The sequence below is a fragment of the Ambystoma mexicanum genome, chromosome 5q (assembly GCF_040938575.1).
Source record: "Ambystoma mexicanum isolate Mex_15411 chromosome 5q, UKY_AmexF1_1, whole genome shotgun sequence".
NCBI classification, from domain to species: Eukaryota; Metazoa; Chordata; class Amphibia; order Caudata; family Ambystomatidae; genus Ambystoma; species Ambystoma mexicanum.
In genome coordinates, this window is record NC_090933.1 from 100,139,871 (window position 1) to 100,428,228 (window position 288,358).

The 288,358-nt window shown below is 43.5% G+C and overlaps 1 protein-coding gene across 4 annotated transcripts; it reads left to right on the forward strand.

Moving 5' to 3' along the window:
- The first annotated feature begins 6,522 nt into the window (after nucleotides 1-6,522).
- Nucleotides 6,523-232,190, forward strand: NR4A3 (nuclear receptor subfamily 4 group A member 3). Of its 4 annotated transcripts, none has more exons than XM_069620600.1 (8): nucleotides 6,525-6,877; nucleotides 12,310-12,459; nucleotides 23,246-24,084; nucleotides 27,736-27,865; nucleotides 78,223-78,395; nucleotides 102,063-102,262; nucleotides 168,057-168,235; nucleotides 229,139-232,190. In XM_069620600.1, the coding sequence occupies exons 3-8, from the start codon at nucleotides 23,248-23,250 to the stop codon at nucleotides 229,399-229,401; spliced, it is 1,782 nt and encodes a 593-aa protein (XP_069476701.1). In that variant the 5' UTR covers nucleotides 6,525-6,877; nucleotides 12,310-12,459; nucleotides 23,246-23,247; the 3' UTR covers nucleotides 229,402-232,190. The 4 variants fall into 4 exon arrangements, with proteins under 4 accessions (XP_069476704.1, XP_069476703.1, XP_069476701.1 ...); XM_069620601.1 differs by having other exon boundaries at nucleotides 12,313-12,459; XM_069620602.1 differs by lacking the exon at nucleotides 12,310-12,459 and having other exon boundaries at nucleotides 6,524-6,877.
- The last annotated feature ends 56,168 nt before the right edge of the window (nucleotides 232,191-288,358 follow it).

Genomic DNA, 288,358 nt, shown 5'->3' on the forward strand with positions numbered 1-288,358 from the left:
ATGACTCCCCAACCAACACATTGTCACAACATACATTCATGTAGCAAATGTCCACCCAAGTGCCACCCTACGCTGCCCGCCCCATAGTGCAACTCCACACCCATCCATTGTCCCCACTTCCCAGTACAGGCCCCCTGGCATGTCATTCACAGAAGCACACATGCATGCACCCAAAGACACGCACAACATGGCCACACAGCAGTGACACCTGACTGAGGCAATGACAACTGACACATGCACCAAACAAATGAAAGCAGACAACACAAATATATGACTGCATGGAAATGTATTCAAATAAATGAAATAAACCAAAGCAAAAGCAAACATGACAATGAAAAATAAATGAATGTCAATTGAAATGAAATGCAAAATCCAAAGGAACATGAAATCCAAAAAAATGCAAATCCTAAAACTAGTCCATGTCCAAAGTCAAATAATACACATCCAAATGGTAAACAAAAAAAAACTATTCCTCCATGGGTAAAAATAATAAATACCAAAATCCACAACACTCCAACTATGTACAAGGAAAGTTTGAAGGATTCATGATCCTAAAACAAAACGAAACTTAAAAAAAAAACTATAAAAATACAACTATATACAAAAAGTGGAGCAATGTCCATGGACTCCAAAGAAAAAAGAAAAAGAAAGGAAACCTAACCCTAAAGAACTATTTACAATGGCAGCAGGCTAGTCCTACGGCTCATCGTTCTTACCAAATGTTTTTGCCAGGGCATCATCGAACTCCGACTTAATGGCCTGGAGGCGGGACTGTGCTCTATCCTCGAGGGCTCACAGGGATGCCGCCATGTTCTCCACCAACTCCCTGCTAGCCTCCTCAAGGAACTCCGTCCGCCTCTCTGCCTGCTGCATGGAGTTCTCCGCCCTGACCATGGTGAGCCATGCCCTCTCTGCCCACCGCCGCTCTGCATCTATCTGCCGGCCCATCCCCTGCCACACGGAAGACACACTTTGTCCAGGGTCCTCCTGCCCATTGGACGATGCCTGCCCCCGTGATGTACTTGGCCCGAGTCCTGACACCTCCTACGTCGAGCCTGCTGCTGCCTTCTATCCATCTGCCTGAGCCACCGCGACTGCCTCTGGGAAGATGGCAACCCCAGGGCCGTCGTGCACGTGCCCTGCTCGAAGGTGCCTGTACAACCTCCATTGCCAGGGGTCCTGTTGCTGGGGTGACCACCTCTGCTGTACCTCCGACTCTCGACTGTGGCAGGGATGGGATCTCCACACATAGGGGGTGAAGAGGAGGAGGGGGTCGCAGGAGCGCCCATCACATGTTGGAAACCCGCGACAATGAGCCGTCCTAGCCAGTTCAGGATGGCACACACCTGTTCGTGATGACGTGCGTGGTCCTGCCAGGAAGCATGCACATCATCACGAATGACGCGTGTGCGTATCACGATACCGACTAGGAAGGACTGAACCATGTCACGGATTGCCGTGTCCTCAGGTAGAGGAATGTCAGTTGACGTGGACCGTCCCCCTAACTACAGACAGGCCTGGTCCGAGGCATCCGTGCCGGTGCACAGTGATGCAGTCTCAGTATCAGGGACAAGATTAGGCACAGGCCCGGCAGCTGCAGCCGTGGCACCAGTCCCCTCGCTCCCGGAAGATGAAAAATGGTGGGAGGATGACTGGGCCATGCGTCTCCGCCTGGTGGAGGCATCCCTGCCGCTTGGCTCCACAGCACCTTCTCCGGCCTCTTCCTCAATCGCCGCTGTAGATAGGGAGAGATTGAACATAAGCATCTGGGCACCGAACAATAGTCTGCTGGACACAAAGCAATTGCACATGAGTGGCACTGTCAAACATCACTACCATCATCACCCTCCACAACACCCGGGTCAGTGCAAGAAACACACATCCACAAACAAGCATGGCGCATGCAACAAACATTTGCATCCATGTCCAAGGCACTGTGTGAAAATCAGAGGGGGGCTGGACCTTACATGCATCATGGGGCATGCACATCAGATGCACACACACCACCGGACATTCATGCATCTGCCCATGTCGACATCCTGTCACAGAGCACACATTGGCAACTGTGCTGCATCAGTCATTCAGGCATCGAGATGGCCTTGTGTCATGCATCCATGGCGTTTCCCAGTCACACACCTGCCACTCGCACACACGCACATGTACACTGTGTACGTCCATGAAGGAGAAATAAGCATCCATGTCTCACACCCCAGACATAGGCCAGTACAGACACAGGCATGCAAAAATGTGTGCATCGTCAGATGCTGGTGCACATCATGCAGTCCAACACAGACACCATTGATGTGGATCACACTTGACTGGACTCGCATGCAGCACCATCATGTCCCTGCACACAGACATCCATACATGGGGCATGCCAGACATACGGCCGAGGTGCACCCTCCTGCCACACCTCGACATGCACTACGCTGGACATGAACACATGGACACTTACCACTCGACACCAGACAGGTCTGCAACTCGAGGACCTGTAGGTGAAGCACTGGGCGTGTGCACTTCAGGACCCGCATCTGTATGTTGGTCAACTGATCCCGGCACCCCACTTCTCCACCACCCTCAACGAGGTGCTGGGCCTTGCTGTGGGTCCTGGAGCTGAAGTCCTCCCTGCGCTTCTGGACGCATTGGTAGTCGCATGATGCCACCCCCTCCGGGTTGATGACATCCACACTGTCCGACCGGATCCTCCTCTGTCCTTCCTTGCCGAGGCGCTATGTCGAGAAGAGGGCATAATAATGCCCCAGGACCTGCTCCACCAGGATGCCAACGTCATTTTCAGTGAAGCTAACAGCCCTCTGCTTCTCTGCCGGGGGGTTGACACTGGCCCAGATGGTGTTGAGTCGGAATTGGCGGATGTGAGTCTTCTGGGTCAGCAGAGGTGGTCTCAGGAACAGGTTCCCTGGCAATGATTTCTGTGCAGGCACCAAATAGCAGGGCAAGTCGGGAGCGTGGTGTTCCATGTGTTATCGCGTGGCCAGCTTGATGCAGAGTGACCCCGCACATGCAAAAACAGCATGTTAGCGTGGAAATCGAGGAAATGGCCATAAGTGGCGCACATGGGCGTTGCCTTCCATACGGGTTAAAGGTCTGCGTAGGACGCCATTTTGCTGTATGTGCTTTTTGTGGAGAGCGAGCGTGTGATACTTCTTCTTTAGGTGAAAAATGTAGCCACAAGCTGAGTACGGGCTGCCTCGCCACGTACCCTTTCCCCTCCCATGCGCATCGAGCATGCATGTGGTTGGGGATGTGGGGGCACCACCATGTCCACCGGTACGCCCCGCTATGTTGCAACATTTTGCAGGACACATGCTGCCACAATGATCCTGCACACTAGTGGGGGTGCATATAGTAGCTGTCCACCAGAGCGGTCAAGAGAGCGGAAAGGTGACTTCAGCACTCCGAATGTGCTCTCCACTATGGCCCTGGTTGCAATATGGGCTGCTTTGTGTCTTACCTGGGGTGGTGTGGTGGGGTTCCGTATTGGTGTCATCATGTAGGTGCTCAGAGGGTAGGCACTGTCCCCTGGGGTGGTGATAATGGTTGTGATTAGTTGGGTTTGTCTATTTGTCTGTGTGTGACATGCCTGCATGTGCACAGGCAGTTGTAATCACCAATGAGCCATGTCTCGCCATGCCTCCCAGCTTCCAGGACCCTGTTTAGGGGTGACATTCTGTATATGAAACTATCATGGGTGGACCCTGGATAGTTTGCGTAGACAGAGGTGATGATTCCCTTGGCATCGCATATCACCTGCAAGTTGATGGAATGTCAGTGCTTGCGGTTGCGATAGATGTGCTCAGTGGCCCTAGGTGGACGTAGAGCCACATGGGTGCAATCAATGGCACCAAGCACTTTGGGGAAGTGTGCCACCTCGTAAAAGTCCAGGAACATGGCCTGCCTTTCTGCTGGTGTTCTGGGCATGTATATGTGCCTGTGGACTGAGGGGTGTGCAGTCATGATTTCCAACACCTGGTGTAGGCAGCGTGACTGCGTGGGCTGTGAGACGCCCCCAACTATGGCAGTTGTCCGCTGAAATGACCCAGTGGGCAAAAATGCAGTACATTGAGCTACTTTGCCAAGGGGCTCAATGCTTGGGAGCTCAGGGTGGGTGATGTGAGGTCATCCTCCCACTCAGTGACCAGAGCTAGGATGATATGGGGTGGAAACATATACCTTCCATAGACCTGGTCATCAGGCATCCCAAAAAGGCTGTTGCTGGGTAAAATAATGCAGGGCCTGGCTATTCTCCGCCTCCTGCGGTGCCCCACGACTACTGCTGCGAGGAATGGTGCATTCATCGTAGCTGTATGAGCTTGTTTGTTGTTTGCGCGCACTTATATGCTGAGCGGGGGCTTTATGCCAGTTTTCGCCTGGCGTACGTGATTCCGGCTTGGCGCGTCTTTTGGCGCGTGCTGGTTTGCCCTGTTCGATTCCATGAATACGTGTGGATAGCGCGCATGTGGGCGTTGCTCAGATTTCGCAGTGGTACTTCCCCCGTAACGCCCACATTTTCGCATTTTGTTCCCCATTCTGCGTGTTCCACCCGCTTTTTAGGTGTGTGTGCTGGGCTGTGTGCGCCTTCACTGGCCGTCTCGCGCACAGCCTTCGGGATGTCGCAATGACGTGTGAGACATGTGCAGATTCGGCGCAGGTCCCTGGTAAGCCACGCGCAGTGCCTTCCATGAATCCGGAAATGGGCGCTTGCGTGGGTTTCACAAGCGTGGGCTGCGATTTTCATGCTTGCGCCCCTGTTTTTGGCGCACATTAATTCCATGAATTACCCTCTCAATTGGTATGGGTCTACAGGTAGTGATCATTTCCTCTTCTGGTGTGGTGGCCGGAGTTTCTTTGAATAGTTAAGACCTACAGTTGGTGTGCATTACTGATTGTGCTATAATGTATGCTGCCCGGGTATGTTCACGCTACAAGGTGTATGTGCTGGTTGGTTCTTGGACCGCACACGTTTTCCAGTTCTGTGTGGGCGTTGGGGTGTGATCTCATTTTATGTTTTGCTGGTGGCTATATTTGGGCTGTCTCAGTGGTTTGTGTGTGGGGGAGGTGTAATATGTTAAATGTGTCTATGCAGAGGGAGAGATGTGGTAATGTGCTTGCCCGGATAAGGGTATCAGGTAATAAAACCGCAGCAAAAATGTCGCCGGTAAAAAAAATCACTGTGGTTGACCCGGTAAAGGTGTACCCCATTATACCATTTAAGGGGAGCAGGGATTGCGGGGGTGCCCCCTCATCCTTTACATGATTGTGGCGGCAAAATCACAGCATTTTTGACGCGATATTTTGTATACACGCCCATTTTTGCTGCGATTTTAAGATATGGAACCCCGGATAAGGGAGTCGTGAATGGAATGTTAATGTGTAATGTTGGCTGGAGCTTGAGTGAGTTTTCTGAGTGTCAGTTGGAAGGGAGCTGGCTTTGTGTGTGAATGGGATAGTGGTTGCGTGAACTACATCTGAACATACAAGTGTAGTGGGGAACTGGGAATGAATACACCTGTTTAACTTACCTTGGAATCCAACGTGGAACTTATTCATACGTACCAGGTTACTTCACTATACTCATCATTTCTTGAGTTTTCCGCAGTAACCCAACCAACAATCCCCTCTTTCAGATCCAACAAAGTGCCATAATCGCAGGCAATTGGCAGTGGGGCATTGTATAAAAACTAGTAGTATAACATCACCAACCACATGAGAGCAGGGAATGCAGGCTATTGCTGGTGTGGTTCGCCTGCACTCGCCAGCTCCTCATTGGATAGGGTGGGAAAACAGGGTGCCAAGGGTTTTACAATGGTACTCAAAGTATCCACCACAGCTGGAGTTCTTCGTTGGCCCTACTGTGGACCTTACATTTTAGGCTGTCCACAAATATCAGCAACCGGTGTGCAATCGATTACCAATATCACTTATCATCCTGTTATTACTACCTCTAAAATTAAGTAGAGCCGATACTTTAGTTACAACCGCAAATGTTCTATTTTCAATCATATTTTTTTCAAAATCCCCTGTATTTTTTAATTCCAAAATGCTGTATGTGGCTCTCTGGTGTATGAATGAGTACCCGCTATCACAAAGCTACCAGATTCCCTAAAAGATCAATAGTACGTGTATGTATTGAAGGGCATTAAACATTCTTCTACCTTTCAAAAGTGTTCGCTTGGTGTCTGCGAACACCAGACATACTTATAAAAGATTGCCAAGAGGCTTATAAAAGATTTGCCAAGGGGCTGCCTTAATTAAACAACTATTACTGTGTTCCATGCTCTGGTTGGTATCCTACTGATTAGGCTTTGGGCATGGTTTTATCATCAATGTGTGAAGATTGAGTGCATGCTCAGTGCAGAAGCAGCAGAGTCAGCCGGGAGGGCTCACAGACAACGCTGTGTATTACACAAAGGAAAAAGGAAAAAGACAGACACCCACACAGAGCCACTGGAGGGCGGGGCGCGCGCGGTGACGTCAGCCCAGCGTGGCTGTCACTATTGACGTCCCGCATTCCAGCCAGTCTATGCAGGGCTGCCAGGGCTCATCGTGCATAAATGACGTCCAGGGGGAAAGGGAGCCGGAGAGCGCTCAAGCCGGCGGTAGAGCCGGGCACCCCTGAGAACAGACTCTTCTGCCGGGCAGTGCCGCTCGCACACCACCGCTGGCGCCCTGCACGACCAGCCGCCACGCGCCGCCAGCCTTCAGGACCCCCGGACTCGCGCGCTCTGCTCCCGGTGCCCACGCTGCCGCAGGTGCCCACGGAGCCCATCTCCGGCTGCATCCGGACACCTGAGTGCCAGGCACCTGGAGGGAGGCGACCTCACAACCCATGTAAAGACGGAAGGCTCACAGCAACCAAGTAAGTGTTCAAGGAGTCGGCACGTGCTGGGCTGGCAGAGCAGGGGAGTGGAGGGGGTGCCCAGAGGCTACGGATCCCTGGCAAACTTTCCCTCCCTTGTGCTTATACTGCACTGTAGAATGATGGGTGGATGGTGGCGCCTGTGGCAGCCGGGTCTCAGCACCCGGCGCAGGCAAGTGGCGCTTGTGCCGGTTGTCATGGCAACGGCCGTGCAGTGGGCGCGCGGCTCCCGGGGAGGTGCTTTCTCTGCCTGTGTGCGGGCAGGGCGACTGAGGGGGCGGGGCGAGGGGATATGCGAGGACAACCTCCCCCGCCCCCCAGTGTACACTGGACTCCGGACACAAGGAGCCACCTGTTATTGTTGTGGCCCTTCTAGGTGGAACTGTGGGGGCGCACGAGCCACGACTATCCTGGTAGATACCAGGGAGGGGGGCCTAGGGTTGGTGATGATTACACGTCTGCCACTCTACTTATTAAGGGGTAGTATACAGATGCCCCAGGTGTGAATTGTTCACCTTTTTCGTGAAACATTTGATATTTTCATCCCGTGTAAAGTCAGTTTTGGTCTATTGTGGTTATCCCATGCTTAGCTGCTTCTTGTGAGAAAGTCCTTATGCTAGGAAGTGGCAATAACCCCCATCTCCCCCACCCCCACCGGCTAGTGCCTTGTGTGACCCCATCGCACCGCCCTCCATCCCAAGGTGACTCTTAGACGCGGGCCGACTGCAAGGAGCTGCGGGCGATGGCTACGGAGTAAACAGAAGCACGTGCACTGGCGGCGCAGGCTCACTCAGTTCCGAATATATTTAAAGGTCAGGCACTGGTGCCGGGAGCTGCAGAACCCCACACAGTTTGGGATCCTTCGCTCATCACGATCTGTGACAGGCGGTCCCCGTAGGCCGGGGAACGTGTTTCGCATTATTTACGATTCATCGTTACCAGCCAGGTCGAGTTTGGCCCCACTGTTGCACTTCAAGCTACATCAGGACAGCACTTTGCCTTTACGTGTGTGCACCCCAACACGCTCTTGGTGCCCAACCGTCTAACGAAAGGAGTCTCCACACATCTCAATGCAAGTAGAGTACTTAGTAAGGCCTCAGATTACTGCCCACCAAGCAGTTCGCTAATAGTTGGCACCTCCATTGGGCGTTGCTAAATGGAAATTTCAAAACAATGTCCGACGTCAAATGAAGCGATTTGATAACATTTAAGTGTACACGGCGAAAATAATGGTGTCTTGAGGGTTTACTTTATCTAGAACATAAAGCAACTCGCTGACTTCTGAAGTATCCCGTGTCCACAGGGGCTACCTGTTCCACGCCCCTGGGAAACCCTCTCCATCTTTGCTACTTAGCCTCCTTTGTGTCTTGCATCTTGGACGTTGAATAATGTGCTGGCCACATTTGATGTCGAGGTTGGACGCCTGTGGTCCAAAATGAAGCTAGGCCTGGTTGCCATGGCTCCCCCACCCCCTCCCTCGCTCACTTTCACTTTTGGAAAGTGTTCAAGTGAAAGGTGAGAACTATCTTCGCCGCGCGGTAGGGACACTTGTCTGGGTCCTCCCTTTATGTGGAAGCCACCAGTAAACTCCAAGCAAGCACGCTGAGGTCGCGTCTTGGAATTTTGTTGATTTTCGCCCTGGGACACAATTGCCAGGGGGGGGGATATTCACGTCAGCCGCCGGGCTGCATAGTTGGACCTAGGCGACAAGCACAGCGCTAAGAAACGCGCCCAAGTACACGGGATTGCCATGTTGTATTTCACAGAGACATCGCATTCTTCCAGCTTTATTTGTATCTAGATGCAAAAAAGTTCAGCGGCCGAAGAAAGGCGCGCTGACAGGGGCAGTTAGCGCCGCCTAATTTACAGCCCTCGGCGGCCCTGCCTCTGTTTGTCGAGCCCCGGGGCTGGCAGGGCTTATTGCAGTCCGGGGAGGAGGTACGGGGCCGAGGCGGTAATAAGGCGCATTTCTAACGGCACGCTGGCTGTTCCTTAGGTAACCGAGGGCTTCGCGGGGAAGGGGAGCCAGGGGGACGGCGGGCATTGGCATTCCTGTGAGCGGGGAGCGCGAGGAGCGGCGGCCGCTGAGGTAAACCTTCCAGCCAGCGCGCACCGCGGAAAAATAATGGCGGGAGGAGAACAACGCGCAAAGGGGCATGACGTTAAACTCCGAGGAATTACAGGGAGGTGTGTGACGACACGTGGGGAGAGAGGTCGGCTGAGGACCCGTGCACGCAGATTGTATTATCAACATGAACACCAAGGATACAAATTAAAAAAAAAAAAGTGGGGCGTGCACATGAATACAAGACACCAGCATATTAGCCCAGTAAAATGCTAGGTTATATGTGTCATTGTTGATTCTGACGTATTTTATTGGACATACTTATATAGCCCAGAGGAAGGTTACATTTCGGCGCTTCTGGCTGCTCCCTCATATACGCCCCATTGCGTGTATTCTGCGGCAGGGCTGAACGGACACACATTTTTTATTTAAGCTCCACCTTAGTATTTAAAACCTATGTTTTTTACACCAGTCAGTCAAAAGTCAGCAATATAGGTGGGGTGGGGGGGTGCGTTTATCAAAATAATCGAGGCCGTTGGGGCCTATGCGTGTCCGAAGTTAATAAGCGCACAGAAGAGTGATTGCTCCTTGATAGGCGCTTCTTGTCTCCCATGTTAAAGTGCTGTTGCAATTTTGTGGTATTGAATACGTGACGCCATCTTCATATGGTCAAGGTCCCTGTGCAGACCATCTAGCCGTAGGTCTCATTTCAGGTTTGTATCCTGTTATATTAATTTGAATTGTGCAGGTCGTTGTGAAGGTTTGTGTCTAATGCTGAAATAGCACACCAATGTCACATGTAATCTAAATCTACGATAAACTGCCCTCAAGAAAGAAGTTTTTACAAACTCACAAATCTTCACGCAGGCTGTAGGCTGTAGACTTGATTTGACCTCGTCAGTGGAGTAACTTTGCTGAAAATGTTTGGGGGGGACACGACATCTGAAAAAAAGGTGCCCCAGCCAAATGAATGGGGACAGAATGGTGTGCCATGAAAGTTGGGGGGGGGGGGCAAACACCCCTGTCTCCCCCTACAATTACGCCCATGGACCTTGTGGTATCTTTGCTCTTCTAAACATTAGCTGTAAAGGCTGGCCATTTTTTAAAGCTTGGCATTCGGAAAGATAATTAATCAGATGATTTGTGCCGTCCACGTGACATAGTTTCATTTGTCAACTGACGTGACAGTTCAATAGAATCCCTCACGCGAATTTGTATTTAAAAGTACATTTCTGGTTGCATTTCATTTATACTCTGGGTCGTGCAAGTGATCCTGTTGAACACTACAAGACCCATGTTTGCTCTACGTATATACCGAGCAGTGTTAATCCCCTACTCGTTCTTCTGCAGTTAAGTGTGCTACCACCCACTTGCCCAACAGCGATGTCATGCTGATCTGAAATTATTTTCACAAAATCAAATTTAATTTATTTGCCCCAGCAATTTTCAGCGAGCAAAAACCCATCATCCCTCCCTTTCACGTTATTATTAAATTAAGAAAAGTGCAGTTTCCCCATGCAATAGCATGTTTTATACGTATGTAATGATAGCTAATACGTGTTTTCCAGTTGCTTACCTTTACCCAGTGAGGCAATCGACCCCTGGAAGAAAGCTTGGCATAGCTAATCCCCTGGATACCCATACAGTACCCCAAGAAGCGTGCATTATGTTACTAGTTCCGAATGCACGTTTACTTTACCATTACGCATGACGTGGGACTGGCCTCTTAAGGAAGAGGTGCCATCAGGCGGGTGCTTTGAAAGGTAGAACTTAGACCACTGCTGTTTCTGGAATCCAATCTACTTAAGTGTAGGTAACCCACCGCCCCGCCTAATGTTCCCGGAAAATGCATTCCATAGACTTGCTGGGGAGAAAACCCCGAGCCAGAGTTTGTTTGAAACACGGGCACCCCGAGTGAGGGTGGGTAGATAATGATATGACAGTGCACCATGGATGCCCATTGGCCAAATGATGACTCATTGTCATCAGGGCGCGTGTGACAGAACGGTATCTTCCAGTGACAGTATGCATAAAATGTGCAAACAAAGTGGTGAATTGGGATTGCTAGAGGCCTCCCACCACATCTTCTGATTGACAGGTATGCTTGTGCTTGGGTGCCAACACATGGGTTTTAACGCAGAAGGCAGAGGAAGCTCTTGTGAAGTGTCTTAACAGACATGTGGGGGTGTTACATGTGGGGGTGTTGTAAAGTATTGGCGAGAAGCTCTTGCATTCATATGGAATAATTGCTCTGTGCAACTTGCATGTTAGGGATTTGCTGCGTCATGTGTAGATCTGTTCTCAGTGAAAATAAAGTTTATCACAGAGAGATTTATAGGGGTAGATTTATTTTGTTTATGCTTAAGTGTATGACTTTGAATGCAAAAGTTATGGTTTGCTAGGTTAGGTAGTACTTATAAATAGTGCAGCATGCTCCGTTTTCACAGCTTGTTAGCACTGTAGATGGTTAATTAATCTGCGACACCTTCTTTGCTGTCCCGCTCGAGGCCCTCATGGATGGCGGGGTTGTTCGCCTGCCACGTGTTGCGGAAAGGTTGCTCACCATAATTTACTCTATCACAACTTCATACTCTTGCAATTTAATGTGTAACATGTTATTCCCAACAAATAATTCATACGCAAATTAAATATTTTGGAGGGATATTTAAGGGAGGTTTAAAATTGGCTAGAACGAGAGGGGTTCAACAGTTGTTAAAACAGGAGGTCTTTCTTCCCTTTAATCAAAGTAGTGCCTCATTGTAGCTACAGACATAAAGTATATCTGAATTTTCTGATTATATGATACTTTGAATAGTTCAATTATATTTATCATTTTTGATGATGGTTTCTCAGTGCAGTAGTATTTTTTTTCCTGCCCCGGACATGACCAGGAGTTTGACGGCCTCTCTTTTCATCATCTTGTGTTTTTAGCTCTTCCTGTTTTGATCTTTGATGTGATAGGGGAAATTATGGTGATCAACCTTTCTGCAACACGGGTCTGATTTACAAAAGCGTTTTACGATGGCAAAATCCCATTGAAAAACGCGTTGTCAATCAGGTCCATTAACTTCCATGCAATATTTCCGGCTGGTGCTTGCTGAAAGCATGCACGAATAAATACACATTTCTCCTGACAAATATACTTCCTCTAGAACGGTACCTTGCAAAGAAAGGAAACACAGGTGCCTGCTCTAAAGACTGACAGAGGTTTTGCCTCTTAAAAAACAATCATGTAGGAAAAGCATATCTTTCACTCGCCTGTACATTTAGCCATTTAGCACCCCCCAAAGTATTCCGATTTTGTTTTGGTCTCCAGCGTCGTGTGGTTCTGTTGACAAATCCGAGTTTCTTGTTTGTGCTTGCCCAGCAGATCGGAGCCCGGAAGAGCGCCCGCTCTCTCATCCCTCCTCTACTTCGCCCTCTGAAACACGTGAGACGGCCAGGCCTCCTCGGCTGCCCACAGCACCAGCTAGCCAGCCACCTGACACCACGATTCAGCAAGCAAGATCCCCTTCAGGTAACCCAGGCAGCCAAATGGCCGCCATTTCTGATTGTCGACGTTCTAGTCCCTCCTTGTGTGCCCCCAGCTTCCGTGAAATGAACTCAAACCAGAGCACCCTTTCCAGGCTGAACGTTTGCACCTAAAGCCCTTGTTAGCTGTCGATAGTGTGCATTTCCTTGTCTTCCCAAACTCTTCCCACATGATCTTTACCCCGCCTGCCTGTTTGCCCAGTAGTTATAAGGTCCCTGCACACGTTGCCTTACTTACAGTGGATCCATGTTTAAGACTTACGTTTCCAGGATTACTGATGATTGCAGTGGACATCACAGGCAGTTGAAATAATGTTGAGTAGACCAAACCGACACGTAAACAAAAAACGTTTTTTAAGAGAATCTTGTGAAGCGTTGCCACACTTAAAGAACCACTACCAAAGAACACAGGCAAACATAGCCTTAGTGTTAAACACACACATTGCAGCGTTAATTTAACACATCTTATATACAAAAACAGTGGTTGGTAGTAAATTGCTATCCATGCCATCCACCTGACTTGTACACCATCTCCCCGATAAAGCTTGAAAAAGCCAGATGAAAGACTGAAATTAATGGTTTCTCTCTGAAAGGCAAATTTGGTGGTATATTGAGAGTGGATGTTGACAGGCTGATTCTAGGTCAGTGGTGTGTCGACAGAAGAATGTCCGTCTTGAATGGCAATCTGTGAATTTACAAGGCATACCAGCAGCAGAGCTCTGAGAACGAGACAAATCACCCTGAGAACCTTGATAATGTAGAGACCTTTGAATACTGAAGGACATGTGACTCTAAGCCAGGGGAAGGTTTTAAAGTAGTCTGATGTAATTCTGACATCACACGCCTACTACACTGACTGATCTATTCATGTCACTTAATTTGAAATGAATGTTGCCCAGGCAGATCACAAATAGCATTTTATTTAATCGAATGATTTGCAAATATTAATGCATCATTTGGGAAAAGTGAGGCAATAATTGTTAGTGTGAGCTAAAATCTACCTGTAGGTACTCTGAGCTCCAACAGGGAGTGACGAGACTTTGGACGATCACAGTGACATACCATATTTCACCATCATTAGAACGGCAGAGTATACAGCATTTTGATAGGCCTAATCCTGCCCAGACCCAACAGATACAAATTATTCTATCACTAACTATATTTCAGAGAGTTAGTGATATCCATTGTGAAGTGATGTTAATCACATGTGAGTAGAAAAGAGGGCCAATGATTGATCTTTTCACACATCGATGGTTCCTACATACCATGGGTTGTCTGCCACAGTCCCATCCATTGTACAGTTTTTGTCATCGAATTGGGTCACACAATAAACACCTGGAAATAGATAGTCTTGGTCTCTTCTCCTCAGCCTGGGGAACAAGTTTTGTTTCACCGGCATACCACACAATTTGACTTCACCAGTGATATGAATGAGTTTCAACATCAAAAGCAGACTAGCATCCTGGACTGGGGATCGCCACATGGCCATGTCAAAGCTGCCGATGTGATGGGTCATTAGCAAAGAGCTATCTGAACTCACCCATGGGTAAGTATGTTGCCAGCTAAGTGTTGGGTTTCATAGGTGTGACCCATCGTGTGCTAAACAAGATGGGTGTTAGGGCCTACTGAAACGAACGCTTCTAAGATGTCTCGGAAGAGAAAAGCACCCCACCTCGCCCAGATCCGGAATGAAGAGTTGTTTATTTTGTACAGAGAAGGAGAAAGTCTTATGACTCTGAGGGCAATGCAACTTATGCTATGAATGGCTATGCATACTGTAGTTAAAATTCCTAAAGTGAGCAGCCTCCAGTTAGTCCAGCAGGGATATGTGATATTTTGTGGAATGCCTCCTTTGCAGAGGCACAATGCATTTGTAATCCACCAGGTTAGCTCCTTTATCCGTTTTATTAAGTGTTCCATAAACTTTATGTCATTTTTAGCATTTGTCTATTTTATATGATGCCAATACTGTTAGTTTTCATGTTTAACCACGCTCAGTGCCGTCTTCCATACACATCTGCTCAGAAGTAACCTTTCTATTCCTCTGGGTGTATGGAAAGAAAGAACACATGCAGGTTCTGAGGCCCATGTCCATGCATTTTGAAGAGTAGGCCGGGTATATTAGAATGTGAAGTCAACTTTTCACTGATCTTCCAACTTGTTAAGTCTTTGCATAACTGTGCTAGAAGATGCCGCCTAAAAGGTCTTCCCTTTGCTTCTGCATCAATGTCTCTGGGCCTGATTCACACTGTGTTTCAATGGGATTGCACAATTAAAAAACGCTGCTGTGAATGAGTGCCTCTAATGGACCTTTTTATGAACATCAGGAGGATTTTACAGCAATACAGACCTGTGCCTCCCTGACCGCAAGGCCATGCTGGCATATGCCCTAGAAATACACACTGGCCTCTTGGGTCTAAGCCTGAGCCAGTATTGGACGTTTAAATGGCAAACTCAGTGTGGAGACTATGCCACAATTTCTCCTGAACTATTATGAGACAACAATCCAGCCCATTCATTATTTGGGTTCATGCCGAGTTTGGAGCACACAATCTGTAAAATCAGCAGCTTTGCCAGGGGAATCCCTTTACCTTGGATGTAAATTCCGAATGACGATATCCCACCCGCATGAATCGCCATGGACAAGGATCATAAGGCTTTTTAAGATTAGTGTCAAGCAAAGCTTTCTACCACAGCAACGGGGCAGCCAGTCTCTTGAATTGTGATGCCTCAGGGGAGAAAGCATGACTCGATTCCCCTTTGCGGGTGTGAAAAAACAGAGTTTATTTTCTAGAATATTTCCCTTTCTTGCTGAATGGGAACTAGCTAGATTTCCTGTTCCTCTCGCCAGGTTTGAAGACTTGTCGTGTGTTCAAACTTGTGGAAGAAAACACATGGGAAGAGGGCAACAAAAAGAAAATATGAATTTTCAATCTATAGATTTATCTTCCATGGACAGATATGTGGATTCTAATGGGATACTGCGTTCTGGTGGCATTTCTTGTGAATGGGGGGTGGGAGGGTTTGCCATTTAAGCCTAAATACTGAGGTAACCCCGGCCTTAGTGAGTGGCCCCACCTCCCTGTGACAGACCCCGGAAACCCACCGAGAGTCGAAATGAAGGCAATGCTAAACACCAGTCATGTGTGGGGCAGGTCTGGGGCTTAAAGGCAGGGGGCGCACACAGCTGCTTACCAAGTATAGGGGACATAGAACGGCCCTGTCACGTGAAACACGAGGGAGCACAGCTGTGCTGTGAGGGATGCCCTCCAACAGGGAGAAGGGGAGACTAGGCGAAGGTCACCTCAGAGATGGGAATAGGCAATGAATAAAGCCTCATGGGGGAGGGAAAGATGATCCACCAGGGGGCCTCGTGCAAGATGACACTGATGAGCAGCTCTGGCAGAGGGGAATCCATCCCACCACGTGACAATGAGAAAGAAGCAGACTAAAATACAACCAAGCAGATTGCAAACCCACTAGTCCACTGAAACAGAACATTTTCTACCGAAGGAAAGAACCAACAAAATTACCAATAAATGCGTCTGATTTTTGCCTTATGCAACTAAATGGATCCTACCAGTTGGCTGATGGTCAATAAGAAAAAAAGAGGAAAGGAGGCTGGCTGGTCATGGACTCTGGGCCACACGTTTTTTTAGTGTGTATTTGTGTGTATATTAATTATATTAAACATGATTAGAATTACAAATTAGGTATGGGCAATTATTTTCGTCTTGGATCATTTCCTCATGACTATTGTAATTTCCTATTGACATGCTGCCAATTTTACCTCTGTTGGTGCAATTTTCTCCACTCACTGCACCATTTTTGCGTGGATCATTCAGGTGTAAGCTAGTTCAGCAGATGAGTGTGAAAATGAATTTAAAAAGTTTTTACAATTTAGAATTGTGTTAGTTCACCAACATTTGCATTGCAGTCTCCCCCAGTCCCTAAGAACACCACCTATGCAGATGTGAATAATACAACAATTACAACTTTTTCCAGAGGCATAGGTCACACGTCTGAATGACATATTTGTGAACGGCCTCCTTGCACATTTTTAAATAGTCTGTTTGCATCGCTACCAACCATTATGTCATAAAAACTATGCAGTTGTGCCACTTTAATCTTCAAGTTTTATTTCAGGATCATAGACCAAAAGAGGTTGACTTAGAAGGGCATGTTTGGTGCTCATTATGCTACAACGGCCCATCCGCCAAGGCATATCCAAAACTAAGAACTTTATAAAAGGTGTAGGCTGGTAACCAAAGAAAGGATAGAATATGCCAGTAATTGAATCCGATCTATGTCTAAAAACTGCTAGCATAAGACCGACTTTGCGGAAGACAGCTGTGAAGGCTTATACCGCCCTTTCCCTCCCCCCCATTCATTATGGGTGAATACCCCTTCAGAACCCTGCTCCTGCTGCACTGCACCACCGTCAATCTGCCCCTGTCCCCACCACTTCCCTGTTCCGGCACCAAACTTGTTAGTTTTTGGCCTCCATTGCACTTCCCTGACACAACAACATGCTGTGCGTCGCGCTCCATGACAGTTTTTTGTACATCAGGGTTTTAGGGTCCCGGTCTAGAGACTTGGATCTATTGAATCATGCGGCTTCGAACTTGGTTTACATTTGTTGTTTTTCTTTTTTGAAGAATGTCAATGATTTTTTTTACGACACCTTAATATAATTAAATCTCAATATGTGTTCATGCAAATGCAGACATCCTTAGCCCTGCAAGTATGAAAACATCTTTCAGAACTCACGCCTGTAGTAGGAATGCGATTTAACATACATGTCAAGATGAGCTTTGGGTTCCTATCTGATGTCGTACCCCAAATGATTAGCTTTAGTACTTCCTGTGGTGATAATATCCATTCTAGGATTTTTGTATAGAGTTGCAGTGTCGCAGAAGAGGAGCTCCAGGTTGGTGTAATTATTTCAGCCTGTTGGCTTTTAGCTAAGTCTTCCCACTGTGGGAGCAAATAGGAATGGTGGTTGATCTTGATGGTGACATGTAACTATTAAATATCATTTGACAGGGATCGAAATTAAGATTTGATAAGCAGGATCTAAAAGCACCTCCTGGGTATCAATCATTAAGCAGTGACCACTGTGGAACACAGAGCTGTATAGAGTGTTCCAGATATCGTACTTCCACATAAGATACACACATTTCATTTTCTCCATTACTTATGACTCTTGTTTTTTGCATGTCATACAGATGTATCTCAATGTTTATTTGTAGATTGTTCTAAATTCACATAATTAAATTCACTTAGTTGTGTTTGTTTGGCATTGGGTGGCCCGAGGAGCCAAAAGTAGCTCCTGATAGCTGTTGTTGTCAAGCTAATCATGCCCTTCTAATCCACAAGCAGGAGCTAAATAGCGCCCAGCTCCCCTCAATTTCGAACCCTGTTTGCATAATAGTGAAGCTAAAGGCTCCCTTATCTTAAAATTAGCCAGAAAGTCTTGATAAGGGGGGACGGGAGGGAGCGTATGTGCGAAACATGTTTTACCCACACCCAATTTTAATTGGTGTAAAGTGTGAAGGAAATTGACAAGTGGGATTGATTGATAATGAGTACATTAATATCCTCACCAATAAAATGTATTTATGCAGACACAATTCCAAAAAACAATAAGGTGTGTTATTCTCCATTTTTGAAGAAAGCGAACATTGAAAAGGGACCGACCGAGCCATACAATAAATAAATAAAGTAATTCCATGTTTAGCATACCTTTCTGTTCAGACAATTACAAGACACCTTGCAATTCACTTGTACCAAGTGTAATTGAAACTTGGCTATTACCTCTAATTCGGTGAATATAACTTAAAACACTGGCCCTCATTACGACCCTGGCGGAGATCCATGGTGCAATTTGCACCATGGACCATGGCGCTGAGCTGCCAACTCCGCCATGGGGGTTGGCGGACTTACCGCCCCATTCCGACCTTGGCGGGGCGGTAAGTCCCCAATCCCCATTTACCCTTCCCCATTCCCATTTTTGCCCCATAGGGTATAATGGGAGTGGGGAAGGCGTTAATTACGCCACCGTAAATTACGGTGGCGTAATTAACAACAAGTCCCGTAGCGCCATGGATTTTTCCGCCTGCAAAAAGCAGGCGTAAAAATCACCATGGCGCTACGGGAACTCGTAATCTGGCGGAAAGGTACGCCATGCATTACGCTGGCGTAAACCCCTTTCCGCCAGGGTCGTAATGAGGGCCACAGTCTGCCTTTTGCTTTTTCTCTTGCTCCCTTTTAGAATCATTATAGTAAGCTAAAATGAACTACAATATCCATGGCTGCTGACTTTCCTAACACATTTAGGAGATTTGAAAAACGTTGTCATTATGGTCAGTGCTTCCACACCACAGCTTGGAAAAAATTAATAATTATATAATATATATATATATATATATGTACATATATATATGTACATATATATATATACACACACATTTATATGTATGTTTTATATAGATCACCACAGTATAACACTATAATTACGGTGTGTACCTAGTTCCATAGAAAACCCCAACAAATTGAATTGCTAGTAACTTTTTACTTACGAGATGGATTTGGCGGATATTTTGCAAACTAAAAGTTTGTCCGGGCCCCCCAGACTGGACATATTGGGAAAGGTTTGCTTTTTATTAAGAAAGCATTAAAGCACCGGTTTGGCCTACTTCCATTCATTTTGCCATATAGAAAAAGTCAAAATTTCTGTGCAGCACAGGGCAAAAACCGCTGGACGGAATTGGCCCAAATAACAAACAACGAGGGTATGAAGCGTTGACTTGATTCCCTGGGAGGGGTCTGGGGTTATTCCGTCAGTAGTTTTAAAATTATTTGACGGTGAAAGGGGTGCCCCCTTCTCCCAAATTATATCTATATTTCCCATGGTGCTTTGCAGCAGACAAGCATTTCAGAAATTAAAAGCCTCTATTTGTTTTGCTCGATGCAAGCTTTTATTGAGGACATTTCGGGTGAAAATAAAAACGGAAAGTGCAAAAAGAAAGCTATTTGAAGGAGGAACAAAGTTGTAATCGGTGGGGATAGGGAAAGAAGACATCATGTGAAGTTGGAGAGTTGGGGGTGGTCTGAAGAGCCAGCCACAGTTTGGGAATTTTCACATTATTGGGGGAATCTCGCGAGATTAAAGGAATACGTGCTCAGAAACAAAAATCTATCACATGAAGCAAAGAGAGAACGGGTGTAATGAGGGGGGGCGGAGGTGGCCAAGGAAGTAAAAATCAACTGAGAAAAGAAAGGAGGTGCATGGGGAGCACCATGAGGACTTTATCATTTTCGAGTGATTATTGCTGTAATAATTTACACGAAAATACTGCAGTAATTTTCGGGGGGGATTATCGGGGAGTGGAAACTGAGGAAAACAATAGATGAGGGTGGGAGCATCTGTTGTGATCACATCTACTAGTCAGGGGAAATGGGTTTTTGTAGTGGGCCACATGGTGCAACATGTGCAGCAAAGGCCACTGGCCATGGCCGAAGACCGTGACTAGTGGGCTTCAAAGAAACCTAGTGTTATAAAATACACAGTGGGCATGGCCAAAGGCTGTGCTCACTGGCCCGGGCGCTATTGGTGGAACATGCACAGTGGCCACGACTGAAGGCCATGGCTAGTTGCCGTTGAATAAACTATGGTATAACAAAACCCTTGAAATTCACTGAAAGAACTTTAGTTAAGGGACAGATAAGGTGATCATATTTAACACAACAAAACCCTTGAAATTCCACCCTGTTGCAGAGCCCATGAGCACATACATAACAGTTAGGATTCACAATGATATATAAAATTAGGGGCTGGCAAGATGGGTTAGTGGGTTGAGCGCTCACTGCTGCGATCTCTGCGCGATCTGCAGGTCGCAGGTTTGAATCCTGGCACGGCAAACGTAGCCTTTCATCCTTCCGAGGTCGATAAATGAGTATCAACTCTGCTTGGGTGATGTATGTATATGTGTTCTATGTAAAATGCTTGGGCATATGCGCTATATGATTAACACATCATCACTGCTCATGACGTCACACATTTCTACACAGGTGAAATTACTCATGACCCCACACATACCTTTACCACTGGCATTCTAAAAGCTATCAATATTACCACTCTTATTGAAAACCAGGCAAAGGGATTTCACAACAACCATGCCACATGCACAATGCACGCCACCCACAGTAGCCTTAACTTTAATGCACCTTCAGCTGAAGTTCTAGCAATACATACATAAAGAAACATAATATATTCACTGTTTCCAGCAGTTGGATTTTCATAATTAGTAACTAGATGTCTCAGTGGAATAATACTAACCCTGCTATACAATGATACAGTACCACAGGCTGCAACTATAGGACCCCGTGTCAGGAGGCTTGCCCCTTACACAAGGGGTAACCTGCAAGAGGTTCCTGTGGAAAAAGGATAATGTGATATCAAGTGTATCGTTCCGCACACCCATGTGCAACACAGCCCATCATATGATTTACAAGACCCATCTGTGGTATAAAAGTGTGCCCTACAGCTACCTGTAATTTGAGGTCCTTTTCGAGTATGCAGAACATTACAATTGAATGCAGAAACTATGCCACGCTGTGCCAATTCACAAAGAATATTCACTGTACATAGTTGAAGTGTCTGTCATCTGTAATATCCTGAGCTGTGCATGGCGGGGCGGGTTATGTGGGCCTTGCTAACCATATCTGTCAAATTTCAGTGATTGATTTGTAGGTTATGTATTGTAATCATAGTGACTCTTCAACTAATGTTTTTTCAGTGTGGTATATTATAGGGTGGTGGTCGCTGTCCTATACTTAAGATAATATCTCTTTGCATTAATTTTTCCCAAAATTCTATTGCTAATAACTTTTCATTGGTTGGATGGATTTGGACGAAAGTTTGCACAAGAATTCCTGGTTTGGACCCCTTCAAACTGAACATTTTGGGGAAAACGTGTTAACATGTCAAAGCTATTAAAAATAAAACAACTGTTTTGGCCTACTCCCATTAGTCTACCCATTCACAAAAAGGTGCTTCCATTGAACATCTGTAGTGTGAAAACCACTGGATGGGTTTGCAGCAAAGAGGAAACAAGTTGAGCTCAATGTATGTTTGTACACCCGTCCAGTAGTTTAAAAAACAATTGAAGGAGAATTGAAGGTTCCTGGTTCCCAAAAAGTTTCTATAGCTCCCATGGTGCATTGGGGCAATCCGGCTTTTCAAAGCCCCATTGTTTTGCTCTATAAGAGCGATTACCCCAGGAGTCCCACAGGGAACCGACCACGTGTGTAGTTGGAGAGATGGGGGTTCAGTGGAAAGCTGTTCAGTGACAAAACATTTTCATGTTAGCAGCGAAATCCGGTAAGAAAAACAGCAGAAAAAAATGCGTTACACGAACCTGCGAGTGAAAGGAGAGAATAGGAGAGGCCAGGGAGGATTTACAGAGTGGGGCAGAGGGGGGACCTAGAAAGGAGGAGAGGTGCACATAGAGAGTGGCAGTGGGAATGGGAAAGCCAGTGCCTTACCACGGGAATGATTCCTGAACATATTTCTCTGGTTGATTCTTGTTGAGCCATCATTGGTGTCATCCAGAAATTGTGAATGAGTGGTTCAAAGAAAGTCACAGCACATCCTCTAGGGTCGATCAATGCGCCAAAGTAATGGCTTTTTGACACAATAAATGGGTGCAAAGTATCAGTGATGCAATGCCCGTTGGGCAGATCAGGCTTTAGTCCCCCCCCGCCCCCGAAATATTGAGCTATGCTGACTTGACTTGGTTGATCTACAGAGCCGAAGCTGGACAGAACAGGTCACAGACAATAAATGACACTGCACAATTAACACATTTCCGGCAATTAGTAATGTAAAACGTTTAATTAGCAACTGCATTCGTATGCATACATTTTTAGGCAATTGAAATCGTGATGGGGTGTTAGTACTTGCATGTCAGGGAAGTGACTGGAATGGTGGGGGGGGGCATGACACAGCTCATTCCCACATCAACCCTTAAGTGTGTGGTTTCAGACTTGAAGGAGAAATTAACTGCTTGTAACATTGAAGCTTCACCATAATAGCCTCATTAGAACGTGTAAAGAAGTTGGACGCCCACACACAAGTGGCTCCTCCCCAACAGTCTCTGAAGTTAGTGCCTTTCCCAACATTTGAAGGCTTAACCTTCCCTGCCACCCCACCCCCAAAATGTTATCCTAGGTGCACCCCTTCAAAGTATCAGAATGTGGCCAGTGACCGGCGGTTCTGTTGTATATTCTGCTTTCCCTCTGGTCCGTTTTCTGTTTTCTATGGAAATGCTTTGGGAAACTAGAAAGAAATAATTTAGATGATGCAGTGCCTTCAAATTCCCAGGGGCAGCGTTTCGCTCTGCATGTATAATGCTTCACTCAACCCCAAACATATATAAAAATAGAACATTATTATGATATCATTAAATTATTATATCACTGCATGATACACTCGTCCAGCCTCTAAGCACTGTAACAACTGGTGTAATTGCTAGCCCATTCTTAATGGTACTTGATTTATTGACCTTAGAAGGACAAAAGACTAAGAAGGCCGTGGCGTGGGATTCAAATTTGCGAAGTGCAGGCTGCCCTCATAAGCAACGCTTTACTCGTGTAGCTATCCACACATGCCTGAATAATTATTTTGCAGCTTAGACTTAAGCTTCTTACCTACACTGCAGAACTATACAAAATGAACACATTGTAAATGTTTCCTTTTCTATTTTCAGATATGCCCTGTGTGCAAGCAAAGTATAGCCCCACGCCACCTGGCTCCAGTTATGCATCCCAGACGTATGCTTATGGAACCGACTACAGCTCTGAGATCATGAACCCGGACTACACAAAACTAAGCATGGACCTAAGCAGCTCTGAGGTGACAGCAGCAGCGACTACATCACTGCCCAGTTTCAGTACATTTATGGAGGGCTACACTGGCAGTTATGACCTGAAACCTTCTTGCTTGTACCAAATGCAGTCAGCAAGTCACAGACCCTTAATCAAAATGGAAGATCCTTGCATACACAGTTATCACTCTTCCATCGCAGCCGAAACAGAAGATAATATGCCTGGCACATCAATGTATTTTAAACAGTCCCCACCCTCCACTCCAACAACGCCCGGATTTTCAACTCAAACGTCTATCTGGGATGAGCCTCGCTCTTTGCCCCAAACCCAGTCGTGCATGCCTCCAAGTCATTTAATTGAAGGCCCAATGAAAGGGGCGCCTCCACGATTTCCTTTATTCCACTTTAAGCACTCTCCACCACATACTCCAAGCTCTGGAGTTCACATGTGCTATGACCCTTCCCATACCATGGCAATTGGAGCTGAAAGATGTACTGGGCAGCCCATCATGGAGACACATCCTTTTCCATTGCAGTTGGCTAAAGGATCTGGTCTTGCCTTTTCTCCACTTGCTTCAAGCTTGTTGGGCGATAGCAGCCTTCCCTCTCCTCCTAGCAGGAGTTCCTCGTCTGGGGAGGGAACCTGTGCCGTGTGTGGAGACAACGCAGCTTGCCAGCACTATGGCGTCAGAACCTGCGAGGGCTGCAAAGGTTTCTTCAAGGTAAGAAGACGAGGTGCATGTGTTTATTTAAAGTGACCAGGCATTTGTTGTATAGTGCTATCCAGTTTCTTTTAATGCGGCTTGAATAATGATAACGTGATGAATCTATCTTGGAACTGATAAGGCCAATGAGCCTGAGTCTTAAAGATTGGGATTGGAGCAACTGAGGACATGCCTGTGAGCATTTCTGATTTGCTTCTGCTACCCGAGACCTGATTTAAAAATCCGAAAACCGGAGCAAATCCGTAGCTACCTGGAGCACTTCCGAGAAGCCCTTGTGAAAATCTTTCTGATTTGCATTTGCCCCAAAACCTCCCAAAGATGATCCTGACATCTGCGTGTTTGCTGCAGCTTAGGCTTTGTGAATTGGGTATAAGAGAGCAGGTGCTAATCTAAGATGCTGACAGTCATCTCCCGATTTGCTTGAGTGCAAATCTTTGTGAATCTGGTGCACTTGTCAGGTAATTTATATATAATGCATTACAAAGTGAGCGTTGAAAGTAAGGGACACTGCGCAAACCTAATAAAAGGTGAGCGATTTCATCCACTGTAGCTGCAAGAATCTGGTAATTGGAACACTCCACTCAAACTAAATTTAAACTAGTAAGCAAAATAGACCAGATATCTTTGGGCTGTGGATTAATTAAATAAAGAAAAAAGGACAAAGGTTGATCCTGTGTAAATCCAGTTTATAGGCAAACTCATAAAAAGTCTATAACAATGAACATTTATAAAAGACCTGATTGACAAATTATAATCTGTATTAGTTTTACAACCCAAGAAAGAAAACGAAATGACAGATCGCAAAATACAGCTATCCCAACACCTACATCAAAATAATAACTAAATCATAATATGCATTTGTCCCAAAAACACCTAAATCACCTTCACAAAATATATATATAATATACATATTTTATATTAATTATTTTAATATTATTTTGTGATGGTTTTTTCTTTAATTAATCCACAGCGCAAAGGTATCTGGTCTATTTCGCTTACTATATATAATACATGGCAGCCTACAATACCCGTTTAAAAGACTGCAAATAATGTTTTTATTACAGGCTAGTTGTGACATTACTACTGACATATAATAAGAACATGATATCACTGGCGATTTAGGTGGTACTTTAAAGACATACCTGGATAAGGAACTGTTTGTCATAGGATGTTTATTTTGGCACTGCTGGATTTTAACACAATGGCATGAGTTCATCTGCATGCTCTTACTTATGTTAACGCAAAAAACGTTATGCTATGTATGCTACTAAACTGCTTAAAGTATTGTCCTACAGCTCATTAGAAGCTGCATATTCATTTTTTATCCAAAAAGATTCTACATTTATTATAGCAACTGTAAGAGTTTTTACATTAGATTAAATAAGAAGCCAGTTATTAAAAGTAAAGGCACTTTGTGGCATGTATTTAATCAATAGGCCCCAAGCAGGGGGGGCATTACCTGCAGTGGTAATGTCCCCCCTACGAGGGGCCTATTGATACTAGTACCCCGGCCCATAAGACTGGGGTACAAAGAGCATTTTTTTTTCTGTTCCAAAATGCTCTGGCGTCTTGGGACTGAAAAAAATGTCAAAAAATGGTCCTGGGGAAGGTAAAACAGTGTGCGTTTTCCCTTCCATGGTGGCCATACAATATTAATGGAAAAAGGTAAACAAACGAAATGGCAGCCATGGAAAGGGAGAAGGGACTACAAGAAGTCCCTTCTCCGTTTCCATGGCGGGCATTAAAAAAATAGGGAAAATGTAAACAAAGAAAATGGCCGCCATGGAAAGGAAGAAGGGACTACATGACATGTAGTCCCTCCTTCCTTTCCATGACCATCAGTGTTATTTGGACAATAGTAAGAGGAGGCCAGAATAATTTGGCGACATCTCCAAAAAGTGGGGCACGTAAAAGGTTTTCCCTCTCTAAAGGTACACATGGCTTGCTCAAAACTGTTGGCTGAACACACAAGGCGGATACGGCCTTGTTTGAAGGTTTCATAACAACTGGTTGGCATTGTTAAAAATGAGTGTTCACGAAAACTGATAAAAATGTAAATCCTTTTCATTAACTTTTCTAAACAGCACACTCATTCGTGATAGCTTTGGCTCAAACCATCACATTGTGAAAGTAGCCTAATTATGTATGCAAACATTCAACGCATTGACCATTTTTACAAGACTCTGCCAACATGCCCTGTGAAAATATTCAATTTGCATGTATGTTGGAAACTAGTTGCCTATGGTAGATTTACTGGATAATAGGTGATGTTACAGTCTTAATTTATATACCTTTTATGATTGCATATCCTTGCTGTAGGCCAATGATGTCTTCTGAATGCATTTCTTTTCATAGTTTATGCACCTTTTTATAGATAAAGGCTTATGCACATTAATATATCTTTAAACGTGGTTAGTTTTGATTATGTTCATACTAAAGTGAAAACGTATGTCCAATTAACCTTATGGAGTAGATCAAAGAATACCTTGCAGATGTATTTTCTTACGTATTTCCATTCAGTCTTTGCCATATTGGCATGTCCTAGAAATCTTGTCCACAAGGATGCCTCCATGCAAAATAATAAATAAAAAATAAATAACATTGCGTTTAATGGAAATTCCAATTTACACTTCTAACAATCTAATTCTAAACCGAGGGTGTGAAGGTGCACCTGCCCACTTGAGCAATGGCCCCATTTTGCTTTAAAATGTCTCCCCCACCAACGGTCTTCTTAATCATTTCCACTGTACCCGTGTTTTATGTGTAAGCAGAAGCACAATAAGTGGTGTTCTACACAAAGTCAAACACAACTGTGCATGCGTTTCATTGCATTGGCGTAATGTCAGAGCTGGCACTTTACATGACTTCACTGCAGGCCGATTTTGATAAACGCCTTCCAAAATAGCTAGAAAATATCAGGTATAAGTCAGGATTTAAAATCTACAGCAAAGTTGTTCACAGTAACTAATTATCTCTAGCAATGTGAATGTCTTCCAAATGCTAGCATTGAAAGCAATGATGTATTTTGGCACGTGTGTGTACTGGTTAACACACACACACACACCTATATATCTTTGATTTTGACGTTAAATATTTAATGTGCTTCGAAAATAACCCTAGAAACATTTACCTGCTAAACCTACTTTACATACAAGCACATCATTGATTTATGGATGCAGTTAACCATTTCCAGTGTCATCTCTGTTACTTCTTTAATTTCTAATCCAGCCAGTTATTTTGACATACGACTAGCATTTCTAATAGGAGAATAAATACATCCCATATAATTTTGATTTCATTTTAATAAGGTCAGTAATAACCAGGGGAATGAAGCATGTAGAAAATTGTTCCCCACGGGATATTAAAAGAGGAGATAATGCAATCCCCAAAGGTATGACGTGATGACCTGGTAATTTCAGATATGATTTTATCATTCAAAGTTGGCTGTCTCTTGAGACTTGCTTCCGAAAGAAACAGCATGATTTTCGCTGTCAGCAGCGAACACTAATAAAATGATTTTTCCTGCAGGCTAGCATGTAAGGAAATTAATTTCATCAAATTATACAAATTGCACTGTCACTTTTCACATTGTAATTAAAATACTTGATGTCAGGTTCATTTGAATATTTTGTGTACATTTCTCTCCAGCGAACAGTACAAAAAAATGCAAGATATGTTTGTTTGGCAAGTAAAAACTGTCCAGTGGACAAGCGACGTCGGAACCGCTGCCAGTACTGTAGATTTCAGAAGTGTCTGAGTGTTGGCATGGTTAAAGAAGGTATTTGATTTATCCCCTCTTTACAGTAAGCATTTGTCATCAAGTTATGTAAGATTTTCTTTTAAAAGAACTGAATTTGTATTTTAATGCTTTTGGTGCCTGCTATTATCACAGATGTATTCGTTTTCACAGATTTTAAAAAACATATTTTCATGTTTCATATCAGTTGAAGATTTTAATTTATGCTGTAGGTTTGAGTCATAATGAAAAATTAATGGGTTGAATTACAAGCTCGCAACAAGCGTTTCTATTCATATAAGCAGTTTGGACCTACTTTTTTAGTCTTGATTTTTCCACTCTAATGGTTCTCTATTCTTGACTGTAAAAAGTAAAACCGCATGCTTCTAATGTGACAGATGTTCCATATTGTATAATAGGGAAAGCATTATCAGAACACACCTTTTTTTTAAAAAATATCATATTTTTGGTGAATTTGTGGAGCTTGTATCAAACCCCTTTAACATGAATTTACAATCAATAACTTTATCAAGGCATTACAAAACCAGCGATCTATGGCCTGTCGAAAACATGTGCTATGACCCTTTTACCTATCATACTTGTTTGTTGTCCTGCTACATGTTCTTGTTCCATTATAAATAATAAAATAAGTATCAACATTCTATAAAGAGTCAAGGCATTTTATAACTTGTTCATTGAACACTAGTAAGCACATACACACATCGGATACATTCTTCGTATTTATTATGAATGGGATATTGTGCCCCTTCTAAAAACTATACGGATATTGCAAGCCACAAAGGAAGGAGTTTAATGGCCATATAGAGCTGTAAGGCTGCAGGCAGAGAGTGCTTTATAAGGGCATGGAACTCTTATGTGACTAAAAATAGCCTTTTAATATATGATGTACTTGATCTCATAAAATGCTTATGTGTGTATTGGCTATGACAGCTCTCTGACAGGGGAGAGCAGAAGCTGCTGTCTTTTTTCGGCCAGCAACGTTTTAGGTACAGCAGTAAAGGCTTTTGTTCACGTGGTATTTAATGTTTCCAAAGCACATTGTACTGTGTTATTGCAGTAAATAACTGTCGCCACTGTTACACTATTTGATGGGGCAAAATCTGCGGCCTCAGACATATCAATGGGTGAGACTACCCTGCCAGGATCTGGAATTGCGACCCTTCACAATTACAGCTTCCTCTTTCAGCCACGATGACACTGAAGTTACGTCATGTTTTGGGGGATGAAAATAGGTCGAAATGCAACTCTCACAGCAGTCTAGGGAGAACTACCAGTTCTTCTGTCACTTTGATCAGCAGACACGATGCCTCGCACTGCTGTGTGGAGAGGGACAAAGTAACTTTTGTTACGGTGTCAGAGTCAGCAGAAGAGTGCCACTGTGCTGCGGCAACTGCACTTTGCTGCCTGCAGTGACCGTCATGTGCGGCATGTTGTGACACTTACAGGATAGGAATCATGCATCCCTTTTGTGTAGCAAAGCTTGCATGACGTCACGAATTGCCAGTAGTCCTTCATTACAGGTGAGTAGTTGCTACATGTTCAGAAGTCGCTTGTAATAAGGAAATGATGCCTAGGGGTTATTACATTATTATTAGCACACATCTAACAATATAATAAAAGGCCAGATGTAGGTTTGTCCCTGTATGTTTGGCCGATGCAGTAGCTTCGCCGGTTGTCACCGCTAGAGGGAGCTGTTGGCTTAGGATATATAGTGGCCCCACTGTGTCAATGAACACCCTTTACTTTGGCCTGTTTACACGGGCCTGGACACTAGTGTATTATATTTCTTCATAGTTGTAAAGTGCAGTATGTTCAGCTTGCTGTATTTCTCGTCACACGAGTGAAAGACATCATAGTTACAACTAATTGCTGAGTATAGAACCATGCCTTAAGAAGTGCAGCAAATCTATTGTTGGTCTGATATCGGCTGGTAAGGTATTGCAAACCTTTGCAGCTCAGTAGGAAACGTTATGCCGCTATGGGCCTGATTCATGGGACGTTTTCCTATGGGATTGGACCCTTATAAAATACTTCCATGAATCAGGCCCTAAATTGGGTCCAGGTAGCAATGCAGAGCCAGGCAGTTTTAAGTAGTGAGACTGAAGAGTCACTGAAAGATTCATATTTCTAAGCAAGAGAAACCTATGTCTTCTTTGTGAAGGACTTGTGGATCAGGCAGAGAGCTTTGGGCTGGATTATATTTTTCAACAGGGATTCAATAAATATATGCAAACACTTAATAATTCACTAGGAAATAAAGTTAAAGGAAATTAAAATGTTCTGCTATGTTAATATAAATTGGTTAATATTAATGATGAAACACCTAAACTCAAAGTGCACATGCCTACCATGCCCACTAAGCATGTGCCCACTAAGCATGAGCACAGGTACCGGACCTTACATGTAGTGTGTTTACTTGGCACGTGCCTATTGCCCAGCCACAATGAACATGCTGGCCATGGCTGAAGGGCACGGCCACATTGGGCACTGTGTCTGTGGCATGGGCTCTGTCTATTTCTCCACTGCCCGCAGCACCCATTGCTTACCAGTTGAAGACCATGGCGTGCTATTGATTGGCCATCAGTGTCCCGGCATACCAATGATTGGCACTTGAATTCATGTCCACATATCCCATGGGCATGGAATGTCAGCAAGTGTGAAGGGCAAAGCAAACTCACGCATGGCTCACTCGCATGGGTTCATGGACCAGGCCCGAGGTCAGTGAAACCTGCAGATAATTTTGCCATTGTGTATTATAACATTGCCATATGTCACTCCTCTGAGGCATGCCCTTGCCGAGTGTCAGGGCATGCCTTGCATTCCCTACAGGGCCAGCTGGCAAGGTCAAAGCTATTCCCGAGGCACAGTTACCCTACCTGAAGTGAATCCTGCAGGTAGGGCACTTGGCCTTCTGCTATGCCTCTGACACAGTGGCCCTAACTGCATTAACTGCTGGGTACTGTGCTTGGGGCATGGCCTGTGAAGTGTGATGCAAAAATGTTCATAGCTCCGTGCACTCGGGATGCAAACACTCCACTTGGATCAGGAACCCTGGCGGATCATTTTATGCATTCCATTTAAAATTGGCACATTATGCTACTCTATGACATGCCCTCGAGCTCCTCGTGCAGGGCATGGCAAATGGCATGCACAGACATAATGACGAATAGCATGTGGCCATGCATTTAGCACAGTGATCCTGCCCCCAGCGTAAGTTGCACATGACCATTGGGCACTGTACCTGGCTATGGCAAATGTTTTGAGAAGGTGCGTTGACCACGACCTACAGCCATGCTCACTGGAGACGGTGTAATTGCCTGCAACTTTACCCGATTGGCCCTGTGTCTAGTGCATGACATTTGGCTATGCCTTGAACATCATAGGGCACGCGCCTCTGCCAAGCGACCTTATGTGTACTGCACAGAGGCCAAGTCTTTTACTGTCACGGTTCTTGGCCATGGCCATTGGGCATTGTGCTTGCCGCTCAAGGAGCCCTGTGAGATTTCTGCAGCCGGCGGCATGAAGTAAATCTTTACCCATTGCAATTCTCTGACACACGCACGTGCTGGTCCATGAGATACTCAACATTTACCAAAAGAGAACGAAGATCATACATCTTCTTTAAATATGTACAGTACATGTATGCACTTTATTGCAACACTTTCATAATTAGCTGAAAAGTACTCGTTGTTTGTCACAATGATTGTCCCCCAGTGTTGAACAACATAGACTCATGTGTGAAAGTTATCTGAGGTTTTCTTGTTCCATATTAAAGATTTTCATTAAAAAAATGACGATCACAAAAACTTCTCAGTTTATCAAAAGTACACCCTGTAGGGTGGGCTATTTCGATGTATTTAAGGTAAACATCTGAACAGTTATCACTATAGCGTATTTGTTATTTATTGTAGCATATCCAGGTCCAGTGCCAACAACACATCCTAAGGATACATTTGCAGTGGTAATTCGGTAATCTTATAACCCTAGAGTAGTGGGGAAAACCAATATTTACCTGTAGGTGCTTCACAATGTTTCATATGATACACCCACAGTCAAAATCACAACCTTTGTACAATTGTCTCAGCAGCACACATAATGTGGAAAAAATAATTTGTATTTGTTTATTTATAACGTGCAGACCATCAGGCCCGGGGGCATCAGGGCGCAATTTGTACAGGGTTGCAAGAAAAGAACATACAGGGAGATACATTACAAAAAGTATAACAATACAGCATAATAAACAAACTTAATAATTACATATCTTACACATGGTACAGTGTCCCTAGGCTCTGCAGAGGAAGTATCCCTGAGGTAGTTGGGAAAGGTAGCAGAAACCTTATTCCCTTTAAAGCAACATTGTTTTAATTTATCCTAACGTATCCTCATTCTTGAAGCGCTTCTCATTTACTTCATCAAGTCATATGAAATATTTAACTTCTTTCTTTTAAGCATGTTATTCTCTATATATGAGGCCTTTTTCGTCTACTTATGTATCCAGCCTTCACATAGTTTTCGTGCAATGGGAAAATCCACAAGCAGCATTTCAGAATTGTTCAGTTCCATGAAGCAGAGAATGAATAGCGTGTTGTCCATGTTTCTTCGAGTTACAGAGCTAAGCTAGACAACAATAAATCCCAGAATGGTAAACTAAAAGAAGATATCATGATGCTATAGGTGGAAAAAATAATATCAATAAGTATGAGGAAATAATGTGCTTCAACTAAACACTAACATTAGACACATTTTGAAGCATTTTCAATGAAAATAAGGTGGTGGACCCCTCATTGCCCACCATAACAGCCCTGTTAGCTGCATAGCCTCTTTTTGGGTCTGGCTGCAGCGATAATAAGATGCTGCCAGAGAGAGCTAATGAGGATATACGGGTGGAGGGGATCTGCTTTTAGACAGCTGCTCGGTCTTCCTTAACCTGTGCATCCGTCTCATAACTCTGTTAGTGCAGCAGCCATTTTGTAATGGTCAGCAGAGGTGTTAAGCTGTTGAGGAATCTGGCGAATGTTGCTTTAAAGGGAATAAGGTTTGTTTTCATGTTGCATTGAAGACGTTTTAACCTTTGTGCTACTAGTGACACTGTCTATATTGAGAAGAGATGTGTTGAATGCCTTCAAGAGCTACTTTAATCTGCCCTTCACAATGCATTGATATTTTTCCATCTGTGTGCTGCATTTGTATGTGCTCTTATAGTTTAGTAAAGGGAGTAGGCTGCCACATCATGCATGGTCAAATACTAACACATTAGTTGCAAGGAGGCCATTCTAATGTTTGGGAGCACCATTTTGATCTATTCACCATGACATTGTGTAATACTGTTGACCCAATCATCGGAGCTTGGTGTACAGGAGTGCACACACACACACCCACACACACAGGTTTTAAACATTGGATGTACAAGATTGCAGCACGCTAGACTTTTAATTGGTGGCACTATGCAATCTGGTACTAACACATGACTACAACAGTCCATTACCACACATGGTTTATATTTGATGGTGTGCAGCCTGGTAGTGAAACAGTGACTGCAGCCATGCTACCCGTGTTTCACTTTTGTCCAGGGAAAGCATGAGGCTATTAATCCGTACTTATTTCTTTCTCTGCTTTTGCTGTGCAATGGATATATTCTCCACCTGAATGCTATGTTCATATTTATTCAACTTTTGTTTTGTAAAGGGAGCAGTTGAATGGTTAAACACTGACACATATGGCTGTGACTACATTGGAACTATATCCTCCCCTCACCCCAGGCTAGAACAGCTGACATAGTCAAAGAGGGAGACATGGTAGCAGCTAGGGCTACTGTGTACTTTTGGGTTAGAGTTGTAAATTGTCTTTAGTCTTCCCTGCCTAGTGCACTGATTTTGTTCCCCAACTTGCTGTGTGTGTATATAAATGTATTCTAAAAAAGGGCTGCTCCATGATGCTTGACTAAACACTGGCAAATATTTGTTGACTGGGCCATTTTAATCTTTTTACAATGGCATTGTGCAGCCATCTGGAGCCAGTGCATAATGGCAAGCTTTAATATGCATCATTGGTTTCAATACCGTACGTAGATAGTCAATAGGTGGCACTATGCATTTTGGCACCAACATAAAGTACAACATGTGGTGAACAGGTTGCGCTGTGCAGTTTTGCACAAATAATGCACATCTATCTCTGCTATGGATCTGTGTTTCTTTAAATATCACAGGATTTAGCATCAGCTGGGTTAGTCCACTATGCAGGCCTGTGATAGGCAGTGTTGTGCAGTTTGTCACCAACACTGGATCTATAGGAGTGCACTGCGACAAGCTGTTAATACGTAGCGCTATGGAGTCTGAAATAATATTGGGAGTGCAGTCAAGAGAAACCTGTGCCTTTGTCTTTTCTATTAGGTATGGTGAAAAAGTGGGTTGTGAATCTGTGCTTCGTTATTTTTGCTTTTGGGTTTTTGTACCAGCCTGGCTGCAGGATTTATTAATTGATACATTGTAAAATTCATGTCCCCTTCTTGGTGCCTTATAAGAGCAGATTTGGAAAGAATACACACTTGTGGTGTTACATGTGTTGTTGATGCACACAAAAAAGCGATGGTTACTCCACTCATTTATATCATAGAGCACAAAAGTCGACTCCTCAGCACTTGCATTTCTTTACACATTTGTCCAAGGAATTCTGGCAATGGTAACCACAAATCAGGAGCATAGGGGACACAACCATTCTTATAGGGAGACGTGAAAGTTAGTAATGGGCAGTTTAATTTGCAAACTCCAACAACCCCTTCTGTGTCTGTTTCATTGATAATTGAATATCCTTTGAATTTCAATGGCCACAGAGGGGCAATTTCAACTCTTGCAGTTTATCTGGGGGCTTGGGGCAGCGTTTCCCCTAAAAAAACACAGTGAACCTTTTTGTTTTACATCCTCTACTCATATATCCTCTAGTAAAACCCCAGCCCCAAATTCAGGACAGTGGATGTAGGAGCCCTTCCCCTCTCCTTGGTTTTTACTCCACTAACTCAGTATCATTTGAGAATGCCAGGAAGCAAATATATGACCCTAAATAGAAAGACTTGTTGTACAGATAACATTTATACTTTATTAGTACTCGGCAAGAGACAATCAGATTGTTAGATGCAATCTGATTGGCTCTCGCCCGGTCCATACCCCACACAGAATCCCTCGAATGTTCATCCCCGGCGAGGGGGTGTGGGAGCCCCTAAGCCAATGAGGAGGCTCGAAACAGGGCCATCCCCACTCCGAGCCTCCACACGGCTGGATGCTGCCATCCTCCCCCGCCAGGAATTCAGGTACGTTCCCCCCCTCCCCTGCAAACAATCCCCTTCCCACCCTCCCAACCCCACTTACCTTCTTATTTCTCCTTTTTCGGGAGCAAACGCGCTGGGAACACTTCAGTTCTCAGCGCTTCCGCTCCTGATGGCCGCCATGGAAAGGGAAAAAGGGAAAAAAAGGGAAAAGGGACTCTGTTTTCCCCTCCCCGGCGGCCATTTTCTTTGACTTTTTTTGTTGTTTTTTTCTTTTCCGAAACACTGCAGCATTTTGGAACAGAAACTATTAGTTTCCTATTGCTATTAGTACCCCGGTCTTGTGGGACGGGGTACTAATAGCAATAAGCCCCTCGCTGCGGCGACATTACCGATTCAGGTAATGTCCCGGGGCCTTCGTTAAGTTAACTATGGACTCCGGGGCATTACCTGACTCGGTAATGCCCCGTGGCTTGGTGCTTATTGCTTAAATATAGTCAAATTATCACCACCGAGGACCGTACTGGCTATTGTGTTCACAAACATCTTTTAGTTGAAGGAAGTCCTGAAAGTCACGTTTGGGCAGTAATGCTGTTCCGACTTTTATAATAAGTTTTGCCAATGCTTATTTCTCCTTACACCATGCCTTACTGTCGCACCCACAACTCTCCCAACTCCTTTCTTCCACTAAGTTAGTCACACCTTTCTTTTTTTAAATTGCATACAGAGCTCCTTGCCTTATAACGTACATGCTTTTTGGTCTGAAACCATAAGATAGGCAACTAATGTAAACACCACACACCATTAAAATTTGTTTAAATTATGCAGTTTTTTTGTAAACATTTTGGTAAAATAGCAATTATTGACCACTTAAAATGAACCATTTTAAGAATTGTACAAAGGGTTTTGTCACCGTCCCCGTTTCATCCTTACCTGTGATTCAAACTACACTAAGTGGCAATAAAAGCCCTACATAAAAAATTAAAACATTCTACTGTTCTTTTTTTTGTATAAAGATTTGTATATGAAAGTAAGACTTGATTAATTTTTGAATAGTCTTCATGTATGGCATTTTCAGGCCATATGCATACCCTTGGCGAGGGATAATTCACTCTTGGCGAGTAAGTCTGCATGTGTAGGAGTGACATTCATGGAAGGGGGGGGGGCAAGTGACTTTCATGTTTGGATAGTAGCTTCCTGTGCTATTAATATAAATGTTTCTTACTGTTTACTTAACCTGCATAGATTATTTTCTCCTTTATAGTAGTTTTGGTTAATATTGTCAGTATTTGTCATCATTTAGTCCCATTTTCCACATGGAGTTCGGAGGGGCTGATAACTACAGTTTTTCTTTACAGACTTAAGTATGACTTCTACCTCAAAAATCCACAATTCAATTAAGTAAGTAACATTAAATTCAGAAAGGGTGGCTCTCACACGTACCTTTCAAATGCGTATATATATGTACAAATGAAACACTCAGCAAGTGTAACCTAATATGAAAAAGTGGGATTTCCATCCCACAGAGGAGCAATTGGAGGGCAATGCGGACGTTGATGAAAATCCACCAAATTAAAACTTACTTCGGTATTCACAAAAATTTGCAATGTTTTTCTGAGCTTTAAAAATGAATTTAGACAGGTAGAAAAAATCCTTGGAGTTTAGTGGCAACGAGTCTTAGACTAGGAACCACCACTGCCACCGCCCAGGCCAGCCTGTAGGCAGGGGCACTGCACCTGAGAAATAAAATCATTGATAACAGGAGATAGGCTACACCCTCAGTTCTTAGATCACACACCAGAGTAATTCTTTTTACGGATCCCAACGGGGACCCCTTTTTATTTATTAAACACACTTATCCATTAAACCTTTTTGTTTCCGTTATTGTCCCTAGGATTCCCCTGGCGTGAGCACCAACTGACTGGGGACCTGCTAGGTCAGCTCACCTTGGAGGAGTCTCAGGACCCTTAGGGCGAGCAACAGACCCCATGCGTAAACTCAGGTGCGGCACTACCGCACCTTGCAACCCTTTAGAATTTCCAGGGTGGGCCCTGTTGGCTAGAGGCCCATCCCGATGTCACCGCTACGCCTCGCGTCATACTCTTAACATCTTCAGGGCCGACCCGTTAGCATGGGGCTTGTCCCTGTGCGGCCCGCGCCACCATCTTTGATTATGGCGGCGTTCCCGATGTTCTGGGGATGCCGCTGTGATCACTGTCACACCCGCGGCCATTTATGGCCAGGTGGTGTCCCTATGGCATCCACCTTGGTTCTTCGCCGTGCTCTGTGGCCTTCTTGAGCTTCGGGTCCATTTCCTCTGCAATGCGTCATGAGACGGGCCGCTGTATTCATCCAAGCTGCTCCGGTGGGTGGCCTGGGCTTTCCTTCACCCGGGCTGCTCAACAGTGTAGCCCAGGACCTTTTTCTCCTTCCTATTCACCCGGGTTGGCCTCGCCGGCCAACATGGGACTTTACCTTCATCGCTCCACCCGTTAGGGAGGTGTGGGCTTCTCCCTCTTAGCGTTTCAGTTGCCAGGCTGCATCTGGCATAAGCAGCCCGGGTGGACTTTTGTGAAGGGTCTCTACTAGCCATGAAGCGGGCCGTCAGGGGCACGACTGGACAGCCCAGTCTGGGCTGCCCCCCTCATGCTGCCTGGGCTGAGCTGTTCTTCTTCGACCCAGGTAGTACCTGGCAGGCTGCCTGGGTCCTGGATACTGTGGAACTCGTCTGGTCTGGCCCCTTGGTGGGCCGACAGCTACCACGGCCCGGTCAGCCGTGCTGTCCCTAGCATTAGCAGTTCTGCTCCCTGGCTTAGTCTTGGGGGTGGTGGGGGGGCTCCCAACACGCCGCCTGGTGCCTTTTTGTGGCATTTAGGCTCTGGGGGTCGTTTGAGGCAGCGAGCCCCCCACAGGTAAGTCTTTTTTTCCCCTCCGTTCTTTCTCTCTCCTCCAACTGTGTTTTGTTTTAAATCCTCTTTGGATTCTTTTCTCCCCTGCCCAGCCCATTCTTGGGCAAGGAAGTTCTGTCCAATTGTTCTTTTTTTTAAACTTTATTGAACATTCCATCTAGCCCCATGGTGGGCTGGGTGGTTTAATCCAGACACAAACATACGTAAATCAAACACACACTACACATTTATTTAAATACTTTATTTACCCTGGTGTCTGCATCTTTATTCCTAGGATTCCTTAGGGGTCAAACATGCAGACCCTAATAGCCAGGCCCAGTGGGGCCACAGGCTACACATAAAGCAGCACAAAAATGTGTTACAAGGTATAACATGACCTCTTTCCCACACTCTCACTCCAAGCACCCACAAACATCTCCCACTGTCATTGTCTCACAATGCAACTGTTAACCTTACCATTCTCTCTCCCTCCCCATGTCTTAACAGACACTCTTCATGCTGTGTGGAACACACACTGAAGAATGTCAAGAGGGTAGACAGACATGGGCTCCACTCACAAGTCCAAGCGAACCGATCAGGATTGCCAGAGTCAAAACCTCCCCAGAGAGATAGGGAACTGCTGAACATAAAAGTTAAATTGCACCTGTCATCCTTGCAAATATACTGGTTTGCAGGCCGAGATCAGTTCCAAACCTCACAACAAACAGTGCAAGAATTGTGCAAAGCTGGGAATCCCTGCCTGGCTAGCAAATTATAGCATATCTTTGATACTCACCATACAGTTGTTGTAGATCCAGAATCCTAGGACATTTGGTCTCTAAACTCTACCCCAGAGTCTTCAGCAGTGTTGAGAATGATCTCATATGCCACAAATTGGCACTGGCTGAAAAAGAAAGGTCTACATTCCCTGCAGCGTGGCTTGAGCATTCCCTAAACCAGACACACACAATGTGCATCCTTTCAAAGTGTGTGAGATATGACTCAAGGAACCATGGGAGACAGAGCAGGGCCAGCAGGGAGCTTTCCAGGTTTCAACAGCAAACAGCTGCACAGTGACTCTAAGTGCAGTCTGTAGTATGCAGGACCATAGGAAGGACAGCCAGGATGCAGGAACAAGGTAAGTACAAATGGAAATGTACTTTATTTGTTACAGGTCAAAGGTAGAAGTTAAACAGGAGTGTGGGCTTCAACATACTTCCATGTCCCAGCTCCCATCGTGAAGCCCTTTCCCAACCGCCAAACTCCGAACTCCCGGACCCCTCGCATTTCACATTACCTCACACATTCCAGGTGCAGCTCACAGCACAACCATCAGAGCATGCAGGATACCACACACCTTCCCCTCTTAAAAACCAAAGAACCACCTAACCAACAAAGCAAGCAATCACACCAAACAACCCCTCAGAACTAACACTTAACATACCAACGGAGCGCAACAGGGAGACTTGCATGCAAAATAAGACATGACTCCTCCGACCCTGGCCTGCCAAACCAGGGCCTCATGCCTGCCACACCCGAGCACTACCTGCCCACACAAGGGCAACACCCGCTAACATCAAGCAGAGTCCTAACCTACACTCACAACCATCATTAAGCCTACCCTCCTTCTGCCGGGGTCTGCCACACCCCAACAGCAGCACTGCTACTGCTGGGCACAACCTCGCTCAACAAACAGAGCAACCCACAATGCCCAACCGAAACCCTATCACACACCACCTACAAAAACACCACAAAGCCAACAACACTCACACCAGACCAACCTCAACCAGCACACCCACATCTCCGTAGGAAACACATACAAGCCAGAAAGAACAGAAAAGAAAATAACTGAACCAAGAACACACTCAACAAGACACAACTGCAAGAGAGCAGCACGTAAAGCGCACGATCACGGGAAAACCCATGTGAACGAGAAACACCTCCTGTCACCCGAACATAGGTTAGCTACTTCCATGTTCAGGGGATTCTCCAAAATGCAAGAAAACAATGTTTTTATAAGTAAACAACAACTCCTACTAACATACTCTGGTGCACCTGCTCCAGAACCTACCAACTGGTCTTTGGACCTATGACAACAACAACCCCTACTAACCTACTCTGGTGCACCTGCCCCAGAACCTACCAACGGGTCTCTGGGCCTACAACAACAACTCCTACTAACCAACTCTGGTGCACCTGCTCCAGAACCTACAAAGCTGGTCTCTGGAACCTACAAGAACTCCTACTAACAAACTCTGGTGCACCTGATCCAGAACCTACCAAGCTGGTATGTGGAACCTACAACAACCTGTACTAACCAACAATGATGCACCGCTCCCGAACCTGCCAAATGGTCTCTGGAACCTACAACAACAACTACACTACACCTACGCATAACTGGCGTGAGGACATCCCACCATGAATAACTACAAGACACCAACCACAACCAGAGTCGGAACATCCTCATATAACTACACAGCTCCTACAAACAACTGGTGTCACCACTATGTCTACTCTTATCTGGCATGACAACACCCTCCAAAAGCAACACAATGCGCCCAGATACTACTGGTGAACAACAATTTCCACCACTAACGGTGCCGCTGAACTGCAACGCTGTACCACTACATCTAAACTCTACCGGTGCACAACAATCTCCAATGTGCACCAACTCCCCAACAACACAACCCTGATCAGTGGTCTGCTAGGCCATTGGCTGAATGAACCTTACTCACAACAACAAAGCAACATACATACACCATAACACCAACAACCAACCCAAACTGCCACGCAACACACAACCAGCCCATGCAGCCAACTCCGATTGCAGAGAAAATGTAAAACACTCCAGAGGGTAGTGGTGATCAGGCACTACCCTCAGCACTGCATATCAAAACAAATATTTTCTAAAATATAACATGTAAACACATATTAACTTTCCTAAAAAGAGAAGAAAGTGGTGATGGCAAAAATACATGTTCATGGTGTAATAGAAATGCTCTACACCCATCCTCAACACCACCTCCCAATTGCATGAACTCTCCAAATGTTAATTACAAACACTGCATACACATAAGTGGTGTACCTAACCACACCTATCATATGAATGGTGTACATAACTACACCTACAACACATATCATGGTGTTCTAACTACACCTGCAACACATAAATGGTGCACTAACCACACCCCAACCGCCCAGCATCTGAACACCCCCACATTTGTTGAATCGTTATAAATGACATCCTAAATTTACCTTTGTAAAACACATCAAATACAACTGCACTTTTTGCACATTCCTACAATCTCACTACACTCAACACATCACCAAAAACATACCACACACTTATTGTAAAACTTAGTATCCTTAAATATTGCACATCACATAAATCATTGTACACCATGAACTAATGTTTCCAAGTCCTTCAAAAAGAACCACTTCATCAACATCACCATGAATTCGAACAACATTTCTTCATTATATGTCTTCACAACCCCTGATCTCCCCCAAACGGGTAACTCCCCTTCCTCAGCAATGTAAAGATGGATTAAAAAATGTACAATTCCGGCAAGAATCGTCACAGCGCTGCCGCAAGGAAGATAATATAGTCACATTGTCATTGTACCCTTCACGCTGGTAAAATAAAAAAATGAATATCTCTTTTTCTTCTTTTTTAAACACCATCGCTCCAATTAGAGTACCATGCGCTGGCACACCGTTGCTGCCTAAAATCCGTCCATTGCCTACAGGCTTAATTTTTGAACACCCTCATATGAACCACGACCAGCGCGAGAAAGATAACCTTTGGAACAGCTGATCCCTTCCGAGTGCATAATCACGCTGATGAACGTTCAGGGGCCCTTTCCTCTCCATGCTCCGACACTCGGAACACATTCTACAAATCGCCAGCTCCACCAGCAATCCAGTGACATCACCAGGTCTTCATGTGACTCTGAGCACGACAGAGCTCTTGCTCTGCAACCGCTCAAAAGGCCACTGCCCTGCTCACCATGCACCAAAGACCCCAAGCATCCTGGAAGCAGCTTCTTCCTGCCCCAGACACCACCAGGGAGGAAGGCCAGGACAGCTATACTCCACAGCCTTGGTCAAGCATTGCACGCTACGCTTCTGCTGCCTTAAGTCCCACCAACATGGCAGCACCTTCTTGTTGCCTCCTGCTGGACTTTGTTGCCGTCCTCCAGCAGCCTCTCACATCATCCTTCAACCTCCTCTTACGCCCCTCCACTGGTCTTCTGCATCTTCTCATTTCCTGTAGTGCCTCCTGGAGCAGGACATTTTCTGTCCTCTTACTGGTTCCACGCTGTCTCCAGGACACCTGACAGCAGCGCAAGAAGGACGCTGAGGACAATCGCATCCCGGATTACTTGGAGCAAGGAAATCACTTAACCACAAGGAGAAATAAATTGACAAGAACTACAGCAATAAGCAGATTGAAGGAACTATAAGACTCTGTAACACGTTGTTCAGGGTGCTCTCCTGAGGAACCATGGAGATGAATCCATGGAGAAACACGTGTTGAGAGGAAACTATGAGGATAAATAACCAATGAGACAAATAAATGAAAAAAGAAACTATGAGGACAAATAACCAATGAGACAAATAAATGAAAAAAGAAACTATGACCACAAATAACCAATGAGACAAATAAATGAAAAAAGAAACTATGAGGACAAATGACCAATGAGACAAATAAATGAAAAAAGAAACTATGAGGACAAATAACCAATGAGGCACATCAATGAAAATATAATTGAAGGGTGGTACTAGAATCAGAGAGGAAAACCAATCAATGAAAACACAATTGATGGGGGGTACCAGAACCTAAGGCATTGAGAAGAAATCAAACCAATTATAAGGATACAAAAACACATGAGACCATTCAATGAAGATAGAATTGATGGGTGGCACTAGAACCTAAGACATTGAGAGGAAACTAAACAAATTAGACTAATCAATGAAGATACAATTGATGAATTAAAAAGAAGGGCGAAAAAAAGCACTGTAAGAAGTTAATTACGGATGTATGGTACCCTGAGAGCAACTAATGAAGTATGGACTGCTAAGAGTAAATAATGAAACTAAATTTGATGTGTGGAACGTTTGTAATCCGTCAATAAAAGAACTTAAGCAATATAAATACATGTGAGTATGTATTCTATGAACCAGTATAGCTAGCACATTGCTTGAAAGGTTCAGATTGGAACTAAAAAGCACCTGACAGCAAGAACTGTTTCCTGGCAAACACCTCCATCACCAGGATGGACTTCCACCAGTGCTGTTCAGCATTTTATCCTGGGCTCCCTCTTCCAGCATCCGCGTTAGCAAAATGTATTATGCCGGACCAGAGGAAGGACAGCCGGGTCGCAGGGGCAGCTCACAGCACAACCATTAGAGCATGCGGGATACCACACAGTCTAAGGAGTAGGTATCAAAAGAAACACAGTGATTCTGGATGCAGTCAAAGAGCATCATCTCTATCTGGAGCAGAACAGCGGACATTAAACTGAAGCAAAATGAACCCTGATTTAGTCTAAGGAGCAAGTGGTAAAGGGACATAGGGTAAAATAGGGTGCAATTATGGATTAATATCCCAGCTGAGAGAAAACTACATACATAACCAGAACATAGGGGGTTTAGTTCCACTTGTTAATTGCGCTGCTAGATCCAAAATTAAAAAAAATCTACAAATGTATTAGAAAGTAAGAGTCCATGGATCAACTGGCGTGACACAGGTAAATGTCCAAAACATTTTGTATTCAATTTTTTCTATTAAAGGTTGCCAGAGTGATTTGCCGACACGTGTTTCGACCTTCAGCGGTCTTTCTCTAGGCAAAACTCAAATTGATATGTTCTTCTGGTGCTTAGTAATGAACTGCTGAGGTATAAGCAGTGATGCTGTAGAATCAAATTGGCCTGTTTGTCCTGTTGTGAGAGGGAATCCAACACAACAAACAGTAACTGATTTATTTGCCCTTATTCAAAATTGGCACTCACGTGGGTTACTTACTGACGATGAAAAACATTATCTATTTCGACCCTGTCCGGTCATTCCAACCATGTACTTCCTCCCGAAAATCCACTAAAAGTTTTCTGAACTGCCACAAGTGAGACCTATCATGAGTAGTCTAGAATGGGCCACGGAAGGCCTGTCACAATACATTGATACTGCTATCAAAGGGTATGGTTTAAAATGGTGTTAGTCACAACAGGACAAACAGGCCAATTTGATTCTACAGCATCACTCTCCTCACCTCACTTTTTGTGGTTGGATAAATATCCGGCCGATTATTCACATCCCTGAATGACATCCTAAGGATTTGTTTCTGCAATAGCCTGCTGCAGACACTCCCACAACATACACAAAAAAGGAATCTCTGCCTCGGGATGCGCACAGACCCAGCCACAACCAGTTTCAACATAACCCTCACCACGTTTGAAAGCACTGACTTGCAATTGAGACTGCTTTCTCCTACGGCTGCCAGCAGTAACAAGGCACGTGCAATGATGCCTTCCGATTTCAGCATAAACTGTGCCTCTAACTGTAATGTTGTAACAACTGCTGCTCTATTATGCCATGTCTGTAGCCCTCCACCCTGCCACATGGTTACCCCCACGCGTGGTACTCCTCCCTACCCCTTTCCAACTAGCAGCAAGTATATGTGGATCCCTAATCCCACTGTTACCACCGTCTCGGCATGGTCTCAGAATGAAGAGCCTCAGGTCGATCAGGCGTAAGCAGTATGACTGGAAAACCCTCCGAACTCCAGCCTGGGTTCTGCCTGAACACAGGCCTCCTCAACTTGAGGGAGCTCTTTCTTATGATACACCCCTCTGCTGGTAATAAGTAACAAGACAGAGGAGCAATTCACACCAAAGAGCGGGGAACACACGCACCGCTTGCACCCAGCTGTAAGGAAACAAGTACAAATTAGCACGGTAAGAAGATTGACTTAAACAAAACAAGAGTTCTAAGAGTGTAACTAGTGTACCTTAAAGTAGTGGAGTCGGAACCCAGAGCCCAAACCTAAGGAAAATAGAACAGACTATTACCTTTCAGTCCCTATCTATACCTTAGAAGCAATTAGAGTAAGGAGGAATGCAGCTCTACACAACAAGGTTTACCAGGGATTTGAATTCAGGTCACAAAGATGAAACAACAGCGTGGATAAAATAACAAACCGGTAGGTTAGTATGGATTTTCTAACACGGACGGCACGAGGGTCACGCTAGGTCCGAGTTGGTGCACTAAAAATAGGTAATCAGCAAAGCGTTCAGTAAGTGCACATTGAGGAATGAAAATGAAAGTTCTAGTTGTCCAAATGCCAGAGGGAAGTGATGAACAAATACATAGTGGTTAGGCTCTTGATGGAGGCTGAGTGAAGTACTGGTGTTTTCAGTAATAATTTTGGATAATATGCATGTATCCCCAGAGCAATTCAAGACCAATAGAATTACATGTTTGCCCAGACCTTACCGTAAAGTAGACTATTAACGTTGCACTGAATTAAATCAGTTTCAACCCCAAGAGACAGCGGCAACAGAAGGTTGGGATGCGTGGAGAAGGCTTGACTGAAGCAGATCGTAAAGGAAATCTGCATAGGTAGCAGGAAAGCAGTTGGGAAGTCTGTAAACAATCCAACGACAAAATCCGAGTTGGCAACAGGAAGACAATTGGGAAATCCACAAGCAGAACGTAGATGAGGTCCGGGTCGGCAACAAGAAATCAAGATTAAGCAAGGGAGTGAGGAGGACGTCCGTAGGGACAGAACTTCAGAATGGAATCACGAAAGGTCAGTAGCGCTACAACAAGAAGCGGCGTTGAGAACGTCCGCACCCGTTTTATGGTATGTGTTTGGGGCGGAGACTCCGCATTCGCATTGCAGAAGTAATCACATGACCCATCATGTGATGTGCCCCACGCATGCCATGCATATGGGGCGCGGAAACCAAACCCCATGGCAACTTCCATTTCCGCCAGGCTGGTGCAGTCAAATAATATTGCACTGTTTGGCGCGTCCCTTATGGCGCTGCAGCCGAGGTGTAACACCCACAAATGGAATAAGCCACCTTATCACCACACTTCTAAGTACACCCCACCCTCATGTTGATTTCAGCTACCCCTCAGACACATCGGACTGTATTTTTGCTGCCATTACGCCTGCAATTATTCCTCCGGCAATTACCACACCATCCAAGAAATGTATACCATGCACTCCGACTGTTAGTATTGTGACTTGTATTCCATCAGTTAAGAATGCTGCCTTTGTTGACCATGTTTGTACAGATACAATACACCCTCATGCCGCTGACAACTCACATGTCTGTATGCTCCCCACATCCCCGCTACAGGAAAAGGGTATCAGGCAATATTATTCCCACCAAGAATATTGCCATATATATGGTAGTCGGGAACAGCCATAGGTGATATTATTAGTGGGGGTAATTTATGGGGTAAATGGGAGCAGAGGTTGTGGGGGTGTCTGTCATGATACATGACTCCAGACGTCAGGATCAGACCAGCCTTCTCCAGTTGCAGGCTCCCATGGGGACCTTTAAGGCCCCAAAACGTTGTCTGAAGCCTTCCTGGAGTCAGTCCCTTGGCGGCAGGCTCATATTATTTCCCCATGTTTTGTTGTTTGTTTGAGCTCCAGGCAAGCAGGTAGGAATGAAAAAAGCTCAAGGCGAAAAACCCCAAGAATGGCCCTCCACCGTGCCCACGTCTTGGGCACAGCTTCTCTTTAGTTGGCAACAAGTGTTATCTGTTTGGTGGTCTAGCCAATGACAGTGAAGACCCAAAGAACAACAGTCCAAGGTAATATACCTTAATACAAGGGTAACCAGTGGTATCGGTCACTGGCTGAAGTTAATATAGTCTGGGAAGGGAATGATTCACTGTATATTGCTTGGGGGAGGGGGCAATTTAGGATGTGGAAATATGCCACTCTTCCACTATGAGCTGCCATGTTATATTGATTTTAAACTGCAAGAGCCAGTTCAATATTTGAACTTTTGCTGCCAGCTTCCTGTCCCTAAAGAGACGAGCGTGAGCACTTAATCGAGCATGGCTAGTCTCATAATCCAGTCAACTACTCTTTCTTCACGTACTACTGGCCTTCGTCTGATATTTCAAAGATCAAACTTTGTGCATATTTTCCCAATGCAACTCCTCTGAAGCGCCTGATGGTTCATTTACACCTTTTCGGCTGAACGTGTGCATTGGTGCTGGCTCTTTCAACTTTGATTAAATAACGGATTCAGTTTTATTCCTTTGCACTAGTCTGCTGATCAGAACCTCTCAATTGAATCTGCTCAAAAGGCATCTTTCATGTTATCACTTTTCATTAACACTGAAAATCCTCTCTGCGCCTTCTTCCAAAATGTAACTAGAAGGGAGCAACTGTTAAATCAGAATTTCATTTTTGGGTTCTCTTGTTTTTCTGGATCTTTGACTTGAGTTTGGCCAGAGGGGCTTCCATGGAAGTCCCCCTGGGAATAGCTTCTCTGTCAAAGCTGCCCAAATGTGGAATTCCTTCCCATCCACCTTAAGGACAGACCAAACTTACCCTCAATTTAGATTAAATATCAACTGGCTTAAAGAAAATGATATGTAGCTCTAGCATAACCTGCTAGTCGTTGTATTAGACCTCTGTAACCCATACTGGATCCTCATTTTATTTGTGTAACCATACTTGTAAGTTAACTGGTATCACACGTTGTACTGCTCTTGTAACTACGTAAATATGTGGATGGAATGGGTGAAATCGATGGATCAAATGAAAATGTGGTTGGAATGAAGGAAGTATGAGTCAGGAACGGGTGAAGTATGTGAGTGGAACGGACGATCCGGGTGTAACGGACAATCTGGGTGGAACGGACGAAATTGATGAACGGGTGAAATATTGTGGAAGGAAAGAGTGTAGTATGTAGATAGAAAGATGAAGCATATGGATGGAACGGGTGAAGTATGTGGATGGAGCGGTCAAGTATTTGGATGGAGCGGGTGAAGTATGTGGATGGAGTGGGTGAAGTATGTGGATGGAGCGGGGGGAGTGTGTGGATGGAGCGGGTGGAGTATGTGGATGGAGCAGGGGGAGTATGTGGATGGAGAGGGGGGAGTCTGTCGACGGAACGGGTGAAACATGTGGATGGAACAGTGAACGGATAGAGTACATGGAACTATTGGAATGGGCGCGATCTAAACCACCTAAAATAAACCACCATATCACACCCCACGCTTACTCTCTTTACACCACCACTCAAATAGAACAGAGCGATACTATGACACCATTCGGTATAACTGTTCTCATACCATCACTTGTCCCATACCGCCCATCACCCTACCTAAACACTGCTGGTTACACACCCTCCAGCCTAGGCGTCCTCCTCAGGCCTAACGCAGCCAGAATCGGTCTGGATAACAACCAGCCAGAACAAACACATACGCTTGATCGCTCAACCACCACACCTACCGCTATGAAGCAGCTATCACTTGATTGCCACACCAGCTGCACACACATACGGGGATCACACGCACCTTTTTGACTCTCTCTATTCTCTCTACTGACTTGAACTTCGGTTCCCGAGTGCGTTCAACCTACCAGCGCCTTGAGACTATACCAATGGTACATAAGGCGCTATATAAATGCAAAGTAACATAACATAACATAACATGTGAACAAGCATTAAGTGAACATGGTGGCACACATAGCCCAGTCTGGAGGAACTGAACCATACAGTCTAGCTTCCAGGTTGTGGCTGGGCTTGGGACTACTTTACCTTGGACTACTTGTTCAATGCTATATAAACCACACCCAAAGGACAGAACACGCTTTGCGTTATTCTGCACTCCTGCAGCGTAACGCTCACCGTGTCTGCTCAGCTCCAGTTACCCGGTCTTCAGCCACGCCTCAGGAACCACGGACCATCAGCACCTGTTGGGGAAAAGGAAAGGAAAGAGAGAACAAGCAGAAGAACAGTGGTTGTATCCTTACCTAAGATGCTGTCCATCCGAAAAGGCCTTCTCTTCTGCCGTTCTCGGGAACCACCGCATCTGCAGAAAGAAGAACAAGAAAGGAGAGCTAATACTCACCCGGATGCTAGTCTTTCAGCAATCCATCAAAGTGGTTTACGCGATCGCCGCTCCAAAGTCACACCGCACCTGCAGAATAGAAAAAGAAACATCAGGTTAGTCGTGCAAGAAAAAAGGAACCATTTCTAAATACATTTCGGCACCACGCTCTCGCGCTAACACTCACCTGCAGGAATATTGCACAGCGTCGTAGTGAGGAGTCTAATTCTTCATTTGGCACCTCCAAAACCGCACCTGCAAAGGAATAAGCACAATAGTGAAAACCTTGGCAACAAATAAACACTTGAGCAAAACTGATACCAAGAATCGATTGGTACAAAGACTTACCTACAGAGTCACAGCTGTTCAGGACTCCTCTACAGGCCGCAAGATCAGTGACACAACTAGATCCACAGAAAAGCCTATGAACATTAACACGCCCCTGCATTCAGATGCAAGACAGAGAGTCCACCATTAAAACACCTAAGGTGAGGCATAAGCACAGAAGGGAGCGTGATGAGGTTAAGGGAGGTGGGAGTCTTGCCTGTCCAACGCAGCAGGTTAAGATCTCCATTCAACATTCTAGGCAAATGCCCACTCGTGAAAGAAGTAGTGAGACAGAGAAAGACATGTGCAGACGTTCATCGCTCAGACCAGGTGAGCGTAACAGTGTCCCCCGCTCCATTAAAATAAATATGGGGGTTGTGGGGGTGTCCCCCGCAGGTTCCATGGGTTAATATCGCTGAAAAAAAACAGCACCATTCTTGTATGGCGATAATTTTGTGGCAATATTAACACATGGAACCAGGAAAAGGCTTTTATCGCCCTACACGGTAACAATCTCATGCCCCCTTCACAGAAAAAACAGCTACCCACCTTCACAAAATGCCAGCCTCCTACAGACGCACACCCACAATCCCATGCACCACTACCACAGACACTCTCCCTACCTGTCCATGCTCTGGACATAAACAATCTCATCACCTACCTTGACGCACTAGCCATATCTGCAACTTACCCTGCATTATTCCTAGTCATTCCCAGTGGCTACACCATCTTCCGGAATGATAAGCCTACCTCCAGAGGAGGCAGCGTCACCCTAATAGCTAGAGACTCCCTCCCTTTTAGACAGATCATCTCCACCATAGATGACAACATAGACCTACTACCATCCACCTCATCAACCGCCCTCCGGGCCCCTCACTAAACTTTGAGGAAAACCTCCTCCACATCCTGAGGATAACATTAAAACCTTCTCTAAAATGGTCCTATTATGAGACCTGAACTTGGGCATTCTTGACCCCAACGACCCTGAGGCCACCTCACTGGCCAATGCCCTTCAAAATCCCAGGCTTCAGCCAAGGTATCACCAACCTCAGCCACGCGAAGGGTCGCATATTAGACCGGATTACCGATCGCAACTGTGAGATCTCGACCAGCGCCAACACCCATCCCACAGTCTAAAACAGCTAAACCTGTGCCCATTCCTTTACCACTAGCAGTCACACACAATTCTCAGAAGCTCACAAAAGAAAACCTAATGCTGCTGCTGGACAACCCATGCTTCAAGCCCCCGTTCACCACCGACCCCAATTCATTAGTGGATTTATACACCTCAACCCTATCAAAAGCAGTGAACACCATTGCCTCCTTAGTTATAAAGCCAATGCAGTCAGACACTCCAGCTCATGGTTCACCCCCGACCTTCTAGAACTACGCAATAAGAAACGCAAGGCACAACTAGCCTGGCATAAGAATCCCTCTGACACCCTGAAATACGACTTCACAACAATCTCCAAGCTCTATAAATCTGCGATATTTGCTTCTAAATCCAACTCCTTCAATGCCAGAATCAGCCATGCCAAATCAGACCCTAGAGAGATCATTATAATCTTTAGGGAGTTGGAATCCCCAGCCTCACCCCTCTCTTTCTTCACCAAAGATGAAACCTGGTGCTCGAACATCCAAATGGCTAAATACCACAAGGACCCCAAAGCCCTAAGCACCAGCATCGCACGCACCCCTCCAACCCCCAGTCTTTCTTCAGAGACCTATCAGAAACAGTAGTCCTAAACTTAATTAAAAGTCTTAAAGCTCCTAAATGCAACAGAGACTACCGTCCAGCTTCCCTCATCAAAGACTGTGCAGAAATATTATCCCCATTCATCACAGACTTCTTAAATGCCTCCTTCGCCAAAAACAAAGTACCAACCAGCTTGAAAGATGCCTGGTTAATCCCTCTCCTAAGAAAACACTGTTAGGCCCTGCTATTCCCTCTAACTACAAATCAATCACAACCGTCCCCTTCCTATTAAAAATCTTGGATCGGGGAGCCTACCTGCAAGTTCAGCAGTTCCTTGAGGCAAACCAAATCCTTGGAATGCGGCAATCTGGCTTCCGCCCCTGGCACAGCACCAAATCAGCCCTGCTCAACCTAAAATGTCAGCTAGATGAGATCAGGGATGAGGGAAAGTCAACACTTCTCCTAGATCTATCTGTTGCATTTGACCTGGTCAACCACTAAATCTTTCTCACCACCTCTGCCAACTTCTCCCCATCGGCCACTGCCTCGATTGCATCCTTCCTAGAAGGAAGAGTCATGAGAGTATTCTCAGAGAATGCCAAATCCTCAACCACCCGCCAACCCATGTGGGGTACCAGAAGGGTCTTGTATTTCCTTGACTCTATACAACATCTTCTCAAGGTTCTGGACTCACTCAGCATAGCCTACAGTAACTATGCAGATGACACCCAAATCCTGATCCCACTAGCAGGTAATTCTGCAGATGACTCAAACACCCTCAGCGACATCTACTCAACAATACAGGCCTGGATGGCAGCTAACCACCTGTGCCTCAACAGCAAAAAAACTGAAATCTTGTCGGACCTCCTACAGACCTAAAACATCTAAACAATACACTGCCTTACAGATCGACAACTGCTCTATATCAGTCTAAGCTGCTCTAAAAACCCTTGGGGTATACCTTGACGCCTCACTCACCATGTCCCGACAAGTGAGTACCATTGCCTCTTCAGCAGCCTCTGCCACCAAGGTGCCACCAAGGTCCTAAATGCGGCCAGACCCTTCCTCTCTAAAAATAGTTGCCTAACTGTTGCCCGAGCAATCATTGGTTCAAGGATTGATTATTGCAATGTCCTATATGCAGGCACTTCTTCTGTTAGAATCCACAAACCCCATGCCATCCATAATAACACCCTCCGAGCAGTCCTCAACATCCCAAAAAGAGAACATATCTCCAAAGCAGAAGAGAAGGTTCCATGTGTTAATATCCCTGCAAAAATATTGCGATACAAAAATATCGTCATATTTTTGTGGCGATATTGAACCATGGACCCTACGGGGGACACCCCTGCAACACCAACATTATTTTTAAATGTGCGGGGGCCACCCCCGCAACCCCCAGTCCCACAAATTATTCCTCCCAAAAATATCGCCTATGGCGAGACAGACGACCATATGTACGGCAATATTTGTGGTCCGGATAATATGTAGGGATACCGAAGAGAAGCATATTGGCTACCCATCGTGGAATGCATCACATTCAAAACCTAGTCCATTGCCCATAAGTGCCTGTCCAACACAGCCTCATACCTCTCTCAAAGAGTTGCCAAAGCTGACTCTTCAAGACCCACTAGGACACCATACACTGACTGCCTAATCTTACCCAAAGTAAAAAGATCCAAAGCCAGCGGCTCAACTTTCCCCTACCTAGCAGCCAAACAATGGAACTCCCTCCCACCCTCGCTGAGCACAGAAAAATCATACTGGGTATTCCGTAAAGTGCTCAAAACACAGCTCTTCTCCAAATCTGTTACACCACCAGTGCCTGCTCTCTTTGACCCAATTGTACTTTTTTGCAAATTCCGATCTTGTTACCTTAAAGGATAGTTCCGGGACTTTTTTTTTATTGTCCCTACGGTTCGGCCATGTGTTTTTAAGCATAAATCGGTAGATCGTAGAAAACTTTCCTATGGACCTTACCCGACTTTTCGTCCATTAACGCACTCGAAATCAGCCGCCATTTTCTGATAATTCTATCATTTCCCCCCATCGACCTGGCTCACCTGCTTTTGCGGCACTAAATCAAATCCCCCGCCCCTGAAACAGACTTTATCAAAACATTCATATTCCCCGCCTCTATCCGTGACGTGACTGCTGCGTAGGCAAACGCGCCAAGGCGTCTTCTACGCGACTCCACACAGAACCCGGAAACCAACACAGATCAGCTCACAACACAGCGCGCCACAAATCGGAATATGAAACTGTACTTTTAAATCAAACCGCAAGATTGTAAATTTGGTAAAGTACATTTATTTGACATCAAATGTTTAGAGAATATTCAGCGATTTTCATTTGTATTTGCTCACGTTCCAAAAAGTTCGTTTTGAGGCACGCGATGTTCCTTTGCTGTACACAGGGTCTTAGATCATCTCACAATACAGCGCCACAATTCGGAATATGAAACTGTGGTTTAAAAGCAAACGGCAAGATTGTACATTTGGCAAAGTACATTTATTGGACATCAAATGTTTAGAGAATATTCAGCGATTTGCATTTTTCTTTGCTCTCGATCCAAAATAGTTCGTCTTGAGGCAAGCGATGTTCGTGTGCAGTACACAGGGTGTTGGTTTACGATAAAATAAGCTCTTCGGTCGCACTGATTATCGCATGGCTGTTCCAACAATGAGGCACTAGGCCACCACAACGGTCTGTATGTTGCATCTAGCCGTTAGTACCGCGTAAGGGCATACTTGTACTTGCCGATCGTCCCATAAAATGGTCAGGGTGGTAACGTTGTTCACGCGGAGAAGCAACTGGCGGTTGTAAAAGCCATCCGCCGGTGTCTGGTACTCGTGACACATACAATAATGAAGGATGTACCTGTTTTAAAAACATAAAAAATGAAATTAGTCTCACCATCAGATCTTTATTAAAATTATTCATTTTATATATTAGGTCGGGAAATTATTTCATAGCTACGACAGTGCAACTGGGTATTATACGTCAAGGGGGGGCTGTAGGATACTGAGACAGTCCCCCAGTGTAGGGGTTGACAGGGAGGCAGTGCAGGTGGAGAGTGGAAGGGCCCAGGACCGAGGTCGCAGACAGTGGACCAGTTGTAGCAGGGGAGAGGGAGAGAGAAAGCAGAAGCAAAGAGGAAGGTTTTGAGGTGCTTCCGTAAAAGGAGATGGTTCTCCTCAAGATAGTGCGCGGTACAAAACAATATGCCACATAGAACGAACAAGTACAACTTAACCCGTCTTTAAAGCTACTGTATAGTAATTAAATTGCGGTTTAAACTCATCTAAAGAGTTACTTACATTATATTTGCATTTTCCATTGTGTCTGTGCGTAGGGCAGCCCCGAAATACCACTCCTTCTATGCCGACGTTATTTCTTCTAATGAACGAACATTAAATGGCTTTCGTTTCTGAAATTATATTCATTATCGTTTCTTACGTTATTGCCCCACACCCCCAAAAAGAAGTCTTTCGGGATGGTCCCGGCCTGTCAAGGTCAAATAACAATAGAACCTTATACTGAGTCGTGGGCCATTCCGGCACCCGAGCAAAAAATCAAAGCAGCTGACCTTCACTTTGAACGAGCACACATTCCTAGTTAGCTACATTCAGTGTAAGGCCATCTCACAGGACTTGAAATTTACACTCCATCTTTGCATTTTGTCTGCGTGCATTTGCAGCCCCAGCGAACCATAAATACGGAGACATTCTATATTTTTTGAAAAATGATTTATATTACTGTTTGGTTTAATTTAATGCGCAAATGAACAAGGGTGGAGAGACACATTGCATGTACACTGAGCAATCACTTTTATTTACACAATACATAGCTACACATATTCAATGGGCCTGCGACATGAGGAGACTCGAGAGAACAGACAATCAAATTACAATCATTTAAACCGTGATGTGTATTTCTCAATGAGCTCTGCTTTAGGTGGACATGGAACAGAGGCAATGTTGGGTGGCAATGCAGTTGTCCCCTGCACAGGTTCGTCCACAACTCCATGTATGTGCCTATCTAGGACATCAACAATAAGTCTCTCAATAAACTCATATTGCATATCCTCAAACACTGGTTTGATCACCCATTGTTTACTTCTTTTAGTGAAGGCCTTATTGTAGCGAAGCGTCCCTAAAGTTCCGGTCGTCCTACTTTGTTGACGGCCAACATTATGGTTATGTGCCAAGACCGCTAGAAGAGTCCGATTTATCATGCCCTCCATGCCAAAATGCAATCGTTTTGGCCTGTACTTTAGGCACATATTGTGGAACACCTCCAAATCTCCTGTGTGGCAGAATTCCGTGAGTCCCCTCAAATCTCTTGTTATAGTTTTATCAAATACAATCTTTTCAATGGCTTTGTGAGTGGGTGATGAAGGAATCAACCACTTCTTCTTCCGTGCCTCCTCTGTGGACAAATGGCCATGTTCACAATTGTGGAAATGTTGGTTTGTGGTCCAGCGGTGAACGTTGCTACAGTGTAGCATTACTGACCGCCATTTTTCCAGTAGAATTTCCAACGACCCTCCACATGTTTTTGAGCTCCACCAAAGATGGTTGCTGATTGACTTGGACCACTGTGAAATACCTTGCATATCTTTTTTTTTACCTGCAGCCGACATTTTTTTATTGATTGTTTTTGCAAGATGCCAAACGTCAAATTGGTGATTTATATTTTTGTACTCTTCTCTCATTGTCTTGGCAATTGAAACGTGTCTGTCCGTGGCTATCAGGTCGATCACCATTCCCCGCGATTGTAGTTCTTGCAATGATGCTACAAAGCCAACTTTCTCCATGGCCACTGAGGATGTACTTTGTGACACCTGCACGACCACCGAACTCACAATTTTCTTACTTTCCATGTCCTGAAAGTGGTAGGTGCAGTACTTGGCTGAAAATCCTGGGCTGTCGCACTGTCCATCACCGGCTAGCCTGAACCGTTTGCCCGCGAATGTACTATCAATAGACATTTTTTCCATTCTCCAAGCTTCGCTAATGGCTGGAAATAGATAATCGGTTTGGTATTTGTAGAACTGAGTTTTCGCAATGAAATGGATTCCCACAAACTGAAAGAAAGACTCTAACTTTTTAAAACTTGAACCACTAAAAAGTGCAGCCGCTGCACAAAGTAGATTGCCTTCTGGTAGTTGCCCCAGCATGGATTGTGCAGACCATGAGAAAGGATGATATTTTGTACAGGTGGCATGTATTTTAAGGTTAGTGCCTCGAATTGCACGAGTCACATTAATCAATGGCTCCCCACATACTTCCCCACCAACCGAATGCCCACATTTCATCCTAATAATAATATCAATCAAACAACTATCGAATACAATGAATTTGGCCTCTTTCCTTATACTGTCACTCTGCATCCCAGCTGGTTCGGCCTGTAACGTTGAGGACATGTCACTCACATGAAAGGTAGAATCTCTGATATCGTCTGCCGCTATGTTCAGTGATATTGATGGTGTTTCATTGTCGTCCACTTCATTCTCTTCCATTGCAACCTCTGTTCCTTCTCCGGTGATGGGTGAATAAAACAATTTCTTCAACTTTCTCGCGGTCTTAGTTTTTGCGGGTGTGGATTCTGTGAATTGATCTCCGACTGCATCCGAACTACCAGGAGGACATTCACTATCAATGGCTGGTGGTGGTATAGCTCCGTTGTCAATCACTTCATATTCTTCCCATTGGCACGATGCATCTCCAGTCTCAAGTCCCTGCCAAAAGGTTTGACAAGCAACATCTCTCGTTCGCTTCACTGTCTGTGTAGATCTAGTTCGTACACCCACTCGCAAATAGAGGACAGATTGGAAAAGGGATGTTCAGTTTAAACACAACTTACAGTATTGAACTATTAACAGTGAAAAACAACATAATATAGTGACCAGGACACTAACCTTCTTTTGCTTTCTTTTCTTTGAAACTTTCTTGCCTCGAACTTCAACATCAGGACGCTGTTGCTCCGACTCGTGTGTGCATGTCTCCACTTCCTCTTGCGCTGCAACGACTATATTTTCATGATAAGCACATCCATCATGCACTGACGCTCCATCGACTCCCTGAAACATAGAGCTTTCATTAGTATGTATAATAATATTGAAAACACAAAATGTACTTGGGGACCAATACCCACGTACATCTCAATAGCAAAACACGAATGAACGCTTTGTGTAGAACATTCAAACGACAATTATTCACGCATTGTTGATCTAGTTAGATGGAACTGTCAAGATCCATACCTCGGGCTCCTCATAGACTTCCATTGATGATATTATTGAAGATGATGCTTCAGTAACTCCCTGAAACACAGTAATTGCATTAGTATGGTTTTCTATTTTGTTAAAAAGAACATAAACTTTGTGCAGGCGTCAACGGCTCATCTAAATAGACCTGCACAAATGATCAGTTGTCTAAAATAAATAATGGATATCTAAATATGATTCGATTTGCTCGATCGTTGGAAGTGTCACCACCCAGAGATCTGCATCAACTACTAGGGGTGATGTTCTTGTAGAAGAAGCTCCTTCATCTCCCTGAAACATAGTACTTGCGTTAATAAAGAAGGAAGTATAGCGGATGTAATCACGTCATATGATTTCGCTTGATCGAACTGTCAGTATCCATACCTCGAAATGCATAAGAACATCAAGGGACGATGTAACTGCGGTGCACACTTCTGCAAGCTGTTGCGCCGACCCGTAACTGCATGGTCCCCATTCTTCTTGGACTAATGCTCCATCGACTCCCTGAAACATAGGACTTTCATTAGTAATGAACACAATATTGAAAAAAGAAGACACATAGGAGGGCGACGACAGAAGGACATATCAATGGCTAAAAACGAAAGAAACATTGTGTGTAACAATCACGCTACAAGAATGCAAGATCTGATGATCTCCATCGATGGAACTGTCCGGAAACGTACCTCGAGCATCTGAGTGACATCAACGGTTGTCGTCAATACGTTGGACTCCTCAGCATCTCCCTGAAAGACAGTACTTGCATTATTTTGGATAACAATAATTATAACTGAAAACAAAGACTAGAGGACGAGTACAAGGGTGTACCATTAGGTAAAATAATTACACGATAAATTAAAACTATTGATTAACATGCCTAAAACAAGTCAGTGGCAGAATAGCCAAGTAAGATTACCCGATAGGCGCTTGAAGTGGCTGATGACTGCAATAACGACACGGATGGAGAATCTTCCGCCTTCATATTGAGTGGATACATAAATGGGGAAATTATTGTTAGCTAATGCTACACACTACCGCAAGGCCGAGAGATAAATACGTAAACTTGACTCACCAGTGGAGGGATGTGGACGAATAGAGTGGGAATAGCGGTTGAGAGCAATTTTCGCTTCGCTCGCGGTGTGTTCTTCTTTATTAGCAATGATGTGGAGTACATGTCTGAGCTAAAGTGCCTGCTGCAGATGCGGTATCGATCACCCCTCTTGTCCGCAAAGACTTCTAGGACTCTACTTTCAAGCTCAGACGGTGGATATCCGCAATATCGGACCCATTCTCTTATCTGATCTATTGTCTTAGGGAAAACATGCATTATAGTACCTTCAGATTTTTTATGGGTCTTCGAAGGGCAACCGCCAATGGAACAGGCAGGCATTGTGGAAAATTCTGAAAAGTAAAGATCAACAATTCTATATGAATACCAATGTGTTAAAAAATTAAATGACACATAAAGGGTTCAATGCAAGGTTCGTTTTGGTTCTTGGAACTATACACGTTATTCACATGCGGATAAGTATTTGAATAACTTTAAAAAAATAGAAAAATAATTTGACTAAACTCAGAACATGTGACTAGTTCCTTGCATGTACTGTCTTGAACGAAAAGAAATTGGACGCAAAATGATTATGGTACATGGCCTTACCTTGACGAACAAACAGTTAGATGCAGGGATCAGAGTAGTTTCTTGTCGTAGAACAGGGAGCAGTTCACAGGTTGCAAACTGACGAGTTTCCTCGAAGTGGTCACGGAAGTTCACAGAGACGAAGAGCAGATAACCAGCACCTTCACGGGTTGACTAGCAAAGCGCAAAGAAGTTCTCATTAGAAATATGAAGTGGGTTATAAAGAATTCGAAACAGGGGTGTGTTTGTGAATGAATGACGTGTATATGTCGTGGCATTATGCGGTTTGCAGGGGGCCGTCCAGCGTGAGGGGGGAGGCTTGGCAGGAGACACGGGGTCTGGAGGTAGACATGGGAACAACAACCCATGCTCTATAGACCACTTTGAAGTGTACATGGTCTTTGGCACCTCTTGGCCTTTATCGCTCCCTGACAGCTCCACTTGCCAGCGCAAGTACCCCGGTGCGAACTGCCTTTGATAGGGCGGGGGGGTGGATTGGGGCGGTGGTCGTGCAGACAAGACTCGTTTGCCGCAGGGCCTCACCAAGGAGAGGCCATCTAACTGCATGTAAGAGGCAGGCTGCAGGATCTAGTACATGGAAGGCAGGGGGGTGAGTTTATAAATACCTCACCCTCCCAGGAGAATATATGGGTGCAGTTCACCCTGGAGACCCTGGATGCCTAGGCAGTTAGTCAGCAGCAGGCTGGCCTGTGGTGGCAAGGCGGCACGGGCCAGAGGGGGTCATCTCTGTACCCGGTGCCCAAAAGGATGATTTATTATGATCAACCATATTGATTATTTACCTATAACCATGTTTTGTATCAATAAAATCCAACGGCCTTTTATTGCCAACGCTTGAACAAAGTGGTGTGGTAAGTATTTTTGGGGGAGGAGGCAAGGCCGGGAGGCTTGATGCCAACCCGCAAAATAACATATGTATGTCTGCTGCATATGGGTTCAACGGTTATGTGGATTGAAGGTGGGCGGCCAGCGTGAGGGAGGATGCTGGCCGGAGACATGTGGTGTGACAAGACAAGGCACAGGAAGACTATTCAATGGAGACACACTAGATTCATTTAAAAAATCAAAACAACCATTGTTAAAATATATGTTGGGTTTTATTTTAGATCTTAATTTCAATTGAACATAAATAATAAACATTACACATTGTAACGTTCCGGTTGCAGCACATCCAGGGAAAATCCGCGGTATTGTCCACTGTCGCTGGGGAAATGTTGTCTAATGGCAAGTACCGCACAGGCAGGTATTACTCTCCGAACGCGGTGTCCGAGCCTCCCGTGAAGCCACCAAGTGAAGCAACGATAGGCCACCAGCCTGTACCACCTGTGAAAATGAAAGATGCAAACTGTATTAAAATGACAAAACTTTCTTATCACTGTCGATTCAGGTAAAAAATGTCATTCTGCTTTGAAAAAAATTCTATCTAGAAAATGCACAATATGGAACCAATTTACATGCATTCGAATGATATGTAGATGTAATTTTATATGTGGGAGACGACCATGAAATAGTAGTGGCATCACTGACATCACAACCAGAGTATACTTACTCGTTACTCGGATTACGCGGACGAACAGTGCCGCGAAGATCGTGCATAAGCACCATCATCATCGTCAACACGGTCCGTGAGAGGCAGGCTTCCCTGAACTCTGGCAGCTCGGTGATGCATTGCGGACTTGGCTCGCCTTCCGAAATGTAGGCCAAGCACCCGGAATTTTCACTTCAGCAGCAGTCCTCCTCCTCAGTTGGCATTAGCTCGCACCGATTGCACGTGCACCAGGTGGAGACGCCGTCCATGCGACATGGTCCAGGCTCTTCATCCGTTGACTGGTCCTCCCAACTGCCGTCCGAATCCCCATCGTTTTCGCGTGCTTGCCTTTCCAGTAGTTCTTCCTCGGTGTACTCGGGCTCGTACATATACGGCATTATTGTAGCCATTGTGTGGTAAAGAAAGTAAAATAATTTACAGAGATGGTACAGGTGTTCACAAGGCCTAGAAGCGGCGAAGGTACCTGACCAGAGCACAGAAATGAGTCACAGAATACTCAAAGTAACACAGAGAGAGTAATGGAATCGAAAATCTGCTGCTGTGTGTTGTGAAACGGTGTGTTTATACTTATTGAGGAAAGAGGCGTCCTGCCATTTCCATGGCGACACTTCATTAGCTGAGGCGCAGCGATTGTTGACACGAAACGTGCTTTGGCATTGGGAAATGGGCGGTACGCGTCTGCTGATGTCAGGCTCAGGGGCGGGGGATTTGATTTAGTGCCGCAAAAGCAGGTGAGCCAGGTCGATGGGGGGAAATGATAGGATTATCAGAAAATGGCGGCTGATTTCGAGTGTGTTAATGGACGAAAAGTCGGGTAAGGTCCATAGGAAAGTTTTCTACGATCTACCGATTTATGCTTAAAAACACATGGCCGAACCGTAGGGACAATAAAAAAAAAGTCCCGGAACTATCCTTTAATGTATTGTATGACAAAGCCACTGTAACAACATGTACCCATAACAGCACCTCAATGCCTCCGGGCTGTAAGCGCACTCTAGAAATTAAATAAATAAATAGAACAACTTGTTCACAGAATTCAGGGATACAAAAATGGCCCGTAAGACATACAATTCTCTATTATCACTGTGATACATAAAAAGGGTTGAGATCATGAATCGTGCAGTAACTATTGACTAATCTCAATGCTGAATTATAATTATAGGGTTTTGATGAAGAGTTCTGCCTGCAATGAAGTTCTGTGTCTAAGAATAAAGTCAACCCAGTCTACTTTATCACTAATCATGAAAGTAGTTCATTGCATCAACATTAGGACTGGTGTTCCTTAGCACTGGATCATGACAGAACAGTGAACTTGGTGGGAAGAGACATTGGGCCTCGTTCTGACCCTGCTGGTCCGGAAACAAGGTGCCGGTAAGCTTACCAGCACTGTTGTTTTCGGACTGGCATATTACAGGTCTGCCTGCCCGAGCCGCCGTGCGCAGCAGGTCTGACCCTGCCAGGCACAGTGGCCACGGTAGGCAGACCCGTCACGGAAGCACCGGCACTGTTAACAACAGTGCCGGTGCTTCCGTGTCACCATTCCCATAGAGTCCCATGGCACTCTATGGGAACAACATTTTACTGGCGCCTGACTTTTCGGGCCGCCAGAGTTGTAATCTCCCAGTGGCACTGGGAAGTTAGGCGCCAGTAAATATTTACGGGTCCGGTGGTAATCCGCCGGTAGCACCGGCACAGTTACCGCCAGACCCGTAATGAGCCCCATTGTCTCTGCAGATGGATTGTGTAGTTGTCACATGTAAATCACTGTGCATTACGCAAGATATCAGGAGGCTATTGGCTGCCTCTCACCACAGGATGGGGTGCATAAGAGCGGCCTTCTTGGCTTTTTCTATAACCAAGTAGCCAAGTACCTTGCATTGTTATTATTATACGCAGCAGAGGATGATTAATCTGGCACATAGCAGCAACATCAAATGAAAACAACTTTACTTGTGCTGCCCAAGGTCCATCACCTTTTAACCATGCATCACCTCCAGAGTTAAACCTGCTTTATTAGCCCTGTGAAAGTCTAGGTTTTGAATTAAGGAACATATTTGACACTTAGACCCACTTGGATGAGATTGACTGGCAAAGCTTTAATAACCCGCCAACTTTCATAGCTGAAGATTGAAGCAGTTTGATAGCTGTCGAACCAGCAGCGGCAATGCCTGTCAATCTGTACCAGAAAAGCAGGAGCATGGCAGAACCGTCGACCCATGCTGTGCCATTATCCGGCGTCAACCAAGTCAGAGGATCTTCCTCTACTAACTTAATGAGTGAAGATCAAACTTGAAACTACTATCAAGAAATATTGTGGGCAGAAATGACCTACATAACTTGTTGGTTAGACATAAAATAATTCTGCTCCAAGAAACCTGGTCGCTTACTCCACCACCTCTCGATGGCCAGTGCACCTTGTATAAGTCAGCCTTGTTTTAGGGGTTTTGGGTCCTTGTGAAGATGGTATAAATGTGGAAGAAACTGCAGTGCCCTGCGATCATATAGAGGCTTTTAAATTGTGATGAAAGGGACATAGAGTTGAGATAGTCAACTTTTATGATTAAGTTAGGAAGAAAAACTCAAACAGATCAATTGAAGCATAGAGAACTGTTTTATTTCAACTATTATTGACCTCTGCGAATGGATCTCATTGTTCTGAATGTTTGTCTGTGGGAAGTGTGAAAAACCAAAGGGTGTCTCACCCGCTAGTCCTCGGGACTTGCCATCCAGGTGGCCAGAACACGGCCATTGCTTTTGGATCCAGTTCCTGGCGGTGGACGAGTGCGGGAGGATCACCTGGGTGATGGGTCTTCAGGAAGTGGGGGTGAGACTGCTGACAGTGAGACGTGATTTTCTCCCCTATTTTGTTTATCCAACCCACCCTTTATTTTAGAATGCTCTGAGGTCCCAACTCCCCCCCCTTTTTGCACAAACAATGGGCTGAGGAAGAGGGTGACTGAGACTAACAACATTAACTTTCACAAATCATACTGGCCATGTCCCGCTAATCGAGTCAGGCACTTAAGTCTAAGTGCTACACCTGATACCAATTGGCTCTCCTCACACGAATAAAAGGCAGAACCCAACAACATACTCAGAACAAGGCGAACACGAGAATAAGCAGGGCTTACGGGACAAACACAAAGTTATTGGAGAAGAGCGACAGACTAAGGGGGCGAGAGCAGCGGGTCGGAAAAGCCCAGAGTTCTTAGAGTTCTCTACTGGACGTCGTTGCCTCTGACAGGGCGCGAGAGACACGTGGAGAAGGCCAGATCCTGCAAGTGAATTGTGTTTTAAGGACGCCAGTGGTCCTCCCGGGTGAACGGCAGAGTTGGGGAGGCTAGGGCAACCCGGTGGTACTAACCTTGACTCGTGAATTGGAAATCGTAAAGAAAAGAAGAAACGCACACAGCTGGTGATTTGGTAAGCGACCTGAAAGTTTGAAATAGCAATATTTTATCACAAGTGAAGGCTGCACGCGTGTGACTGAGACACAAGGAAAGGCAGACCTAGAAAGGGGAAAGTCAAAGTTGAACTATACATTTTGAGTCGAAGTGGTTCTGCAGTGGTCTCCGACATCCGACGAGCCTTCGACATCCGAAAGTGGTCAGAGCCTGACAGGTGTGACCCAAATTAAAATAAGCTTGGGCAAGGGAGCCCCCCTGACAGAGGGGGACCTTCGTGAACTTTTTTGTTGAAACATTATTTTTGGAAGTCACGAAAAGAGACTTAAACGTGGAAGGCCAGATGGACTTCGATTCATGTTCCAGAACTGTATTTCTATTGGAAGCCGAGACAGAGTGTGCCTCTGCGAGGTCTAATGAGGTCTAATGTGGGGAGGAGAGCTGGTTCAACCACATTTAATTCATTTGAATTCTGATCTTTCCTTTTGCATACATTTCTTCTTTATTCACTTTTTTGTACAAGAGTTTGGGCAGGCATTAGATTTTGTTAGCATAGGCCATTTTGATTTGACAGAATCCACTAGGACTGCTCCCATCTTGGTTATAGGGCAGACTAGAATTGTCTCCTTGCCCAGCCATTTCAATAAAGGTTTTACAAATTGTACCCATTGGGCCTCATTTTGAGTATGCCGGTCTGGTAACAATGGTGCTGGTAAGCCGATGCATCCGTCCTCCCTATTCCCATTGAGTCCTATGGGACTCGAATGGGAATGGGGAGTAATTTCTCCCGGCTCCTGGCTATGGGGAATTACCGGGACAGCTTGGGCTGTAATGCCCCGGTAATTCCCCATTGCCAGGCGCTGGGGGAAAAAAGGACCCTGGCGGGAGCTGTGCCGTTTGTACCGGCATGGCTACCGCCAGGGTCGTAATGAGGCCCATTGTGTCAGTGTCATGCTTGTGATACCATGCTTTCCCCACAGAAGTGATTTTGATCTGAAATTGGGGCAAGGCTTGCCAGATGTCTATTAAATGAAAGAAATTAGGACTGTTGGGCCAGACTAGAAACTAATATGGTAGATAATTGTGACATATATTTATGGCAGAATGGGCATTGGGTGCCATTAATGGGCATACCCACTATGTATCGCCCTGGTAAATGCTCAATCACAGGTTATTGATTGTAAGTAATCTACGGTTAAAAATGTAACAGATTACTTACAATCAATAAACTGTGATTGGGGGAGTATTGATAATTTACAGTTGGTGAAACATGTTAAAAGTTACCATAATCTCTTAGTTCTCTGTATAAAAACTAATGGGTCTGATTGGGTCTCTTATAACATAGAACCAGGTCTCCCTGGAGTTGATAATATTAGCATTAATGGAAACATTATAAAGTGAGTTGCATATTACAAAATGGCAATGGGAATCTGTTGGTTTAAATGATGATACCGTAAATGAGGTTCCATAAGGCGTTTTCAACCCTAACCCCGAAGTGGCCAGTTAACTCCAATTTAAACCCTGAGCCCACAAGTAAAGTCTCTGTTTCACATTACTTGATAATCTTGGAAGCCAAACCTACTGTTTTCTGTCTACCCTCTAAAAGCTAGCACCTCAATATTCCCTCTTCACTCGTCCATTGGCTGCAGTGTATCTAAAATGCTAGAGACTTTCTGTTACTCAAACTCCAAAGATTTTACCCCAGTCTTGCCCTCCCTTCAATTGTTTCCTGCACAGTGTAGCATTACATTGAAAAATCTAAGAAAACCAACCTGTAAAGATTGGCTGTATGATATGGCTACTTTATCTGCTAAATGAAAAGTTTATCAAAATAAGGATAACATTGGAGATTATAATGATATATATATATATATATATATATATAGTGTGGGTGCAAGGAATTTTATGTTTGCTTTCATTGTTTCATGAGTGTTTTGTACATTATTTGGTTTTTCAGGGAAATGATTTACACCTTTTTTTTAATGTTGTGACATAACATTAAGGTGAACTCTATGCTAACAAGTTGAAGTTCTGTATGTTTGTTTAATTGAATAAAACATTTGAAGTAGAATTACCTTGAAAGTGTCTGAGGTGCAGAGTAGCAATATCAATGGGTGGCCAGGTAGCGGGTGCCATGGAGAGTGGGAGAAATTAGCAGCATCACCACAGAGGATAGCAAGTATGGCTATATCATAAGGAATTATGCAAATCTCAATAACAGTAATGACTTAAAGCGGTATGTTGATAGACCCCAAATGTTTAATGAGAAAGAAAGTCTAATTGAATAGGGGTTGGGTGTGCCAGATAGCAAGAGTGGTAGACTGCGAGAAGGGGGTGGAAAAGGTACCAAATGGGAGGTGAGGGTGGTAGATAAGGGTTGAGTGAGAGTTGCAGCATTTATCCCGTCCTGTGTAGTACCGGGGTGAGATGGGAGAAAGGAATATAGGATGAAGTAGAGGAATAAACAGAATGGAGTGAGCGGCGAGTTCCCATGAGAAGGTTGTGCAAATGGCAAAGAGAAGGAGAGTTAGTGAGAAAGTGCAGAGCAGAAACATGAGCCAGGGGAAACTGGAGTAATGGAGTGACAGCGGTTAGTGTCCAGTTACTAAAGATATCTTAGTGGCCAGAAAGTAGTAGCATGAGGCATTGTTGTCAGGGTGGTGTTCTACGGTAACTAAGTTAAACAGCATAACCAGGTAAACGGTGAGAGAGTCAGTAGTTAGGGCATTGGAGAGCTAGATGGAAAGACGTGAGTCGGAATTATGTAGAATGGTCTGTTGTTGGATATGATCAGGAGCGATAAGGGAGTGCAGTGATCGGGGATAGGGGGAAGCAGTTGGAATGCATCTGAGGGATGCCTTGTTAATGGACCAGATCAAGTAATGATAGTCCAAATAAGCAGCCTGTATCATTAGTCGATGGGAGCAGGGAACAGGCCAGAACAAGCAGACAAGAGCAGCAAACGGCACATCCGCAACACAATGTGCAAGTGCCAAGATGGTCGCCTGTGGTTGTATTGAATTTCTAAGTGCCCAAGCAGTTATGTTGGGTGTTCAGCAGTCAGCAGAAAAGGGGAGCCAATTACTTGACCCCGTAGGCACTGGCCTTGAGGCCCTGGTGGCTGCTGTTCCCAGTCTCATAATGATCAGATCTGGATGTAGCAAAAAGGGATACCTGAATAACTATGACAATATGTATATTACCCCTACATCCATCCCCTTTCCACCATATTGATGGATGCCTTGTCCTACCGGGACCGGACCAGAACATTTTTTGCACTGCAGTAAAATCTTTCCTTTTAAATTAATGCACGCTGGATTTGCTGGGTATACTTGCCGAGGCTGACTCCGCCCACATGCCTCACTCCCCAGTCCTATTTACCGCTCAGCGGGAATAGACGCCTTGCACCTGCTGCTACAAATATTCTTTTGGTCGCTACTTTCCATTATTTTTCTTTTTGCTGCATGTTAGCCTGCCTCACTGTCACACCCTGCATATGCTGGTTATAATTGGATTTTCGTTCCTGCGTCTATTGCGGCACAAAGTTCCCTTCTTCGGATGCCGATAGCATCTGCCTGCGGTTTTTGGGCCCTTCCCACCACTGGGACTCTTGTTTGGCCTGCACAGAACTCAGTTACAGGGAATTGCGACGCTGGCTGAGTCGTTGGCAAGCCGTCTTCAGTGACTCCCCTCCCTGCCAGATTAAGGACTTTGTCAGAGATGGAAGGGTCAGATCTTCGTGCCCCGCACAGGTACGTTCTATTCTTTTTCAAGCAGCCCACCCAGGCGATTCCTTCCCTGTGATCATTTTGTGTGGGAGGGACATGTCTGGTCCTGCTAAACATACTGGGGATGGCTCCAAAGCCGTAATGGCGGCTACCGACTTCCGGGTTGAGGGCTCTACGGAGCCTATTACCGACCAACCAGTCGAGGCCTCTTCAGGGCCTGTTGAAGCGGCTACCGACTTCTGGGTCCAGGGCTCCTCTGGGTCTGACACCAGGCAACCGCCTAAAGGGGCGGGAGTTACTGGTGGTATTTCCAACAAAGATACAGCAGTACCTCCCGGATGTTGGTCAGAGACTACACAAACTGCTGAGGGTAGTCATAGCCCTTTGCCGCGGGCACCAGGTTGCTGGACAGTAGCCCTTGTGTGCCTACCAAAGCTGTCCATGTGTACGGCCTTAAGATGGCAGAGAGCCACGATGACTCCTCAAATTCCAAAATGGCAGACCCCAAGAAGATGGCACCTTCTGGGCGGAAAAACCTGGGGCCAAGGACCACTATTTGTTGGCTCCTGGGCCACACCAGAAACAGAGCAAGATGACTGGCTAGTCCCTATTTCTTCATCCCTTGGTGAGCTGGCAGCCAGATCCACCTCAAATCTACAAGAATCTCCAATTGCCTTACCATCAACCGCCTCACATGAGGCATTCATACTGAGATAGGCATGGACTCCGTCGCAGTGGAGCACATCCTACCCATCCTTTGTCCTTGTAGGACTATCAGCCACCACAACTGTACTGGATCCCTGTAGTACTGGTCAATAGGATGCCTGCTCCCCCCACAATGACCTACACTTGGACACCTATGACCTTGTCTTCAGCGACTGCTGCGCAAGAGGACATTTTTATTTTGTATAGATTCCAGACTCTCATGAGATTAGGCACAATGGTAGAATATTTCAAGGAGTAGATACGTGAGCTGATGCCTCAGTCACTAGTGCCTCCCGCTCCTGCCCCACTGCCAGCACCACTCCTGCTGCTGCCGCCTCTTTCCCTTTTTGGCACACAGGCCCCAGCTCTGTCACATCTCAGCTCGATCTCACCGCCACAGCTGGCAGCCCCATATCCTGTACCGCCTCTGCCTGCAGTTCTGCCTCAACCTACTCCATCATTGAAAGCCCCAACCGCAGCCCCATCTTCAGAGAAGTCAAAAGAGGGGGCCTTTGCCCCTACAGACACAGTTCCTCAGGACACACAAAAAACAGGCACTGGTACCGATACAGAAGAGGAAGTCTCTCATTCTGTCAAGGCTTTCTACGAAAGGATGATATGTTGACCGAATTCCTGGGTGTGCTTCAGCCGGAAGAGCCCCATCCAAAGGCTGGTGTGCTGTCTGAGATATTAACCCTCCGCTCCTCGAACAGATCAGGGTTACCACTCCAGAAGTACCACTGAGGCATTGAAGCTATGGGAAAAGTCTCATTCCCGACAGCCGACAAACAAGGAGTTGGAGGCCAGGTACCGGCCCCTTCTGTCTGAAAAGCTGTTCCTATCCTCTCAACCACTGTCACACTCTTTTGTGGTGGTGTCAGTGGCGTTGTTCACTAAGACTTCTGACTCCGGTGCCGCAGAGTCATCCTCGGCCCTTCTGAGCAAGGAAGACAAACTTCTTGAGGTTTATAGGAAGGTCTACTCCACAAGTTCCTCTCTTGGAAGGGGCCCTGTAAGTTGCCCTCATTTCCACTGGGAGAGTGAGCGAGTAACAGGCATTCTCGGCTTCAGAACATTATACATTCTTTCGCAAAGGCAAGGTTGTGCTGCACACACACACACCCGGCCTTCCTACCCAAAGTGGTTTCCTCTTTCCATATTAATGAGGAGGAAGTCCTGGCAACGTTTCTTCCGCAACCGCAATCCTCGGCAAACTCTACCTATCACGCTTTAGATGTCCATAGGGCACTCAAGTTTTACCTTCACAGGACCAAACTGTTTTGAAAATCTGATGCTACCTTTGTCACCTATGGGGTACACAACCCAGGCAGTCAAGCATCGAAGGCCACTATCGCTTGATGGCTTGTATCTGCCATTAACTATTGTTATTCCTCTCAGAAGATGACTCTGCCTAAGGGCATGTATCTGCACAGTGAGGGCAAAGGCCACTGCGGTAGCTTTCTGAAGCCATGTCCCATGAGACGTCATCAGCAGGGCTCCCACATGGTTCACACTGTCAGCCATTTGCACGCACTATTGTCTGGATACCAGTTCCAGGTCTGATGACATATTTGATCAGACAGTCTTGGGAAATCTGTTTACTCCTAGTTACACAGCCTCAATCCATGCGTTTTCCATGCTACAAAATCTCCCAACAGGAGGAAAGGGGACGGGACATAGGTGTAAGAAACTATTACTCCCCTAGTGACTACTGTACTCCTAGACCACAGTCCTCTTTCCTCCATAAGACCCTTCCTTTATCCTCCCATCAAGTACGTTCAGTTAGGCATTGTAGCTGACAAGCGGAGAAAGGTCTGGTGTGTAAGGCATATGGGCCGAGTCAGCATGGGCAGTCACACCCAACACGCCCTGTGTGCATTAATTTAAAGGGAAATTATTTTATTGCAGCACAAAAAGGCTCCGGTCCCATCCCCGTGGGACGAGGTATCCCATTAGTATGGAGGAGAGGGCACTATGGACTAGGAGTATAGCAGTCACTATGGTGAGTAACTGTTTCTAACTACAAGGTTAGTATAGTAAGAGTACAGTTAGAAAGTTATGGAAACGGGCTACAGAGAGTTGCAGGCAAGTTACATAAGATCATTCTTAGTGGTGTATTAAACATTATCGTCTATCCTCATTATAATACTACTATAAAAATGAGATTGAAGCACCAGGGTGCTTTGACAGCTTCTACATGAACTTAGCTCTACATTTCTGACTTAGACCAAGCCTTTATTACAGCAGGCTATTTTCTTCCCAAAATATCATCTCTGTGTGTGCATTGGCTTGCATACAGCCTCCTTACCCCTCTCTGTCTTGAGCCGGACCTCCTCAAGTTTTGGAAATTCCTCAAGACCTTCCTCTTTTCTTCCTCTTTCTCCCTCCCTATCCCATGCTAAACTCTTTCTCCTCTCTCCTGCTTCCTTCCTCCTTCATCATACCCAACTGTGCTCAGTTTTGGGCACTGGTTGCCTGGTGCTCCTCCAGAGCATCACATGTCCCAGGCTCCCCCACCAGTCCTACACTTGCCTGCGGGCCTCTGCACTCTGCCTCACACTTCTGCACTCGGAATACGTTCCATGTTAGGGGCATCCTCTCTGCAGTTAACCCAGGCCCCTGATGGTCTGGGCGCACTTGTTCCCCCTCCCTCGCACATCCTGTCTGCACACTTGCACAACCTTCAATGCACTAGGGCAAGCAAGATCGTTTGTCCTGTCCTCCCTCTGGCCTTCCTCCCTAGCTTGGTTGCGCTTGAAACACTTGTGAATAGGTGCATTATTGATGATAACGTATCATAAATCAATTTGAATGTCGCCAGGCCTAATAGGATAGTTTATTGCCTGTATGTCCCCCTCCTTCTATCCACACTCCTTGTCATACACTTGTACTATCTGACAAGCTGTTAGGCCTAGCACAGCAGCTTATTGATTGTATGCTCTTTCCTCCTCCCCCTTCTCTCCTTCTGGCTTGTTTTGCACTTGTACTAGTAGAAATGCCTCAGGCCTAGTATGCTAGTTAATTTTGATTAGCTCATTCAGAAACATCAAGGTCTAAGAAAGATAACTGTAATCCTTTGTTCCCTGCCCGCTTGAAGCACTTTCAAGCACTTCACTTATGTATAAGCGCTTTACAAATAAACAATTACAATGGCATTCTTATGATAGATTACACCCCATTGGTCTCCAAAGAGGATTGGATTTGCTAAGAACGTATCTAAATAAGAATGAGCTTGAGCTAAACATTCACACAATAAATATCATTAATTTCTCTAGTAAGAAGAAGTGGCCCTTGCACGTTTGGCACTTTGAGGGGTTGAGAATTGATCAAGTTAAGCAGGTTACCTACTTAGAATTCCAAATCTATGATAAAAACAGTCATCTGTTATTATAAGCCTACTTAAGGATTAAGATGCTCCTTTTAGTTGCACAAATGGGGTATATCCGTCAAAGATACTGTTGCTTTTACTTTATTCCTTAAATAAAATTCTATAATGGTAAAGTGATTTCTAGTCAAACATATGGTTCAGTACTTTGACATTTGTCAGCTTGGACATTTTTGTCGAAATTTGAGGGTTTGCTGTGGAGGGCAGTTCTCCATTTACAAAACTGGGTACCTGTCTCAGTAATACGGTTTGAATTCGGCTTAAACTCCTTAAGATCTCAAATTCATTGGAACCTGTTTTCATTTATACTCCAAACGTTTGTCTCCTAAAACACACTTGTTGTCGATTAGCATTCTTGTTGGGAGTCTGGGCAATGCATGCGGCTGAATGCACTTACAGCCACTTGTAAAGCCTTACCAGCTGATTTAATTATCGATTCTATTGACTGTCCTAATTAGGTCAAATGAACATTGTGGGAATTTCACTGGATTAACACTGATGACGCTCTGGCCAGTTATAAGCTATCATATGGGAAGAGACAAATTGGGATTTTTATCTTGCTCAATTTCCCAAGTTTATACCTTAGAGAAACATTTCTAAGGTTACAAATGAATATCCAGCATTGTGGAGAAATAGTGAACATTGAAATTTGCAAACCGGGTCAGTCAGAATCTTGGAGACACTTACTAGGAAAATGTCCGGGTACTTTTCAAAATTGTCTGCTATTACTGAGTCCCTTTATCAATTCTGTGGACTCTTTAACATCAAACTGGTTTTGGCATAGAATGTCTTTAGGGAATCTTACTAAACTGACCCAGGCTGTCTCCAAACTAATCAAAATGATTTTAGATAACAATGTTTAATGTTGATTGAGGATATTGTCATTTCAACTTGTTTATCCGGTGTGACTTTGACAACTATTGATTCTTTTTAAACAATCAGTTGCTATGACTCTTATTTGTTGTTAGGTCTGACTTTAATTGTTTACTTGTGAAAGGTTTTATAAAACCAGAACACAAGTTAAAAAAAGATCATTCCTATATCTAGTTAGATTATTACACAGTTATGTTGATGTACGAATAACATTTTCTGTTTATATTATTTGGGTATGAATTCCTCATTATGAGTTTGGCGGTAGTTCAGTGATAATTCCGATGAACTACCGCCAAACTCATTTACCGCTACTGCCACTTGGTCCTGTGGACATACTGCAGGATTACAAGTGGCGGGATGGCTGTGTAAATCCCAATTTTTGGAGTCCGTAGTACTCCATGGGGATTTCAGCAGAATTACCTCAGGTGGTAGTTCTGCCATGGTAATTCCAATGAAAAGCAGCAATACGGTGGCAGATTCACCTCCAGCTTTGTTCTGGAGGTAAATTCTCCACCGCACTGCCAATCTCGTAGTTTGGCAGTGTGGGAATGCAGCAGTAACTGAATTACCGCCACATTCCCGCCAATGTTTACTGCAACAGCGACCTCATAATGATCCCCTTTTCTTTACCAGCATACAAAATTACCTTTTGAAGCAAAACGTGTATCATGTTCTTCTTTATTACGGAACAGCAAACAAAGAAAGTTATCAATTATCACATCTTACCATTCTGTCCACTCACTCTTATTACATCACCACATCCAAAACCTTTTTTTTGGACATACTGTGACACGATCAGAGACCTGACCACGTTAAGAGGGGATGGAGACCCTCTCAGCCTGGGATGGGAGACCTATCATGGGAATTTCCAGAGCCAGTCCTGCTCCATAAGCGGGATGTGGGAGTTGGGAGGGCTCTAGTCCCTTTCCCTTCTTTTTTTACCTGCATGTATGAAATGAATATCACTGTTGATCACCCCATACCTGCACTGCCCAATCATGGCCAGTTTCTTTCTGTTTGTTCCATAGGACTACCAATACTAGCAGCCCCAGTGGTGGAACAGCCAACAAACAACTTGATATAAAGAGGAACAGAGAAGAGAACGGGACACCGAGCACGGCATGCAGCAGCCTGAACAAACCAGGCTGCTACACAACCTGCACCAGCACAATTCCAGCGCTAGCCAATGCGTTTAGCACTCCCATGGTTTGCATGCTCAGAGATATTGCACTCACATGTGGGGGGCCAGCGGACGTTATCCACAATAAGTCGGCATCTCTAACCAGCCAGAAAACCCCCACGCGAACTGGACCATTGAACGCTGTAGGCCGCCATTGCCTCAGACAGATGGACCTGCGCGCGAGACAGGGATGGGGCTTACAACCCCTTTGCTATGTTTTCTTGCCTGTAACACCGCCCCAGGGAAAAGGTTAGTCAGCAATTGGCTCTGGGAACCAGCTATGGGAGAGTGCCAATGGAGGGGGAAGAGGGAGGATAAAAGGGGGGACAGGAAGCAGGAATATGTGGGTTATTCAGGCGAGATCAAGAGAGGAGAACAACGACAAAGAGACCAGGTAGAAGAAGAAGGGAGCAGAGGAGTGTGGAGGAGAATTGTTGAATAAGTGTCCAAGATGAGGAATTTGTTGGTGGGAGAAAGTGGTACTTGTGTTTGAGTGTGCGTGCAAGGTGAGTGAGTGAGATTAATAGAGAGAGTAGAGAGTGAATGAAAAGGTTACTGGGGAAGTGAGGGGAAGCTGACTGTGGGAGAAGGTGTGTGTGGAGTGAGAGTGGTAGTGGTTTAGAGAAGGGAGAATAATAGTTTGGAGAGCAGAGGAGAGTAATTGTAGTATGGCGAGGGGGGAGTAGTAGTAGTGTGAAGAGGAGGAATGTACTAATGGTGTTGAGAAGGGAGAGAGTAAGATCGGATGGTGGAGGTAGGTAGTGGAGAGAAAAACAGTGGCGGGATAGAAAATTAAGTGTGAGGGGGAGTGAAGAGAGACAGTGGGGTGGAGAAGTAGGAAGGAGAGTAGGAGGAGGAAAACGATAGGGATTCAGAGACGTAAGCAGAGGAACATCAGGGTGGAAACTTAGATAAGGGCACACCTATATTGGTCCCAAAGGGTGTTTAGATGGAGACAGCGTTTGCCCTTAGACCATCACCAACAGATAGACGTCTTCATAGATAGTAGGTGTTAACAATCTCTAGTGACAAGCCTGTTGTTTAGGGACACTTTGGCTAGAAAGGAAATGGCCTGCCCTAGATGTGAGAGAGAGAGAAGGAACGACTGCTCTTAGTGAGCCCCTTCACGATAAAAAAAACCTTAAAGTGTATTTGAGTGTTGGTGTGTTCTAAATGCCATCAGTGACAGTAATCACACCCAATATTTTCAGTCAATTAATGAAATGTTTATTTCGGATAGAAATATATCCATAAAACGACGATAAAAAAAAAAAGATCATAAAATACAATTGATCAGTTAATCAAAAATTACAATAAAAATCAGATTATTTTTTACTTGACGAGGAAAAGTGTTAAAAACATCTAAATGGTTCCTTCTAATTTGTTCCTTCTATACAATGCTTGTCTTAAGTAAGATAGTAAGCCATGCAATGCATGGGGACTCTGCCCATAAAAATAATAATAAGGCAGGACGACAATGTCTTAAACCGAGTTCATTGAGAATGGGTTACAGGAATCATGCACATATGTCTGCATAAGCCGGGCAAATAAGTGGAAAGTGTAGTAAATTCTCTTCTGTTACGAGGCATAGAGGGCATTACATTTCCAACGATTTACAGGTCCGAAATGCTATTACTGCTCTAAGTGATAAACAGTTGAATCAGGCTTTTGTTATGATGTTATGTTCAGAAAAGTTCTTAGCCCATAAAAGATAGTTTTGTATCAAACCACAGGAGATTATCACATGGTTCTGGTTAAATGACTTTGTTAGTTTACTTGATTATCGACTATCTCGAATGTAAGTCATTAGACGCCGACCTTTAGTTGGATTGCCACAGTGCAAATCAAAGTAACCAGTGCTGTAAAAGTGTACAGAGGATTTATTTTTTCCAGATACATTTAATATGTTGGAACCAAGGGACCAACATGTCTCCACTTTTAGCCAACAGTGCTTGCAAGATTATGTGAGTTAATTCAGCTTTGGGATTTCTCCATAAGCGGAGTCAGTGCAAAACCTCTGTAGAATAAGATTGTTTGTTATAAAATCTAAACCCAGTTCCAAATGGACATCATAATTTGAAGCCAACCGTGGCAGTCCAAGCACTTTAAGGAAAGTATTTTCTGCCACTTGGAGGTCTGACAAATTCGTAAAGCCCCACAATGAGGTGCCGTATTTAACGACAGTGGCTGCTTTACATTTGGAGACTTGAAGAATAAGATTCATCGGCTGTTTCTTTAACATTCTCCTAAATCTATCAACCCTACCTAGTGCTTGCTTAAAGTGATTAGTTTGTTTATAGTTGTGCCGCCGTGACTTTTGTCGAGAATTGGGTGCCTAAGTAATCATGTTCCTCAACTTGTGGAATTACTTTATTATTGCTGTGCACAGTTAGAAATTTTGAAGATCTGAGGTGAAGTTTACTGCTGATTTCATGCATTAACCTAAATCTCTGTCATTCATAACTTCGGTATGTGGCGTAATAAGACGCTGTAGTGCATTTGAAGTACGGGCGATAAGGAGCATATCATCGACATAGACCAATGGCAGGAGTTTTAAGGTTCTTAATTTGGGAATATCAGCACCCATCTGCATTAAGACTTTGACGCAAAACATGCATGTACAGTGAAAACAACAATGGGTCAATACACCGCCCTGACAGACACAAGAGTTAACCTCAAAATATTTTGAGCAATGACCAAGATTCCCACTTCTCACAAATGCCCTTGTGTATTGGGAAGATTAATCAGCAGGTCCAGTAGTATTTCCAGACATTAGTACCCGGCGCGCTCTGTACACCGGGAATACTACGTGTGGATTGGCTCTTTTCCGAGCCATACCACATGGTATTCCCGTGTACGTTAGTGCATCCCATGCGTGCCGGGTACTCAGTTCCCGTTGAGGGGCGTAGCAGCCCCTTAGCCAATGAGGATGCTCAAAACAGGGCAATCCCCGCTCCGAGCCTCCCCATGGTTGGAGGCTGCCTTCGTCCCCCGCTGGGGACTCGGGTAAATTGTTTTTTCCTCCACCCTCCTCCCCCGCCGCAAACTATCCCCTGCCCACCCTCCCAACCCCACTTACCTTCCTTTTTCTTCTTTTCTTGGGAGCGAATGTGCTGGGAACACTTCTGTTCCCAGCGTGTCCACTCCCGATGGCCACCATGGAAAGGGAAAACGGACTACGTTTTCCCTTTCCCAGTGGCCATTTGTTCCCCTTTTTTCCCCTTTTTCTTCTGTTTCGAAACACTGCCGCGTTTTGAAACAGAAAAAAATGCCATTAGTACCCCGGTTTAATGGGCCGGGGTACTAATGGCTATAAGACCCTCAGTGGTGGGCCAATACAGGCCATAGTTACAGGCTACGCTCGGGCCTGTAACTATGGCCCTGGGGGCATTAGGTGGGGCGGTATTGGCCCGCCGCCTCAGGTCTTATTGCCACAGTGTAATGACCAGAGCACAGCCCACATTTTTGCTCGGTGCACTTTATCAAAGGATGTGTTAAGTCCAATATTTTCACTTCACCTCCGATTAGGTACTTAAATTGGGTGTGTAACTGTGCAAATATATATATGTTTAATTCAACTGTATCATGTTACGGTTCTTTAAGGTTCATATTATTTTTTGCAAATGTTTTTCTAAAAGCAGTATATGGGGTAAGAAATCATTTTCCTGCTTTTCCTCAGAAAAATATTGGAAATGGTCCCACATTTGGCCACCTACTAAATGAGGCGGAAATAGAGGAGACATGTGGAAGATGGTTCCCTGCACTTTTCCAGCACATCTGCCTCATTCTACTGTCAGTTGTGCATACATTGGGGTCCTACACCACGCATTAAATTGTTGCATCATTCTTATCCAATTGCTGCTTGTTTTTCTTGCATCTAGAAAATGTAGCCACATTTGGAATCAGTAAAGCAATGAGCGACTCTATGTTTTTCATGGCCGCCATTGCTGTAGATCTCTTTTGTGCACATCAGGGCACTGTTGAGATCATGTCAGACTCACTGTGTGTGTGTGTGGTAAGAGGCACGCAAACCCAAATGGACCTTAGGTGCCTCTTTATCTTACTGCACAAATGCAGTAACTCCTTGATGCATCCCCACAATGGGGGATTGGGGGATTGGACTAGAATCAGTGGGAGAATTGCATGGAAATGTATTCCTCCCAGTGATTGATCTTTGCTCATCAGAATAAGCCCTATAGTATTCTACTTGATTTGAACTCTGCTTGGTTATACAAGAAATGTGCCCTACTCTGTCAATTAGACAAATGTTGAACATCTGATGAACATCATGCTTTCAGTCAACCTTTTTTCAGTTATCACATTTTATAACCATCTATGTTTATATTTTAATACTAAATCTTTTCTATTTCTCAGTTGTCCGTACAGATAGCCTGAAAGGTAGGAGAGGTCGCCTACCTTCGAAACCAAAGAGCCCTGTGCAACAGGAACCTTCACAATCCTCTCCATCCTCACCCCCAATCAGTATGATGAATTCACTGGTCCAAGCATTTACAGAAAATACACCGACAGATTTGGATTATTCCAGAGTAAGTGTGTATTTTTTTCAGCATTGTTCCATTGGGCAGTGCTCGATTGTTTTATACATGCTGTATGCTGCCTGGAATACTTAGTAATAATGTGTATTGTTAGTCTAAGAGTTGCATTCCATTCTATTTAGGAATCAAACCATTCAATATAAAGTGAAGGTAATTTTCCAAATGGTACACAGCACCATAGTGGTCTTGCATTTGTCAGTAAATCATCCAAAATTAGTCCTATGCTCTACTTTGGTCTATGGGTTCAATTTATCAGAGCAGCCCCTCAAGCCAGAATATCCATATCCACATCAATCAACATTGATAGTCTCTAACTGTAGCCTTAACCAAAATATAACCCATTCTAGAATGAAAAGTAAAGATGGCACTCACACACTGACTCATTTTCTGTTGTACTCTAAATATGTGTTTATGCCATTCGCCCCTTTTTAAAAAATCATACTCCTATATAGAATATTTCAACCTCTCTAGTTATCTATTTCATACTTTTAGTTTCAACTTCAGCCTTTGGTTCTTTCTCAGGACCATGATGTTAGATTTATTTGACTTCATTTCAAGGTGATAGGCATAGCTCAAATGCATGGCTCCAGGTGATTTCATCTGACTAAGGAATCACGAGCGCATCATCCACAAAAGAAACAGCTTTGTTTTCCTATTTTTAATAGATGCCACATCATATGTCACACTCTGCTACAGTTTTTCTAAAATACTGATGAATTGAAAATGAATATGAGGAACTCCCACCCAACCTTGCTTCACTCCTTTTGATACTGGGAAGGAAACCGTACACTGACTAGAGTAACCAAAGCTAACTCAGCTCTGGTCTACTGAGTAAAGTGTAGTAATGCTAACAAGCAAGCTACTTGGCAAACCAGTGTTCTACAGTGCCTGTCATAGCTTCCTTCAGTCAATGGCTGAATGTAGATCCATTCCATAAAAGCTTTGTGAACACACTACCCTTTAGTATCCCTACACAATGCAGGCTATAAATGTTATATCAGACACCCACCTGCCTTTAAACACACACAGCCCCCTTCCGCCTCTGAAATCCTAGTCTGCTTCATGCTATAACATTGTTATCCAACGCAACCTACCATAGATTATTTTCCCAAAAACCTTAGCTTGGGAATTCAAAAGTGTTATTGGTCTAAAACAACCTGAGCTTCATCTGGTCCCTGAAACAATCTCTCTCAGTTCACACAAAGGGGGAACGAGACATGTGGATGCAATGCTATTGAAGATTGCCCAAAGCGGTTACTAGATCATGAGTTCAGCTTTAGCCGATTCTGCCTGGGCATGATCCAGATATGTCACCGCCCCTTTTTTTCGATAGGTTCCTGCTTAAAATTCTTTCAAGGAATCAGTTCCATTGGTAAGGCTTTGGTTATTAACAAATTACTCTTAAAACTCTGGTAATTGCTCTGGGCAACCCCCCAGACCATCCTTCTACACATATCAGGCCATTGCAGAAATGGGAAAGACCATATGCAAATCAGACGTGGTTGCTCCCCCAAATGGCCAGTGCAGCCCAAACTACTAGGTCACATCCATTCTGCACAAGACCACAAGCAACTCCAGACATATTTAGGCCTTGTTCGGCATCATCAGTGAGGTGTAGCTTGGGTCTCTAGGTCCACCAGGCAAGGGACCCATATCTGGGCATACCCATCCCACTCAGAGTGACAAGCTAAAACAAAGAGGTGATGGCTGGAAGGTTTAGAATTCACCTGAAACCTCTTGCAATTGCTCTGGGCAACCCTACAGATGTCTTTCTTCACCTGTCAAGCCATTACAGAAAACGGTGTGTAAGGTTACCCAGAGCAGCGCCAGTGGTTTAGATTTATTCCAAAGCTTCCACTCATCACTTTTTTTAATTTTGTTTAGTCAAATAGATCCCTTGGTCCACAGTGGAGCTTAACATGCCCATTCCAATTTGTGTCATTAGTACCATTCTGTAGGGTTTGTGCTTCTGCTTTTTCTCTATCTACTGTCCTCCAGAAGGCCATCTGGTCGGTATTTAGGGTCGCGTCCTGGAGTGCTTCCCATTGTGCATGTTGGAACTTGGCCTTTTTAATATTTTGTGTTTCTTTATATTTTGCCCTTCACACCCTAAGACACTGCAATCACATTTAATAGCTACACAAACTTGCTTCTTGATCTGCCTGCATATATCACTGCCTCGCTCAGTTTATGTAAAGTGTGTGCTAGAACTCACTCTCCAATTATCTCATTTGGATGGGTCACTGGGGTTATTGGGGGCATTAAACAAGTGTATTAGGATTTACTCACATACTTGATATATTGCACAAATTATGGTTAATTTCCACTATTGCTCTGACCCTGATATGTTTGCTTGCCTCATGATGTTTCATCAGCATTTCTTAACCCCCTCCAGTCTTGCAATTCAATGTATTTGAGTATTAATAAAGAAGAAAATACAAAATGAATCAACCCTCTCTTCAAATGAGTTGGGGCTATATTTCTCAAAATAGGCGTACCACTCTGCTTCTCGTTTGCCTTTCTCACCCATTCTTGCTGTGCATACAGATAGGGTTGTTTCTAAGCTTAACCACCGTAAGCTTAGAATAACAAAGGTTTGAGGTGTCGACAAAATTGCAGGTGTTTTTTGCTATGTCTCAGACTAACTCGGGGGTCATTCCAGAACTTACTAGCAGTCCCCGACAAAGCCCGGCCTCAACCCTGCACAGACTAAACTTGGGAACCACAACCAAACAATCGTTGCTGGAGTAGAGAGCCCTGGCTGGAATATAGGGCAACATCTTCTCCAGATGAAGTTCCCCTCCTTGCTGATAGTAGGCCCGGTGAATCAAGCACAAGGATTTAGAGACTATCCTTTTTTTCCACTGGCAGCCAGTGAAGAGATCTCAAAACTGCTTGTGTGGGAGCCATAAGTAGTGGCAGTGGCCACCCGAGCCGCCAGATTCTGCAACAGCTGAAGTCGATGGATCAGACTTATGGGCTGGGCTAGATACAACGCATGGCACTAATCTAGGCGGCTGGTAACAAGAGAGGTAACTACTGCCGGATGAAGGTGAGCTGATAAAAAAGGCAAAACCCTGCGAAGCACCTTCCATAAGAAGTGACCTGTTTTGCAAACTGCGCTCACCTGAGGAGCCATTGAGAAAGAATATGAAAGATAAACCCCAAGATTTTTCACTAAAGTCATTGGAATGGGAAAATCAACCAGAGTAGCCAGCAAAAAAGAAGGAGACCAAGAACCTAGATCAGAAGAAACACCCACCACCAGGACCTCAGTCTTATCCCTGTTAAGTTTGAACCAGTTGTTGCTCATACAGCCCATCATGGCCCCCAGGCACTCACACAAACGGGATGACACTTCAGCCCGGTCAAAATCTAAATGGACCAGGATCTGTGTGTTGTCCGCATAAGAGTAGCACCTGAAGCTGTGAGAACGGATTAACCCAACCAGGGGCTGAACATAGATGTTAAATAACATCGGGGACAAGGCGGATCCCTGAGGGACACCACAAGATAGCATATAAGAGGGAGAAAGAAAAGGAGGCAAGGATAGTGATTGGCCCAGCCAGTCAAAAAGCAGGTGAACCAGGCCAGGACAGCACCCGAGAGGCCATCTGAGGCTAGGCGGGGCAGAAGAATGGAGTGGTCAACAGTGTCAAAAGCCAGTGACAGATCAAGCAATATCAGGGCCCCCACTCTCCTTTGTCAACTAGCCTGGCCAGATCATCAACAACAGATACCAAGACACTCTCGGTGCCCCTCCAAGGCCAAAAGCCAGACTGAAAGGGGTCAAGCTAAGAAGAGGTCTCCAGAAAAGAAGAAAGAAGTGGAGATACCAAATCCTCAACAAGTTTCATAAAGAAATGGAGCAAGGAAATAGGACAAAGGTTTGCCAGAACAAAAACATCCATGGACAGCATTTTTAAAAGAGGAACCACAATGACTGTTTGAGCTCTCCAGGGATATATCCTGATTGACAGGATAGGTTAACAACTTGCATATTCCAAGATATAATTTCCATCAGGATGTCCTTCAAGACACTAAGCAGAACAGGGTCAGAAGGAGCCACAGATTTTATCTCATGTATAGCCGTATATACGGCTTGTTGGAAAATAAAGTAAAGATTAACCAACTGGAAACAGCCTGCTGACCGAGATTGTCTGGGATCAGAGGGGTAGTGATCTGATTCAATTGGATATGATGATGTAAATCCTCAATCTTAGTATCAAAGACGTTAGCAAGGGCTGCTACCGGCATAAATCGCAGCGTGTATGAGAAGGATTTAACTACCGCAAATAACTCCTTAAAGCGGTTAAGAGCAGTTTCAAACTTTTGTGTGAAAAATGTCTGCTTGGCCAGCTGAATAGCTGTGTGATAACTCTTAGAAAGTAGGCCAAATGTCACCTTTTCATCAGAGCGGTAAGATGAACTCCACTTAGCGCTCAGCTTGTCTTAGCTCCAATCGGAACCCCCTATGTTCCTCAGAGAACCATGGCTGGGAGGGACGTTTGCGCACCTGAGTATTTTTGAGTGCTGCAAGCGGATTAGTAGCTACAAGAAGCTCCTGGGATAAGGTGGTCAAACCCATAGGTAAACCTGTGGTGCAACTGGCCTTAACCAATGTCACCATCTGTGCACACCCTGCCAGTTTCTCCTTAACACAGCTGCTTGAGATGGCATAACCACATGGGGTGCACCAGACACCAGGAAAGGAACTAAGTAATGGCAAGACCAAAGAACCTGCTAGGATCTGCAGAGAATATCAAGTCTAAAATGCCCCCTTGCTGATGGGTAGACTCTAGAACACACTGGGTAAAACCCAAGTCGAGAAGTGCTTCAAAAAAGTGATGTAACCTTGGAGCATGAGGGAGGTTATACCTAAAATGAATGTCAGCTAATAATATACGGTTACCATATTTAACCTGTAGAGAGGCTGCTAATTCCAAAAAAGCATGCAGAAATCTGGTATACGGTCCAGGGGCACAATAGAGTATTATGAAATGTATAGAATGTGAACCAGACTTCGCCAAGCCAACCAAAAAGGCCTCCATTGCCAAGCCATTGGCTAAAGAGATAATTGAAAAACAGAAACATGCTTTAAAGATAATGGAGCCCCTCCACCTGCTTGGATTGGAAGAAACTCTATCATGATGGAAAATTCTGTAATCCTCCGTAAGCATATCCGGAAACAAAGGAACCAATGTTTCACAGAGCTATGTTTCCGTGAGACACACTATGTCAGGCCTAACATTGCTCAGAAAATCGTATACGTGATCAGCAACCAGAGAGCGAGTGTTATAGAAATAGGTACTTAATACAGGACTGACACTCACAGCCAAAGTGTTATTTGCCAAGTCATGCATATTAAAATTAAATGGAAGTATTGTGTTTACCAGAGCCAGCGCCGGCAGTGCAGGACGTGAATATTGAAGTAAGGCAAATCCCCGCCCTCTGGGCAGTCCGTAGCCCGGACGGGCCCAGAGGGTCCTAACTTAGGCGCCACCTAGCCGTGACAGGCTCTCTCCCGCTGCGCATGATCGCTGCGCTGTCTGAATCCCGGTTTTCTAAATATGTACATACTAATACCATAGCCAATCTCCTTGTACTGCCAATAGGCAAATAAGAAGCACTGGCTCCCAGCATTGCGGGAAAAGTCAGAACACAAACAGAGGACTGATAGATTTGAGCGCAAGCCTCAGAGTCCTTGTGAGGGCAGGCACCCTCTGTTACTGGTGCCGGTATACAAGAAATTCATTAAGAATAACTGAATAAAATTAAAATAAAAATACTAAAAATTGTGTGCCTGCACAATATGTGGTGCCCAGTCACACGCCATGGCCTGGGACCAAGCCTGTGCCTGAAAGGAACAAATATTCAATGCAGAAAGGAAAAATACAAATAAAAAAGCATTGGGTTCTATCGCCTTATCGTGTGCATCCGCTGGAGGTCTGGAGAGTTGGAGCTTAAAAGCTCAGAGGCTACCAATTTCCTTGTATTCTTGAGATCATATACTTTGTTAGGTCTAAATAAATACTGTTATTAAAATCCAGCTTGGAAGGAACTAGGGATTTAATTACCATAACCTGGTGTGGAAATGCCAATTAGGGGAAAGGCTTTTTTATTTATTATTTAAAAAAAAAAATCTTTCTTCTGGGGGCCACCGAAACAGCGGTGCCCAACTACTGGGCCCAAGAAAACCCTGGGCAAACTGCAACGCAACTTCAGGAACTCATAGAGATCCCACAAAAATTCCCAAACTGGTACTACACTTGATCTTAACCAAAAGGCAGAGAAGTGATTATTTTCTTATTTTCTTAATCATAAAGTAGCAAGAAATGTTTACCGTCACCACTTCGGGCCATTATCCAAAGGTACTTAAACAGCACAATGGTGTCCAAGTGTTGAGTTTTTCATTTATTGCCAGAATTTCAGTTTTGTTATATTCATATTTTAGAAAATGTAAGTACATCCAGATATTGACAGCAAGGAAACCATCTCTAACATTGACAGACACAGTATCATCACCTTCTTTGAGGTCCACCAATATCTGTGTGTCATCAGCATAATCACAAAATGTTACACTAAATTGGTGTAAGACATCCATAGAGGGCAAAGTTACAGGTTAAGGAGGATAGGTGACAAAGCTGAAACCTGGGAGACACTACATTTTAAGGGATGATGTTGTGAAAAAAAGGACCTTGGTGTATTTGTTTAGTGCAATCCTCAAGAAAAGATTTAATCCAGTCCAGTACAGCACCATGAATTCCCAGACTGCGCAACCTAGTGAGTAGTATTTGATTGTCAACAGTGTCAAACTCTGTTGACATATCAAGTAATATACGTGTGCTTGTTTCCTTTTTATGTATTTTGCCTCATAAATAATGCAGGACTGAAATAGTGATGAGTTCAGTGCTGCGCAGGGTTCTAAAGCCTAACTGAGCACTATATAAGAGGTTTCAAGTTTCCACAAATAGTTTGGAGCTGGGCAACAACAGCCCTCTCCAATTGTTTAATCAGGAAAAGTAATTGGAAGATAGGGCAATAGACAAGTCCTTAGGGTCCAAGAAAGGCTTCTTTAAAAGGAGTTTAATGACTGAACATTTCTAAGCAATGGGGACAGTACAGTTGGATTGTGAAGCATTAAAAAGAGATAAGATCTTGTCAGAGAAGACTGGGATTACATTATAGGCAATTTTGGGTAGTAGTAAATCTGAAGGGGACCCAGAACCTTTAACAGATGTCTGTAAGTAGTTAATGTCTTGGCTGCCAAGCTCAATACGTGAATACAAGTTGCCATGGGATAAAGTGTTCCGTTGTCTAAATCCCGATTGTGCTTGTACCTCACTTAAATTAGTGTGGTTTAGCTCAGATCTGATATTCTCGGTCTTGCCTGTAAAATGGGAGGCCAATTGTTCAACCAGACTTTGAGATGGAGATGGTAGAAACAATAGGTTTGTTGCAAAGCACAGTTATGATCATTTCAACTTGTCTGGCTTTGAGTTGTAGGGGTAATCATTCTGCAGCATGGTTTGTTGGACATGTGTGTGCTGTTATATCTAGATGCAAAATATCAGCAAGTCCATCAGCATGTTTATTAGTGCATGACTTTGAGATGTCATTATAATTGTTTGAAATAAGATCTGAAAAAGTGATGGGGTTGTCGTCTGGAACCCACGTTTCTTGTCAGGAAAAGCACATCAAGATCGTATTCTACAATTAAATAATGTATTAAGAATCTGTTTTTAATCACTGACCTGGCATTTAATAATAGGCACTGAAGGTCTTTTAGAGTTTTCTTTTGTGGGCTACACAACAAGTCTAAAAACGATTGTTCATATGCGTTTATGATGGATTCATTTTTTGACAATGGGATAGAGTGGTATAAATCAAACGGTTTTGGCGGCAGATAATGTCTCTCAATAGAATATGTTAGGGTAAATTAGACAGAATTTCTGAGAGGTTATGTCGCATTGAGACTTACTAACAAAGGATTCTGAGTCCTTGCTGTCCTGGTGTGATCAGGCGCAGATGGGCTTGCTTAGGAGGTCGTGCCATTTGCCAATTAATATATGTTTTAAATAAAGAGCAAGAAAGAGAAATATCGTAAGTGCAGGCAGTAGGACAGAAAGTAGTGGGCCAACCAAGTTAAAAGTCTTGTTATCAGAGGGTGTATACTTAAAGTATCAAAGTGCAATGTGCCAAATCAAATAATACCCCGAGCAATAAAACATTACGTTTTTCCAGGGAGCTGGTGATGTGAACCCCCATGTATCGCATATTCGTATCTTCTATTTGGATTTCGTCTCGGGTGAGTAAGTCTCCTAATTCTGCTGGGCAACATTGAAGGGGCAAAGCTACTGACTTTTGCATATTTATTTTAAAGCCAAAGAAGGCACCAAAACTGGATGATTATTTATTCTATCTAGGGAACAAGGTGAGGGGTACACGAAATATAGGCCAATATGTCATCTGTAAAAAGGACTAACTTGTAGTCCCAACCATCGACCTGGAAATCCTTAATGTCAAGATCTTCCCTAAGGGTTACGGCTGGTGGCTGTATAACACGGTTGAATAGGAGACAAGACAGGGGACATCCCTGCCTGATAACCCTCCCAAGGAGAATTACTCCGAAGTTACTCCATTCACCACAAAGCATACTTTCAGATGCTTATACAGTGCTTCAACTCCCCTTAGCCATCTCTGGCCCAGTCCCATTCTCTCAAGAGTCAGGAATACAATTGCCAGTTGACCCTATCAAATGCTTTTTCGGTATCAATGGGGATACTTATCCTCATGCCCCATTGCTGCAGTCAAGTCCAGGGTTTTACGGATATTGTCTGCTCCTTGACTCTGTTCGCCTTAGCCCACCTAGTCAGAATAGATCAGTTTAGGTTGGTACACCAAAGTCTATCCACTAAGATGCTCCCAAATATGTATGTAACCTCTGTGTTTAATATAGCTATGGGCCTGTTGGGATCACATTCTTTTTTGGCCCTGCACTCTTTTGTAATAACCACAATCTTGCTTTCCCGAATGATTCTGGGGCTTCTTTTCCCTCTATTATATGATGGAATAGCCTGTGCACAAAGGGAATCAGGACCTCTGCAAACCTTTTATAAAATGCTGATGTGAATCCATCATGGTCTGATGCTGTTCCTGGCTTCATTTTAGGAATTGCCCTACAAATCCCCTCTTGAGAAATGTGACTCGTTAAAGTTTCTGCCTCACCAAGTGTCATTCTCGCTAAAGGAAGATTCTCAAGAAAAGCTGTAATTGCTTCACCTGTATCTTCCCCCTCTTCTTTGTACATGTATCTGTAAAAAAAACTATCTCAGGGCTATAAACTGACCATTTTCATTATTACATTTAGTGATGGATCTTTTTATAGTTTGAGCTCTTAGTCTGGATACTAATAATGTATTCACTTCGTCTCCTTTTTCATAATATTTTGATTTAATAAACCTCTGGTGATTGTATATTTTAGAGGATCACACACTCTTAAACTAGCATTTACTGAGACATGGATGGGTTGATGTTTGATGCTGGTAACCATTTTGACATTAGCAGTCAGCGGTGCCTCAAGTTCAGGGTCCATGTTCCTAGCAGCAAGTGCTTAACAGTGTATTATGCAGTGTCTCCACACTATATCTGAAGCAACTTCCAACACATTGGACCTCTTTCCAATTCTGGTAGTCTGGAAATAAGGATTCCAGTAGCAACGTACCGGCACCCTTTCCGGGCCAGCACACTACGATAATGCCTGGCGGGGCCGGTGCTCCTGGCAGGTCTGACCTGCCAGGAGCACCGGCCCCTGCAGGCATGGTTTTCACAGAAGCACCGGCACCATTAGCAACAGTGCCGGAGCTTCCGCGTGCCCATTCCCGTGGACTCCACGGGAATGGGGACTTAGAGTTTCTGCTGCTGACATCCCATGCCGTCAGGACTTGTACTGTCCCGGTGGCACCGGGATCTCACGCAGCAAAACAGTGTTATGAGGTCACGGAAACCCGCTGGTAGCACCGGCGGGTTACAGCCGACTTCGTAATGAGGCACTTCGGCTTTCCAGCAAGACTTATCTCCGCACATTGAAGGGTCACCATCTCTGCAAATCCCAACACAGCCTTGGGGGCAGGACGTCGAGCAGGGGGTTGCCTGCCCCCACAAATACATTTTTTCAAATTGGGGGCAGGGGCCTTGAGCAGGGTCTGCCTGCCCGCACAAATAATTTATTTTTAAATTGGGGGTAGGGTCCCTTGAGCACTGGACATGCCTGTGCAAATTCAATTACTTTTAGATTTTGGGCAGTGGCCATCACTGTGGGTTGCCTGCCTGCCCCCAAATGTACAGTGGAAGAGGAGGATCAAAAGGCCTGTGGCAGCATGACCCCTAACATCTGCACTCCTCCTATGCTCCCACCCACTCAACCAAGGGCAAGTGGGCAGAGATGGAAGGAGGCTCTGGTGTTAGGGGTCTGGAGCTGGGGCGAAATAGCCCCCTCTCTGAGATTGGGGGAAAAGGGAAGGGCCGGGTGAACAAGAAGTCTGTATCAGTCTGACCCCTAACATATGCACTCCCCCTCCAATCCCATTCAACCAAGGCCAAGTGGGTGGGAATTGAGGCAGAATGCAGGGGTTAGATGTCTGTTGTGGGCCCTCAATGCCCCTGATAGTGGGATGAGGTGGAGGGAGTGGAGAGAAGCTACATACTGGGCATTTAGGAGCAGCAGAAAATGGAAGAAATGCAGCCTGGAAAGTGTTTGTGGTTTTTCAATAGCTGTTTTTATTTCCTGTTCCAGGCACCCATTGACACTTTCTCCTTAGACCCAGCCCCCGTAGCATTGAGCAAGAGATGCAGGGGGCATGTTGGGTTGGGCTGCCTCGCGTACAGCAGTAGCTCAATCCTCTTTTCAAATTGTTTTCATTTAAACTTATTGAGACTGTTGATGCACGCACCTTTGGCCATGAAATCACCACCCTCAAGGTGGCGTGTCGCACAGTATAAATAAAGCTTTCCCATGGCAAGTGAGAATAATACATTCTTGCTTGTAGGAGTGTATTGCAGCAATTCAAGAACACAGGAATGCCACCTGCAATTTTAGGACCTCTGTGGCTGAACCCAGGAGTAACACTGAGGAGAGCTGAGCCTCCATTTCAGGAACAAGAACTAATCCCTAAGGAAAGGAGATATTTGAAAGCAGAACTCTAAACCCCTGTCCTGGGAGGGCCTGGAATTGCTTGGTGAACAGAGAAGTCTAGTCTTTTCTCCTCTCAACTGTTATGTTTATTCTTTCCCATCATGTTCACTGTACACCCAGAAAGACCGGCAACGCCATGCTGGTTTGTTACTACTTTCATCATCCCAGTGAACCATCATCCAACCTTTCCATTGAGTACAATAAAGTTGTGGAACTTGAATTTGATTCCTGAGTGTTTTGTTGATCCCACACCATCACAATGGATACTCTGTCTTACAGTGGATACTGCAAGTTGTAGTGGAAATGAAAGGAGCCCCTCCCTTTTTTGTTCTAAAATGACCCCATGGAAGAGAATGTGGTGCATTTTCAATTTTACAATTTTTTCACATTAATAATGAATATTAGTCCAGTGCTATCCTGTGAAGATAGATTTCCCTTGCTGGCTATCTACATCTACCTACCAAATGAGTATTCCATATGTGGCAGCCAACTGCATATGGGGAGTTTTGCATTGAAGCAAAGTACTTTTTAAAAAGGTTAAGTATCACAGGCAAGCACATATGATTTTAATTGTGTTATTTAAACAAAGTCACATGTTTTCATCATTTTAACTGTGTTATTTGATTAGATTATTTTTATTACATAATACGCAATTTTTTGTTGTGCTCAAGCAACATATATACAGTTAGAGATATTGAGAGGGGAGAACCCTGTGAACCAAAATAGCCTTTTTGCTACAATTTTTTTTAAAATGTATTTGTTTATTGCAATGCATACCACTAAAATATCGGATCAAATTCCACTAGTGGAAAGTGGAAGATACAGTACACAACGTCATATGAAATTGAAAGTAAAATAAAATATTGAAGAATACACTGCGAAAATAGAAAACCCTTACATTTATTGAAGTTAATTATGTTAAATTGGGTTTCACCGTGCACTATTACCATTAGGATTGTCTCCAGGGCGCTCACGTCGCTCTGTAAGAAAGTGGGTCAGGTCAGGTAGTTTAGTTGGGGAAGAGGGAGTAGGATAGAGGTTGTGCTTTTCTGTTGGTGCTTGTAGAACCAGGAGAAAAAGGCATCTGTGCGGGTCTGCTTTCTAGGTGTGTTCGGATTGTGTGCACTGGGGATTTTGTTCCCATAAGGGAAACGGCCAGTGGCTGGGATGTTTGTTTGCAGCAGTTTTATTGCTTGTTTGTTTGCCTGAGGTGAGACTGATCTGTTGGTTCGTGTGAGGTATTTGTGGGGTATGCTGGAGTTGAGCGAGGAGCGGGTAAAGATAGCGGTTGGTATGATGTGTTTATTTGTTAGGTCCCAGGCTTGTGCTGTTGTTGGATGGTCACGGGTTCCTAGTGAGAATACTGGGAGCTCCCGGTTTATGTTAAACACTGTGAGTTGAATAGCCAAGTTTTCACCCTTTTCTGAAGGTGTCGTGGTCTTTTGTCGTTCTTATTTCCTTAGGGATTGAGTTCCATAGATTTGCAATTAGACGCGAAAATGTGGTTCCTCTGAATTTCCTTTTCTTCGTACTGTTTCGTTTTGATCTGGAGGCCAGCGCTTGATCCTAGGTATCTTCCTAGTTCGTAGCGGGTGATCTGGATTGGAGGATTTGGCTCTTTGTCCTTGCAGTGATTTGTGGGCGATACAGAAGGTTTTGAATTTAATGCGTTTTGTCACTTGGAGCCAGTATAGGCTTCTCAGGGCTGGTGTGATGTGGTCCCTTTTGTTTAGTTCAAGAGAATCCTTGCTGCAGTGTTTTGTATGCCTTGGAGTTTTTTAGTGAGTCTTTCTGGCATCCCAAGCTAGAGGCTGTTCGCGTAGTTGATTCTTGATAGTACTCTTTTTTAAATGCCTGGTAGCATGGGTTGTTTGGGGATCCAGTGAGGTTGGTGTTGTTTATAAGTGTGGAGAAGGCTTCTTCATCTATGGGTTGAAATTGGTTGAGATTTATTATGGTCGCTGGAGCGGCAGTTGATGGTAGTTCGGTACTTGGGTTTGTTGCGTGGCGTGCTTTAATGGTCTGTTGAATTGTTTCTATTTTGTTCTAAGGTTGTTGGTGATGTTGTCACGTAGTGCTTGAGATGGTGTGATGCCTTTGTTGCAGGATGTAGGGTTTTTGACTTCTTTTATGATTTTGAAGACTTATTTTTGAGGGTTGGTTGCCGATAGGATTCTTGTGGCGTCGTATTTCTTTTTGCTTTAAGGACTGCTGATTTGTATATTATGAGTAGTCATTGGTATTTCATCTAATCCGACTGATTGTAATGGTTTCTCCATAGTTTCTACAGTCCACGGTTTGTTTTCTTGAGTTTCCTCAATTCTTCTGTGAATGGTTTTGATGGTGCTAGTTGGTCTAGGGCCTCAGTGATCCAGGTGACGAGTTTATTTGCAGCTGGGTCAGGCGTAATTCTGTTTAGTTTGGAGATTTTTTTTTTTTATTCCAACAGTTCTGTTATGGATTCCAGGTCAGGACTCCTCCAATGTCTTTTGTTGATAGTGTGCAGAATTGTTTTTTCCGGGCAGTATGTGGGTAGGAAGTTTGACAGTGAAAGGGATCAGGCAGTGATCACTCCATATTATTGGTACTGGTGGGACGGCGATGGTGAGTCTGTCTCTTGTGACGGATCTGTAGATGTCGTCCCTTCGCCCCTAGGGGGAGAACTTTCCCATGGTGCCAAGGTGGTGCGTCCACAGTACAATAGTCCCCCTGGGCGTGGTCCACCAGGAGAGGATCACATGGGAGAGGAAGCACCTTGTGGGATTAGGGACAACCAACCCCTGAGAACATGATATGCCTCTGCTTTGTGAGACCCTCCCTCTTTTCCCAAGCCAAACTCTCCTTCTTGCTTTACAACCAGTGTCAATATCTTTTATAGGGTCAACCAACCTAGTATGTACCAACCTGACTAGCAGCCCTGAAAAACAGATAGCTTGGCCCATTGGGAGAAGGGACGACATTCAGAGATTTGTCACACTCTGCAGAAGATAGCGTCTAAGGTGTGTCCAGTATTGTGGGCGGAATCCGTTCACTATTGCTTGCAGTGGAGTGAGTTTGTAATGGTTTTGCTTTCTCTTTCGAACCAGATGTTGAAATCTCCCAGGATGATTAGGTCATCATGGTAAGGGGGAAAGGTTGGCGATGGAGTCAGTGAGCTTCGTTGAAAAGTTTGGGTTGTAGTATGGCGGTCTGTAGATCAGAAGGAACAGTACGTTCGCTTGTTCGCTGAGCTTGATCTTGATGAGGATTGATTCACAGTCTTTTATGTCCATTGAGGGAAATGGTGTGGCGCCGATGTGCTCTTTGTGCACCATTGCAATTCTTCGTCCTCTTCGGTTTTCTCTGTTGGCCTGTATTAGTTTGAAATTATCTGGTATGGTTTTGTGTACAATTGTCTTATAGTTGTCTGCTAGCCATGTTTATGTGAAGAAGATTGCATCTGTGTCACTTAGGAGGTCATGAGTCTCAGTTTTCTGGTTTTCCATGGATCTTATGTTGAGTAGAATGCAGTGCAGTGTGTCTGTTTTTCCTTGTTGGTTTCTATCTGTCCCTTCCTGAGTTCCAGCCGCTGTGATGTTTCTTGGGGATCTCACTTGGGTGGGGTAGTTTGCTGAGATTGGGTTGGAGGACTCTGTCTCTTTGTTGAGTTTAATTAAGTTGATAGCAGGTTTTCTTGTTGGTTGGTTGTTTGTACGTGCAGGTTTTATTCCATCCTTTGGGGATGTTGGGTGTGTCGATGGTACTGGGCTCAAGTATGCCCCCGATTCTTATTGGGGTCTTACCAATGATGTTTTACGAGTGCTTTTTGTTGTTTTGGGGTGTTTGGTTAGGCGTCCTGTTGGGGTCCAGGTTTGTTTATGTTCCTGCTTGTGGGTATTTTGTCAGTTGTTTGTTTACCATTGAGTTGGAGTCATAGGTGGATTGGTAGCGCGAGGTGTATTCTTTGTTTTACTCTTTTCTTGGTCGATATCCTCAGTCTGTTTAGTGGTGTCCATGTGGGTTTTCTGGGTGTTGTGAATTCTGGCGGGAGGTTTCCGTTCCGTTGAGGTGGTTTTCCTTTCTGTTTCTGTTTTCCTTTCTGGTTTCTTTGTCTTTCTTGTACCGCTGCATTTTGGTGGTCTGTATTATTGATTTAGGGTTGGGTTAGTGCTGTATTCCGGGAGTGTGTGCCCTCCTCAATGTCCTTAATTACTTGGAGTAGGAGATGGGATCTTCTGCTTTGATGTTATGGCTGTTGGTGGAAGACTCTGTTTCGAGTTTGGGTTGAGCAATGTTCTGTTGTATTTCCAGGGGCGGATGCCCTCTTGGGTAGGTTGTTTCTTGAATTCCAATTAGATGGGTGTAGTTGATGCTTTCTCTGTTTCTCTCTGGATTGGTGTGGTCTGACTCACAATGGCTGTTGGCAGTAATCTCCTTTTCTAGTTTTGGGTTGAGCTATGTTCTGGTGAATTTCCAGGGGCCGGTGCCCTCTTGGGTAGCTTTTTTCTTGGTCTCCAGTTGGATCGGTGTGTTTGATGCTTTCCCGGTTTCCTTTTAAATCGTTGTGGGTTGACATTCTTTGGCTGTTGGTGATAGCCTCTGTTTCTGGTTGAGCTTTGCTCTGGCGTGTTTCCAGTGGCGGGTGCTTTCTTGGATTGGGTTTTTCATGGTTTCTAGTTAGATCAGTGTCTTTGATGCTTTTATGGTTGTCTCCCTTAGTGAACTCTTGTAGTTTTATAGTTGTATTGGGGTCTTCTGTGGCGAAGGCCTCCCTATAGTGGCCTGGGGAGTCTTGTGAATAATTCTTCCCTTGTGGGGTCCCGTGTGCCTGTCTCTCTTTATGGGGTCAGGCAGTTTATTAGTGGTGTACGGATCACAGAGGCGGTGGCCTTCCTGTGGTGCCAGGTTCTCGCTCGTTACCAGATGTTACTAGTCTTACATCCAAACTGGTCTGTGGGAGGAAATGCTGTGGGAGGAATTGCATTTGGTGGTCTGTATTATTGATTTAGGGTTGGGTTAGTGCTGTATTCCGGTTTGGTGTGGCCCACTCGTGCTACAGTCGGTGGTACCTTAGTCAGATTAAGGGTTGTTGTGGGCACATGGTGTACTGTGATTTAGTAGCAGGGTGGTTATGCTCTGGTTATTCACCCAGATTCAACAGTGGCTGTACTCTAAAAATTGACCTAGATACGACAGTGGTTGTATTGTAAATTCACCTGGACTCGACAGTGGCAATACTCTGGTACTTCTCCTAGATTCGGCAGTGGCTATATTGTAGATATGAGCCTAGTTTTGATAGTGGCTATTTTGTAATTCACATGAGTTCAACAGTGGGTATATTGTGAAAATTCACATGGGTTCAACAGTGGCTATAATCTAACAATTCACCTGGATTCAGCAGTGGCCTTATTCAAATAATTCACCCAGTTTGAATAGTCGCTATATGGTACAAATTCATCTAGTTCAACCGTGGCTGTATTGTGAGTCCTGTTGTGGCCTTTTTGTAGCTGCCAGTTTTGCGTTTCATAGACGTCTAGGCACAACGAGATGGCAATCTGCACACTGCAATAATTTTACAGCAGTGGAGGACACCCTGGTTAAATTGGGAGCACCAATCCCAGTTGCACGAGAGTGGTTATTCTCTAGTTATTCACCATACATCTCACTGTTCACTTAGATACAACTGCAGCTGTGTTCTAGTGTAATCTAGATTCAACAGTGGTGGCGACATCAGAATATTGAGTTCAGCATAGAGGCCGGCTATGGGGCGCAGCTAAGTTCAACACAATGGCAAATCAGAGAGCGCAGCAAGGTTCAACGCAATGACAAACTAAAGAACACAGTGGAATTCAACACAATGGAAAGCCAGAGAGCGCAGCAAGGTTCAACACAATGATAAACTAAAGAACATAGTGGAATTCAACACAATGGCAAACCAAAGAACACAGGGGAATTCGACACAATGGCAAACTAGAGAGCGCAGCAAGGCTCAACACAATAGCAAACTAAAGAACACAGTGGAATTCAACACAATAACAAACCAGCGAGCGCTGCAAGGTTCAACACAATGGAAAGCCAGAGAGCGCAGCAAGGTTCAACACAATGGTAAACTAAAGAACACAGTGGGATTCAACACAATGGCAAACTAAAGAACACAGTGGAATTCAATGCAATGGCAAGCTAGAGAGCGCAGCAAGGTTCAACAAAATGGCAAACTAAAGAACACAGTGGAATTCAACACAATGGCAAACTAAAAAACGCAGTGGAATTCAATGCAATGGTAAGCTAGAGAGCGCAGCAAGGTTCAACACAAAAGCAAACTAAAGAACACAGTGGAATTCAACACAATGTCAAACTAGAGAATGCAGCAAGGCTAAACACAATGGCAAGCTAGAGAGCCCAGCAAGGTTAAACACAGTAGCAAACTAAAGAACACAGTGGAGTACAACACAATGGCAAACTAGAGAGAGCAGCAAGGTTCAACACAATGGCAATCTAAAGAATCCTGTGGAATTCAACACAATGGCAAACATAGAGCGCAACATGTTTCAACACAATGGAAAGCCAGACAGCGCAGCAAGGATCAACACAATGGCAAAAAAAACCGGTGGGATTCAACATAATGGCAAACTAGAGAGTGCAGCAAGGATCAACACAATGGTAAACTAAATAACACAGTGGAATTCAACACAATGGCAAACTAAAGAACACAGTAGAATTCAACACAATGGGCCTCATTACAACTCAGGCGTTAAGGGTTAACGCCGTCGTTAACCCTTAACGCCTGATTCCAATTTTAACGGCTGCTTTTAGCAGCCGTTAAGATCCATGGCGCTAAACCGCCTTGGTGCTAATTACAGCACCGTAATTTACGGTGCCGTAATTAGCGCCTTCCCCACTCCCATTATGCCCTATGGGGCAAAAATGGGAATGGGGAACGGTAAATGGGAAATGGGGATTTACCGCCCCACTCACCTTGGAATGGGGCGGTAAATCCGCCATCCACCATGGTGTAAACGCAGTTTACACCATGGTGGCAAAGTTGGTGTACTTACCGCCTGGGTCATAATGACCCCAAATGGCAAACTAGAGAATGCAGCAAGGCTAAACACAATGGCAAGCTGGAGAGCCCAGCAAGGCTCAACACAGTAGCACACTAAAGAACACAGTGGAGTACAACACAATGGCAAACTAGAGAGCGCAGCAAGTTTCAACACAAAGGTAAACTAAAGAACACAGTGGAATTCAACACAATGCCAAAAAAGAGAGCGCAGCAAAGTTTAACACAATGGAAAGCTAAAGAGCACAGCAATGTTCAACACAATGGTAAACTAAAGAACACAGTGGAATTCAATACAATGGTAAACTAGAGAATGCAGTAAGGTTCAACACAACGGCAAACTAAAGAACACAGTGGAATTCAACACAACGGCAAACTAAAGAACACAGTGGAATTCAACACCATGGCAAAAAATAGAAAGCGCAGCAAGGTTTAACACAATGGCAAACTAAATAACATAGTGGAATTCAACACAATGGCAAACCTGAGTGCTGCAAGGTTCAATACAATGATAAACTAAAGAACACAGTGGAATTCAACACAATGGCAAACTAAAGAACACAGTAGAATTCAACACAGTGCAAGCTAAAGAACACAGTGGAATTCAACACAATTTCAAACTAGAGAGCGCAGCAGGTTCAGCACAGTGTTAAGAGCAGATGGTAGTAATTTTGGAGGGGCAGGGTTTTACCAGGGAAGAATGATGGCTGTGCTCCGCCCCCCCCCCTACCACTTCAACTGGTTGTAGCTGTCGGATGTCACATCATGTTCCAGTGCGAACAGGGCAAACGGGTTGGAAGCTGCCCTAGGGAGCTGCTCTTGGTCTTTTGCCCTTCACGGGCTGGCCGGCAAGGTTGCACTAGTGCTCTCGGCTAAGAGGGCTTTTTCCTTAAGGGAGTCAGCCAATCAAACGAAGTGTGGGCACAAGTAATCACTACAGAGGGAGGGGTCTAGGCAAGAGGAGGCATGGGAAGTGAGGGCAAGAGAAAGGCAAAAGAAATAGAAAATGCCACTCATTCTGCGGGGCCAAGCCAGTATGCAAGCATTTTAAGTATTAGCATTTTCAAAATTTCCGACTGTTTTAAATTATTTTAAGTGCTGTGTGTTTTTGTTCAGTCTGGCGTAGCAGCGGTCTCCCAAATGCATGCCATTATGCCCTTATCCAATCAGGAGGTGTAGGCTCAATCATGTTTTATTTGCATTCTGGGACTTTTAGTCCTATATTTATAATGGAAAAGGTGTAACTACAAGTCCCAGAATGTAAAAGAAAACGGGACTAGAGAAGCATATCCCAAATAGAATGGGGGAAGTTGGCACCTCATCCTCAATCCTGGAAAAACAGAAATCCTAGTCTGTGGGAAAACAGCGCTCCTTCCCCCACCTATTCCCTGGCCTCAAACCCTAGGTCGCCCCTCCCCCTGGCAGCCTCCACCTCAATGACAATCCTGGGATTCACAATGGAGACGGATTCATTACTCTCCCAACACATCAACTCCTGTTTCTTCCATCGATGCATCCTCAGGTGAATCTTCCCATACCTCACCTATCCTCATTGTTTCTCTGCCAGCATCTCCATCATCATCTCCTGCTTAGACTATGCAAACTGCCTTTACCTAGGTGCACCAGCATTTCAGCTAAGCAAACTGGAAAGAATCCAAAATGCTTTGCCCACCTACTCATTAGCCTCCTTCCCAGAGAATACATCAGCCCTACACTAAGAATCCTCCATTGGCTCCCTATTGGTCAACCACTACCTTTAAAGCCAGGTGCATCTCCCACTGTGCCATCCACAACACCTGCTCGGAATTCCTCCAAGACAAAGTCACACACTACCACCACTCAAGGACACTCAGATCTGGCACAGCATCTCTTCTATTTGACCCACATTACAACTCCACCAGACTGGGCAGATCCCCCGTCTCCGTCCAAGCGCTGATCATCTGGAACTCTCTGCCCCTGCACTTCTGCAACATTGACAATCACTTGGCATTCAGAAAGGCCCTCAAAACTTGGCTCTTCCCTTCCTCCTCTTGAAACCCTCTCACATTCTATATTGACGATACGCGCACAGTATGACTGGCCCAAACCCAACTACACACCTATCCACCAAAACCTCCACAAATGCTGAAGCGTTAGCAGCGGCATACCTGACAAATTTCTCTCTCCCCAAACCCCTTCATCCACAGGCAATCGTGCATAACCCCTCCAACACCCCCATCTCTCCGGACCACTCTCCCACTGCTCAGACTCTCAATCTAGGGACACCACAACTGGCAAGACCCCCCAATGGCGGAGAACCTACAAAAACGACATTGAAGATGAACTCCATCCAAGTTTATGGTATGCATACCTTGCACCACGTCTGTGGACACAGGCCGCAGGCACGGCCACCCATCCATGCACTCTAAAATGCAGCAATGGCTATGCTATTTCCGTTTAGCAGCTCGCATAGCCGTCCACATGGAACACCCTGACATACCTCAACACCTTTGCCTTTAGTTTACAGCGACAACCTATGACAAATTTCGGTCTAGCTGGGCACACATCGAATCTCTGATCACTAGCACTCTATCCTAAACCACCAACAGCACCCGTCCACGTGCCTGACCTCTGGGCTGTTTACTGGAGCCTAACCAGTCCACCTAGGTCATAACCTGGCAAAATGCACACATGCCTCTTTATATTAACTCTTAGAATCTCCCACACATGGACTACGGTAACTGAGGGCGTTCCAACTACAAAGCGCATTGAGGCCATACAAATGGGGAAAGGGTGCTATATAAATGACAAATACAATACAATACAATACCTTGTGTGTTTCTGTTTGAAGCTTTTGTACTGATTCCAAAAAGGTTGTTTTTTGTAAAGGCAGCTTTTGATCATCCTCACTTTGAATGATTTTAAAAGCCCTTGAGGCATGGCTCGACCTCAGAATAATAAGGCGCATTGGGGTAGCAAAAGATAACTTGTTTGAGTCGGTTTGCAACTGTAGTAGAACACCAATCAAACCCAATTTCTACTTAGGTTTAAGGTTGCTGGCAAATAAATTCAACTTGAACAAGAATTCCCTGTACTAGATTATACATTTTGCTTTGATTTTTGAAAGCATGGAAAGCCACAAGCTAAGGCTGCAAGAGTGTAGGAGGTGTGAATCTGAGAGAAGAGTGAGACCATATGGTAAAATAGGACTCTGGCTGCCTTAATGAGCCCGTCATAAAGATCTGTGTGTAATCTATACGACACAGGCTGGTTTCCCAAAAGGCTTTGCTTAGTGCCAGTGTTATTATTCACTCATGACCCATGAGGCAACATCGAAATCCCTCCAGAACTTTAGCCCATGTTTCATAGTTAATGTTACAGTTTAGATCTTGTGTTAAACAAATAGAAAACAAAGATCGTAGTTTTGGGTATACTTTGGATTCAAAAGAAGAAGTACATATTATAGGATGACTGCTCAATTTGTTACTTAATATGATTATTTGCAGGATTGATCAGTCTGAACCCGATGGACCCAATGGGGAATTATCAGTGCAATTACAATGCGCTAACACCGCTGGCGTTAATTGCACCAAAATTGGGAATTTGTTCTGCATTTTGTCTGTTTTTGAGGTCGGGGTAAACACGCCCGACTCGTGCTAGGGCCAGCCCTTAAATGTGGCAGTAATACTGTTACAGCTGCATTTAAGGGCTACCGTCAAACTTGTGATGAGGCCCATAAGATATGTCCAGCGCTTTTCCTCTATTCCCGGTCCACCCTAATGCATTCTGTTGAGCCTCTTCCCATGTATATGGATGCAGCCAAAACTCTTTGCTTTGCCAATGCCTGTTTTAGTTTATTCTTTGAGTTGTATGTTTTGGATGTTCTCCCATTTTATGCAGTTTACTTGTGGGAGGCACTAGGCACTTCTTTCTATAAGAGAAAGACCACTCAAGCAAAATCGGATGTAGTTGGAGACAAACATTTTCCTCTCCTACTCTGAAAGTATACACAAAGTGTGAAATGTCAACAGATTGTTATAATGTTTAGTTTAATTTCAAAATTATCAAAAATATAAAAAAATCCTGCATTTACTTCTAAAATGTTTCATTTCATCTACACACTTCAAAATAAATCATTAACGTTCTCTCTTGTTATAATGGCTTGCTGTTTATCAATGCACCTCGATGAAAGTTTATCAATTGCGTTCCATTTTGATACATAAATAGACATTCAATTTTGATGCATAAATAGACATAACACCTTCTGGACATTACATGACATTCATTAAGAATCCTTTGTCTTCATGTTTTGTCTTGCAATCATATCAATGTTTTTTGCCGGATATTTTCATATCCCTGCAATTTCTGTTGTGTGTTGACCCTCTGGTGCAGATTCTAAAACCCATTGGTATGGTTTCTTCAAATTTCATTGATACTGAAAATCTTCTCAATGTATGTTTATAATTTCAGTTTAGCATTTGTTTCCTTTAATGCAACATAGGATGTGAAAGAACAGTTGTAGCCTATGGGAAGAAACTGCTTTAATAATATGACTCTTGTTTAGAAAGCGATGACTGGGGCATTACTCATCCACACATTTAGAAGCTTGTAAAACAGTGGGTACTGCTTTGTGTATGTCTTTATCGTGACAAGCACCCTCAAATTTGATTGAGATATATATATATATATATATATATATATATATATATATATATATATATATATATATTCATTCCTAGGGTGGTAGTAGATGAAAACAGAATTCTGCCTTATGTGATTCTGCCTGTGGGGGGCGAGAGGGGCACTCACTCTCTCTTCTAATATGCACCTGGATTATCTGTGCAAATGTGATCCTAGTCAGACCCTCCCAATATTTTTGGACCACGAAGCTGTAAAAGCAGTTCATATCCGTGGTGGTGAGGTGTTTAAAAAAAAACACCTAGGGCCTCCATTAACCAGTTGCACTCCCCTATCTGTATCTGGGGAGTCAATTCCATGTAGCAGTAGGCAACGTTACAATATATGTCGTGCTTTGTTTCCGGTAATTCAGAATACCTGTATGAGGACTACTATTACTGTGCCTGATGTCCTGCTAATCTATAGTCGATGATCTTCAACAATGGCAACTAATGTTTTTACCATTTGTTAGATAAGTTAGATTAGTTAAGCTGAAATGTTCGGAAGACTACAGATCACACTGTGAATTGTAGTTTCTGCCTTTCATGCATCTAGAGGGAACTTTGTGCCATTCTGCATAGTCGCATAGCCCCTCAAACTCTCATTTTAAGCAGCATTTCTCCTAGATTCTACAAAATGTGCTTGTGTTTGTTTTTGTATTTATATAGCTATACTGACATTTGAATAAAACCATTTACAAACATTAGCTCTGAATTATATTAAAGGCTTTTGCAATGTATTGATATCATTCTTTGGCTTTTTTTTGTAGTTTGCTGATACAGGTGATGTTGCAGCTGGCACAGATTCAGAACATGTGCAGCAATTTTATAACCTTTTGACTGTCTCCATTGAGGTGTCCAGGAGCTGGGCTGAAAAAATCCCTTCCTTTGCAGACCTCCCAAAGGATGATCAGACATTATTAATAGAATCAACCTTTTTGGAGCTGTTTGTCTTACGACTTTCCATCAGGTAGGCACAGTCTCTTCAGACATGCATATGAACGTTTTCAGTAAAATACGTGTGGCGTTTAGTCTTACAGTTCAGATTATAACATACAAACTGCCCAATACTGATGGGCCTTGTCTGGTTTCGACCTTCCTGAACTACTGAATGCTCAACTGTAGGCTGTATTTTGAATGAACCTCATTGTGTTCACTAACACAAAGGTGGGTGGCTGCAACCCTTTCAGATTCAAATTCCATGGTATTGCAAGTAATCACATTAGTGGTACACTGTAAAATGCATGCATATACTTAAAATATGTACAGGATTAAACTGAAGTACAGTATATTGGCCACTGAGTAGATACTAGTAGCACAACATGCTTTTTGTGTTTGTGTTTTCACCAGTAATTGTTTCCAGCTCCTCCTCTTTGTTTCCCTCTACCTGTCTGGTGCCAGCGCCAAAATGCCCTTGGGCGTATGTTGCGCTTTATACATTCTCATAACATAATATAACAGTTAAGATTGTGGTGTTTAGAAAAACCTCTTTCAATGCTCTTATGTGGGGGGGGGTTAACCTTGTTACGTTTAATACAGTTATTTGCCTATCAATATGAGTAGATCTGAAATGGGCAGGGATAATTTGTATGCAATGGTGCACAATGTAAAACGTTTGGTCTTTGGAGATAGGAGATGTGATACTTGGTATCTGTGTACATGGTGCATTTCAAGAGCAATTGTAAATGTCATTTAATACAATAATTGGATTTGTCCATTAGCAAGGTGGAGACCTATTTAAACAAAGAACATTTTGCATTAAAATTGATACCCATCCATGGACAAACTATATTTAATCACCCCTTATAATTCCTGTGGGGTTTGTTATGCTGGAGCTCATAGTTTTAAGTTTTAATTTAGGCCCTAAGAAAACCTTTGTGATAAATCAGATTGCGAATACTGCTTGTGAGGTGTAAAATTGTGTGATTCCATCGAATTGTAATGAACTATTTTAAACTGTATTACTTATAGAGAAGAAACTATGGAATTTGCCATAACCCATATATTAATAGTGTTAAATGATGGCATCCCAGCCACCACCACTTCTTGATTGTCTACAAACTTTGTTGATGTTTTTGCCATCAACATATTTGGAGTGGAGTTAGAGACTTTCTGGTTTTTAAAACCTTCTAGAGCACCCATAGTTCAGTGGTTACAGTCTTGTCACTAGCAACGCATAAGTAAGCAGTGTTTGATCAAGTTGATGGAAAGAGATCTGTAGGAAATGAAGGTTTGGACAAATTAGAATATTAGATGGACAACAGTTAATAGTGCAGACCAATTACAGAATTTATTTTTGAACTGTTATCTGAATATGTATACTGCCACAGCTCAAAATAGCGTTACTGCCAGATGTACGTGTAGAAAATATAATAATAGTTTATAACATTCTGATACAAGAGATGGATATGTAACATTCTGTAGAAACCAGTCTCCTCTGTCACGGGAAAAACCTGTGGTGGTTCGATAAGGAGGACAAGAGAGAAGTGTACATTGCTGGCAATTGTGAAGAAGGCAACTCCATCATATATATTTCGTGAGCATGCAATGCAGGAATATTGATGTTTGATGGGTATCTTTGATGCATGTGATGTAAGGAAAGAATATAAAGGAATTTCAGAAAATTGGTGGAAATTAACCTATGCAAAGCCATTGAAAAATGGTAGTATTTAGTGCAGCTGCCAGAGCAAACCATTTTTCTCAATTAATATAATGTTACCTCAATATGATGTCACCAGTACTAGTCAAGAGTAGTCATGACACAGGAGGATCTGGGGATCTTCTATTTTTTACCACAGAGAGTGTGAAGTGCCATGAACAAAAGCTGTCGATTGCTCTTGGTCCAGAGAGGCCTCCTTTGGGCATGGCTAAACAGAACCCAGAGATAATCATCTTCTGTTCTCGCAACAGTTTTATATTTATTACCAGGAGCAGGCCACATTTGAGGCCTGTTTTATCCTGTGGGTTCTATGGGATTGCTGGTACTGCAGATTTGATTTCATTATTGGTTCCCATCCTTCATGGCAACCTGCAGTGCTCCAGATGTTTTGGGCTATACTCCCATGACCCCTCCCCATTTATTATTCTGGGCAGTAGAAAAATCAGTGAATGTCAGGTTGCGTTCCCACCATTGCTTGAACTTGTGCTCCTGCGGATCTCCAGGTACATTTTCCGTTTTTTGACTCTGCTCTTAAATTTTATGAAAATAAGGGCAAGTCATGAAACAGGAACACAACATATACTATAGGTTATATATGAGGAAAATGGAATTTGAGAAAATAATTTTCAACTTTGCAATTTGATTGTATATATATACTTTTGAATGAGTGAGATATGGATAGCTGGGCCCCCTTTTGGTCCGGTTTGTTTTTTTCTTTATCTGAATAGCCTTGCTCTCTTCCCAGTGAGCATGGAGTCTGTCATCTTTCAGACAAAAAGCTTTGCTCAGTGATAGTGTTATTATTCACCCATGAGGCAACATCGAATGCCCTCCAGAACTTTAGCCCATGTTTCATAGTTAATGTTGCAGTTTAGATCTTGTGTAAACAAATCAAAAACAAAAATCATAGTTTTGGGTGTACTTTGGATTCAAAAGAAGAAGTACATATTATAGGATGACTGCTCAATTGGTTACTTAATATGATTATTTGCAGGATTGATCCGTATGGAATGGCCATATTGAGAAGACTGACCACAGCTTTATCCTTGCACCTCTACAAAAGTGGGAGATTTCAACCATTGCCTGGAAGGATGTGCACTTAAGCCTAACAGAATAGACCCTTTTCAGCAGTAATAGTGCAACAGATGTTTGGGGTTTTGCATGGATGAAATGTAAGAAATGTAAGAAAATAATTTCGGTTATGGCAAAGTGAACTTCAAGTAACGCAGAAAAGTAGGACTGAGATGAGACATCCAAGGGATATATTTGAATTGAAGGCAACATAATTTTGGAAATAAGTACCCCATCTTAACTTTTGAGATCTTTAAAGAATAAAACCGATGGCCACTGGCCCAAAAGATTCACTGAATGCAGTTGGCGTGGTTCCTTGACTTTAGTAAAATCTATTAAACACAATTTTCAATATTTAGATATGGGAACATGGTAGAATAAGCCACTAAACGTAATGGAATGTGCCCCAAACTCACAAGTTTGTAGCCTACATTGAGCAGAAGAAAGCAAAGAGATCTATATTTTGCCAGGAATATGGCAGTGGTAGGAGTCTTACTTGGAATATGCTCAGTGGAGAGTTTTGAAGTATGCATTTGGATTATCATATAATTGGACATAAAGACAATTTTGATTAGGTCTCTAGGAATAAGACATAAAATAATTGATTATCCACCATCCGTGGTTCAATCTGGGCAATCTTTACTGGTTGATGACAATTGTCTGGGCTGATACCAAGCATTCACAGTCGGGAATCTTGGGTAAACATTCCAGTGAGCAAATGTTGGTGTATGTTCTACAGAAAAAAAAAAAAAACATTGAACATGTGTTCACTCTAAATGAGGCTTTAAACAATAATCATCTGGAGATTATTCTCTCCATTATTGTTCGATACTAGAATTACAAGTGTTGGGCAGGGCTTGAAATCTGGAGGGGGGATTTTAAGTCAGCCAACAAAATTTTTGCTATTTCCAGTTTCACTTTCTGAAATTGCAATAAGTTTGAAAGTATTTTTCAAATTATTGAAAAGGCTGAATTAAACAATCTGATAATAAAAATGGATACATTACAAATTATCCACGTGTGTAGCAAGTTAGACATTTTGACATATACTTTTCAAAATACTTTAAATACTTTACAGCTACATTATTGAAAAACAAAAGTAAGTATACACCACCTTTGTTAACTAAAAAGAAAATTCAAGTGAATTATGAAAGTTTAGAACTTTTAAACATTCCCTTATATATTCTCAGCTCATTTAAATACACTTTTAAGCTATCAAATTATATATACTTTTAAGAAAAAAAACTAACGCATAATTCATGAACAAGCTTTTCACAATTGAAGTGCTGTTCGTGTTTACATATTATAATGGAAACCTTCAAACTATTTAAAAAATTGCTATCTCAGTTGTTATTATTTTTCTAAGATAGGCTTAAATTTACTAGAATGTGCAAAACATGTATTATTATTACCTATCTCGTTTTTTTAAACATAATGAGCATTTGTTTGCAACTTAAGCTTGTACTTCATGTGAAATGGTCAGGGACGTGACCCTGTCAAGTGGGGATGGGGACCCTTCACAACCTGGGGCAGGAGTGCTGCTAGAATGCTTGCCAGACCCAGTCCTGCCCGACTCTCTGCCCTTTCTACATGTGTCTGGCTGAAATTGCAAAGTACCACTTTTGCTTGCCTCATACATGCAGAACAATATGCTGCCCAGTGTTTCACTCTTGTCCCGCAACAACGCTGAGACCAGGATTCCTTGTGGCAGAAACCTGATCAAACAGCTCACTAGACAAAGATCTGACGGGGAACAGAAACCAAGCCGAACATTGAGCAACACATACCGGCAAACTAGACACTCCATCAGTCATGAATATGAACTCTAAAATTGACTTTGTTTTAGCGGGTCAACATTGTAGAACACCAGCAGACCCATGGGTGAAAATAAGGTGGGGCTTAATGGCTGGTTTATGAATTCTTGTCTCTGTAACCCAGCCCCTGAGGGAGAGCAAGGCAGGGATTTTCCCTGGAAACCAGCTGAAGCGGAGGACCAATGGAATGGGAAGGGCGAGTATAGAAGAGGGCAGGAATGTCAAGGCCGTTTAGGTTGTTCAGGTCAGATCAAGGAAACACCGGGTGGACCTAGAGATCAAGCATAGGAAGGACAGTGCAGCAGAGCCTGATGGAGGATTACAGCAAACGTGCAAATTGAGGTATTGGTTGGTGAGAGAAAGTGCTATTTAGTTGTAAGAGTGTGTTGTGAGAGTAGAGGATGCATGTGAGAGTAAGTAAACCAGGTGAATGAAAGATTGAAAGAATGGTGACTGTGAGAGAAGAAGCGGTGGTGTGTAGTAAAGAGCGGGAGTACAGTGTAGTGAGAGTAGTGGGAAGAGAGAGTAGTGGGAGTGGAGGGTAGTGGGAGGGCAAAAGTAAGGAGCAGAGGAGAGAAGAATATTGGAAGCACAGAGTAGTAAGTGAGATGGAGAGAAAGAGGAGAGTGGGAGGAAAAGGAGAGGAGCAGGAGGAAGGGAACGGAAGGAAACAACATCAGGCGAGGAGTACAGGAGCAGGAGAGGTAAAGACTGAGTGAGACCTGGGTCACTGGAAGGCACTACTTTTTAAGAAATTTCTTCTTGTGGAACACCAGGTTAAGATTCACCTAGAAGATCCCAGAGGGAGTAGGTAAGAAAGAAAAGGATATTGCCTTTAGGCCCTCACCACTAGCCAGACACATCGTAGACAGTAGTGTTTACTGTCTAAGATCTGTCTAACCACCTAGGGATTTCGGACGTCTGGGCTGCGTTGAAGGGAGACCCGGGGAGGGAAGGATAGAGAATGGGACGGCCCGTAGTGGAACCCTACTAAAACCTTAAATTAAAACCCTTGAACCTTCTAGGAGGGTTGCCGTGTTCTTGAGGCCATCTGTGACATTCAGTATCATGTCATGTTCATATAATTGATGGTTAACTTTTTGTAAATAGTGTAAATATTCTATAAATGTTTTGGGGGAGTGCTGCGGGAGTGTTTCCCGTGTGGTTGGACCTGAGTAGCAGTCTGTTCTTGGTGCTAATTGTGGAGGTGGAGTCAGTCTATAAAACCTTGACTCTCTAGCAGAGCGCTGCAGAGTGCTGCAGGAGATTTTCCTGTTTTCCCCGGGCTCCTAGGTTCTACGAGTCTGAGATCGATTCATGCCCGGTTCTTTTTGGAGGAATTTTAATTTCTACTACAATGCTAGACTACAGCCTGTCCAACGAGAGTCCTGTCCAACGAAAAGAAAAGGTAACATTGAAGCGAACATTTTGTTTGAACTTCTTCTCTGCTTAATTTTTTAACGTTGACTCTCGCGGCTGTATTGACTGTGCTTCCCACTCCTTAGGGAATACCGGTATCAGCACCAGTCTTTCCCTCTTCTAATCTAAACATGACACACGATCCTGCGTTGTCCTCTTGTCTCCCCCAAACAAGACGCCAAGTGCAACACCAGAAAGATCGCTGGGTAGCGTCTGTTAACAAGCAGAAATCTTCAGTTACGGGTCCTCCATCAGGCTTTTGCAAAATTGGTCTGAAAGACACAGACAAATGGCAAAATGACTCGGAGGTGGGTATTGAATGTGGGGGTCTGTCAAAGTTTTGAAATGCAAGAAAATCACCCGAAAGTCTGCCATTGCCCCCCCCTGTGCCTAGAATCACAGCTCCTCACTCCATATACCCCCTGAAGATGTATTAATAATCTTGAATAACGATCTGGAAAGTGGAACTGAAAGCAGGTGGCTCGATTTAACAAATGCAAAAATACTAGAGGTATATTTATCTTTGTTAACTGAGAAGGAAGTATCAACCTCAGTGAACAGGGGGGTTGGCTTAACAGACACCAACGCGGTTAAAAACATCTACCCTCTTCTAGGGTGTTGAGAGAGGAGCCGAGTCTAATCTTAAATGAAACGGCGGTTGCAGAAGTATTTGATAACTCTCAGAACTTGGTCCAGCCATACCATAAATTCTTCTACAACCCACCCGAGTCTCTCTCACTCACCCCCAAGTGCTGATGACTTCAGCCACCTTACTGACTTCACTTGAAACAAAATTGTCGACTCAGAAACCTATAACCCAGGCGTCCCAACAGACAATTTTTACACAAATCATAAAAGGGGCGTCCTATCCTTTAGCAGCACGCTTGGTTAGGGACATTTCCTTCATTAAAGAGAAGCTTGGCCTAAAAACCAAATTCACGAAACTTGAAACTATGGCCAATCTTTTGGAGTCTAACGTGACACGACATAAAAAAGATTCTGGTTATGATAACAGACATCACACTAAGGCGCGAAGATTTAGTACAGATTAAAAGTGATTGAAGAACCCTCTAGTACGGTCTTTCGGTCAACACCATTACCATCATTGAGGCTGAAAGAATCAATCCTCAATCCTTCTAAGATTCATCTAAATCCATCTGTTACGTCTTCATCATCCCTTGATGATTCAATCATTTCACCGAAAACTAATTTGGGGCCAGCAAACGCTCTAAACTTTACTGCGTTTCAAACTCATTGTAATGTCATGACAGCATTAACCATTTCTCTGGTGCCATTTTGAAAATTGTATGAAACAATTAATGAAAACATTAAAGAACAAGCGACATTACTTGCCATGATTCACTCAAAAATGATATACGTAGAAACATTTATTACTATACTGCAAACTAGAGTGGATCATGAAGAGGCGATTTCCTCTCAGCTACAAAACAAGCTTCAGGAATCACTTGAATTGAAGCGCGCAGATACAAAAAGTATGTTAGGATAATTGTTGGAGATCCTAATGGAAATAAAGTAGACACGTCCAGAGTTTCACAAAATCGGGTCAACAACCTACTGTTTGTACATAAAAAATAAAAAATAGAACAAGTGAACCTATTACCCAGTCTCCGAAATCAACTCATTTTAGAGATAAAACTATTCAGCACCTTAGCAAGCTATCTGTTGAAAAAAGGCACCCTCTAAACGGAAAGGTACCAGATTCTGATGGAGTCCTCTGTAGTCTGTCGTCGAGTAAAACGGAAGTGGCAAAACTAGATGCAATTAATTTTTAATTTGAATGGATCCTCCCAATTTGCACGACGGCAGCTGGAATCCAAGAAAAACAATCTCATCAGAGAATTCTTATCCAATATTTCAAAAGCGAAAGCTCAATAAGAGCGCTAAAGTCGGACAGCAAATAAAGAAAACAAAAAATACTAAGCAAGTTAAAAGAGGTAAATCAAATGGTGCAAGAAAGTTCTTGCATAACTTATCAACCCCACCTTCATCTCCGAAATTAATGTTTACTAAAAAAAAAAGCAGGTCCTTAGCACTGCTCGGATTGCCTCAACAGCCGCAAAATGAAGACAGTGAGAAGGTTCCCAATATGTATAAAGCGGTTTAGAGTGAAGATCAAGATGAAGTTGACGTGCTGGACTTCAACCTACACGGTGGATGACGGACTGGACGAAATGAAGAGTTTGGAGTTCAAAGAACAAGGACTGAATTTGATCGGGACGGAGAGAGAACTGAACAAAACGGAAGATGTCTCTCCCAATGACAAACCTTTCCTCAGCTTGGCAGAAAATAAATGGTTATAGACTTGAAATTTAAGACGACGAATAGTAGTCAAAAGCTGAACCCATCCACTGATGAGCACATTGAAAGAGCTGTAATCCCAGTCATTGACACAAAAGACTCTTGGGATAACTTGATGTTTTTGAGATATGATAAAAAGGGTTCTGGCCCAACTTCTGACAAGATAGAGCTTGGGGCAATATCCTCCTCTTGGAGTGTTTACTATATACAGATGACGGTTTGGTCTTAAACCGGTATAATGATTTGAGACTACTACACCATATCCCCTTATTTTGATGCATTAATACAGAGGATATAAAGATTGTTGAATTTGTCAATGAGTCCCAATTAGACAAAGTGATTCTCCACCTAAATTCAAATTTGGTCAAAGCCTCCTTGCTGGAAGCTGTTCATTTGCTCCTCCTGCTGGATTTTGAACTAGGTGAATTCTTGATCAACACACGATCTAAAATACAAAAGTCATTTGAACCTAAAAAAATCAGTAAAAAAAATAAATTGCTGAATTTGAGAACTACTAGTTGTCTAAAGCTCGGGGAGTACCAAATTTGCAAACTATGGTTAGCGAGGAACATTCAAATATCTCCTGCCCTAATCCAAATCGTTCTTTAAAGATCACTTTCAGTTGTACAAATAGAACCGAACTAACAGTTAGAGAAGAGCCAAAAAACCCTAGTGAAACATCTCGAGCAGACCAGTGTCCTGGATGGCCGAGGCCCTCACATGATCTAATAAATAACAACAAGAAACACCTAAAGGCCGGGACTGGGTCATTGGCTAATGGAACATTTGCGGTTTTGTTAATTTGTTTAATGTCTGTGAACTTAATTTTGAAAATGTTGACGTATTATGTCTGCAGGAAACTTGGCTGTAATCTGAACCCATTCTTGACGGCTACAATTCATACCTCAATCCTGCTTACAAGGGCTCTAGGGGTAGACCCTCCTCGGGATTCCTTACACTTGTGAGAAATGGGTCAGGATTAGCTGTAGTGTCATATTGGAATTTGAACGCTCTTATCCAAGGCCTTCTAATAGAGATTGATTAGGAGGGGTTCTCAGAAACTAAAAATTGGGCTATTTCTTAACCTGTATTGGAATCCTGACACAGTGGCGTCTAATAACTTTCTGGATTCTGTGATGGCCATTGTTGATAAATATAGCAGTCAAGCAAACGCCCCCTTTATAGTTGTATGTGGAGACTTGAATATCCCCTGTATTGACAAAAAAGGTCACACCATCACGGGTTTCGATACGTCTGCCAAAAGGGGTCACGCAAGAGCAGCGTGTTGGTCTGACGCAATGCAGACGAGTGATTTGTATATGTTAAATGGGCAAAGCAAGGGTGATATTCTGTGTAAATTTACTTGGTCTAATGGTCCCCAATTGAGTCCTAGACAATGTTTTTGTCTCTGGAAACATGATCAATAATGTAAAATCTCTGGAGGTGAACAAAATGAAAAAGAGCGACCACTCCCTATTAAGAGTGGCCTGGAGTGCCAAAACAAAAGTAAGAACAAATCCATGGTCAGCAAATCTTGAAATTTCTGAAGGTAGAAACAGGTTGCGTATATAATCGTAAGATGTATCTAGTCTATTGGTTCAATACAACGAAAACTTGGAAAGACACCAACTTGGAGTGAATTACGTTCCACTATTACTTGATTTCATTGTGACTAATAAAAGGGGGCGAAACCGATCTTCACAGCCAAACATAGTTACGAAGAAGAGATCGCAACAGTAAAAAAACAGTTACGGGTAGACTTGCGTATAATTCGTCATACAATGTCTGAATTGAATGTAGAATTTTTAAGAAAGAGAAAACAAAAATATAAAAATTTGATAATTTCCCATAGCGCTCAATGCTACAGACCGATGCAGAATCGATGTTAAGTGTCATTGAGAAAAAAGTCTAGACAAGTTTGGCAGATGATCAACAATAATATTTCTCCTCAATCTGCGCTCTTGACGAGTGTGGTTACAGAGAAGAACTGGATTGAATTTTTCGGGAAAGTATTTGGTTCAGTGGGGAACTTGCCATTAAAGAAAGTCAAAAGGGCTTGGTCTATCCCACTGGAAAGCACTGACGTAAAAATATTAATTATAAAAGCAAATTCATCGAGAGCCCCTGGTCCTGATGGCCTAAAAAATAACATGATTAAAGAGGCCCCTGAAGTGTGGATCCCTTTTATTGCTAAACCTTTTAGTCAGGTGATGTGTTTGGGGGATGTCCCTGAGTCTTGGAGGTGAGCTATAATAGTTCCCATATTCAAGAAATGCAACAGGGCAGACCCTAACAACTATCGCCCTCTTGGATGTTTTGGGTAAGCTATTTGCACTGGTGATCCTGGGACACCTGCATATTTGGGTTAGTAGCATGGGTAGGCGGGACCCACATCAAATAGGTTTTGTAAAAGTGGTGGGAACTAACTTGAATCTGTTTCTCCTAAATCTTCTGAAAATGAAAGCAATGGAAAGTGGTTCAAAAATGCATTTGGCCTTTACCGACCTTATGAAAGTTTTCGACACTGTCGATAGAAAAACTCTATGGTCTAAGCTAAAGGCTTGGGAATGTCCGTCGGACTTATTGGCAATTAAGGCCCTTTATACATCTACGCCGATTCAGGTTATATTAAGCTCGCAGGGCCTACTGACCAAAGAGATTAGTACTTAGAGAGGGCTGAAACAGGGTTGCCCACTGGCTCCAATATTATTTAATCTGTTTCTACCTGATTTAAATTTGGAGCTAGCTCTAGCCGTCCCTCCTCAAATTAATGGTCAGGATTTGGCCTCATCCTTTGTGGATGATCTAGTCCTGATTGACCAGACCCCCACAGGCCTACAATGAAGGCTAACCACAAGAATATGTGGTCAGGATTTGGCCTGGATCCTTTATGCGGATGATCTTGTCCTGATTGACCAGACCCCCATCAGCCTACAATGAAGGCTAACCACAAGAATATGTGGTTAAAATTGGCCTAGAGGTCAACACTGATAAAAACAAACATCCTGATTTTACGTCCAGTGAGGGACAAGCAAAAACTTCCCTTCAGATGGTATCTGGGTCGAGATGAACTTGACTTACTTGGGTACATGTATACATTCTAGCATTAATGATAATCTTCGACAATTGGAATTAAGAACTGAAATAAAGTTTGTTGATACATAATAAATACGGAAAGTTTTCCGTCCTCCCTGTCTTGTCTTTCTACAAATCCAAAGTGATCCTTATCACTTACGGAGTGGAGGCCTTTTCATCTCTCCCACGAAAAATATTGGCTTCTCTCGAGGGTACATTTTGGAGGAGGGTACTGTGGTTGCTGAGGAGAGTCCCCACATCCGTCATTTGACATGAATTAGGTTTAATATCAATGTATGCACTAACTGTGTGGAAAGCTCTCCTTGTACCGAAAATGTAACATATTAGAGACTCCTCTTCCTTACCAGATACTGATCACTGATAACATCAAGGGAGGAGGAGTTTCAGAAATAGCAATGCTTTGCCATTCTAGAACATTTGTAAACCACACAGAGAATGCTAGATACAAATCCAGGGGCCGTTAAGAGGAAACTACGGCAACAGGACTGGATCCGGACATATTTAAGTAGAAATAAACATAAGTTACCTGCAAACTTAAGAAAAGAAGTTAGGGCGTATAGCACTCTTCCAAAGTGTTTAACTACATTTCCAAATCTCTTGTATCAGTATTATGAGATTTCACATTAATATATACCCTACAAAGCAAATTCTATCAGCTTAAAAACAAGAAATGGTGGATTTCGGATGTAGATTCTGTGCAGCTGAGGGAAAAGTGGAAACTCTTAAACACATTCTGTTATTTTGCACTTGTTTGACTTCGCTGAGATCTAGATATCTCAGTAACTTTATTGAAGAGAGGAAACGCAGAAGAATGGCGTTCTTCATTTTTATTGTGAGAGAACTTTTCAATCATTTTTGGGGTGATCAAATTTGTAAATGAAGTTTTTAAACAAAATAATGTGCACTGAATTTGCTATTGATATAATGGCGATAGGGGCTTTAAAACTTTTTTGATACTTACTGAAGATAGTTAGGATGTACTTGACACTGATGATGTTATCTTTTTTTCCTTGTTGATGATAAGGTTTGTAATACACCAGATGTCTTAATAATAAAATGAAACAAAAGAAATTCATATGACCATTTTTAAATGCATGGTTTCTATTTCAATTTGTGGAAGTTTAAAAAGTTAGAAAAACATTTTTAAAACATTGCAATTTGTCTTTTTCATAATTGTTATAATTTTAAAAGGTTTTCACTGACTTTCATGACAGCCTCATCACGAGTTGGGCTGTAGCCCTTAAATGCGGCGGTAACGGTATTACAGCCGCATTTAAGGGCTGGCCCTATCACGAGTTGGGCGCTAAATGGGCTGTTTTACCTCCAGCCTTTCTCTGGAAGTGAAAATCCGCTGTTTTCGTCTGTATTACCGCCAGCTGTATTAGCCCGCATAATTAGCGCTGAAAATACCCCATTGGATCCAATTGACCCAATCAGGAATGGGGATTTAGCGTTAAGGCCCAACTCGTGATCCGGTGGTAATACCACCGGACCGGTCGGTGTTAGGGCTATTACAGTCGACGGTATTACAACCGGGAATACAGCCGAACTTGTGATGAGGCCCGTCTCCCCTTTATTATTTTATTTCCAAAGAGTGCCTATTGCATACAATTAGCAAATGTGCCCTATTTCACACAACTAAAGTGTCTCACGAATCAGAAAAAATTATGTTAATCACTAAAATTATTTCATACAATTGGAAAGATTGCTTTAATTCAAATGTCTTCTATAATTTCAGCATTAGTTTACACTATTCTGTGCATGGAATTATACATTGATAATGTCTGTGTAAAGGTTCTATTCAAAGACGAACAAACAAAAATACGGTTATAATGAAGATTTCTTATAAAGTGTGTATTACAATAACACATTTATAGCAGTTGTATATTTCCTCCTTTACTATAAGATGGTATGAAAAGTCAAGATCATTCTGTAGTTGCAAGTATAGGGAAGCCGGTGAAGATGTTGTTTGCCATCTCCTCCTACTCAAATGGTGCATTTCCCTAGAGCATGTTTAATATAGTTGTTATTAAAATTTCAGCATTGCCCTTCATAGGAAGATACCCTTGCTTTTCAGAGTTGGATAAAGAGGATAAACTATTTAAACATTCATGCTGTCTAAAAATGCCTCTAGAAAAAAACCTATAAAATATTCAGGAGTATTTGCTTGTTTTAATTGTAGCAGGTGCAAATTGCAGCAACAGCCACCCACACATTTCACACACACACAAGCCAGACACACACACTGATTGATGAGGTATCCGATATGCCCCAGGAGCAATTTATTGAAACACGTTCCAATTTGCATACACAAAGAAACCTGATTTATAAGAAATAGTGCACCTTACCAGGCTCAAGTCCTTGGAAGTTCAAACTGCCATAGGAAAGCAAAAAGTGAAAAAAAATATTTTCATCATTTTTACCACTAAGTGGCATATTGTAGGCAAAGTGAATCAGAATATTTAAAAGGCTGCCCTTTTTTCCTGCCGATCTGCCCAGCTCTAAAATCTGATTGGTGCAATGTTGCATCAGGGGCAAATTACTACAGGATCACGTAGCTTGCTGTTCTTTTCTAACTTGGGATACTCCATTTGCTTTTGTGGGTGTGTCTCTCATTACAATTACACAACCAAGGACACTATGAAACACCCAGTTAGCATATGCTACTGGAGGTGTATACCCCCCTTGGCCATTAAGTACACTTATTTAATTGTGACTGGTCACAAATGACTTCTTTCGCTGTTTCGCGAATCAGTCGCAATTTTCGGCAACTGCAATTTGATATTTTTTTCCCTGCCACAAATGTCTTTTCGTGTGCCAACATGCTTCGTGAATTGGGCCCATTGTTGTGAAGATAACCAATGATTGTGCTCCATATAGACAGAGTCAAATATATGGATGCCACAAAATCCATTTGCACTTGATAAAAATTTCAGCTGCAACCACCCGCAAACTGTGTATGTATAGTGATTCTAAAAAATAAATCTGTGCAATGTGTAATTTGCTCCTCTCACACTAAAAGTGCAAATGTCCATGCACGAAGTCCCTAGATATTGACATGGGATTGAGGAAACTGAAAAACAAATATTTGTTACATTTTTACCTGACAACGCAGTCACACTTTGGGTGAAATTAACAATTTTCGTAGAAAAATGTTTCACAAAAGTAAAATGTGTGCTGCAGATGTTCCCATATCCCAGATCTGACTTGCATCAGGTTAGAAGAGGCACAATTGGCACATTTTGGATTTGTAGCCACAAAAACGTTTTGTGAATTGGCCTCATGATCTGTAATGCTACACTGTGGCGTTCTTTCAATGTACAGTGTTTGAAATATATCCTTCTGTTGTAGTGCTGGCCAAACATTGCAATTTATAAAGAATGGGAAATAAATCTAGTTAAGTAGCAGTCAGAACCTTTTGCTGCATGCACACTTAAAATTGGAAATACAGCAATGTTCTATTTTGTCATCAGATCAAAACAATGCTAGGACATCTGCATTGCGTTCGAAAGTTATGCAAATTATATCTGCATATAGAGAATAAAGCAAACTTTACATACAAAATGAATGAGTCAAAACGGTGGGCTTTATTTACTATGCCTTTTCGTAAATTTGGAGCGTGTGGCTCACACATATATAGATTATGCTGGAGCTGCAGGTTAAATTGATTCCTTTAGGTTGTGTTTGTCTAATTGTAGACCAACCCTTGCTTGTCTAATTTCTTCCTGTCCCCTCATGTGTGTGAATTATTTTAAAGCAGACGGTAAGAAGACCTGATTTAAAAGAAAAAGGACATCTATTAAATGCTATATTTTTATTTGCACTGAAGTCAAATCTATATAAACCGAATGAAGGAAATAGTCCATACATGGAATGACTTCCAGTGTAATTATCATACCCAATTACAAAAGGAAAATGACTGCCAAGGGAGGTAAATTGGCTTTACCCAATTTCCTGCAGAGTTATTAGCAATGTCTGGTTCAGAAGCATATGGTGTGGTCTCAACCCATTGCTTTTCTCTTACTGCCAGAATTTCTGTCCTTGCTGTGCTTCCACTTGAGGCTATTATTATTTTTAAGGACATTTTATGCTAAAGTTATTATTTTTGCTCTGTACATAATTGCATGCAAAGATTAAAAATCAGCCAAGAGAGTCATTCTGTGTCATGTTGATTTGACTAACTCAGTTGGTCCGAGGTGCTTGATGGAAAACAATTGTCACATGCTCAGCCCAGTAACATGTTGCTTGCTATGCTTTCCTGAATATCTACTATGATATCAGTTTAACAATAATGCTCTGTACTCTAAGATTCTAAGTTGTTGAAACACATTTTGCAACCAGCTATATATGTTGCAAATGTTTCGAAAATATGCCCTTTATTTATTGGGGTTTTGAATCGCACCACATTGTGAGCAGCCACTTCAGAGTGCCAGAGGAGCCGGGGTAGGACAAGAGGGAGACGGAACCGTTCTCAGCTATCCCAAAGGTTTGCTTCATGGACACAAGAGCATGTTTTAAACTAGACATTTCAATGGAAGACTTTTGTACAACCTTTGCTAAGTGCTCTAAAAGGTGAGGGGTTCCTTGTCCCAAGGCTACCATTCAGCTTCAGAAAACACTAGAGCAAAAGGGCCGGAAGACATCACATGCTTTTCAGCATAAACCTATAGCGCTGTCATATATTCTAAAGAATGCTAGCATTTTGAAGAACTGGAGTAACTGATGATTTCAGAAATTGTATATAAACTGAATTTCTAATATTGTACAATTTTCAGTTCTTAAAAAGGATGTGTTGGCCCTCATATAATATGAGTAGTTTGTACTGTATGTTTGAAAAAAATGCTTTTCGTGTTTTATTTGCAAACTAAATTTTGAAAGACATTGGGCCTCATTCCGAGTGGGGCGGTAAGGGATACCGGGCACCGGTAAGGAGACCGGTGCCGGTAATCCCTTACCACCCTACTACGAGTTCCCTTAGCGGGTCCCTCCTTTAACGCCTGGTCTGACCAGGCATTATGGATGGGACCCGTTAAGGGAATTCAGAGCCAATAACTGTACTGCAATTTGCAGTACCGTTATTAGCGCCTTCCCCATTGAGCCCTATGGGGGCTCAAGTGGGAATGGGAATTGCTTTTTCAATGGGGACTTACCGGTCCCGGAAAGGTCGGACTACACCGGTAAGTCCCCATTGAACGAGACCGGTGCCGGACACGTTATTGGTGGCAGTCATGACGCAAATAGCGCCATGTCTACCACCAATCTCGTAATGAGGCCCATTGTATGTGTACATCACTAAGCTTGGAAAATGATGAAGGCGTTGATGCTGTCAGGGTATTCTTCCTGGGGACCAGCAGGGCCGTCCGCGGACCTCCGGGGTTGGAGAGGCCCCAACTCCTCCCGCGTATGAGGCACACAAGAGCAAACAGTTACTGCTGTTTATTACACAAAACAAGCAGGGACGGGCTCACAGGTCATAGGCATCCGAGAGATGCCTCTTGGGCTCGCAGGCCCTTTTTCTAGCTGTATGACGCGGTTACGTACGTCACCTGGGAGAACCAGCCCCCAAACCTAACACCACCTTGGATTGGCTCTCCAATTGGTGGGGTTAGTATATGCACATATAGGAAAGGTAGTTAGTGGTTGAGAAAGGGTAAGGTGGTATGCTTGGGTCGTCCCTAATAATCGATACAAGTGAATTGTTACATGTGGACGATTAGTGATTGGCTAAGCTATAATGGCGTCAGTGGTGTGCCCCTCGTATTCTTATTGGTTCACTCGTGAGCCCCCAAGCCTGGGACCATCATTGTTCCCAGCTTGCGCTATACCTGGTGTTGGCAACAAAGTATGACTATTTGTCAGTGGCAGACAATGGACAGGTCTGACCATTAGCTGGTGTGCATGACTTTCCCATCGCTATTGGTGTCCGATTTATCACTTCATTGTTGCAGTCTGTGTCCCAGACGTGAGACCCCAGCACTTCTCTGGTCCCTGGAGCTTGGCATTGTATCAGGTGGGTCTGGTCACGTGTTGCGGGACCATGGCTGGAACAGAATTATGAGCATTTCTTTTGTATTTCGGCTCGCAGAGCGTTTAGCAGTAGCCGGTGTAACCTTGGCACGGGGAGCACGGCATGTAGATTGCAACATTGCAGCCTTGCCTGGGGCTCTTGTCGGGGCCTTGTTCTGCACGATCAGCATCTTGCAACTTTGTCTGAGCTGCTCCAGCCTGGACGCTCTGGTTTTGCAGCCTACCACGGCCTGGCTTATGGATGGCGGTACATCGTCCATAATATAGGGGTTGCGAGGGGTGAGGGAGATTCATATGCATTAGTCCATATGCAGGGCTTACGTCTTCAGGGTTTTAGTGGCGAGGAAGCATCTGCAAGCATGTACACAAGCTCTTCTGGCACCTTGCGTTTCTGCGGTTCTGTAGCTGGCCTATGTGAAAAATAGCAACGATGCGTGTGTGTGTGTGTGTGTGTGTGTGTGTGTGTAAGCGGTCCTCTACATCATAGCACTGAGTATGTTCTTTGTGTGTATTGGTGTGTGTATGACCAATGTGCTTAGTGGTACGTATGCTCTTGTCCGCTGGCTATGTCGTCACGGCATCTCTAACGATGGCAGTATTAGTGGTTGCTGTCTAATCGAGTTGGTTCATGCCGTCGATATCAGCCTCACCTGAGGCTCCGGCACGTGGTTTGATTGATGGTCAGCCTCCTTGGTTGTGTGGGGCGTAGCCACAGTGGATCTTGACGTCTGGGGTGGCTGTGAGTGGGTCGAATTCCTCTCGCAGTGGGTGCTTGGGTTGTGACGTCCTAGGCCATTGTCTGGATGAGAATCGGGGGAAGGGATCGTCCCATTTTCCCTCTTCAGTCTCCCCTCTGGTCGACCACAAAATTATCCACTCTCTTGTCTCCGCGTACTCGCCATACCTTTGTTATTCCGGCCAAGTGCCCTTACCGGTCCACATGATCTTCAAATTACCAATACATATAGACATATCCGCCACCGGGTTTGGAATAAACCCATTTCCGTACATAGCTTTTCGGGTTCCTTGGGTTCTCAACCTTTATTGATGGAGGATACAAGTCTGGTTCTACTATCTGCTGGCGCAGTCGTTCACATTCCTTAATAATGACGTCTGTGTGACTGTCATCTTCAGCTGGCATTAGGACGTGCATAGCAATCATTTCTTCAGCAGTACGTGTGGACTTTTCCTTCCATACTTTTATCCCCATCACAAAAGCCATTCCTAAAATGATGTATCCTGTCGTGACCTTAAGACCATCTGGGAGCCAAGATGGCATCCATGACCAGATGTAAGAGAACCAGCTGCCGCCTTTCTTCACTCCCTTTGCTTCTTCTTCCATCTTGCCGTGCATCTTGGCCAGTTGTGACACTGCCTCAGATAGCGTGCCATTGTCCTTGTCATTGGCAGGAATAAATGTGCAACACAAGCTTGCAATTTTTGCACAAACACCTCCTTCCATTGCTGTTAGGAGGTCAAGCACATATCTGTTATGTAGGGCCACCGTCCTTTTCGCTCTTAGCTCTTCCTTTATTGCGTTGAATCTGTTAACCGTTGAATTTATTGTCATCATTAGCTCCCACCTAGTGATCTGAAGCCACTTCGCATTTGCATATACCTGTACCCCTGGATGTATGATGGAGGAAAAGAACATAGCCACCCTGCTAAATAGTCTATGTGCTGGTGGGATGTCGCTTAGGGCAGTTTTCTGACTTTCCCCACAGGTAGTTCCCTGTCAGTGGTTCTCCTTGTCTTTTTACTCTTGATAGATGGGAAGTGTCGTTCAGTTTCTTTTCTCCTCCCATCTTTAGTGACCTATTCTTCCTTTTATTCCCTTCATCCATATTAGGGAAACTCTCCATGTTAACGTGTTTCTGTGGAACTACCAGTGATGGTACGTTGATGTGTACCATTGTGCGCACTCCATTCCACAACGGTGGCAGGCTGTTGTATGCCTTCGATCCACAGGCCCAATAGTGATCCATCAGAATTGCTGTTCCTGCACCCCCCTTGGGAATCTTCATGGTTCTCTTGCAACCTTCATTTACTCCGACGTCAACTTCTCCATCATGCTGGTAACACAGGGTGGGTGCAGTGAGTGGAAGTATTGTTATAGGTTCCTCCTCTTTATCTAACCATGTCACCAGTGCTGCAATCTTTGTTCATTCCTTGTAGCATTTGTTGTTTTCTACTTGCATCATCATTACCGGAGACTTTGCCAAAGGCAATATTTTGCTTCCCACAACTCCATCCACCCATCCGTCCTTATTGTATACCTTGCCATATATTAAAATCAGCTGCCTTTCCCAGCATCGTGGTTCTCCAGCAACTTCTTTTGCATACCACTCGCATGGTAGGTAATTCAGTGTAACTTCTTCCGTCTCTCCTTTGTTGGGTCCCACTGTTATGTAATTGACCTTTAGTCAGTTGCGACTTTTCGTCATACATTGGTAGTGTTTTAATGAAGTTATCTTCATAGGGGTACGTTGACCTTGATTTCCATCTTAGTGTTGCTCTTTTCCCTTGGAATCGCCCATGTGCTTGGGACAATGCTAGGTACAACAAGCATTCAGCAGTTGTTGCAGGTACTTCAGTTGCCACATACGTTCTTGAGGCGCTCATGGCGTATGGGATCAACGAGCACACATAGCAGTTTTCCTTAGCCGTATCCTTACCAATTTTGGACATGTGCTTGTATCACATGTTGTTAGAAACGTGAGCTGATTCTGTAAGATATGTGTACACCCCATGTACAACAATAGAAACACTACACTTATCTCTCATTATGTTTGGCCCCGTACTACTTGTACCACCTAACACCGTGCTCATTGCAGCCATGGTAGGGGAGGTGTTAGTAGAGGGAGATGCTGTCACGTAAAAAGCATAGTAGGCCTGCCAGACAGCGGCAGTAATCAGACCAGTGGTAAAGAATATACCTAACATTTTTATTACAATTGCTAATACCACTGGCATATCTCTCTTACCTTTGCTGCGGTCCTGCAGCTCCTTTACTTTAGATGATATAGGTGCCTACCTGAAAATCTATCAAAATATGCGTTATTTTGTTAGTATCTTTTAGTCAAGCCCTGCTTATCAAACAATCGTTCAATGCCCAGGCGAAAAGCTGCTCCCACGCTTTCCTTACCGTCCTATCTCTTAGGGCGGGTAGTGCCGTGTCGAGATGTGGAAATGATTGAGCTATTATCATAAGTAACGTTTTATAATATACGTGTATTCTTCTTCTTCTCAAGTATTTTGGCCTTTTTATAACGTATACAAACTGGTGTGATAGTGCTTCTGGGGTTTTATCGTCCGCGGGTAGCATTTACTCCTGGGCAGTGACGTATATTCCTTATCTTTCTTATATACACAGTAGCAATACGCAATACCTACATGTGCGAGACAAAAAGAGAAGAAAACATGCACGTGTTTACACAGTATTGTGTATTTTGCAAATTGTTTGACAATGTTCTTCATTAGTTGGTGGTGGTGGGAGTTAATTTTAGCTAGCTCATATGCTTTGTGTGGGATCTCACGATCATTGGGTGGGCTATGGGTGGTTGGTAGGTTATGTCCTTTGGGGTATCTAATGTCTGCACTTTTTTGTTGTTGTCAGTTTTCGTTGCTGAAGCGTTGGCCCCTTCGCTGAGGTGAGGGTGGGTCTGTGCTTTGTAGGGCTTGATGTCGTGGATGTGTGTACACACGTCCGTTCCCCTGAGTTTCACCGCCTAGGGGCTATTTTGTCCAAATACAGACCTGTAAATTGAGGATTGTTCCAACTTCTGCAAAAGTTTCGTAGGAGAACCTGGTCTCCTTCTTTCACTGTCCACTGTGCTGGTTGTTCTTGTTCCTCGTTGGTTGCTTCTCCTTGCTGATTGTTCTTCAACCCACCCTGTGTTCGTTCGATCTGTTGAGAGATAAAAGCGGCACTAGTAACCAAGGAAGAGACATACTCATGCATTGCTTCACCAAAAGTAGTACTTGTGGCATGGCAATCAGTTGTGGCCCTTGATGGTGGTGTGAGTGGGATGTGCATTTGACGCCCGGTCACCACCTCGTGGGGTGTGAGGTAGTGGTCCGACCCAGGCCTATTTCTCAACTCAAATAGGGCCAAAGGGAGGCAGTACAGCCAGCTTTTTTTTGTGGTTTGTTGGATCTTGCTATTTCTTCTTTTAGGAGGCCATTGAGGCGTTCGCAGATTCCGTTTGCTTGCGGGTGATATGCGTATGCAAACTTATGTTTAATTCCCAAAAGGGCGGTTATGTGCTGGAACAGTTCATTGGCAAAGTGTGGGCCATTGTCTGACCGTAATTCTTCACATACCCCCCACCTCGGGAAGACCTCCCTCACCAGTAATTTGGCTGCTCTGAACGCGTCTGCATGGGAGCAGGGACCAGCCTCGATCCACCTTGAAAATTGGCATACTACTACAATCATGTATCTGTAGCCTTGACATACATTGATCATGTCAACATAGTCAATGGGCCTCATTATGAGGTGTGCGGTAAGTAAATCCCTTACCGCCCTACTACGAGTTCCCTTTGCGGGTCCACCCTTAACGCCTGATTTTTCCAGGCGTTAAGGACGGGACCCGCAAATGGACTCTGGAGCTAATCTAATAACGGTACTGCAATTTGCGGTACCATTATTAGCGCCTTCCCCATTCCCATTGAGCCCTATGGGGGCTCACATGGGAATGGGGAAGGGCCCTGGTGAATGGGGAATTACCGGTCTCGCCAACCTTGGAATGGACCGGTAATTGCTCCATTCACCAGGGCGGAGTCAGTAGGGTTTTGGAGGAAGCCATGGAGCTATTAGCTCCATGGCTACCGCCAACCTCGTAATGAGGCCCAATGTGTAAGTGCAGGAAGGGTCCGTCTGGCCGGGGTATTGTACCTTTGATCACTTGCAGTGTGTGACTGGCCGTAAATTGCTGGCATGTGAGGCAGTTGCTAATGAAATTTGCAACATGTGAGTTTAGCTCGGGACAGAACCATGATTCTTTTATTCGTGCAGCAATTACTTCTTAACTGTATGTGTGGGACAGTGCAATTGGGTCATGGCTGTTTTCAATAGTGCCAGGGACATCATGACCTTTCCGGTATTATTCTGTCACCATAATGCATCTGTGGGGGACATGGTGCATCCTCTTTTAAGCCATAGTCCCTTTTCTGCCATTGGTGCTGCTGCCTGTAATTCCATGATCTGTGTCTCAGGGATGTGTGTGTACCCATCCTTCATCAGCATCTGTCTAACCCCCCCTTATCTTTTTGTTTTTCTGGGAGGGCCCATGTCTCACCAAAATACGCAGCATGTTTTGCATGTGCATCTGCTGTTTCGTTACCTCTTGATATTGGGTCATCCCCGTTAGTGTGGGCCTGACATTTTACCATTGCTACCTCTTCTGGGTAATTAATTACTTCAATTAGTTCAGCCAGTAGGAGAGCATGTTGTACCGGTGTACCGTCTGCTCTTCTGAATCCCCTTCTTTGCCATTTTATTAGTCCTGAGTGTGCTGTTGATGTAACATATGCACTGTCAGAATATATAGTTATTTTTTTTTTCATTGCTTTCTTCTAAGGCTAAGATGAGTGCTACTAGCTCCGCTGCTTGCGCTGAATAATGTTGTGGTAATTGTATACACTTCACTGGAACGTAGGACCAGTCTTCCCTCAAATGTACTACTGCTGCTCCTGTTCTTCTTATCCCATTGCTTTGGTCAATTGTTGACGACCCATCTATGTACATGATCTCTCCCCCCTCTAGGGCCTTTTCTTCCACCTTCCTGGTGCTTGAGTAAATTTCAATAGCCTGTGTGCAGTCATGTGCATACTCTCCATCTTCCACCACTTCTGCTATGAATCATGCTGGGTTAACATTACTGCAGCTCACTATTTTGAGCTCCAGTCTGGACAGTATTATCTCGTAACCTGTAGCTCTTTGTATGGTCAGTGTGGATTTTGGCTTATTTAGTATTGCAAAGATAGCGTGCTCCACGTACAGTGTTGTGGGGCATGCCATTGTTATTGAGGAGGATTTTTCTACCGCAATGCTGCTGCGGCTAGGCTCTGTTCGCACAGGATATGACCCATCATTACAGGATCTAAATGGCCACTGTAAAAGGCCACTGGCTTGAGTCCCATGCTTGTTTTTTGTGTCAGTACTGCTTTCATTACTCCATATCACAATGTGAAAATATGTAAAATTGTTCTTCATAGCTGGGGGTAGCTAGTACTGGTTCAGTTGAGATGGTGTGTTTTAACTCATTGAATGCCTCTGTCATTTCCCTTGTCCATCCCAACTTCTTTTCTCCCCTCTGTGCTTCTCTAAGAACTTCGAACAGTGGTCCTATGTATGAGCTGTAGTCAAAGACCCATGCCCTGCAGTAGTTGCAAAGTCCCAAAAACTGCTGCAATTCTCTTATTGTCTGCGGCTGTTGTGTGTTCATTATTGCTTGTGCTCTTTGTGGTGTAATGTTCCTTCCTTTCTGTGAAATAATCTGCCCAAAATAGAGCACCTGTTCTTGACAGTACTGTAGCTTCCCCTTGTCAAACTTGTATCCTTTCTCAGCCAGCACTGTGAGCATCTTTACAGAGTGAGCATCTTTACAGAGTGCCTTCTGCACTTCTCGGTGGTGCTGCAGATGATGATGTTATCTACATATTTTAGTACCGTGCTTTCCATTTCAATGTTCCCCAGGTCCATTTGTATTACTCTGTTAAAAATGGATAGTGACTCGCAGTATCCTTGTGGTAGTCTAGTGTGTTTCCACTTGTGTTGCGGTATGTGAAACTTGTTAAGTCTTGTGAATCAGGGTGTAGAGTTATTGAGAAGAAGGCATTCTTGAGGTCGATCACAGTGAAACGTGATGCCTCTGCTGGTATCCCTCACAGTATAGTAGCTGGGTTAGCTGCTATGGGGTATTCAGCCTCTACAATATGGTTGAGGGGCCTCAAATCTTGTATAAAATGCCATGACCCTCCTTTTGCCTTGCGCACTGGATACACTGCAGTGTTGCACAGTGATTCTGATGTTACCAATATCCCTCTATCCACTAGGGCAGTTATTGTTTCATAGATACCCTCATCAGCTTCTTTGGATAGTGGGTACTGTTTCACCCTGGGCAGTATTTCACCTTTCTTTAGCTTTATTTTTACTCCTCCAATGCTCTTTATGCAGCCTATGTCATATGGACTAGTGGTCCATAAAGAGGCGGGTGCTGCAGCTAAATCCTCCTCATAGAAGGGTACCTGGGTAGTGGTAGGTGCTTCTAGTGTCATTGCTATTTTTTGTGCTACCTTCTTGTATGTCACTCTTAGCCAAATGAAGACGTTTATTTGGAACACCAGTTCCTCATCTGACACCTGTGTTAGCCTGCATCCTTCTGCCAGTGCTATTACTGCTCTCCATGCTTTCCCCTCCCCATCCTGTGTGTGAACTGCAGTGTAGTCTGTGGTTGCCACAATGCTTTCTATGTCCACTGATATTATATCCCCTTCTCCTTCACTGGTCGGTGTATCTGGTCTGAACAGGTAAGCTGCTGGTATCCTCCACACCTTGCCCTCAATTCCTGGTAGCCATGCTAGTGCCATGTCCGTGCCATATTGGAAGAGGTCCCCATCCACTGGCTCTGCCCTCGCTACTGTTTTGCCACAGTAAGCCTGAAGTATGTGTCATGCTGTGAGCATGTTGATGCCTGGTGTGGAGCACACTATTCCCTTATTAGTAAAGAATATAGGGCCTCATTACAACTATTGCGGAATGCGTTTAACAGCGCCGGTAATGGTGCCGGTGCCGTTAAACGCATTCCACAATATTACGAGGTTCCCTCGCGAGATCCGCTCTGGTACCAGGGAGCTAACAATGGGCCGGTCGTAATCGGCCCGTTGTTAGCTCCCGCACCCGTTCCCATTGAGCCCTATGGGGGCTCAATGGAAATGGGGAAGGTCTGGGTCCGGGTTCCCTGAAGGAGGAATTACCGGGCCCTCCAAACTCGGAATGGCCTGGTAATTCCCCATTCAGGGAACCCGGGCATGGTTTTGGAGGCAGCCATGCACTTATTAGGGGCATGGCTGCCTCCAAAGTCATAATGAGGCCCATAGTCATGTTTAACCTGCTCATTATATCTCTCCCTAGTATGTTTACTGGCGACTGCTTTGAGTATCGCAGTGGTAGAGACATGTCGTGATCTCCAACAGATAAGGAGATGTCATCAGTGAAAGGAACCAGTCCTCGAGCCCCAGAGAATCCTTGAGTGTGCATAGCTTCACCTGACAAGTAGAACTTCTTCCCCTCTGTAATACAGGACCTAGTGGCCCCTGTGTCAACTAGGAAAGAAAATGTCTTGTCACCTATCGCCACCTTTATGCGTGGTTTCTCCGCAGGGTTAGGTGTTAGAGATAGGATGGGACACATCAAGGACGTCTGTGGGCTGTCCTATTGTGGATACAATGACTGTACGCTCCCTGTGTATGGGTTGTGACCCAATATTGTCACCCTTCCCAGTTGTGTCTGTTGTATTGGCGTGTCTGCGGGTAGTAATTTATTGTCTTGTATTTGTGTGAGCTGTTGTACTATCTGGGTGTGTTGTTGTGCTGTTGCTGCCTGTTGTTGTGGTTGCTGCTGTGGTTGCGTGTATGTTTGTAATGGTTGCTGAGGCGGTGGTGGTAGTGCTTGCTGTTGTATTAGTGTTTCTGTCCCCTGCTGCAGCTGTTGTTGTTGGTATAATTGTTGTCCCCCATTGTAAGCCTGTTGCCCTTGCTCTCCCCATCCTGCTTGTGTCAGTCTTGCTCTGCACATGTGTGACATGTGGCCTGTCATGCTGCATGTCCAGCACATTGGTGGTTCCCCTGCTTGCCATGGGTATCCCCCAGTGTTGTCTGAGTATCCCTGCTGCCCATATTGGTTCTGCCCCCGGAACCCTCTCCCTTGTAGTGGTGCTGCTGGCCCAAATCCCCTCCCTCTAGTTGTTTGTGTACCCGTTCCCCATTTGAGTGTAACCACCTCCCATTTGTGTTGTGTATTGTGCTGTGTATGGTGGGGGTGGTGGCATTTGCTGTGTCGTCATTTGTGCTTGCTGTAGTGATACTGTTTATTGTTGTGTAGTGTCTTGTGCCGGTGTTGCCGGGGTGGGGCCTGTGATCAGTGCACCTTCCATGGCATATTTGGACAGTTTCTTTTGAACTAGTTTCGCTTTCTCTGCCTTTCTGTCTTCCTCCTTCTGTTTCATATTTTCTTGCCATAGTCTACAATGATGCACTATTGTGAGCTGTATCTCAGGCCATGCCTTAGCTTCCATCCCTACTAATTTCTTTAATTGCCTCTGTACTGGCTCTGGAAGACCCTGAATTAATATATGGTAAAAACTTGCCAGTGTTTTGTCCCACGGTTCCCGCGTTTCCAGGCGCCACTTCTCCTGAATTTCCTGGATGTAATCAACAGGATCTTCATTCTCATTCATTTTGCGTGACGTTATTGCTCCTATGTCTGAAGTATCTGAGTATTGCACCCTCAGCACCTGCCACAATGTGTGTCTGCAGTTTGCAAATGGCGCCCCATCATGCGATGTGTCACTTATAGTTACTCCTGGGAATCCCTCCCTTTTCCAAATGTCATCTGCTGCGTCACCCAGTATTGAAATGAATAACCCCTTTACATCACCCACTGCTAATTTCTGCCCTGCAGTTTGTTTTTCCATTTCATATATCCATTTCCCGGCCCCTCCGCTCAACGATGGGAGTCTGCATTTGATGTTTTCCTTGTCTGCATGTTTCCATGGGACATATTGTGGCCTTGCTCCCCCTCTCTCTAGTAATGGCATTAGAGTGTACTCCTTTACTTCCCCTAGCGTACGTCTGTGTGGGGATGTGTGAGTGTATTTGCTGTCCTCTTCCTTGTCAGAAAGTTGGTCATTAAAATCAGTAATGTGTTGTGTTACTCTATCACCTCCTATGCCCTTGTTCCTTCTCTGCTGACCCCCTTGACCCTCCCTGTGTGTATTAGCTAGCTCTTCCATTCTGCGTCCTGGGAGGTCTCTGAGTCTGTTAAACTATGGTGTGTGTTGCACTGGCGGCGTCAGTGGCCGTGACGTTCTCCCTTTTAGTTGCCTTTCCTGTTCCTCCCCTGTGTTTTCTTCTTTCCACATCTCACATTCCCACGATGACCCACAGACTGTGCGTGTTATGTATAATTTGCATAACCCCTCCCCTCTTCATAACTTCGTCCTCCACACATCCCTCCTCTTCCTCACTGCAGAACCCATCTGAAAATGTCAATCCTGGGCCTATTTAATTTCCTCCTACTCTAACGGCCCCTAAGCCCTAACTCTATTTATTTATTTATTTAAATTTGTATAGCGCGCAAGCAGCCCAGGGGCATTGAGGCGCTGTTACTTGCATGAGCTTAGTTACAGGCATGGTATCAGTAAGAGGCATATTACAGATAGGAACAAGCAAGGTTATCATTACAGTTTATGCGGTTGGTCAATACAACTTAAGCAGTGGGTCCTATGGTTGGTATTATGCTGCTGCGAGGGACCTTATGAGAAGAGGGTGGTTTTCAGTGCTTTGCGGAAGGCTAGGAGGGAGGGCTCACTGCGGATGGTGGGAGGTAGGGCATTCCAGTGAGTGGGTGCGAGATAGGGGAAGCTGGATCCACCTGCTCTGGATCTTTTTACTAGTGGCACAGAGAGCATGTTGGTGTAGGGTGATCTTGTTGGTCTTGTAGAGGCGACGGAGTGGATTCTTTGTGAGAGGTAATCGGGGGCAGTGAGATGGATGCATTTGTGTGTCAGTGTGAGCGCTTTGAAAATTATTCTCTCCTTTATTGGGAGCCAGTGGGCTAGTTTTCTGGCTTCCGAGATGTGGTCCCTTTTGGCAATACCTTGGGCTGCTCGGAGAGCACTATTCTGGATGACTTGTAGCCTCTCCAAGTTTCTTTTTGAGGTTCCTAGGAAGAGTATGTTGCAGTAGTCTAGCCTGGAGCCGGTGATGGCTCTGGCTATGTTTGTGCAGTTCTCTTTGGAGAGGAAAGGCCTGACTGCGTTGATCAGTTTAGCATGATATGCGGCTGAGGAGGCAATGGCGTTGACTTGTCTGTCCATGGAGAGGTTAGAGTCTAGATAGACTCCAAGAGTATGTCTGTGTACTCACCTTTCGTCTCCTTTCCTCCCTCCTGCGGTGTTGTCACTACTTCCTTATTGCTATACGTGTATTTCTTGGCCCTGCATTCCTTGCGCACTTCTCCTTGCGCTGTATTCTTTTGCTTGCCCGCTTCACCACCTACTTCCGTTCGTACTTTGCAAAGCTCATTCATTATTGCATCACTTACCTGCTTTAGCATCTTCTCTTCTTTCTCCTTGTTGCCCCATATTCCACCCTCCTTTGCCAGTATACTTTCTATAAACTTCCCCTCTTAATATTTTCGTACGCTTTCTGATATAATCTTCTTCCTCTACAGCCCCATTTCTCTGTCATCTTCTTCTCGCTCCTCTTCTTTTTTCCTAACCTCCCGCTGTTCCATGCATGCCACCCTTTCTATACGGTCTTCTTCTCGTTTCCTCTGTTCTTCCACTTGCCCCTTTACCCCTTGCTTCCCTTCCTCCTCTCCCTCCTTTTCTGCTCTTCCCGCTCAAACTGTTCGATCAGTGCACGGAGTGTGCTCCGTGCTTCCCTCAATTCCACTAATCTTACCTCTAGCATCTCCTCTTCCTCCAGTGTCAGTCTCCCTTCCTCTTCTCTACTTACCTCTCACCTCTTCTATGTGTATTCTGCCTCTTCTTTACTTGCCTTCTTTACTGCTTCTTCCTCCTCCCCAGTTAATGTCCCTCAAAGCTTCAGAAGCACCTGTGCTGCTATCCATGCATCTGGTCCTATGCTTGCTAAATCTAGCTGCACCCTTTTTCCTCCTCCGGTGCTTACCTGCATTTGTTTCGTATCCGCTGCACTCCTCACACTCACCCCCTTCTGGTAACTGTCTGCTGGCGCGTAGGGTGGTGGGCTGTATGCAGGGTTGGAATATCTCTCGGCTGCTGTTAGTTGTGCTTGTGTTGCTTCCCTCAACGCTCTCAACGGATACAGCCCCTCTGTTTCTTGCTTTATTTATTTACTAGTGGGTGTCACTTCCTCACTTTCTTTCTTCACTTCTGCGACCACAAACAATCCTTCTGATTCTTCCTCACTCTCCTCAGCACTGGGTGTTTTCCCAGGCTGTCTGCACCCGCCCTCTCCACTCACCTTTTCCTCTTTCATTCCCTGCAGTGTGAACATCCCTGGTACCCCTGGTGCACACCCCTGGAACATTTTCCAGAGATCGAAAACTTCTAAGTGCCTCGCCAACTTCTTCCCCTTGTATGTGTTATGTAAATACGTTAGTAGTGAATGTTGGGTGGTCATGTCAAAACTGCTGTTGGGTGGCCATGGTATCCTTATTTTGTTATCTGACCCTTGTGTCCATTCAATGCTGTGCTTTACTATTTTATCTCTGTGCGGTGTTAGTGCTGCGCAGATATGTTGGAGTGGTGTTGTTAAAGTGCTGGCCCTATACCCTGCCCCATCCCATAATACGCAGTCATCTTTAAAACTTGACTTTCTCAGCACCACCATTACCTGGCCCTGTAAGATGGGGTCTTCTCTGCTGCAAAGAAAACAATTTTTATTACAATGCTTTTGTGTTGGGCGTCACCGCCCTTGTTATTCCTACAGCAGTGTTACCTTCTTTTATGCTTCTCCTTCCAGAGCTAGGGTCCTCTTCGACCCGTGGTGCACCAGCCCCCTGCGGCTGCGTGCCCCGCGCAGCATGCTTCTGAGCTGCCCCTCCTTTACTGTGCTGCCACTACTTGGCGCATCTGCAACGTACTTCTAGCTCCTCCTCTTTCTCCATTGTCCTCACTGTCTGCACAGTGTACGATCTGATCCCTCTCCCACCCCCGTAGTCGAGCGCATGCCAGCGTTCTCAGTGCGCAGCTGCCTCTCCCCTTCACCCCTGCCTTACCGCATATCCCTGATCACTCTTGAAGTAAGAAGACCACAGTATCCTATACAAGCCCTATGGGTGACGTCACCAACTACTACAAAGAATCTCTGGTACGTACAATTACAACAAAGGATAAATGCGCGCCATATTTTACAAACTTGTCCCCCGTTATCCCCACAGCTGTCTTCCCACCACACCTGGAGTGGAGTATCCGTCAATGTTTTCGTTATTATAATCGGACTGCGCACGTTGCGTCGTCTCACGTGTGATACGCCCCCTCTCTAGGGGAGCTTAACCAACCATTATCTTCTGCACTGAGAAACAATCTAGCTACCTCCTGCGGGAATACGTCATCTATTCACAGAGTTAAAACACTCGATCAATAGGAATCTCCATCTATTCATTGATCTACAACGCCAACTCATAGGAATGCCACACCCCCTTATACAGGTGTCCGCGATCTCGACCAATCAGCGCAATCTGCTAGTCACACGTGGGAGCTTGAAGCCCCACCCTGCCAACTCTGTAACACTAGAGGGGACGGCACTCGTGCCAGTCCCCATTACACCTTACACACCGATCGCCACTCGATGTACAAAATCTTTTCTTAACACCCTTTAAGAGCCACCCGCCACCCTTTTTACAGTTTCTCCGACCTCCCGCACAACATTGTATTGCTGGTTGTGTGTGTGCCATACTCACATCGAGTTCTCGGCTGCCGATGCTGCTCAAGCGCGAGCACCCCTCCCAATCAGCTCGCCGCCTCCCCTCGTCTGGACCACATCCGGACACTCGCCAACCGCGGGCGGGATACTTCTCAATTCGTCTCCTGACAGCCAATCTCCGGATTGCGCTGTCCAGTCGTCTCTCAGTTCCGCGATGGTCCTGTAGTCCTCCAAAGGTGGCAACGGCAGAGGGGGTCGCATTGCCGGGCCACCTTGACCGAAGCGGCCTCGCTGTGATCTCACTCAGTCTCAGCAGATCTCAGCAGTGCCTCCAACTTGTCAGGGTATTTTTCCCGGGGGCCGGCAGGGCCGTCCACGGACCTTTGGGGTTGGGGAGGCCCCAACTCCTCCCGCGTCCCAACAGAGTATGAGGCACACACAAGAGCAAAGAGTTACTGCTGTTTATTAAACGAAACAGGTAGGGACGGGCTCACAGGTCATAGGCATCCGAGAGACCACTCGATCTTGGTGGGATCGCAGGCCCTTTTTCTAGCTGTATGACGCTGTTACGTATGTCACCTGGGAGGACTAGCCCCCAAACCTAACACCACCTTGGATTGGCTCTCCGAATGGTGGGGTTAGTATAGGCACATATAGGAAAGGTAGTTAGTGGTTGAGAAAGGGTCAGGTGGTACGCTTGGGTTGTCCCTAATAATCGCTAAAAGTGAATTGTTACATGGGGACGATTAGTGATTGGCTAAGCTATAATGGCGTCAGTGGTGTGCGCCTCGTATTCTGATTGGTTCACTTATGAACCCCCAAGCCTGGGACCATCGTTGTTCTGGACTGCCCTTGTGGGTGGTATCAGACTGATATGCAAATGTATATGTCTCCTCTGTAAAAGGAACAGTGAGCTGGTTTTAGACCTTACTGAGTTTGATATACCCCATAGAACAAGCTGTTCCTCAGTAGAGGGGTAACCACACTTTTGTCAATCATTTACTGTGCATAGCCTGCATGATTATGTGTTCTGAAAGTGGCAAGCTGGCATATATTGGACACAGGCACCATGAACATGTGTTTTGTACTGGCAAGCTGGCATATATCCAGCACACGTGTGCATTTGCTCTTGCGGTAGCATCCTGGCATTTATTGAGCACAACCAGTATAATGTTTTCTTATAATGGCATACCAGCATATATTGGGTACCTCCTGACCCCAAACATCCACCGTTTGCAAAATCAAACCTTTCATCCCACCACAGAAGTTCCGAACCGTAGTGTAGGCCCTTGTGGTCTCACATATCGATGGGGGAAAGGCCCTCATGACAGGGCTCTTAGCACTCACTTGGCTTCCTAAAAGCGGCCCACCACACTGCAGCACATATTGTTATGGGTTTTGTGGAAATCTGACCAAATCTCCCCTGTGCTACGCAAACTACATTGGCTTCCTCTCCAGGCAAGGATACTGTTCAAGCCTGCATGTATCATATACAAAGCAGTCAGGAGTAGCACACCAGTGTACCTAGCAGCTAAGCTACACGTATCTGGTGGGACACGCTCCTTGCTCAGAAAACTGACCAACCGGCTTGAAGCACAACTAGTCTGCAGACAGTGGACTTGCAAACAATTCTCTTGTCACACTTTCACCCTCTGGTATTCGATCCCAGTATCGACTCAGAGTGCCCCCAATATTCTCCAATTTTGCAAATCTATCAATTCCAGTGGGTGCACAGAACGCAACTAAGTCCTGCTAAAATATGCCATCCCAAACGCTGGCTACCAAACCTTGTTCAGCGCTCCGCGGCTTTCGAGCTAGGTCTGCGCTTTAAACAATAAAATAACTACAGGTGGTATGAAATTGGTTTTTACAGTGGTATGCTGGCCTATAGACCCAAGCTAATCCTCACTGATGACGCCCAATGAGGCTGAAACATGTCTGGGGATGCTTCTGGTTTCGCGTCGAAAGGTTGTGACCAAGCAGTTTGCACTGGACTGCCCCTTTTGGGGTGGGACCAAACCTGATTTGGATATGGTCTTTCTCTTTAATATAGTTATAGTAATAGTTTTGCAGGCAAAGAACGATGGTCTGGAGCAATGCCAGAAGTTGCGATTAATGCTAAACCTTTGAGCCATCACCTCTTTTGTTTTGCTGGCCTATGTTAGGCACAACTGCATGAGCACAAACATGTTTTTGCAGGGGAAATACTGGCCTATATTGGGTGCAAAAGGGGAGGGGGTACCCTGCTCTCTTTACTTTTTTGTCAATATTAGAAGATAGTTCAATATAGTCATTACAAAAATGGGGGTGCTCACAACAAGATGATCCTACAGAGCCGAGGATCAAAATGAACAGACATTAAGGGTGGACAAACAGCTTGCATGGTCTGAACAATTGCTGCACACTGCCCAAACATATACCATTAAGGCAAGTAATTCCACAGTATTAGTTCACATTTTCATAGAATATAACAATTTAATTGGTAACTCAATTTTTTAACCAATTTATCACCTATCAGGTGTACACATCTTAAGTCTCAATCAGTAGGAATCTCTCCACTACTTTACAAACAGAAAAAACAGAGCGCAAAAATCATATCATTCAACAATTACCAGCAAGATCATTGATGCTGTCTGTCTGATGCGTTCAGGGTTATAAATCTCCTTTTCAGAGACTGCCATCTATATAAAAGAGATAAATACATTGGTCTCACTATATCTAATTTTCCAATACAGTGGAAATGTACAGTCGTGTCCGGATAGACAAACTCTAAGATAAATCCATGCAACCTCGGCTTAACGTTTCCGCCTCCCGATATCCCATTAATACTGGGATATTAAGAGCAGCGGAGGAACAGTAAGTTCCAATTCCTGTGGCGTCCAATTGTACTCCACGGGAATGGGAACAACACTGAAGCACGGTGACAGTGCTTCAGTGATTTTCTGCCATTAGGGGCCTGAACTACTGGCAGGTCTGGCCTGCCGGTAGTTCACAGCCTCTACCGGCAGACTTTGAGTGACCCAGTTAGGAAAAGGTGCCGGTAACCGTTGTTACCGGCAAACTTTTTTCGGACCAGGTCACTCATAATGAGGGCCCATATGGTGTGGTTCAGCACCATGGATTAAAACAATTTTAAGGAAATTCCAGAAAGCAAAGAATAAGTAAGAATTATGTTTTTCTGTGTCAAGCTAACAAATAAATGTATTACATTTCACCAAATGATGTAAATAAAACATCCCACCACCATCTTAACCCAGTGCTAAAATACAATGCACATATCAATAAGTGAACCAAGTCCCTCTCCCCCTTTCACAGTGTGCTGTGCCATACTGGCAAAAGGTACCTCTGATAAAGTAATCATAAATTCTTGAGCTCAAAAGGTTTTAAAGTCTAAATCAAGAAACAAAAAATGTTCTGTTACTCGCTTCCTCTTACATAACAACTTGTCATCAGTGGTAAAGCAGAAGACACTTTCCTAATAATCATTCGCCGACGTCTACCGACGTATGAATAACGTTTTAAACTGCTGTGAAATGCGGCTCTTAAATATGGATTCCAATGCCATGTGATCAAAACTATTATAAAGGTAGAAAAAATACTAGATTCCTACATACCTTTCGGCCATGTCAAATATGGTGTCCGATGTCACGTGATCAAAGGTAGAAAAAATGCTTAATATAGTAGTTTCCTACATAGTTTTTCTGCCATATCAACGTTTAAAAAAATGGAAATTAATAAGAGCCACACTAACCACCATCATTTCTACTCTAACATTTATTGAACAGTGTCTGCTGACTGTAGTCAAAATACAAACTACCACCCAACTCGGCTCTCAGTGGGTGGGAGCGAATATAGTTAAGGGCAAGACTACTATAACGATACAAGGAATCCTTCTAATGGTATTGTTTGGACCCGCCAAATATAAATTGTTATTACCATCCTCGAAATCACAAAAAATACTTGCATGTAATCCAGTAAATATAGAATATACCTGAGTGCACTCCAATTCACCATGAAGTACAAAGTGAAAAACTTTGTTTACCACATACCTTAGTTATTATGTCTGTATCTCCAATTCAGTGCATTGCAGAGTATTACTAACTTTCTCTTGCCAGCAACCAACAATGATATTGGGCACAGACAGCATGAAAATGTACTTTGCATACATTGCTGTGAACTGGCAGCATGTAAAACAGAGCATTGTCACCATTGGCTGATGGGTTCTTTTTGTACAACGCCAGCAGCATTTTTAAAATGTGTTTTCTAAAGCTCTTGCGTACTCTAGATATGGTGATCTGGAATCTATTGTAATTTTTCTTCTCCAGGATTACCAATCCGGGTTCTGTCCAAACACAGCATTGGAACAGCCACCATCCTGGTTGTCGACAATGCTCTTCAGATTCTCGACAAAGGGGATTGTGTTTCTGCTATTACTTCTGGTCCTCTTGGCTGCGTTCGACACAAGTCGACTATTTCACACTACTCACCCTAATTTACACACAGAATAGGCTTCTCAGGCACTGTCCCCCAGTCATTTTCTACTTCTATATAGATCCTCTTGGCTCAAACCTAGACCGCTTAAATTAGTGATACACCAGCATGCAGTTGTACTTAAAGGTCAAAAGCCCACAAGACATTGCTCACCTTCACTCATGCCTTGCAGCCATTCAAACATGAATGACAAGGCCTACAACCAAGACCAAATTCGTATTCCTGGGCCAGTTCTCCGAGCAGGAACTCACACAAAGTCCTGGAAGAAAGGCACTTGAATGGGTTCTACTCTCACCTCACCCACTCAGCAAAATCCGTAGGTTCCATTGTGAATAGCAATCTATCCTTCCAACAGCACATCACGAAATAAAGCCCAAACGACTTGGTACCTGACCTCTCTAGACTCCAAGAGCAAGCCCTTCCTGCCACCTCAGGAATTCGAATTGATGATGCAGGCCCACGTGACCACGCATATCAACAAGGGTTAATGCCCTTCTCTCAAGAGTTCCTGGAAGCTCACCTTCCATCCTCAAAGCGGCCCACCCGATCACTGCTTGCCTCATTACAGGCTCTAGGAAATTTGACTACCTCATCACACCTTGTGCTAGCTAATTACACTAGCTCCCCATCCTTCTTGGAGCTGTTTCAAGACCATGTGCCTTCCCTACAGGGCAACCACCACCAGTACACTGGCCTACCTGACGACCAAACTAAAACATTAGGTGGCACAAGATCATCTTGCAATAAGGCCATCACCAGACTAAAAAGTAGACTGGCTAGTAAGGAGAAAACCAGGTAGCAGTCTTTCTCATGCTACGCCCAGGGCTTCTAGAACTCCCTCCCAGTGGCAATCCAGACTGCTTGAACTCTTCAGTTTTGAGAAGAACTGAAGACTTGGCTCTTCCAACAACATCCTGGTGTAACCTAGGATCCAACTATCGTGTGCTCTCCACCGTCCATATATTGTACTGTTATAATTATTACTAATGTTTTCTTGATTACTTGTTAAATTCTCGCTACCAGTGTTTTACTCTGTGACGTGTACAGTGCTCCATTGTGCCTGAGCTAGATTTGTGCTATACAAATATATAATAATTATAATAATAATTATAATATGCGCTACATGAACTGCTATAGGATGGATTTGTCGTGTGTCTTGAAATGGAGCAAGCTATTGGGCCTCATTACAACTCCGGCAGTAGCCGTGCAGGTAAAAACAGCAGGCTGCCGCTGGAGTTGCGAATTATTCCGGCGCCTGGCTTCCCGGAATTACCAGGGTATTACGACCCCGGCATTCTGGGAAGTCAGGCGCTGGAAAACGGTATTCCCCATTCCCATGATAGCACCGGCAACATTCATAATGGTGCCGGTGCTACAGTCAAAGTCTGCGAGCGGGTGCCTTTCCGCCCGCCAGGACAGACCTGGCGGGCGGGAGGGCATCCGGGCCGCAAACTTGTACTCTGCCGGTCCGGTAACAACGGTGCCAGTAAGCCTACCAGCACTGTTGTTACGAGACCTGCAGGGTCGTAATGACCCACATTGTTTAACTCTGACCACTAGTTTGCTGTGATATGAAATCTAATGACAAAATTGGTGTGAAATATTAATTAATGCTGCAAAGTTTGGTGGCTTCCAAACTTTGCAGCATTAATTAATATTTCCTTACCCAGGAAAAGAGTACGCTTGGAGCAGTTAGCACCCGATTCCTTGTGGAGTTGAATTCGCACCTTTTCAGGCAATCTTTCTAGCGCCAAATTTACGTCCGCTGCAGCAATAAAGACTCCACATAAAGATGGCAAACATATTCAGCACCAGCTTGGAGTTTGCCTTGCAAGCCCTGAGTACACCGGCTCCATGTTCCGAGGGGCTGTATTTCACTGGCTGTAGATCATCAGCCCCCCTCCGTTGCTCGCTTAAGCACACTATAGCCATCCCTCTTCGCCTATTTACGTTACTTATCGCCGACACTGGTAAACTGAGCATGGTCAGCAGTTTGAGCAGCAGGTATCTAGTTGTTGGTTCCCTGTATTCCAGCCTGCACTGGCGTAGATTTTCACTGGTGGTTGGAACTCTCCTCCCCAACCCCCATTCTCCTTTGGCCTACCAGGGGACCTTGGAGAGGGTTCTGTCATTTTAGCTGCTGTGTAAGTGACCAAGTAGCTTCAACGTTCACTTAGAGATGGTGATTCACTCATATCGCATAACTGGGACCTCTACAGCCAATCGGAACAGCCTAATTTGTTGATATAAGGATTAGTGCAGTCTATATTTTTAGTGCAAACATTCTTTGGACAGGGCCATATTTATACAATGGTGAGTGTGCCTTTTAACATTGCTCTCTGGAGGGAGGCGTTTACTTCTTGCCTCATTTTGTCACTGGGAAGAGCTCTGAGACAAAAGTTACCACTTTGTCTTCTATTGCTGGAAAGGTACTTGACTAGTTTAGAAGGAGTTTCATTTCTATTCCAGTTTACAAATAAGAGCGTCAGCACTGATCCCCCACCAGACTGCAGAGCAAGCTTTGAGTCCCAAGCTCAGCTTGCATCGCATTTAGCTCAGTTATGGTAAGTAGAGACATTTGGGCACTAGGCTTTGAGTCGACCTTGTAAATTAGAATGCTTATGGCTTTTTCACACTGATTACAGTCTCCTTAGAACTTCTTTGACTTCAAGAACTATGATCAAGATAATTGGCTATTGGCATTTACATTAAGAAAACAGGGGTCTCAAAAATACAATTCAACCATTGTGCAATGACCAGACAATCAGATGTGCTTCAGAGTTTTCAATTTTATACAAATTTGTTGCTTCTCTGTTTACAGCTCAACAACTGAACCTTGACCTAATTGATCAATAATTAGAGGGTATTCATTTGACTGCTGTTTCCACTGATGAAAGCACTAGCCTGGAGGGCCCAATTACAGTAAAAGAGATTTCCTTGACAATTAAAACATTTACCTACATTGAAGGTTAACCGAATAGTCACACCTCAAATCTCCATCTTTTCAGACACTTTATCGTTTACACTAGCAGTGGAGCCCTTTGCGCAATCAATTAATCAGAATGCAGATATTCTGGGAGTCACAATAGAAAAACTATGTCACAAACAAGTACTATATGAATGTGACTTCTTCTTTATTATGCGTCATTTTACCTCAACCCTCCCACAGATAATTCATGATATTACACTCTGTACAAGATCTTCGGCTATGACCTGAATCCCTCAGAATCAAAACTGCTGAATATATATGAAACAATATCCTAAGTTCAGGCTCTACATTCTAGCTTTGATTTTCAATGGGAGAGATCTAAACTGACATTTGTAGGGATATTCCTGACAAAACCACACAGACATTTATACCTACATAATATTCCTGGGGTTTGCTACGCTGTTAAAAGATTTGGAATGATGGGGCAAGCTTAGAAATTCTTGGGTGGATAGAATTCATGCAGTTAGGATGAATGTTCTTCCTGAACAATCATATATATTCCAATCTTTTTCCATTTGTCTGCTGTAAAAGGATCCAAAAGTGCTAATAAAAAAATATTCAACAAGATACAATCCCTAGAGTATCTTTGAAGACCCTCATTCCTGGACTGAGAAAGTTACCCTCATTCCTGGACTGAGAAAGGTGGCTAACAACGTAGCTTGGTACATGCTAGCCGCTAACCATTAAACAACATGAACTCCTCAATCCACTTAAGGATTTTTTTGTTGGTATCATCTCACTCATGCATGTTTCCTGTGCGTATGTTACCATTTACTTGTCCTACCCAGCATTACTGGCTTATAGCTATCGCAAAACACTCAACTTCATCCTTCCCATCTCATCTAGCTTCGATATGAACAATAAATAATTTACAAGCACATCCAAGCTACTTCATTTACTTTGTATTTCAAAGAGGGTCTGCAAAGCCTTGTACAGCTTTATGATCCAGGCCAACCACTACGTTTTCAATTGTGCAAGCAATCCTTCAATACAAAGGAAACAGATAGATTTACATACATTGAGTGGCACTTCTCGATTACCCAGCCTTCAGTTACGGCTTCTGGTGCTACGGACACTTATCAATTTGTAGATTTATTTGTTGGGGGTCCGAAGAAAAATATCTCTTTACTATATAATACATTTGTTTTTAAGTCTGGCTCTTCTTCTCAACCTTCCAGCAAAATGGGTAGAATACATGGGGAGAAGCTCACTGAGCTAGCTGCACACAAATCATAGAGAATGTCTACAATGCACTCTCTTTTTATTGGTGTTGCTTGTTAGCTTATGGGACATACCTCTTGTTTGAGCTGTGCATGATCAGACCATTTTTCAATTTCCCACTATTTGACAGATATTAAGGGGTATGTTTTATTGAGACCCTCAGGTTCTTCTATTGAGAATTTGGGTGATGTTGCTTCAGATTGAAATCCCATATGCTCGTAGTATCAAGGATTACGATAGTACACCAGTGGAAGAGCCCTCACTCCCCGGACATCAAGGAATGTTGATACAGGTTCTGGAGTACAATGACCATGAACACAATTGCAACATCTCTTACTAACCAGATGCCAAAATAACTAAAAATCTGGTCTCCCCTTGTGACCTAAGTAGAATATAATGACTACCATTGATTAAATTATAAACCTAAAATCATGCAATAATTATGATTCCATTAAGGAACACACTGGACAGAACATCCAGGACAGAAACTTATATAAGTCGGGCTATTGTGATTCCAGTGTTGATTTATGACAATTAATTTGGCACTGTGACTTTTTTCTAATATTTTATCTGAAAATAATTCTGTGTCTTTGTTTTTTATGCAATGTTTACGTTTTATGTATATTGTACTGTGACATGTGCATTTGTTTTTTTATAATTCTGTTATGATATTGTTGATTTGAGTATATAATAATAAAATATGATATGTGATACTAATCCATGGTGGGTACACAACCTATTTTGATCCTAAGGTTGTGTGATCAAGGTATTTTCTGTCCCCAATGGTACATATGTGAGTATTGTTAGTGTGCATCTATCCTTCCTTTTTTGTGATTGAAATATATTACATCCCCTGTGTAAGTGTTAGTATAATTATTGGATGCCTCTTATCTGGTAGGCATGCCTTGAACCACCTCTAACTAGGTAAAATACAGATAATAACATAATACCAGCAGCGGATAGGCCCTCTGATTGGTTGGTACTCTTTTACCAACCCTGGACATTCGGTTCCTTAGCAGCACACAAGCAACAAAACCCATGTGCGAGGGAACAACGTAAAACAACTGCCTTTCTTAGCTAATTAGCCTACCATCTCTCATCAGTTAGGCCCTAAGCCAATGCTTCTTCTTTGTTGTTGACCCTGCTGACTTTTCTCTTCCTTTGAACTTCAAAGGGAGTGAAGGTACATTGCTATCTTTGTCTGGAGCTTTATGAATAGGGCTTGTTTTCCAGTCCTGAATCACGTGTGAGGAGACAATGATTTTGTCAATTTTGCCCTTCTATTTAATATTATTTGATTCAATTATATTGGGTGCTACTACTCCTCTGGAAACTTGGTTGCTCCAATCTGCATATGCTTTCTGCATCTTTAATTTTAACAATACTTAGCACCAAAATTGATCACTCCGTTCCTTAATCTAAGAGAAATATATCCTGCGTACATAGCTTATCCTCTTCAACTCCTTTTTAGCCATGCAGTTGCTCTTGCTGTGGCATCCTTGATTGTGACCCAAGCAAATATCCTTTGTTCTTGCACAAATTTGTATTCCAGTGCCTGTCAGCATTGCAGCCTTTGTTTTCCTTCTCAAGGCTTCTTTCTTACTATTATACAATGCCGACGTCCATTTTCTTAGCATGGCTGCTTTAAACGCATTCTATTTTCTACTTTAGCAAGCTTCTATGTGTCTCATCTACTGTGCGTTTCTGCATATATACATTAATTACATCTCTTGTCACTTATCTTCTTAGTGTATATGGTTTTTCTTCATATTTGCATATATATTTACTTTGTCACTTTAATCACATCTTCATTCTTTGGATGTCTATACATCAAGTTCAGTGCGTCCATGTATCTTCTCTATTTAGTGGTGCCACTTTACACCTGCCAGACTTCACTCATAGTTCTTCTATGTCCAGTGGTGTCTGCAGGCTCATGTCTACTGTATCAGTTCAAGGGTACATTCGATATGGTTGTCTGAGCGCATAATGTCTCATACCTTCAATGTGGTAATGGGATGATACCAGGCGTCAAGCATAGTGCTTTCTTGTTGTTCTTCCAGCATGACGGTGGTGAGGGTTTGTGCTCTATAAATGACGTGTACATCTGCCTCTCTACAGTATTCTCCATCATGTTAAAGAGGAAGCCTGTAGTGCAGTGTGGCATAGTAGTTCCCTCTAAGGCGATGTCCACCAGTTTTATTAGTATGATTTCAAAGGCTGCCAAGATGATCAGAAGGATGAATGTGCTTTGTGTGTATGTGTCTGCTGTATTTATGAGTTTCCCCTCATATGGATGTCAAAGTTCTGTATCCCTCATTGGTGTGAATCCATGCTCTGCTTCGTGCATGACATTGTTGACTTCCACATGGGCCTGGAGTTGTTGCAGATGAATGTTTTGAGGGTTTGTGCAGCAAAGTGTGTTGGTAGCTTGCAATGTTATCTAGGTTAGCTGTGGTTTTCTTAAGTAGTGCTTTGGCATATAATTTTGTAGGCTCATGGGGTGTACTTCTGTTGATGGGTGAAGAAGTGATTAGAAGACGGGGCAAGTCCAGGTTGTTGTTAAGATTTATTAGATGTTTGTGGGTCAAGAGTCTTTGGGTGAATCAACCAGGTTGCACTTGTTGACACTGCTGATGAATTCTAATATTGAGAATGTGCAGAAGATTCCCAAGGCCTGTATGTGAGTTTTACAGGGTGATGATTCTATTACTTGGTTTGGTGATGTTGCAGGGTCTTTTTTGTCAAGGTGGTCTTGGATCTGTAGAATTGTATGATTGAAACGTGCGGAAACTGAATCTCAGAGTTGTCACCATGAGGTCAGTGTGATGTTTCCGACTGACGCTATTAAATAATTAATTGAACATTTTCTTATGGGCATATTGTGAATGTTCTATATGGTGGGCATTATGGGATGTTTGTGCTTGTGGCGTTTCTGCCCTGTAAATACGAATTTGTTGTCAGTAGGCTATTTTTCTGTTTCAGGCTAATATTTGCTCTATGTGTGCTATACCCTCCTGTTCTCCTTCTTGGGGCAGTAAGGTAGGCAGCAAATCATTTACTTGCTTGCTTTCCCTGTGAATTAGTGAAGTGCTTCCTGCTTTCCCTGGGAATGCTGATTTAAGTTGTATTCATACTGATCAATTCTGGAGTAATATTTATGCTGGTGACAACCTGGTCTTGAATTTTACCATTTTTATATGTGGCAGGACGTTTTTTTCTTAAATGGAAATCAATATTTCATATGATTTCTAACCTGTGAAATATTTTAGTACACTGGAGGGCAATTCACTGCACATGTAATGATGATATACTGCCCATTTCCTCTATGTACCTTTTAAACTCTTTTAATCTTGATGTTTTCCTTTTGTTGTAATAATGCATGTTTTTGTAAATGTGTTAAAGTTTATTTTTAACCAATAAAACACTAATTAAAAAAAGAAGGGCCTTTTTTAGAGCCAGCACCCCAAGAGTTTCCGAGATCCATTCCTGGAGGCAGTGGAGTTGTTCCTCATATTTTTAAATGGTTGTCTGGTTTGGGCAATTACATTGTTGTGAGGAGCTTGTCTAGCTTGATGTCCTTTGATGATCTGATGGTGCTTAATTGAGCCCTGGTACTTTTGGATAGAGATGAAGGTGGGGGGAATATCAGAACAGAACATTACATTATCAAACATCTATTTACTAGACACTTTATACTCATTAGGAGTAATGTGACCACTGTACTATGCTAAATATTTGAATGCAGTTTGTCTAGAACAGTGTCTTCATATGTATTGCTTGCATAGTTGGTCAAATTAATTTAAAAGGCTGTGCATGCTATCACCAAGTACCAGTACAGAAAAAGCCCATTTGAAATCATGGTTGTAGTACCACACACTAATCAATTCACATGTGAAATTCTGGACTGACAACTGACAATATTTTAGAATACGATCAGGGAACTACAAGGCCAAGAATTACAAAGCCCAACTGCCACTTCCCCATCCCTGATTGGATCAGATTGAGTCAGGGAATAAATACGATCTGAAATAAGCAGCATTGCCATTGTAACAAGACTGAGTACACCAAGCCAGCTTATCATTTCCATTACCATACCTACCCTTCATGGAGACATTTTGCTGAGTCCATCATTAGAAGCTGAACAATAATCAGTGTTCCAAATAAGGTTCTGATGTGGGAATATTTTGCTCTGTATTTTTTAAAGTTGGGAGTGGAATTATTTATGGGGAAGTAAGTTTGATCCCCAATGGGTATTTTATAAGTGTACAAATGTATTTTTGTAATAAATATTTATTTGCGCCTTATGCTCATGCTTATTAAGATACATTTTGCCTCTTCAGATCAGGCAGTAATAATGTCAGCTTCCTCCTCTGGCACTACGTGTACAAATTGTCCAAACATATCCATGGAGCTGTGTGGATGAAAGCAGGAGGACATGTTCTTATGTGTCCTTGCCCTATTTTTCGGGAAGACTATTTTTACTCCCTATTGCTATTTTTAGGAGAATTTGCCTAATTTTACAGAGTGAAAGTGGCTGATACGCTTCTTATCTTTAGGGATGATGATAATAGTACAAACAAGCAACACTTGAAATACTGCCTCTTTTTACCATCTCCCGAGTTTATCTGCTGAGGCTCGTGAGGATTTTTCCTCATGTGTTTGTTATTGCAGTACACTTCTAAGGGTAAAGGTAAACATTATTTTACTCCTCTTCCCAGCAAGGTACAAAATGCATCTTGTAGGGTAGGTATGCCTTCCCTTTAAGGGAACCCTTTCAATGTAAGGGACACAGTTCTACAGGAAGACCCAGAATGGGCTACAAATGAGGCATCTAATAGGCCCACAATCTCACCCCTTTGCCTCATAATGCAAGGATTAGTCATCAGTCACCTTTCTGTGCATTAACCCTCATGGGACAACAGCCGTGAAAACCAATACTGTCCGATATTTATTTCCACCACCGAATCTAAGTATGGATATTAATGGCTTTAACATTCACAAAACATGATATGAAGATTTTCGGAACTACTCCATACAATATGTCTGAAAATGTGCATACTTGCTATGAGATAACCACGATAGAATGAGATAGCTCATAACTGTGCATAGACCCTCAGATGTCTGCATTCATCAATGTGGCATTACTAGCCGTGCTCTTTAACGTATTTTGTCAGTAACAGCCACCAGCCCGAGCAAAGTAGACCTGAAGGAATCCTTGGAACAAGAGAAAACAGTGTAATTTGGGCTTGTACCCGTGTCCAGCAATAAGAAGCTGGGGGAGTCCTGCACTAAGAGCGGTATGAATCACCAATAATAATAACAATGCTGAGTGTAATAACCAGAGATGCCTGCTCTGTAAGCCAAATAAGACAGTAAATAGATTGGGGAGCAGAAAAAAGCATTGCATAAAAGGACTTCAAATCCGAGAGAAAGAACTAGTTAACCAATTCTTCGCGGAGAGAGAGAGACAATCTTTCCGCAAGTTGGCCCAGTCAATACAGACTCTTCTTGGTCTAAAGTATAAGTCAAGTAATCCAACAGAGAGGTGGGTCCATTGACAGGAACCGAGATCAAAATAGCAAAATCACTCAAAGCAAGCTAACCAGATATCAGACTCCACGGGCAGGTTGAAAAACATGTCAGTATCAAAATTTTAATTTTTACATCCCAGAATCTTGCATAAACTACATAAACTATTCATCAAGTGTTCAGCACTTTTCCATAATTCTAAAAATATCACCCAATAGTGATTCCAAAAATACATTTGTTTATTTCATTTTGAAATCTGTTTTTCATTTTTCACAAACATGGTATTACAAAAACACAGTTAAACACAATAAAACTGTCTTCACAATGACTGATACAGTCATGCCACATTCATCTCAATTGTCTTCAAAATGATGGAAAAGGAATGATGTCAAATTCTGCAATTCCTTAATGTGTTAATTCATCGTCACCACCATTCAATGTATCGCTATTATTCATATAATTTCATTAACATACTTTTATAAGGACTTCTGTATGTTTTATTCTTCTAGCATATCATTTGGCAAGCTATAATTGGAACATCTAACATGCTTCAACTAATTTCTAAACACAGCTAGTCTCTGTAGAGTGACTTATTGCTTTTCACTCGCATACCATTGATAGATAACTATGTCATGTGAAAGTTCATTCTAAGAACAAATCAAAATGTAAGACAATTTTATGGGGGGCTCATTTAAAACTTGAAAAAATACATTTTAAACTCCATAAAGAGCTTTTGCCAAGCGTCAGATACACAGGGTACATTTAGTGTTACAATTCGGATATTTTATTCAAAGTTTCTCCATGCAGTAAATGTCCACAACTCATGGTAACATAAATTGGATTCTATTGGCTCTTGAGTAAGTTGGAATTATTATACAAATATTTAAGTTTGTAATTTCAATTTAATTTTATGCATGGCATACATTGCCTAGCTTGTTTTCAGTCCCATCCAAATAGAATTAAATTCAGTCTGTTAAAGACGCTAAAATGAAGGGAGATAGATTTCAGAGGCAGGCTTATCCATTTGAGTGCAATTGTATGCCTAAAAGGCGTGTTAGACCAAAGAAAATGTATATTTAATCAAATGTATTACTTTTTTAGAAAAATAGAACTAAAAAATGAAGAGGTTGAAAATGGGCCAAGGAGGACTGACATCCAGACTGTAGAACATCCTAAGAGCTGATAGTCAGAGGAGAATATTGCACTTTTCTTGCAAAAAAAACTATTTTTCAATGTGTACTCAAGGAACTTTATTTGACTTTAAAATCACTGGAGCACTTGCAGTGCCTCACCTCCTATGACAGTTAGGTCCCCTTCCATGCACAATATTGATAGATTAGCAGGACCTTTGCATAATGGGGAAGATGCTGGAAAATCTGGATCCTTGTGAACGGACTAGTCCACTGAGCTGGGGAAACAGCTGCCAAGCAGAAAGCTATGAGACAGCCGATCCCAGAGTTCCGTAGAGTTGGAGTACGGACTAAAATGTTTGTTTTCTTAACTGAAGGCCCTTTAGGGAGGTACTTTTAACATTGCTACTGAATTTTGATAGTCAAAGAGTTTCATATGAAAACTAGGGGTAGTGGACAGGTGAGGTGGAGGAGCTGTTGAGTGGGGAGCATAAGGGATTCAGCCCAAAAGACATACAAGACAAAGTTGCCTCTGTGTCATGCTCTGAAAGGGCTGATAGGGAGTTCTGTGAACATCAGGGCGGGTGTGAAATTTGTGAATGCATAATGTGAATGCCTACGAAAAGAATATAAGACAAAATAACATTAATTTTGATTCATAAGATAAGGGAAGGAGCAGGTTCGATGCAGAAGGGGAGACATGACTTGTCAACAATGTGCAATCTTGAAAACTAATTAGGTGAGGGAAAAAAGAGTTTCATTACTACGAAGTGGCTAACTTAAGATGAATGCTAATTCCCTTAGTCATCAGAATTCAAAAGGCATCAATAACGCCAGAAAGAGTAAAAGTTTAACAGCACTTCTTCATAAGGCAGAAAGTATACGTCATTTTGTTCCAGGAAAGACATTATGTGAATAAATGATGATATATTTTTCTAAACGTTTGGTTGGATAGATTTACCCACACATTCTAACACAAACTCAGCACATCAGTTTCTGTGTGTTAATGTCACCTATGTTTTACTCATTTGCACTTTACTCATGCCTTTTTGCCTGATGACTTTATATTTAATTGGGGGTGTTCCTCCCAAACCACTCCTCTAATCCATGCTTCCAACCCCTCACTTCCCCCACTCAGCACGGTAAACCCAAACACATTACATATATTTAAAACAAACAAAGAAAATGACATTGAAGAAAAATGCACACATAAAGTGCAACCAAGTAAAACAAAGGCGACAATAACACGAATTGAAGAGTGGCTATTGCCTAGCATAAGGGCTAAAGTGTTAAATTGATAAAAGCAACCCAAGACCTTGCCGGCATATGGTTTATTGCATTTAATTACAGATAAATACTGTGGACTTTGCTTAAGCTACTTTCAAGGGACCAATTGCCAGTTATCTGTTTATGTATGGCAACTGGCACTCAGTTTTGAATGTTTTCCACTGCCAAACAACATTATTTAGGTGCTTCGCAACTGCAACTTAGGTTGCAAGTCCACCTTCGCTTCCTGGCTGACACTCCTTGACTCTCCTATAGTCCCCCCTGAGCAATTTAGCCTGTGCAAGTGACTCTCAGTCCTGTTGCCTTTGGACACGTTGAATGCAATAATTCTTCACCCCTTTACCCCCTCTCTTGCTCACCTCCTGAGAGGTTTGCTTCTACCTAATACCCACGCTGTATAAAACACACATGATAAATAAATAAAATACAATTCATATGGCATCTAGAAATAAGAACATAAAAAAAGATCAAAATATATGTAGTGGTATGTCGCAGAGAAGAAAACCAGGAACCCAAGAATTCCTGGGCCAGCACTTCTGTGTAGAGAAAAGCAGAGCAAAAAGAGAGTATCTACATTCAGGATTACAAATTCAGTAGCTTTGCTAGTATAGACATCATTTTGGCATCCCCAGAATCACATTTTGGAAATGCAACCATTGATCCAATCATAGTTTAATAATTCCATGGTAAAATTTGTTTGAGTTGAAGGATGGGTATTCACAGGTAAACCTTGTAACTTGGATAACACTATCTTAAAAAGCTTTAAAAACACAGCAACAATTAAGTGATACTGCCCGAAACTGTGGTCCACATGGGGTCTTCTGATCCCTCAATCCCCGAAGATGGAGTGCTATGGGATCATACAATTTTGTAATTCCCACTAGCTCATAGTACCATTGTGACTAGGCGCTTGCAGCCGATCTGAAGTGACAGGGAAAAATAATAAAACAATATATTCAGAAATGGACACTAACTATTGGACTCTGAACAACCTGCATGCAACAATCTGTCATCTATTTTGAAGGTCTGCTGTTCATGCGGCTTAGGAGGGAGGTGTCCTTAGTGGAGAAAGGGAGGGTGGTGCAGGCACAGTGGAATATGCAGCAGAGATTCCAAGAAGTGAGCGGCAGGACATGCTAAGGGAATGCAGGGTTGGGGCTGCGGTGACAGGAGTAAACATGACTATGCTGATTGACCCACAGGAATTCCAAGATCTAGTGTGGGTGCAAATATTTTATAGGAATTTCTTTGATCAGAGTAATGATACAGCAAAGCCATGTGCCATCTGGGCACATTTTAAGGCACAGCTTATCTATTTGTAGCCTCAAACATAAGAGCCCAGAAAAAAAGCAAAATTAGGTGAGCACAATTATTTATATAAAACATGGCAGACAGTAATATGAAGATTTTATCTGAAGATCTCAATTCTGCTTTTGAGGACTGAAGCATTTAAAGCACAATTAAAGGAAATAAAAAGTCATAGGTAAAGACATATTCACCATGGGACATATCAGATTGTATGAAAAGAGAAATAAATCAGGTACGCTATTAGTCTTGCAATTAAAGGTGTACAGTAAGGCTAGTAAAATGAAGTTGATTTGACAGTTTGCATACAATTAAAACATGCAAAGAAAGCTAATGAAAGGGTGATAAATGTTTTAATATCCATGGAATTGAGGATTTCTTGCTTATTGTAGAACTTCCCTACCTGATAGAATTGGTCGAAGAACATTTTAGCATGATAATGTCAGTCAAGGAAGTACAAGATGTTGTCCGTACTGTACCAAACTATAAATCCCAGAGTGACAATAGTTTGGAGAATTAAGTGCGAAAGCATTGTTTGGACTCTGTCTTATGTGTGTAACCTTTAGAATTCCATCTTAAATTTAGAGTCTTTCTCATATTCCAAATGATATTTCAAAAGTCTATCAAGGATCCTAAACAATAATTCACACATGCATGTATCAGTGCTTAATTCAAACAATAATATTCTAATGAAAATCTTAGTCAAATGGCTAACTAGGTTTTATCCTTTATTGGTTAGGAACAAACAAGTGATTTTGTAACAAAGAAGAGACTGGGGGCTAATTCACATTGCATTGAAGAATTGATCAACCTGTCTGAAACTAATGAGTATTCCCAGGCAATAGCTTATGTGGATGCTGAAATTGGAATTTCTCTGGCAGGTTTTAGAGGTGGCTAAAATACCAGGCCAGCTCCCCAGGACACTACAGCGTGTGAATAGGGGTTCGAGGGATCTGACCCCCCATTAGCTAATTAATGGATCACTACCCAAATAGTGGAAATGGGATGTGGATCAGACAAGGGTGTCCTCTTTCACCCATTGTTTGTTCTTTATCTATAATAACTTGAAGATGTCATCCAGAGGGGGTGTTGGATTAGTAGGTACCAAAAATAGCTAGCCTTAGCAAAAACCAGATTGTATGTGTAGGATGTGGCTCTATTGCTACTATTAATTTAACTAACATTCTTATTATTAATGAGTGCTCAAAGGTCTGTACATGATATTAACATTACATGGTATTATATTATGGACTAGCGCTCTCCTCATCCTGAAAGTAAGACTGGTAACATTATCTATCAACTATTCCAGCGCTTCAGAATGCTATACTTATTCCCACAAGCTTGACACCTAGTATAGCTATATAAGCTGTTCACTCTGTGCCTACTGCCCTACAAGCATTTATCTTGCCTGTTGAACTTGCTGACATACTATCTATCCTGATGTTGGTAATGCCTTTACTATGCTAATATAATCACATACGCCACTTGACAAGCTGTAGCAACGTAGCAACCTGCTCCATGCACACCTCTGTACTAAGTCTGCACATCTATTACGAGCGTCCTGACTTTAATCAACTGAGCCGACTACATATTTGAGCCCTAGTCGCTACCTATTCACGGTTGCTTACCACCAAGTGATCGCACCATTGCAGCGCCTTATTTGCTTGCATTGCCTATGTCTGTTCTCATTGCCGCCCAGCCGATACCTTCCTATTGCATGACCACGGCACCGCTTTCATTTGCGCCTCTGTTCGCCTGTGCTTGCCTTGAAACTACTATGCTGTCAACCCCATGCTCGCTTTTGAAATGATTGAGCTCTTGCTCAGAACCGCAACTTGGACCCACTTGTTAGCTCCATGATATATGCTACTCTGCCTGCCTGATACGCTCATTGTGTATTCACAATTTTGCTGCGCCACACCTTGATCTATGCCTGCATATGTTGCACCGCATAAAACATGTCCACATGATCTAAGCTAATTCCAGGGTACCTGCCTTACTCTGCCTTGCCTTTCACCTTGACATTTACCTGATCTGCCAATACTTGCTGCCAACACTAGAATGTCTTCTCTGCCCGAATTGTTGCACCGTTACAATTAGATCACGCCTCTTGCATTCTGCATTGTTCCCTGCCTCACATGCTGATGTATATGCAAGCTTGGTATTTGCTTTGCCTGTGTACCCTGATCTGATGCACCCCCATTGCTTGACTCTGAATAAGTAGACTTAACCTGTCTTAAACTCATTAGCCTGCATTGCTCGTACAGAGCACGCACTGCCTAGCCAAATAGTGCCTGTAACGTTTACCTATAACTGTCTCACAGACTCAGCGGCCCTTCCTCTCTAATCTCGGTAACATGCTACCACGCTGGTCCTCCCTAAGGTCACTGCTCTCCTCATTACAAGTACTACTCTCAGTGTGGTCAATTACCAGGTCATCACACCTACCACCTCCCGATTTAGCTGCACCTAGCTCCTTGCACACCTCATCCATGGCCACCTCTCACAGATCTCCTGATACCTACCAAAGTACTGCACCTCAATACCACAACATCTACCTCAACGATCCGGCCCTATGGCTCGACCATTTCGCCAAAAAACCTTCACCTAACCAACCATGTCCTATCACTCTTAGAAACCTAAGATTAGGATCTAGACTTATGGGTAAGAAAGGACACCCCATTTACCTGAGCCCACACCTCAAAACTCAGACGCACAGCCCGCCTCCACAAACGGCCACCTCACCCACGCCCCATCACACTCAAACCATCACAGCTTCATCAAGCAACGTTGGTTTAAATAAAGCTGCCCTAATTAACGCAAGATCCCTAGCTGCGCACGCTCTGGACATTGCTGATCTTATCAAAACTCAGGAACTCGACTTCATCGCCATCACCGAGACCTGGCTGCATGCAGCTTCCGGACCGGCACTCTCATTGGCCATCCCCACTGATTACTCCATCATCAGATGTGATCGCACCTCGAGAGGTGGAGGAATTGCTTTCATCGCTAGAAACTCATTAGGACTTAGAACCATCCCAAGCACTAAGGTGGAAACTGCAGAGTTACTCTCTGTCAAGCTTGGACTCTCAGCTAACCAAACGGCTACCATCCACCTAATATGCAGACCCCCTGGTCCACCCACATCCTTTGTGGATGATATCTCTACCTTAGTACTCAACAAGGCTAAATCCAACTCCCAAACCATCATTCTTGGCGACCTCAATCTAGGACACCAAGACCCTAATGATCCTGCGGCCCTCGACCTAGCTAATACCTTAACAGATTTAGGTTTCACTCACCACATACAGGAACCCACCCACATTAAAGGGCGATCCCTTGACTGGCTTAGTGACACCAATTGCAATATTAGCGTAATCTCCAACGCCCCTTGCTTGTGGTCTGACCACCATGTCATCACTTTCAGCATTGAAGCAGCCCCACCACCCAGGCCTTTGGTCGCCCCAGCCACCCACACTAGAAATTAAAAGAACATTACGACAGAAAAAATACTCCCCTTTATCCTTCCCACACTAAATAACGCTCTTGACACTTGCTCAGACCCCACCAACCTAGCCGACATGTATAACCAGTCCCTGCTTGCAGCCATCAACTCTATCGCCCCGCTCAAACTGAGGAAACCCAGACAACGAGCACACCTTAACTCGTGGTTTACTCCCCAGCTTAGAGTGTTACGCAAAGAGAAACGCTCAGCAGAGTTCCGCTGGAGAAGTCACCACTCCGACGCCCACAAGGACAGTCTCCTGATAGCCACCCTTAACTATAAAGAAGCTGTACTCCAGGCAAAAAAAGATTCTTATAATAACCGCATTATGTCAGCCCAGTCCAATACTAAGGAACTCTTTAATATCCTTAAGGAACTCAAGACACCTGCAGCCCCCCCTGACTCTTGCTCCAAAGACAACACTTGGTGCACCAATATTCAGTCAGCACTCCTGGGTAAAATTGCTACCCTCCAATCTAAAATCAGGGACAAACAGAAATCCCTACAGCTTGACCAACCACCGACCACACCTACACTTAATACACATTTAACCTATCCACATAAACCTTTCTCCTTCTCCCCACTCACTACTCTCGAAGTAGAAAACATCATAAACAATTTAAAACCTTCCAATTGCCAAGGCGACCCCTGCCCAGCTCCTATTATCAAGGAAGCATCTCATGAGCTAGCCCCGTTCATTACAGCATTCATAAATGCTTCTTTCAAGACGGGTATTGTCCCCGACAACCTAAAGGATGCATGGATTATCCCACTCCTCAAAAAACCCTCCCTTGACCCTAATATCCCAACTAACTTCAGACCTATCACTACAGTCCCATTCCTGCTCAAGATCCTGGACCGCGCAGCCTACCTGCAGATTCAGGATTACCTCAAACTAAACAATCTCCTGGGCTTAAGTCAATTAGGGTTCCGCCCTAAACATGGCACGGAGTCAGCTCTGATCGACTTGAAAACTCAGATGGAGTCACTGAAGGACAATGGGAAGCTAGCTCTTCTCCTTCTCCTCAATCTCTCCGCGGCTTTTGATCTGGTCAACCACCAAATACTCTGCCAGCATCTCAAATCCGCAGCCCACTTCTCCGACTCTGCCAATGCCTGGATCCACTCATTCCTGAGCAATAGATCCATGAGGGTCTTCTCACCGCTGGCATCAGCGGATCCCTCCCCCATTCACTGTGGCGTTCCTCAAGGCTCGTGTGTTTCCCCTACGTTGTATAACGTATTCACCAAGCCCCTCTTCGATGTGCTTGACTATCTGGGTGTCTCCTACACTAACTACGCGGACGACACCCAGATACTCATCCCTATCACAGGAGACTACACAGCTGACACCAAAGCCCTTAACAATGTTTACTCAGTCATCCAGGCCTGGATGGCACAGCACGAACTTTGCCTTAACGATGATAAGACTGAGCTCTTACTTTTAGGATCAAATCATCGGCTCAACAAACTAGACCAAACCTACAAGTCCTTCATTATTGACGGCAATGACATTAAAGTCTCCAAAGATACTAAGATGCTAGGGGTCTATCTTGACTCCTCGCTTTCTCTGAACAGGCAAATAAATGCAGTTAGGTCAGCTTCGGCCTATACCTGCAAACTTATCACTGCCTGTAGACCCTTCCTAAACTCCACCAACTGTATCACACACGCCAGAACTCTTGTTATGGCCAAAATCGACTACTGTAGTGCTCTCTACCTAGGGACCAGTCAGTCTAACCTTAATAAATTGCAAACTGTACAAAAGAATGCCTTAAGGGCAGCCTTAAACATCCCGAGACGCTCTCCTATCTCCTCCGTCAGATTGGACTTACGCTGGCTCCCGGTAAAACAGAGAATTGCCCTGAAAACCCTAGCTTTGACTCACAAATGTCTGAACAACAACGCCCCACCTTACCTGTCCACTCGCTTCTCACGCCACACCTCCACTCGACCTACCAGAGCAGCCCAAACTCACAGCCTCATCGTGCCTAGATGGAAACTCCAAAAAGCTGGTGGGGTGAGCTTCCCCGTCCTGGCCTCCAAACTCTGGAACACCTTGCCCACACCTATCAGAATTTAACCATCATTCCACTCCTTCAAGAACAATGCTAAAACATGGCTGCTCTCCCAAGACTCATGAGACCTTGACACAGTCCAGACTCCATGTGGGGTACAGAACTGAATATACTTTTTCTCTCTGTTCTGTCCCTGTATTATACGCTGTTAATGGTACCCTTCGGTACATGTATATATGCTGTATATTTTTGTAACTCACTGTAACTACTGCTCTTTGTAACATGTTTAAGAGTATGCGCCCGGTTGCCCCTGGGCCTGGTTTTTTGCGCTTTATAAATAAAATAAAATCAAATCAAAATCAAATCAAAAATGGATTTCATATTGGTAAATACATCTGCAACATCCACATCCACATTGTCATGCCACAATCCCTTTAGTAAATGAAGTTCAGAATCAAGCGATCTTTGTCTGATATCATATTTAGTCAGCATGTTGAGGGATTGTATACCTTAAACTGTAACAGTATTTTTAAGAATCCCAAAACACATTCCTAAATATGTTATTGTTGTCCCCCAACAAGTGTTAGCCATTTAAAAGTGTTTGTGCTTTTCCAGTTTTTATTTAATTATCTTAAATTAATCATATTTAAATTTATATAGGGAGGGGTGGCAGGTTGGATAAGTCGAAAATTATGTAGAGCCATAGTAAATTGCAGGTCTTTGTCTGGTTTCAACCGGTACTATTGGAAAACCGCAGTTCAACATTTGGGACAATTAACCAATCCAGATTGGTCAGTCCCCCAATCTTAATGAATCTGAAAAGATTGGGGAACATGGAATGACAATTCAATTTTGGACATAAATGAGGTGTAATGAAAATAATTGGAGACATTTTTTGTTGCTAGAGGATTATTAAATTTTTTAATATTGACTGGTTGTATTATTATTATTGCATTATTGCATTCCTCAATACTGACACGCACACCAAAGCCTTTGTCCCATTTTCCAAAAGCTGTTAACATTTGATATGTTTGCACAGCATTTGCTGGTGCATATAACTTTGAAACTAGGTGCATTGAGAAATTATATATTCCAATATTGGCAAGGTAGATGTCCCTAATGAAAATACTGAGAGATAATCCCTGAGTTGTCGAAAGTAAAGAAACATTGTTAACTCCTTCACCTCCACCTTCATTCAGAGTTGGTTTAATGTTTTAAAACAACCTCCCACAAATGCATCCCCAAATCCACAGACACAGAATTTATCAAACTGAATCTGAAATTGTTTTTCAAACATGATCGGGTGACTTTGCACATTGAAAAGGGGAATATTCAGTGAATCTATATATTAAGTAGTGGTCAAGTAAACAATGGCACCACAATTGTGGGGATGGCAGTTAGGCCGCCTTTCCTGAGCAGTGGAGTGACTTGTCGAAGGATGGATTGAACTGTTCCTCCTTTAAGTAACTGATATATGAGATGAGCTAATGAGGAGTACATGATGGTGCGTGCATTGTGATGGGTTAGCTGTTAGTGGCTGTGGAACTCTCACATAGAAGTTGGATGATATCATTGGTGGAGGTTAAAGATATCTGTGGGAAGGAAAAAGAGGGCCCACTGAGATTTTGTTTTTGAGGGTGATTTTATTGTAAATTAATTGCTTGTCGTTTTGTTTTTTAAGTTCTGTGACCATGGAGGGGCTATCAGAGTGGTCAGACCAAGAAAGAGCAGTGCTGTACAGACCGCTGAAAAGAAAACATTTTGAAAAGTCTGGCTGGGGCATTGTCTTTGGGTATGGATGGACTCTACTACCATTTGGTGTAGTGCCAAAGATTTGACATCTTCGATACAAGCTTTGGGAGTGGGATCTAAAAAGAAGTTTGAGCTTACCAAGAAGTCGAGGGGTTGTTTGTTTTAATTGTCACTGTGGATATGGAATCAGTGAAGTGTAACAGACATTGGAGTGTGTTGTATGATGGCTCTGTTAATCTTGTTTTCACCAGAAATGCTGAGTTTTCAGCCCTTTCCCCAACACCATCCATTCTGTTTTTCACTCCTGTTTAGTGTTCGCCTCTGTTTATTTTGTGATGGTTTTAGAAAAGTGCAGAAGATGTAGTTGTACTGTAAAGTATTTCAGGGTTTATTCTGGAGACCAAGATCAAAGTATGTCTTTTCAGATTCAGCAGTTTGTTCATCGATAAAGAAATGTGACAATAGACATGCATTGAAAAGGACCAAAATGCTTTATTAAAATGAAGCGAATGTACTAAATGTAAGGAATCTGTAACTGTCGATTTTCCATTTCTCATCCGTGTAGTGCAGTGGTGGTGAGCTGGTAGGCAGTGGGTGGATGTCGACTGTCATTTAATAGGTTTTGTGGACACAGTTTTGATAGTGACTGTCATTAGGGCTGGTGTTCGGGCTATATTGACACCTATTTCTGAGGGAGGTCGTTGACAGTGAGGGATAGGCCTGTATGGATGTGGGCTGATAAAGGGTGTGGCATATGTTCTGATGTACATTATGGGGAGCAAATCCATATTATTTATTTTCAATTTGGCCTTGACTTGTCATTGAATTGTATCACAAATACTAATGCACACAGGATGAAAAGAGCTAACTTAAACTTTTACGATATTTGGTGTATGGAACATCAGACGTGATGTGAATTTCCCTACTTCTTGAATACCCACCAACATTATTCCCACTTAAATGTCTTTTTTACTCTCTTGACATTTACAACAATTCATCACCCCGTCAATCCACCCAATTCATATTTATGATCATGCAATTGTTGCCATGGAATTAGCAATAGATCAGGGACAAGACGACCCAGAGGATAGGCATTTTGATGTATTCCTCCACAAGAGATACTTTTAACAGAGCAAATCCTCTAGCAGGGAATTGTTAATATATTCATGTATTCATGGAGGCTTTGCCCGTAATTCCATGTTGTCGGGGACACTAAATGGTTTGATACAAGTGTAGTTCACCCGCCACATTCTCAAACAGAGTCTTAGAAATGGAGTGCAATTTAACAATTAAGAGAGTTTTAAAATCATTGCACGATCATCATATTGTTGCTGTAATTAAAAATAAGAATAATGCTTAAGAGTTAAGTACTCAGCATAGGTTTTTTATAAACCAAACAGGGAAAGAGAAAAGAAGATATTAAGAAGAAGTTGAAAAGGTTCACAGGCCAATAAACATGGATATAATCATGCCATGGTCAGGAGGATAGCGCAGGGGCAGCATCTTTGTTTTGGAAGCAAGGCAACACGGAGCAACACAGGTAAGAAATCCTGGTCCCCTGTTTAGAGACTGGTCTCAGGTGTTTAGTGTGTTATAAAGGATCAATGAATAATCAGCACCTACGAACAATGTGAGTTAGACAGAGCAAAGTAAGAGCTAACAACGTTGGACTTTGCCATACTATTAACACAAACAAAGCACATACTGGCTCTCTCATTTGATATTTACAGCAGTCATGTATTTTGGGAATTCGATAATAGGTTCTATAGTAGTCCTCGCATGTGCACAATTTGTCCTTACCTCTCTAAATGTACTTATATGCCGATCTAGATTAACAGAAGTAATGTGATTCTGTATTCATAAATGTATACGGTTGATACTTCAAACATATTTATTTTCATTATGTAGCATAAAACATAAATTAAAAACATACTGGTGTTTTATACACCCCTTAAAGTGATTGTGCATGAAGAACATTTGAGTAAAAACAACAATTTTATTAGCTTATGTACCTGGACATCCGATTTCAATTTAGGAACTGGTTTTGAATATGAAAATGTCACTGTTGAACTATTTGATTGTAGCTATATTTTTATCGTAATAAATATGTTATCAAAGCTTCTATATTGTAGCTATGCCCTAGCCCAACATGTTTTGTTCCATGGATCTGACTCTGATAGTATAGGAACTTCTTCTGGGGTCTTAACAGATCATTATCACAACAGATGCTGTAGGTGCCACCTCATTTCAGTGAATACATGGAAGAAAACACAAGTTCAGATGATAGCCTAAGCAAGGCATAACATCTTTCGTTTCTTAAATTGTCACACTAACTGTCTGGAGCAAAGATCTAGATTTGCAGATAAATTCACTAATTCTGAATCTATTGAAACTCAATGGACAAATTCATTCAGGCGGATGTGTGGTTAGTTCTTCGCCGGAGCCTCAACTGTAAAACAACTCTATGTTGTATAATACCTGTACTGCAAACAAATAAACAGCTTACATTTGTGCTGTTCATACCAAAATTACAAGCACTCTTCTTATTTTTCAACTATTTTAACATTTTTGTAGTGCCTACCACCATCTCTTTTCTTGATTCAAGATGTAGTGTAAAGATATTTTTACTCAAATCACCTCTATTATTCTCGATATCGTGTTGATACAAGCTGGCATGCAAATGGCAGCTTCATCTGCAAGATACCGTGAGTACTTACTTCGAGCAAGTAGTTATGGGACAGTTAGGAGAAGCCATCACGTTTCTCCAGCCCAATGTTAATAGTCAAAATATGTTAACTGGGCCACCCACAGTTGTTCAAACATTTGACCATTGGTGCCTACAACGACAATCTTTACAACATCAAATCAATAAGATTTTAGTTTCGAGCTCCAGCCCTTATCAAAATATGTGGTGGTTCCTCACCTTGTATATTGTGTCTTTCGTAAACCCGCTCGGTTGCCTTCAACTCTCTGCTTTACAATCACAGCAATTGGGAGCGTAAAAATAGAATGGTACCACCATCACGTAATGAACAGACATGTAGCATGCTTTGGGTTTACCACACAATCGACTTGAAGTTTATTTCTATATGGCAGCCATCTTGACCGGGTCTGCCATAACCATTACCATACACAGTCTAGTAAGCATCATGCCGTACATATGATTTAGACTATGCAAAGTGTTATAGAGGACATGGGTGCAGTTCAGTCATATAGTCTCATGTTGTCGACACACAGATCATCACATTCTGATATTTTGCAAATTCATCAATGTTTCAACGTGATTACATTACTGTTAATTCTTGGTACATATTTTCCTTTTAGACGGTTGTATAAATGTAGACTCTGTGCCACTCGACACACTGCTTCAAGCCTTTCTCATGACTTTTTGTTAGAAAGATCAGGCATTGTTCCTGCTCAAATAATCTCTATTAACACACACATGTAAAAACATCAGATGATTACACATAGGTACTGTAGAACTCCCCACAATTAACAGTGAGCAAATAGCATTCAAAATAATTCCAATCTCCTTGTTGAAACTTGGGGAGGCCATGAGACAACAACCTAATCACAAGGCTGCTTAAGAGGGCCACTTATGAAGGGGAATTTTATAAAACGTATATCAAAAAATTACTGTGTCTACTATCTTATTTAACACATAAAATAGTTTAAAAAACAGTAGATATCCAGACCTTATCATTTTCACTTGCCGATAGAGAGGGATACTTGACTCTTGGCAAGTAAGAAATTGTTTGTTGTCTTGATGTGGGGAACTGAGAGGTTGAGTAACCTTTTATGCCGGGCTAGTAGCTTGCAACTTGAAACATTTACCCTGGAGACAACTAGATTATGGAGGGAAGCCTATGTAGTTATTTTAGAGTATAAAATGTTGGCTATTTTGAAAGGGCTGGTCGGTTGGGCGATGCTTATCTTATTTGACTCGTATCCTAATATGTTAGCTTGGCAATAGATTCCATTTCTAGTTTTGTCCTCCTTCTGTCGCGTCTCAACATAGTTTGGTGGTTAAAAAGCCCGGAAAACCAGCTATGTAGTTATTTTAGCCAAAAAAATAGGATCCACTTCGATGCGAGTCATAGTGGTCAATATCTTTGAGTGTGGGCACAAAAGCCTTTGCTGAAATTCTTGCCAACAGGATTAAAACAGTGATACCAACTCTAGTATCTGAAGAACAGCATATGTTTGTAGCTGGTAATAATACTGCAGACCACACCAACTTAGCTTCAAGATTAATAAACTTAATAGAAGTTTTAAAACAGACTGTTGATGGTGATGTTGCTTGATGTAGAGAAGTCCTTTGATAGGATAAACTGATGTTTCTCAACAGCTGCTACAAACAAATCACATTTCACATCAAAATGTATTAATACAATCAAACGCCATGTGCATTGATGAGACAATACAAATAAGGGTTCTGTACCAGTAAAAATATTATTAAAAAAGGAAAGGGACAATTGTATCTTTTTAAAATCAATATAAACAATGACAACATTTTAATTTAAAATATCTCCACCTCTAGGATTTCATCCCGTATCATCACCCAAGTAAAGGGAATTAATCTAATGAAATACAGTAAGTGGAGACCTTCATGCAAAAATCTTATAATTCTGTTTCACAATATTATATGTATCTGATGCAAAGAGGCAATAATTATATGACAATAATATCTAATAAATGTGAAAAGGTGATAGTGTGAAAAAACAACCAGTGATCCAACATAAACCATCTTAACATTACGCACGTTTCTGACACCTGCCCACTTGAAATTATAATTTTGCATAGTTCTTGTGATTTCAAACAAATTAGAATGTATCAACTGGGACCGAGCCCAACCTTTCAGTGTGTGAGGTGCCAAACAACAGAAAATAATCCCTTATAACGTTTTGCTAAATGTCAGGTGATTCATACATATTGGGCTATTGAGAAATTCGTTTTTCTGTTTGTGGATTTGAATATTGGATGGTTCGTTCTTTCTAGAAATGACCTTCAATCTTAGCCACTATCGTCAGACCAATAGATGCCGGAATTACTCCAAAGATTTATCTCAAAGAATTTATGTACTTACATTAGGGTTCTTACACAATATATTGTGATGTATGGAGCAAATTATACACCTGTAATACTGTTTTTTTCTCTTTAATCACTAATGCATTATATGACAGGCTTTTATTAAATGTAATGCATCCTTTAAAATATGTTAAGTAAAGATATAGGGCTACAGAGATTATAATGTAATTGTGTACATTATATATTTTGATTTCTTTAATAGCTCGTTTGTATAATGATAAATGCAGCTTCAAACAAAATAAAGTGAGTTCCTCACATCCAGTAATCGAACAAGCTAATTGTTGGACCCCTCTAAACTGACTGTATTACAACATAGCTGTGAATGTGCAAAACTGGCATGGTTTTTAAATACAATATGTATAATTTCACCTGGGTCGTGTTTACAATTCATGTCATTGCTGGCATATCACCAACACCAATGGGGACTCATGAAAAGGAAGGCTGGTTCTTTGTTACTTTGCATCCCTGTGCACAGGATGCATTGAACTTCAGAGTTCAGGACAGGTGGTGGAGTAGTTGGCTGCACCTAGGCGTGCCTTTCCCTTGTTAATAGTGAGGGTTAGTGGCTGTCAAGAGACTGTGATACTGTGCTCGCTTCGGCCATGGTGGCATGTTTGGTGGGGTGCATTGTGGTTCTAGGATGAGAGGAGTCCAGCTTATTGTCATGCGTGTAGAGCAGGTTGTTGAGGTCCAAGCTTTCATGTGTGGAAGCTCTACTCAGAATATTGCTACCTCTGAAAGTACAACCTTTACTTGTAGCTGTCATACAACCACTACTATTACTACTGCTATTTCTAATAGTATACTACTACTGGCACTCCCATACCAATAATAACTCCGCTCGTTTGTCTACTATTACAACCACTACAGTAATTCATCAAGGTTTGACTGATGTAGTGGCATTTGAAGTACAGGTAGTTGTGGCCAAAGCAGGGATAAAATGAATGGCTGCATTTGTGGTACTAATATTATTAGTCAAGCATCTTGCATCTGCCCTGTCAAATGTGGAAATAACTGTTTAGGTGACTGTGACCCTCATTATAGGTTTGCCGGTATCCTGCCGGTAATACCGCCAGGTAGGCTAATCCCCATCCCATGGAGTCCATGAGAGATTGCTGGTGGTGGTAATACCAGCTGTTTGTTGCCAGTGGGCTGCTTGACTTACCTCCAGCTAATAGCTGGAGGTAAATCTGGCCACCCCACTGGCAAACTTGTAATTTGGTGGTGCGGGAAAAGTGGCGGTAACAAAATTACCACCACTTCTTTCCCACACCACCAAACCTGTAATGAGCTGCTGTCTCTCTTACTTATTCTTCTTCTCTCTCTCTCTCTCTCTCTTCCTTGAGTCTATCTTTTTGTTCGTGTCTATGCATGTGTGTGTTTGAGTCTATGAATATCCCTCTGCACCTTTCCTTTTTCTCTGTCTTCCTCTCGCTTTCTCCTCTCTCTGTATCCCTTAATGTATTTCTGTTTCTGTATCTCGTTGTTTGTCTTCATGTTTTTTTCTTTGTCTCTCTAAATTCCTCTGCTTAACACATTGTCTCTGGCTGTGTGTGTGCGTGTGTGTGTGTGTGATATGATATGATATGGCATTTGTAACGCGCCTATACACAAGTGTTTCAAGGCGCGACGAGGCAGGGAGGGGGGAACAGGGAAAGGACAGACAATGATCCTACTAGGCCAGGTGTCATTCAGACCGCGCAAGTGCAGGGGTAGGGGGAAGGGAAAAGTGCAGTACAAGGTAAGTAGAATAGAAATAAATAGATAAATAAATAAATAGGGCAAGGTAAGTGCAGACAAGTGCTGGGAAGGGGGGGCTGTAGGGATACAGAGACAGTCCCGCAGTGCAGGGGTTGCCAGGGAGGCAGTGCAAGTGGAGAGTGGCTGGGCCCAGGACCGAGGTCGGTGAGAGTGGCCAAGTTTCAGATTCAGTGCAGAATTTAGTGAAGAATTTAGCAGGGGAGAGGGAGAGAGAAAGCAGAAGCAAAGAGGAAGGTTTTGAGGTGCTTCCGGAACCGGAGATGGTTCTCCTCAAGTTTCAGGGAGGCAGGAAGGCTGTTCCAGAGGGAGGCTCCTGCCGCGGAGAGAGATCTAAACCCAAATCGTTGCTTCGAGAAGCGGCTGACCCTGAGGGAGTTGGAGACGGATGAGCGAAGGGCTCGGGAAGGAAGATATTTAGGAAGAGAGAGTTGCAGGTATTTAGGCCCCAGGCCCCAGAAGGCCTTGTGGACAATGCAGAGGGTTTTGAACTTAATCCTCGCAGCCACTGGGAGCCAGTGTAGAGATTTCAGTCCTGGAGAGATACGGTCACTGGGCTTGAGGCCAAGGACAAGTCTCGCAGTTCTGTTCTTGATGAGTTGCAGAGGGCGGAGAGTGGAGGCAGGCAGATTAAGATAGAGACTGTTACAGTAGTCCAGCTTCGAGAGAACCAGGGCTCGGGAGACAGTGAGCTTCTGGGGGAAGGAGAGGAAGGGAAGAATACCTCTAAGGAGGTGCAGCTGGTAGTGTGACTTCTTAGAGACGTCAGATATATGAGGAGAGAAGGAGAGTGTGGAGTCAAAGATGACCCCGAGTTGCTTGTGTGTCAGTATGTTTCTGTTCTGTCTATGCATGAATCTGTCCCTCCATGCCAATCATGTTAAGGTTATAGTTCTTTATGTGTCTATCTCTAACTATCTCTTGTATGTCTACTTCTATGTTGCTTTCTCTGTGTGTTTCTTTGTAAAGTATCTACTGTGTTTCTATGTGTGTGTGTGTGTGTGTGTGTGTGTGTGTGTGTGTGTGTGTGTGTGTGTGTGTGTGTGTGTGTGTGTGTGTGTGTGTCTATTTGGCTCTCATTTTGTCTCTTTGTGTCTCTCTTTCTCTCGCACTCAGTAAGGAAGTAGAATTGGTGTCTGGTAGCAACTGCCATTCCTACACATTTCATCCAAAAAGCACAGACTATAGTACTCACACACTATTCAATGGCACGAGGAGAATATTGTGTACAGTATTGTATGTGGGACCATGCACTGCAAAAGATAGCATGGTAGAGTGGAGTCTTAAAAGCAGCTCAGTCACAAAACTGCTGTCTAGGTTTCTCTATTCATGGGATGAAGGTAATTTACCACACTTGCTCTACATACTATGCTCTACAGCACAGTAGTCCTTTGACCAGCTGTGATATTAAGGTTGTGTGTATCTTGGCTTAGTGCAGACAACGGTACTGTCGAAGGCTGAATACTTGCCGTTCATGTGTCTCTAGGGTATGTGAAAATTAGTTAACTGATGCAACATTTTCATGGTAATCTCCCAAATGAGTGCTGGCACAGCCTTTTGACACAGTAGAGTTTCCATCTCAGCATGTGAAGCCCAGAAGCCTAACCAACCTCATCCCCTTCACCCCCCGGCAGACACCTTTCAGGTACCTGTCCCTTTTTACACTATATGGGTAACAAGGAAAGGGGTGGCGGGAGTGTTGCAATATCCCCCTGAGACACCGTGCATCATCCCTCAATTGTATTGACAGCCCTACTTCAACCAAGGATATCCAGCTCCAAACTAGGTACAGTATTGTGTGAAGTAGAGTACTGTATGGAGTTGGGGTGGTTGCAATGTAGTCATAGATATGACTCATAATACATAGGAATTGTAAAAAGCACAAGGCCGATGCTGTAGGAACCGGCAGCACCTTTCAGACTTGTCAAATCTGCTTTGGCAGTGGAAATGTGGACACATAAATGGAATTTCCACTGCATCCCATCACTAATGGCTCCTCGGTGGATTGGAGAAAGGGGGACTCATTTGTAAGATTGTAGAAACAAGCTGATATGTGCAGAGTGGCTTTTGGACTGGCGCCACAATATGGAGCATTTTGTGTGATGTTATGACATAGCTGGTTAGAGAAAGGTTAACTGTGTTGAAATGTAAGATGTCATGTTTCACAGTGCAGCTTTGTCTGGAAACCTGTTGTGTCTGGTGAAGGTCTTAATGTTATGTTTTGATGTTGTAGCCACAATACAAAATAGCATTAGCCCAGATTAATATTTTAAAAACCATCAATGCCATTAAAATCGTTCAGTAATAAGTTGAATTAGCACAATTATTCAGGTTCTCTCACTAAAAGATATTAATTATAATACCTACTGAATATACCTACACATGTATGAAGTATATATGCTTTAGATTTAAAAAATATGTGCACCCATGACTGCCATCTTCTTCCTACATGTCAATAACATTGTAAATGAGCTTTGGTAGATCTTCTTGAAAGCAAACTGAAAGTCAGAGTGGAATGACACTATCCTTTTGACAGGGATTGTTGCATAAGTAGTACTACGAGATAACCAAAGAAGGGTTATCTGTTGTGTGTTTGACCAAAAGTGGGAAGCACAGGTTCACTGACATTATGCATTATTTCTGTTTCAGATCTCATACCGCCGAAGACAAATTTGTATTCTGCAATGGCCTTGTGCTTCATAGACTGCAGTGCCTTCGTGGATTCGGGGAGTGGCTCGATTCAATTAGAGACTTTTCCTTAAATTTGCAGAGCCTTAATCTCGACATCTCAGCCTTAGCCTGCTTATCAGCTCTGACTTTGATCACAGGTACTGTATGCTGTTTCCAAGTTTCAGACATCTGTCAATTTCTTGCTCTAAAGTGTAATAGCCAACAATTGATAAAAGGCAAACATTAGCCTTGGGTTGCTTGATTTTCGGTGCACAGCGGACATATCCTAGCATTACTGGGTGTACTCCTCCTTTTGAGGTTGGTGTCAAGACAGCTTTAGATATGTTTGGTACCCTTCGGTTCTGGCACTGTCAACCTTGTGACATTGGAAGGGTATGCTACCCAGAAATCTCCCTAATCCATCGCCTGTTGGTTTTTAGCCTCTGCTGTAGTTCTGTGAATCATATATGAAAAGAGACAACACAACGTTTATTTATTGTGGACTTTGATAAGAGTGTCATGCAATTTAAAAGCATTAGCAAATGAGTTTCATAAAGTCTGCTATCCTTAAATGTTGATATTTGTGTTGTTTACCGCCATGCGATTGTGAGAATAAACGATTGTGAGAATAAAAAAGCAGTAGAAAAATGTTAACAACATTAGACTCCCAAACCCGATCACGCATATTATTTTAGATCCCACACAGACTTGGATATATTTAGTTTGTTAGCAGATACGGACTGTCAAGTCCTCTAGTCTGTCTATCCAGCTATTATAACACATGCCCTATTTAGAGGCCCCTTTTGAGTCAGTCTGGTGACAGGGATAAAAACAGCCAGTCTTTAAGATGGCACCTATTTTTGACATATGCTCAGATAAGATTTTGAAGTGAGAGTATTTCACTCCTATTGTTTGTTGGGAGTATTTTGACTCCCTATTTTTTGAGGGAGTATTTGCTGATTTTTAGGGAGGAAATGTGGCTTATGCAACCCTTATCTGTAGGGCTGCATAGGCTTGGCCATAGCCCATGAGGTATTTATCTACTGCAGTATTTCATAAAAACAACATATGCAAGTATTACATCTTAATAAAGGTGAAACTAACTTACAACTACAACACCAAAATTTACTTCCAGTAATCCTTCATTTTAAGGGACATAAATCTGCAGGCAGACCCCCAGAGGCAGTAAGCCCAGGTTAAGACCAATATATTTATAATGCATAGAAGGGTCATGAGCGACGCTCCCATACATTATCCTTCGGTTACGTTAGCCTTAATAGTATAGTAGTAATTACATTTGTAATAAACATGACATGCAGTATTTTAAAAATACTGCATGATGGTTTTCTCAAATTCTGCTTATTTACTATGAGATTACTCCAGTGGTACCAGTAAACTCTTAATATTGTGGGCACTCTTAGATGTCAGCATGCAGTAACATTAATTAAGGCATGTGGAAATCTAGGCTGCAATACCGCCAAACGTATTATAAGGCAACCAGCCCCCCGTTTAGCGTTGAGTCAGCTCTGCTGTGATTCAAACCTTTGTCATGCAGGCTGAACAAAGATGTGTGGGGTAAATGCTTAGCTCACTTAACTATCTGGCTGGCATTCTTCAATTACTTCATATATAACCTGATTGGAGGGCAATAAAATATACACCCATTAGAGGCATTATGCGGTTTGTGATGGTCTGTTTTCCTACCTGGATAACCAGGAATCCTCATATGTAGAATCCCCCTTTTCCATATTTGACCCATAAAGATCGATAGATTATTCCAGCTGTAAAATCTCGCTCAGCATGAAGGCTGGTTTAAGATCTGTAAAGTGATGCCTACAATGGATTTATCATGGTAGACATATAATTGTCGCTATATATACAAGAGCTTCCCTATGCCTCTAAGCCACTCTTTAGGTTATTCACAATTATACATACTGTCACACCTTACCTAGCTCTACCCACCATTGTGAAGGGAGGACAGCTCAGTGGCAACGCGTGGGTCTTGTAAGCAAAGTCACGCTGAGCAACACTGGTTTGAATTTCGAATCCCGGCAAAAGAAAAAAAAAACATTAAAAGAAAATCGAGTGCTCTATAAATATCTGCACTTGCACGATCCGAATTTACAAGACCTAGTAGGAATGTTCCCCATCCGCTTATCTCCCTCCCCCATCCCCTTGCCTTGTTGCACCTTGAGACACACATGTGTATAGGCGCATTACAAATGAAGCATTACATTTACATTACATTACATACCCACTCCAAACCTAAAATAAAACATCACCACCATGTTCTTGTTAAACTTGGAATGAACTACTGTCTACAAGGCGGGTTAACTCACTAGAGCATTGATATATTTCCCTCGGTCACCTCTGGACGAAAAGGTAGATCCCTGTATTCAAATATAGTAACTCATCACACGTTTTCACTCAGCGGCACATAGCTAGATGTACAGTAAAATTGGGTATCAAAATGCCCCCCTGTGCTCCTTTTTTTTATTTGTAGTTGTTGGGTGACGAGTTCGAAAACAAGGGAACAATGCCTCAACGTGTCAGGAAACTTAGTTGTTTATAAATTGAGTATCCATTCTTTCAGTTCCTCCAAGAAATAATTCTCGGTAGAGCATGTCTTTGCGCCATTTTTTGTTGTTCTAGCCCAGTGAGCCTTCCTTTTGGGTATTGAGAACCACATTACATTCGAGTGCCCAATTTGAGTGTTATATTTTGTTTTATTTTTGTTTTTGTTTTATTTTTTGTGTGCTTGAAGTCAAACCTTACACAATCTAACAGTCAATAAAAAATCGCTCATAATTCATAGCTGAATCATATCAAAATGAATACATGTGACAGCAATTTCATTATGGTTTACTATGTGACATTGGGCACTTTACTAACCACACAAACTTCTCATGTGTATTTTATTTATGCTTTGAAACAAAAGGATATGTATGTTACATTTTATGTGTAAGCATATTAAAATTATCAGTTGGAACATAAACTTATCAATACTTGTTGAATTAGAACTTGTGCTCACGTTCCAACCTTTTCCTGTTTGCACTTTTATGTTCAGTTATTGATGTGAAGACATTTTTAGATTGAGTGTCCTCATGCTTTCCCTGGGTGGCGATGTGAAGGATGGGTGTGCTTACGGAAACGTGTGAAAATGAAACCATTTTATATGGAAGATGGGACAAAACTCAAACATGTGCTGTAAGCAGATGCTATTACTCTGATTTCCTCTGATGCAGTTATGTCAGTTCCAGAGATATTTTTGCGTGCTAGAAACTTTGGTTTGGTTGAGGGTTACCATAGTTACTCAAAGGCAACTCTATTGATGGTTTGAATCTGTCTAAAGTATAAACAGGTCCACGTTCCATGTGTGAAATATCTTGGGCTGTTATGCAAATATCTGGCAGTGATTCGGAAGGGAAACGTAGATCAAGTGAGTGGGAAGTTGAGGCTCTCATGTTGAAATGGCATAATTTACCAATTTCCGTTATCCGAAGTGTGAATTCAGTCAGGATGTTCTTGCACTCTACATTTCTTTATTTGTTCTGGGCTTTGTTAATGGACCTTAACTCCCACAGGTTGTCTCACCTCAATCCTAAGATTTTTCATTTTTATGGGGCATGAAGTCCCTGCTGATGTAGCTGCAAGCGCATGTATCATGAATGGAGTTGAGGGGGGTCTCTTATTCCCGAATTTGTAATGCTACAAACAAGATGCCTTGATTACCAGTTGTATTGCTAGGCAACACTTTTATGTGCAATGGCAATCTTTAAGAGAGAAGTGGGCTGGTTCGCAGCATTGAAATTTTGGGACCCTTAATATTTTTAAAAAATGTGACTGACATTTCTAGACATTTTAATGCATACTTGGTGTAATATCTGGAAAATCTCTAAACTCCCCAAATTACAAGTGTTTTCATATCTCTGTGGTAATTTAGTTCTGCGTTCTACGTTTATAGATTCTTTGTTGGGCAGATGGGATGGTGTGAACCTTTAATCAATGGATCAATATAGTCTTATTTTGCCAGAGACATATTTTTTCAATTTCTGCAGGTTAGCGAATTTTTTTGCAGTCTTTTCACTGACAGTAATTGGACCAGTTATGAAGTCTTTCTTCTGTGCATTGGAGAGAAAGGTTGCAATTTCTCACTTCTACCAGCTGTTTTTCGCTGGAATATGCTACATGGGGATATGATAGTGGATACATGGGATCCTTAAATGGGAGGAAAGGATCCAGTAATGTTGCTTTCATGAAGAGGTGGGTCCTTCTGCTTAATCGAAGGTTACACTAATTTAAGTTTTTATTTTGTTGATGTAACACACCTGCCAGACTCAATAGATGGACTAATCGTATGCAGTATCGGTGACCGAGATATGCAGAGGTGGAAGCAAATTTGTTCCACATGTTTGTGGATTGTTCAGATCTGCAAAGATTCTTCAGATCTGAAAAAAGGCAATATTTATAAAACAGTATCAGGTTTTTGTTCATACTTGTATAGGGGGATCTCATTTGGTTGAGACAGGAGTTGGGATTTCCTGCATCTCTTCCCAGGTGGGAAACTCTTTTTAGGTATTTTCTTGTCTCTGCTGGCAATTGCCAGGGTGGGTGTCGAAAGACAAAGGGCCTCATTATAAGGATGGCGGTCCGGATACTATGCTACCGGTAAGCATACTGGCACTGTAGTTCCCGGACCGCCATGCTACGAGCTGTGCTCACGGGCGCCTTTCAGCCCACCAGGACGGGCCTGGCGGGCAGAGCGGCAATTGCGAGCGCAGCATGTCGGAAGACGTTGCCGGTGCATCCGATGTCACCATTCCCATTGACCCCTATGTGGCTCAATGGGAATGGGGACTGGCAGGCACCGGCACCTGGCAATGCAGGAATTACCCAGTAATTCCTAATTGACGAGTGCCGGAAAAAATGCAACTCCGGCGGCAGGCACGGCTGCCGCCGGGATTGTAATGAGGACCTAATACTTTTTTGGGGTGAACGCAAGGTTTCCTGAAATGGTTGGTAACTGTTTGGGAAAAAGAAGTTCTGTTAGGAGAAAGCTTTTTAGGCAATTATCTGGGTCATTTGAGGTCATTCGAGGGAAGCACATGGTATTGGGGAAGGGTCTGCACGATTTAGAGTCTTGTAAACCTTTTAGTTAGTTCCCTTTTCTGAGTTCGACTCCATGGGAATTGCCATATTATTGAATGTGATATTTACCACATGTGATAATATCGCATAAGATAATGGTTTTGTATGGTGGAAACTTCCTCAAAACCAGCCAGTTTTTATTTAGAAACTTTGAATTAGGCGGGTGGTTAAACATTCAGTTTTCCGAAATACTGCATGTTTTACACTACCATCAAAACTCTAAAAGAAGCCCATAGTCGGTAACTTGGAATAATGCAGTGCCATACGTTCATTTGCACATAATATTAAGCGTTTGTACTTTGTAGAGTATCTACTATGAATCGTTTGAACCTACACACTTGCACTTTGTTAGTAACTGTATGTACGTATGTATTTAACGTGCATGTTATTAGTGTTCAATGTATAGTATAGGGCTTTTGAATAATAATGTAAGATGTCCTAAATGTGTGATTTTTTTTTGTAAACTTATAGTGAGAAGTTTACAGTTTCATTGTTGTTTGCTCATATTATCCAACCAAATTTGTCAGTAGTGGTTAGATGTTTTTTAACACTTGTGCATTTTGGGCGTTATTTACTATGTAATTGCTTCAATGCACCCCAATCCGTATTGTTTAGAATTGCCCTATTAACAGAACTTTATGGTAATAATCGTACATATTTTACCGTAAATCCAGCGCTTCATACACGATTTTTCTAAGTGGAAGTGTTTTACTGCCTATTTTTTGAAGAAATTGCATTGAGTAATCTCATGCACATTAAAAGATGAATGTTTCCCATACATTTCCTCTTCAGATCAGCCAGTGATAATCCTCTGCAAATAGTCTGCTCTCAGCACTGATGGAATATAGCACAGATGGCACAGTAAGTCATATTGGTCAGATAGCATAGTGAATAGAGGGCTTGTTTTAACATCCATACAGAGCCTGCTGACGCAGGTTCGAATCCCGGCAGGGCCAAACTCAGCCTTTCATCCTTCTGAGGTCGATAAATGAGCACCTAATAAGCAGTGCTCCGATGCCTGAGGGTTCGTAGCGCTATATGAAGGCAAATTATTATTTTTATAAAGGTTAGCTGTGTGGGTGGAAACGGGGACGTTTTATTGGAAGTATGTGTGTGGTATGCTGCTTATTTGTAGGACTTTGTGAGTCTTCTAGTTACCATTTATTCCAGATCCAAATGGTCAAAAATTTCTCAAGCTGAGCTTTTTGTCAACATTGCCACAGATGAGGATATCAGGATGGTGTATTTCCAAAGTGGTTTGGATGCGGGCTATTTATCGCATATGGCTTCCAGGCTCTAGAAAAAAGAAATGTTTTATTTTGAGAGGGTTGGTAGCAAAACACGCACTAAGGTGTCCTAAGAGCATCCACACCAGGTAACAAGGTATGTTCTGGGGATCTCTTTTTGACTCAAAGCATCTAAACTTATAGTCACCCAAAATTCAATTGATTGGAAACATACTCTAACTAGTTTGAGCAGTACTACATGTATCAACCCATTTATCAAAGGTTTTTATTTCCTATACCGAGGTTCTGAAACCTTTTACCTAGTTTTTTCTGCTCCGCCACTTCCCTTATTAATCTAAGATAGTTAGTTAAGATAGCTCACCGGCTGCCGGTAAGATAGCTCACCAGGTTGAGCACTCGCTGCTGTCATCTCTGTGTGCAGGTTGCAGGTTGAATCCGAGCAAGGCCAACCCAGCATTTCATCCTTCTGAGGCCGATAAATGAGTACCAATTTCGATTGTGTTATAATTGTATGTAAATATGTTCCTGGCACAGCTCTTTGGTGAAAGCGCAATATAAATAGAAAATCATTATTGTTTTTAAGAATTTTCTTTTTCCAAGCTAAAGGTGTTGCTGCACCCTGGCAGTTGGGGACCTCTTGGTGGTTGATTTGGTGAATCATTGGCTCTGTTTTTAAAATGTTCTAATGTTAGTTTATCTTATGCACAATGCTAATATTGCACATTATCTATGTGGTATATTGTTAGAGTATGCTTGTATCATCTCTAAGTGTTCTAAATGTTCACAAGTGTATTCATTTTTGATGATGATGCTTATCATTACTTTCTTATTGCTGTTGTTATTGTAAAATGCTTGGTGCACCTTTTTCAGCCATATTTGCACTATATTGAATGTCTCAAATAAGTACATTGCTTTTCCATTTGAGGCACTCCTCCCAGTCCCCTTTGTTCACAGTCATGGTGGAAGTTTGGTGATGAAAATGGTGTAGGTGGGTTTGCCCACTACAGAGAATCTCATCACCTCCCTCTGCCCAAGTTGACTTGTTCAAGTTCAAGACGCCTGATTTGCCAATAGGCATGCTTTGTGGATCAGCCATCACACTTTCTCAGTTCTCTTTAAGTAAGGCAGATACTGGCTTCTGGATGTGCAAGAGCTTTTCAAGACTGTACCACCATTAAACATGAAACAGAGTACACTGTAGCATACATTGCGGGGGATAAGCGAATCACGCAATCCCTGAAATGCTATACCAATGGTGCCGTGGCGGCTCCTACCATTGCTGAGTCCTCCTTGACTGGAAACGTATAGATACCTGGCTGTCATGGTTAAAGTCTAAGGCCCTCATTACGAGCATGGCGGTCTGGGAAGTACGGTACCGGTAAGCATGCCGGTACCGTACTTCCCGGACCGCCATACTCGAGCTCTGCTTGCGGGAACCGTTTCAAACTAGACGACCAACCTTGTCAGATCAGGCAGATATTCATTGCGTGTGCACTAGTCCAATAAAAAAAGATGTGCTCAAAATTAAGGCCACCTTACACGTAGACAAACCCAGAGAACAAATGTGCCACCACACTTAGAAATAAAATAAGAAAAATTAGCAAAATTAAAGAAAGGCTTTATGACCATCTTCATCTGCCTGCATTATGATCAGTTTCCATCTAGTATCTCTACTGATCAGCTCTTCAGAATCCAGTCCTCTGGGCAGAACGGTCACTTTTTTATGGCAAAGGTGGTTTCTGAGTAGTGCTACAACCTACATTGCACCTATTCGCACCTGTCTCCAAATAAGTGGCGGACCTGTCTATTTCACTCCCTATAATGAGGCCTATACTCCAAACAAAGTAAAATAGGGAATAATATGTAGGCATGTCTATCCTTTTTAGTCACTTGCATTGGTGATGTGTTCAGCCCAGTGACACGAGTAGCACATTCAAAAGAAGGTGACCTTTGCTGCATATTGCCTGACATGAAGTTGGAGGGTAATGAAAAGGCTGCATTTCATTTATGGAAATGTTAGCTAAAATTACAATATGTTTTTACTTGCCTAAAAGTGCAGTAGTCAGGAATAAGGACTACATTTTTACACCATGAGTAAATCCTATTACTCTTGACATAACAGTATTGGTAATACAGACCTATTTTGTATCTGGAGTCTGGCCCGTTCATTTCCTCAACTTCATTCCAGAGTTCCCCGGAGCTCATCCACCTGAACGTACCACAAATAGTACATCGATACATTGAGGGTTTTTATTGTATAATATGCAGCATTCTGTTTTTATTGAAGTGCCCCAGGTATCATCTGTAGTGCAAATCTCCTTTTCTTGTTTTCAAGTACTGCATGAATAGATATTTTGGTACTGTTTATGTTCCTAAATTTGGTTTATGAGAGCTTAATTTCCAGAACATAATTAACTGTATTGCTTATGTTATTGGTGTTAGTTTCCTTTGAGGAAAGATCTTAGCTGGCATGCTACCAGCCTACTTATCTGTAGAATCTCCTGTACACGCATTGCGGGGACTACCAGAAGGCCAGTGATGGCTAGGTTTTGGCCCTGCCTCGGAGACTGCTTCCCCTCATCACTGCTTAGCTCCGCCTTCCAGAGCTTAGGTCCCAGTGCAGGCTTCTGTGGCATCTGAGTTGGTCAACGTCGACACCTCACTGGACTTTTCTCCGATTTCCAGGAGTCCATTTAGTTTAAAGATTGGCTACATTGTTAATGAAGAGGGTGATTTCATTGCATATGCAATATAGCTTCTGTACCCTGGATAACATCGACTTCCTTCAAGAGTTCTACAGCCAAGATGTGGAACTCACTGCATTGATCACTAATTTGATGTAGTTGGACCTCGGGCCAGAGTTGATTTTATGCATGCCTCAACCTATGTGAAGTCCCATATGTATTTTCAAAAGTACATTGCCAAAGCTGCTGAAACACTTGGTTTTTCTGTGCCCACAAAGGCTGTGGTCCAGTTTGACCTCGCTGACATCTTCAAACAGGATTGTCCAAATAGGACCCTTCCTCCTTTTGACACTGCTGTTGCTGCCTCTGTCATTACATCATGTTGTAACCTGCCTCCACTGGACCAATAGCTGTCCAAGAGGCATATCCTGTCTCCCACAAATCCAAATATGTTTGTCCATACACCCAATGCCTGAGTGGTGCAGGTCGTCTCCCTTCCCCTCTTTACCCCTGGCCATGGGTGGCAGCAAACTTGATTCCCTGGTTCACAAGGTTTTTGCTTTGGGCAGCCTAGCTTTGAGGACACAGAATGCCAACTGTGCCTTGTCTAAGCACACCCACACTCTCTGTGGTGTTGTTTCCAAAGCTGCAGACAATATTCCCATGCAGGAAATGTAGGAGTGTTTTACCTCTGGTGGAGGATGGCAAGGAGGTGGCAAGCCAGTTACTACAGTCTGACCTGGACACAGCATAATGTCCATGGGCACTGGATCTGTCCTGCTTAAACACTCCAAGATGAGGACATCCGGGTTTGTCCCAAATGTTCAGGAACAAATCCTTGACATATTGTTTGTTGGTGATAATCTGTTTGGTACCAAAACGGATGAGTTTCTGAAAAGAATGTGAAGCCTCCAAGCCACAGCAATGTTTCTAGATGTACCCTGCCATGGTAGAGGGCAGGCGTCCTCCAGCATACATGCACAGTGGTATTTCTGCACAAAGGCAGATGCAAAAGTGCCAAGAAATGCAGAGTTGCCCATTCCAATGTCCCTTTGGCAGCCCAATGTCCCTTTGGCAACCCCCGATCCACAAAATCTTCAATTTGAACTTGTCTCTAAAATCCAGTTACAGAAAGGTTGTCTCTTTATACCAGAGATTGGCAACACACAACCTCCAATGCTTGAGCCTTCCAGGTCATGTCACTGGGATACTCCCCTTCCCTAGACTCCTTCATGTCATAGGAATTTCAGCAACATAGAGCGAAGGCTGCCATGGAGCTGGTACCCTCCCCGGAGAGTGGGAAGGGTTTGTACTGCCTTTATTTTTTTGTGTGTCGAAGGAGGACTGAATCCTTCACCACAGTATAGATCTGTGGCTCTGAATTTGAACCTGCACAATTACAAATTTAAGATGATCAAATTGGCTCAACTTCTTCACGCCCGCATGCTGCAAAATTGGCTGGTGTCACTGGACCTTCATGACGCCTACTTCCAGGTGCCGAACCATCCAAAGCAGAAGTTCCTGAGGTTTGGAATGCCATTAACTGTTTAGGGTGCTGCCTTTCAGCAGTTCCTCGGGCCAAGGGTCTTCGCCAACCAGTTGGGAGTGGTGGCCAAACATCTCAGGTAGGACAGGATTCTTTTCTTTCCTTACTTGGACAATTGGCTAATTTTATCTCATACCCCGATCTGGTGTGGGCCAATCGGCACCACACTTGTCATCTACTGCACAGCCCCAAGTTATGCCATTCCAGTTGCACAAGATCTTAGGGTCTTTCAGCACACACACACACACAGACACACACACATGCAGGGCTTTACCTCCCGAAGATCAGGTGGGGAATATCTTGCAGATGGTAAACATCTTCCATACCCAGAAACAAGTCCCAGTCGTTCCCTTTCTTCATCTTCCAGCATCATGGAATCCTGCCGCTTTGTGGTACCCTAGGCCCGTTTGTACATAGAATAGCTCCAGTGGCTGCTTCACTGTCAAAGGTGTCCGTTTTTAGGTGTCATGACAGATCTGTTTCAGGGCTTGAACAAAGTATCATAGAGCCACTTGTGACCGTCCTACAAGACAGTGTGGGGGAGAGCCTTTTCAGCAACCTTAGACTCACTTGACAGTTGTCACAGATGCCTCCCACAAGGTTTGGCACACTCACCTAAACAACCTGATGATGGGCGGACTGTGGTCCCTTGCAGAGACATGAGAATATGGCAATCTGCTGAAATAGCGGCCATCAGTTAGGCCCAGATTGTCTTCCTTTCTTTTGTGCAGGGCAAGTGTGTCTTGATTCTGAGAGGTTGTGGTGTTGTGAAATCTGTGCAGGGAAGCAATTCAACTGTAGCTCTGGGCTCTTGAAAACAATGTTTCTCTGTCAGCTGCCCATCTTGCCAGAACAGAGAATGTGATTGATGATAGCTTGAGCAGGCAGACATCGATATCCCACTAGAGGCAACTCTGTCAGCAAGTCCTAGATCAGAATTCACTCTTTGGTGAACACCTCAAATGGGCCTCTTCACCTCAATTGTCAAACGGAAGTGCAAATTGTTCAGCTCCTGGGAATTCCCCTAAGGGTATAATACAATATGATTGTAAGGCTTAACTTCACAAATGAATGACCCACCTTTAGGAACACCGGGATCAGAGACAGCAGTGTGGTTATCAAGAACCTCCCTGTGGACCCTGAGCCCCCACGCCAGTGAACGGCTGCAGAAACCCAGGCCCCCCAGGGAAACCCTCTGTGGGAAAAAAACCCTGGTCGTCCGTCGGATGAAGATACTTCCAGATGGAATCAGGAGTGGAGATCGTCGGATGGTATTTTCTTCCTTGGTTCTGGGAAGTCAGCAGAGTTTATGAATGGAGGTGGTCGCTTTAGTGGTAAGATAGGTCAGATGAGGTAGAAGTGAGCTAAGGAAGCAGTCAAAGCTATTAGAATTGTGTATCCAGTGTATGCACCTGTGATGATCAATCTGAGAAGGGCACTGTTCAAAGGCAACAGGGAAGCAAGCAGGAGGTGTGTACTCTCTAGGTAAACAGACACACGTAGAGAAAGTCAGGAAAAGTATGGTACAAGAGTGTAGAGCAAGAATCCTAGCCCAGCTATATTCCGTACCCTGATAGGTAACAATCAAGGACTGAAGGAGGGAAGCCAACGGCCCCTTGTGACAAACATTCTGCTAGATAGTGTTCTGAACCCAGAATTTGTTTTCTTGCGGGCCAGTTAATGGAAGGGTTATGGATTCGTAACCATGGGAGGCCCAGAATGACAGGGTAGTGCGTAGTTCTGATTATATTGAAGAAGATTAGCTTCTCGTGTGAGGACATTGAGATACCCAGAAGTCCAGTTTGTTCCGTGATAGGTCCCGAAGTAAGTGGACTACCATCAACGCTTTCTACTGGAATAGCTACAGACTTCAGAGTGAGAGGAACCTGATGTTGAACAGCCCATGCGTCGTCAAAAAAACAGCCTAATGCCCCGCTATCTATCAAGGCTGGTATCTGGACGACTTCCGTGGTTCCCCAAGAAAGGGAAAGCTTAATAACCACCATCGTGGGTTCTGAAGGACTAGGGGGAGCAACCGGGTATAGAGAAATTGGGGAACTTGTGTGTGGCGGCCGAACCGTGGTTCCCATCACGGTCGGTCTTTCACATTTCCCAACTTTTTTGGAGGTACTACGGGACAGTCTCTCAATGTATGAGTATTGCTATCGCAATACATGCATAGGCCAAGTGTTTTCCTCCTTGCCCATTCCTCCGGGGTTAAAGGACCCCGAGCAGAACCCAATTGCATAGGTTCATCAGGAAGGACCGCCTTACTTGCAGTGGTAGTGCGACTGGTGGATGGAGGAGAGTCGTAAGTTGAACGGTTACTCTGGTATTTTCTTCTTTCTGAGTGCCGTTCACAAACCCGGTAGTCTAGTTGCATGGTTAGGGTTATCATCTGAGCCAGGTTCGGAGGACGAGGTACCCAGGCCACCTCGTCCTTTAGATTGTCGTTTAACCCCCTACAGAAGAGAGGGATTAAGGCATCGTCTGCCCAGGATGTATCGGTGGCCATCTGCTTAAATGAGGTGATATAGGACAGAAGATCCTGCGTGCCTTGTCGGAAATCGAGTAGCCTCTCTTGAGCTGCTACTGTTAACTCCTGACGACCAAGCATAGCCCTTAAACTGTTTAAAAAAGCCGGATAGGCATCCAACAAAGGGTTATTGGTGACTACTAAATGAGTTACCCAGGCTAAGGCAGGGCCGGTCATGTTGGAGATCATGTGTCCCACCTTGTCCCTATCCGATGGGAAGAAGGCCATCTTAAAGGCAAACTGAGTTTATGGGGATTCCCATCAAAGCGGCCCCGGGGGTAGTTCTGAGCTTTGAGGGGATCGATTCATGTGTTGACGAAGTGTCGCATTCTCTTGTTTTAGGGCCTGTACTTCGGCCGATAACGACTGTACTGCAGCCATCAACTGCTGTGTCTGATCCATGTCTTCCTATAGCACTTAAGAATAAATATGGCGTTGCTATCTTTATAATACGATATGATTGTAAGGCTTAACCTCACGAACATATGACCCACCTTTAGGAACACCGGGATCAGAGACAGCAGTGTGGTTATCAAGAACCTCCCTGTGGAGCCTGAGCCCCCGCGCCAGTGAACTGCTGCAGAAACCCAGGCCCATGTCGTCCGTCGGATGAAGATACTTCCGGATGGAATCAGGAGTGGAGATCTGATGGTATTTTCTTCCTTGTTTCTGGGAAGTCATCAGAGTTTATGAATGGAGGTGGTAGCTGTAGTGGTAAGCAGGAGATAGGTGAGATTAGGTAGGAGTGAGCTAAGGAAGCAGTCAAAGCTATTAGAATTGTGTATCCAGTGTATGCACCTGTGACGAGCAATCTGAGAAGGGCGCTGTGCAAAGGCTGCAGTATAAGCAGGAGGTGTGTACTCTCTAGGTAAACAGACACACATAGAGAAAGTCAGGAAAAGTATGGTACGAGAGTGTAGAGCAAGAATCCTAGCCTAGCTATATTCCGTACCCTGAGAGGTAACAATCATGGACTGAAGTAAGAGAATTCCTCCTTTACCAGCCCGCTCGTAGGAATGGAGGAGGAACGTTCATGTGCTGCAGGGCGTTGTTACTGAACGACTGTTAGGATTAGTATGAACTCGTGGAGGTCTGTGGAATCGGTTTTAAACACAGAACAAATAGATGGAGGGATCTGTTTGGAGTGAAAAGACCGAATAGGAATTACTGCTGTATGAATACCTTAGCCGCAAGACGCAGGAAGAGTTATGGAGCGGGCGAGAATAAAAAAGGGGAACAACTTCAGAACTCTGCAGGCAAAAAGTAGTAATCAGCTGGTGTTAGAAAGCATGAAAACGTTAGTACAGATAAGTCCAAACTCACGTAGCGTTCGCTATGAGGAGTAGCAACGTAGCGGCTTCCGGGAATCTCAGACTGAAGAATACCCTCCGAAGGGAGAGGCAAAGCCAAGCAGTCACGTGACACCTGCACGACTCCAATGCTGCAGAGACCAGAAAGCGCCATGTTAGAAGGAGGAATACAAATACAAGCAATGTGCCTTCACCGGTGCCACAGTGACCAACAGAAGAAGCGCTGCATGACAAAGGGAGGCTCTAGAGTACTCATTGGTTTTTAAGTGGAACTTTGCTCTCCACAGTGCATCTCCACCTATTCTGCTGTTCCTCTGGAGTCATGCCCGTAGGATGTATATCCCAGAATTTCTGGTAATTTCCATCTGCCTTCTGTAACCCTTCCTCCCCTGGGGATGATGAATCTGCTCTCCGAGCCACATCCCTTACCCAGAACCTCAATAGCCTCAACCTTCATGCTTGGCTGCTGAGAGGCCGCTGTGTAAGGAGTGGTATCTGTCTGATGATGTCCTGGATGTTCTCTTTTCAGCCAGAAGGCCTGCCACTAAGTCCACCTATTTCTGCAGAAGGTGCAAGCCCTTGACTTGGTTCCAAGAGAAATGCCTGGACCCCTTAATCTGATCGACCCCTCAGTGTTCTGCTATCCTTTGCCTAAGAAGTCCTTCAGATTGGCACTGTAAAGGGGTACCTGGTTGTTATTTTGGACTTCAAGACAAACCCCGAGAAGGCCTTGTTCTTTTCCAACGTCACTGTTTTCAGATTTTGGTGGGGATTGTCTAACCAGTTTCTACCATGCCAATTTATTGTTGTGTCGTGGGATTTGTATTGTATTTTTACCTTTTTGATGGCATCTCCATTTGAGCCCTTGCATACTTGTTCTTTGAAGTTGCTCAGTTTCAATGAGATTTCCCATATCTCCACAGCTTTAAATATGTGAATAAGTGAGCTTCGCATTCCGTCTATAAAACCTCCATATCAATTCATCTCTAAGGAAAAGAGACTCAGGGAGTGAACAACCTTCCTTCCCACTGTCGTGTCGGATTTCTATCTCTTGCAGAAGATTCCCTTCCCTGTTTTGTACCCTCTGCTTCATCCGTCTAAAGTGGAGAAGAGGGTTCACTGTCTGGACCCAAAAAGGGCTTTCATCTACTATGCCTCTCAGACAAAAGACATCAGGAGAAATGAAAGCTTTTCAGCAGTTGCGCGGGAGCTCATACCGGCATCACTGTTACCAAACAAACCCTGTCCAGAGGGAATGTCTACTTCGTTGTTGAGTGTTAAGGTCTGGCTGGGAAGGAAGTCCCTGAAGGTCTCAAGGCTCATCCTACAGAGACTTGGAAGCTACCTCTGCCTTGACAAGGGTGTCCTTGCTTTGGGCATCCGTCAGGTGGCTACATGGGCTTCAATTAACACATTCCCCAAGCACTACTGCCAGGATTACTTGTCAGGTTAGAATGTCCATTCAGTGCTCCAGTTTTCTGGTGTAGCTGGTGGTTTATCGCTCTTCTCCTCCTCCAGGCGCTGTACTGTTTTGGATTATGTCTATGAGGAGGAATCTGTGGGAGGAATGAATCAATTAGATGCACAAATTGCATATTTTTCTGTAATGTTCTTTCTGAAGGATTATTCCTTCCTCCTACACATTGCTCATTGCCCTCCCACCTTACCACTCCTACTGATATCTTGAGACCTTGCTGGTCTGTGGTCTCATCTTCTGTGTGCTGGTTAAAAAGGAGGCATGCAAGTCATGGAGCACTGTTGCCTCCATTTACTTTGCCCCTGATATCACATCCAGTGCCATGGGCATCCAACAGCACCAAGCAGAGCTCTTCACTTGCACTGCCTCCCTGGCAACCCCTGCACTGCGGGACTGTCTCTGTATCACTACAGCCCCCCCACCCCCCAGCACTTGTCTGCACTTACCTTGCACTTGCCACCAGCTGGCCCTATTTTTTTATTATTTTATTTCTATTCTACTTATTTGTACTGCACCCCCCCTAACCCCTTCCCCTTGCACTTTTTCCCTTCCCCTGCACTTGCGCGGTCTGAATGACACCTGGCCTAGTAGGATCGTTGTCTGTCTTCCCCTTGTTCCCCCCTCCCTGCCTCGTCGCGCCTTGACACACTTGTGTATAGGCGCGTTACAAATGCCATATCATATCATATCATATCAATACAGAGCTGCATCATCCTTCAGGGTGCCTCAGGGTGCCTGAAAACATTTCCGAAGAAAGTTGGCGCTGGTGAAGTTATATATAAAATGAGGAATCTGTGTGACCAGCTGCTGGTCAAATCCTAATTTCGAGCCCTGTTGTATATTTTGGGACATAAACACATGGAAATCCACCCTTTGCCAAGGATTTATTTGACAGACTGTCGTCATTGGGGCGTACAATACAGTCAACCTTTTGCATTAGGTAAACGTAACCTTTTCCATTACTTATTTGTTTAAAAATAAAATTTGATAAGTATTTTACTTCTCATCTTCATGAGTTAAAATTCACAAAAGGGCATTCCAATAGAACCCAATCAGATGTATCACTATTGTCTATTTCAGGTGTTGTGTAATTGATCGTGCTCTCTTTAAACAATTGTGTTTGTGTTATGTGCAGTCCATATCATATGCGTTCTTTGACACATTTTATTTACGTGCCACCAAAATATTCTTCGCTCAGCATTGTTTACAATTATATAACAGTGGGTGAAATATAATAGGGGAGATTAACTCTTTCTTTTATTTTTGGATAAGATAAGCAAGCACTTTTATAAATGGGATTCCCTTTCCAATAACTTGTGTGGATTGCTTTTTCCAACAGCCTCACGCAAAATTGTTGGTAAAGGCACTACATTCTTTTGGGACTTGCCACACATATTTACTGTTAACATTGTCAATTAGTCTTAAATTAAAAATAAGAGAAAAGGAAACGGTCAGGTGAGTGATGCAGCAGAACCGTTTGGTTGAGTGGGACTGTTTACTGACCGTGAGAGACACCATGTCTTTGGCTCCCCAGATATTTTCAGCAACAACTCATATCAGCCCTCCTCAGCATAGTCAATAGTGAGCGATCAAGGGAGACATTGGGCCTCATTACGAGAAGTGCGGAATGGTTTTAACAGCGCTGGTAATGGTGCCGGCGCCGTTAAACCCACTCCGCACTATTACGAGGTTCCACAGCGGGTCCCGCAAGGGGACCAGGGAGCTAACAACGGCCCGTAATTGATGGGCCCGTTGTTAGCTCCCTCCCCATTCCCATTGAACCCTATGGGGGCTCGAATGGGAATGGGGAAGGAGCGGGCCCGGGTTCCCTGAAGGAGGAAATGCTGGGCCTTCCACACTCGGAATGGCCCGGTAATTCCCCATTCAGGGAACCCAGACATGATTTTGGCTAATAGCGCCATGGCTGCCTCCAAAGTCGTAATGAGGCCCATAGTCTAAAACATCGGCAAAGCCACAGGTTGTAGACCTCTGTGGCAAAGGTTTAGAGGGAGAGGTAGAGACAAAATGTATGATTCACTTGTCCTCTCCCACTTAGTTATATATTCATCTCATGAAAATATGTCACAGTCCCAAAGTGATTTCTTTGTGTGTGCGATAATATTTATATACCAACTTGTTTTTTGTGTGAAACACTTCCTCACAGTAGCTGAGGTCCATGTGCATTGAGCATTGTGATGCTTATTATCAAGTGTAGCCAGAAACTATCTGCTGCTCGTATGGTCCGTCCCATGCGCTACATCTCAGTGGGTCTGTGACCAATATTCACTCCATATCAGTTAAGGAATTGGTACCAAAGGTACATGTATACTTGATTACGGGACATAAGACTACTGACCTCCAAATAGGCAAATAATACATGGTTTTGAATCCACCTCGACAATATCTAAAGAGAACCAGGACATGGCTACAACCTCTGTACCGAAGGTCTTGCCTGGCCATTCGGAGAGGGGCCCTCTAGACATATAGATTGGTGAGTAGTGCTCAGAGGAAATCATCTCAATGCAAGTTTGGGACGATAGCAGGTCAATCGAACCCGGCAGTCACCAATGTATGGGAGAGATGTTTTAGCCTCAATGCCAAGCCAAACAGCCAAAGAAGGTTGGGGGTCCTCGTGTCTTGGTTCCATCCCCTAGAAGAGCTTATCCATTACTAATTGGAAGTTCTTAAATTCATTGCTCCCAAACAACATAAACATAAAAGGGTTAAAGATATAAGGACATTCTCGCCATCTCCAGTGCTGGAGAGTGAGGAAGCTTCTTTAACCTACAGGTCACAATCAGGTACTGTGCGTTCTTTTGATGCTACAAGACCCCAAAGCGAATTATCTGGTATACCTGAAATGTCTAATTTGTATTATAATTCATCCAACTTTCACTCATACTCGTCCTTCCTAAATTCATCCTGTGTTTTTTATACATATTTGAATCCCACGGCATGTGGTCTATAATATTTATAATACAAAGGCTATAAATCCTGTTCCTACTTGAGAGAAGTACTGTCAAAATTAGCAGCTGCTGTATTACTAATGCATTCTGAAGATGGTCCAGAATCTATGTCATATGAGCGCTTAGATTTGGAAAGATCAGTTACTACTGGCGGTATTCACTCCTTTCATTAACATGTTGTGCAGAAAGTTTAAGTCAAGATGACGTCTACAGAGCATCATTCTGTGGACATACTTCCTCAAATGAAACAAGCTGAGAACACAGGAATTTCTCTTGAAACGTCTAAGGTGGATAGAGACACATATCCTGGGAGAATATTGAAGGGCACCACCGTCTATATGTCCTTATAAGCTCTTTGTCGTGTACCAACTAAAGCAATATAGGCTTAAGAACTTTTGATAGGCCAGAGTCGACTAACCTATTGTCACATTTTGAACGTGTCAACTCAAATCCTTACTTTCAATTGAGAGCTCAATTATTTATACATTTTGCGTATTGAATTAAAGGTTCGAAAAGAATACCCTTTGTCAGGATGAGAAATCTCTCTGCAAATCTTCAGTGGTTACAGAATTCTTAGATAAATGGGAAGACAGTGCACATAGTCTATTCAGTATTTTGGCAAGCAGCCAGAAGCTTGTCAGATGTACGACAAGTCCATCTGTGATGTGTAAATGCAGTTGAAGCAGCTAGATGCTTACTCTACTTTGGCGAGTTTAGGTTGAATTGAGGTAATTTGGAGAGATGTGTTGAAATCCCACCTGAAGACGCTGGGGGGCATATGATATTCTGTTTGGCTTGATGAATTTAGGCTTCATGGAGAAGCTACAAACCAGCATGGGTATGATGAGCACAGTGGCAAGAGCGTCACAGGCTGCGGTTTGTTTGCACAGGTAGGCTTATTTACTGGCTTCATATCTTCAACAAGGTATTTACCGAGAAGGACTTGCTCTTCTCTTTAAAAAAAATCCCATTTTGAGTCACCAATAGATGAAGTATTGCAAACATGTAACACCGTTGCACATTCACAGCATTCATAACTGTTTCACCTGCTCACCCACAACATACACTCTCTCATTCACACACGCACCTAGACAACGTACGCTCTTTCATTCGCACATATTCACGCACACATTTTCTTTTCTTACCTGCAGCCCGGTCAAGAATGCGCTCTGCCACCATCACAAAAACAGGATCTCACATTGGCTCTGGGGCCCTCTGGCTCCTGTGAATTAGGAACCGGGAAGCAGAGAGAACTTCCTGGTTCTTGCACAGGAGCTGGAGCGCCCTCAGGATTATTCCCACCCACTCTGAATGTGCATGGAGACACGCCAGCGCCCCTATACACATTCAGAGCTGCAGTACCCTAGCCTGCATCCCCAACGGGCCATGCAAAGCTGAGGAAACAAAATGCCCCCTGGCCTTGCATGGCCTATTAAACATGTATGCTGGGGTATGAACTATCAAGCGGAAACTATGTTTCCCGTTCACAGTTCAGACCAGCCAAGGAACGCTCCCTCAGCTGCTTGTTGCAGCTCAGGGAGCGCTTAGGGTTTTCACTGGGCTGGCTTGGCCCTTCCAAAATGGGTGGGTCAACGTCCCATCACCCATTATGGACAATCCGCCCCTGCTGATCCCATTGCCTGAGCTGAGTCTTACCAGGAGCTTGAAAAGGCACCACTATCAAATGTACATTCATGGTAGTTCATGCTCTCTCTATCTCTCTTGCCTTCTGTCTCTTTCTCTCTCCCTCTCGCTCCCTCCCTCTTTGTCTATACACCATTAAAGGGCCACTCACAACTTACACTTGTTCATTACAACAGAATTATAGTGCAAATCAGCCTGTGAAAATGCACAGTTACACTGCCTCCATTTTCCCATGATATCCGAGGATGCTCATAGCAGTTGTATGGCAAAAGAACAATCAATTGGGAATCCCTATAAACGGATGCCCTGTAAAAGGGAAGCTTAATCAACAATTCCAAACCACAAAAATCCCTTGCATTTACAATGGTGCTTACCCCCAACACACCACAATTTACAAATGCCTTTTAAGCCTTATCCTACATATTGACAACAACAAACATGTTTTAAGCTTAAGAAACTGCTGTCCTGGCCAATGAAAACAGCCTGCGGTACGAATGTGACCTGACCCTTGACCTGATGATACATTATTAATCAGACTAATTACTTGTGCAACAATACACAGCACACTGTTGCGTGTACGGTATTGCTAACCTTAGACACTGATACAGAAGGCTTGCCTAGCCAAGTGTTTGTGAATCAATGATTCCAGATTCTCCAGAATAGGATGCAAGTTTTACATGAGTGTTTAACCCACGCAGGATGTTGCAATAAGCATATTTGTTTGTGTTAACTGATTTTATTGTAATAAACTTCTCATAGAAAAATTCGATCATACAATTCAACAAAGGTCTTATAAGCATATACTTACGAATGAAAATACGTTTAGACAGGATCTATAAATAAATACTTTTTACCATTGGCCATGCCAAGATCCATAAGCATCACAGTCGGACTAAATTCATAAATTGAGGACCAAGCTAATTCAAGCAATTCTAATAATAGAATTGAGAAAATATAGAAGTACATGTCTATAGAAACATATATAAATAAAAACAAACAAGTGTAATTGACAACACACAAATGGGAAAAAGGCAATGCATACTGGGTAATATAAAGTACACTTGACCAGCATATGGATATTAATTCATCATGTTAGTTTAGACAAAAATACATACGATTGCACTACGTAAAACGGACGGGAAAAGTGGAACAAAAGCGGCATCCTAGTTTATCTTTAAGTAATTATTGAACAAATGTCATTTGATTCATATTTAGCAAATACAGATGGAATACTAGGAATACATTTGTCCATTCTATGGACATTGCAAATATTATTCCACCATACAGATATTGTGATTTTTTAAAATGTTTTTCCAATTTGATGTGATCAAACGGATTGCCTTTGTAATAAATAAACCATATAAATCAAAGGAATGATCAAAAACCATAGATTTAAAAGACACACTTCCTAATAAAATATTGGAAAAGGTGAGGGGAAGCATCGGCATTGAAGATCTGATATAAATGGGTACACACTAATGTCCAGACATTTTTCATAAAAATACAGTCATAAAACATATACTTAAATTAACCAATAGTGGTATATCATGACCAGCAGTTTCCATCAGTTGCTAGTTTTCTCTCAAATTATTTTAATGGAGTAATGAAGGCTCTGTGGGTGAAGACATATAATGTTTGAGTTACATTAGCTGATGTAGACACTTGTTTAATTTTCCTCCAAATGACAGACATGCAAAATGTTGAAGTTCTATGTTGCAGTCATATTCCCATTGTACTTAACTTGACCATTTAGTTTCCTGTACTCTGTTGGTTACAGTCAGCTGATAGAAATGTGAACCTCTAAACGCTGTTATAGACTCAAGACATTTTAATTTTGTCTACTCAGGGATTAATACATTATTTTCCACTAACCACAGATTATCAGTACATGCATCTATAAGTTTACAATATTGGTAAAGGTCAGACTGCAAGAGGACAAATCTTGACTTGACAACATTAAAAAAGAGGACATTGTGGCTTGCGAAAACCTGATAAATATACTTGATGCCCTATTTTAACCAGGGTTTCCAAATGAGAGTTCTACCCCTCACCATGATTTTATTGTTATAACAGAGATAAGGTGAAAGGGAGTTAGATGGGTTATAAATATGTAATAACAGAAATTTTTTCAGTATCGTTGTTGTTTATTAGAGTAACCATACAGAGATTTATTGAAAATGAACACAAAATCATTAACCAATGTTGGTCGAGCGATTTCCCTTTTATCCAGTAGCCAAACAGTAATATCAACAATGGTGTCATTGGAAAACCTAGCAGGAGCTCAGTAGAGAGAATGGAAAGGATAGGTGATAAGGGGCACCCCTGGCGAGTGCCTCGATTTAATGAGTAATACATGGAAAATTAGCTATTTTTTAAAAGTGATGTTTTAGGATTTGAATATAATAATTTAACAAGGGATATAAAATTCAGACCAAGACCATGCCATTCAAGGGATTCAAATAAAAATAACACTCAACCCTATGAAAACTTTCTCCGTGTCTAAAGCAATTGGAGCATAGCTATCCTTTGGGTTATGAATGTTCATGACAACATGTAAAAAAAAAAAAAAATAACCTAGTATTGGATGACATAACACATAACAAAACCTACTTGAGCTTTGATTAATTATGGTAGGAAGGGTTCAACTCTGTTGGCTAATAATTCTGCAAATATTTTGCATTCTGTATTGATTAATTAAATTGGTCTGTAATTCTTAGGGCACATGCTATGCTGTCCTTACCCACCTTAAGGAAAAGAATGAGCTGCGCTTCATGCTCAATATCATGAAAGTGTGAGAATAATACAAACAGTTTAACCCAGAGTTGATATAAAATGGGCAAAAAGTTGGTAGAAAAACCAATTGGTTCTGGTGCTTTGTCTTTACGTAGACCTCTAAAAGGCTTATGAATTTCATCGATATGTATGGGTGCTTGTAAGGCACTCAAATTTAATTGAGGGTAATAATTCCTTCCCACAGAATGGAAGAAGGAAGTCTAGATTCTCATTATTATGTTCAGACTCAAACAAGCTTGTTCAGTTAATTTTGTATTCATTTCATAGTGCAGTGATAGGATGTTGCGTAATATACCTTCATCTGGCTTACTAGTATATGTTTTTTGTAGTTTATTTAGTTTGCCAAAGAGAGAGTCTACTTCTTTTTTCATGTGTTTCTTTATCCTACTTACATATGAAATGATATGACCTCTCAATACAGCTTTACAAGCATCCCAATGAATGACAGGTGATGTATCATCGTCTTCGTTATCTTCAAAATATTGCTGATGGAAGTTAGGTACGATTGTGCAAACTCATTGCCCACTAATAGATTTATTAAATCTCCATCTTTTCTTATGCATATGAACTTCATCCATATTAAGCGTAGAGATTACCCAAAATAACTGTGCCTTCAATATGGGAGTGTATTTAAGCAGGAGTTAATACCCTAGAAATACAACTATAATTAATGCAAGATTGAGTGTTGTTTGAAATTGATTGAAATGTGTAATCTAAGTCAGTGGGATGAGAAAGCCTCCAAGAATCAACAAGACCTAGTAAAGCAGCACATATATTCATCGTGTTCTATTTTATTTAACAATAGATTCAGAATTTATTTTCTAAAAAGGGATCTATTATGTTATTAGAATCTCCACCTGCCATGAGATTGGGTAGGTCAGATTGTATAACATTTTTTTTCAATATGGATCCAAAAGTCAGGGTTAGGGTTTGCAGGCCATATATGTTCAGGATAGATAGTACTTGTGAGCCAATTTGAATCTTAACTAGAAACCATCTGCCCAGTACATCAGAGTCTATATGTAAAATTGTGCACTTTAGTTTTTTAGTTTTTTAAAGCAAAACGAGGAACTAAGAAACAGAGGGAGAAGGCACAATAGTCACATTTATGGGCTTCCTGAAGGATCAGAAGGTGATGATACAGTGCTGTTCCCCAAGAATGTGTTAACTCAGATTCTTAACTGCAATCATCAATTGTTTTGAACATCAAGAGGGCCCACAGAATTGGCTCAAAAAAATATGAGAATCCGCAGAGCAAATCTTCACAAACTTTAATTTTATTTCTTCTCAAATACACCCAAGTGCATTTTATCAGTAGCTAAGCTAAGAAAACTAACCAACTCTTCTGGAGAAGTCAAAGAATGTTCATATCACAAGATGTTTCTAAAGTTATTGCACAGCGCAGGAAGTAGCTTGTGTCAAAGACTACTTCATATACTAGGGCAGGAGATATTGGGTGCCATTTTTTCCCTTTCGTTTTTGGTTCGGTCTTACATCTCCCATTCTCACATATATCTGCATGTGTAATTGAGCCTAATATGAGGCTGTGGTTTCTGTATAAGGTTATGTGGTAAACCCTTTATTGGTGCTTTTGTTTCTTGTTAATGGTGAGATTACACTATTTTTACATCACACACTGCAGATATATCTTTCCCTTTTTTCCCTTTCTATTGTTTCCATTTGTTATTTGGAAGACCCAAAAGCAAATCTCCTACTTCTGTAGGGAAGTCGCTTTTGGGTCTTTTCAGGTTTGCTGAAGGAGGGTTTGTGAGCTCCTTATTGCTTGACCCTTTTTCTGCACCTTTATGAAAGGCCATTTGATTGTACGCATATATTCCACTTTTACCTCACAAAACCGCTTAAGGGTTAACTGACACAACCCAGTTAACTTTTAATAAAGATATATGTGGATATAATCTCTGCCTCATCACGAGTTTGGTGATAACCCTTAAATGCGGCGGTATTGCTTTTACCTCTGCATTTAAGAGTCTGCCAAATCACAGGCTTGGCAGATTTACCCGCAGCTCAGAGCTGGGTGCAAATTTGCTGCGATTTTGCTTATTTTTGGCACTATTACTGCCGGCGGTAATAGCGCCGGCAGTAATAGCGCCGAACATTCCCCATTAGGGAATGGGAAATTCCTGAATGGGACCAATGGGGAATGGGGACTTATCGTTCCACCAAACCCGTGATCCGGCACTAATAGCGACAGGGGGTTTGGCGGTAGGGCTAATAGCCTCAGTGGTATTAGCACCCAACTCGTGATGAGGCCCTTTGTGATGAACAAAGTGACAATGATCAAATGTAGCCCAATGGTCCACCAGAAGGAGCTCCATAGTGGATGGGATAATTATAGAGGAAGTGGGGGGCGGCTCTTACACGCACTAAGATATTGCATGCCGCAGCCTCTCGTAGGCTCCTCGCTCAAGAGATGAGCAGCTCCAGAGGAACTCACAGTCGAATTACAGCATCCAGAGTGCTTCCCAGCCTCGACTTTTTGGTTAAACCTCAGCTCCGGGTAAATATGAAAACCCTCATATAACTTTTGTCAGCTTATATTCATATAAATATGTCACAGCAAACACGTATATATTATGGTGGTCAGGAGAGTAATGATTAGAGAGTCATCATAGCCGGCGCCAATCCACGCCCAATGAGCATATTTTTTTGTGATTGAAGTAAAACGAGAGAAGGTTAGGGGATGGGGTGAATAGTGGATTTGGGGTCTACACATTTTATGTGTGAATGAAATACATGAATATTGTTTGTTTTTTTTATTTTAAAAAATCCCTTTGTTTACATACATTTTCCAACCAATTTAATAGCCATCAAAAACCGCTTTAGGTACGTTACCTCTTTAAGTTAAAGCGATATGTCCCGGAATTCAAGTAATTGATTTATTTTCTATGTGCAGATAGACGTATGATAGCATTGATGTTTTAAGAGCTTTATGTTCATGCCCGCACAGCCCCCAGCTGCTTGTCTCAGTTCATCCTCCATGCCCCGCGTGGACATTGAATGGCATTAATGATTTTATAAAATGCTCAGTGCAGGGCTCCAGATTGCTTGTGTCAAAGCACTGCCGTTGTCTTGTACTGGGTGATCAATAAAGCCGGGAACGTGTTGGCTGTCAGAGGGGCTTGTTAGAAACTACATCAATTCAGGGATGGATAACACATTTTAAAGGATGCAGTTTGTCCACTTACAATTTGTTTTGTAAAGAATGATGCCTACAACAAAATTTAAAAAGGAAACGAACAACCAAACACAGTGCCAATTTTCTGCCCCTGTGGTCATCGCAACCATCTGAACTTTCGGCACAGTGCTCCATCTTGCACCGTATGCAATATGATACGATATGATATTTTATTGATATTGTGCCTATACACAAGGGCTTCAAGGCACGACAAGGCAAGGGAGGGGAACAAGAGGGAACAGCGTTCTTCCTGCAATAATACAGTCCAAGTCTCATCAACATGATTTGATGTATGAGTAGTGGCTTTATAAATGGGATTTTTTCTGGGTTTTTTCAAGTATAATTTTGGTGTTAACTAGATGACATAACTGTAGGTCTATACTAGAGAGCTACCAACGGGTTCCTCTGGGTACTTCTGACAATGATACTCTCTAACTGCTGCTACTTGCCGACGGTACAGCAGTGTTTGCCTCCCATGATTTGATGCGTGGAGTTGCTCCTACAATATTTTCAACACAACTCACTTTGCTGAATTTGTAACCCAGATCTCAGAGTGCATGATGTCTATTTTCTCAGTTGTGGTCGAATGAAGATTTGGACTTGGGCCAGCAGAGCGATCATCGAAGATCTATACCTACTTTTGGCTTCAGTTTTCTAAAACCTGATGCTTGTAAAATATAGAAAGGAAAATGAGAAAATATGTTGGTATTGTACCCGTGTGAGTTGTTGAACAAAATAGGCCGATTTATTTATTTCTTGGTGGTTGGTATAGTGCCAAGTCACAGCCCCTTTGTGGCACCTCCATGGAAAGGGGACAATGTAAGAAACTGAACGTAGCAAACAATCTTTCACATGGTTTGAGTGTAATTCAGATTTATAAGTCATGGGGAAGAGGAAGACAGAAAGTGCAGCAGTTAAGTGTGAAGAGCACAAGTGCAAGTGGGAAGGCAGTGCAATAAGAGCCAATGCAATCCCATAAAAAGGGGAGCAGCCTGGCAAAGTGCAATTTGGGCTAATTCAAGTAGTAGCGTGAGTCACCAGATATCAAACCACAAACCATTCAGAAGTGCTAAGTGCAAGCCTATTGCTAGGTTGCACATTGAAACAAATATATGTATTATCTTGGATTCAGTAATGTATAGATGTGGTTTGAATTCATTCAATGTGCATTGCTGGCTGTGCACTTACTAATCTGTTTCATGAAAAGCTCTAAGACTAAGCATTTCCCAAGGGAACACGTTCTAGTTGTATGTGGTTGAGATGGAACCTATGTTGTATGCATTGGAAATGGCTTTTAGCAACATAAGAGACTGTTCCTCACCACTACAAGATCATACATGTGATCAGGCAAAATTCAAGTGCAACTAAACAGATGTGGGTCATGCATATTGTATTTGACTCCTATTCCTCATTGAGCATTTACACACCTTCATGGGGTGTCACCTTTAAAAGATGTTGCATAGCGGGTCTATTTTTAATTGTACCTGCCAGAGGTCCGCTCTAGTTACCTTATAGCGCTGGGCTAATCAGAAAAGTGGTAGCAATCTCGAGATCTTGTGCCCGAAATAAACTCAAATTAATTGAGGGAGTAAACAAAGCAGACATCAAGCAAAGATTTTTGTCTTTCAATGTGCATTTCTGTGTAGTGAAAATCAGGTGCCGTAATGCAGTCTGGCATACTGCAGTGTGACACATTGTGCAAAAAGAAGGAGCTAACATCTTCTGACTTAGCTAATATTTTGTGTTGCAGGTTGAACCTATATCGTTGATTTCCTTTAAGGGACACACAAATACCCAGACTCATGTTTCTCTTAACTGAATGCTTACCCGGCCGAACAGATAAGGGGTTTATTGGGCACTTTTACTCCCTAAAAATAGGCAAATACTCCCAGAAATTAAAAAGGGGAGTACAAATACTCCTGGCAAAAAATTGGAAGCAGACACATAGTACCTTGTGCCCTTGCTTTCACTCACATAGCTCCATGCATATGTTTGGACCAGTAGTGTACGTAGTTCCAGCGAAAAGAACTACTATTATTATTGCCTGATACTCAGAGGTAAACTTGTATCTTTTAATGTGCATGACTAGGTACAAATAAACTATTAATATTACACAATACTTCGTTTTTTCAGTTAAAACATGTTTTACTCACTTTCTTTACTCTCTTATAAAATACTCCCATTGGGAATTGGATTTACTTTTTTACTCTCTAAAAATCATTTCACTCCCAACTTTAAAAAAGAGGGAGTAAAATACTCCCACATCAAAATCTTATCTGGAGCACACTGCTTACGCATTCCAGTTCATGTTTTCACCCTAACAGACATCAAAGGAATACAATACAAAGTGCACATAGATGTAACCGAATTCTCCCAAGTGCAACACTCTCAGGCGCACACACAGGCTTTTACGACCTGCCTCATTCTTCCAAATTGCCAGTTTTGCGGCAAGTAAGAAAATAGCAAAGGTATCAGAAGGGCACAAGGCCCTGCCTACCCTGTTTGTCATACATCTACATCAGTCTTTCACATGTTCTGATTAAAGGGGTAGTCCGGCTAAAAATGTTATTTAAAAAATAGATAGGCAACATTAAAAAAAAAAATAATAGCACTTTTTTTTTTTAAACTTCCTATGTAAAATTTTGAGCTATTCAAGCTCAAAATTCGCAAAAGCAAGCACATGGGTGCATCCATTTTGTGAAATGGATGCCCGCCTGTGCTGGCTTTTGCTTTTGCGGCACTAATGAAGGAAAAGCCAGCCAGCTGTAGTAAACAAAAGCTACCGCTGGGTGGCTTTTCCTTCATTGGTGCTGTACGCGGAGGACGGGGACCGGAGACCAGAGCAGGAAAGCTGCAGCTGAATCTCGGTAAGTGCTATTTATTTTTTTTTTTAAATAAGCACTAGCTGCAGTTTTTTTTCTAAGTTTTCCGGGCTGGAGGAGCCCGGAAAACTTAGAAAGAAAACCGCAGCTTTGAAAACGTTGTATTTATGTTTGCGGTCGCTTTTGAAGCAACCGCAAACATAAATACAACGTTATTGTGTTTGAAAACGCTGCGGTTTTTCTTTCCAAGTTTCTCAGGCTCCTCCGGCTCGGAGGAGCCTGAGAAACTCAGAAAGAAAAACGGCAGCGTTTTCAAACACAACCGCGTTGTGTTTCTGCCTGCTGTGGCTATCACTTTGGGTATCCGGTGCTGGGGACCCAAAGTGAAACTCGGAAAGAAAAACCAAAGCGTTTTCAAACACAACCGCGTTGTGTTTCTGCCTGCTGTGGCTATCACTTTGGGTCTCCGGTGCTCCCCTAGGGGAGCACCGGAGACCCAAAGTGAAAGCCAAGGCAGGCAGAAACACAACGCGGTTGTGTTTACATGCCGCGTTGTTTCTGCCTACAGCTGATTTCCCATTTGGGGCTCTCGGGCTCCCCACGGGGGGCTCGAGAGCCCCAAATGGGAAATGCTAAATGCTGCAGTGTTTCTGCCTAAATCTGCTTTCCCATTTGGGGCTCTCGGGCTCCCCTAGGGGAAAGCAGATTTAGGCAGAAACACAACGCGGTTGTGTTTGAAAACACTGCGGTTTTTCTTTCCGAGGTTCTCAGGCTCCTCCAAGCCGGAGGAGCCTGAGAAACTTGGAAAGAAAAACCGCAGCATTTTCAAACACAATAACGTTGTATTTATGTTTGCGGTCGCTTTTGAAGCGACCGCAAACATAAATACAACATTTTTAAAACTGCGGTTTTATTTCTAAGTTTTCCGGGCTCCTCCAGCCCGGAAAACTTAGAAATAAAACTGCTGCTAGTGCTTATTTTTAAAAAAAAAAAAATCACAAAACAATCTCCCCCTGCTGCACCCCTTCCTTATTCTGTTTGCAGCATCTATTTCCCACTTTCTCATCTTCTGCTTGTTCCTCTTGCTCATTTGTCTTCCTCCAGCACACTATGGTCTATATACAAGTGGCAGGGGCATAGTACAGTACAAAGTGTTCCATGGACAAGCCTAGGTGTTCTCAACCTACTATGGTGGTGATTTGATGCAATATAAAAGCCTGTTAAAATAACAATAAAATGCTCCCACTCAACACATACTGGGGCTCATATTCCAAGAGGCGTAACATAAATGTAATGCATATCAGTGATGCATAAGACTTGTACGCATTACATTTATGTTACCCATTCATTAGTATGCCAGAAATGAGGCTCGTAAATTACGATTCTGCTTCCCATTCCTCTGTTACACAACTACTCCAGCATTTACACCATCATATATTTTCCTGCTTGTGCACATGCTGGGATTCCTGTGGAATCTGCCTGCTTTTTACAACAGCAAAAAGTAGGCGGATTCCACAGGCATTCACTGAAAACACTGCCTGCCATGCGTAAATGGCAGGCAGTGTTTACCAAATTTACACAGCGAAGTATAAAAGGGTGCCGTAAGTGCAGGTATGCCACCATTTTACACTCCTCTTTTGTACTCCAATGTGCAAAAGTTTAAAATTGTGCAGAAGGGACTTGTTTACACCAAAGTGCTAACATAACAGGTCTCCTAAGGGTACATTACACAAACTTAAAGAATGAGCCGCTCTGTGTCCTGAAATAGCGTACACTCACTTTCATATCTAAGGCAATTGATTTCACTCATGAAAGTAGACAAGCTTATCTGGAAACGTTTCTGTTCCTTGGATAATGAGAGAGCATAGGAGGAGTATGGCTCAAGTCATATTTTATGCTGCAAGGACCATTGCTAGGAACACTTTGGTGTTCGAATTATAGATGTTTACACTAGAAAAAGGGGCAGATACGTGCCTACGAGAATATAAATGGATGAAGACTTGTAGTAAAGAAAAGTCTCTTTTCTGAAAGCATCCACAACCACAGGCGAACCACCCTTAAAGGGATAATGTCCATCAGCAGTGGCAGCATATTACTCGTAAAGATTTAACAGAAAAACATAAACGTATCAAAGCTGAGTAATTGATTTCTGTCTAAGTTAATTAAGTTATACAGCTCTATTCTTAATGTCGGGTAAAGGAAACTCATCACAGCCACCTCCATTCTTTTAAAAAAAATCCAGTACCAAATTATTTAATATCTCTAAATATTATCAGAACAATCCCTGATCAGCACTTCCTAATGTTTCTGTCAGTGGCTAGCTACTCACTAATGCTACCTCTGGATACAGGAAATAACCCCCTCTCAACAACATAACTACTGAAATCATGAACCCTGTAAATCTGATTAAAAAATAAATGTTGCATATTGCGCTTCATGCTGGATTCCAGTCTCTGAGTCTGGACCAGGTTTCAAACCCATGCTGCTTTGTGTTGTCTTGTTTCCAAGACGAGCATGTTACGAGCATGTTACCCCTGAGCTATATACCCAGCGCAAACCATACAGCCTCGGTGCTTCCCCTCCACCAAAAGAAATTCCCACCTCAAAATGACCCTCCTCTGGCTCGGTTTTGTTTCTTATCAGCAATTCCATTTTACCTTACTAATTCTCCAGCATTCTGCATTAAGTTCTAAAAGCGAAAACACACTTTTGCAACAATACCCCTAATTTGTGGCAGAATTCAGAATGGCCAATGCCACGGTTCACACATTTTCTAGATATTTCATTGTACGAACACAATTTACACCCGGAGAAGGGCACTATGCCAATGAGGCTTCTGGAACAACGGGTGAGAATACATAAGACGTCATTACGACCCTGGCGCTAAGGGGTTAACGGTGCCTTAAAAGGCTGCGGTGCCGTTAACCCCTTAGCGCCTTACTATGAGGTCCCTTTGCGGGACCTGACCTGAACGGCTGGTCTGGACCAGCCGTTAAAGTAGGGACCCGCAAAGGGACCTTGATGGCAATTACGGTACCGCAATTTGCGGTACCGTAATTGCCGCCTTCCCCATTCCCATTGAGCCCTATGGGGCAAAAATGGGAATGGGGAAGGGCCATGGAGAAAGGGGGAATTACCGCCCCGCCAACCTTGGAATGGGGTGGTAATTCCCCCTTTCTCCATGGCGGACTCCGGCATGGACCATGGTGCTAGTAGCACCATGGTTTAGCGCCGGAGTCCTAATTAGGGCCATATTCTCTTCCCGCTGTTTGCAGCCAACGAGGCCCTTCCGCGGGTGGCACCATCTTTTTTTCCGAATGTGGCGAGGCAACAGGGATCCCCTCCCTGTTGCCTCCCCACATCCCTCCAAAACAAACCCCTTCCCCACACCATCTGTACCTCCCCACTTACCTGCTGGACTGGAGCTTTGTGCTCTGGTGCTGGCGCTCCTCCTGCTCCCGACCACCAATGAAATGGAAAAGGGACTTTCCTATGGCGTTGGCCATCTTGTTTTTTCTTTCCCCTCGGGAGATTGGCGTCATTTGCGCAGCCGGTCTCCCGAGAAAAAAACAAAAAAAAAACATTTTCACCCCAAATAAACCCAGGGGTGTGAATGGCTTTCACACCCTATGTCCGCCCCCCACAGCGAGGTTGAAAGCCATAGTATATTTTCTGGCAAACTTGTGCTGACTCATTTTTTCTGAAGTTGGGCTTGTTCTCTTACGGAGTCAGGCATATTCTCGGAAAGAGTTGGTCTGATTCTCTGTCACGTTTTGGCATGTTCTGTGACATCATAATGGCAGACATATAATGTAACACTGGTAGGCATATTCTGCAGTAGTTCAGCTTTTTATACAATAACGATCAGTTGGGATACACACCAACTGTGGGGTTATTATTATTCCAATGACTCAATACCCTCCCCCCCACAAGATATCGCTGTCCATCGAACCAAAAATGTATTTCACCAGATAAAATCATCAGAACTTGTGGGTATTTCAGTACTTGTTAGACGCCGCTTCTGACCATAGAACAAAGTAAAATCCTGTCTCTTAATTGTTCATTAGGTGAACTGCAAAACAACCAATCAAACACACACCTCATTTCAGAAGACTTGCAACCGCTGAAGCTAACCCGCTTTGTTAATAAGATCTACTATCCCTTAAAATGTTTGCCGTTTAGAGTAATAATCAAGCATGAAAAAGTAATAAAATCAATAGATGTAGAGTACGTTTTTAAATACTGCTACTTTAATACAATCTATGTAACTTTCTATACATTCTTAAGCTCAGCAGTTAAGCTTAATTGGCCTAATTACACAAGTGTGGTGATAATCACAGGTAACACCCAACTGCTCTACATCACCTACTGGCAAGCATGGTAACCACTGTTTCAAAATTGTTGTTCCTCAACCCACATTGATTCTGAGTTCCTATGCTTACCCCCTCACTCTTCCCCCCTACCCCCCACACGGACAAAACATTAGATTTTTTTGTCCACAGAGAGGTGCCTAACTTTCATATTTGCGTGAATGTGTAAAAATTGGAAGGAATCTTGGGCAGCCTGTTTTCCTGTGCTGTTTCTATATCCCTAACAGAAAGGAGTGAAAATGTGTGAGAGTGCAACAGAAAATGCAAGTTTTAGCGCGAGCATGATCCTTTCCCTGGGTGGTAAATATTATGCTACCAAAGCTGTTAATAAAGCAGTAACACTACACAATATAGTGTCCTGAATAATCCTACCAGGGCTACCTGCTGTAGACACACTTCTTTTTCATTAAAAATTTAAGCAAATATTTTAAACCTAAAACAAAAAGTCAAATTTTACTTTTTCATTGTTCTTGCGCAATCACATACTGTGGAAATCCTTTTGATATTAGCGATTGTGGTTCGGACGCCATCAGGGACGCACAGGGGCATGTAATACTTCTTTCTCCTTGGAGGCTGGATGTGACAGCCGGCAGGTAAGTAGGAGAGTGGGGGAATGCGGTAGGAAGAGAGTGGTGGGGGGGAAAAGGGGCGCCGCAAATCAGAAAAAAAGGTGCCGGGGCAATAAATACCAAATGCCAAAGAGGGGAAACAGGCAGTGGCCTACAGATGGCAGCCTTCTAAAATATTGCCCTTCTGCCAGAGAGATCCAAACATAGATATGATATTAAAGATACAATGGAGCCCTCGTGAATAGTTTAATTGTCCATTCGTTGGTACCTGCCACTCATTGCTTTCTTACTACTTTCTCTGTCAGGTCTCTCCTTGTAAAACAGCTTATTTGCAAGATATCCAAGTCTTCTTAGCTCACACGACCTGAAATAATCCATGTTTATTTGACTAAAGTACATCTTGACTTAATTGTGTCATAAGATAATAGATCAATATGTTACTATAGTTCTGAAATGTAGTTTAGAACAGATGAATGCATGTTGATTTAATATGAGCTGAACAGGAAAAGTTACTGTATTGACAGGGGTCAAGTTCTAAAATAAAAAGCGGTGGTACTCATTAAACTACCAATTGAATGTGTTGTTACCAGAAATTAGCATATCAAGGGGCCCTCTGAAAAATGTGGGGGGACTCTGTCCACCTGCGTGTAACCTTCGACTTGAGCCCTTACTTTATCCTAGTTTGGAGTCCTCTTTTCTCCTTACTTGGGGAACATGATGTTTTTTTTAGCATCCAAACATTTTTCGGTAAGCAACTTTTCCTTACTCTTCTGTCCCATCCCCTTTGCTCCATACTTTTGGGAGATACCAAAGCACTCATTAACATGGGGGTGATTGGTCCTACATCGATTCTAATTGAAGAGTTTTTTGAGGACCATTTGCCCGAAGGATCTGGGACCATTGGTGGTGGCCTTTTTCACCACATTTTACACTGCATTTTGTATGGGAGTAGCAGACTCCCGTTCCCCTCCTTCCCCACGCCCCACATTGGTTTACAAGGTTTATGACTTATAGCTGAAGGACTACGTTCAAATCCTACGTGGGGTGTAGTGGCTTAACTGGTGGGTACAAGTGGCACAACCCATCGAAATGACACTTCACCACTGTTTTACAGATCAAAAAAGCTTGATTGTCAGAGTTCAAGTATGCCCCCAACACGGCTAGTTATGTTTGGCAGGATTACACTTGAATACCCTAAGCATCCAAGTCTGAGACAAAAGACAAGGCATCACCTAGTGACACCAACAGCAGATTCTTTTGTTTAGCCAAGGTTCAATGGCAGAACTGCTGGAGAGAGCCATGGGGAAGCCTCGGGGAATTAAGCTCAACTAGGAGAACCTCAGCACTGCCCATGCTCTTTTTAGCCCCTATCCAGCAACCTCTATAATTTTCCCAGTAGTTTTAACTCTCAGTCACGGATCTTCACATTACCGTTGCCTGCCTTACCTCCACAGCAGGGACTCTCCAAGATTGCTTTGTAAACTTTAGCTCACAATCGGATATCCCCAACCTTTACTGGTGACTTTAGCTCCATTCTCCAGAGTCCCCTTACGAGTACCTGACAAATCCTTCCTGGGACCAGGGACTCCCCCCCCCCCCCCCCCCCCAGAAAAATGCCCAAAGACTGGGGTGCTGTAAAAAGAAAGTCATTTACAGCGCTCTGACGTTTTTCTGGAATGATGCTGTCCAAGTGACAAGGCACTGGTCGTTGATAAATCGATTTGCAGCGCTAACAATGCATACTGGTAAGGCAACATAGTAGAAAGAGGCATCCCAGCATTGATCAGGCCCAAAGCACTCAAGACAGAGTGAATGGGGATCCAATGCCTCATAGTGACACCCAAACAAAAAGCGTGTAACAAACCCCTTTTTGCTGAGCATAGACAGTAGGAAAACTGACCGCAAAGCTCGGTTGAGTACAGAATGATTCAATAAGAGAGCGCGTAGGAATTAGTCAGCTGGTGCCATGCATCGGATCCCAACCGCTGGATAAGGGGACTGAAATGCAAAGCCATTGGCAGGGCATTGGGATGCGAGGCTGCGCATGCGCCAGGCCCCGCGTAAAAATTAATAAGGGAATGCATAGATAAGGAAATATCAAAATCCAATTCTCTCAACATTTCGTGGATTAAAAACCCACCACAACAAATAAAGTTTAAAAGTAACAGACTGCTTCCCATGCTTAACAGAGGATTTCCTAACTCCAAGTTCACACGGTGGGAGAATGGCAAGACCCATTCTAAAGCTACCAAGGATTGCATGGTTTCCAGGGTAAGGGAACTCCATATCTGTACAAGAGCCTTCTGGAATCCAAAATGGTGGCATGGCTTTATATAACCTCAGGCCAGCCCCCCTTCAAGCCACATAGCCACCAACCCATGGCCTGATCAGAAAATAATGTACATGTGTCATCAATATCATTTAGCACCAAGGCAGAGAAGAGAATCATAAAAGCGGCCAGTTCAGGTTGAGTTCAAGTAGGAGTCAGAAGAAGGAGTTTGGTGTAGAGGGGCTAGAGAGCAAGCTGCTGAGAAGTGAGCAGTAGGTCAGGGCAGGAGAGTCTGGAGGAGGTTGTAGGAAAAGAGAGAAGGTATCTGAGGGAGAAGAGTTGTTGAGAGTGGAGGAGGTCGATCATCAGAGTTAGAGAGTTGAAAGGTAGTTGGAGAAAAAAATAATTATCATTTGGAAAAGAGTTGTTGCAGAGTGGAGAGGGCAGACCATCATAGAAAGGGAGCATGACGTGAGGCGGTTAAAGGCAGAGAGTGTGTCATCTGAGGTAGAGAATTGGAGGTTGAAAAAAATAAATCAAGGAGGTTAGAGGGAGAAACAGACATCAAGAAGGAGGGAAGTTGCCGTTAGCAGGGGACAAGCTGTGAGGAGGTTGAAGGGGAATTGATACAATCTAGGAAAACAGAGTGAGCGGAGGTTGTAGAAGAACTATCAGGAGAACAACAAACAGGGAAGGGGAAGAAAGTAAAATCCTTTAACATCACTAACAGAAAAAAGAACAGTGACAGGGGGGGATCAAACTACCATACCTGAGAAGGTGGGAGTAGAATAGGTACCCCTGGAGAGAAAGATCAGGTAGTTTCCAGCAGACCAGATCCATCCAGGGTACAATTTAGAGTCACTGGGAAGAGTTAATAGGTGCAATCTCACCAGGGGTCAAGAGGTGTACCACAGACAGGGACAGAGAGAGGGTGTCCCAGAAGCCTGAGACCAGAAGAGGGAGTTGGGCAGCAGATAGAGAGGACTACTTGAGCCTGATTTATTTTGAAACCCAGAAAAAACAAGTCCGAACCAAAGAGGTACCACCATCACCTCAACCATGTAGAGGAGTTCTTAAGGCCTTTCCCAAGCCAATGCCGTGTTAACCACTGTAGCCTTGATCATCATACTCATTCTACAAGGGTTGGGAATCCTGTGAAACCTGCAACCTGAAGTAAAAGACCAGGGTAATCAGTCATGGTAGTCAGAATATGACTAGCCCTGTAACTTTATAAAAGACTCCTTACTGTGTGCTTTGGCCTTCAATGGGAGAGAGTCACTATAGAATCAAGATCATAAGTTTTATTTTTTTCGAAAACACCTACCCAACCCATTTTCATTAACAAAGGGCATTCATAATTGACAGTGTGAACTTCAAGCACCCCAAGAAGACTCCAAAAGAGGCCCCTGGAAGCAAGCTGATTTTTTGTTTCTTTATTAATACCCCTCAAACTTTGAGTTATCCCATACACTTGCCTTGCTCAAATCACGGTATTCCCAAGGGAAAAATGAAAGAAATTAATACAATCCTTAGTCGACACAGAAGTTGGTCTTGTCTTGTATTCCCCACTCAGTGCACTCTGTTACAATGATTATTTTGTTTGCCCCTAAAATATTGGTTTACTTGGGAGATCTTTGTACTACCAAAGTATGGTGACTTGTTTTGATCAGGTGATTTGTGTTAATCGGCATGCTCTAAGTATCCATTAGATTGTTGCCAAGCAGAGGAACCTACCCACGTCTGAATGTTTTGAAAGGTGGTGTCTAGACATTCTGGGTCCTTGTGATGGTCTGCATTATTAATTGTCAGTGAGTGTGTGGAATCGAATGTCATTCTTGCCATGAAGGGCTTGATTGTTTAGTTATCTTATTTTAATTTGTTCTAGAGGCCTGGTGTCATAGACAGGACTATCTGACATTCCCTGTCTATAGCCCCTGTACATTTAGTTTGACAATGTGGCCATCTTTGAGAAGGATAACATGAGGCTTTTATGAGGGGTTATGATGGCAGTTTGATCTGGCAAGTAAACAATTGTGATTTTGTTTTTAGGTGGAACAACATTCTCCCAATGTGCCAGGACTTATCATGGTTATCCTTTAAATGCTCTTTGTGTGATTGTTATGAGAATCATCAGACAATATTTGTGAGTAAATTGTGTTGTTTTCGTGTGAACAAACTCACTATGAGCTGGATGGACTAATTAAGGGCTAATTGTTCTGCGGTGTGCACCACGTTACCGGACAAGTTATTTGTATTAGAGCATGCTTCAAGGTACAAGGTAGGTCTGATTTATTGATATCCTCATGAAATACTCCCCAAGATTCACAATTCAGTAAGACCAAAGTCAGAGTGATCGCTAGGCTTCTCCTAAAGTCTAAGGAGGCTACCAAGAATGCTCTGCCAACTTCTGTGCATCACCACAAATCTGGGTTTCGTGAAACCCAAGGCAAGTTTTGGGACCCCATAAGGCATGTAAACTGTGACACTGTCATAAGGAACTGGTTTCAAGTTTTTGTGTCTGGGTGGTAAGGTCTTTAATTAATGAATTTGCCATATCTGAGAAGCCATAGAAAACGATTAGAGACCCTCCGGTCTTAGATTTGTCTGCTAGTTGCAAGTGCCATTTAGTCAGTTTATGTTTTTTTTTATAATAGGTCGGTTTCTAGCCTATGGTGTTTGGTAGTGGCCTCTTTCTTCTATGGTGTTTGGTACTGGCCTCTTTCTTCTATGGTGTTTGGTACTGGCCTCTTTCTTCTATGGTGTTTGGTACTGGTCTCTTTCTTCCTCGGGTAAAAGGGGAGGCTGTGAGTATTTAGGGACACATTTGGTTTGTCATCTGTGAAGACCTTTTCCTAGGAATAAGTTTGATGCTGGAAGTATAGATCCATGAAGTGGATCCACACTTCACATAACACATTGAGTGTGTTCCCCTTCTCTTATTCTGGTTGTCCTGCACCATCTCTTACATCCACTTCCCTCGCTGCCAACAACTACGCTGCTGATGATTGTCTATTGTCTGACCATGGCACCCTTCTTAATGATCATGGATGATGGTTGGCTGCAAACCAATTTAGATTCTACCTACACAGATGATTCATAAGATATTAGATATTGCCTCTTCTAAACCATGATTTTTTCATTTGATTCTCGATATATCATGATAATCTGGATGGCCCTATAGGAAAACTGCTCTTTTCTTCCTAAAGTCCCACCACATGTATTTTAGAGTACAGGAATCCCATTGTAACGTAATATGATTAACATGGTGACTGAGAAATAGAAAATGTAGTCCTTTGTGATGTCTAGAGGGAAGACTGATACAAAACACAAGGTACAGAAAGCCTGCTTGTGAATCCTTGCTTTCTGGTTTATACCTTTGTGGTCCTGACTGTACAGAGGAGAGGCAAGAACAATGCTTTCACCCCATTAGAAAAGGAGCTCCAGTGCTGAAAGCTCCAGACTACTGCTGTCACTGTTCAAACAGACACATCCACCGTAAGGATAGGCTCAGTTCTGTCACAACTGGATGAAAATACAGAGAACAACCACAGAGAACAGAGTTGTGCTGCTTCTGAATGAGAGTGCAGTGCAATTGTTTGGGCCCTAACGCACTTTAGAACCTCTACAATGCCTTCAAATTCAAAACTGATGATACATCCTCAAAGCAACTACGAAAAGAGAGCATTCCAAGTTATTCAGGTGGGCCATCGGCCTAAAAGGGGTGGACTTCACCATTGCGCACAGGACAAGAGCTAATCCTAGGAATCCTGGCAGATTTTCTAGAAGGTTTTGCCGATTAAATTCAGGGATCCATCCCGATGTGGATTTCCCCATGTATCTCAGGCTGTCACCCTTCCATATCCTGGTACCCTGTCGTTGCCATGGGCTAGGCCACCTTCATCCCACCCTCCACCCGGAGCTTCCTTTGGCTTCTGCACTGATGCACCTTTCTTGGCCACAGCAGGAAAGTGTATTCCCTCTGACGTCTGCTCGTCAATATGTACCCTGCTTCTATTTATTTTATTTATTATTTGTATTGTGCATTTGTAAGGTGCTTATACATCAAGGCATTGTGTTTCAAAGCGCCCACAGGGCAAGGGGGAGGGAACAAAACAAGACAATGGGCTAAATTAACAATGATGAGCAAAAGGTAGAGGCGGTCCTACTATGCCTTGTGAACATTTGGAATGTGCAAGTGCAGAGAGAGACAAGGGACAGGGGACGGGGGTAAGTGCTGGAGGTTCCACAGAGGAGGAAGTGCCAGAGAGCCAGTTGCAGGGCAACAGGTAAGTGCCAGGCAGTAACCACTTGGTAGGAGAGTGATCACCTGCCAGTACAATAAGTGCAGGCCTGTGAGAGAACACAGGCCAGCGGGTGCCCAAAGACAAGTGCAGGTGGAGGGCAGAGCATGAAGGCGATTGGATAGAAGGCCAGGACCCAGAAGGACACATAAGGGTCCAGGCCACCAATCTCAGTGACTGTGGGGTTTAGCATGGGCGGGAGAGGGAGAAGGAGGAGGATAAGAGGAAAGTCTTGAGGAGCTTACAGAATTTGAGGCGATCCAGCTCAAGATGGAGAGGGAGGGGGAGGCTGTTCCAGAGGAGGGAGCCAGCCAACGAAAGAGATCAGCCACCCGCTCGCTGCTTAGAGAAGCGAGTGACAAGCAGAGAGTTGGAGTCAGAGAATCAGAGGGATCTGGAGGGAGAGTATTTGGTGAGAGCAAGTTGCAGAAAGCGTGGTCCCAGTTCCCAAACAGCCTTATGGACGATGTAGAGGGATTTGAATTTGATCCTTGCAGCGAACGGGAGCCAGTGGAGAGATTTTAGGGCTGAAAAGATTTGGTCTCTGGGCTTGAGGCCAAGGATAAGTCTTGCAGCCCTATTCTGGATTAGCTGGAGGGGCGGAGAGATGAAGAGGGGAATTTAAGGAAGAGGCGGTTGCAATAGTCCAGCCTAGAGAGTACCAGAGCTCTAAAGACATTGAGTTACTGGTGAAAAGTGAGGAAAGATAGGATACCTCTGAGGAGGTAGAGTTGGAAATGGGCCTCGTTGGCAAGTTCCAGGATGTGAGGAAGGAAAGAGAGAGAGAGGAGTCGAAGATGACTTCAAGGTTTCTGGCTTCAGAGGAAGGAGAGGGGGTAGAGCCCATAGAGGGTGGCCAGAGTGAAGGGAGGAAAGAAGGAACAGGAGTCCCAATGGGAAGGATCTGAAGGTATCACAGGGACATACGATGACCGAGTCCTTTAAAGTCTGGAATGGGTAGGAGGAGGAGGTTGCAAGACCCTTTAAAGTTAAAATGTAATTTATTGAGCAACTGTACAACGATCAAGTCTTGCTGCTCTGACAATCAGGGCCACTTGGCCTATGCATCATGAGTAGACAGAAATCCCCCATCTGAAAGGTGCAAATACACACGTTGCCAGAGACCACACAACTTTAATGCAGGACCTTACACTTGCAGTAGGTTATCACATAATTCCCTATTTGCAGGGCCTCCCAGTTAGTATTAAAAACATCACCTCAAAGACGGCCACTCTGAGACAACACTTGACCCAGACCTGTCACGCACAACAATGGATCTGGCCTTTCTCGCACAAAATGACATCATCAACTGAAAGGTTCATACCCCGCTTGCTGGGCTGCTCTGTTTTGTCATAGTCAAAGGTCCATTCCTCTAAGTCCATGCTATCAAGATTGCAGAAGCGCATATAAGCTCAAGGACAGCACTGCATGTAAAACTATGTGCCCGGTGCCATTTTAGGGGTGGCACGGATTTCCTACTCTGTTGGCCGATAGCTAGTGTGACATGTTGGGTATGCCAAAAAGTGTGTGCATGGGCAGTGCGTTTTGAACTAGTCACACACAGTAGAGAGAGTGGAAAGGGGCAGCTCGCCTGCTTTTAAGCATATTGGTGATGAGGGGAAATAAGGAATAAATGTGTCTAGGGCGGCAGATCATAGTGCAGGGTATCATAATATCAAATAATATTTTTCATGTCCGCTGATGTCACAAACGTTGATGAGAAATGTGGTACAAACGTTCCACCATGTCTCACACATTTTCCTCTGATTGTCAAAACAAGTCAACCATCTGTTTACAAATATGCGCATTGCTTTTTTTTAAAACTTGCAGTCGTTAAATGTCTGCATGCTTGGGCTCCACCCAAGTGACCAAATCTACCAACCTATGAATGCATATTTATATCACTTTTCTTTTGGAAGCTGTGCAAATGTTAATTGGGTGTTGATTCGGCTAAAGCAACATGTGCATTGTAATGCAGGTTCCACCAAAACATGTACACTGCTTTGATGGTCGCTGGGGCCCCAGTTCATGCTCTAGAAAACACACACAAAAAAACTAACATAAATAAATATATTATTCATTATTCATTATCCTCCCTCTGTAGTGTAAATGGCAGAAGCCACAAGATGCTCCTGTATTAAGGCAATTGATCCTTGTTTGTATTCGCCGGTCTTAATTTGTGAACCTAGCCCCCATTAACTCAGTTCCTGCCACATTAAATGGCACTGTGGATGATTGCAAACTTTATTTTGATATCATTATGCCAGTGCCCCAAGTGACGCTGCAAGGTTTGTCTTCAGACTCGATGTGGGCCGGTTTCAATTACAAGAGATGGGACAAGGAGTAAAGAGTAAGGGCACAATGGAGCAGGTGCCCAGCAGTAGTCCAGGTGAAAGCATTGATTGCCCCTGACACTACATCAAAGGTTATTTTCTGTGTCTGTAGTGTCAGCCTTACTGCTGAGGTTGTCTTCATTACTGTGCAGGAGGCTACTTTTCAGAAGCATTTAATTTTTGAGGCAAATAGGAGTGAGGTTCCCATAAAGTTATGTATCACAATTGGGATTCTATGCAAGTATTGAGAAACCTCATTCCCTGGGATTGGACTGCCCTGGAAGCTCCTCGTTCCTTGTTCCTGATGGTTAGACTATCTATAATGCCCTTCGTTTTTTAATCTTCCCCAACTATTAAGGTGCTTCTTTTTACCTGTTGCCAGAGCCTGGTGATTGGGCATCTGACTATTGCCACATTTCTAACCTGATCCAATTTGTTGATTCTAACTCAAAGCATAGAATGATTCTGAGTTGCCTTTTGGTGTAGTGTTGTACTTGTCTCCTGCCAAAATTCTAACCCCTGGCCTTTTTCCTTCTTTCCCAGGGTGTTCTCTATATTGATTTTCTATTTTTGATGCATTTTATCCTCATTAGACCAGTGAATCATTGCCATAGAGTGCCCTTTCAATGGAATTGATTAATCTTCCAGTCCCAATTCTGCCTCCAATATGTCCAACATATGACTGAGAAGCTGCTTTCCTTTCCTTTGGGCTCAGGATTTGCTCCTTGTAATAGTCAGTGCTGGAAATGGAAATTATTAGAGGTGGGATAACACAAGCGACAGCGAGATGTGAGGGGAAAGTGGTGGGGGGCCGAAGAACATGGGAGTTTGTCTAAACCCCCACCTCCATTAAAACATTTTCATTTCAGTTGATTAATGGACATCTGCAAAATAACCCAAGAGAGGATGAGTGTTCTTTTCAACCTACAAAGTTTGCTTAAATATGTCCTGCAGAGTGCAACCCTGCCAAGCAAATTCACATGTATCCTGACCTCAAGTGGTCAAGTGGGTCAATCTCTCGACTTTCGTCGTGAGGATGTGTGTTTGAATCCGGCTTTGGCAACAAAAGCATGCTAAAAACATTAAATTCCTTGTAGGTTGTTAAATGATTTTCCTGCCGGGGAGACATATTTTGCGGATCTCAGGTCTGGGAAAATCTATCCCATACATGAGCGCTGGTAATATGTGTTGTCAGTGAGTATGGACATTTGTATAATTTCTAGTTCTTTGGCCCTGGCGGAGGGATGCTCACGTGATAGTCCAAACAAAGAATAGCTTGAAAAACAATGATGTTTTCCCTGAAATGTTGTATTGAAATATCTGCTTAACCTTCTCTGTGAAAGTGTCCTACCAGTTATTAGTCTCCGATTATCATTGTATTGAGCTATCCACTATCACAATATAGTCACCATACAATTCAATTCTTTTGCATAACATATTGTGTTCTACTTAAAGTACGAGTTAAGTGCCCACCACTCACATGGGGCCAGCCTGCACTCCACAAGTTCAAATCCTGCTGCATTTTTCTGAGGTTGATAAATTGAGTACTATTAAATGGGGTTATACTAACACCAGTTATAGCAGCACTTAAAAATGGTAGGAATTCGTCATGAAGCACTTTATAATAATATATAAACACATTATTATTACTTACCCATTGTTGTTGCCAAATGTTTCCTCCTTTCAGTTTTGTTTGTGAACTTAGGTGGCAAAGGACAAATGTTGTGGAAGATAAATAACAATACCCGACTAGTCTCTTTGTTTTTTCCAAACCATTCCTCTAAAGCAGGTAGTATCTTCCATAGCTGGGGAATCTACGGCTGTTAAATGTTTGCCCAATGCTCCAAGACTTTGGAAACTCGCTCCCTCAACATCAGACTTACCCCATCACTTCGACAGTTCAAGAAAGAGCTCAATACCTTCCTCTTCAAGTGATGGCTGCTCCCTAACACCTGGGTCCGCACAACTTGAAACACTTGCGTATAGGCGCGTTATTAATGCCATATCATATATCATATCACCCTGCACTCCCCATCCTACATGGAACTCAGTGATCTGCTCCCCACTTTCTCCTCCCGTGGTTGCTTGTCGATCCCTTGCTGCCAATTGCCCACCCTTGCCCTCCTCTGCTAGCACCCCCTCTCCCTTTTCTCCGCTTCCCACGCTGTGTTCTTCCCCATTTGATTGTATAGGACTCTGTTGCTTCTCAAAGCTAGGACCGTGCTCAACAAATACCCTAATAATAATGATAATAATCTTAATGAATTCATTCATTTTGGGTTTACCCATTCAATACCAATGTACTGAGGCTAACAGCACTTATGTGAGTATGGTAGAGCAATTCAGCATGACGGGCCTTAAAGAGCCTGTCATGTGGGATTATCTAAAAAAAGAAGAAAACATTTACAACCCTAATAAAGAACTAGAAAAGTTCTGGAAATAAGTGGGCCATGACACTGCCTCAAATAATGGCTCAAAATGGCCCTTTCTTGCAATACGTCGTACACCTTGCCTATAGGTGTAGAGGAATGCATTCCTTTCTAAACATCAAAAGTGCATGTAATTCGTGACTATAGGATGTGTATTTAAATAGATGGACATGTCGCCCCCTTGCCCTGATTTACATGATTGTGCAAGAGACAAGAAGGGCATCTGAATATCTCATCTGTTATGCACACGTTAGGTTTCCACTTTATGCACAGTCTGCAGCTTTCTTTTCACACCTGCCAAGGTGTCTTTGTGTGTTCCCTCACTTGTGTGAAAAAAAAAGGTGTTGTGATTCAGGCACATGCAGCTTATTCATCCAGGCAATCAAGACTACAAGTGCTTCATTGCTTTTTGGATGGTGTCTTCCGTTCCTAAAATCTCTGTTTCTTCTGAAGGGACCCACCACGTTCATAGAGTGAGAACCAAGATGGCTTCTGTAGCATTCAACCGTTTGCAGATTTTGAGTGCCAGGCTCCTCAGGATGTCATCCTTTAAACCTGGAGCCGAAGTGGACCGGGTTGGTTTTAATTGCACTGCTTGAATAGCCATTATAGCGCCTCGCGTTTTCCTTATATGCTTAATGCAAAATGAATGTTTATATCCAGAAACTGCATGGCTTTACAATGTAAATGCAAGTTTTCAATACAACAGATTTGTTCGTATTTTTACCCATCCTTCAACAGAATATGTATGAGTTTTATAGATGTAATGTTTTTAACAACACTCGTTATGAACACTGAATTTCATAAATACCTTATATCAATATTTGTTCTTTACCAACGTGTTTTTTTTTTATTTTGCATAAAGCCATACAGTTGCAAAATGAACTGTCTTTAAACAAACATAGGGCGAACCAGGGAGATTGCGTTCTGGTAAAAACAACAACAATGTTGCTCCATTTCAAGATGTGTTCTCGTTTCTGGTGAAATGCCATGGGGCATTCATTGAAATCATTAATTTTACTTGGTTTTCCTACATATAGTAATTTGCAGATAATTGCCATCTTTTAAGTTTCAAAATTGTAACAGCAGTAATGCATTAAATATGATGCAACATTTTAAAATAACTTTTAAAATGAAAGATTTTAGTGAAATATATCAGTTAGTGTTTTTGACACTTCGACAGTCTGTCATGGATCACACCATTTTCCACAGTCGTTTAATGTGCATGTTAAAACGGAAACTAAATGACCAGCAACTCTGTTTTGCAGAGCCTTTTCAAAGATAAATAAACACGAAGTTCATCAGAATAACAAGGGATGTAGGGACTGCGTGTGTGTGTGGGGTGGGGGGGGCTGGGGGAATTTGGGGAGGGCACAGGGGTCTTTGGTTTCTCGCTGAGTGTTTGTAAATTCCTTGTGGAATTTCAGGCGTGTTGGTACTGATAGATCTGGCAGTGGATATTGATCGCCACTTGAATTCACTGAATAAATAATGGTTGCCATAGTTATTGAGCATTCACGACTGGCGGGGAAGCAAGGAAAATTCCAAAACACCTTCTGTGTTAGCTTTGTCATAAAATAGCCCAATTATAGCTGCAACATGTTGCTACAGCTTCAATTAAAAAAAAGTACAGAGTTTGACATACTGTTAATTGTAATAATTATATTTGTATTGTTAAAATAAATCAAGTGGTACGTGTAACCAAAATTTAAAAATCAGATAATGAACACGTGTATTTGCTACTTAAAATAACAACTAAGACGTCATAGAGTTTGCAGTAGCACGCAGTTGGCCATTTAGCAGTACTCATAACACCACAATGTAGTTCAGATGCAATTTGAAAAATTGATCTTGTTTGGTCTTAAAACATTACTTGTCACATTTGAAAATGACAATAAAAGGTGTCACAAGAAAATGACATTCTTACATTTAAGTAAATTAAGCTGTACTGCTGCGGATGATGCATTCCACTGCAAATAGAAATGTGTCCAAGGGGAGAAATTCACCCCAATTACACTATTATGTGTGTCATTTGTTTTAATGTACTCAGTTACGTCTGATCAAAAATAACCGGCAGCGCTGGGTGACTTCAGTCGCATTTATGCAAAACATCTCTGAATCCAAAATATTTTTGGATCTTTTAATGAATTGTGGTTTGAAAAATGGTTTTATTGAAGAAACATATTTTTAAATTCTTTATTTACAATTTAGTAATCATTACAGGAGTAGGCAAATAATCATAAATCTTCATAACATAACATAAAAGGAAAATACATGAAGAAACAGAAAAAGGAAAGCAAAAAAAGAAACACAGAAAAAAACATTTTGCTGAATAACACAATGCGTTATTGTGACGCAGTCGTTGCCCACCTTTCTCTGGACCATCCTGTGTGTAAAGTACAATGCACCACCATATAGACATGAGCAGTGTTATGAATCATTCACGTATCCATTCATTCATACCTCCGTAAATCATTCACTTTCATCCAAAATTCATATTTTGTACAATTTGTGATATTTTGGCAGCTCTCAATGAAACGTGTTCTATAGTGGATTTCGAATTCATCATGCATTCGTTATATCCATCATTAAAGGTGGTGTGAGGAATTATCTTAATATTGCTAAACATATGCTTTGCACTTGTTTCTACAGGTATGAAAGGGGGTTATGCTTTTCAGTCATGATGAGCGTTTGAAATATACGTTACAAACACCTGCTAAGAGAAAAACTGGTGCAGTTTGAGGTTTTGAAAGCGCTTTTGTAAAGCACTTTTGACATGGATATATATTTAGATGCCATTAAAGATATTATTGCCTAAAATAAGCAAAATTCAAATGGCTTTTCATATAATCTGCTTAAAATGTCATATCTATTCTAATGCGTGTTTACCAAGCCCAGGCCAATTTGGGCATTGTAGTTTTCTGGCCATCAAGACGTTATTCTTTGCATTTTTAGTAACTATATACTCTATTGATGCCCTGCATCGGCTGACTGTTCATGTCTACGACTTGATTTGATTAAATGCTTGCAGCATGTAGCACTGCAAGCCCAATGGGCCTCATTACACAGTAAGCGCTAAGGGATTACCGGTACTGGTAAGGTCACCAGTGCCGGTAATCCCTTAGCGCCCTACTACGAGGTCCCTCAGCGGGTCCCGTCCTTAACGCCTGGTCTGACCAGGTGTTAAGGACGGGACCCGCTAAGAGACTTCAGAGCTAATAACGGTACCGCAAATTGCGGTACCGTTATTAGCTCCTTCCCCATTCCCATTGGGCCCTATGGGGGCTCGAATGGGAATGGGGAATGGTATTTGGCATGGGGATTTACCGGGTTCCCCAGGTCGGAATGACCCGGTAAGTCCCCATACCGCCTACCCGGACCCGGTATGCAGTAAGGGAGTAGCCATGCCGCTAATAGCGGCATGGTTACCTCCTACCGTGTAATGAGGCCCAATGTCTTCTAGGCTGAAGGACTCAGATTGGATCAGGACGAATAGTACAGATTTAATCACTTTCCTCAAAGCCCTGAAGTCTGAGAGGGAATGGGTCTTCAATATGAGGCAGCTCCAGAGGCTGGGAGCCTAGGTAGAACATCTCTTCTCATGTCTGGATTTATATTTGGAGGTGGTACTGCTAAAAGATGTTGCCACTTATACCCCTTGGAACAAGCCCAAGAATAAAGATCGATTTTCGCTGCCAAATAGTGGGGTGCTAAACCACAAAGTCACCTAAACCCCAACCAAAGGATTCTGAAGGTTTGAATATAGGAGCGGACAGCCAGCCAGTGAAGAGTTTCTCTTCCTGACGCCGAACATCAGCCAAGCTGCTATGTTATTCATAGAGTGCATTTTCTGGATTTGCAATGCTGGTAGCCAGTTTCATGGGTGTTTGCATAATCCAGTTAAAAATGATGCCAGACCCCACTTCCATGGGCTGGGGGGAGTGCAAGCTTATAATGTCTAATAGACAGCGAGGAGGGTTCAGATTTCAAATGGAGAAAGTGGCAATATCTGAGAAGGAGGACCTCAGTCTTAGAAGAATTAAATTTCACACGAGTGATCCCCAACCAGGTGCTCACATCCTTAAGATCCATTTTCAAGGAAGTGAAATCCTCCCCAGGACCACTGGCATGCAGGTAAAGCTGCGTGACACCCGCACAGGAATGGCAACGCAAATCTGAAGACCACAGACGTTCAAGGGAGGGTACATATAGATATTGAATAATTATGGAGGTAGGGGAGATCCCACTCTGTGGCACACATCTAGAATCTTGATTTCCTGGGGATAAATACATTAAAGTAATCCTCCTTCTTGCAATCAAAATTATTGAAGTCTTTTCTGAAACTCTTCTCTCACAAAGTCATCTTGTTACATGCCTTTATTTCTGCCAAGCTGGAATACTGCAATGCTACATATCTGGGACTACCACCATATGCTTTGGATCCGCTCCAGTAAATCTAAAATGCAGCAGACCATTTTATCTTCAAGTAGACTAAGAAACTTGATTTTCCCCTCAGCCTTACACCAATTTCATTAGTTGCCATTAGGAAAAAAATTACACCAAAATATATTGCCTGCTCATAAAGCAGTGCACAATTCTAGAACTCTTTTTTTGCTGAAGAAACTGACACAATATATATCTGATGGTCCCCCTTAGGTCACCAAATGAATATTTGTTGATCATCCCGAGAATGAAGCTAAAAAATAGGCGCCAGAGCTTTTTCTCCTTCTTGACTTCCTCTTTACGGAATGCTCACCTTCATATACAGTCTCTTTACCATCTAGCGGGATGGTGTTTCTGTGAGGCAAACCTAGAACTTAATACTTATAATTAGCTAAATCTAACAGAGCCCTGCTGAACACTGCATTAATCCAACTAAACTTCTACTAGCCAGGAATAGGCTCTTTCTCGATTGTTTATGTACATTCAAATTACAAAATAATTCTGACAAGCACAGTTAGCTAATTGCTTAAGACACATAATAAAATGTGATCGACACTAGGTCAACAACCAAGTAGAAAAAACAAGACAAAATGAATATCTGGGAAAGTCAAGTAGAACAGGTGCAGTGGGTGGGTAAGGATAGGAGGATACCAGGGAACCCACAAAAATTAAGAAGATCACATTTTGTTAAAAAGAAGTTTCATTTTGGAAAATTTATCAGGATAAGCAATTTGTCATTATAGCATGTGTAACCTGCAATTGCGCAGGTGTGGTAGACATAGTTTCAAGTGTTGCATCTGAAGTCAAGGTCCCATCTCTACCTTCAATGCAATATTGAATAGAAATCTCTACTTGTACTAACCAAAATTAGTTGTTACTATCTATTTATTGATGGGATCTGTCATGCCTCCCTGTAGGAGTCTCACTTGATATGTGATGTTCAAGGAGTAGAACACTCTAAAACATGTTACACTACCCTCAGTTAACACCAAAGCAACTAACAAGTGACTACAACATTGATAAAGAGGCATCTGACAAGAGGAACCTAGGTGTTTACGTTAAGCAAACCTCACAGCATTTTTGTCTTACCCAGCAGATAGTAATCCTCTTTTCACTGCAATGATGTGGAATAGGGTTAGATCGTTTTGTAGGGTGATCACCCTTCTGTTTAAAAGCCTTTATTGGAATGACAGCCTCAGAGGGGCGTGGCCTGGAGCACCATCGATGCGGCTGCTCCTCTGATGGCCTCCGTGAGAGACCTGCTATTTTAATGAAACTTTTCTGTTCCTGCGATCGAAAGGCGCAATTAAGGTCACCCTAGGCAACTGGAATGGCTGGGGCCCGAGCAGCTATCGTGCTCTCCTTGTACCCGTATTCACCCGGCAAAGACAGCACCCCGCGGCACCCCAGCGTCCAAGATGGCGGCCGGTGCTTTCAGCACCCTTGGAGCGGTAGGAGAGAGGTGCGCCCCATGACGAGGAAGAGGATCGGAGGAGCGGGGAGGAAGAACCTGGCGGGGAACTGCATCCGACACCCCGGAATCTGAGATACGTCTGGGGGGTTGGAGACAAGCGGCGTCCGCAGCGGAGCATCACTCGGCAAGGCAAACTCGGGAGGCGTGCTATCCCACCCTCCCATCCTCACGCAGCATTGGGACACGGACTCCAGCTCCCGAGCAGGAGGCACGTTGGCGGCTCTTGGGTCTCCAGTGCCGCGGCGCACATCAAAGGTGCCCACGGCTACCACGGACCAGCATGAACACATGGGCTGAAGACACCCGTAGTGGATGAACGCTGCAGGGACACACTGCTACAACAACAGAGGGCGACCCTGTGTCCCTCACCAGCATAGGAGGACACTTACCCCCAACACAGGGGGCTACCTACCCCACATTAATTGAATTGGGACATCTAAGGAGCCTACCCCCCTTCTCTGCCTTCGCTGTGCTCTCTCCCTGTGCTGCATGGGGGGTACAACAGACAATACACGTAAGATATCAGCCTACCATGAACTGATTTGTGTGGAGGATTCCCCCCCACTGCAGGCCCAGTGGGTGGCGAGGCAGGTCCACGCAATCCAACCAGAGCTGCCTATTGCAGGGACCACTCATCAGCCACACACTCAATAACCCCAGTGACAAGGTCAGGGCGGGACGCATACCCCTTATACCGCAGGAGCCTCTCGCAGATGCCATCTTCTCATGAGTGTGAAGAGACCATTCGCTTTTACCATCATGTCTAAACACTCTAAGACCCCCAAAAGTGCAGACATCTCCTCCATGCCGCTTCCCTCAGAGAAAGGGAAAAAACTGGAGACCCTTAAATCCTCACCCCAGACCTTATCGGGGGGGTACTGGACAGCTGGCAACTAAGGATGACATCCAGGCCTTCATGATGGACATTAAATCAGAGTTTAGATCCTGCATATTGGAGCTTACCAACAAGCTCGAACACACGGACCAGAGGGTGTTGGAGGCAGAACAGAGGGCGGGAGAGTTGGAGGACCTGACACAGGAACATGCAGCAACACTTCTCGATATGCAACGTAAGATCCAAGCCCTAGCTGACAAGAACGAGATCCTGGAATACAAGCAGGAGTACTTGGAGAACAGAGCCCGACGGAACAACATACGTATAAACAGGAATGGCTCTCCCATCAACTCTCCGGTGGGCATTTAAGGCCTCCTCCACAAGGCAAAGCGGACGTCCTGGTCGAAAAGCCCAGAAAGGGCAAAATACAAGATGAACGTCCTCCTTGATCTGACTGGTCGAATACGGAAGGCTCCCAACACTGCCACTCTCGACGTAGTCCTAAGATCAACAACCCAGCCTTCCGGCCCAAGGGGAAACCAGAGTGACAAGAAACCCAAAGCATCTATAGCGGGCCTCACATGGTCCATGCCTGACTCCAAGGTGGATGGCACCTGGAAACCCTTGGAGTACTCTACAGATAATTTTGTTCTGGTTTGTTAAGGAATTTGCCGACAAGAAAATGTCGGTCCCTTACCAGTTCGTTGTTACAGCTTCAAGTTGGAAGCCTAAGTTAAAACCCTGGTTGCACTGTGGAGTGTGGGTAATGAAAGGCATGAATGTCGATTGAATCGGAACTGGCCTCCCCCCCTCATCCGCCAAACTCGAATAATCCAGAGGACCCTCCACCTCACCACAAACTAAACTTTGTCTCAGTGAACGTGAAGAGCCTGAACTCCCCCTCCAAACGGAAGGCAACATTACAGCCGCTTCAAGATATGGGAGGCTCAGTAGTCTTCCTTCAGGAAACTCATCTATTGCCACAGGACATTGCACGCCTCCAAAATAGGCAGTTCCCTCTTCAGTACTTAGCCTCCAATGGAACTAAAAAAGGGGGGACCGCTATACTCCTGACCAAAGGGAATGAAAGCCTCAAAAAGTATGAAAACAGGTTTGTGAGGCATGTGTGACCAACTAAAAGCAACCAAGTATGGTTGGAACGAAAACCAGCATGCATACGATCAAGGAATTGTTCTTCATTGTCAGTAAGGGCATAAAACATCCTACTTCTGCAAGTAAACACAAATCTTAAAATGTGAAAAGAAATATTTCCCGAACAATACCAGAATAGTGCAGAGCAATAGTAGATTTTATCATGGCGCTCACACTTGTACATTACTGCCGGCACCAAAAGGCCTTCAGGTGAACATTCTGCTCTGAAAGACATCAAATCAATTAATTAAATCATAAGGGAACAATGCCTTACTAGGCATACTGAAATCAGGCCATGCTGAAATTACTGCACGTATTGAACTTTAACCTTGATGTGCTTAATGGTCATAATGGACTATGGCTTTGCAGTGCTTACTAGAAATGCTGTGCTAAGGCTCTCCGAGCATAATGAAATCACACCATATTGTACTGACTAGGCATACCTGATTCATACCATGCTATGCTGTGGTAATGTGGCATGACAGATTTTTGATTTAGTGTTCTTACTGGACATACTGTAATCAGAACCTGACGTGGCTGCTAGGCATAGTGAAAGCAGACTGAAATCAGGTTTTCTGTGCTTACTGGCCATAATGGAATCGGGCATTGCTAGGCATATTGGAGGCAGGCCTTAATTTCTCTTACTAATTTCTAAGAGAACCTGAATCCCCATGACGGTAATTTTTCATATAGTTACTGGGCCATATTGGAATCATGTCTTGATGTGGTAACATGGCCTATTGGAATCATGACGTGACATGCTCGGTGGGAATACGGGAATGTGCTTTCTGGGCGTACACCTGGCTGTGATGTGCTTACTGCACATAATGTGCTTTAGAGCTATGTAATGTGTGATTTATTATGAAATTCCAATAAATAAATACTTGCATTAGGTGTTGGTGTTCGTTCTTGGTATACTGAAATTAGCGACCACTCTGCTTGCTAACTCCTCCCCTGCCATATCTTTGTATCCATTTGTGACCTGCCACTCATATTTGGTCATCTATGTGAGTTTTGCTCTTCACTGCTTGTTCCAAATACAAATCTATGCTCCTCTCTAGAACCCTCACTGTACCAGACTAAGCTCTAGCTGTAATGTGGGCACTTAAGGCCCTGTATTAATTGCACAATACTGCATCGTTGTTGCTTAAGGCCTTGTTTCCTACAAACTACATAATAGTCATTTATGGCCCAGTTGTCACTGCTTCTTATTGTATTTTGGTCCCTCAAGGCCATTTCTTCATTGCCTACCTCTACATTTTGGGTCACTTAAGTCATTGCATGAATTGCCTGAACGCTGTATCGGTTTCTTTATCAATATTTGAAATGGGATCCAATTGATATCTGAATGGGACTGGCCACCCCAGGTCAAACTCGCACTATCTGGGGTATTCATCTCGTGAACATGTTTGGAATGTATACTGATTAGCCTTGAAAAGGTCCCAGGAGGGTCAAAACACATATCGGCTTTACAAACAAATATTAGATGCACAAACCCAAACATTGTTTCATCTCTATTTGGAGAGATCATTCTCTCAGACTAAGTATGTCGCCCAGAGCATGTGTTGAGGCTTGCACACCCAAAATGTATACACAGTACTGTCCCTTTTTCATTTTCATTGCACGCTTCAACTCCTATTACAATGATGTTGTTAAGCAGCGCTGTCTTTGAACATGTTACATTTCATGCATCCATTTATCTTTATAAATTCATTTAAATATCCTGCTCATAAGCACCAAATGAAATGCAAGTGTATAAACCTTAAAAACACCAATCCTATGTAGTTTACATGCCCACAACATTAAGTTATGCTGATAACCCTAGACTGCACTAAAACATAACGCGCATGCGCGCTTAATAAAGTGCAGTCATTAAGTTATCAGGATAAACATTTCACATGGTTCAACTGCGTTATCAATGCATTTCCCTATATCTTTAATGTGCAAATATGCATGGATATAAAAATAGCACTTCATTTCCATAACATATTTGTGCTAAGGATACCGATTTGAGTGAAATATCGCCTAAAGTGCATACTGCTTGCGATTGTATCTCATAAAGTGCTAGTGCAGCAACCATCGGACAAATTATGTGTTGTGCAAATACGCTGGAGTAAAGTGAAAGTGCTTAAGACTGTTATTACATGCAATTCATATACCTACAGTAATAGAGTATGTTTAACTACTATGCAGTACTAAAGTATACTGAGATCTAAAGTGCAGAGATCTAGCATGGAAGGCCATTTCACACATTCCACATATATACACATTTAAAGTGCATTGTATTGCATTAAGGTGCTAGTTCATGTCCCTAATCTAATATCACATCACAAATATCGTATACTGCGCATGTGCACTACATAAATATTTTATAGTACATATTTAACCATACCTACAGCACTTTACTGCATTGAATCCCTATTGCACAAATTTACCAGATAAAGTGTTACTATAGCACCTTTTGAATTTTAATATTCTGTCTGACAGTGAACAAAACCACCTGACATCAGTGATGTCATCAATGACATTTGTGATCTCATCTTTGATGTCCTGGGTGTTAGTCTTAGCAGTGCAAGTTGGTGGCGCGATTTATGGTTGCTTAGCTTACCATAACTGGCAAATTTCTGGGGGTTTTCGGTTTTATTTGTAACCATAACGTCCCCATAACAAAGTTTTTTCATTGAATTTCATAGGTTTTTATTAGTGCAACTTAACCATAACGTCGCTTTAACAAAGCTTTTTCATTGAATTTCATAGGTTTTTATTAGTGCAACTTAACCATAACGTCCCTTTAACAAAGCTTTTTCAGTGAAATGTATAGGGTCTTATTAGTGCAACTTAACAATAACGTCCCTTTAAGGAAGTTTTTTCAGTGAATGTCATGGGTTTTTACCAGTGCATGCTATTTTCCTAAAACTTACTAATAGCATACTTGCCCAATATTTGTGTCCAATTTACAAAGTGTCACCTTCTAGAATCATTTTTAACACTTCTATACACTTTTTCAACTGGTTTTGCATCCATGGACGTCTACGAAAATCTGACTTCATTACGGACCTTCCGGACAGTGCCACATGGCCATACGCTGGTGCGCGGCATGATGAGGTGTCCAAGAACCTGTCCACACTTCACAATAAGATGCATGCTTCGCAGACAGTTCGGAACTGCATGTTCTACTGATCTAGGAACTTTCAACTTCAAAATGTCCCTTGCAAAGCACCTACACCTATTCCTACTCATTATCCATTAACAATCTAGTACACAGTACATACTTTTAACAAGACTGCTATTTATCTTAAAATGGCATCAGCTAATGCCATCCCTCCTCCCCAAGAGTCACCACCACTGCTGTAATCAAGGAGAATGAGAAACACTGCCTTCTACCTTAGAAATAACACACACAAACATGTTCCCCTGTCCACCTGCCCCTCCATATTATTGGTTGGTGCTTCTTCCCTCATTTCCTTCCCCACCTTTCCATCTAAGCTCTCCTGGCAAAAAATACATCCGAAAACAACAAAAGAAATGTTCCTTTAGGAACCACCTGTCACAGTTATAAAATAGAACAACAAAAAAAACATATAGACTCCATCTACTTTACGTTTCTCTAGATTAAATAAGATTTTCCAACATTTCCATTTGCATTTTGTGTTATGCTAATGGGAATATTGTGGCGTTCATCCCCCGTTACAGGGACTGGAACGGTGGATACTGGCCTAGCAGCCCAAGTTATCAGCCCAAGCAAAGCAAGGGCGGATAACGAGGTCTCTGGACCATTATCCCCCCCATTCCAGCCCCTGTAATGGGGGATGAAGGCCATTAGCACCCTAAGTTCCCAAAGCAGGAACCCGGGGTGTTAAAAAAGGGATTTTTCTTCATACACCGGGACACCTGTGGCGTCCCGGTGTAGGAAGGAAAATCCTTTTCCAAGATGGCCACCATGGAAATGGAAAGCGGGGTTCCATACAGGACACCTCTTCCCTTTCCATGGCAGCCTACAGAATGCAAAAAGAGAACCCTATGACCAAATTACCACAAGCACGTTTTTCTTCCCTTTCAAACCTATCCCAATTTTGAATAACTTTACCACAAAGCCAGTCCCAGGTGGGCATTGCCCCTTTAACCCCGCTCGTGGTCATGGCCAGTAGCCAGATTGTCCGGATCATGACCTTATTTCATGACCCGGACAATCTGGCCACTGCCCATGGCCACAAGCTACACCTCAGTCACCAAAGGTATATCACTATTTTTTGTGCCTACATTTTGACACTTGTCAAAAAATAAAACACGGGAACATTTGCAAAACCATGCTTTCAGGGCCTTGCCCATGCTCCTTACACAAGTTTGCTGGAAATCCACCAATGTTTTTTTCAAAAGTGTCAAATGTATGCACATACAATAGTCATATAACCTAGCCCACACTTGACGAAATCCATTCAGGCTTAACGAAAACATTTATATATAGATCTATAATCTTTTTGCAAACCTTTGTGTAGAATTGTCAAATGGCACCACATGTATAAGCCTTTACAATATTTTGGAACCCCACCTCTAATTTTGCCCACTCTTGATAAAATCACACCAAACTTTGCAAAAACATTTATATCTAGATCTATTATCAATTTGCCAAATTAAGTGTAGATTTGTCAAATGGCACCTCATTTATAAGCCTTTATATTATTTTGGGTCCCCCCTCTAGTTTTGCCCCCTCTTCACAGAATCCCACCAAACTCATTCAGAATTGGGTGAGGAATATAATTGCAAAATATCATGCAGTTTCATTCAGTGGCGCCAAAGTTATAAGCCATCCAAGAACGCCTTTTCACCAACACTGTAATGCAGAGGTGTCCGCGAACTTCATAGGACTGTTCGCGAACATCCGGACTGTTCGCGAATATCCGGACTGTTTGCTGACTTTTACAGTGAAAAACACCCTTTCTTTTCTTCTTGCAGCCATATCCCATCCCATCCTCATCACCCCTCACCTCCCCAGAGATTATTTGATAAGTTTGACAAGTGCAATGTTGTGTTTTTTTATATGATTTTATTGTGATGTCCGCGGATAGTGATCGAAGTCCACGAATCCAAGATGGCGGGTGTTTCCAAAAATCTGACGCACTTCACGCTTTTCACCATCCAATCAGTGGGTGCGGCTGATGTCCGCGGACAACACGTTGCCTTCTAAGCCAATCAGAGTCCAGTCCGTGGACCGAACAGGGAAATGAGTCTGCGGAACAGACCCAGATATCACTAATTATTTTGGACCTAGCTTTTGATTGTTTTTTAAAATAACTACTGGATGGATTTCCACCAGATTTACAAAAGCACGCTTTCGGGCCAGGCTGCTGCACCTGCTGCAAATTTGGTGAACATCCGTCCAGCGGTTTGGGCTGTAGGCATGAGCAAAGTTTGTCTCCATTCAGCCTATGGAAAATCAAATATTTGGGACCCCCCTATAACTTTGCCCCCCTAGACGAAACCTCTCCAAACTTGCAGGATGATTCAGAGCGGGCCATATACTCATTTTGCAAAGTCTGGTGAGGATTTGTACAGGAGGAGCAAAGTTATAGGCCCCATAAAAAGTGTTCTTCCTATGGGTTTAGCAACTTAACCATAACTACACAGCTGCTACCGCGGGCTGGGTAAGATAGATAGATTTATAGATAGATAGATAGATAGATAGATAGATAGATAGATAGATAGATAGATAGATAGATAGATAGATAGATAGATAGATAGATAGATAGATAGATAGATAGATAGATAGATCCCTTGAAATTCAGAGGATGTGGGAAGTCTTGACCAGTTTAACTCGGCATGCTCTTGTTGATGTTCCCCATAATGCCATTTTGTATATCATTGTGAATGACAAAATATGTGTGTGTATATATATATATGTATATATATATACACACACACACACACACACACATACACACACACACATAACATGTTTGTCATTATGATGGGGAAGGGAGACGAAGATGAAAAGGTAAATTCAGAGCCTTATAAACAAAACAGGCCACATTCAGTGTTATACAATAATAAACTGTGGATGACTTATACAAATCATATACAATTGAATTAATGTAAAGCTCTAAACTGGGATATGATAGTTGTAGCCAAAAATAGAAATTTCAGAAAATTCTGGCTGGTGTTAAAGAAGCACTCAGGTGCACCATTTAAATTAAACCCCTTTGATGTTCCAGCACAGAAGTGGAAGCCGTACCTGGAAAATCTGTATACAGTCACGGAGGTGGCTCAAAAAGATAATTATTGGACAAAGAGGGAGGAAGGTCAAATTAATATAGGCTGTTATATTTCCCTTTTATCTGAATATTTAGAGAGGGTCTAAGTTGTAAGTATTGGAGAAAGTTCACACATTACAAAATACATTGCATCCATAGGCCCTGGGCCAACTGTTTTATGATTATAATTTCAAGAGTTGCTAGAATATAAACTACAAGTTTCTTAAACTCTAGTAAATTTCATTTGCAATATCATAAGCTAATATCTAGGCTTTATCACACTCACAGAGGAAAGATGGAATCCATGATTCTCTGGTAGAAGGCCAAATGTCCAAGATGTGAGTTCCAGAGTGCAAATCTATTTAATATTTATTTATTTATTTTTGCATTTATATAACGCACTAAGCTATGGGGTATCAAGGCGCTGTTGCATAACCAGTTGCTCTCAGGAACATAGTACTGTTCTACCAATGCATTCTGACAAATATTCTGGGGAAGAATTAGTGAGGCACTTTTTGAGATATCCGAAACCTCATAATTTTCAAGGAGGTCACAATTTTATTTGGTGGACAATCGTCAATGGGGCCAAAATGATGAATGATTTTCATAGCTGTGTCGATAGTCAGATTATTGCTTGCTCAGGTGTGCTAAATTACCTCTGCCTCATGGTTTAGTAAATGTTTGTAACAATGTATTGATTTTTTTGGCATAGAGAGAAAATTGTTAGGTCACGGTTGATTGTCTCAATAACGTGAGTCTGATCTGCTCCTCAAGATTATGTAGCTGAAGAATTTACGATCTATAAGATTGCTAGAGGCCTAACTGAATAGCTTCTATGATCGAATTTGGAATGTACTGTTGTATCTATGTTTATTCTATCTAGAGTGCATCAGCTATACTGCTTCTGTCTGAATATTTTCCATTCTTTATTTTCTCCTTTTTTGCTTTATTTTTGCTTTTTCCTTTTCAATTTGGGCTTTGGTGTATTGTGGTACAGCCATTTTCACAGTTGTTGCAAAGATTATTTTTAATAAATTCCACCACAATTATCTTGGTGCTCTTTATTTGATATGAAGTACATTTCTATCCCTTCAAAATGTTTCCATGCAGTACTTATTTTCGATTCTGCGTTACTTCGATAGAAATTGTAGACAGACTACTTTGATTCCACCAGAAAGAGCAAACTCCTGCTTACAAAATGTGTTTATGCAGAAATTATTGCAAAAGGCAGAATTGTAATTGTGTTTGTCTTTTTATGTATCTTTGCAGAACGGCATGGGTTAAAAGAACCAAAGAAAGTGGAAGAATTGCGCAAAAGAATCATAATGTGCCTGAAAGATCATCTGACTTTCAGCTGCCAAAACAAAGGCCAGCAGCAGGAGAGCACAGAAGTGACAGTACTACGTGTCCTCTCTGACCTGCGTTCTCTTTGTACATTAGGGCAGCAACGCATCTTTTACCTAAAATTGGAAGATCTGGTGCCTCCACCTCTTATTATTGAAAAGTTGTTCCTAGATACCCTGCCCTACTGATCATGAAGTAATTCATCTTAAAGAGACAGCGAGAAGGCCAAGCCAAGCAGCAGTCAAATGGATTGTGAATTACAGCTAGTGATTCTAATACCTGTAAAAGAGAGCAAGCTGCTCTATCTCCAAAGGATGGTTTTTTAAAGCTGTTTTATATCTGGACTGCAAAGCTGCATTTTGGGGTTTGTATGTCTGGTTTGTCTTTTTGAAATCCTACTGTGGCACTTTCAACGATGCTCTCCCAGCAGAAGAAAATACTAAAACTCTGAAGTCTGTTGTTTATACTTAGTCATTGACATTTTGGATAAAACATTAAAAAAATTAAAAAAAATATTTTACTGACAAAAACAACAAATTGTTGTTTACCAGACTAGTGGTTGCCTTGTTGATGTTATCCTGACTGGATCTTAACATACACAAACACAGTGGTAGTCTCTGACATTTATATTTGTTGCACAATGAACCAGCTTCATTACACAAAAGAAAAGGGGTTGCAGGATTCATCCTTCACATTTACTGTCATTTTTCAGAGTGAAGAAAAGTTTCATAAAGAGAGTTTCAAAACACTTGGGCATATCATATGTCTGTATCCAGGATAAAACAACTGTGCACAACAAAACAAGCAACATGAAACATGTCCACATATATTTTAAATATTTACCATAAATGTGTTCTAGCAAAATGACAATGGCTGTTAGTCCTTTGTATAAGTGCAATTTTAATGTGAGTCCGTACTAGGTTTTGTGTTTTTCTATTTCATACTAACTTATTTACAATTAAATTAAAAAAATAAACATGAAGTTACAGAACTACAGTTTACCCAATTTACTTAGTTCCATGACAACGTTTTATAAATATCGACAAATGCATTATCATACTTTATTGACTGCATCTTCATTCAATGAGAACGTTAAATAGATTACTGTATTGACCAACTTAAAAAGGGTCAGCAAAAGTAATAGCAGGGCTGTGAAAATATTTACATTTGGATAACGGTTGTTAAACGGAACAAGATATTCATGCTGAATCAGCAAGTCTTGTGACATATGTATGCGCTAGCAAGGATAATAGTGAGCTGCATTAAACATTCCAAGTTTCTACTCCTTTTTGTACATTTATACAGGTGTCATATTAATAGAAAATAACTTGTTCCATTATTTGTTTTTTTGTTTAATTGTTAAAAGCATGTTATAGTCTACTGTATTTGTCTGTATTTATTGCGTTGACTGCCAGCTCATGGGAGCCGTGTTACAAATAGTAACCCAATACTGAATCAGAAACACCATTTAGGATTATATATATATATATATATATATATATATATATATATATATATATATATATATATGTATATATATATATATATATATATATATATATATATATTAACCATAACTTGGGAATTGTGAATGCCGTGTGTGTGTGTGTGTGTGTGTGTGTGTGTGTGTGTGTGTGTGTGTGTGTGGTGTGTGTGTGTGGGGTGTGTATGTGTGTTGGAGTGGGTGTGTGTATAAACAAAACACAACATGCAGAGGTATTTTACAGTTTATTTGCAGAAACCTTAAAAGTAATGTTTAGCACTTTAGTATTACAATGTTCTTATGTCTTGCTATATTTAAAAATATTTAAAATATTTCCAGCCTACAACTTTATATAATATGCACTGTGTCCCTTTAAGCATTTATCTGTGTTTTTGCTAACTGAAAATTGAATGTCATCTTATTATAAAATCACAGTAAAATATCTGTTTTGATTTTAAATAGTCTACCTTTTTGTTATTATTTTACTTTTACACAGGAACTGTGCTGTTTATAGCCAAACAAATGCCAAATGAACTGCCAAATTGATGCAAGGGTTGGACGAAGTCCAAGATCTTATAATGTTTTCCAATACCTTTTTGATATGTTATCATTTAATATGTTTCCATGTGGGTTTTGAGATATTGTTAATTACAGTATTGTCAATAGAAAATCGGTCTTTTCAATCACTGAAGCTAATATCTCCAGTTTACCTGCATAGAGCTTGTGTAAAAATATTGATTATATCATTGACTTTTGCATCATCCGCAGACATAATAAATGTAATTAAGCATCAGAAAAGTCAAACACTCTTGCAGGTTGGGTTCACGCCACATGATCAGGCTAGATATATTTTTAATGTGTATTCATATGTAGGTTGTAGTATTCTGAAGGGCTGCAAAAAAACACACATCTTCCTGTGAGTGTGACTAGTATGGAGAGCTTCAAAATGCAATTGCTCAATTGTCCTCAGCAAAAAACAACATGAACAGCTACAGAACAGGCACTAAAACAATGCTTTAGCAGCAATCAGGAAAGCATACATCACGCCGGAAACCATTACATTTATAAATGAGGGAATGTTTTCACAAGAGTGTGGTGTTAGCAAGCCCTATTTACATATTCACTATACTGCCCAACATGTTGTCTACCATAGTAATCCTAAGTGTGATAACCCTATGAGTGCAAAGTCTGTGCAATGTTCTTTTCACGTGTATGCCAATTTACACGCTGCTTATTTGTTGTTGCAGTTGTAGACCCAGACATTATTCTGGACATTTTTAGAGGTCTTGATGTGGCCATGCCTTTTGTAGGCGCAATTCAGGAATATGCCTGTTGTTAAAGGAGAGTGCCTTGTTTTGAATTTTTACAACAGTCTGTTTCCCAGCTCTTTTAGCAACAGTGTGCTTTTGTGCTAACTTGTGGGCTTAATCAATGATTTTGTATGTATATAAAATGATGTAAATCGACTATATTAAATTTAATACAACTTTATAAGAGGTGTTTTGTGTGCTGAATAGACTTTATTATTTCTATTTAAAATCCCACTGGACATAATGTGCCTTCTACTTGTGATGGAAGTTCAGGGTTGTTTTAATGCACCCCGGTGTATTCTTGCAGTGCAATAAAATGTAGCAAAGATTTTGGCCCAACGTAAACTTCATATTACAATTATTGATATACATCAAACAACCTTTGGTTTTTATTGAGGCAATAACTAGCAAAATAAAAGTAAATCTCTGCACAACTCATTGAAAACCAAATTCTGGTGGTTTGAGGCTATGAGCAGAGAACTAGGTTTAAATTAGAAACCAATTACTTCATGGTAGATGAGGAGCCTCAAATTCAGTACGTTGTTCAAATGTAAAACCGGTTGCGGGAGCCAGGTCTAGACACATTGTTGTGAGTCGTGTTGAGGTTCCACAGATTGTCAGTGTTGCCCCCACCAACAGCTGGCGGTAGTCATCCTCCACAGTTTGTCTATATTATACCTAAAACAGCTAAATGTCTTCAGCCTCCAAAATCCTTCAATCTTACCCACAGCTTGTCTCAAGTTTAGTGGTAGTAGCAAAAGCAGCAAAGTCAGAGCTTGTTTTTGTTTTCTATGAAGCGAACAGTGTGCAGGAAATGGGAGCATGCAGAAAGCATACAAGAGCATGCAGTGCCCACAGCATAACCCAGCATGCTCGACATCTGTGTGGCTTGCTGGCCATCATCTGCAGCACAGCCACTGTACTGATGCTTCTGCCAGCCTCCTGGGAGTCTGAGGTACAGAGTATACAAAGTAAGTGGAAGGGAGCAGTCAAGGGGAATTTTAAGTTCTGTCTAGGCTGCTACCCCCTCTGGAACTCAATGCACCAGTCTCTGCTCCTTTTCAGCATCCTTTACTTCTCCCTCTTTCTCCTCCATATTCCTTCCTACTCTGAATTTTACCTATGCTTATGTTAAGCAGTTGATTGTTTTCCTCAGCTAATCATTTGAACAAGCACTTCTTACATCAATACTTTATTTCTATGAATAACGTTGTGTAAACTACAGGATTTAATTACAAAATGGATAGCCTGGTAGCCTGGCAAAGCACAATCGCTGCCAAGTTGGCAAAGTTTTGCTCAGGTAAGGATAGAAATAATAAAAATCAGCAAGTCGATGAGCACAGAACTGATGTCCAAACAACTCACGTTGGCACAAATGTGTCTTGATAACTATGTGTCTGGACAGGGCAGTGTGCGAGGCAATAGCAAGTGGAAAGCGGTCCAATTGGGCCAGGAGATGAAGAAAAAGAAGGCACGAGGCGGACCATTTGACTAACCTTTGGGTCCAGCATGATAGACATAGAAAGGAAAGTAGGTCGCCATTTTAAGGGTTAGGGACAAGCACTACAACCCTATCAGTCCTCTCTACACCATTTTGTCGCCTGTACTTTTTGAAATGTTATCTTTGCTGAGGTTGGAAGCCAGGATAGGAGATAAAAGTGAATATATAAATTACCAATAAACTCCACCCACCTTGACCCCAAATATTTCATCCTACAAAAACCAATGAGCATTGGCCAAGTCAAGATACTTATAAACCTGGATATGGAGGAATATTAAACCTTCATACTCGACTTGCTTCATCTTATGAATGCAGCTGTTTCCTGCTCACTAATAATGTTAGGCAGTTCCAAAACCAACATTTGAAGACAGTTCTGTTAAATCCAACACTGTGATCCACACGGATAATCGCTTGGTACAGCAAAGTTGTCCTGAAAGGTGTAACCAAAACTGACTTCTGCTCTCCTTTGCTTTCATCCACCTCTAAACTTCTTCTCCTAAGTGATTTCAACATTCAACTGGACTCCCATGGCTCTGCATCCACTCTATCCACTGACCTTTGCACCTCGTGTTCCCTCTCCATTCTCCCTTCTGGGCCAACCCACACAGCTGGACACACTCTGTATGCCCTCATACACTCTGACCTCTCCTCCCATCTGAATCCCATTGGCCCCCTGACCGCCCTCCCCCAAACGTTCCACCAACCTCGCTCACTAACATCTGCCCGATGAAACGAGTGACTGCGGCTGCCTTTGCCTCCACCTTCAACCCTACCTCTCCCCTCAGCAACCTGCCTCTTTCCATAGCCAACACTCTTAACATTCTTGCCCCAGTCATGAGGATCTGTCTGAAACTTCCATTAAAGCGTAACACTTGGTACGACACCGAACTTGCAGCAATGAAACAAATGTGCAGTGCAGCAAAACGGAAGTGGCTATCCTCAGGTTCATCCCCTGACAAACTGACCTGTAGCCTTCTCCAAAGGCAATACAGACTCCCCATCCGTGCAAAGAAAAGAGCCCACATTCAGGCACAGGTCTCCGGCGCATCCAATAAATTGACAGGTGACTAGCCAACCCCTCCAAAGCCTGCTCCTCCCCTTCTCCTTCCCCGGCCCTCTGCAATGCACTGGCCACCAAAACTCAGGCCATTCTGACCACTCTTTCCACACTCCCTCTCAACCCATCCCACACCCCCACGACATCCCTCCTCCTTCCTCCTTCTCTTCCTTCTCTCCTGTCACAACCGAAGAAGTTACCAGATCCATGAAGGTCTCTTCTAAACAGATCTCCACTTGTCGCGCCTTGAAACACCTGTGTATAGGCGCGTTACAAATGCCATATCATATCATATCAAAACCATCAAGGATAACATTGGCTCTCTTGCCCCTGCTCTCGCTGATTTCTGCAATAACTCTTTTGTCACTGGATCCTTCCCCTGCCCCCTTAAGCACTCCCTTGTGTGTCCACTCATGAAAAAACCATCCTCTGACCCTACATGCCCTGCCAGCTATTGCCCTATTTCCATCACCCCTTTCCTGGGAAGCTGCTTGAGAAGCTGGCCTTGCCCCAACTCAACTCTCCCACTGAACTTGTTGGTGGTCTCCACAACCACGGATCTGGATTACATGCATCCAGAGGCATGGACACTGCTCTTCTGAACATCTGTGAATAACAGCTGCAATCTCTGGACTCCAACTCCCCAGCTGTCCTTATCCTTCTCAATCTCTCCTCTGCATTTGACACAGTTAACCATTCCATCCTCATACAAAGACTTCATGATACACTTGGTATCTCGGAATGGGCACTGGATTGGCTGTCCTCTTTCCTCACTAAATGCTCTTCCCAAGTCATCCTGGCCCCTTCTCCTTTTCTTCTTCCATCTTCACCTGGGGTGTCCCCCAGGGCCCTATATTCTCTCCCTGACTCTTTAACATCGACCTTGCTCTCCTTGCACGCCTCATCTCCTCTCTCTCCTCCAACTTCCAGTGTTACACAGATGACACATAGCTCTTCATCAGACTCCCTGCTGACCCACTTCCATCCTCCATCATCCCTGACTGCCTTTCTGCCATCAGTAGTGGTACGCCTCCAATGAGCACTGCCTCAACGCCTGTAAAACTCAGATCTTTCCCATTGGGACCCCTGCTTACTCCTTCTTCCCTTCACTCTGGCCTTCATCCTTGGGCTGTCCCTCTGTGAATCCAGAAACCTTGGAATCATCTTTGACTCCACTCTCTCCTTCCTCCCTCACACTCAGGACATTGCCAAGAAGTCCAACTATCAGCTCTTCCTTCTCAAAGGAATGTTACCTTTTCTCACATTACCTCAGAGGCTCAATGTGACCCAACCGCTGGTTCTCTCTAGACTTGACTAACAGCATCCTCCTGAATTTTCCTTCTTCCACTCTGCGCCCCCTTCAGCTTATCCAGAATAGGGCAGCAAGACTTATCCTTGGCCTTAAGCCCAGGGACTGCATCTCTCCTACACTAAAAAGTCTTCACTTGCTGGTTGCTGCATGCATTACATTCAAATCCCTCTGCCTCATTCACAAGGCTGCCTGGGCCCGGTGACCACACTATCTTAAACTTTATCTTGCTAAATACTCTCCCTCTAGACATCTTCAGTCTGCTGGCAACTCTCTGTGTGTAAAGTGTTTTGCTAAACAGAGGGCAGGGGGTCGCTCACTTTCCTATGTGGGCTCCCTCCTTTAGAATAGCCTCCCCCTGCGCCTTGAGCAGGATCTTCCCAGAAGCTCCTTAAGACTTTCCTCTTTTCCTCCTCTTTCCCTCCTCTGCTAATCCCACAGTTGCTGAATCGGTGTCCTTGGCCCTTATGCATCCTCTGTGCCTTGACCTCCCACCCCAATTCTTTCCAGTTCCTGTCTATCTACAGCACTTTGCATCTGCACACCTTGCGCTCTGGAGCCTCTCAAACCTCCCGCGGCCCAGGCCGTCTATCACTCAGCATTCCTAGCACTTTGTCTTTGGCTCACCCACGAGCTCGTACTCCCCAGCACTTACCCCTCTTCCCTCTTCCTTTTCTGCACTTGCACGTTCTGAATACTCAAAAGGCATAGTAGGTTCTGCCCTCTCCCTTTTCCCCCCTGTGCTCTTAAATATTGTGTTGTAATGTATTTCCCACCTTTGCTTCCCAGCTCCCTCCCTGCCCTGTAGGTGCTTTGAAACAGTATTTTCTTATTGTATAAGCGCCTAAGAAGCAAACAATAAAATAAGATAAATAAATAAATAAGTATAGATGTGCCAGGAGCGCTATTGAGCTGCAAAAAATACTGTATTACACCTTGCTACAAATGTCCCCCAGCGATGATATGGATTTTTCATCTCAGATAAAACTTTTCTTAAAGTCTCCAACTGTCTCCCGGAGAAAGTATTCCACTGGTGCGCTGTATCAGATAATCAATTTAACTTACTATAATTTGAGGGACAAATAGCTGAAATTGAACCACAGCGGAACAGGTAACACTAGAAGTACCAGAGGGACCTATAGCCAAAGATATTTATAATGTTACTTTTACATAAATAGATGGGAATAGCGATACAAATCGTTTCTTTGCTGGCTCGGCATCTGATAGTCTCTCTCAAGGAGGAGGGGGCAAGTATGGAAGAGTTTGGGAGATCATGGGATGCTTTGATTATATGATAGAAATTAATGATGCAATGTTGAAGATTGATTGATTATTCCTGGTGCAAAATCCCCATATTAAGACTTTGCTGGCTCAAAAGTCACAAGAAGTGGATTTGCTGTTTAAATGCTTTATCTGTATTTCTGAGTTACTAGCATAATTAAACAATGGTTGTATGTAGATTATCCTGTACCCAGTGTATGTCAACCTAAACATGCCACATTAAGGCTATTGTACAATAGAGGGAGGATTCTTAACAAGTTTTAAAAAATCCTAAGGTACCAGATCCAGCCAAGGCTGTTTGAGTTATCCACAAAGGTACAGTAAACTGGCACGCATTTTGAATCCTTTTGAACCACAGAGCTTGGAATTGCAATTGGATGAACCAGTAATTAAGGGTATGGCTACATCTATGAGGAAGGATTATACATTACCTACTGGGACTAGTGTGAAGTTGATATAGCGAGTAACATCAGTGTAATTATCTGCAAATTAAAGCTAAATAAGTACTGGAAGGCTGTAGGGCTAAGAAAATGATTATGAACTACAAAGTTAATTTTCATAGAAATAAGACATGTAAGAAGATTTTGTTCTGACATTTTTGTACCACATTGGCGCTGATATTAGTAATAAAGATCTGATTACTATGCACATTCTATCTGACTGCCCATATTGTGAGGCGTACAGTTTGTCCTTAGGTTTTAACAGCTTTCTCAAGATGTATACAGTATGCAGCACAAAGAGAATTTTCAACACCATTGTTTGTTATCCACCTTAAAAAAGGGGACATTCTCAGATAAGTGTGTCAGTACTGAAATCGCATATTAGATGAAGTGTCAGTGTCCCCATCCCGCTGCATGCTGGTTCACTACACCATGGCACAGCAAGCATGGTGCAGGGGCATGTACAATTCAAGGGGGAAACCCAGAAGCTTGCACAGTTCAAGGGCGCAGTCCAGGAACCAGCATGGCAACAGGTAATGTGTGATCATGGGGGGTTGGCAGGGAGGAAAGGGGCATGTGGGAGGCTACATTCAAAGCTGCAGAGTGGAGGGAGGATCAGGGGCGGTCCTGTCATTAAAAGCTGCGAGTGAACAGAGGACAATGGCGCAGCAGAATGCAGGGGAAGCAGCTGGTGGCTAGCCTCCATTGAAAGCACAGGATAGGGGCTGTTGAGACATAGTTAGAAGGGCCTGCTGTGAGCTGGCACACATCGACACGTCACAGATCCGATGGCCTATTCTAGGAGGTCATGATATTCTGAGTCCAGTCCTTATTCTAATCCACACTGCCCTAGGCTGTTCATGCCCAGGATAACATCCTTCAAGCCACTGATCATCTCAAGGAATTGTAAGTTCCCCTGACCTTGCAGCATCTCCCTCTTTCCCTAGAAGTCTCCTTGTTCTTGTACTGGGACAAGACCTTATATCTCCCTGCTTTGACCGAGCTGAGGGGTCTCCTGGGTAGGCTGTTCTTCCCCCACCCAGGCATTTGACAAGGCCAAGGGTTGTATTCTTGACCCTACCACATGCTCAGCTTAGGCTCTCAAGAAAGAAACGTGTGGTTGGTTTTGAGGGCTTTGCAGTTACCGCTAGTATCTAGGCTTTTGGGTCTAGGCTCCCAGCAGGCTCCTTTCTCAGGCTTCCCAAACAAGCCTTAGCCCTTCTACAGTGTAGCTGACTTTACTAAGTCACCTCCTGTTCAGCTCTTCGACAAAGTGACCTATTTAGGTTGACTACCTTTGATTCTTAATATATCACTCCTGCTCCCCTCTACTGCAACACCAACTTTCTGGAATGCCATTCTCACACTACGGTCTTTTTTCTGCCGCCTTTTGTAAACTGATTTTAGTTGTTCAGTGATCATTGGGATTGGTGGGTCGGTTTCCCCATAATCCAGGGGGTACATGATTGGTGTTGTCTAATTGGTGCCATCTTGGAGTCACGCTCAGATTTCATGGCAGCCATGTGCTCCAGTTGCCAATGCCATCCATGAGTTTATTCTCCAATTTCCCACAAGTTTCAACTGTATGCATAAATTCTCGGTGACCCTCTCTGTTCGTGAGCACTGTGATGAATCTGCCGATGTCACCACTATCTCCCCTAGGAAGGTCTCTCCCCATGTGGCCAGGGAAGGGCAGCCGCTACCTGATCCCGACCTTGGGCGTGAATGCCTGAGGGAGAACCATGTGGAGGGAGACAATCCTAATGGGAGTAAAGTGGACTCACCAGATGGAACGCGTTATTCTGGCCAATCAAGGAACCCTAAAGCACCATCCTATGACCGTAAGAACAATCCCTCCCCTAATAGTCTCATAAATTGTACTCTTCTTACCTATCCCCTAAAAAGTACTGGGACGAGGAAGACTAAGAGTCACCTCAATGAAGATCACTTTCCAATTACTGTGACAAGGGAGAAGAGTGGAGGAATGATGATCACTCCTAATGAAAGCTACTGTCCGCAGTATAGTCTTTCTCCAACTACTGAGACAAGAAGGAGGCTAGGAACAACGATTATAATTCCTAATGAGCACCACTATCAGCAGTTTAGCCTCTACCCAAATCTTATTGGCCAGAGCCAATATAAAAGCAATGAAAGACTCAGGAAGTTTGAGAAAAGCCCTTCCTGGACAAACCATGTGGAAGGAGAGAAGGCATAAAACCAGGACACTTTCACTGAGGCAGTGGACTCTCTGACAAGTGCAAGGACGAGAGACTGGCCCAGCAGAATGAGACGGAGCTGCCCAGCTAACCAGAAGAGTTGGGGCTCACAGTCTGCTGGACTGTCACAGACACAAGGCGAGACTGGCCCAGCAGAGGGGGAAATAGCCATCCAGACGAGAAGGGAAGCTGGGGCTTGCAGTCTGCTGGGTTTTCTAGGCTGGCAGGAGAACTCATTACCCTATCCAGCTTGGGTGAGACGCATTGAACTTCATGAAAACAGAAGCAGAGAGTTTAGGTTTGCTGCTGACGGGATAGAGCTACACCTCTCCATGATGATCAAAACACAGAAAAGCGAAGACCGGTGTGGTGGAGCCAGGTGGCTCAGTGACCAAGAAGAAAGAAGCTGCTGCGCGAGCAGGACATGCAAGTGCATGGAAAACCCTAACAGAATAATGTATCAATAAGATAATTATCCAACAAAGTATATGAGTAACTTGACCCCATATGAACAAAGGTCGTGGCAGAAGAGTATACCAGGCAATTACAAGTGTGTGAATGCAAGAAGCCCTGGCAGGAGAATATACCAGGCAATTACAAGTGTGTGAATGCAAGAAGCCCTGGCAGGAGAATATACCAGGCAATTAAAATTGTGTGAATACAAGAAGCCCTGGCAGGACAGTATACCAGGCAATTGCAAGTGTGTGGATACAAGAAGTCCTGAGAAGAAATATCAGGGCTAGAAAAAGGAGCGTGTTGACCGGGAGAGAAGGAGAAAACCCCTTGCAGAAACATATACCGGGAATACTGAAAGAGACAGAATTACAAATCCAAACAGTTTTGTTGTGGGTCAAGAAAGACACAAGGAACTGTTGTTGGTCAAACATCAGAGAGTAAAAAGAAATCCAGGGGAAGGGAACCACCCTCTGGAGCAAGGACCTTTATCCTTGAAACAACTTCTGTGTTGGAGCCATTTATTCTTCCTTTAAGAACACTTTTCAAAACCACACAAGGTTAAAGACATTTCCATTCTAACCTTAGAATTTAGTTTATTGTGTGAGGGTCAGAATAGAACGTTGGACATAGGACAGTTTTTTTTTGTTGAAATTCTGACACAGACAGATCCTTACTTTTTGGTTTAGGTAGATAAATTCCTCTTATAGCAGTGTCAGAGAGGCATTTTTGCACCCCATTTAATTTCAGTAAAAGTCTTTAAAATCATGGCTAACATGAGTCTGAGTTTCATTCCTGACTCCTCACAGCACCCTATTTGCTTCTGGCTCTGGACCACATTCCAGATCTGATGGCAAGCCCTCCTTTTTCTCAACAATTCTTTTGAAACCAGATTGCACTTTATTATTTGCACTGTTCAAATAGTATAGAGCCAGACATTTAAAAAGGTTTCTGTGCAGCAAAACAGTAAGCTCTCTGGAGAGTTGGCTGAAGAAACCTCTGAGTTCTGCTGCAGAACACCAGAGATGAGGAAAAGGTTGAATCATAAAGCCTAACTCCTCCTGACTAAGACAATTAGTGAAATGTGTTGAGGAACCATGTACTCAGGAACCATGTATCTCATGAAAAAATGTTAAACCTTTCTATCACCCATGCAGCAGACATCGCCGACCTCATCACTACACATGACCTTGACGCCATCTTCATCACTGAGGCCTGGCTGATACCCACCTCCACCCACATCCTAGACCTCCTTGTCCCAAACGACTACTGCATCCAACACAGAGACCCACCAAACAAGACAGGCAGAGTCTTTGCAGCCATCCACAAGACCTTGTGGCACTGCACCAGACTTGACATCAACAACATTGGCTCCTTCAAAGTCCTCTCCTGCCACTTCACGCTCTCCCCGATGGACACTGTAACCTTCCATCTAATCTACAAACCACCCAAACCCAACACCGCCTTCATCTGAGCCTTCAATGACCTGGTTACCACCATGTCTCTCACGGACGCCAACAACATCTTCCTAGGCGACTTCAACCTCCGAGGCAATAAGGCCACCAGACCAATGAGGAAAGCTCTCCTTGGCCTTCTTGACACCCTTAGCCTCACACAGTTCACAAAAGACCCAAAGCACAAGAAAGGGAACATCTTTGACCTAATCATCAATGCCCTACCTTCCCTCCACTACAGCTCTACTCTCCCGTTTGACTGGTCTGACCACCTGGCTGTGCCTTTCAACATACTGTACACCACCCCAGTCAAGCACTCCCAGCGGAAACCCATCAGACCAACCTTCAGGTCTTTCAAGAACTTCCCGGTGGAAGCGCTCACACAAGACCTCGCCAACCTCCATCTCACATGGACCGAAACACCCCCAACCGAACTGCGACTCATGACTGGGAGCACTCAATGGCACCCTCTCAGCCTCCATCGCCCGACACAAGCCTATGAAACAACGCAACTGCAAACTGAAAGCGCCAGTGCCCTGGTACATGCAAGCACTCAACCTCAGCAAAAGAGTCATCAGGAAACAAGAGAAATCCTGGAGCCGCTCCAGGACCGCATCCCACTAGGTGCTTCTCAAGGAACTCCGAGCAACCGCTGACAACTAATCAACACAGCCAAGGGCTCCTACTGTCAGAACACCATAGAAGAAGTAGACAGCAAATGCAGAGTCCTGTTCAAAGCAGTCAAGCCCTGCATCAACCCACTACACAACCCTGCCATACCACACTCCATCGAAAAATCCATTGCCATCACCACCTTCTTCATTGACAAAATCAGCAAGATTCACCAGCACATAAACACCAGCTCTGCATCCACATACCCACCTCACGTCCCACCTCGCAAAATCTCCACACCCTGGACAACATTCAAGACACTCTCTACAGGGCACCTGGTAGAAACCGTGACCCCCCTCAAAGCCACATCATATACAGACGGCATCCTCAAGAACCTCCCCACAAAAGCTCTACTTCCCTACCTGGAGATCATCAACAGCTCCCTAACTCAAGGCACCTTGCAATCGACCCTAAAGACAGGACAAATCCTCCCTCTACTAAAGAAACCCAGTCTGGATTTCAACAACTTGGTAACTATCATCGCATCACCCATCTTCACTTCCTAGGTAAGATTGTTGAGAATGTGGTATCAACACATCGACACCAACACTCTCCTCCAAACCAACAAATCCGGGTTCAGACACAGACGGAAACCATGCAGGTAGTCGACGATGCCCTTAAAATCGGTGACAACTGCCACCCCTGCCTTCTGGTTCTACTCAAACTCTCGGTCACTTTCGGCACAGTAGACCAACAGTTGATCACAGACATCCTACAACGGTGCATGGGGATCAGCGACCTTGTCCTATGCTGGTTCAAGTCCTACCTCAGCAACCGTCAGCAGTTTGATCAGATGGACTCCTCCGGATCGCCAATGCTTCCCATCATCTGTGGAGTCCCACAAGGTTCCATCTCGCCTCAGTGATTGTCAATCTATACATTGAACTGCTGGGAGCCCTCCTTGCCACACACAACATCCCCATAATCAATACGGCAATGACACACAACTATACCTCAAGATGGATTCCATCAAGGACATTCACAGGGTCAAAACCTGCCTCTCGCTGATCCAGTCTTGAATGTCCAGTGCATATCTGAAGCACAACCCTCCAAGACTGATTTCCTATTCCTCAGCAACAACACCCAGACATACAGACCTGTCTATCTACCAAGAAGTCTGAGGAATTAACAGCTAAACTCACCTCCTGCGCCAAGTCCCTCAGGTTCCACATCGGCAAACACCTCTACTTCAAGACACACAGAGCTAAGAAAACTCAGACAGCTTGGTATCAGCTCTCCCTCCTGCGTACAGTCAAACCCTTCCTCCCTCTGTACAGCTTTAGATCCACCATTTAAGCACTGGTCCTATCCCACCTGTATGGGGCCAATGCCTTCCTTAAAGGCCTCCCATCATCCTCCCTTGTGCCCCTGAAAACTGTCCTACACACGGCTGCACGCCTTATCAAGGGTCTACACAGATACAACCACATCACCACGGTCCTCATTGACCTTCACTGGTTCCCACTGCATGCAAGAATCACCTTTAAGTCTTGCTGCACCATGTATAAGGCAGTCGCTCTCAAGTCACCCAGCTACCTCATGGAGAAACTCAGCATCTCCGGCAGACAACATGCACACCATAAGCTAGGACAAGTGGAGACTTGAATTCCGCCGCTGCAAAAAGGAAAGGACCAGTAAACAAGCCTTCTCTGTGTACACCCCAAGACTGTGGAACCTCCTCCCCGAAAGCATCAGACTCGTCCCAACGCTCTTACAATTCAGAAAATAACTCAAGACCCACCTATTCAAGGAGTCCCTCCTCAACACCTAGGCCATCACGTTGTCCCCGTGCCACCTGACTCGCTAGATGCCGCCCGCCACGCCACCCTGTACAGCTGTACCCCTCATCTGGGCCCCTCTCCATCCTACCACCACTGTAAATCTGTTCTGTTGTTACCTCTGTAAAGCACTACGTTGTGTATCTGCATTGTTGTATACCTCTGTAATGCGCTCTGGTGTTTCGCGAAGCAAGGTCCACGTTCAATAAATGCCATTATAATAATAATAATAATTTTATTTTAGTTCATCAGTTTGTTTGATCATCCCTTCTACAGCCCTGGGATACCTTTGGTGATTTCTGCGCTTTATAAATCCCCATATAACATAACATAATATAACAAGGATAAGGAAAATAAAATGGATGAAATGCACGAGTTAAATAACAAGCTAAATAAAAAGCGTTAAATACAGCCTTAAGGATCAAGACTGTTATTGGAACTGCACAAATGTTACGCAACTAGTAAAGAGCTCAAAAAGAGCAAAAGCGGAAGCACAATGCTCCTCATTGACCTTAACCTTAAAGGCCTTGGCCCTCATCAGGAGTTTGCCGATAATGGCGGGTTACTGGCAAACTCCTCTTGCTGTTACCGATGCCTGATATTACCGGTACATTACGGGTGCTGGCAATGGAGGTAAGTTCCCATTCTGTGGAGTCCTGTTGGACTTCATGGAATGGATGCCGGTACGTCAGTGATTTTTCGGCCGGTAGGGGCCTGAACTCCCGGCAGGTCGAGCATGCTCGTAGTTCACTGCCCCTACTGGCAGACTCAGAGTAATACGATCTGGAAAAAATGCCAGAGCCGGTAGTACAGGTCGTTTGACTGTATTCTGAGGGAATCAATGATGCACAAGGGAATAAAGAAAGCATTTGATTCCTAAATTAGTCAAGAATCACAAATGCATGCGGTCGGGCCTATAGGTCAGGTTGAAAACCGATTGGAAGACTGCCAAAGGAAATCCATTTTAATTTTATCATGAAATGCAGCAGGCCCGGACAATAAGATATGAGATAATGATTGGAAGAAATGTGTCTTTTCTTATAACTTTATTTGCCTTATAGAAACGGGGGATGGGAAAAGATTATGAATTTGATGTTGTCACGGCTATACAGCAGCGTGCTATTGGAAATAAAAGAGGCCATCACAAGTATGGACTAATGACTAATATCAAAAATTCCATTAATTATCATCCACAAGCAATGAATACTAGTGCAGAATGCATCTTAGTTAAATGATGTGAGACCAGCCTTTTGCTGATTGATTGCAGATATATATACCAATCCAAAATCAGTCCCGGCAGATTTAGCAAAAGATGTTCGCAAAACCTTTACGGTCATGACGTTTCTGATGGGAGATTTTAATGCTAAATTATCGACTAGAGCTGTTCAGAGAGACTTTACCCGGTGGTAGACATGGGTCTGGCAATCCCTGAGTCATCTTAATTGATTCAATCAATAACTTGTCATGATTTAAGACAGCGTATTGACAGGGCGGCAGCCAGAGTCGGCCTAATCAATTATTAACTGCATGGTCCCATATGTTCTCTCACAATAACAGTGTTCATTTTGGGATCCATCTAAGACTTCAAGAGTAACCCTGAACCTCTGGTTGTGGTGTATCGACACTCAAGGCTTCGAGTAGAAATTAAAGTAGGCAACTCTCCGACCCCTGCTCTCCTTAATGGTAGAAGGAACATTCCTAGCAGAAAAGAGGATCTTCAGATGCTAACAGCAATTACAGGCAGTGTTAGGGAGAGGATTGCAGCAAATGAAACATCCAAAGTCATTCACATATTTGAATAATGTATGGATGACCTACGTTATGCTTGTTGTGTGAGCAGTAATCATCCATCACATGGTAGAATAGGGTGAGTAAGCAGAGGAAATTCAGAAAGTTTCAACTAAAGTTGTGCAATGGCCAAGGGAGGGCGGAGGGGTGGTCCTAACATTCCAGGGTGGGTACAAAAACTTTAAGAGAACTAAAATGTCATATGATTAGTTCCTGAAATTAAAAAAGGGTGAGCGTAAATTTGGGGATGGACAAATTATTGCTAATTATACATCAAACATATATGGCCACTGTTTGATCACTAATGGACAGGGAACTAAGGAGAGGCATATGTAACCCGTTCCCATGATTGGGGCCTGGCTAGGTCAGGGTTCCTGTCTCTTGGTCAAGACATGTTATCCTGGAATTAATTACACACACAACAGTAGTTTTGTTTCTAAATGCTGTTTATTGAATCTGAGGGAGTGAAGGTGCCCTCACGTAATACTCTTTATTGTTTGTGTTACTTACTGCCAGCTGATCCAATGTCCCTATCAAGGGAACTGTTGGAATGGTCAGCTCTGAGACAGTAGTCCTGGTCACCAGTAGGTGGCCTGGCCAGATGGCCTGGCCTTGAACAACAGCTCCAAAAAAAAGAACAATGGTTGGGATTAGAGAAGGAGAGCCAGACAAAACAGTGCCTATTCTTGCGGGACTACTGCCTTGGGACAGACCCATTTGGAATAAGTGTTTTATCAAACATGAATGAGCTCTGCTGATCTATTTATGTAATTCCCACACAAAGACCCAATAAATCTATTTTGCATGAAGGTTTCATTTCACTACAGCTCTAGTTTCTGCGTAGGCTTATTGGAACTTTGCCTTCCTGCTTTTACTTTCAAGATGAATATGGATCAAGTCTTGGGGTGAGACAACGGTGCCAAAAGACCACTATGGCGATGATGGGTCCAGAATAAATGTTAGCAACATAGCATAGCATCAGGAGGACTATTATTGAGCTTGAAGGATTCTTTAACTCTCAGGAGGAGGCATGGCCTCAAGTCCATAAAGGGAACCATCTGGACAAGAACTTATGTGGGAGACTTAAGTAAGCTAGCAATACATTGAATGGAAAGGTGAAACTGTCCGTGCACCCTTCGGATTGCTGTTGCCAATCTATAATGGACTAGCCTAGGGAGTACACATAAGGATGATCACGTCACTTCATTCTCCATTCAGTTGTCCATTCCCTCTCTTCTAACTCACCCTTTCAGTATTAGCTTTCACAACTAAGCTGTGGTCCTAGCTGGACTAAAGAACCTTCCACTCTCTGTTTCTGAGGTGGTTTTGCAAGAAAGGACATGCCTATAGTGTGATGAGAATTATAGTGCAGGGTCGCCTCTTTGCCTGGCAGAAGGAGCTCCAAGCCACTCCGGAGGTCTCAGGACAGCCTTAGGAAAGAGCTGCTGTGTGTGTGTGTCTCAGAAGCACTTTGCTTCTCCAACAACAACCCTCCTTGCACTTTGTACCATCGGCCTCCATTAGACTGTGCCACCACATTTAGCTTCTGGAACTCATGGTTCTACATGGCTTTTAACAAGGGAATGATGTCATACTTCTTGTACAGAGCAGAAAATAATTTGTATAGCACCCAGACCTGAGGTTATCATAGCGCTTGTATGATTTGTGAAGCAGACAATGACAAACAGTAGATAAAGCATATTTGTTAAATAGACAGGTTTGTAGGAGTTTTTGGAATGCCAGAAAGGAATGTTTATTTCTGAAGTGGTCGAAGAGAGTGTTCCAGAGGGTGGGAGCGGTCACGCAGAAGCTTGAGCCGCCTGCTTGCTTACTTTGGAATCTGGGATGAGTACTGCGTGGCTTGATGATGAACGGGACATCGAGTCACTGGTTTTGCAGCAATGCGGGGGATGCGGTAGGAGAGGGCGTTCAGGTGGATACATCGGTGTGCAAGGACAAACGTTAAGTCAGTTTGTGCTTTTATCGGAAGCCAATGAACTTCCCTTTTTGTTGCTGGGATATGATCGGTGAGTTTAAGGCCTAGGGCTGCCTTCAGCGCCTTATTTTGTAGGAGCCGAAGTTTCGTCAAGTTCTTGAAGGAGGGGCCATAAAACAGCACATTGCCGTACTTGAGCTTATTGCAAATGGTAGCTCGTGCAAGGGAAAGGCAGTTTGTGGGTGAGATGAATTTCCTACTCGGGGATATGAGCTTGGCAGTGTAGGCTGTGGAGGGTGTCAATGCATTAATGTAGCTGGACATGTTAAGTTCATCGTCAAGATATCCACCTAATGTCTTCACGTGCTTAGACATATGGCTGGTCGTCCCATCAAGGTGGAATGAGGAATAAGATGGGTCCAGGGTGCTTAGTCGGTGAGCAAAGCCTACAATGAGAAGCTTCTTGTCATTGAGACAGAGGTTGTGGGCCGCCATCCAGTTCTGTATGACACTGTATGTCTGGTTGATGACTTCGACATCCTGGGCATAATTGCCTGAGATAGGCAGAAGGACTTGCGTGTCATCTGCAAAGTTTCTGTAAGGGATCCCCAGAGCGTCAAGGTGATCAAAGAGAGGTTTGGTGTAGGTGTTGTAAAATTCTGGGGAGATCCAAGAGCCTTGAGGGACGCCGCATAGAACGGGGATGTGGTCGGCAAAGTGTTTGCCTATGAAAATCTTGGAAGTGCGCTCACTCAGGAAAGATTTGATCCAATGAACCGCCTGGTGGGAGAAGTGAAAGTTTGTTTGGTGGTGTTGGCAGAGGACATCGTGATTTATGAGGTCAAATGCAGCTCACAGGTCTAGGAGGAGTAGAATGGCCAAGTTAACCAAATCGCATGTGTGTTCCAATTGGATTTTGAGGTCCAAGAGAGCTGTTTCCGTGCTGTGTTTTGGTCGGAATCCGGATTGTCTGGCACCTAGAAGCTGGTGCTGTTCAAGATAATTTTGAATTTGGGAATAGGCCACTGGGTCAAGGATTTTGAGAAGGAAGGGAACAGTGATGATGGCTCAGTACTTGGTAGGGAGGGTAGGATTGAGGGATGGTTTCTTGATAAGGGGGAGACCCATGCTCTTTTGAGGCAAGTCAGTACATTGTTGGAGGTGAAGGAGGCATTGATGAAATCTGCAAGTGCCGTAGCAAGTGTGGCTGCGCATTGTTAATTACACAATCCCTCAGCAGAATACATGCATATGTATATAATACACACTATACACGCAGGGACCTCCCAACATTTAACAAATGCTGTACTTATGATAATATAAAATAATACAAGTTTAACAACATGATCACTTACTATGGACAATAGAAGAGAACAACCCTAAAAACGCTCAGGTCAGAGCTCTCAAGATTCACTGTGCATGCACAGGTAGGTCATCTGGCTGATCCACCGGAATTATTCTTGTTGTCTTATCAAGTCTACAGATGGCTCAGTGATGTCAAAGCGCTCCCATTCCAAACTGCCCTAGTATTGCTGGCACTGTAAGGACTCCCACAAATATCACTTTGACAGCTCAAGTCGCATTTGTGCAGGAGTGGGATATGAAAGGTGGTTGGGTAATTGTTCACATCAGTATCGTCTGGTACCTGCCATCTACGCAGTCAGGTGTTCCATGCCCTGATTGCTCTGGTTTCCTTATCTGCTTGTGGGAGCTCTCTCAGTCAGGATGGGCTGCTTTACCTTGAACTTCTCCTCTGCCACAACCCCCAGTAACATGAACACTGTAATCCTTCCTAGTGCAACTACTTGCTCAGACCGCAGTCTTATTGGGCCAGGGTGGGTAATTGCTGGTGTCAGCTTCTGCTGGTCCCTTGTACCAGTTGTTCAATGTCACAACACTTCTAGTTGCCTTCTGAGGGTCTTGGATCTCAGTCAGACAGGGCAGGCAGCATCGCCTTGCATAGCTCTCTTTCCACGCTTACCAAGTAGCACCATCACAGTTATTGCTCCAACAGAGCCTCCCAGTCAAGGCTCGGGTTGGGCATGAAAGGAATCTGGGTAATAACTAGCAGCTATGTTTTCTGGTCTCTGAAGTCCCTGAGGTCTGGTGTTCCACATCAGGATTGTCTAAGCTGCCTTTTCAGCTCCTCAGATCTCTCACAACCAGGAAGGGCAGCTTCACCTTTTCAGACCTGCGCTTCCATGCTGTGCCTAGTAACGCCATCGTAGTGTTCTTTACACAGCATCTCGCTTCTCCATCGATCGTAGTGTTCTTTACACAGCATCTCGCTTCTCCATCGGCATATTTATTGGTGCTTGGGGAAGAGCATAGACCTGACTGGGTAGTCACAGATTGGAGCAGAGCATAGATGAGACTGGGTAATTGCTGGCTGAGTTGTAGTAATCTCTGTGGTTGTTGTTGACATGTGTTCCACACTTGGACTGTTCATTTGCCTTATCAGCCCCTCAGGTGTTTCTCAGTCAAGGGGTGCAGCTTCGCCTTGCAGAGCACCCCTTCCTTGCTGCTCCCATTACTGCTAGCACATTAAACTTTCAGAAGCGTCAATTGGGGTGACCAGGGGTCACAAGTGCATCCCCTGGCGACTCCTCTGCGACCCCTGGTGTCTGTAGAGACAGAGAGAAACCGAAAGAAAAGAGGACTCCCAGATGAGAGCCCTCTTTACATTTACAGCCGGTCCGGTAGCACAGCGAGTAGAGTGCTCGCTTTGACATCCGTGCAGAGCCTGCTGACGCAGGTTCAAATCCCGGCACGGCCAAGCTCAGCCTTTCATCCTTCCGAGGTCGATTAATGAGCACCACACACGTGGAAAATAAGCAGCGCTCAGATACCTGAGGGTTTGTAGCGCTATATAAATGCTAAATTATTTATTATTTCTTTTTTATGTCAGTCTGTCTTCAAAAATAAATTATTTCAGTTACGGAAATAACCCTCTCCTCCTACCCCCCACAGGACATGAAAGGCTCTTTGTCCCCTGCTCTGTGCAAGACAGGAACCAGAGGTGGTTCCTTGCCTGAGTGGAGCATGGCAGAGAGGCCTGTCTGCAGAGGAGTTCCTCAGAGCAGCAATGTATTTGGAAAAAGGTAAGAAAGTGTGTTTTTTTTTGTAAATGTGTGCGTGTGTGCATGAAAGGGTGTATGTGTGTGTATGTATATTATGTAATGTGTGTGTGAGTGCATGGTGTATGGGTGGCTGGGTGTGTCAGTGAATGGTGGATGGGTGCAGTGTAAATGAGCATGTGACTGGTGTGCTTGTGTTCATTACCAAGATTACTTACTGGTAATCTTCATTATTCCTACCCTGCTCTTCCTCATCCCAGTACTTGCCTATGAAGCACCTTGCCTCATACGTAAGTACTGGGACAAGGGAGAGGGATATGTATGTAATGGTGGGCCAAGGGGCTGCGTTTGGGGTTGGAGGAGGAGAGTTGGAGGAATAGGAGACGTGTCAGGAGGGTGGGACAAGAAGGGGGTGCGCTATCACATAATCGGCATTCATGATAAAGCAGGCATGATATGTGTTATTATTGTCTAAACCTGCTTAGTCTAGTTATTTCTTAATGTGGCATGACATTTTTACAGGGCATCTATAATACAGTAGTCATGATAAGTGTTATTACCTGTCAAGACTGACATTTGGGTGCAGCCATTTCTTACTGCTTCATCATAAGTACTATTACATGTCTAAATTAGCATTCATTTTGCTGCAGCTAGAATAGCAATTTCTTACTGTGGCTTGATATTTTTACAGGGCACCTATAAAAAAAGTAAGTATGATAAGTGTTATTACCTGTCTAGAATGACATTTGGGTTCAGCCAGTATAGTGATTTCTTACTGGGACATGACATTTTTACGGGGCATCTATAGTGAAGTAAGCACCATAAGTGTTATGACATGTCTGGATTATCATGTTGATGCATCTAGAATAGTCATTCCTTACTGTGACTTGACATTTTTACAGGACATCTATAATAAAGCAAGTATGATAAGTGTAATTACCTGGCTATACTGGCATTTGGGTGCAGCCACTCTTTAATGTGGCATTGTATATTTTTCTGGGCAGCTATGATAAAGTAAGCATGATAAGTGTTTTTATGTGGTTAGAGTGGCATTTTGGTGCTGCCAGTCTAGTGTCTTACTGTGGCATGGCATGTGTTACTGTGCATCATCAAAGCTACAGCAAACATGATAAGTGTTATTAAATATCCGCCCGACATTGTGCAACCAGTTTTGGCATGCTTTCTTATGGTGACATTGCATTTTTAACAGCAAAGCAGTAAGGTAGCTCAGCGGGTTGAGTGGTCGTTGTTGCAATCTATGTGTAATCTGCTGGTAACAGGTTCAAATCCTGGCAAGGCTAATTCAGCCTTTCATTCTTCCAAGGTTGATAAATGAGTACCAACTTTGGTTGGGATGATAATGTATGTAAATATGTGCTATGTACATGCTTTATAAATAACAAATAAATATCATTAAAGCATTATTGCTCCTGTGCACTGAAAGTAACTTGCATCTATTGGATTTTTGGATCCTGTGTTATCAGAGCAATTGGCAATCTAGGGGATCTACTTTTCATATAATGCATCTATAACTGGCATAATATGGAAGTAATTGGCCATACAAAGCTGAACTGGCATAGCTATGGCACTACCTCAGCCTATTTGTTTGTTGTGTTTATAGTTTATTAAAAACGTTAGCATATTTTTTATCATATACTTCACAACTCTTAGTTAATAACAAATGGCAATACATTACTTCAGACACAACATTCTAAAACAAACATTACAGACATTAATTCATTCAACACAATACAATATAATATCATATACCATATACCTACCAGAGCCTCCCTTTCCAACCCCCAAGATTACATTGTCTACCTATTTGACAAATAACTTGTTGTGTATCACTATTACAATATTCACTAAAGCAGTGGTCATTGAGATAAAGTATCCATACAAGAGCCTAGCCCACTTGACTTCACTGTTTAAATCCTCTAATCTCCTTATGAAGTTTCCCAACCACATTTTCCTCAGCCCGAATGTTGCACTACAGCCAATCAGCCAATGTTTTAATGATTCTGCCTCCCCCAGCTTTTTACAGAGCCGACAATTTCTTTCTTGCCAAAGGATCTCTCTTATGCGCATATACATCTAACCATATTTCAGCCCTTGGAAACACATCACGGAGAACTGCATCTCTTCACATTTCCAAAGGTGTGTGGTTAGCTCCCTTTGTAGTTTATACAATGACATTCTCTGTATATCTTTCCCCATTTTACAATTTTCATTTTGTTGTACACCTGCACCGGGTTTTCCATCACGTAGGTTTTTCTGAGTCCATTTCAGTAAGAATCGGGTCACAGCACTCCCCAAAAGTGCTCAATGCTTTGTCATAATTATTGCTTAAAGATATATTCAAATCTTCAAATGGTGTTCCCGATGGTGGAACCAATACTACCTCGGCCTATACTGTACTATTGGTTCTAACCCTATTATATCAGGACCCCATCCAAGGCATATGAAGGCAGCATTGTTATTAAAATGTTGTTGGTATCTAAAATATTCTTGTCTGCTTCAGTGCGTATTTGGTATTTTAAAATGTGCACGTATGTGTACTTTATTTTTTCTCCTGCAAGCCACGTTTCGTAATTTCACCAGGGTCAAAAAGGAACTGATACCATCTGGGTGAATGGTCAAGTGACATCACTTCCCGTAATGTCGTCAGGTCTGTGATGTCACTTCCGCTACCCCAGGCATTTTGGTGAATCGACGTCCCTGTAACCCGTCCTACAACATCTTCCGCCGCAGGCAGTCTTATCAGAGTTTGGCATAAAAAGAGGCTGCCTAGTTGATGGTCAGGATTTTCCAGTTGGCACTGTGCATAGTGTCAGCATATGCTTTTTTGCATTTTTTTCTGCTTTTTGAGAAGAGTGACCTCGATATAGATGCAGTAAAGGCTATGTAGCTGTTCTATATATTTTCAATGTAAACCCAAGACCAGTTTCTGACATTGTATTCGATTTTTTTAAGTATTTAATTTAAATGTTGTCTGAAGTGCTAACTCACCATGAAAACAGCCAATTGCTGGACGACAGTTACAAAACATTAATCAACAGAATTGGTTCATTAAAACATTACAACAACCTTGAAAAACAGAATAAAAAAGAAGTTAACCAAGAAATAAAGAAAATAAGACTTTATAGAAATCCAGAATATACTAAATTCAAGAATTGAAACAATGATTTAAATAGTTACAAATAAATGAATATTGCAAAGGATATATATATATATATATATATATATATATATATATATATATATATATATATATACAAAGGAGATGTCAAAGCCTTTGAAAAGGCTAACAATGAGGGAAGCAGACACATACCTACTGCCAATGAATTCCACAAGCCAAGGGACTGCAGTAGAGCAGGCTTCTTTCGACAATGTGATATGCCTGAACCTGGCAATATCCAGGCCTTACACCTAGAGGATCAACCTCCTCCTGCTGCACAAGGCTTTTCCGTCAGATATGGTACGAGGGGAAGAGGGTGGCAGGACAAGTGCCTTGAAAGGTAGGTAGAGATGGTTGAACTAAATGCAAAGGGAGCCAATGTCTGTGAAATAGAATACAAATAACAGAGTGTATCAAAACATGTTTGCACCTATCACCAAATGAATTACAGAATGTAAAACTGAGAAAGAAGTGCCGGTCCCCATCCATCCTCGAAAGGAGTAAAACCTGTACTAAAGAATACAAATCAGAAAGTGGCTAGGAAATAGCAAGATGAAGTCTGATTGGGCTACTAGGGATTTTAAAGAGGCATTCCATATACATGCACCGAGTAAGCCAGTGAAGGTGACATCTCTAAAGACAATATGAACAAAGAAATGTGATGAAAAGGAAGAAAAAATAAAAAAATGAATAATGAAAACCATTCCAGGATGCAGCCCCTATTACCATGAGATGGGTAAAATATTCAAGGCGGATTTATGATTCAGTGTGCCATGAGCCACTTGGAGATCTATGAGCATGAGTAAACAGACTGCCATTATCCATCTCTCATGATGATGACTTCCACGACACAAATTCTTGCTGACTCAGTGCTACTGCCAGGACAGAAGCCAGAATGATGGGCCCTAAGTACAGAGTGAGTAGGAAGGTGCAGGCCACGTTGGGGGCTATGTGTCCTTCAAGGCAATTGGCTAGAAACGGCAGAGTAACAATTGGGTGAAAATTTAAAAAATATTATTTAAAGAAGAGCGTTACTAACTAGCTTTATAATTAGATTGAAAAACTCTGTGTACCAGCAGTTGAGAAGGTTGCGGAGACGTCCGCCACATCTAGCTGTGCGGCTTGTGATTTCTGGTTTATGGTTTTCATCCCGCCTTTTGATGATCCCCTCGATCCATGGGATCAATGCGAATGATCTAGCCACTAGGAAGGGACCTAGAAGAGAGCAGCCCTCTCTGGTTGCAAACCACAGAGAAGTTGGCGGTCTGGTAGACGGTGCTGGTTCAACATTCTCTCAACTTATTTTTCATCTTTGATCCTCAGTTCCCTAGCTCCGGTTTCTGGGACTGCCAGTTGGTGACAGCTGTGGAACCATACATGAGTGAGTGAATGAGGAAATGTATTTTGACTCAGCCAAATGAAGTTAACTAAGTTAGTTCATTTGAACTATGTACTCAAACGTTTGCTCACATTTCACTCCAACATGGCATTAGTTGAGCAGTGATAATGTAGTGATCATTACCCCAAGGGAAGCAAAGGGAGTGATTGGGTTGGATGGTGACGAACAAGGGTGAATATAGGAGATCTTTATTATCAGCGGTTATGTGGTTAAATGGTGGTTAATTGCCTATTGCACATTTTTGCCCCATAAATGCGAATTTAGGCAAAGCTGGCGAAAGATTGAAATAGGCCACCAGGAGTACTTCTAGCTATCAGCTATTAGTAAGTAGGGAGGCCTCAATTAATATTTATGTGTTTCTGTGAGGTTGCTTTTTCTGCTTCCTTAACTTCGTTTGTGCTGCTGCCAGACTGTTCTTTCTCTACCAAATGGCAATGAAGACACATGGAGACCCCTTACTGTGGTAGACCCAAATCACAGGAAATCACTGGGAGTCTTGCCAGGCTTTGTCCAAGGAAGCGCAACCAGCAGCAGCAACTTTGGAACTTCTTGTTTGTTGGAGACAAGCCACTCTAAGAACTCACCTTCACATATAATCAGAGCCTCTGAAGCTGACAAGGACAATGTACAATATCTTTCATCCCTCTTGAAAAGGTGATATAGACCATATCTGCACCTGAATTAACATTTCTGAGGTTCAGACCATACATGAGAATCAGGAAGTCCAATGATATCTGCATGAAAGAAAGGGGCAATGTGAGAAGGCAGGGTTTATGTTCTGTAAACGGGAGTTATGGAACTCAGGAAGAGAGCATCAGCTACAGATCATGTCATGGTGTCATGATCATGTTACAGCAGGACATCCTGTTTACAGGAAAACATGTGGTTTAGGGACGATATCAACATGGTAGGGATCACATAGGAAATATGTTAAAAAATATCTCTCATGCTGTTTTAACCTTGTCAGGTCAGAGGCTGATGACATGGAAAGCCTAGCAAATTGTTTCAAGCTGTACCAGTGCCCAAGGGTCCTTGGCAAATACAGGAAATGGGTTTAGTCTCTTATGTCCCACGGTTCATAGGGCCTCATTACGAGGTGGGCGGTAAGGGATTACCGGCACTGGTAAGGGCACTGGTGCCGGGAATCCCTTACCGTCCTACTACGGGTTCCCTTTGCGGGTCCTTCCTTAACGCCTGGTTTTACCAGGGGACCCGCAAAGGGATACTGGGGTCAATAATGGTACCGCAATTTGCGGTACCGTTATTGCCGCCTACCCCCTTCCCATTGAGCCCTATGGGGGCTCAAATGGGAATGGGGAATGGCTCTGGTGAATGGGGAATTACCGGTCCTGCCGACATCGGAATGGACCGGTAATTGCTCCATCCACCAGACCGGAGTCGGAACGATTAAGGAGGCAGCCATGGCGCTAATAGCGCCATGGCTGCCTCCAACTGCGTATTGAGGCCCATAGCGATGCAGGTGTGGCGATCATTTTACAAACATAGCTCACTATGTGTTGTTGAAGTCCTTTCCATCAGCTAAGCAATTGGCGATTGTTTTTCTAAGTGAGATTCTTCGACTTCATGGGCTACCTGAAGCTACAGTGAGTGATAGAAGTTCACAATGTCCATAGGAATTCTGGAATTGTTTCTAAATGTTCTTGGGAGGGGAACAAAGGATGTCAACCAGCTATTCCCCATAGAGTGGTGAGCTATTCCCCATAGAGTGGTGAGCTATTCCCCATAGAGTGGTGAGCTAACAGGAAGAGTAAGGCATTGTTTAGAGCAGTATTTATTATATTTTTATGCCAGAAAGAAATTGAATGGACGACGACCTTGACTTTGACTGAATTTGCTTATAATAATTCATGCAATACAGCACTACAACAGGCCCCTTTATTTGGTTGCTTTTGATACCAGGCAAGGGCTCTGCTGGTGCAACTGACTGAAACCCTTACAGCCCTAGAGTGGCGGCCTTGTTTCAGCAACTACCACAGACACAGAAACAAATCAGGGGTAATCGTGTCTTAGTGAAAGCCCCCATTAAAAATATGGTAAACAAACAAGGACGGCCCGACATGCCAAAAAGGTCTTAAAGTATGGTTGTCCATGTGACACCTACACTTAAAGCAAGTTTCACAAGAATTCCAGCCTCACTTTGTGGGACCACAAAAAAGTGGAAAAGATGATTGGCCCAGTAGCAATCCCTCTATGATTGTCTAAACATATAGAAATTCAACCAGTTTTCCACATTTGCATGATTAAACAGTTGGGTAAAAAAATAAATCAGGTTCTTATATAACGCTCCATGCCGGCCTCCAGCCTGTAAGAGCTTTACTGGGACTGGCTATCGAACCCACGCTACTCACTGTAGTCTTGTTTACAAGACCAGAGCATTGTCCCTGGGGTATCCTTCCCGATTATCTCCAAGAAAATCTCTAGAGAATGTCCTACACCTACAGAAAGGTTCCTAGATACTTAAGAGGAATGTGAAGTTCAGGGGATATTGGATTACCGTTTTCGGGGGTACAGGATGCGGTATTTAATTGAACGGAATGACTTTGGAAAAAACAAAAGATCACCCGGCATCCAATGTGTCAGCACCACAGTTAGTGACAGCATTTCACAAGACCTTCCCTTCTAAACAAAGATGGGTAAAGACTTCTTTGAGGCAAGGTATGGCATGGAATGAAATAAAAAGGGTCAGAAAAATGTAGGAAAAAGACAAGAACACTGGTAGCCAAGAGAGGTAAAAAGAAAGCATTATATATGGAGACTAAAGCCACAATTCAACATTTGCGGGCAGGGAACTGGTCGAGGATGAGCAAAACAGCACAAATGAAATCTGCACTGTTTGGTCATTCATTTTTCCAAAATGGTGGTCATAAGTCAAAATGAGGCTTGGTAATATGAAGCCTCACCTTTATGGAAAAGAAAAAAAGTCAATTCAACTGCTGAGCTTTAATCAAGCCTACTCGTCCTTAGCACTTAAGGGGTTACATACAAGTTGAAATAACGTATCCATATTTCACAATTCTGTTGTTAAGACCCAAGGAAAATGAGCTATCACGTGTGTATCTTGCAAACCTTTCTCCATTTGCCATACTGGCAAGGGCACGCTTTGTTTAAAGATTGATGGATTTGCTTGGAAGTTGAGTAGTGATATCAGCCCTGATCTATATTGTGTTATTATTTTCGTTGCTCGTAGCTGCTGGAAAGCTGAATACCTGTACCCTTCACCTGCCTCCACACTGGGTGAAAGGCCACTTATCTTGGGCCTCTCTTTCTCCCTGCGTATGTGGGAACTCGCTGCTTCTGCTCCTGTGTTCCCTGGAACAATCAAAAGAGCCACACGGAACTTTGCGTAGGACAGACCTGGTCCCTATTCTCAACAGGGTAATAAACGGGCACTGTAGTACTGCTAGCAATCACACTCTGCCAATGGCAGGTCACGGTCTAGCTCTTACAAACCCTCCTCCAGGGCAGTCTGGATAGATAGTTTTACAATTCCAGGCACTCACATTTTTGTTGAGAATATGCCCAGCCAAACGTGAGGGCATGCCTAAATAGTGCTGAGATAAACCTGGACAGTTTCATACTGATTATTTACAAGTTGCAGCTCAACAAAGGCGCAGGGCTCTATCCACGGTGAGGATACCAGTCCAAAGAAATAGAAGCATTGTTATCGCCAAATGTCTATATAATAGAAGAAGAACTCTTGGTACCTCAAGACGTCCGCTCCTTATTAAGTGAGGCAAGCTCCCAGAGGTGAAGAATGTTTTTACCGGTATTTGCAGATGAAGTACAAGAAGGACCAAAACAAAAAATATGCAAATCCAAAGGGATCACAAGAGGCCGCTCAATTTTTAAGAAACCAGGTGGGATGCAATTTAGAGTGTCTGCTCCATAAAAGTCTGGTTCACTCAAGACCTTCCTCCCAAAATATATATTTTTTATTAAACAACAGGTCCATGCACATATTCAAATACAGCTGTACAAAACCTGTGCAGATCCAGTCTTTTAACTAACATTTAAATACACAAATATAAAACAATCCCTGATTTGGGGAATGGATTTTATTTTTGCACAACCTACTAGTGCAGAAGGTAAGAAATTCACTGCTGTACCATTAGGAGGAAACGAGTTTGGATTTATGCCTCTGCTTCAAGGACACAAAAATAGTCCAGGGCCTTTCTCTTGCAGGATACAAAGTTTCCTACTAGACATTTCAAATTGTTGCCAGTATGTTGATTATATATACATATCAGATTATATTTTAACGGAACATTTGGAAAAAGTAAATTTAGTAATATACAGATTAACATCTAAAAGTTCTCTTTCTAATTTCAAGAAATCAGAAATTGCACATTGTGAACTGACCTTTTATGTTACTGATTATTCTGCCCTAGTAAAACCATTGCAGGCACTTGTAGCACCTGACCTATGTTAATTGGACTGGCAGAGTTAAAAAACACATATCTTGCAATATGTGTATACCTTGATGACAGAGACAGGTGAGTTGCAGGAGAGAGGCACAGAAAAGGACCCGAAAGGAACTTTACTTCGAAGATAAAATTGATTGCGCAAATTTGGAGGCACTAAGCCCACGGGTTACTGGTCACACATATAGGGCCTCATTACGAGTCTGGCGGTAACCGAGGCGGTAAAACCACCTGGTTACCGCCGGACTCGTATTACCATTCCGCCTCTGTGATTCCCGGAATTACCGGGGCATTACAACCCCGGTTTCCCGGGAATCACGGAGGCGGAATGGTGTTAATCCCCATTCCCATTGAGTCCATTGGGACTCAATGGGAATGGGGATCATGGAAACACAGGCAGAATCTCGTAATGCTGCCGGTGTTTCCTCGTCCGCCTGCAGGCGGGCGGTGTTAAGCTGCCAGGTCAGACCTGGCGGGAACATCACCTCCCGCCTGCAGGAGTTATGATCACCCGGCATGGAAACAACGGTGGCGGCTGGTTTACCGCCACCGTTATTTCCATACCGGGCGATTTGTAATGAGGCCCATAGTCTCTTCTCGAGTAGACTTACACCAGAATCAATCTTAACTGCTGTGCAGATAACAGCATAGCAGAAAATGGCACAAGCTGCTGATAAAATAATTAATATGAATAGACCTTTGGCAACTGGAAGGTGTCACATACACGTAGGTATTACAAAGGTTACAGCTCATCCTAATCGCTTCATATAGTGGGCTGCCTCCAACTCTACAATTGATGGTAAACACCATTTTACAGCGGACTTGAGGCAAATGCGTGATTAGGAATGAACAGTGTACGCTGAGACATAAATGTGATATCTGACACTCCGTTATGGATGTATTTTCATGTTTTGTATATGTATGTGTCTTCCTGCCTGTTGCTTGTCCAACCTCACATTTTTCAGTTGCCTTTGCCTCAGTAAAATGATATTATACACATCGGAATAACAATATAAATGTTTAACAATAGCTCACAAACCAAACACTTGTGAGATACATCAGCCCGGGCAGGACAGTTGCATGGTCTTCTAATGCCATTCCGACAGGTTGTACCTAAAATCCCCCAGATGGTGGTCTCAGATTAAGTCTTGAGATCCTCCAATGCAGACATATAGATATGCTAACACAAAACGATTTCAAAGGTTCTATTAGCAAACTATTATTTGCAAAACTAGAACCAGTTATGAAATATCAAGAGAGACATATCATCTGTTATTGCTAACACATACAAGATCACAGGTATCAAACCACGTGCCCAGCACTGGTAATCCGTTGGCAAACAAGTCCACCAAAGAGGGCAATGAAAAGTGAGTAGTGGCAATTGTAACTTGCTCAGCCCCTTACCTTGATGAGTACATTCAAACTTTAAGGTCCTTTGTCGAATTGAACTAGATAGATGGTGTACCAAAGTAAACAAATATTGTGTGTTGGTGGGGTGTGGTGGCAGCAACCTCCCACGCGTTCTTAGTGTTTACAGAATGTTTTCTCACAGGCCACCTAATTGGTGATTGATTCTGTGTAGTAGCTAGCACATTAGATGTGCTCTCTGATTTGCTGTTTGTTGTCAATTGTTTCTTCTTCAATTGTTTTGTCTTGTTTTATGTGCGCACTGAGGTCGATTGGCGAGTTACACTTTGTAAGCAATATATCATATATTTTTTTAAAAAATGTAAACTTGCTTGATGGTCCTAAATTTAGAGGTTTTCCAAATGCAGATTTAAAATAATACTTTACTAAATACTATTCCCAAAAATGTGCGTACCCAAACCAATGAATACTCTGCAACAAAGTAGACAGTTTGTCGACCAACCAATTTTCCTCAGCACAAAGCTGATTGCAGGATGGTTATCTGAGAACTATGTTCTCTGGTAGCTAGGCGACCGGAATTACTGATGCAGCCCCAATGACTCAATAGAACAACAAGCAAGGTAACTTCATGTGAAACACAGAGGACTTGAGTTTCAATAGGAATCAGTCCGCTAACAAATTAATCTAGACTCTAGTACACCTTTCCCTCCCTTCCTATATCTCCCATTTGCAAGTTTCTGTAACTCCTCTATGTAGGCCCTTCCAAGTGTATCCTCAATAGTCCCTATTATTAATTTTCTGCCTTGAATGTACCCTATTATTGTATTTCCTTGTTGATGTATGGTACATTAAGTTGCTTACATGGTATCCATCAATCTGGTTGTTTATGCAGCTTGAATAGAACGGATATAGAATGAAACATACCCCTAAAAACCCCTGGTCACTTCACCTGTCCCTGCCTTTTCTAAATCCACTTTTAATCTTTAAAACACTATACCTTGACTTAAAGAAAATACTACTTTGTTGTAGCTTGCCTGATGCTAGATCAACTGTAAAGGTTTAACCTCTGCAAGATAAATGAAACACTAAATATTAATTGTATATTTATTACTGAGAATTGGATACAGGAGGACTGTAATCTGATTCTATCTTAATTTACACCTAATCACTTTAGGGTCTTGGACAATATTAATGGCTCAATTAAAGGACAGTGGAATTGCTTGCTATTTCATGATTTGGAAAGTGTCTTCCAATTAACCTTTCCAGTTCGTTCTGGATTGGAAGAAGTCCTGAAAAAATGTACTCGTACACCACAACCTTCAGTACATTGGCTGATCTACAGACTGTCTGGCACTTGAAAATCTCAAATAGGAGATCTTTGGATGAAATTGCAACGATGCCATTTACTCTGTCCTCCTGGATTGGAGATTTAATTATCTGGGCTGAAACTCAATCCTTAGACCTAATAGCAGGAATCGACAACCTTTACTTTCTTTAATGGATCCAAGGACGACATATGAAAAAGGTCACACGTTAGAGCTCATTGTTAGTGCTATCAGACCTGATTCTTTCCCAAACTGGCTGGTTTGGTGTATCAACTGGACAGCCCAGCTGTGACACAGAGTCTGAAAAAAGCTGGACCTGAAATGCCTTTTAGATAGCATTAAATTAAATTTCATTCTGTTTAATCTACCTGATCAATCCATAATTTTTCAGTTTGACACTTCATACATCAATATTATCACTCAACTGTACCTCCCCACGCCTTTAAGATACAAGCAGAGGATGTAAACTGATGGAAACACCCAAAACAATGGTTTAATAATGAATTGACTGCTGCAGAAACTCTGAAGAAACAAGTCACGCATAACTGAAGACATATATACAATCCTGCCCTTAAGAAGGTATATCCTGAGCACACTGCTAACTACAATTTGCTAATAAAAGAGACGAGAAAGTCAAATTTTAGGGTTACAATTTTCACTGCCTACCACTTACCCCCCAATTATTCTTTACACTTCTGAAAGAGCTTAAAGCACTTTGGCAACTCAATAAATTAGTGCCACCTACCCCCCCCCCCCCCAAGAACTTTATGACAATCGGGTGTCCATCATTACACAATAAATTGAAAGATTTACTCTGAACTTCAAGCAAATGCTAAACATGTTGTCACATCCCTCCTGAAGGAGCGTTCCAAACTTGCAATTCCATGCTTGACTACCTCCAAACACAGTCTCAGAAAGAATTTCAATCAGTAATTTTGCAATGCCAAAGTTCTATATTCCCCTTTGACCCTTATTATGCATCCTTAATTAAATCAATTGCATGAGATCCAGTAATTTCAGCCACTTTACTTGAAATTATGAATGGTTCACTGATTGAGGCTGCTGTTCCAAACCAACTGAAACCACCTTTCGTCACTCCACTTCTAAAAACATGCAGGTTTATGCTGAAATTCTCACCAACTAAATGAATATTTTTAATATTCCCAATGTTGCAAAGTTTTTGGTAAGAGTTGCCCTCACACACCTGAATAATTACATCTTAACGAACAATATTTTGAGTCCTGAAAAGGCCGGGTTCTGCCCACTCCACAAAACAGAGTCAGAAGTGGTAACTATGTTGCACAAGCTCAGAAACATAACGGTCTTGGTTGATGTGGGCAGCAGTGAACAGGTTGGATCTCTGGCCTGAATTTGAAACAACAGACCACGCCATATTGTTGAAAAGATCAATCAAGTGAAAGTGACTCATTCGCCATTAAGTGGATCAAACCCTTTGTCAAGGATATGGATCAGGTAGTTTCCAACTCCCCTTTACACTTACGCCCTAGTCTTTTAACATGTTGTGTCTCACCGGGATCGGAACATTCTCCTCTACTTTTAAATATTACTTTCTACCTTTGATAAAGTTGCATAAGGGCACTAAATTGCACTATATGAGCTCTGATGATGATACTCACAACCTAGTCAAGATTTCTACCGCCTCCTCCTCTGCAAAAGTCAACTTGATTTGAACCTGTAGATCCTATTACGGCATGCAATATTTTAGACCAGTATTCAATTCACTCACTGCTCTCCAAAGACAGCATAGACAATGCACTAGAAACATATCAAATGAGGCAAGCAAAAGGATCTCCAATCAGCATATGGGGAAAAAAAGTGTAGACGCACAAGCCTTTCCTCTACTCTTTCCTACTAAAAAAGGACTCTATGATAGGAGTTGCACACACATATTGAAAACAGGTGTCAATTTTTTAAACATGTCTGCTACGCAACTACTTCAAAAGGTGCAAGACAAAGATGAAGTTTTACAGTCAAGTATCACAAATCTCTTGGCAAACATGCGTGTTACAAAAGAATACTGGTTCTGACGTCACACAGATATGCGGTGTATTCTATGCAGCCTTGGCTCACCCACATGGTTTGTCACTAAGTTGCGCAGAGTATGCATGGGAGGACTTGCACGACTTCCTGCGCATAGCAAACGAAAACAAAGCACAAATAGACATAAAAACACCAGGAGAACTCTGCTGTCTTGACCCCGTAAATGTGTCAATGTACTTCCACCAGTGCTTTATTGCAATGCTACACTTCATCTGTAATAAAACAATACCTCCCCTCGGAGAAGTGCAACACTTTTTTTGGAGAAAATAATTTAAATCCAGAGGAGCACCACACATCCACATGCTTTTGTGGATAAGAGATGCTCCTAAATTTATTCAGGACATTAATGCCACTGTTTTGCAGTTCATTCACAAATATGTAATTTGCGCCATCCCTTCAGAAAGCACACATAGTGAGCCACATGCACACAATTTGCAGTTTCAAAGACATAAATGTGGCAAGTATTGTTGACGCAGATATAAAAACAAAGGGAAATACTACACCAAATGCCACTTTGGTTTCCCTAGACCAGTTTCAGCAAAAGGAAAAGTAAACAGCTTGATGTCTTCTGTTAGACACAGTGTGAAAGGCAAATCATCTAAGAACACATACTGCATTAGAAGAAGCGAAGCGTCAAAGTACATCAATGATTACAATGCAATCATTTCCCTCTTGTGGAATGCAAAAATAGATGTACATTACATTGCAGACAATTCCACTGCTGTTGCACGATATGTCACAGCCTACTTAACGAAAGCTGAGAAAACAAAGCTGAAAGACCTCTCGGATGACATATCATCTGACAGAAAACTGTCACAAAAATTATACAGCTTTGGTATAAAAATGCTCTACCATAGAGAATGTGGTTGCTACGAAGCTGCAGGACATTTAACAGGCACAGCCTTATATGGGAAACCTGAAAACATAGTCTGGCTAAGACTTGGTCCTGCTGCATCCAGTACAAGAGTGCTCAAATCATACCAAGACATTGAAACAATAGCCAAAAACGATCTCAACAGCCAGGACATTTTGAAAAACAATGTATTGGACACATACTACTCAAACAGGAGTACTGCTTTGGAAACCATGTGTCTATACCACATAGCCCAAAATGTCTTGTATAAGAATAATATTAAACAAGATGAAAAAAATTGTAAATACATAGTCAAACGTTGTGAAGGCAGCCTGGTTAAACTTACCAAACCCAGCCTGATTAATTATATGAAGCTATCATTTAAAACTCGTCAACATAGAGAACTTTACTACATGTCCCTCCTCCAACTTTTCAAACCATGCAGAAAAGAAGAAGATTTATTGGACACCCTTGACTCCTATGAAGATGCTTTCAATGCAAATAAAAGCAGTATAACAGATATCAATTTCAAACAGTACAAAAACATGTTGGACAATGAACACCAACAAGAGGAAGAAGTGCAAGTACAACTAAATGCAGACACTCCTGAGGGTCGTCAACCTTCTCTTACAGGAATCCAAGAACCACTTGGAGAGCCACTCATAGTAAATGAAGCAGAATTCGCCGCGACTGAGGTGGAAAACATAATGTGTCAGTATGAGGAATCTGGAGAAAACTTTGCTTTGCTGAAATAACAACTCAATGATGAACAATGTAGCATTTTCCTTGAAGTAAGTAAAGAAATGTAACATGGTGTGCAGCACAAAACTAAAACTTGGCGCTGTCAAAATTATAAACCTGTACTGTGGTGAAGCTGGTTCAGGCAAAATGTTCTTAATAAAAATCATCAGCAATTTCCTCCAGAAATTGACAAACAACAAGCTTTCAGCTGCTGTAACAACCCGCACCAGTTTAGCGGCCTACAACATATTTGGTGTTACTATGCACCAACTGCTGCTCCTTCCAGTAGAACACCAAAACAAATAAGAGCAGTACAAACTTCCAACAGAAGCTGCTATGGAGCTATGCAGAATGCTGAACCAAATTTAAATGCTCCTAATAGATGAGGTGAGCATGGTCTCCAACCTAATGTTGGCTTTGATTCACCTGAGATTGCAAGAGGACCTTAAGAACTCTTTGTAGGAAAACTTGTTATTGTTTGCGGAGATCTTCAATTAACACCAGTGAAAGTTGAACCTATTTAAAAAACCTTAGGACACAAACTGTGCCGTAACACACGGAAATGTAAATCTCTGGTAACATTTCCAATACAGAGAACTAACGCAAAACATGCGTCAGTCTGCAGACCTCACCTATGCTAACATTTTGAAAAGCATTCAGATTCGTATGCTTTCTAAGGATGCACAGTCTATCTTCAACAGTAGACTTATCCATGAACTATACAGGCATAACACATCTGCTGCTGATGTTATGGAACAAGTAGCACAGAAACATGTGAAATGCATGTCCTTAATGCCAACCCTAGCAAGCTGTGCACAATTCAATTTAACAATGTTAAAAAAAGAAATGCAACCAATAGTGCAAATTAACTCCACAGACAAACTGGAAGTGCCTAGTATGACACTGCCAATGTGTCAACAAGTCACAGCACAACTAAATAGCTTAGAAAACTGTATCTCCAACAAAGCTGGTTTGGAGAAATTGTTAACATTGTGTTTAAACTGTAGAGTAATTCTAAAACGTAACCTTGACGTGGAGCAAGGTTTAGTTAATGGAGCAAGTGGTATAGTTGTTGGCTTCCAGACATATCCACGTGACAACAACATTCAGTTTGTCAACATCCACTTTGACAAACTTTCAGAAGTTAAAAGGATAGGATGCTCAACAGCCCAATTCCTTCTTTTCAAAGACATTTATGTACGTAGAGAACAGATTTCTCTGTCTCTTGCATATGCGGTCACTATTCATATATCGCAAGGTCTAACCCTAGATCAGGCATTGATTGACATTGGCAGCACAGTCTTTGAAGAAGGTGTGAGTTACGTAGCAGTGTCATGGCTACATACACTTGAAGGACTATTTCTAGTCAATTTTGATACAAACAAAGTCAAGGCTGACATTCCTTGCATTGTAGAGTATAACAGACTATGTGCAGACTACACACTCCATCTTGCTATGTACCCTATTCCTCTAAAAGGAAAACTTTTTAAAAGAAAAGTAATGCAAACAGAACTTATAAGAGATCTCCCAACAGTACCACCAAAGAAATTGAAATCAAGTAGCAGAACCACAAAAGGATGTAGTGCAACACAAATGCACATCCAACATCACAAAGAAAGAGAAGTAAGTGTAGCTCCAGCAAATGACACAGACACAGAACTGTCAGGTCCATTCACATTTTCCAACACAACTCGTGTAAATTGCTATGCAAATGTAGCAATCAATGTTCTGTTCCAATTGCCACCAACTGTCATGCGTGCCGGCTCCTGGGGACAGTGGCACCGATATAGGTGGAGCGGCCATTGAATAACCCATCACGTCTGTCCTTCACTGTGAGGTGGCAGTCTAGTCTTTTTCACGGCTCAGTTCAACGTGCGGACTGCCGGGAAGTATTTAGTTTCCTCGCTCCGACGATTCCGCGCGTTGCAACGTCAGAGTTTTCCCTTTGCCGATTGTTCCTGTGCCTTGTTTCAGTGCTCTCGTACTCTTTAGTATTTTTCACTCTCGGTGCTCCTTCCCATCGTGCCACTCTCCCCAGCGGTTCTGTTCTATTTCTCTCTCTCTCTTACCTGTCCTCTGTTACTTGGCCATGCGGTACTTCCTTTTCCTTTCTCTCGAGCAGCACCTTTTCACTTACTTCTTTCATCGTAGGTTCCAGTCCTCCTTCCCTTTTTTGGTAGCATATTGTTCGGTCCTCTCCGAGCGGTCTGCTCCATTTTGCCTTCCCTCCTGCTGTCTGTCTTCAGAGGTCACCAGACTACTTCCTGCTTACCACTACTAAGGACTTTTTTTTACCTTTCTCCGTTGCGAGCAATTGTGGGAGCCACGGATCCTGCAACACTGGAAACCGGATATTTTCCTGAATCATCATACTGCTGCTGGAATCACAACACCTGTTCCTGCTCTTCCACATACTCTTCCAAGTCCAGACGCATCGGACTTTGGGGTTTTTTGTAGCGTAAAGCTTTTTCCCCATCTTTCTTACCTGCGTTGGTGGTGGAGACACAGGAAGCTACAGCTTACAGGTGGCAACTGTGGCTTCACATCGAGGTAGGGTTCAGTCCCCCTCTTCACTTCAATATCGAGAACCAGTTGGATACATTACGGAGTCCAGTTCCACATTCGGGGAGTCGGAGGAGGGTAGTGGATCAGAAGAAATTGAAGTGTACTGTGATAGTTGTGATAGTTTGCAACGCCAACCAGAGATGGCCTCACCAGAACAAGTCCAAGAACTTGTGAATGCAGTGCATTTACCAGTTACCACCCTGGTAAAATGAATGTGTTGGCTGACACTCTGTCCAGATGAGAAACCTTAGGAGGATCACCTAAGTTTGTTCCAGATCCCATGTTCCCCAAAAATCTGGTGATTGCTTTGGTAGGTACCTTCTTATGACAGATAAGGCAAGCCACTGCTCATGAACACCAAGATCATAGAGCAGTAACGGCAGGCATCAACAACGAAGATGGGCTCTGGTTTAGGAATGGTCTTCTTTACATTCCTGAGGGCGACCTACAAAAAAACTGGTGCTAAAATGGTGCCATGATCTGCCAGCGGCAGGTCATCGTGGAGTAGCAGGTACCTTGGACTTGCTACAACGTTCTTTTTACTGGCCCAATTTCAGAAAAGAGGTGATCGAATATGTCAAAAGTTGTCCAACTTGTGCCAAGAGCAAATATCCATCTGGTAAGCAGATCGGACTTCTGGAACAACCTTCCCCTCATACTTGTCCATGGAGTATAATCACTACATACTTCATTGTGGAATTAGCACCCTCCGACTCATGAACCTGTATCATGGTCACCATTGATACATACTCCAAGGTGGCCCACTTTTCTCCTTTACTTAAGCTTCCTACGGCAGAAGAGATGGCCAGTGTGTTCCTTCGAGACATATTCCGCTTACATGGCTTACCGGATAAAATAATATCAGACAGAGGAACGCAATATACCTCGCGGTTTTGGAAAGCAGTGTGCCAACAACTCGGTATAGAAAGAGCGCTATCGTCAGGATTCCACCCACAGACCAATGGGCAAACTGAAAGGGTGAATGCCACTCTGTAACAGTATCTCTGCTGCTACTGTAATCAGCAACAAGATAACTGGGTGCCGTTACTTCCTACGGCTGAATTCACGTATAACAATGCTAAACACTCCACCATCAACATGTCTCCCTTCTATTGTACCTATGGAATGCACCCAAAAAGCCTCAACCCAGTGCCAAGAAGACCAACTAATTTGCCTGCCATTGAGACTATCATTGACAGGATCAAAGAAGCACATCGGACAGCCCGGACTAGCCTAGAGTCCACTACACAAACCTACAAGAGACAAGCAGATAATCATCGCCAAAAAGGACCTGATTGGAACTTGGGTTCCAAAGTTTGACTCTATACCAAATTCCTTCCAAGATGGGCTAGCCCCTCTAAACTGTCACCTCGGTTTTTGGGTCCTTTCCCTATTATCTGTAAGATAAACCCGGTGGCCTATAAATTGTGGTTACCACACAATTTAAGATGGATTCACCCTGTCTTTCATTCCTCTTTGCTCAAACCTTGCTTTTCCCATTCAAATGGCCGCTCAACACCCAGTTACAAACACCTATTGGCTGATTCAGAAGAGGAGTATGAGGTGTCTCACATCTATGACTCCAGGTATCATAAAGGAAGAATAGAATACCTTATTGGTTGGAAGGGTTTCCACGATCTGAAGATTTGTGGGAACCATTGTCCCATATACATGCTCCGATTTTGCTGGCCAGATTTCATAGGAACCATCCGGGGAAGCCTGGGGGAGTAGGTATACAACGGGGCATACTGTCATGCGTGCCGGCTCCTGGAGGCAGTGGCACCGATATAGGTGGAGCGGCTATTGATTATCCACTCTCCCCAGCGGTTCTGTTCTATTTCTCTCTCTCTCTTACCTGCCCTCCGTTACTTGGCCGTGCGGTACTTCCTTTTCCTTTCCCTCGCGCGGCACCTTTTCACTTACTTCTTTCATCATAGGTTCCAGTCCTTCTTCCCTTTTTCGGTAGCATATTGTTCGGTCCTCTCCGAGCGGTCTGCTCCATTTTGCCTTCCCTCCTGCTGACTGTCTTCAGAGGTCACCAGACTACTTCCTGCTTACCGCTACTAAGGACTTTGTTTACCTTTCTCCCTTGTGAGCAATTGTGGGAGCCACAGATCCTGCAACACTGGAAACCGGATATTTTCCTGATTCATCATACTGCTGCTGGAATCATAACACCTATTACTGCTCTTCCACATACTCTTCCAATTCCAGACGCATCTGACTTCAGGGTTTTTTGTAGCCTAAGGCTTTTGCCCCATCTTTCTTACCTGCTTCGGTGGTGGAGTCACAGGAAACTACAGTTTACAGGTGGCAACTGTGGCTTCACATCGAGGTAGGGTTCAGTCACCCTCTTCACTTCAATATCGAGAACCAGTCGGATACAATACCGAGTGCAGTTCCACAGGTGAGGAGTCGGAGGAGGGTAGTGGATCAGAAGAAATTGAAGTGTACTGTGATAGTTGTGATACCAACTGTTGAACACATTTACTTGAACGGTGCAGACCAGTTGTGTTTGCAAATGCTCCTCCTTCATAGAAATGCAAAAAACAATTCTGACAACACTTACAGTGTCTCAGGAATAAGGCAGGAATTGGACTACTGTGCGATAATGGTGAGATTCATCATAAACACACAAGAAGATCCTCAAGAATTTCTAATGTACTTACTGCAAGTGCTTGATAGCAAAAACATACCTATAAATGAAATCTTCCAGATTTCATATATGTGGAAACATACATGCACTCTCTGCAACGATGTGTCACAGGATGAAGTCCCTAATGAACGCTTTGTGTATGTATCTATACCTAATTGTGAATCCATTCCATTTCAGCAGCTGGTGCAAAATGCAAATCATGGCATGTTATTTGCTGTTTGCAATTCAGACAATCGTTCAACCTTACACATAAACTTACATAGCCAGTACATAATAGTAATGCTTTTAAGGTATAACGCAGATGGTGCCAAAAACAACTGCAAGCTTACTAGCTTCACACACAGCCAAGTATCGCTTTGCAAGAAAACCTTCACAACAGTAGGCATAATTTATCACACAGGTGCCACAACCAGTGCAGGTCACTATACTGTATACATTAAAAAGAAATGTAGGTGGTTTGAATGCAATGATGTTTTCATTGCTCTGAAACAGAGATTACCAGCAAAATCTAGCAAAAGCCTATTTAATATTCCTGAAACCTAAATTCACTCACTGACCTATAAAAGTACCATAACCTACTGCCCGCTAGGCACCAACAGGCATGTAACTGCACACAAAAAATACCCTTCTGCCCTGTGAAACTGTAAGAATTTACCAGACAACAACTGGCACGTGAGTACATCAGCTGCGTTGCTATACAGTTTTTTCCCCATTAAACCAATGATTATAGACACAGAAGCAACAAGTGGGGAAAACACGCACTAATATTGTTTCACCCATAGTACTTAAAAAGTACTGAGAATGGAACTTCCAAGATGGCCACCATTACCGCCTCACCGCGAGGAGCGTGCTCCTCCCAGGCGGCCCTAAAAAGGAGCAATAAGCACCACCGGCATAGGACCTCATTCCTAAAAACTCGCTATAAGCAGCCCGGAAACAGAGCGGAACTGCACGGAACGCCAAACAGAGTCCACGGAAGGAAGGTGCAGTACAAGCGGGCTCAGGCCTAACAACAGTGGTCCCACCGAGCGGAGGCCAGCGCCATAAACACAGCGGGTAGTGAAGCGGCAGAGCGAGGAGGTCCCCCACTCGGAAAATAAGAGACACCGGCTCGCCCCCCCAGCCGTAAAGTTCCAAGACAGGAGAATGAAGGTGCCATGGTAGACCCCACAGTTGACCGGGGGGAGAATGTGCCTCCGCGCAGGAGTGCCACCGGGACCGGCTGGCACGCAACCCTGCAGGGTGTCCCACAGACGAGCCATCAGCATTAGGGGGGCGGGCAACCAACCCTCGAATCTAACGCCTCGGCCCCCACTGCCAAACCCGACCACACGAGAGGGCGGGCCCAGCCAACAGGACGCCCCACTCAGGGCAAAGAGCAGGATCCAGCACAGGTCTGAACCCCCGGCTGCCGCAAGGTTGGGACCTGAGCAGCCTCTGCCCTGCGGGCCCAGCGGAAGTGGACCACCCAGGAAGCTGCAGCTCTCATGCAGCGGAGCTCCTCCAGTGAGGGGGACACCATCCAGAGAGCCCATACAGAGCCCATACAGGTGCAACCGGCGCAACAGCGATCTCCTGTGATCCACGCGCAGCTGAGACAAGCATAACCAGAGGGGACCCAGCCGCACCGCCAGAACCCAACGCCCCAACCCTCACGGCCAACCTAAACACTGCAGGGGCAGGGCCCCAGGCAACGGGACTGTCCAACGAAGCAGAGGCTTCCAGGGAGCCAAAGTCCCCACGCAACAGTGCTCCTTTAACGTGGGGGACTCCTTTCAGAGAACCCAGGCACCCGCAATTGGACCCAGCAAAGGGGTGACACCGCGGGACCCACGGCCAGCATGGACAACCACATTCTGCTGGGAAGCAGCAGCACCCACCCGGTCGAGGCAGACTGCAGAACCATGAGAGGGGTGGGTGGGGCGACTGTGACCCCCCAAGTCTTCTCCACTGCACACCAAAGGAAGGAAATTCCCAACCAGAACATGAGTGAATGTACCCCTGGGGGAGCAGGAACAGGCTGGTGAGCCCAGGAGTGGAAGAGCATGAAGTGCACCCCAAGAAGAAGCCAGGGCAACCCCCGTCTGGTGGCCCACTGAGCGCATGACCACCACTGGGCCACTACTGATTATACCCCCGGGGAGCATCTACACCAGCGCACAAAGGCAACCCAGATCCTGCCAGCGGTCACCCCCCCATAAGACACTTCTGGCCAGCACCAAGGGGGTAGGAGCAGCCTGGAGAACGGGGGGAGCTACTTACATTTAAAGGCTCAACCAGGAATTGGCTGCTGCCAGAAGATGTCGCGCAACAGATTTAAAGAGCCCAATGAGGGCACCACTGGCCCAAATATTCGAAAAACAGGAAGGGACTCTCCAAAAGCTTTGGAGGAAAGAAGGTGAAAACCCAGAGGAAGAGGACACTGTGTGGACTGAGAAACAGGTGCCGGTGGTACCCCCCTACCCTACCACTAGGGCAAGAAGTCACAAGTGAGGTGCTGCAGCAGTGCTTCAAATCGTTCAGCGATCAGATGACCACCACTTTCCAGACACAACTAAGCCTAATACGCACAGAACTAGCCCAATCGCTGCTGGAAATTAAGAGCGACATCGTGGAACTGGGCGACAGAGTCGACACGAATGAGAACGCTATCCAAGAGCTCACCGAAGACATCCGAAAGATAGACGCATTGGCGGAACAGCGGCGGGAGCAGCACATAACTTAGAACTCCAAGCAGAAGATTTGGAGTACCGCTTGAGGCAGTCGAACATTAGGGTGATGGTGCTACCCGAGAGTGTGGGTGATGCCGACCTCAGGGAAACAATGCAACATGTGTTCAAGGAACCACTTGACATGGAGACCGGAGGAGGAATACTTATAGACGGAATTAATCTAGTGGGTCCTCTTCAAGAAAAGCCTGGGGATACGCCAAGAGAAGTGGTGATGGCCCTGCAGCAATACGATCAAAAGGAACCAATTCTTCAAGCGGCAGGAAAGGCTACCCCGATAAAGGTGAACGGCACTGCTATAGAACTATTCCAAGACTTGGCTAAATTTAGACTCACCAAGAGGAGGCAAATGGGATAGGTGACTAGGGCTCTTACAGATTCGCAGACAAGATATAGGTGGACATTCCCCTTTGGGTTGGTCTTCAAGTGGGAAGAGCACCAATATCACATCACCACTCTGTTGAAAGGGCTCACGATATTGAACATAGAAGGAGAGGGGTGCGCGGGTAGAGGACCAAGCAGTGGATTCAACCAAGAAGGTCACTGAGAGAAACCATGGGATTGGAGGAAGGTTGGAGAGTCTAAGTCAAGATGCAAATACCTGCGGGGGCCAAGGGGGTATCGATCCAAGTCCCCGGGCTAAACAGACTTGCATACTAAAAGGTCCAACCGGGACCACTAGGCACAGTGCCTAGACAACTAAGAGACTCAAGGGGAACACAGGCCCATGACAAATCAGGGAAGCGGGGGGAAGCCCTCCCTACATAGTTACACTCTGGGATTGGAAAGAGACCCGGCAACCCAGGGTGAGGATGCACCCAGCTACTAGGGCACTGAGAGGTATGGGTAGTACCAAAGGAATCCAAATTCTTACACGCCACATTAGAGGGCTAAACACACCAACCAAAAGGCGGAAACTGGAGCATTTTCTCCGGAAGGACAAGCCTGAAATTGTGAAACTCCAAGAGAGCCACATCTGCTCTCAAGATAAGCATTGACTAAAGTTGAGAGGATTCCCGCAGGTCCGACAGGCCAATGACAAGAGCAAGGTTAGAGGGGTCCTTATTGCATTCAGACACCTACGGAACGTCCAAATTACGGGCACCAAAACAGACGAGGAGGGTAGGTTTCTTTTTGTTCAACTACAATGGGGAGGAAAACCCCTCACTATAGCCACTGTGTACCCACCAAACTCATGGCAAGATGGATATCTGAGGGAAGTAATGGAGAATCTAGACCAATTTACACGGGGCCAGCTGATTCTGACATGGGATTTTAACCTGGCGTGGTACCCGAGCATAGACAGAAGCGTGGATAGGACTCCATCATCAGGTGGCCCATCTAATAGTTTGTAGGCTCGTATGGACAGATTGGCCATAGTAGACACATGGCATGAACAAAAAGCCAGCCCCTAGACTCGAGTGCATGGCCTACGGCCTAGGGCCTCCGGCCTCCGGCCATGCACCCAAGAGTCTATGGGCGGCCACAACCACCACAGCATAATACAGCCATGCACCCAAGAATCTGGCCAGTAGCCACAACCCACACACAACAAATAACCCTTGCCTTCCCAATTTGAACACCATCTGCACATATTGAAGTAGCCCACCAGCCCTATTTTCCCATAATGCCAATATCACCATAGCATGCAAACTCCACTCCCCTACAGTAAGAATACCTCATGCGGTCACCAAATGAGCCCAAACATGTTTCTGCAACTGGCCACCGAACACTATGTACTGCAATAGTTGTGGGTTAAGTCTTGGTTGCATGACCATATCATAGTGCAATCATTCTGCCAGTGCCTAGATTCTTGGACGTATGGCCTATTGTTAACCTATCCAAAATACCCCTATCATCTACATTCCACTCCCCTAACCTAATAAAGCCTGCCTGCACTCACCACATAAGCTGTCTGCCCAAAGGACTGGTCTATGCACTACTGTACACATATTATTGTAATGGTTTTTTCCAATAGCCAAATTCCAATTCTGTACACATACTATTACAGTACTTGCAGCCAGTGGCCAGACTCTTGGGTGCACTGCCCCTGGCCATGCACATAAGAGTGTAGATGCTGGCAACAACCACCCCAGCATAATACAGCCATGCACCCAAGAATCTGGCCAGTGGCCACAACCCACACACACATAAACCAGCCACCTGAGGCCTTGTCCATGTCTGTACGCATACTACTACAGCAATTGCAACCAGTGGGCAGACTGAGGCCATGCACCCAAGAGTCTAGGGGATGGCCACAACCAACACAGCATAATACAGCCTATACAAACATCCTCATATCATCTACTTTCCACTCTCCTACTCTAATGAAGCCTGCCTGCAGTCATTAGATAAGCCGCCCGCCTGAGGCCCAGTCCGCAGACTACCGTGATGTCTGCGGACGGCCACGCTCCGCGCGGTCTTCTTCCACCTAAACAAATACATCATATCAATCATCTTTCACTCCCCCACCCTTTACAACCCCTCTTCCTAAAAACTAAATGACCCAAACCATGTTTCCCAGCCCTGTTCGCCACTGGGCTATGAGCAGATATCCGCAGACCGCAGATACAACATGAAGGGCGTTTTCGTAAAAATATGACAACATCACACTTTTCACCAGCCAATCAGCGAACGTGTTGGGTGTCCGCTGACACCACACAGCCCTTCGGACCAATCAGAGTCCTTTTGGCTTTGAGAACAGGGAAAAGGGTCAGCGGAGCAAACTCAGATATCACTAATTTTTGGGGACCTGCATTTTGCCTGTTTTACATAAAACTACTGGACAGATTTACACCAAATTTACAAAAGCACGCGTTCGGAACAAAGCCGCCGCTCCTGCTGCAAATTTGGTGAAAATCCATCCAGCGAATTGGGCTGCAGACGTGAGCAAAACATTTTCTCCATTGCATTTATAGAAAATAAAATGTTTTGGGACCCCCCCACTATAACTTTGCCCCCTTTTGTTGCAACCTCACCAGATTCAGAGCGGGCCATATACTTATCTTGCAAACTTTGGTGAGGATTCATCCAGGGGGAACAAAGTTATAACCCGCCCAAAAAGTCCTCTTCCTATGAGTTAAGCAACGTAACCATAACTACACGCCCGCTACCGCAGGCCACGTAATATATATATATATATACATTTATAAGAACAAGGATTTCAATTTTGGATCATTTACCTCAACTACATACTCTGGTATGCAAGCCCACATTTTTAATCCAATCATCCCTGTGCTTGCGAGCAGTGATGCTCCTTACTGACAATATTTTCATGTCCCTACATTTTGTGAATTTAACCTATTTGTAGCTCCTGACCCAAATTGAGCCCGGATACTGTGGGCAGCATGCCAGTCCCATGGGGGAAATAAAGATATAGACAATAAGGTGTGGTTGTGATTTATTTGTTTTGTGTAGTGTTTGTGTGTTTTATTTACATTGATTGACTTACCTGGACTATACGATCCAGCCCACGATGGGGCTGGATGGAATGTAGAGAACAGAGGAAAAAAACGAAGGAAAATAACAGTGGACAGATCTCCCCTTCCTAGGAGTGGGCTGTACAGAGAAGTGATGATTCTGAAAAAAAGACTGTTAGAAGTAGAAAATAAAGTTGGAGGTGGAGAAGTGGAGGCAGAAAACAGCTGCCATCTTGGAGGTCGTGGCTTCGAGCGGCCCTTCATGGACTTTTTAAAAATCCTGTGCATCCAGACAACTGCTGTGGGCCCCGGATGGTGTTCCCAGAGCATCCCGGACACCCACAGCACGTGCCAGCTGTTGACCCATTTTGGGGCCAGACTTCGCAGGCCCAACATCAAAGGCCCTGGACCATGTGCATGGAGTGGTCCGGGGTGGACAGAAGAGTCGACTAGCCCAGTGTCCACGTTGGCCCAAACCAGGCAACCTAGCCGTTTTCCCATGATGACCCACCCCGGGGCAAAACGGCACAGGCTCAGAAGGAAAAGCCCTCTCGGGCTGCATCTGCCAGAGAAGCAGGCGAGGTGAAAATAGGAGTCTGAAGCCCGCAATGTCAGGCAAGGCAGTGACGCACAGGTCCTACGCCACCCACGTTCCTGTGACCTGGGTGAAGAATATAGCTCTGGCACACCAGCGGGAGCTCCAAGAAGATAGCCGCCCCCTTGTGCCGCAGTGGAGCAGAGAAGAAAGGGGACGGGCCATGAGGGTTTTGTACCTGAGCTCAGGGATGAGTGTTGGTGGCAACCCCCTGGCAACTGGGATGCTGCCAGAAGAAAGAACATACTGCGGTTGTGGTAGTGATATGGTAGGCCCCCCTGTGCACAGGGGCACCAGAAAGAACAGCAAGGATACTGCAGAGGTGCAATGGTGAGTGCAGTGGCACCCCAAGGCATGAGGCCACTGAAGTCCCTGTTCACGCTCACTGCAGAATGAATACAACCCTCTAGGGAAAGAAGCCAAGAGATAGCAAGGATGACAAGGTTAAATTGTACAGAATATGAATACGAAATATCAGCAAAGGACTCTGCTGCTCGAGAAAGTTCTACACTGCCCTAGATCCCCTCCTCTTGGTCCCAGACCTCCAAATCCGCCCACCCTTGACCCTTGAAACCCACCTCAACCTCACTGTTGTCCTCCTTGCCACTGGGGTCCTGAGAATTGTGGGCTGCCTCCCCACTGCCTTTGACCGCTTTCAGCGCACACTGCAGCTATTCTTACCTAAGCCGTATTAGAGGCATACCCTCCCTCTTCTGTCTGTTCTGGCGTTGGACCTGTCTATGCTGCAGATACTTTCACTAGTTTATTTTGGACTAGTTTCGTTTCCTCAGCCTGTCTCCTTTGAATCATTTTCTTCTTGTGCTCTTTTATTCTCCTGCAATGGTGAACCATGAGGCTTTGAATTTCGTACCATCCTTTGGCTCCCACCCCGTTATTTTGTTCAGTGCTTTCTGTACTTCTTTAGGCAGGCCCCGTTTTACTATAACCCCTCCTTGGTTGCCCTGGATATTTAGCCTGGCTGCTTTAATCGTCAGTGCTATTCCTTAAAAATACAAGGAATAAGGTGCTCTTAGATGGGAGACACGGGGGGGCAGATACGATTGGGTCTGTAATCTAGCCTCAATAAAAAGTTCATTAGCTTAGTCATTAGCCCTTTGAATGGGTAGGCTAATCTAAACAGAGACTCCTCTGCATGTGTCATATGCTGGAACAGAAGAGTGATACTTTAAAAAAGTGGGGGGTCTAAGCAAAGGAATAAGGAGACTGTCCATTGTTTAAAATGGGAGAAATGTATTTTATCATGTAAAATTGACAATATACATCACACAACAGTCATTCTAGGATTTTTGGAAAGATGACAGTAAACTCCTTCTGACCATGCGAAAACGATTTTGGTGGGATAAACACAACTAAAGTTATTCATGAAAATATGATGTGGCCCTCCTTGTGTTTACCAGTGATGTGAAAAATTGATAAAGCATGCCAATGACAATTTATATAATGCCCATAAAGGGCCATGTTTCGCACGGATATATTTCTGGAGTCAATGGAGAAAACTGTATCCCTGCAGAGGAATGACGTAGAGACACCTGACTAGTCTTATGTGATTTGCCATAACATTAAGTTTTCATAAATGTATTCATATCTGTCAAAACGTGGAGATTAAAGGTACTTATCATCTGGTGAGATTTTCTAGTCCCCAAAGCAGACCGACCCCCCTGTTGAAGTGAGATGATGAAGTCCTCTCCTCCCCTAGTGTCCCAAAGAACTCCGACATTCTCTTGTCCTATCAGCACACAGGTGTGGAGTGGGGTAGTGAGCATTAACCAATCCCTTCTGCTGGAATTATGACAAGTTAGTGATGTCTTTTTCACTATAACTAAGTCAGCTGGCCTCAGAGTTGGACTTTTCCATGAGATGACCTGCTGCTAAAATCTGGCATGAACATCCCTGCAGAGAGAGGCCTAACCTTGCAGTGGAGCCAGGAGACAAAGACTGACTGGGACCCTTGGAGGAAAGAGAGGAGACCTTTGACTGATCCCCTTTGGCTTTCCCCAGCAGTGTGCCCTGACACTCTCTGATGCCCAGCCCAGACCTCTCCTGTAAGTAGAAATACTGTAAGTACATAGATTGTATAAGCCCTATATTCTTTCAGCATTGTCTTAGTTATTTCCTCATTGAAAAATCCGGCTAGCCTTTGTATTTTAGTCATTTCCCCATTGAAAAATCCTGTTTGCCTGTATATTTTAGTTACTGTTCCATTGAAAAATCCCCATTTGCCTGTGTAAATCCTTAGCATATTTATCAAAGTAAATCAATTAATTCCCCCATTTAATTCACGGGATCTGTATTGTTGGCATTCAAAACCAACAATCTTTTCCCTGTTCTGAGCCGGTCTAGTCCTAAAGATTTGCCAGAATAATTAACTTTAAAAAGCCCTGTTTCCACCTGTGTTCCCATTGTAAGGTGCAAAATGAGATTTTTCCTAGTTTCCCATTGTAAGGTAAAAATGAATTTCCTTTTGCATTTTCTTCATCCCATTGAAATTGTGATAACCCTGATTAAAAACGATTTGCCCATTCTGGTCTGACCATAATCCTAAAGGCTCTATTTGTTCCTATCAGGTATAGAAAAACGAATTCCCCATTTCTTTCCATTCTTCCCATAGCAGTTGTGCTAAACCATTCAAACCGATTTTACCTTTGTGCTCTGCAAAACAAATTTTCCCATTCCCTTTCTGTTCCCCATAATGTTTCTGTGAGCACTACCCAACAACCGATTTTCCCACCGTGTTGCCACTCCCTGCCACTGCCTTCCATTCAAAAGAGTCAAGCCTAGTGGATGTTTGGGGGTGTGAGGGTTCCTGGGAGAAAAGTATAATTCTTTTAATTTTCCTTTTGTGCTTTGAACTGTTCTTTGCTTGTATTGGGGGTGGGGGCGTGATGTAAAAGGTAGCTATTGTAACTGCATAGTCTGTTGTCAGCTCTGTGGTGGTACTTTACTAATAGAGATATTTTGTCTTTGTGTTGCCACAACATTGGTGGCTGCTGTAATCTGTTGGTTCGAAATTTGCCTAAATAAATTACTTCATAAATATCTTATTAATACACACCAGCCTGGTTCCTAGTCCATTGTGGCATGGGGCATTTGTTGAGGTTGTGTGCGAGAAGGGTTGGATGCCTTATCAAAAAGGACCTGAATGATAGAAATAAAAGCGTTTTATTGTGCGCCACATTCATTGTAGGGGAAAGAGATCCCTGACTTGTTTGTGACCCTATAATAAACAGCGACAGTCTGTCAGGCTCCAAGTGGGTCAGCTGGGCTCATCTTGCTGAGGAGTGAAGGTCAGGCATCCCATAAGTAACAAGTGTCTAAATTATTATGCTCCTTCTAAGCCTACTACTACATCCCTGTGGCATGCACCTGGGAGGCTCGGAGACTGGTGCCAGGGGGAGGGGAGGAAGAAATAAAGGCATACTGACCCACAAATTCTAGGCTAAGTTGATACTGCACCTCTCGCACTCAAGGCTTCCACACTCATTTTGATTTATAATGTATCCCTCCCTGTACCTCGTGTAACAAAGGATGTTTTTTATGCTGAGGGGTGAAATAGTTGCACATGCTTAGATCTTTTATGGTCACTTGGTTTATGTTAGGGCTGTGGGTCACTCGCTATCATGGAATGCAGGGGTATGGGAGTCAGGTCACTGGTGTGGGCCCTGGCTCTGGGTTGGCTGGGTGGGGGTTAGAGGCCTGCTAGCAGCTTGGTTGTGATGAATGGGCACTGCGAGGAGCCTGGTGTTGTCTCACGGCTGGACGCATTCCTTCCAATGATACTAATGTAACGCTCACCTGGTTCCCTCGGAGGCGCGGGTCTTGGCTGGGCGGTGAAACCGTCTTCAATGTTAGGCGTAGGGTTCGTTTGGCTCCCTGGTTTGGCCCCCTTCTCACCGAAAGCTTGACTTGGAGGGTGAGATGTCTACAAGTGGAAAAATCAGGGGATTAGTAGCTGGAAAGTTGGATGAAGTCTCTACCCCCACACTCTCTCCTCCCGTGGTACTCGGTTGCTAACTGTGCTCACCTTAAATAGGTGAATGCCGGGCTCTCCATCCTGCGTCTTGTGCAGGGGCTCTGGGTCCAGTTACTTCACTGGATTTGGGATCAGCCTCTTGATTGCAGAGGGTAAGTAGAGAGCGATGCCGCCGTTAATTGCACGAGCGTATTTTGCATACATCAAAGTCCTTAATGTTCTCTTTTAACGTCCCTTTTCTGCAGGGTTCACTGAGAAGAAATGATGGCGAAAGAATGCCAAAGTTCGTGGAGGCACATAAGTAGAATGAATGCCACAGTACTTTAATGCGCACCTTAATGTCTTTTCCTTTCAGATGGAGAATGATGAAGGCGCCGGAGATGATGCCCAGGTTTGTGCCGAAGAGTGAACAAGATGATGGAGCATATGAAGGCACGTAAGTAGAAAGTCTGTTCTAGGCCTTTAAACGCACCTAAATGTCTCTCTTTTGCCTTGCAGGTGGCGGAGTGCGGTGCGAGCTGACTTTGGAGCGTACGTCGCACAGGTAAGCCGTTCAGAAACAGAACGTTACTAACCAATGTTCTTTTGTCTTTGCAGGGCTCGATGGCGGAGAAAGAATGTGGCAAATACCTTAAACACTCCGGTGGATCGGGTAAGTTGAAGCGCTGACCTTGACTTTGCTAATCTGTGTTTTTGTTGTTTTGCAGATGCTGCTGAAGACTGAAGATTGGATTCTCATCAGGTAAATCCGGAGATTTCGCGTTCACAGGAGCCGGAATGGAAGATTCCCTGGAGCTGACACGGTGAGCGTCCTGCTGCTGATGCAGAATAACGCGAAGCATGTTGCACCAATCGGGTGTGGTTTAAATAATGCACAGGAGTGCTTAGGCGTCTTCTTCCACAGCCTCGCCCAGGTAAGAAAAAGAGTTCCAGTTTCCAGAAGAGTTCCAGTCCTAGGCAGTGGTGCCAGCCCGACCCAGAGGAAAAGTAGTTCCTGCCAGAAGAGGATGAAGACATAATCTTGTCGGTAAGGAAGCAGCATGGTCTGCTGCAGGTAGGTCCACCGAAGCACTTCTGTATTTGCTATGAGCCCGGCGCTTCTTGTGCCGGGACCAGTCCCCACAATGAGCCTGGCACCACCGGTGCCAGCACAAGGCCCAAAAGGTCCCTAAAAGGACTTGCTGGCGTCTGCAATGAATGTTGTGAGCCTGCTTCCAAGGGCGTTGGGCTGCTCCTGACTCCTTGGAAGCAGTTGTCATGACAGCACCCCCCCTCAAGGCCCCTCCCAAGTTCGTCTTCTCCGGGGGTCTTGGTTTGTCGGGAAAAGTTTGATGAAACTTCTTGACCAGACGGGGTGCATGCACATGTTCCGATGGTTCCCAAGACCGTTCCCGGGAGCCATAACCTTTCCAGTCAATCAGATAGTATAGCTTTGATTTGGAAATCTTGGAGTCTAGGATGTTCTGAATTTAGAACTCCAGTTCTCCATCCACTAGGATAGGGTCTGGAGATTTTGTCAAACGGGTTCCAGGTTGCATGGGTTTTAGTAAGGAAACGTGGAAGACGGGATGAACTTTCATATGAGTAGGTAGGCCCAATTTAACTGCCACTGGATTTATTATGGCGGTGATTGGGTAAGGTCCCAGGTATCGTGGATTGAAAGTACGTGGTCCTTTTAAGGGTAAATGTTTGGTGGACAGCCAGACTTCATCTCCCACTTGATATTGGGGAGCTTCCTTTCGATGTTGGTCTGCACCCTTCTTGTAATGTTCCTTGGCTTGCTGAAGATGAGACGTGGCTTCCTTAAAGGCTTGAGTGATTGTAGAGTGCAGGTGATCTACAGCAGGTGTTCCAAGAGTCTGAGGTGGATCGAGATTTGAGGTGCGAGGGTGGATTCCATACAAGAGGAAAAAAGGGGTTTTTCCAGTTCCAGAATGGACTGAATTATTATAAGCGTACTCCGCAATCCAGAGGATTTCTTTCCAAGTGCCTTCTGCTTGCTGCAACATGCAGCGTAGATATTGTTCCAGAGTTTGGTTGGTCCTCTCGGTCTGCCCGTCGGTCTGGGGATGATGGCTGGTTGAAAGCCTTACGTCAATTTGGGCTAAGCGACAGCAACTCCGCCAGAAGTGGGAAATAAACTGACTTCCTCTATCCGAGATTAGAACTGAAGGAAAGCCGTGCAACCGAACGATGTTCTCGAGGAATTCCCGGGCTAGAATTGAAGCTGTGGGTAACCCTTTCAATGGAATAAAATGAGCCATTTTAGAAAATAGGTCCACAATTACTAAGATCCTATTATATCCGGAGCATGGTGGTAAATCCGTGATGAAATCCATGGAGAGAGTATGCCACGGGTGAGGAGGAATGTCTATTGGATGTAAGAGGCCTGATGGTTTCTCCTTCTGACTTTTGTTTTGAGCGCACACACCACAGGAGATTACAAAATCTTTAATGTCCTTCCTCCAAGATGGCCACCAGAAATGTCTTTTTACTTTTTCAGACGTTTTAGCAATGCCGGGATGCCCTTCCATTAAGGAGTCATGGTAACATGAGATGACCTGTGATTATAAATCCGTACATGGCAGATATAATCTACCTTGAAAGTATGGTAAGTCTTTTTCCGTTGTAAAATCTTTCCCCTTGAGTTTCCAATCTTTTATTTCTGCTGGAGTTATAAGTTTTTTAACTTTCGCTTCAATATCTTCAAGAGATTGTGTGTTAATTAAACCAAGGATTCTTTGTTCCGGAATTATTGGTACGGGTTCAGGACTAGTCATGAGTTCATCTACTCCCACTCGGGAGAGGGCATCTGCTTTTCCATTCTTGTTGCCTGGTCGGTAAGTAATTACAAAGTCGAATTCGGCGAAAAATAAAGCCCAACGGAGTTGTCTAGAGGATTGAGCTTTGGCTGATTTCAAGTATTGTAAATTGCGATGATCCGTAATGACGGTGACTGTGTGTTGGGCTCCCAGGAGATAGTGCCGCCAGGCCTTAAAGGTGGACTTAATAGTTAAAAGTTCTTTATCGGTAATGGTATAGTTGATTTCGGGAGCCGAAAATTTGCGGGACCAAAAGGCCACAGGGTGCAACTGGTTTGTTTCTGGGTCCCTCTGCGAAAGCACTGCTCCCATCACGAGACTGGAGGCATCGGTCTCAACAATATAGGGAAGTTCCGGGCGGGGATGTTTTAAAACCGGAGCTGAGATGAATTTAGTTTTCAGTTCTTGAAAGGCTTGTTCGGCCTCCGTAGACCATTCGAAACGTTTGTTTTTTCTGAGAAGGGCTGTAATGGGTTGAACTATTCGAGAGAAGTCTGGAATAAACCTACGATAAAAGTTGGCGAAGCCCAACATGCTTTGGACTCCTTTTACTGAGGTTGGTGAGGGCCACTTAAGAATAGCGTCCACTTTTCTTGAGTCCATGTGAACTCTGTTAGGTGACAAAATGAATCCCAAAAATTCGACCTCAGTAACGTGAAAAACGCATTTCTCCAGCTTGGCAAAAAGTCTGTGTTGACGGAGCCTCTCCAGTACCGCTGTGACGTGTTTTCGATGATCAGCCTCAGAGGCCGAGTAGACCAGAATGTCATCAATATAGACAACTACACACACATCAATGAGTTCTCTGAGGACGTCATTCATAAAGTACTGAAAAGCGGCCGGTGCATTGCATAATCCAAAGGGCATTACTTGATACTCGAATAATCCATACTTAGTACGAAAGGCCGTCTTCCATTCATCGCCCTCTTTTATTCGTACCAAATGGTAAGCACCTCTGAGGTCCAACTTAGTATAAATACAGGCACTTTTAACTTGGTCTCGTAGTTCTGGGATCAATGGTAACGGATATCTGTTCTTGATTGTTATCTGATTCAGGGCACGGTAATCTATACATGTTCTCAGGTCTCCCTCCTTTTTTGGAACGAAGAACAGAGCTGAAGAGGCTGGGGACTTTGAAGGACGGATAAATCCATTAGCCAGGTATTGGTCCAAATATTGCCTTAGGTGAAGATTTTCTGGTTCGGTAAGGGCATAAATTCGACTGCACGGAGGAGTGGATCCCGGAATCAGGTCTATCTGACAGTCGTATGACCTGTGAGGAGGCAGGGTGTTAGCTTGATCTTTCCGAAAGACATCATGATATTCCCGGTATTCAGGAGGCAATTGTGGAGTCTCAGAGGAGGTTGCTGCCAGCTTGTTGGGAGGCTGAGGATAACAGGTGGGAGCGCATTCTGGAAACCGAATTGTCTTTGCTCGCCAGTCGATTTGAGGATTGTGCTTCTCCAACCAAGGGATTCCCAGAATAACTTGAAACTGCGGGGCCTTGATCACGTCAAACACAATCTTCTCTTGATGTCCATCTTGGCCTACCAACGTCACTTCCAAGGTGGTGTGAGTTACTGGTCCGGAAGCTATTTCCGTACCGTCCACGGTGGTAATGACGTCTCTCACCGTCTTAGGACAAAGAGGTAGATTCATCCTGGCGGCCATTTCACAATCCACGTAATTGCCGATCGTGCCACTATCAATGTATGCTTTTATGGCATGCATACGATTAGGCTGCTCTGGACTCACGAGGACCAGAGGCATGACGAAATGCGAGGTCAAAGAACTGGTTTTAACGCTCGGCAAGCGGACCTCTACACTTGTCGGGCGAGGTCGTTTTCCGACTCAGAACCTTTGGCACCTTTATCGGATGCTCCTACCATCTTCTTCTTTGGTTCACCGGGCAATCTCGAAGAAAGTGTCCTGAATTTCCGCAATAGAGGCATAATTGCAATTGTCTTCTCCTTTCCCATTCCTTTTGGGTTAGGGGTCCTTTCACGACCCCAATTTGCATGGGTTCCACGGAATCATTTCCTTTAGCGGAGCTCTGTGGTCTTGAAAAAACACGAGATTCAAATCTAGAACGATCGGCCTTCCGATTCTGTAGACTGTGATCTAATTGAACCACCAGATCGATATATTCAGAACAGTCTTGTGGCGGATTTACCAACTGGGCCAGAATGTCTTTAAGTTCCCCTCGCAGGCCTCTGTAGAAAAGCGTGATTCTCTTATCTTCCGGCCATCCGGTTTCCACCACTAGTCTGTTAAATGACGCAATGTAAGCCAAGAGGTCTTGATTACCCTGTCGTAGTGAAAGAAGTTCATTATCCAAGGCCTGACCCTGGGAGTGTCGTGCGAACAATCTCTCCATACTAGCTTGAAAGTCTTGGAAGTTATGAAGAACAGGGTCATCCTGAGTCACTAAAAGTATAGACCAATATGCGGCACTGCCACTAAGATATGAGAGCACGAAGGCCACCTTGGCCTGGTCCGTTGGGAATGCGGCGGGTCTACACAAAAAGTGCAAGCGACACTGATTAAAGAATACAGCGAATCTCTTCGGATCACCAGAAAAACGCTCGGGCGGGGCCAAAGGTACATTTCCTGGTAGATTAATCTGCACCGGATTAGTGGAAGTCGTTGGAGCATGGCTCCCTCCCGAGGCGGGCAGAGGAGTTTGTCCCGCTTGGGCTTGTAACAACTGTCTGGCAAGATCATCAGTTCGCTCCTTAGAAACAACTAACTCTCTCCTTAAGGCATTCGTTTCCTGGCGTGCTGCGTGTTCTTCTGCCCTCAACTCCCCAAGCAACTGGGCCAATTGGTCTGTTTCTGAGGTTTCCATTGCGCCTGGGCGGGAAATATGGGGTAAGGCTTCGCGTTCTGTAACGCTCACCTGGTTCCCTCGGAGGCGCGGGTCTTGGCTGGGCGGTGAAACCGTCTTCAATGTTAGGCGTAGGGTTCGTTTGGCTCCCTGGTTTGGCCCCCTTCTCACCGAAAGCTTGACTTGGAGGGTGAGATGTCTACAAGTGGAAAAATCAGGGGATTAGTAGCTGGAAGGTTGGATGAAGTCTCTACCCCCACACTCTCTCCTCCCGTGGTACTCGATTGCTAACTGTGCTCACCTTAAATAGGTGAATGCCGGGCTCTCCATCCTGCGTCTTGTGCAGGGGCTCTGGGTCCAGTTACTTCACTGGATTTGGGATCAGCCTCTTGATTGCAGAGGGTAAGTAGAGAGCGATG

Coding starts and splice junctions, on each gene's coding strand:
- NR4A3 (XM_069620602.1), top strand. CDS start 23,248: ATGCCCTGTGTGCAAGCAAAGTATAGCCCCACGCCACCTGGCTCCAGT. Junction 24,085..27,735: donor GCTGCAAAGGTTTCTTCAAG/GTAAGAAGACGA, acceptor ATTTCTCTCCAG/CGAACAGTACAAAAAAATGC. Junction 102,263..168,056: donor GTCTTACGACTTTCCATCAG/GTAGGCACAGTC, acceptor TTTCTGTTTCAG/ATCTCATACCGCCGAAGACA.